This window comes from Alosa pseudoharengus, unplaced genomic scaffold (genome assembly GCF_046254945.1).
Source record: "Alosa pseudoharengus isolate Yale_2024_CS ecotype anadromous, Long Island Sound unplaced genomic scaffold, YU_APseudo_1.1 YU_APseudo_1.1_scf_2, whole genome shotgun sequence".
NCBI lineage: Eukaryota > Metazoa > Chordata > Actinopteri > Clupeiformes > Clupeidae > Alosa > Alosa pseudoharengus.
The window spans coordinates 48,670,732-48,914,497 of NW_027468663.1; the positions used below are offsets into that span (position 1 = coordinate 48,670,732).

Sequence of the window (243,766 nt, forward strand, 5' to 3'; positions counted from 1 at the left end):
AGTGCCTTTAGCATTGCCCATGGCGGGTTAAATGGTAGCAAAAAACATGTTGAAGTGAGTTTAACTAGTGTCAAATCATGTGCATATTATTCAGGACTATGCTAGATGGCTAGTTGCCAAGGCTACATGGAAACTACCAAAATCTGCATTGATGTACTGACTAGACATTACATTATTTATTTATTTATTATTATTATTATTATTATTATTATTATTATTATTATTATTATTATTTATTTATTTATTTGTTTTTTGGGGGGGGGGAGGCAGAATACACGAATATTTTCATTGTGTCTTTCAAGGCAAGTCTGGTAGGCTCTGCTTCTACTGCGGCTGCCTGCAGACTTAACTCCGTCAAAGGATGATGCCCAGTGCGCCTATGCGAAAGCTGCAAAGAAGCCCAAAACAAGGAATGTTCACGCGCAATGGTCACATTCGTAGGAACTGTTGCTTGACAACAGGGCATAAACATAATATCAAGATCAGACAAATGTTATGGTAGGCTTACCTTGGCATTACACAGGCCATCAAGATACTTGTGTGAAGTATAACGTTAAGCCCTCTCAATGTTACCTGCGCCGCCGCAAGGTACTCGTCTGGTGGATGGAAAGGAGAACAGCGAGGTCAAACCGATAAAATGCAGAACACCCGTAAGTAGCCTAGCCTTATGAAGCTGACAAAGAGAGCTTGGCATGTTACAGAGGCCCGTAGCGTAGGCCTAACGTTAGTTCTGGGCATAGGCTACAGCAACCTAGCTAAATTAAATATTTCAAGTTGTAGGCTACCGCCTTAAACCGTCTTTCATACTCATTGCAGGAATGTGCCTCTTTAAAAAATCACCTGGGGATAGAAGCAACTCCCGTCAGAAGCGACCTACTTGAATGGGTGGCAAAAATCAAAGGACTAGAAGACACCTTGTGGGAAGGCAATGTAACAGAATGTTAACCGAAATGTGTTAATTTGCGAAATTGAATGTTTCCAGAAATTAGTCGTAGCTAGGCCTATCCCATTATAGCCTAATGTGTCTAACCTAGGCCTACTAATTTTCTGGGCTAACAAGGAATAGGGCTACTGACTCATAGTCTGTGTCTATTTTACACCAGGGGGCGCGTTGAGTGTGTCGTTATATTTCTATGATCAGCCCAGGAGGTTTCCACCACGTGCGGTGTTCAACACTGTTCCTTTTCATCCCAATGGTAAGAACATGAAGGAGTGGGCTCAAATGAAACTGTCAGGCTATACACTCAGGGTATGATCTAAAATGTTCGGTTTTCTCTCATTCCACTATCATTGTAGTGGATAAAGACACAGGGGAGGTATGCATCTCTTTTCTTCACACTGGAAATACATGGGACCCCAACTCTGCTTTCAGCATCCTTAGGTTCATTCAGGTATCCTAAAAATCAAACATATTTGACCTACGTGATAAATACTAGGAGATGAGGATTAAACCTGCAATTGCACTATGGGATGGAGATAGTATGACAACACCTCAGGTTCCTTTTTGAATTAACATCGGAATGTTGGACCACACTGCTCAGTGCTCACGTCATGTGCAATAGGCCTACATCTGTCCAAAAAATGATTGCAGTTTATACATGAGTCCTGATGATGTGTTTCCTTTGGTGTCCAACATAGCACATACTTTCTTACCCTGTTCTGGAGGACCCCATAAATTTGGAAGCTGCGGAAATGTTTTTGAAAAGGCCGCATATCTACAGGGAGGTGGTTGAGCAATGTGTGAAAGCCAGTCAAGCATTAGAAAGAGAAGGTGGTAAGATAAAATGATGAAATCTGATGATGATTTTAGAACTTAGATAACATTTAAAGTAACATTGTGCCTTTCCTCAAATATCCAGCAACTGATGCTAGCCCCAACCATCCTTTGAGGAGTGACAGGTGAGAGGCATTTGTGGGTAAGGCAAGGCAAGGGTAGGGGTATTCAGAATTCTCTCTGATTTTGTCATGTAATTATCTTCACAACTGTGGTGATCAGGTTTGTCTTGAAGATCTCTTTTGAGGAGTATCTGCAGGCATGGACAAAAACAGCCACCAGTAAAGAAGGACCTCGTAATGACCCAAATGAATGTATGGGAGCCATTTTTATGTGAGACGGACAATGAAAGCAAAACAGCCAAAAATAGTCTCAACAACTGAGATATTATCTAGTCATATACATAGTTTCTTTTGCTCTCCTGTCCAGTATTGGAATACTCCAAAAATGTTTGTTATGTCTCAGTTCTGAAGTTATTGTATAACGTTGTTAGAGGTGATTTATTGTGCAGTTATTGTCAGTTAAGAATGTATGTTAAGAGTGAATATTTAGGATATCTGTGCGACCAATGGATGTCCTGGGACAATGTTGGGTTGTCTAAGCACGTAAAATTCCATATGGTTATGTCAAACGATGACAAACTGAAATCATGTATGTTGTAAATCTTAAAAGTAAACCCCTTTAGTCAGGTTTATGATGAATACATTTTCTTTATTATCAACTAATTCTGATTTCAATATTATAGCACTGGATAAACTGGTCAGCTTTGCACAGGTGTTTCCGTCCCACTGTGGATCACCAACCCAAAAACTGATTCCCTATACCGAAGCCTGTCTTGAAACGTAAGTTTATCTTCCATGTACCACTACAATTGAAAATGTAAAATGCTTTGAGATGTATAGTGATGATGAAATTCTATGTATTGTTGTGTTTTCAATGCATTTCCTTTGCGTTAAATATTTATGGTTGCACAAATGAGAAAAATGTGAAATACGCATAAATACTAAACACACATCAAAAACTACTTAACAGATGTTTGTCTGTAACATTTGTAAATGTTTTGAAATATGCACATTCATTGATTTACATATTTGCCAGAGGCTGTTTCTCAAAATCCTTGAGGATTCGTGCTTGATAGAACTGAGCCCTGCAGAGTCAAATCCTTCAAAGACGAGGCAAGCTTCTTATTAGCATTCAGAAAATACACAATGGAACAGACTGGCAAGTGTGCAGGAAGCTGAAGGTGTGCGTTATTGAAAACCATGCCTCCTGCCCATTCTTCTTTTTGAAAAACAATGAATGGACCACTGTCATTCTCCCACGTAAATTAATTAAGTTGTACATGTTTAATTAATTTGCCAAAATAAACCACAGAGCAGCAACCATTAAGCAAAATTTTAAAGAGAAAACTGTACTATTTAGCTCGCAATCACCCTCTTTGGAAAGGTATAAATACCCTTCCTAAATGCCTTCTTTACACTTTTACGGTGTAAGAGTTCACAGTTGTCAAAATGACCTGAGCCCATACTTCATTTAGGCTACTTTATATAGTGACAATAAGACAATGTTTATATTTAAATACATAGTGAACTGCCTTGTTTAGTACAGATTTTATCCTCCATAAATTTGCGCACATGATTGTGGGTGTTCCTAGCACGTAGAGGATACACACAAGCATCCTCAGAATTTACGCCAAGTAGACTTTGGTCTTTTGGATGCTTGACATTGGAACAGTACTTCGGCAGGACTTGATGTAACATCCTTCAAATTGCAGCCTTGAAGAATCCCACCTTGACTTTGAGAAACAGCCAAAATCATGCCCACCACAGTCTGAGATCAATGTTTTGTCTTTTTGTGCAGAATCAAAAACGTAATGTATGGGCCACCACAAAAGCATCAGAGGAAAATGAGACAGAAAGAGGATAAACTCAAACAGATTCAGCAAATGAGGAAGTTGTACCAGCTTCACAGCTCGATAGGTACTGTTCTTGTGTTAGAAACCAGACAATTTACAAGAAGTGACAGCTCATGAAAGCACACAATGACTAGATTCTGACTGTACTTTTCCATATGTTCCGCATTTTTCTATTTTATTGCTGTGTTCAGTCTGTTCTGTTGTGAACACGTTCAATCAATCAAAATGTTACATATAATTTTCTGTTGGGCTATATGCAACAGTGAACTTGAATTTCCCCTGGGGATCAATAAAGTATCTATCTATCTATCTATCTAGTGAGATCAACCCAGAAATATACAGCCATGTTGTACATTTGTCTGACTCCTACTCTACTCCCTCCTCCATGGTCCATCCCATGCACCTGTCCATCCACACCCGAAGAGCCCCAGCAGGATTGCCCAGCAGCACCCCCAGCCACAGTGCAGGGTCCAGGCCAGCACGAGTACTGGCCATGGGAGACTGAAGTGGACAGGCTGGTGGCGTGGACACACACCCTGTCTCTGGAGCAGCTGAATGAAGATCCCTGACCTACAGTGATGTCGACACCTCCAAGGGCATAGGCAGAGTAGTGTAATGTCCACAGGCCAGGCTTTGCCTCTATGCATTTCATATGGGAGGTGTGTGGTAACAGGTCACCTGGATTAGGCAAGTCTCTCCATACCTTTGCTAAAGGCTACTAAAAACATTTGTTGAGTAATTCAAGTATTTCATCAAGTATTTCATTTTGATCGTATGACACAGTTACAGTATAATTTATTTTTCTCCATTATGAACTTAACTTCAAAGCATAAAAGTGCAACGTGACTTCCCAAAAAGTTGGGGCGCTTTGTAAAAGAATGTTAGGAATTACAAATCATGTCAACCCTATATTTGACTGAGAATAGTTCAAAGACAACATATCAACCATTGAAAGAGAGAAATTTGATTGTTTTTTGGTTTTATATGTATTTCAAATCAAATCAATCAAATGTTTATTTGTCACATACATTATACAGGTAGCCTATAAATGCAGTGAAATGCTTGTTCCACTGACTCCAAGACTGTGCAAAGGATATATGTATAGAAAAGGAAGAAGAATAAAGAAAGAAAGTCCAAAGTGCAAAGTGTTTAGGCTATGCTGGTGCTCCTGCTACAATCCTCATTTAAAATCCTGATAGCCTGGGGGTAAAAACTTTTCCGCATTCTCTCCGTGTTGGACTTCAGGCAGCGGTAACGTTTCCCAGACCGTAGGATAGAGAAGAGGCAGTTGTTGGGGTGACTGGGATCCCTGATAATTTTCCTTGTTCTCGACTGACATCTCCTTAGGTAAATTTCCTGTAGGTTGGGTAGGGCACTTCTGCTGGTACGTTCAGCTGATCTTACTACTCTCTTCAGAGCTTTACGGTCTAGCTCAGTGCATTTAATGCCAGCAACACGTCTAAAAAAAGTTGGGACAGGGGCATGTTTACCACTGTGTTGCTTCATCTCTTCATTCAACAACATTCTCTAAATGTTAAGGAACTGGGGAGACCAGTTGCTAGAGTTTTGAGAATGAAACATGTATGTAATGTAAGATTTCAGCTGCGCAGCAGTCTGGGGTCTTCTTAATCATGTGTGTCCTTCCATGATGCACAACATTTGATAGGTCTGGACTGCAGACAGGCTATTTTAGCTCCTGGACTCTTCCTTTATGAAGAAATACTTATGTTTAAATATGTGCAGAATTAATTTCGCCATTGTTTTCCGGAAATATTCAAGGTTTTTCCTGAAAAGACATGGTCTTGATGACAGTATGTGATGCTCAAAACCTGTGCACATCCTTCAGAATACTCATGCCATAGGCACAAATGCACCTCCACACAGTCATGGATGCTGGGTTTTGAACTGAGCACTATAAGAAGCTGGATAAGTTGGATAGTTGAATAGTCCCTCTCCTCATTAGCCCAGAGGAGTCTATGATTTCTGGAAAGAATTGCAAATTTTAGTTGGTCTAACCACAGGACCCTTTTCCACTTTACCTCAGTCCATTTTAAAAGCTTATGCTCGTTTATCATTTTCTGAATCAGGTCTCAAATAAAATGTCTTCTTTGTATGGTAGAGTTTACACTAGCATTTGTGAATGGAAGATTAAACTGTGCTCATAGACAATGGTTATCAGAAGTTTTCCTGAGCCCATACAATGATTTTCTTTACAAAAAGGTGTGGTTATCCAGTGTCATCTGAGGTCCAAAAGACCATAGTCATCCAATATTTATTTCAGCCCTGTCCCTTTGTTTTATATATTTCTCTGAATTCTAATGATATTATGCACTGTAGATGATGAAATCCTCAAATCCTTTGCAATTTCATGATAAGAAACATCATTCCTAGATATTTTTATTATTTCACAAAATGTCCCAACTTTTTCGGAATTCGGGTTGTATTATGTTAATATATCTCACACTTGCTAGTCCTCATTTTTGTAAGATTCACAAATCAGATTTTAATTCATAAGAAATTCTACTTTTTATTTCATGGATTCATGGATTATAGTGAAACAGACACTGTTTCACCATTATAGATATAGAAAATGACAGCATAAAAGAATATTAGTCTGGAAATAAAGTGCATGATGAAATAAACACACATACACACACATGCACACACACATGCACACACGCAACACAAACACATGTTTATGTCTATATCTATATCTATATATATATATGGGGGGGGGGGGGGGGGGGTTGGCCAATCAAATCATTTGGGTGGGGCTACATACAAGGATGGCCAGATGAGCAACAGTGCCAGGTCATTCACATCACCCGAGCGTGCTTGAGTTCATTTTGGGGATGTTCGTAAATTCAATCTGACACACTCTGGACGCTCCGAGAGTGTGAAGCTCTGATTAAATACACGATAATTCCGAATTTACGAACGGTTAAGAGTGCTCGGAGCGATCAGAGTGGCAGTTTACGAACGCACCCTTTGTTTACTACAAAAAGGCTGTTTTGCAAGCAATATGTTTGAATTTTGCTATTGTGTCTGTTGTACAAGAAGATGACAGCACAATACATTTAAAAAATGAACAAATAAACAGCAATTGAGGTTGAACAAAATTCAAGTCTGGCTACGCCAGGCTAGGGGGAACATGTAATGTAAAATATACGCGTAACATCACATACAAACGTACAAACATATAAGGTAAAAATTAGATATTGTTAGTTTTCCATTGTGAATAATGTTTATCTAACAAAATGTGAACAGTATATGCTGGTTTTGTCCTAATGACTAGTGACTACTGTGAGTATTACTCCAGGCTGGTGAGTTGTGATCATTGTCAGATGCTGTTGTCTCCTGGGTCTGATGGGGGGGGGGGGGGGTTGGCCAATCAAATAATTTGGGTGGGGCTACATACAGGGATGGCCAGATGAGCAACAGTGCCAGGTCATTCACATTACCCGAGCGTGCTTGAGTTCATTTTGGGGATGTTCGTAAATTCAATCTGATACACTCTGGACGCTCCGAGAGTGTGAAGCTCTGATTAAATACACGATAATTCCGAATTTACGAACGGTTAAGAGTGCTCGGAGCGATCGGAGTGGCAGTTTACGAACGCACCCTTTGTTTACTACAAAAAGGCTGTTTTGCAAGCAAGATGTTTGAATTTTGCTATTGTGTCTGTTGTACAAGAAAATGACAGCACAATACATTTAAAAAATGAACAAATAAACAGCAATTGAGGTTGAACAAAATTCAAGTCTGGCTACGCCAGGCTAGGGGGAACATGTAATGTAAAATATACACGTAACATCACATACAAACGTACAAACATATAATGTAAAAATTAGATATTGTTAGTTTTCCATTGTGAATAATGTTTATCTAAAAAAATGTGAACAGTATATGCTGGTTTTGTCCTAATGACTAGTGACTACTGTGAGAATTACTCCAGGCTGGTGAGTTGTGATCATTGTCAGACGCTGTTGTCTCCTGGGTCTGATGGGTTGAGAGCACTAGTCTCAAGTTTCTGAAACTCGCTGATGAGGCCTTGGAAGTCAATGCGGTGGTCTGGTAAGCGCTCCCAGCAGCTCTTCATCAGGATATAGATCTAGGGATGGCATCAGAAGTGCACATGTGTCACAATCCACTCAGCCCAGTCACAGAAATACTGTTTCAACTGAGACATGTGGCCTGGGCATATTTAACACATATAAAAACTCTTCTAACAGAAATAAGAAAGGTAGAAAACATGTTCAATGAACTTAAAGGCCATCTTAGACCACTTCCAAAATGAAGCAGACTAACGGGGGTAGTATTACATAGCATTGCTTATATTTTAGCAAACAACACATACAAGTGCATTGGAAACAATCTGCAGTTAAGCCTGAACTTAGCATTCCCCCTACCTTTTCTGGGCAGTTAGGCCTGAACTTAGCATTCCCCCTACCTTTTCTGGGCAGCCAGTCGGGCATGGTAACCTCCTCCCCGTCTCCAGGGCAGAGACCAGTCTAGTGACAGTCATCTGACCTTGGCTTCGACCAATCATATCTGAGAACATCTGTTTTGGGGAAACGGCTTGTTAGTGCAAACCACACTGTATTCTTGCATCACAAAAAAGAACACATGACTAATTTGTAATTCTTGGTTAGTGTAATCCAACCTGTGTGAGTAATACACTTCAAGTATAACAGACATGCAGCATGCCTTTCACTAAATATAACACCAGACGGCAATACTGGAAATAAAATACAACTAGAACAACCACTGGAGGTCCGGCAACAAAGACCTCTACAGCACAGCCCGAGCCAACCTGAAGAGGGGCATCAGAGATGACAAGGCAGACTACAGGAGGAGGACAGAGGACCACCTGAGCAGTAACAAGTGACAATAAGCAGTAACAGCCTGAGCAGTGGCGGTAAGTCCAGCATCTGACCAACTACAGGACCAACCTCGGCGCTGCTGAAGGTGGCCCCGTGCAGGCAGAGGAGCTGAACATCTTCTTTGCCCGCTTCGAGGTCACAGCACCAGAGACGGCACCACTACACCACGCAGCCCACAGCAGCATAAACCTCAAAATTGAAGAGCATGAGGTGAGGCGCCTGCTGCGGGCCGTCCACCCAAGGAAGGCGGCTGGTCCTGATGGCGTCCCGGGACGTGTGCTGAAGGACTGTGCAGATCAGCTGGCTGGAATCTTCACAAAGATCTTCAACAGCCCTGCCCCGCAGCCTTTACCCCCACCAGTTTGCCTACAGAGCGAACCGATCCACAGAGGACGCCATAGCCATAGCACTCCATAATGCACTATCAGACCTGGAGCAGTAGGGGAGCTATGCGCAGATGCTCTTTGTGGATTATATAGCTCTGCATTCAACACCATCCTTCCTCACAAGCTAGTGGTCAAACTGGGGGACCTGCATGTGAATAAATAGCTTCCTCACTAACCGCAGGCAGAGGGTCAGAGTGGGCCACCACACATCCACTGCCCTAAGCCTCAGTACCAGCTCTGCTGTGTGCTGAGTTCCTTGCTCTACTCCCTCTACACACACAACTGCTTCCCTTTCCATCACAGCAACACCTCTGTGAACACCTCTAAGCTGCTGGAAAAGGCCCAGCAGAGACTAACATCACACAAAGACTGCTGGTGTCCTTTTACCGTGCCTTCATTGAGAGCATACTAACATACAGTACTGCATGTGCGTATGGTACACCAGCTGCACAGCGGCTCAGAGGAAAGTGCTCCAGAGGGTCATCAACACCGTCTAAAAGATCATCGGCTGCCCTCTCCCCACACTGGAAGAACTACACAGTTCCCATTGTCTAAAAAAAGCCCAGAACATTATAAATGACATCCACCATCCCGGTCACTCCCTGTTTAAAGGGACACCAGGCAAGCCTGATGCTTTTTCTCTACGAAACTCCCCCTCGCTCGGTCTGAAGCTCTTTTCCTTTTCTTTGCGTCTTCCGTCAAGGGTTTTCGCTGCTTCTTCGCCGGCTCTGCCAATATACACACGTTTGCAACAATCTCTAGCGTTTCGTTAGCCTGCCTCTGTGCTGTAAACTGATCCTGCTTCGGTCGGCGGGTAGGATACACCGAACTTGCAAGTGGGATATTCTTCCTACAGGCAGTAGGGGCGGGCGAGAGAGCCTTCATTCGCCCCATAATGAGTCATTTAACCATATACCGACTTACGAAGATGATTAATTAACACGAAAACGTTGCCTGGTGTCCCTTTAAACTGTACAGATTAGACGTACACATTAGACGGTACAGATTAATTAACGAAAGGACAAATAGACTCAAACTGTTTTTATCCAACTGCAATAACCACCCTCAATGCTGCAAAAAATATGGAATCTGATATGAAATGGATTAATGCAATGACAGAAAGTATGCATGTCTGTAGATTTTATGTTCATACTGTTTTTATGCAATAACTGTGTTCATACTGTTTTTCATGCAGTGACTGGGTGTGTGTATGACTGTGTGTTTATGTACTGTGTGCTGCTAATGCTGTTATATGTTTCTATTTATTCTTTTTAAGTAACACCAGCACTTAAATTATATTTTTATAAACTCAATGAATGATGCACTGACTGGAGATTTTGTTGTACATGTGACAATGACAATAAAGACCTATTCTATTCTGTTGACACACACACACACAAATACACACACACCAAAAAATCACTCTTCAGACCATAATCACTTAGCACTGTCAAAGTATGTGAGTAGATCTCTCAAAGTATAAAGACAAGGGTCAATAGTCTGTATGGCGTACTTCCTATCTTATACTGTATCAGTTTGGTTGGGACGGGACAGGGTGTCTGTAAAGAAAAAGGACTTACTGCAGGAGGGCTCTTCTTGGTGTCACAGTAGGTCATGATCTCATAGAGAGTCACACCAAAGGACCACACGTCAGATGCACGGTAAAACTTTAAATGCACAAGGCACTCTGGGGCATACCTACAGGACAGAAATACAACAAACTCCTTGTCAACAGCTGAATATCAACAGATCAATCCACATGTTAACTATAAAACTAAATTGTTTTTCATGAATTTGAATTCTTGATATTTAGATTATGTGACAACACAAAACATTCAGGAACCAGCTGATAATACAAAGTGTTGTATAACCATTGTTTGAATGTTGATTGGAGGTCATCAATCAATATCAGACCAAATTGATATTTATAACGGCTTTCGTGCAATGTTAGTGGGATATAAGGTGCATAACAATGGAAAATTACAAAAAAAAAAATGTTTGTACCAATGCCCCATTCTACATCCTTACCAAAAGACTGGGCTCTCCTGTTCCTCTTTGACTCTATAGTAGCCCTCATTGTCTTTGATGCTCTTGGTCAGGCCAAAGTCTCCAATCTTCACCAGATTTTCACTTTCCACCAACACATTTCGGGCTGCCAGATCCCTGTGAATGTAGTTTTGGGATCCCAAGTATTCCATTCCCTGATGACAATAAAAACGACATGCTGAAGACCTCAGATATTTCAGCTAAATTCTCAAATTCTGTTCATACTATACTGTGTACTATACCTCACATATCTGTTTGGCATAGAGAAGCAGTTTATTGTGGTCAATCTTAGGTTTGTTGTGTGGCAAATACTCTTTCAGGCTGCCCATTGGCAGGTATTCCATGATGAGCTTGAAGGTCGTTCCTCCTAAAACATTGAACAGGTTAACATGCACATTATAACCAATTTATTGGTAACTCAGTTTCTGGCTACTGTAAAAGGAAAAAATGTCAAATGATACACCTCTCTCTTCAAAGCAAAGATAGACATACTGTACACACTAAATCAGAAACACAATGAATCAGTCTATTCATACACTTTGGGCCCTATTTTGGCGATCTAAAATGCATGGTCATTGGCGAATAGCTTACCGCAAAACTTCAAATAATAGCCGAGTCCCAAATAGACGCATGTCTCTTTTAAACGCTTGGCGTGGCTACAGGTTTGGGTTAAAAGACTGCGGTGGGGAAAATATTTCAAAATTGTATAACTTTTTTCAATATGAACTATGCCTATATGACTTTGTCATCATTCAATTCATCCCTTGTGTTTGGCCGATGGTAAGCTTGTTTTTATGCTGGCAACAAAACAAAAGGGTTCGCGAACGTTATTCTTTATTCTAAATGCATACCGCCATGGCGATAAAGAGAAAGAAGTAGGCTATGATCTGAAATGTACTGTAAGCTGACTGTTGTCAAATTTGCCAAATAAAATATGGGAGAAACTATATGGTTCATGCGCTCTCATGCTGTTTCATTCGTGCTGAAAAGGAGGGAGAATGAAACATTACGCACGTTCCACTTTTGCATAAATAATTCTTGAACGGTTTTGGTCAGGGCTGATAATGCAATTGTATTTGACAAAGGACCGATATAGGCTAGGTTGCTAGTGACAAACTATGAGCTTTCAGTGTGAACGCTCAATGAACAACATCTCAACACTAAATGAATGATGATCCGTAATTGTCATCAGATAGCCTAGTCATATACTGTAGGTAGACATTCAGTATGTTTGAAATAATTAATTCGATAATATTTTCCATCTTTGCAGAGGAAAAGTTTTGTGTGAAGGGAATTAAAGGCCCGTCTCATATAGACGCCTGTCTATAGCCGGTGCAGTTTGGCGATTTGGGGAAATAAAAGCCCAGGCTATTATTTGGAGTTTTACGGTAAATACATTTAGGGGTTTGTCCAGTCCACATTCGGGGTGGTTTTGTTATCAAACGTCGGGCGCTTGGCGCAAAAAGGCGGTTTCTTAATCAGTCATGGGTGTGTTATGAGGTAACATCCTTTAAACCAATGAAAATGACATATGTCATTCCTTTAACAGCAAGCAGCGCAACTTCAAACAGCACATCGGTATTTTGATAGTCAGCGGTGCATTTGAAGGAATCTGCTTGACTGTATGGAACAGGTATTCCACTAAACCATGCTTTACTAAAACCTAGCAGAGTATAGCCTACATGGATTAGAACTCATAGCAAAGTGAAGCTAACTTCACCGTGGTGTCATAGCCAATAACAAAACAGTTATACACAGTTAATTACTTTCACTATTGACTGACAATGGATTAAGTATAAGTATATAAGTATATATACTCTTTTGATCCCGTGAGGGAAATTTGGTCTCTGCATTTATCCCAGTCCGTGAATTAGTGAAACACACTCAGCACACAGTGAACACACACAGTGAGGTGAAGCACACACTAATCCCGGCGCAGTGAGCTGCCTGCAACAACAGCGGCGCTCGGGGAGCAGTGAGGGGTTAGGTGCCTTGCTCAAGGGCACTTCAGCTGTGCCTACTGGTCGGGGTTCGAACCGGCGCCCTACGGTTACAAGTCCGACGCGATAACCAGTAGACCACGGCTGCCCCAGTTGTCTAGTTTAGAGGTTGCGCTCGTAAAATGTGGAAGTGAAGAGTGAAAGAGGTAGGATTACCATTGAAAACATAGCCTGAAAAAAGCAACACTTACCCCAATAATGTTTGAATGACTGAATAAAAAACCTGAGGACATTTATTCTGCAGAGGAGATGCTGCTTACATCTCGTGACGTGCGTCTTTAGCTGTGCTTCATATATAAAATAGCGATTTTTAGATAATGCGCCAGACCACACCTTAGGCTGTCAATTGGCACATTCCTGGGCGCATTGTTTAATAAAAGAGAAGCGCTTAGTGAACATTTTGAGTGTAAGATAGGAATAAGCTTTGCACTGTGTTAAGAATGCGCTTTGCGCTGCGTTTCTGATCGTCAAAATACGGCCCTTTAACTTTCACTGTCTATCAGGTGCTGCTGTGCTTGCCCATGATCCTATGACATTCACTGGAAAGAGGAATTTAAGATTAAGATAGAAAAGATAGTCATATTCTAAAGTCAGCGAGTAAGTGGTCTCACCTTCCTCGGCGCTCACTCCTTTATACTTGACGATGTTTTCGTGGAGGAGCTCACGCATGGTGTTGATCTCCCGCAGAAGGTTGCTGGTCTCCACCCCCGAGCTCTCGGACTTTAGGGACTTCACCGCGACCAGCTCCCCTGTACGGTCACCACGTGAGTCATACAGGCACAGCTCCACCTTGCCAAAGTGACCCTACAGAAACAAACAGGAACTGTGACAGTCTACCAGTGTTGTGCATGAACGAGTTCAAAAGAAGGCGTTCATTGAACATTTTTCTGTGAACTTTGAACTGAATGCAACATATTTGCAAATTAAGAACTAGAACGTGGACTCTCAGTTCAGATTACGTGAAGTGAGCGCCACTGTTCAGGTCTAATTAAACGTCACAGAATTTTTCTTCTCTTGACAAGTGACATGGTCTGCTGCTCGTGCTTTTCCAACAGCATATCGTTGTCTCACTTCCACATTTCACGAGCGCAACCCCTAAACTAGACAACTTCACACTACCTTTCCCCACGATGCATTGCACACACAAACTAGCAAGGCATATCGGCATGCGTATTCCATAGCAATGACGCTGCAGAGCAGTGCAGTGAGTTCAGCCAGTAGGCGAACCTCGAAATTTGTTAATTTACAATTTTGGAGTGTTTACCTTCCCACTACAGAGGAACTCCTAGTTTACAGGAGTGATATTGATAAAGAGTAAAATGAGTTTCTGTGCAAATGTAGTATTTTGTCAAGCTGTCTAGTATTTCAGCACTTTAATCTGAAACGTTAGTACCTCAATCTGTTTGACAAAAAATGTCCTGTTCTGTCACACTAAAATGATTTATTCATTCATTCATTCATTTATTCATTGATCTAAAATATTTTTTTAGAGGAACAGTATTGGGCAATAGACCAATAAATCAACAACATGTAATACTTTTACATGTAATACTTTTACATAAAACTTTTTTTCCATTTTGTGTGCATTTAAGATCTAGTAGTAATTTATTTCATTGCAACACACAACACATTAATTTGTTGTGGCTTTTGATTGCAGGATCTTTCATTCTCATATTTCTCTACTAAAAAATTAACTGAACTTTGAACTAGTTCAAAATTGAAATGGTGAACTATGGACGTGAGCTGTTCACTTTGAACCTATGAGAACTGAACTTTAAACTAGTTCATGTTCATATTCAGGCCTTCCACACACACACATACACACACACACACACACACACACACACACACACATATATATATATATATATATATGTAAGGGATAATGTATAGAACGGCGGTCATTATTGGGAAAATAAGTCCCGACAGGGCAGGGTCTTGTTCCACCCTGAAGGGACTTATTTTCCCAATAATGACCGGTGTTCTATACATTATCCCGTTTATAACACGGCTACTTGCCAAAACGAAATAATAAACTTCCCACGATATGATAGCCTACATAGCCTAGCCTATTTGTTACCGTTCATCGTGGCATTTGCTGAGAAACATAGTTCGCAAAAACACACGTTGAACTTGAATCAAACATTCTTAATAACACAGCTGATCAACCGTCTACACAAGTTACAGTTCTTGTGTAGTGATATGAAATACCTGAAGTAGAAGCACAAACTCTGTTGCTATTGACAGCGATAATTATGTTTGCAGCGGTAATTACATGAAAATATTTTACCGTAGAACTTTGGGAAAGCCCATTCAAGTCAATGGAGCGTTCTACTTGCCTTGTGAAGAGCTGTGTAATACATATATATATATAATATATATATATATATATATATATATATATATATGTGTGTGTGTGTGTCAAAGTGCATACCTCTCCCAGTGGTCTGATTCTCTTTAGGAACCTCTTCTCAAACACATTCGGATCAAGGTCCACATTTGGCATTCCACTTGAGTCAATTGCAGGATCTGTAAATGTTGATTGAGGGAGAGAACCGTGTTAAAAATGACGTGTTATACATAATCATGACAAAGTACATTTTAGAGACTAGAAATGTTGACGTCTACCTCTAAGAACCTCTCTGAACCATTTATGAACAGATGACCCACCAGTCTGTATAGCTTTGTGGCCTAAGGCATTTAAAACACTTTCCATAGGTGTCTGACAGGAAGTTAAAAAAAGCTCACCTTCCTCCTCAATCCTCACCAGCCTCTGGAGAACGGCCCTGAGGAATGGTCTCTGCCTGGGGTCATAGTTCATGCACTCGGTCATGAGGCTGGCCAACTGACTGACCTGCTTGCTCACCAGTTTTCCCTTAGCTGTGTAGAAGCGCTCTTTCTGTTCAGGGGAGAAAGCATTTAGACTGAGCTTGAATACACAAAGGCATAAATACTCAAGGTTTCATAGCCTAGGCCACAAGGAAAGCTTGACATTTGAACTGAATATAAAAAGGCAAAAACGAATGATTTACATTTTCAATAATATCACATGACCATGCAACAATGAGGGTAGTACACATTACAACTGTAATTTGTATTAAACAGGTCATCTAACAGACACATTTAATACAATAGCCATTCTTCTACAAGATGTGTACTGTCGCTTTGTGGAGCTGGTGTGATGACCATACCTCAATGCGCTTCTTATCCTTAAGGGGGCGCTCTCCATTGTGGCAAATCTCCCACAGAGTTACGCCGAACCCCCACTTGTCAGCTGCAATGCTCACTACCTTGTGGTTCTCCATGTACTCGGGCGCTATCCATGGAATACGGTCCAGGCGCTCTGCAGAGAGGGAGAAAAAGACAGAGACAGAGAGAGAAAGAGCGAGAGAGAGAGAGAGAGAGAGAGAGAGAGAGAGAGAGAGAGAGAGAGAGAGAGAGAGAGGAAACTGTTAGTGCAGGGAATCAGGCTCATCAGTTCCTCTCCAGCCCACATCACAGACAAGTCTGAGCTCTCTACAGAGCTTTGATATGGCCCGAGATTGGTGATCTTTTTGCAAACCCAATGAATCAAATGTGCACTCTGCATGCTGCCCTGTGTGTCCTGTGGTTTTCTTTCATGTTTCTAAACATTTCTTAAATCCATTTATCATCAGCATGTATCTGCTCATTCTGCTACACACCCTGTATGTTGCAGAGGGGCAGGAAGTTAGGTTGGCCACTGACATAAATGGTCAGTGGTTTTCAGCTGAAATTTCAGAAAGGTTTATGTGACATTCAGATTCATGGGTACTGTAAACCTCTCTGCTGGGTGGGTGTTGATCTAAATTACTATTGACACTAATATCAACTAGTGTAGTTCTGTTGGTGTAGTATTTTATAAGCTCACATTGACCTTTGTTAAGTGAGGACTGACATGACGGATTCAGTATGTGTTTTCAGCGTTTTCAGATTGGTGATGCCAAACTTCCTGTCTGTTGTGTGCGAGTCACCGTGCTTTTTGTTACCTTCTCTGGAGAGAGCTGTGCTGGGGATTCCCGGGTGGCTGAGCTTCATGAAAGGGGCATTTCCGTCCAGGCCATCCCTGGCCAACAGGATGTTCTTGGCACACACAAACCCATGAACGAGCCTTTTGTCCTCCTACAAAGGGGGACACCAAACATAATACTGCATAACGAATGGACAGTGTAAGGGCATAGTAATACAGGTATAGTAGTATAAGGCTGCCATTCTAATCTAAAGATGACACATTGACATATCATTATCACTGTAGATTGAGACATAGTGGAATTCCCCACTTCCTTCACCTTTTACAAGAGTAAGATTATATAGTGACATTTGTATCTGTTATTGCTACAGATAGACTGCTGATAGCAAGGACCAAGGTCACCACTGAACTTGATATAATTAGAGTCAGGTGAAAAAAACACTGCTTGAAGTTATATTTAAATACTGTAGCTACCAAGGGCAGTGGTACCGTAGTGGCTAAGGAGCTGGGCTACCATGTAGTAGCCTGAGAGGTTGTGGGTTCATTACCCTTGAGCAAGGCACTTAACCCTAAGTTGCTCCAGGGACATTGGCCCTTGTAATATAATTGACATAAGTAATTTGCTTTGGATAACAGCGTCTGCTAAATGAAATTGTATGTAAATGTAAACGTAAAACAGACCAATAGCTAAAATTCTCACCAGGTAGCTCAGGACACTAGCCAGTTGCTTGGCCACTTGAAACTTCCAGGTTGGGCTGAGGCTGGAGGCATGGGCCTGCATGAACAGGTCCAGGGGTCCATGCTGGAGATGCTCCTCTACCATTATGACTGCACCACAGAACAAGGGCAACAATGATTGACAGGGTCAAATTCAGGATTGCTATTACGTCAGTGACCATTACGACAATAATGATGAGTAAAGGTTATAGCAGCATCTATAGATGTCTAATTGCCAACTAGCTAAAATATGTAAGGGATAATGTATAGAACGCCTGTCATTATCGGGAAATAGGTCCCGACAGGGCGAACCGGACCCCGACGCGCAGCAGAGGGGTCTTGTTCCGCCCTGAAGGGACCTATTTCCCGATAATGACTGGCGTTCTATACATTATCCCACATATTACACGGCTACTTGCCAAAACGAAACAATAAACTCCCCACGATATAACTCTTTAGCCTACATAGCCTAGGCTATAGCCTATTTGTTACCGTTTCATCATGGCTTTTGCTGAGAAACAAATAGTTTGCAACAGCACATGCTGAACTTGAATCAAACATTCTTTAGAACACAGCTGATCAACCGTCTGCTTTCACTTTTGAATTAAGTTCCAGTCCTTGCGTAGTGAAATGAAAGACATGAATTAGAAGCCCAAAACCCATTTTCCTTGACAGCGGTCTGTAATACTTAGCAACGGTCTGTTATTGAGAATTAGCAGACCACCGAACGTTGGTAAGGCCCATTCAAGTGAATGGAGCATTCTGCAGCATTATGAAGAGCCGTTTAATAACATTAAATATTGGTGCTTGCCTCAAAGGCTATACTGAGCTTCAAATGACAGCTAAAAAAGGCCAGTGTTTGAGTGTGACAATGGACAATTCCAAGGAGCATCCACTGAGAGACATTCAGCATTAAGGAGATGCTACTCACTGTCTTGGTTGCGCACGCAGATCCCGTACAGCAGAGACATGTGCTTGTGTGAAACCAGACGCATCACGCTAACAGTTTCCAAGAAGTCCTGTCAGGTTCACAGAAGCAGAAAAACCTCAGTTAGCCATCTGACTACTGTTCCAACACACACACTAATACACACACACACACATGCTGGTATCAATGAACTCTCTGTGAGACACATAAAAATTTGCCCCATATCAGAGAGAAGGGGAATGAGAGGAGAGACACAGGCCTACTCACAGACATGTCCCTCTGTCCAGCACTTAGAACCTTCAGCACCACCTTCACTTCCTGGTGGTCATTGGCAAAGTCCAAGTAATCGGCTTCGTCATGCAGCCTCAGCTTGCCGGCGTAGATGTTGGTCCGGGTGCCACGCCCCAGGTGCTCCCCCTGCCCCACAAGGAAATTATGGTGTTGTAACTAAAAAGTACCAAAGCAGAACAATCCAAACACACACACACAGAGACACACACACTACAAACATGCAGAATGGTAGCAATACCTCAACTACGTCCTCTTTCAGAATTCTGTGGAAGACTAGGTGAGTCGGTGAAAGATTCTGGATTTTTTCCCTTGTTGCAACTAGCAAGTTGGAAATCTCTGAAATAAAGTCAATCACAGACAGTCATGGCTTTCTATCCCAATGATTGCTTGTTTGTTGCACTTTATATTCCAAAATCTGAATCAACTTAAACAAATAAAGCATTACAACATCTATTTTGTAACATCTTAAAATCTGATGGTAAAGAAACAGTACATAAATATTGTCAACACAAGGTTCTCTATACTAACGTTTTCAATAAGGTGCGTGTGTATGCTAACTCTAGCCCTGCGAGTCAGACAGGTATATGCTAGGTGGTGGTGCTTACCTTTGGGCTGGGGTGGGAAACCCCTGGTCAGCTGTAGCATAGTGTTGTCCGAGCGCAGTTGCTGCCCCTCCAGCAGCTCCATCAGCTCCCTGAGGCCTGGCTGACTCACCTCCGTGCCGCACAGCAGGTAGCCGTCGCCCTCTTTCACTATCTGGAAGTGCTTGTAGCTTTTGGTCTCCACTGAGTTCATCTGTCCCCACGACGCACACAAGCGTGTTAGGAGCAAAAAAGAAAAATCAGGTGCAACAGCATGTCAGGTGCAAAATAAAAAAAAATCTCTGTCTTGTAATGACATTTTTATCATTGGCATTGGTGATTCGTGCTCACAACCTGTGGTGCAATTAGTGTGTGTTTCTCTATAAAATCTCACCAACTCTAATGCTACATGTAATTCAAATACAAGACTGTGAATGTGCATCATCTCTATTTATAACTGTGAAAACAGATTTTCAAATATGGATCCACCGCAAAAACACCTTGTGGTGGCTATGTAAACTTGTTACACGTATATGCAAAAAGCATAATTTGGTCATGGAGGATAGTGAAATGACCACCATAGCCACCACATCCGCCATGACCAAATTATGCTTTTTGCATAATAAGTGTAACAAGTTTAATGTTTTAAGGAAAAAGTAAACCTTTCACCTGAAACTATTATTAACAATACTACAAACTACACTATGTCTGAGCTCTCATAAGTAGCACCTCCATGGAGACATACCTCATTGCACACAACAGTCAGGAGGATGTGCTCATAATCGGTGCTACTCCGGCGAAGCAAGTAGAGGCCCTCGTCATTGCCTTCCTCGCAAAGTTTGTGAATAGCGTAGTCCGTGCTGTGAGAATTACCCAGGGAGGTTTAGTCATACAATCTCAACTGTACAGTTGCATATTAACAGTACATGCAAGTACAGTGTGCAAAAGTAAAGTCACAGAGTCTGTAGTCAGGTTTTCTGAGAAAATCCCAAATGTTGGTGGGGCCAGGGCAAGTACATGGGTGGAGTGTGTTCACTCACCTGATTGGCCCGTGACATCCCTCGAGTATGTTCAGCTTCACGGAGGGTGGGGCGACCTCTCTGCATAGGAAGTGATGTGCGTCTGCTGTCAGCCGGAAGTAGCCGTCCACCAAGGTAATGAAAGAGAAAGCCTTCTCCTGCTTCTCCAGGTCCAGCTCCTGTGAATATTATTACAAACAAAACACGAAGTAATAAGGAAATGAGAACGATCAGATTAAAGACTAAATGTTGATTTCATATGTAGCTGAAGTATACATATATATATATATAGATAGAGAGAGAGAGAGAGAGAAAGTGAGCATACCATCTGTGTGTTGTCCCGTTTGTGAATTGTGACCAATGACTCTTTGACGATAATATGTGTGATCTCATAAAAGTCGGAGAAAGTTATCCAGTCCTGACAGTCTTTTGTCTTGTCTTTTTTCAGGCAACTGTCCCTCTTGGTCTTCTTGGAACTGGCTTTCTCCTTCGGAGGCAATTCTCTCTAGGGATCAGTTCAATTCCCAGCATCAGTGCACTATGCTTCACAATATTCCACATAGACATGAATACTAATCAAGAGCAAGAGCTTTTAGCAAATCTTAATCCAGCACTTACAACCTACTTGTTTTTTTTTTACATTATACTATGTTCATATTGTGAGTATTGAGTATTCTACAGTATGTGTCTACTTAGACCATGTTAACATTTCTGAATAGATCTCATGGGGACACAGAAGACGTGTGAGAATGCAGTAAGCAGCAGGCTGCAGTGATGCAGTGGTCACACTACCATGTCTTACCTCTGCCGGCTTCAGGCGCCACTGGATGCCGGCTGTCCCCGACACCAGCACCTGGTGGCAGGCTGGCTGCTTGGGAACCGGACTCTGGTCGAGGCCATCGGCGTCCAAGGTCCGGAGAGAGGCCGGCTCGAAGATCTCACAGCCAAAGCCTTCCGTCAGCGTTTCTAGAGTGGCGATGTACTTCAGCTTTAGGTCCAGTGGGCTCACAGATCTCTCCATTACCGTTTTCTGGTTGAACTCGTTGAGGAACCTCTTGAAGACATTCGCTATGCGAAGCCGGACAAGGAAGTTACGCTGATAGATGGACTGTTTCAGGGACTCAGGAATGTGTCTCTTGTAGCTGGAGCCATAAAGGGTAAAAACAATAACTGTAGTTAAAGATGACATACATACATACTCATACTAACATAGAAAAAAAATGCAACATTGGTCTGTCAAACCCATTCACAAGCCTATAATTAGGGGATAAAATGGCCCATTTTGGCAGACATTTAGCGCCCCCTCATGCTTATCCGGCACCCAGATGAATAATTAAGTGAGTTTTACACTGATTGGCTGCCAAAGACCACTCAAAATAGGCTAAAGCAACTTCTACCTGAATCTCCAACTAAAAGTGGTAGTGTAAAATATGAAAAAGGTATGGCTTGCATCACAGTCTACGTTCACACTCTGTCTGTTCAGATTCACCCATTTATAGTCATTGTTTCAAAGTCTGAGGTTTGCATATGAAGAAGGAAACAACCATTTCCGGTTTACAGTAGCTTTGTAGCTTTGAACCAAACTCCTTATTCAACACAAAGTAAAAACAGTTTTCCATTCTTTGTCTGCTCTAAGTTACCCTTCATGTCTATCTTATCTTGGATTTCTAATCCATCCAATCCATCAACAACATGTTAAAATATTATTGACATCTGAAATTACACACTTCTCAAATGCACATCATTCAGCTGAATATGAGTCTGTACAACATCCTGCATTGATCAACAATGAGCTCTTACCACATTTGAAACTTGGGTGAATGTGTGTTTGAGTGGTATCACAGAAAGCTGAAGTTGTCTTACCTTATCTTCCTTACTGTGGAGCCTGAATCAAGGTGCTCTTTGTCTGCAGAATCATGTGAGATGGACAACACAGCCATCCCCAGACACTCATTCTCAATATCATGGGACTCCCCCTCGTCCTGAGCAAGACGTACTGGGGCCAAGCCATGGACAAAATCATACTGGCCCTGTGGATGGACAAACACAAGAATGCACATTCACATACTGTACACACATACTGCAAAAGCAAACACACACACACACACACACACACACACTGTCCACCAAGGAGTGTGGACCAGGAAATGTAGAGGATTGATCGGCAAGGCAACACATGCATACAGTTAGGTCTAACATCTCTGGGATCGTCTCTATGCTTGGCATCTATCTTGTCATGAATGTTACCATGTGTGAGACATGAATGAGACATCTGTGAAGTCATGTCAATATGTGGTTGCAGACCTGTGCAAAGAGGTACGCCAATGAGGTCTCATCCAGAATGGAGGTGCCTTCAGGTCCCACCCGCTTCAAAGTGTGCCTAACCATGGGTTTCTTAATCTTCTGGGTGCCGTGCCAGTTGGTAAAGTAGAACCTAAGATGCCACAGACTCTGGTGAATGTCTTATCTGGTTTCAGTTCTACTGACAGCCAAATACATCAGGTTATTTTAAACTTCAAAGTTGTTCCTATCTTACCTCATGCGATAGTAGAGCTTTATACAGGCTCCGTCTGCTTTGAAGGAGTGATTTGGAGGGTACCATATTGCTCTTTCCTCGTCATACAGGGCATACAAACTGTGACAGAGTGGAGAGATTCCTACAAAAAATACCATAGGCTGTTATCTATGCGCTGACCACTGACCAATGCTTGAGGTGCTGTAGAGATGAAGTGGTAGCTCAGATGAAGAACTAACATTGAACAGATAGTCACTCCATCAATCGGAACAGGAAGCTCAACTCATTTATCACTTTTTTTACAGGTAACGTACAGGAACTTCAGAACTAACTGTCTGTAAACCTCCCAGTGCATTTGACTGGATAACTCACCAAACAGTTTGGAACACTCAGTGCACAAATCCTCCACAGTATAGCACCCTTTGGATTTTACCAGTGGCTGAGTGGCTTGAGTGTAAAAGTGGACTTCTAAGCCTTTTGGACTAGACGGCCCTGTGTGGTCACTCTTTCTCTTTTTCCGCATCTTTGCCAGGATCTGTCTCCCTATATCCATGTCAGCCTCTTCTAATCCACCAACTCCACCTGAGGATGGGACGGATTACAAGAGCACAAATTCAGTATGCCACATATGTCCCTCTTAAAATGTAATGAAAGATTCCTGAACACATGGTTAAAAAAAACATTACACCCACTTCAAAAAAGCTTTTAAAAAATATTTGGATGAAACAGCCCACTACTCTTATCGTCATGTCCTGAAATGTTAATGTTTTTGAGTGGCCCTTCAAATCAACACAGATTTAACTTTAACATGAAGATTTTAGGCTTCAGTACATTAGGCTACTCTTTCCCTGAGAGAGAGAAAAAACAAAGTCATGCACATATACTGAAATGGGTGTTCTGTGTTGTAATAACTAGGTAGGTCTACTGTATGTTAGTAAAATATTTTTTGACAATGTGGGGCCCGGAAATTGACTACTAGACATTGAAATGCCCTTTTAAAAAGCTACTAATAAAAGATCACCAATCAAAAATAATTGATGGAGAAGGATTTCCTCTGGGGTCAGGAGGTGTTTTAGTACTCAAGACCGGTTTTGGTCTTAAGACTTCATGGTCTTGGTTTTGTCTCGGAATTGACTGTATTCGAATTACTGATCTCGTGCATTTGAGACTCAGGGTTTTATTTCAAGATCAGACCACTATATCACAATACCTCAAAATTAATTTGTTTGTTAACACATGACTATTGGATGTAAAACATCCTGCTTCAAATGCAACTCTGCTTGTAAAAATGTGAACATGTCGTTACTTTTCTTAACTGCCGTCCCCCTTAAGCCTCAACTGATTACAGGATATATGTGAAGGTATGAATGAAACTCTTGTTGTCTGGGATCAAGCAAATATATGCGAATGTATGCTAAATCCTACGATATATAAAATGTGGTTCTGGTCTTGACCGGGACCTGGCCTTAACTTGGTCTCTCAAAGTCTTACAGTCTCGAATTATTCACCTGGTCTTGGTAAGGTCTTGGTTTAGGTGGTCTTGACTACAATACAGGTGTCAGAGTGTCCAAACTTTATTCAGTGGGGGCCAGATTAGGTCTGCTGAAAATATCAGGTGGCCAGCTCTATTTAATGCCCTATACCTATCTTTAATCTTAGCAGTACACTACACCATTGATGTACTGTACTAAGACTTATTTTGTTTTAGTGAATTAGGGCAGTGATGGCCAATAATATCAGGCACGTGATAAGTGGATATAAAACCACACAACAATTTATTTTGTCTCTGCCTGGACTCCACACTTGTCTGACAGTTTCTTGTCAAGATAAGTTTAACAGTGTTCTTGAATATGAACGAGTCTCCGTGCAGATGCGCTCTGACAACAGCAACTCAGATAAACCCCATAATAGCTGTCATAAATAAGGTGAATTATAGCCTACCAATCAGTTAAGTTATATTTTGGGAAGAGTTTCGAACCTGTTTGGGGGGGCGCCAGGATAGACTTTGGACATGTACAGGCAAATGTGGAGTCAATTCGCACGTAGCAGCATATGTTAAACATCTTCCCTATACTCCCCATAAACTCTGTTATGTAGGCTAGCCAACACGACATTCAACACGGTCACAATTCATATCTATCTCATAACCAGAGTAGTAGCATAAGGCATGAGCTGGCTAAGACACACTTTTGTAAAAACGAAAGTAAACTCACCTATTGCTTCAAGACAGTGCGCATATGTCTGTCCTGGAAAGCAGCACACATGAAACGATGTTCTTGTTTTGTTTTCAAGATGTAGGCAAATAAACAAAATTACTTAAATATTTTTCTTACAGTACATAAGTAAATGTTTGTGTCAGTAGGCCAATTTCCTCGGACAGTAACGCCAGTAACCGGATCATTACGTTTCCTGAAAATTGGTTGCATATTATGCCGATTCCCGTAAACTTCGTCACTGTTGATCCGCCCCAAGTTTCGGTGACACCGATGATTGGCCAGGAGGTCCTGTCAATCACTTTTGTTTCGTTTGTTTTTGTTTGTGGGAGTTATCGCTGATAGCGAAGACCCTATACCGAAAGCAACATATTGTAATAATAATACACTATGATATGTAGGCCTATTAGAGTTATTTTATCTATTATATTCCTTAGCCTCATAAAAGTGAATGTTAGACCTCCTAACGACCAAATAGGCTACACAAGGTAAACAATGTAATTTATTCTGGAAGGGAAATAATTTGGTCAAATAGACAGGAAGAAGGTAACAAAACAAAATGGAATAAAATAAAATATAAAGGAACAAAATGTAAAATATCTAGCTCCGCCCGGCATTAGGTGCATGTCTGAGGCATGATGATGAGGTCCGTTCCGGCAGCTGTTTCTTTAAGACTATCAGCTGGTGAAACCCCACGAAAAGGAGGAAATAGGAAGTGGCTTCTGAGCTCTTAGCACAAAGACAAGAAACTGATTTTGCGAAACATGGCTGGGATTAAAGGTAAATGTAGAACTGTAGGCCTATCATTTATGCTAAGCATAGCCTACGATATCTTTTTATATTAATATTTATGACGAAGGGGTCATTTTCCTTGACTCGTTTGTTCGCTATGTTTGAAGGTCTTTTGTGTTGATTTACGTCGTCACAACTCATATAGGCTACCAAATCAGGAATACAAGCACACTGCATGTTCGCTGTTTTCAGTGTTTGCTCGCAGCTTGAGCTCTCGAAATCATTCCCCAGAGGTTGTGTGAGCACCTGTGACACCTCAACTCCCCAATTGGGTTAAACAAAGTTTAGTAGTAGCAGTCATAGGTCTAGTCACTATATACACCTGAAGGAGACCTTTAATCTAATTCAGTTGTTATTAACATTACTTTTTTTTTTTTTAACTAAAAAAGTTTGCAAGGTAACATTGTTTGGTGTCCTGCATTTACACTCTTTGTCCCCTAGGAGGCAGCATCGTGTGCTTTGTTAGTTATACAATATTATTGTATGTACGTTATTATTGCCTGTAGAACAACATTACAGCTGATGTCTCTCTCTTTTTTAATATTTCATAGCATTGGTGGGACTGTCCTTCAGTGGGGCTATTGGATTAACATTCCTTTTGTTGAGCTGTGCATTGGATCAGTATGGGTAAGAAGCCTACAGATGAATCATTTTGGTGGATAGGGAAGTAGTGAAATAAATTATTGCTAACTTCAGTCCTCCGCTCTCTGAGAGTTATTATGCATCAATCTCCTCAATCTCTGAGTTACAGCACTCTTGTGTATTGTAAATCTACACACGTCGTATAAGTTATGTACCCAAAGTCTTTTTTCCCTTTGCTCTGATTTACATCCAGCACTGCACTTATCCTGTCCACTTTTCTTCACAGAGTGTATTGGCCATTTTTCGTCCTCATCTTCTACGTGCTGTCCCCCATCCCTCACTTTATTGCGCGGAGAGTCAGTGATGATGGGGACTCAGGCAGTAATGCCTGTCGCGAGCTGGCATACTTTCTCACCAGTGGTATTGTGGTGTCTGCGTTCGGTCTGCCCATAGTCCTTGCTCACGTATATGTGGTATGTGTCATGTCACTTTACATTGTACACATTTTATTGTAAAAACAAAAGTCTCTCTCGGCGCTCATTTGAACCAATTGGTCCTTTTCCCATGACAGATCCAGTGGGGAGCCTGTGGACTGGTGTTGGCTGGCAACACGGTCATCTTCCTCACCATCCTGGGTTTCTTCCTGGTGTTCGGTGGCGGGGATGATTTTAGCTGGGAGCAGTGGTAGGGAGCCCCCTCCCTATGAAGACGGAGCTGAAGAGAAGAGAGTGGACCCCCCCCCTCCCCTCCCCCAGCCCCTCATATACACTGCACTTAGGTGGGGGGAAGGAGTGCAATGGGAAAAACAAGGCCAAACTGTACTGCTAATGCAAATGTTATGCTTTTGCAGCAGAAAATCCCCCTAGAATGGGAAGAGCATGAGAGGACATGAGTTCAGGAGGCCAAAATACAAATAAGGGATGGACAAAGCTGGATTGAGGCGCACTATCACGGGGTTCTGCTTGCGTTACGACTGCTCGTAGACAGTGGTCTTTAACTAAGCCCTGCCTTTGTCTGTGGCCGTCTCTTCCACACTCCTCTCTGTACACACACACCCACACATATATATATATATAAAAAATGGATGTGGTGGTTACCCTCCACCTGTCAGTCGTCCCCTTTGAGGTCCTCCTGTTTCAGCAGAGGCACCTGCTTTTGTCTCTTGCAATGGACCATCTTCAAATGTATCATGCCGCTTTTGATTTTGAATGTGGCAGGGATGGTCATCGTACTGCTCTGGTGTCTCTTTCTAGCTTTGTATTGTCTGCTTTTTCTATGGTTAAGACTTTCCAGATCCACTCTCTTGCAATATGATTGTTTTCCATTTTAATGCGGCTGTGGATGACCGAAGTCACTGTCATGCTGAGTTGACATCAGTCTTGTAATCAACATAACCCATTCTAATCTCAGCTATATTTACTAATGTCTAAGTGATTTTCAGGATTTCTGTATTACGGATGATATTCCATCTCACCCCCTTCTAATATGGGAGGTTTTAAAATGTAAAAGTTTACACTACCATAACCAAAGCTGATTGAAGCTATATTCATCTGTTCAGATTTACACTCTTTTCTCAAATGTACTTTCTCAACACAATCATGCTATAGGATTTGCGAATCAAAGGGATTTTCTTTGATGTACAGCAGGCACCTTTTGTAAAACTGACAAAGTGAATATGTTGAGTGCATGACTGTCTTTGTTGAGGGCAGTCAAATTATAAGAACACTTGTGTTTTTTTTATTTTATTTCTGCTTGTTTGTATTATTAGTACCGGTAAATATATTGCACTTTTATTGTGATCAACAAAATGGTAATATTCCTTCAGTACTAAGGAAAGAAAATGACAACAATATCCCAATTACACACCTTAGTTTTTTACCACTGTTTACACACGTTTTCAATACTCTGTGTCTATTTTTAAAAAAACTCCACACACAAAACCCACAATTGCTCACACAAAATGCAAAATGCCTCAAATCTCCAGCAAAATAATGACACACAACATTCAAATGCCATAAACACATCTTTAAAGCAAACATTTGCCTCACATTATAAACACTTTTGTCATAGTATGACATTTTGCATACATCATGTAGCCTACACACTGTTGCTCAAAACCTAAAGCTCTTCTGTCTTTCATAGGCTTTATGTATGTATTTCCATAGAAGAGTGAAAGTTATGGTATCTACACAGAGAAGTTGAAATATACAGTAAAAAATGCAAGTAATATTAAAACTAAAAATAGTGATTTTTCACAAATAATTTGCTGTTGCGAATACCGCATTTTACAGCCAGCAAGAAGAAAACAAAGCAAAATACAATGATCACCAGATGTACATGGAGTTTTGAAAAAGCTGATTTTGCCTAAGATGGAAATGACTGACTACTATCAAATTACTTTGCTTTTTCCAAAGAAAAGTGTGTGTGTGTGTGTGTGTGTGTGTCTGTGTGGGGGGGGGAGGGGTGTATGTATTCATAGATAATAGACAAATGTATTGAGCTAATGGTAACCTGGGGAGAAACAAAAATAAAAATAGAGAAAAAATACCAGTTTTACATAAAGTCGACTTTTGTAGAACATTACTGTAAGCTAAAGTCTGATTACTGTAATTTTCCTTTCAAAGTATCTGCATTGGTTCTGATCATTTCAACCGGAAATCCTCTAGGAGCAGATTGAAAGGGTCCATACCTACATAGAGTATGTCTATAGGCCTATACTAAGGCAATGGTTGGATGGTGTTCAGTAAAGTAATGAGTGTTTACACACACTGGTGATTTAGTGTGGCATTTTGATGGGTTGTGTTTAAAAAGCAAAATCAAGTTACTTCCTGTAAGATTTTTGTGTGTTAAGTAGAAATTTGTGTGTGGTGTTTTGAAAAATGTGTTTTAGTAAATTGAAAACTGAGTCAAACATTGAGAATTAGTGTATGGTTTTGCAGATTTGGTGTGGGGTTATGTTGTTTGGAAAACATGTTTAGAAAATTGTGTGGCAAAGCAAAGACTTAGTGTGTAAGCAGTTGAAAAAAACTGTAAGACTTTAATGACATTGTAACAATTCCAGGTAGCTATCATTCATCTTCATTGATTTGCTGGTATTTGTGTGATAGCGGTGGTGGCCAAAGACAGACACAAAAATACCTTCAGTAAAAAGGTACATAAATTATTGCAAAATGAAAAAGCAACTGGCGCAGCCTCCTGTGTACATCGAGTGAACTGGCAGTGGATTCAGACACATCATTAGAGCCACTCTCAGGAAAACTCTGGGTCCTGCTGCAATGAGACTAATGAAGGAAGGTAGAGAAGCTAAGACAAGGGCTCAGTAATGATTTTTTGTAGTTTGTTTGCAGATGTAAGAATTGTATGGAGACCTCTGTGAGGATGGATCACAATCTCTCACAAAAGTGAACCATCAGTTAGCACTCGACTGCAGACGCATATGATCAATATGGTCGTCCCCTTTCCTGTGTGCTGATGGCATGGGTGGAAACGAATATTATTATGGGTTCATTGATACATTCATGGCCCCTGTTTATGAAGTGCTCTGTAGGAGGTAGGGGTACCATGTCACCAGCCTGTCCACTAACAGGTGGTGCGCTGCCTTGATGTCAAATGAGGCCAGATGTGATGCTGTCATGTCTGAACTCTTGGATGCTTGCTGACCTGTGAGGGATGTTGCATTGGTCTGTGAACTGGGTGAAGAGTGGAGACAGGGCCCTGTTATCCCCTGCTGCTTAGGCACAGTCCATGGGCGTCTTTTCCTCAAGGATCACTGGAACAAGAACCGGCTGAGTCCAGGAGCTGATATTTGAAGCATTGCCTGAGAACACTGACAATGAGACACATGAGAAACTCTGGAAAAAGTGTTTCAATCTATACAAATTAAAAAGCCGCAAAGACTTTGGCTATTTGGTACTTCACTAAGGCTGTACAATCTTTTTCTTATTTGTCTGGCTATTTAATAGTGACACTCTTCTCATATGTTTATTCAACAACACTTAATAATTGAAAACACTTTAATGGTTTACAATTGTTACTCAAACTTGTATGATGTGAATTGCATACGGTGAAAAAACTGTAGTTACAGTATGCTATAGTTTAATAGTTAACAGTTTTTAGTAGTTATCTTATTGAATTGTGTAAGTTAATTGGCTGGTTCCTACCCAGTCCAGTATTTTAGAATTTACTATTCTGTTTTTGTTTTAAAATGTTGGTACATGGTTTCTCTGGAAAGAGATAAGTATTATATATACTATTTTGATCCCGTGAGGGAAATTAAAAGTTGATTAATAGTTGCCCTGACAGTTTGTCCAAAACATTTCTGCCCCTGACAACACCTGGTGATTTTGCCACTATAAAGAGATCAGATCAGGCAAAGACAGGCACCAATGGGGAACAAACTTCAGAAAATGTGTGTGAGATGGTAGCTAATAATCCTTTTATAAGACAACTTTGTATTGATAATTGATAGGCTATACTAATAATTTAATACAGTCCTGGCCCCTAAAGAATTCGGCCAGAATCCACAATACCTTGGTGCTGGTGCATGATTTTTGACCACTCACCCCAGTTTTAACAAGCCATCATTATCATGTGATATGATAATGATCAACTGTCCCCTAAATCCACAACATAGGCCTACTCTGTATGTCGTTAATGTATGGCTATAGTATGTCTTTTGCATCAGGATACAAACTGCGCCCTCCATATGATTATTCCGGTGACTTGTGTGTGTATGTGTGTGTGTGTGTGTGCCATTAGTTTTAGACTATATCCCCCCCCCCCCCCCCCCCAGTCTGTATATAGGCTATATTACAGCGGGGGAAATAATATTGAACATAATATTGAAGTATCCAATGAGGCCATTTGCATGACATTTTCACCAGACATAGTATTAACTTAGGTAATCCACACATATAAAACAAATCCAAACATTAATGTCCATAAGTAGTTATGAGTAAAAAAGTGGAACGGCACAGGGAAAAAGTAGTTAGAGAGTAATTATCCTTCCTATCTGTGCACATTAATATAAACTGGGTTAGTAGCCTATATTGATGGGCTATATACCAAGGTGTCACACAAGAAACATTTCATGATGGGTATAAAGCAAAGAGCTCTCCCAAGACCTTATTGTTGCAAAACATAATGTCTGGTGAAAATCTCATGCCTCGTTGGAAGTAGCCTAGGCTATATCCTACTTACTGAAAATAAATGTTGACGTGTTCAATATATTTTCCCCGCTGTATATCGGACGACATTCTGAAATATTGTTCAAAATCATTTTCCTGCTCGTTTGTCATATTCATGATAAGCCGAGAACAGACGAGCAATCGATCAACTAGCCTGTGCTTTGCGGAGCAGGCTTGCGCTGCATAGGCTATAGGCTACTCTCGCAGCGAATGAGATGGAGCCGTTGCAGGTTCGTCTGCTCAGATGGGATACAAAGCCTGAACGCTGATTTCACCTCAGACTAGCCTACACCGACCGTTTTCTGAAGACTACCCAGTGACTAGCAGGTAAGAGTCGGATTTTAAAAACCTAGATCTCTCACAAGGATTTGCCCTAGTAAGATGTGAATGTAGCCTATGCACTTCGGTCATTTCGAGTCGACTGGCCCTTATTGTTGTGGTTAAGTTGTAGCCTATCGTATTTAAAGTGTAGCCTAGAACTTTTCTGTAACATTACGTGAAAGGTGTGGCTGTAGCCCACTGTTTTCTCTAACACTCTGGCCAACGCCATTCATTCTGGTGTAGCACTCTGATTTGTAACCTTAACACCTAGTGATTTCACTCACTTCTCGGGACAGTCAACTTGCATGCGCGCTTTAGTTAGAGGTGGTGAAATGATAAATGCGGTTGGGCGTTTAAAAAAAAAAAAAAAAACGTAAGTCCACTGTGAATGCCTAAATGACTCGACAAAATGTGTTTTTTTTTTTATCCCAGAAAAAACAGCCACCATCTGAAATGAAAAAATACCATCATTATTACAGCTGGCAGCAACTGTCTCTCTATCTTGCCGTGCGTACTGCGTTACTGCGTAGAACGCTAACCTTGGTCATTCATTTATTCCATAGTCTACCCTGCCATTCCTCAGAGTTGCTTTAGGTCTTCTGCAGTTTAAGCAACCTAAACGGGATCGAAACACGCACCAGAAAAGGTTTGGGGTAGTCTCAATGCCACTCTTGGGATGCCTACATCAGCGTGTATACCCCAAACAACCACAGATCGTCAACTTCTTTTTTATTTATGTTCCCTGAACTATTGTAATGACCTTTATGTTGGTAAGTCAGTGTAAACGATGACCTAATATATTTCAGAATAAAAGATGGCTCTGTTGGTGTGCTGTGTCTCTGCTTAGTGTCGCTTGAGGGAAATGGAGACTATCCATTTAGCTTTGCAATATTGTCCTGATCTTCTGAAATTGCCAGCCACAGGTAATTAATTAAGAGACTGAGGTCATCAAAGATAAGTTGAATTGGTCTCTAATATGCCTAGTTTGTGATGTCAGACACAGCTCAAAAGCTTCTTTGTGATGTGTAGGATTCGGTTTATCATGAAATGTGGACAATTTTACCCCCAATTGGACACCTTGTTTAGGATTAATTTGGTCACAAGCTTATTTAATTCATTTGGAAGACAGTGTTGTGTATGATTACTCTAGTGCGCTGGGCAACAGAAGCATTCTTTGTTCAGGCTTCTGAAGACCTTGGAGTGTGATGGCCGTTACTTTGCTCCCCACAGACTGGCATTTGTTGATAGTATGTGACTTGTGAGTCATTTTCTGTGGCTGACGTCACTGTCTTGACTGTTCGTCACATGGTGTTGTCACTATGGATGGTCCAACTCCTCTTTATCTCGGAGGATGGGGAAGTCCATGAATTCCCAAAAGAATGACACATTTTTATTGATTTTACCACAGGACAGTTTCCACTTCGCCACGGTTCATCTTACATGAACTTGGTTCTAGATAAGATGGCAGCATGTCTGGATCAAAGTATGGTTTCTTCTTTGCATGATACAGTTTAACCAGCATTTGTGTATGAAACTGTGTTTATAGACAGTGTTTTCATACATTTTCCTGACCCCATACAATGATTTTTATTACAGAAAAAAGTCTGTTTTTAAAGCAGTGCCATCTGAGGCCTAGAATGGCCATCCAATATTGATTTTCAGCTCTGTGTCTTGCATACAAATATTTCTCTGGATTCTCAGTATATTTTATTATATTATATACTATCCATGAGGAAATTCACAAACTCGTCACAATTTTGCATTGAGGAGCATTATTCTTTGTTGCATGATTTCCTCACATAGATTTTCACACAGTGATAAATACCTCTACATGTTTGCTTTTGAGAGACTAAGCTTCTCTGGGATGCTCTTTATACCGGTATCCTGTCATGGTGCCAGTTAACCTACATGTAATTAGTTGTGAAATGTTCCTCTAGTAGGGGGGCCTATGTGTCTAATTTGGGGGCTTGTGGGATTCGCATGTTAAATTCAGAAAAGGTCCAATTTGGTGTTTTGTCCATAAACCTCACATTGCCGGTATTATAGCATAGGGTTTGGTGCCAAAAAGCAAAGATATTCTACAAGGTAGTGTGCAAAAGTGGACCACATAAACAATACAACATTATAAAAAAAATTTAGGCTGATGATTGATCTCTTTAACAAGAAATTGTGCCTAAAATTCTCGAAATTGTCCGCTTAAAAAAATTAATACTTCAATATCAATACTATCAATTCATGCCTTTTAGTGTACTTGAGTGTAGGCCTAGCCTGCTCTACCAGTTCTTGTCTACACCCATTCAGAGTACAAAGTGCAGAGATCTCTGTTAAATCAAGTTTAATAGACTTTTACATAGCTAGTACCAGCTGAAGTCTGTAAGGCCTTCCATAGCCTATGTAAGTGTGAAGAAAAGAAAGGGTAAGATAGACAAACAGACAGGTGAGTGTGTGTGTGTGTGTGTGTGTGTGTGTGTGTGTGTGTAAGAGAGAGAAAGAGATACACTACCAGTGACAGTTGGCTGTTGATAGCTGGCAATTATAGAATTTAGAAAATCAAATAACCTGAAGCACATAGTGCTCTGTTCTTCATGGTTGGTGATATTAGTGACCTTCTAGCCTTATATGTTTGAGCAAGCACATTTTCATAGTTCATGGTGGCACAGTCTAGTTAGGTTATATTCTGTGGTGTGTCTTTCTGTTAGTCAGGTGATGGCACACATATTCTAAAAGAAACAGATTTTGGGCTATGTATCCAGTGGCAGATATGTGTGGACTGGTGAATGACCCATCACTAGAGACATATGCCAAATTTCTTGTTTTTGTCCATGAGAGAGTATGGAGATGGTGATCACAGATCAGCCAAAGATTACATTGTTACAGTGCAGTTATTTTACAACAGAACAAAGCAGTTTGGCACAGGAACTGCTACAAATCCACCTGTAACAGTAAGCATCTGCAGCATGCTAAGATTCGCTACTAGAAGTCATGTGAAGCAGGCAAGACTCAGTGTCCTCAGAAAAGACGTGGTAGACCATCTTCTGAACCTGCAGCAACACCTGCAACTGCATCAAGTCCATCTAGAGGGACTATGTACACTTGTTCAGCAGCAGCTGCTGCCAGCATAGATAAGTCTGTCAGAAGCAGACAAAAGAGTGTCTTCATGAGGTGTCCTCTTTCAATGCAGGCAACCAACCAAAAGATATAAGTAATATTTTGAAGTCAATGACTTTTAACAGGTAGCCAGTGTAAGGATGCTAGGATGGGGGAAATATGTTCATATTTTTTGTGTGTGTGAGCAGCTCCATTTTGTATAAGCTGTAAGGTCTTTAGACAGGTATTATTACAGCCAGCGTAATAGCATTGCAATAGTCTATCCTTGAGGTGACAAAAGCATGGATTAATTTCTCGGCATCTGGTAAGGATAAGGTCTTCCTTATCTTTGAAATGTTCCTTAAATCAGTGTTTCTCAAAGTGTGGTCCGCAAGCTATCCCAAGTGGTCCGCGAGCAGATGTGGTAAAAAAGAATATAAATAAGTTGTTTGCAATATTGAACCAACTTGTATGTAAATCCAAACAGTTCTGCAACACTACCTATGTAAGCTATGCCAATTTAAATCATATGAATCCTCTGACACAGTAAGCAAGGTGCAAAGACAATTAGCAAGGTGGTTCAGTGAGTAGGCCTATTGTGTCTATTAGCTAGGTGGTCCGTGAAGTTTTTTCTACTGGTTAAGTGGTCCTTGGTCTGTAAAAGTTTGAGAAACACTGCCTTAAATGGTGAAATTAAGTTTTGGTGATCTGTTTTATGTGATTATTTAGTGCTAGGTCCTGGTCAATTATAACTCCTAGGTTTTTAACAATTGTGGATGAGGTCAGTGGAAGATCACTATATGTAGCCTGTGATGTGGATAGGATATCCCTCATCTTTTTAGAACCTAAAACCGTGACTTCTGTTTTATCTGAGTTCAAAAGCAGGAAATGATTCGTCATCCATGTCTTTATATCTCTTATACATGTGTCAAGTTTGGCTAACAGGATTAATTCATCAGGTTTTATGGAGAGGTATAGTTATGTATCATCTGCTAAACCATTGGTTCCCAATAACTGGGTCGCGACCCACGGGTGGGTCGCAGGAGATTTTATTTGGGTCGCCAGCACAATTTATGTTGTGTAATAGGCCTAACTTATACCATTTAGACAGGAAAGCTAACAGTTTTCTATTAGGATCTAGTTTGTTAACTACAGTCACGGCCCATTTAGAATAGCTCTGAAACTGGGGGGTGAACACAGAGGGGACAGCGTGGACATCTCACTCACAAAATTAAACATTTCTGTGGGGAGCCTGCCATGGACCTCGCAGTTGCAAAATGCAAGGGACATGAATCAGCCTTTTTGCACAAACATTAACGGGCACCATCTCTTCAGCTTGACCGATTAAAATCTAGTCAACTAAAACAGACATCCGTATACCGGACATGGCTATTCAATTTGCGTCATAGGCTGTATATTTTCAATTGTAGATGCACTCTTTAAAGTTAATAGCAACCTCGCTCACATTCCTTAATATTTCGGATTTAAAACACACTACAGCACATTATATTCGGCTACAATTTAAATGGACATTTTAAATGCTATTATTTCCTCTCGTTTTCCACCTTGTGAACTCTACTAGGCTAGCCTACAATAAAGGCACATTATCTTTTGTTTATTGCGCAAAGGCCTCTTGTTCCATTCTTACAACATAGCCTGTCACAACATACCGTGACAGGCGTATCTTTTCGGTAGTCATTTCCAACTTTCCACGCTAATGATGAAAAGTTTGAGAACCTGTGGCCTAAAACAATAGAACAATATTGGTGGATGATTGTTTGCTCTGAAGTGAATGGGTCGCGATGGTCTGTCATTTTTAAAAAGTGGGTCCCCAGAAAAAAAGTTTGGGAAACACAACAGGGGCCCCAGTACTGAGCCTTGAGGCACTCCATATTTTACCATAATCTGGGTAGATGGTTTATTATGGACCTGTACAAATTGTTGACGGTTAGGAAGGTATGATCTAAACCAGTGGTTCTCAACCTTTTTTCAGTGATGTACCCCCTGTAGTAAAGCGGCTACAGGAAAAATCGTGCAAATTATGATACAAGCGTGGAATTCGGCAGGTATGTGCTCAAGACCAATACAATGAAATCTACCTGATTGGCCACTTGAAATGGCGGCCATTTTCCAAGATGGCCGCCAAAAAATACCATAGAAATGGATTTGTTGCACAGAATTGATCAAGCAAGTTATTATACAAGCATGAATTTTGGCATGAATGTGCTAAAAAAAACAATACAATCAAATCTACCTGACTCGCCACTTGAAATGGAAGCCATTTTACAATATGGCCAAAAGACTGAATTTAGCCCAGAAGTGAGCAAGAAAATGATGATACAAGTATGTAATTTTGTGTGTTTGTGCTAAAGAGCAATATAATCAAATCCACCTCATTTGCAACTTGAAAATGTAATATGGCAGCCATTTTTAAAGATGGCCACCAAATAAGACACTAGAACTTCATTAATTGCAATTAATTTAGCAGATGTGGCCCAAATCAATGTTAACATTCACTACATTTCTGTTTCCTTCTATGATGAAGTCATTGGAAATTCAGTCAAGCAAAAATCAAGCAAAAAGGCACATAACTGAGATTCAGTGTTTCACAAATGAACTATGTAAAAAGACTACAAACCCTGGTGTGCTGTGCACAAAAGCCCCAAACGGAAGCACTTGCATCTATGGGTGCAACCTTTTTTGCATGAACACTTAGTGAGTTCCTGACAGCTGGCTGCAATTGGAGGCAAAGTTGTCTAACAAACCTGCCATGTATCATCTCCTTTCATCCAACCCCATTCAGCAGGATTCCCAATATCTGGCCTGGCGATTGTAGTCAGGCCTTCAGAGTGGTTACACAGAACACTTATATGCTAGTATGCCTCTATAATATAATATTCCTGTCTGTTCTTACTGCCCTACTTTGTAGCCTACTCTCCTACTACAAATTACACTGTATATGCCGTTTTACATTTGAGTATATGTACTGTATATCACTCTCGATATCCTTACAATATTTAGACCAAAACTATCTGAATTAAACCAGCCACTGAGGTTATTCGGAATTAATTTTAGCCACTTACAGCGACATTGGACCACTGCTGATTGATTCACTCTGATCGCCTTGTTCTCTAACTCCAGTCGCAGAGAGCACAAATTATAGTGAGCGGCACATTATTACCATATTATTACCGTTAGTACCATTAGCACGTTATAAGTGTTTTTAAACGCCCATATCGAGAAAATCATAAATTACCGTTATTAGCATATTATTACCACAATGGTATCGTATCACGCACCACCCTCCATTGACATCAAGAATTGTCATTATTAGCATGTTATCACCATGTTATCAGTGTGTTATAAGGGGCTTATTTATCGTTAATAACTGTTACCGCTGTTATTTGCATGTAAAACCAAAAGCGACCTATGCGACCGGAAAGACGGAAGTCATTATTTGTCTATGGAGGGTCGGCGAATAAAGCGACCAAAGTGAATTCGCCGGGAGCGAACCAATCTGGGCGACAGCAACATCGAGAAAACCATGAATTGCCGTTATTAGCATATTAGTGTCATTGTATTATTAGCATGTCATAACCATTTTATTTGTTTGGGGGGGTGGGGGGGTGGCATCACGCAACACCCTCCATTGACATTAAGAACTGGCATTATTAGCATGTTATCACCATGCTATTTGTGTGTCATAAGTGGCTTATTTGTCATTGTGGAACATTTTTAATATCTGTATCACTTCATCATCTATGGAAACATATTTAAGGAAAGTGAACAATTATTTACACCACATTTGCAATTTGCACATTTGAAATTTGAAAATTTCTCGGGTCTTTTTGGACACCATCTTGGAAAATGGCCAGCATTTCAAGTAGCAAATCAAGTGGATTTGATTGTATTGGTCTTGATCAAATCCATGCCAAATTTCATGCGTCCATCATAATTTGCTTTGACAATTCTGTGCAATAAATCAATTTCTAGGGTCTTTTTTGGCAGCCATCTTGGAAAATGGCCACCATTTCAAGTGGCCAATTAGGTAGATTTCATTGTATTGCTCTTGAGCACATACATGTTGAGTTTCGTGCTTGTATCATAATTTGCTAGGTCAATTCTATGCAATAAATCAATTTCTGGGGTCTTTTTTGGCGGCCATCTTGGAAAATGGCCGCCATTTCAAGTGGCCAATCAGGTAGATTTGATTGTATTGGTCTTAAGCACATACATGTCGAATTTCATGCTTGTATCATAATTTGCTAGGTCAATTCTATGCAATAAATCAATTTTTGGAGTCTTTTTTGGCGGCCATCTTGGAAAATGGCCATCATTTCAAGTGGCCAATCAGGTAGATTTGATTGTATTGGTCATAAGCACATACCTACCAAGTTTCATGCTTGTATCATAATTTGCACGATTCTTGCCAAATTGGCCTTGTAGCCGCTCTACTACTGTGAAATATTTTTTCAGCCAAGTACCCCCTAACCAGCACAAAGCATTTCTAGTTGAGAAAAAAAGACTTAAAACAGAGCACTGTGCCATCAGTGTCTAATGTATTACACTTTGGAACTAATAAACACATACACATACAACTTATATTTTCCTGAAATATTTATTAAATAATTGTTTTTAAGTATTTTTGCATGGATTCTACTTTTTAAATATATGTATATTTTAACCCTTAGTACATGTTTTTAGGGCATTTTCACTACCTTTATTCATAAGGATTTATTCTGGTCATTGTGACCAAGTGCCACACACACATATTATATTGTTTTTTTTTCCGGCAGAGTCTAGGCTATCCATATCTGCCATCATTTCATGTACTTCATTAGTACTAGCATTGATTTTATTTAGATTTTTAAAGAATTAAAATATAAAGAGTGTATTATAAAAAATCTTATATTTTGTATCTCACCACAGCAAGCTCATAGCTCTACATGAATTTCATGTGTGTGTAGGGCAGACTGTCCCGAATCTGGCAATATGTGGTGTGCGCCTTACAGAAATAAATGCCATTTGTTTTATTTAGTGATTAAAAATGACCTTTCTGCGCTCCATATCTGTAACACGAACTGATCTGACCTGACTTGACCCGAGTTTACATGTTAGCATGTGTGTGCCTGTCTGCACTCATGATTGATTCTCTACAACTTTTTACTGCATTGCCATGAACAAAGTAAAGGCAAAAAAGGTGTTTCTTTGTCGAACAAATTGGGATGCAATGTGAGCCTTGAATTGAATGCCATGCAGGAATTTGCTAGGATCTCAAAACCGGATTATGAACATTCTTGCCATAGAGAAACACACAATAGCGTTGGATTATAAACATGCTTTGCCACAAAAACAGACAAAAACATGAGGTTGAAGTTATAATTTTGCTGTCACTTCCTCTGTTTTATAACCCAGAAGGATGTACTTGGTATCAAATGATAGCTCTGTGTCTCCTCTTTCATCTCCGATCACAGGTCCGCGAGTAATTCAAACGAGAGTAATGGGTGTGCAGTTGGTTTTTGTACATGACGTTATTATTTTGCAGTCACTTCGTCTGTTTTCATAAGCCAGAAGGATCGACATACTTGGTACCAATGGATAGCCCTGTGTCTCCTCTTTCATCTGATATGCTTGCCATATCTATGCGTTCACGGGTTCGCGAGTAATTCAAACGAGAGTAATGGGTGCGCAGGTGAACGCAGAGACTGTAAATATGATGCAATTTGATTTAATTTCATGATTTTTTTTAATCTTCATACTTTAACGTACAGACAAGTGCGTGGTCTCGTTGGAAAGCCCCACTTCTGCTCTGTCACAGAACAAAGGCTTCTCGCTGCTATGACAGTTGCGGAGCAATGTAACAGAGAATAAAGGGTGTGTTTTTTGACGCACTTTGCGTCAATCGGCTTCTAAGGGTTAAAATCTCACGTACCCCCTGGAGTGCCTTCACGTACCCCCATTTGAGAACCACTGATCTAAACCAAGCGAGTGCTGAGTCTTTGATGCCTATCACATTTTCAAGCCTAAGTAGTATGTCATGGTCTATATGGTGTCAAAGGCAGCGCTGAGGTCCAGGAGGACCAGTATTGATACAAGGCTAGGTTTTTTGAGGGAGGGCTTAATAACAAATGTCTTAAACGACTGCGGTACATGCCCTGATAGCATTGAATTATTTATAATCTACTGTAGAGCAAAACATTATCCAGGAAGGGGAGAGCAGTCTTAAGAAGGTGAGTAGGAATAAGGTTTAGTAGACTAGTTGCAGATTTTGATGAGGAAATTGTGGAGGTGAGATCTAATATGTTGTGTATGTAAATTAATTAAATGTTGTTTGAGGTCTCATCTGTGATTCTGTTATGTTTTTGCTATCTTTCAGCAATGGAGTATGTGTATTTGGTGAAACTGATTGGTTATTGATCTTATCTCTAATTGTTTGACATACAAGCATAATACTGACATACTGAATACATCATACTGTTGAAAATAACTGTTTTGTGAACTTTATTCATCATAGCCAGTGATTTAGGCGAAATTTATGGTGTTAATTATAGTGAAATATACAATTTCAAAAAAATAGGGTTGAAACAGGTAAAAAAAAACGGAGACATCATTTTTCTCCATGTTCAATGACCTCTAAAGACAGTCCAACCACTCTCCAAAAATTGACATTCCAAACCCACAGAAACCACATAGGCCCCCTGACTACTTGTGTTCTTTTTTAACCATTTAAAACTTTTGCAACCTTTTGTTGAGACCCCGTCACAGCTTTTTTGAGACGTGTTGCTGGCTTCAAATTCCAAATAATAAAATTATTCAAAGTCAACATTTGATATGTTTTCTATGTTCTTTTTTCAGCAGAATATGGGTTTACATGATCGCATTCTGTTTTTATTTACATTTTACACAGCGTCCCAACTGTTGAAAAATTGGTTGTATGTTATGCAAATGAAAAGGGCGGAAAAGCTAAGCCAGGACATACTACAGGCTGGTGGTAGATCTTCCCCACCACTTTAGCACTTGACTGTAATTCAAAGGACCAGACCATCAAATTGAAATAACTTGCAATTGTCCCCATAGGAACCATACTATTAAAGTCATTTCTAAATTGTATCAAAAGGTATTACACAAGGGATGCACAATATATTGTCGCTCACCAGTAAATGAAAATGACTGTGTTTACGTCTTCGACATACTGAGAAGTTCAGTGATCACTAATCATCTTTACTTGGCATGGAATGGGCTGTTTTTTTTAGCAATTGAAGCAACATTATGCAGGTTCTCAGCATTTAAATTATTTTCGGGTAGCTTGTTTTGTCCCCTTTGCTTCTTCAAATTAATTTTGGTAATTTAGTCACAAGAAGGAGAGCCATCATCAGTCATGCTGATGATTTAGGCTACTGTTTGTTCTCTGGTTTAGAAAGCATAAAACAGCAAATGTGGCAGGTAAAGATAAATGTGAAACAGATTTTACAAAAAGACATTGCCAAATGAGTTCTCTCGTAAAAGTAGTCAGCAATCATACGTGATTTCAAGCCCATAATTTTTTTTTGTTGTCAAATTCAGCAATAATCTTCTGACAATCCACTAGCAGTCCATTTTGTAAGTACACTGTAAACAAAACAAAACAAATTGAAAGTGGGGGCAGTCTGTCCCCCAAACAAACCCTGTGTGGAATACTAGGGGAGGAGTTAGCTACCTCTCTGGTATGTTTCATTTGGTCCTTGGTTAAAATATAATGTATATTGTTTTGGACAAAAGCGTCTGCTAATAAATTTAAACATAAACATACACTACCGGTCAAAAGTTTTAGAACACCCCAATTCTTCGTTGGGCTTTAAATCTGGAGACTGTGCTGGTCACTGCATTTTTTCAAGCTTACCATTTAGTTTTTTCCCCAAAGGTAGTTCTGGCATATCTTGGACTTATGTTTTGGGTCATTATCCATTATCTTATCAGGGGTTTGGATATACCCCTGACCAACTACAGTAGGTGCAGAGGGTACTGCATGGCGCTGCAGAATGCTGTAGTAGTCGTTTAGTTCAGGGTGCCTTTCACTCTGGATCCAGAAAGTGATCTGGATCCACTCTCACCGACCCAGAAAAACAGCCCCAGACCATCACGCTTCCTCCTCCATGTTTGACAGTTGATGTCACACACTGAGGAACCATCCTTTTGCCTACTCTACGCCAAACAAAAATCCTTGGGCCAGGCAAGCCTCTTTTTCTTATTCTTGCTGCAACTCGACCTGTCAAACCTGCAACTCGAAGTCTTGTCTTCACATCTTTGAAACTGAGCCTTACTACGACCACTATTAGGCTGTGTTTGAAGCTGTTGTCCTGTGAGCCACATATCACACAAGCTGTTGAGTCTCAGAAACTTGTCTTGTGATTTTGTTGTGGCTTTGGGTCTGCCAGACCTCTTCCTGTCAGAGTTTTCCCTGGTTTCTGAGTGCCTTTTGATGGTGAAAGAAACTGTACTCATACTTCTGACATGTACATTATTTTTCAGTTTTGGGTAACCTTACCTTTTTTAACCTCTGGCAATTCAGCACTTACGTATCTGTGTACCATTCCAAGCTATTCATTGGACTTTAACTGCTTGAATTTCAATAAAAGACTGGAAAAATTGGGGTGTTCTAAAACCTTTGACCGGTAGTGTAAACAAACATGACTTCCTGCTGTCTGCCATTGCTGACTGCGCCTTTAATTCACTTTGGATAGAAATGTCAGCTTGAATAAATACAAAGGTAAATGAACGTGACCCCTGAAGTGTGACCTGTTTGAGCCTTTTCTATGCATCTATGTCATGCCACAGTCAGTGAAACCCTCAGACTATAATTATGGATGTCTGGGTGGTAGAATTTTCTATTTTCTTTTATGAGGGTTTTTTCACTATCTGAAGGTCAATTTGACCTTTCTGATCAGAGAGACAGTCATCATCTGACTTTGATCTGTCGTTTTTACTGTTTGATGATTCAGCACAACCTTTTGACATCTCTTTGAGCATCTTGTTTGGATATTGTTTATGAAAATAATATTATGTAACAATAGTAATTATAAGTAGATTTACATAGAGGTACATGATATGACCGCGGCAACTCCTTGTAAACATCGAGGCTTATGCGTGCATGTGTGTTCATGTGTGTGTGTATGAATGCATGTATTTGTGTCTGTCTGTACAAACTTGTGTGCACAGCTTCGGTCGCAGTGTGTATGTGTTATATGACCTAGCCTGCTGTTTTCCAAGAAAAGTAAAAAACAGAGTAAAGATGTTAATATAAGTGAGATGTTTCAGTGTTGGTAGCGAAATAAGTCTTATACTGTAGGAAATGAACACTGACAAAGTGGTCCATTCCCTAACCTACACTTTGTGTGAGTGAAGTATCAAATTGAATGTTTATGTTGTGTGACGTGTGTAATATAGGATAGGATGTTACTGTGCTAAGTCCTTTTCCAGGCACTCCATCCCTTTCCAAATTGATTCCAGGAGGACGAGGCGCTGTGTCTATCTGGACTTCGTCACCATGCGGAAGAGTCTCAGTGCTCTCACGGTGACCCCCACTGAGGTGAGAGGAGAACTCCTTGTCCATTAGTATATTCTCCACAATTGTTTTATGCTTGGCCGCCTCAGTCTTCCTGTATATACAGTAAAGTGCAGCTACACCTTAGTCAGGCTATTGGCAGGGGAACTAGGGCAGGAGTGGGACTGATGAGTCACAGCCCCACGACCACAGGAACAGACTGGCCACCCACGGGGCGGACAGCAGAGAGCGAAGAGAGGGACACAGAGAAGGCAAGCTACCCATCTGTTAACCCACTCGCAGGAAAGAAATGATTATCATGTTTTGTATATTCATTTGATGCTAAAATAACTTTTTGTGTAATTCCAGCACTAGGTTTTATTTTCTTATCATCATTAATGTCTCTGTCATGCGATGGTACGTTTCAGTAGGTACAGTTGCTCACTGGCATTGAATATTGAAAAGGAGCAGTGAGGGTTGCCATGGTAATCTCACTTGTCCTTGAGAGAGCTTCTGTGCAGTATCTGACAGCTTCCTCTGGTCCAAATGTTTTTTAGGATGATTCAAGGCTGACCTGGCTCAGTTGGACAGTTGTGTTTTTTTTTCATGGTTTGAATTGTAGAGAGGTTTTAATAATGCAGGTCTCATCCAGTAGCAAAAGAAGCATCTTCTGCTTTCCTTCTCTCACTTCCCTTCTTCTCTGTCTCTTGCTGTCATGATTTTCTGTAGATTCTGACCACTGGTTTACCATCTTTGTGTAGTCTAGCTTCACCAGACGTGATTGTCTTTTTACTGCGTATCAGGTTAAACTAAAGACATGATACATGATGACTTGCAATTATAGTGACACCTTGGCAAATGCTGAACATCAAACTATAAATATGCAGACATGTGTCACTATTAAAAAGAATAATAAATGAATAGTGCTGGCTGGCACAGATCTAAGTCAATGTCATTGCCCATGAATAATTTAAACTCCTCTGGCAAGCCATCATTTTCAAACATAAAAACCAAAGGGGTACGCTGAAGCTCTGAGAAACAAAGGGCACCATGGATACCAACACTGACAGTGATGTCACACTACAAACATTTCAAAGGCCAGTACTTTACACTAATGTACTCTGAGTAGTAAAGCATTGTTGTGCATTAAATGTGCTTTTTGTAGGTTCATTTCTTAATATTAAGTAGTGTAGACTTGCAGTGAAGAGGTATACTGTTGTGCAACTCTGAGAAAAGGGCAAGGTGATCGAAACTCCTCTGTTACATCTCACTAGTCTATCCCGTGACTGTAGCCTACTCATTTTATATTCTCTGTGTATCCTAGTTCCTCTAGGAATCCCAGTGTATATCAAGTGGCTGCACAGAAACTGACCGTTTCCTCTCCAGTATAGCAGGGAGTGCCCCCTGGTGTTCAAACAAACAAACAAAAAAACAAACAAACAAAAACAATCCACTCTGCCAGGAGGGTATTCCAAGTGTGGAAGTTTAACCAAGCCATTCTAAAACACTAAAATCTGTAGTTGAGCAAAGTTCAGCACTCAGCTCCTATGTCACTGAACCACATACTAGGAACACTTTTTTGGCAAGCATTTTGTTTGGTTAATATGTGGCTAATGTCAATGCCCAAGGTCACTTAATTAATGATTTTGTTCGGTCAAGACCAGCTAGAATATTTGGCCAGATCAATGTCTGAGACAGAGACATGGCCAGTCCAAGACAAGTCCCAGTCCAACACGAGGCCGCGACCATATAAAAGACCGGACTCAAGTACTACCATTTCTCGACTATTAATCAAGGTTTATACATTGATTTAGCAACATTTCTTTAGATACAAGTTTAATACAAAGTGGCAGGCTATACATGCATTTATTTTCTTTGTGCGTCTTTATGATTAGAGCACAATCTGATTTTGATTCACTGGGCAGTTGGGCACTGCCGTTGATACACTGGTGTGTATAATACATGGTTTAGTTTTTTTAATTTGCGTAATACTCTGTCCTGTAGTTTATACACAATGCGGTTAATACACAGCAAATTACTGTAAATCCCTGAATGGAAGCCATCAGCCTTTGCCCTAACACGCTGCCCTTCACAGGAGAGCAAAGACCTCTTGGGGGTGCACCCGGCTGGCAGCACTCTGGGAGTGGACCTGCGCAGGGGCCGTAGACGCCACTCGGGGACCCTGCAGCTGCCCCCGTTGTCATGGAGACTTGCAGAGAGGGCGCGCACCCCAGATGAGGACCCCGTGTCCAGGCCCTCCTCGTTGGTCTTCCCCATTCCCCCGCTCATCAACATCACGCCAGTGCCCAACGAGGGGTGAGTCAATCGCAAAGCACCTTCCTAATGCTCTCTGAAACTCGTCACATGTGTTGATGGCACGTGTTGGGGGTGCCACTCAGATACTGTATATAGAGTAGTGTAGACACAGAGTACATCAAGTGCATTCTATTTAACTTGTTAACATTGTTAACACATGCACATATACATGCACATATACATGCACACACACTGGCCACACACAAATCAGCTGATGGTGGGAGAACAGGACATATGGCTGGTTGTGTGTGTCCCAGTTTATCAGCACATTTCTTTTTACTTCCATAACACGGCTCATATGTTGTGATATTGTTGATTGAATCACTTTGGGAGTTGTTGTTTTTCCCTACATGTCTACATTACATTTCATATCTGAAGTTGTGTGGAAGAATGGATTCCTCTTTTATTATAGTTTTGATGTGTGTTTGTGTGTGTGCTCGTGTGTGCACGTGTCCGTATTCTTAAGACAAAGTTACATTGAGGATACTTTATGGTGTCATATTTCATGAGCAAGTGTCTTGACTGTCCCAGAGGGACAAAGAGACAGAGCGAGAGAGATGGAATGAATTTTGTTCTTTCTACACCCTCCCCAGATGCAATGCAGGCCAGAGGCCACGAAACAGACTCAGAGTTATTGAGTTCTTGCAGTAGAGTGAGAGAGGCATATACAGAATAAGGCACAGTATGTTAGTGAAATAAGGTCTATTATGGTATGGTATATAAGGTATGTTAGTGATTAGTGAAATTTGCTATTTGGGATATACATCAAGAAAGAGTGGGGAAGGGTGTGAAGCAGTGCAGTGATGCTTCTGTTATCCTTCTGTTACTGCTAAAGTGAATATGTCAGCTGAAGACATTAGACGAAAGCTCCTGGATATAGACGCTGCCTCTTTGTCTGAGCATGAACAAATACCAATACAACAGAGCCTTGGGATACATAAGGAACAGGCTGCACTGGATACTGTGGAATATACCAACCCAGAGAATCAGTCATCCCTTGTGAAAGTCTCACCCCAAAGTTCGCCGAGCCTGTTCCGCAAGCTGGTAGTGAAGAAGGCTCTCCGGCAACGCAGGCGTTTCACTGTTGCCCATACCTGGTAAGGCTGACGATAACTGTGTGTGTGAGGGGACTATGTAGTTTTAATAGTGCGTCACAATAGTGGTGCAGTTGCTGTCAAAGCTTGGCTACAACACATCACACCAATACTTTCACTTCACTGTTAAAAACGGTAATGTTAACGTCTATTTATGCTGCAACTGTAATTGTGGAGACAGACAATATTTTGCTAAATGTGTCAGTATTTGCATTAAGACAGAAAAAAAAGTTTTGGTGAAAGTGTGTTGATCTGCGACTGCTATCAGTGAATTATGATGTTAATATACTGGATGTTTTTCACACTGCAACGTGTGTAGGACCTACAAGAGATTAGTCGATAGTTCATGCTTTGCCATTCAGATCAGGAATGGTTAATTGTTCATTCAAGAGACTAATATTTCTCATGTTTTCACTCTGATGCATTCAGAGTGACCTAAAGAGAGAGAGGAGGGGTGATGAAGCCAGTTGGGCAGGGATTGAAGGTGGTATGGGATGAGAAAATGACAAAAAAGGTCAAATGGACAAAAGTGTCATGGCTTAGTATTGGGTGCGGTAGTTTTGGTTTGAATATTGTTTATATATTCACCTGGAGCCATGGTAATATAGCCACACAAAGGCATACTCAGAACATGCAAATGTTGCTCACCAAAGTTTTTTAATATTTGTTAAACTTTGACAATAATATCTGGACTTATTTTCTATATCAATGCACACATTTATGTTCATATGATTACAGTTATGGTTGTAATTTATACAACCCTCAATGGCATGTGTATGACAAAAGTGCTACTAGATTTCATTCTTAAGAAAACATAAATAAACATATCAACCCATGTGTTCATGAATTTGTACATATAATAGAATGGCAGGGACTGATTTCACCCGCCATGCACAAAGTTAACTCCACAGCTACGGCACTGGCCTCAGATCTGCTGTAGCCCAGCTGTTATTCTCAAAAGGACGCTTGAACCTTATTCATTCTCAGTTGATGGGACGGTAGATCAGTCTTTGACATTGAGTTTGCTTATAGATAATTATGGCGTTGGTCTCTATTCGGCTGGTCATCTGTTTGCCTGTGATTGGACCACCATTCGGTCTAGTTGCCTTTGGTCTTTCTACCCTTTGGCTTACATCCGTCTGATGCAACATGTGGAACTTCCCAACTCTCGGCTGCTCTTCCTTTTTCTTCATAAATTACTGCCATTCTGAAAGGCTTCAACTCTCAGAATAAGCCACTAGTGTAGAGTTCAGTTATGTCTTGCAACAGAAGCAACTATGATGACTTTAATGCAGAAACTTTCTCTTTCGATATGCGTACCAGCTCCTGTTAATTCCCCGCTGAGTGTGCTTGTGTGTTAACTACAAAGGCTTAATCACCTCTTGAAAGAGTGCTGTGACGTGAAAAGCGCGTTAGATCCAGTGCACAAGAGATGTAATGTGATAAGAGACTGTCAGAGAGAGAACGATAGCAAGGAAATGAGAGGGAGAGAGAGAGAAAGAGAGAGAGAGAGAGCGGTGGAGTGGAGTCCATTTTCCTTTAATCCACCCCAGATCTACTGGCTCTCTCTCTCTCTCTCTCTCTCTCTCTCTCTCTCTCTCTCTCTGTGACACTCGTCCCCTGAGCCCCTGTGCTGTGCGCTCTGTGTTGGCGTCGTTGGCATCAGTGCTGAGGGAGGAGGCTGGTGGCGGATACGCGTGCGGCCCAGCAGGCTCTCGGACTGACCGCCAGGGCGAACATGTTTAGGCTCTCCCCGCGCCGCCGCTCGCGGGGCCGGCCCCACTTTGACTTCAGTGAGGAGGTGGTCAGTGGAGCTGATCTACCTGCTCTCAGGTGAGCTGCTCTCCACTATCCGCCTCCCTCCTGCTCTTTCTTTTATTTAATTCTCTCTCTCTCTCTCTCTCTCTCTCTCTCTCTCTGTTTGTATTCCATACGGATTTCCAACTAGGGAAGGAGGGAAAACTTTTCATACGTGCAGTTGATTTTTGTCTCACGATCATAGAGAATTTCAGAATCCTACAATGACTGGAGCATTGTGGTCCAGGTTTTGTCTAGCTGGTCAGACTGTGTTGTAGTGTCATTAGTATTCCTGTAGCCTGACTTGTTGTGCTGTGAGGTGAGCATCACAGGTTCAGACCCGAGGCAAGTACAGTAAGAGTGTGTACATTTGCATCGCGCCATATTTTGTCTGCTCCATGTAAATGCAATGTGTTTGGGCATGCCTGTCTTTTAGCAGAATGCCAGCATTTTGTTTGCTGCATATTCAGAGAGGAATTACTTAGGTGTTGGGATATTGCTGTTAGTTCCATATAATTCTGCATGGATAATCCCTCCTGGCCAGATTAGTGGGGGGAAGTACCATAGAAAATGTAATTTGACTGAGAAGCCATAACCATGTTGGAATGTCTTAATCCACCTACCAAATTACATGGGATTAAAATCATGTTAGTGCAATGGCTGTTCTCATAGTGTGAATATGGTTGCATGTGTGCTGTAGGAACCAAAATGATTACTTGAGCATTGTGGTGGTTGGGTATAACATGTCAACCAAGATCAAATTGAGCTATCCAACAACTGACTCTGAGTGACTATTTAGACACCTGAGCTGTTTCAGTTAAATATATTTTTCAAAAATATTTTTTTCTGGCAAAGAACAGGTCATTGTTTGATCAGTTTTGATCAACATGTCAATCATGTTGATACTTTTTTCTGTAATTAATATCTCACACATACTGTAACTGTCTGGAAATATTTTAACTATTTTTTTGAATGTACTAAAAGCACTGCCAACTGTACACTGTTAATAGTATTATCATTATATCAGTGACTAGATGTGGTCCATGTAAGACCATTGTTGTGTCTCATTTAAAATCCAAGCAAAATGCACTGCAATCCCATGTTGTTAGTAACACATCACATTGATGGCCGTTTAGTGTCAGTAATGCTGCCAGCACGTGTTCCATCCCATGTTCGTTTGTCGACGCACTGTACCAACACTACACCTGTTTATTTAAATACATGGAATAGTATTTACAGAAGCATAGGCATTAATAATTATTAAATAAATGTTTAAATCCTGGACATTTGCGTTGCAGTTTTGACATAGAGAATGGGGCATCAGCCAGTGGCAGCCCTCTGGACCCCCAGGTGTCCCCTGGCTCTGGCCTCGTGCTGCACCCCAACATGGCCAGCCACGGCCAGCGCCGCGAGTCCTTCCTGTACCGCTCCGACAGCGACTATGACCTCTCGCCCAAGTCCATGTCCCGCAACTCCTCCATCGTGGGCGAGCTGTAAGTGACACACCTAAGTGCACACACACACACACACACACACACACACACACACACACACACACACACACACACACACACACACACACACACACACACACACACACACACACTCACACACACACACACACACACACACATCAAACCTCTCCACATTAAAACCTTGTGAAGTACAGATCGGTTAAAGAATGACCTATTGTAGTTACTCACACAACATGTCAGAGTTGTGTGTTGTCAGTGTACCATTTTGCGACTGCATTTGGTTATCAAATTACAGTATTTGCAAAGCTTTTTGCATTGTATCGTTTACCTTTCCCCCCGTGTTATATGCCCTGATTATCTTAACCAGTTTAGTGTGTCAGTTCTGGTCACTGTCAAGCCAATTTCCTTTTGTTTATTTTTCTCTTTTCTAGCCATGGGGAGGACCTGATAGTCACACCATTTGCTCAGGTGAGTGAGTTGTTTTTAAAATCATGCTAATGAGAAAGTTTAATGGTGAATTAGAAATGTGCAACCGGACATGTCACGCTCTGTTGTAGGTACTCGCCAGTCTTCGCACTGTAAGGAATAATGTCACCATCTTGACGAACGTCCCATCGAATAAGTAAGCACACAAAATGTTTTGTTACTGGGCTTTGTGTTTTCCCATGGAACGTTCACTATAACTGCCTGCAGACTGACAGAAAGAAGTGGTGTGTCTGGGAAAAATGATGAATTATTTTGTGTTTCATGTGTTCGCAATCAGGGGGCGCCAGCACCTCAGTGTTCACACACACTGGGTAATGCTTCTGCTGGGTAGGCGCTAGAGGGATCCGTCGAGACACCATACAATGTTAGCAGTACACGTTGAAGTATAATTTACGCTGCCCTCTCAAAAACACAAACAAACATAGATGTTCCCACATTTGAAACCCACGCTAGCTGATAGAAGCTAGCCTCCATTACAGGTGAATAGTTTTTAGAATTACAAATGATCTTTGCAACACACTCTTTATGATGGCTTTCTAGAGGACTCAGTAATGGTTTGCTTCATTAGTTTTCAGGCACGAGTTGCATGTTTTCATTGTGGATACTGGGGCCATGGAAGCGTCATCTAGCTCTGTACAAAGCATACTGTGGAAAAAGAATTACTGGAAATAATAATTTATGAATGTAATTGAGTGTTGTTTATGCAATATAAACATTTTAGTTCTGCCCTTGTGAGGTCATGAACTGTGAACGTAGGTTTGTATGTTAATCTAGGAGACATAGTGACTGTCAGTCAACCGAGTAATCGCGTCACGGAAGAGATAAAGTGATTTATGAATCAATGTTTTGATTATTTAACTGGCTGAATTCAAGCCAACTTAGGTGTTGTTGAATTCAGGTCAACTTCGTGGCCTGTCGGCTTTGCTTTTCAATGACTCATGGTTTTCATGGCCAGTCTTGCCCTGTTTGGAATCAGATATCTCTGTCTCCCGTACGGTTAAAAGGGAAAGTATGGGCATATTAGAAATCACTCAATCACAGTTATTTTATTATCACCCTGTGTTGATACAGTGAGACTGTTGCTATGCTGTGTTTGTGTGTGTGTGTGTGTGTGTGTGTGTGTGTGTGTGTGTGCATTGTGCATGTTTGTGGCAGGAGGGTGGTTGGACAGAGCGATGCAGTTATAAGTGGGGCATTTACTGGCATTTACTCTGAACAAATATGCATAATCAAACACCAGTGCCGGTCACTGCTAGAATGACCATGCATGCGAGTGCAAAAAGCTCTTCAGCGCTGACTGCACTGCTGGAAAATACGCAATCTGCGGCGAACACACCGAACATGTTTTTATCTGAGGTGTCACTTTTTCGGTTTTATTCTCATGTAGCTTATCACCATAACGCCTCTGTGGCTTAGGTGTTTATCAAGAACCACAAGACAGTTGACACATTGTGCTATGATGTACAGCAGCACCACGCATATGACTTGCACATTGGCTAATAAAGTTGTTTTTTTCTCCATTTGCCTTTTTAAGGAGGTCTCCAGTTAGTAGTCAGCCTGCTGCAACAAAATGCTGTCCTTCAGGTGAGTGTTCTCCTGAGCCATCACACACCCAGTCACTCACTCCTGCAAAGATGACAATATGAAATGGACGCCTTTTCTCTTCTACATTCTCTCCTTTGTTCATTCTCTATCTGATGTGTTTGTGATAGTGATGTGAAGGGCATCCATCTTTACACTTGAAAAAAACTTTTTACAAAAAGTGCTTTATTTTGGGGCATGATATTTTATGCTAAACCATCTTATAAGTTCTTAGCAATGTCTAGAATTGTTAGAATAGCCTTTTATAATAGCAGTGGTATTTATGGGTCCTCAAGTAGTTATAGTAGCTATATTCTGGTATGAGGAGGTTTAAATAAGGAGGAGATATGGTCATAACACAAGTTCTAGCTTCCGTCTGCCTGTGTCTGTCTATGTGTGTTTGCGTGTGTGTACAGTATGTGTGTGTGTGTGTGTAGATAAACTTTATGACAAAGTCTTACAAAAGCTTTCCACAAGAATGTCTGTGAGTAAATGTTTTTTTTGCGTGAGCGAGAATATGTGTGTTTATCAAATTCCACGTGCACATGCTGTGTGTGTGTGTGTGTGTGTGTGTGTGTGTGTGTGTGTGAGAGAGAGAGAGTGTCTGTTCAGTCACCACACAAGCGCAGGTGGAGGTAGGGGAGGAGGGGATGTTGTTTCGGTTCCTATTTCACGGCTGCACCCAGCCTCATTGACGTCAGTCACGGCCTACTCTCAGCTCCCTCAGCTTCCTGTCTGCGCAAATCAGCACACACTCACGTCCTGTGTAAGGAAAGAAAGCGAGAGCACACACACACACGCGCGCGCACACACATGCACACACACACACACACACACACACACGCACGCGCACACACATGCACACACACACACACACACACACACATGCACACACACACACACACACACACACACACACACACACACACACACACACACATACACACACACACACACACACACGCACACACACACACATACACAAGCACATATACACAAACGGTTTGACAGACTGAAAAAGCATATCAACACATGAGTTACTTAACATGAGTTAAGTATGAGGTACTTTAAGCGCTGTGCACATAATAGCATGCAGACATGTGCTATGTTTCACCCTCCTGCAGGGCACATTTGCAGCAGATTAGCTGCGTATGGACTGCACTGTAAAGGAGCAGCTTTACGGACGTCATAGCGCTGCCCTCTTTGGGCCACACATGCCCTTAGATGAGAGCTTGTGCACATACCATGCGTATGAAAAGTCCCCATGCTACCCTACACCAGCCCCCGTGCCTATGGCTTAAAAGAGGTGGAAACAGAGTCTATGGAGGACTACAGTCTCTCTCATGATGACAAGTTATGTTTGATATTGATGTTGTTTGCTGTGCTGTCGGTAGTAATGTCTTTGTTTTGACTCGTGCGTCAGAAGGCTCTCATACAGTACCGTTCTTATCTGCTTAGGTGGGGTTTGTGTGTTGCTGAGAGAAAATGTCATCCCTTTGTGAGTGTGTTATGCGGATACTGACTCAGTATGCAAGTATCCGTTCAAAGAAGCCTGATAAAAATGTTTGTGTGTGTGTGTGTTTAAGTGAGAGAGAGAGGGAGAGAGAGTTGATTGCAGTGAAAGAAATAAAATGCACATTCATACTACATTTGGAGCTGCAGTGGTGGGGTCTCCTAAAAGTGCAGCTGGCTTCTGGGAATCTGATTGGAAGGCGTGGGGAGGAAGTGGTGCGGGGCGCGACCCCATCTAGGCTGGACAGTGAGCGAGCAACGAGTGGGTCAATGCCTTGTTTTGGAGCACTTTGTGACCCATTCCTGAGGTTACCATTGAACTAAACGAGAGACAGAATATGGATATGAATATGGAAGTTGGTTTGAAACTCCTTACAAACATTGGCGCTTATTTGAAAGGCACCACACCTACATGCATGTGTGCAAAAGAACCCCTCCCTCCGTGCGTGCATACTTGTGATGCTGGCTGGCCATGCATACAGTGCTGTTTGTCGTGCGCTACAGACTTTGTACTATCGCTAGAGACGAGTGTGCATGTGCACAGTTGTGGTGCTGTCAGTGTAAAGCAAGCATGTGGGTGGGTTTGCATGCCTGCTGGCATGTGGCAACACTTACTGCGCTTTTCAGTCCGCAGAGCATGTGAATGGGTTTACACAGGGTCACGGGGGTGTGGGTGTGTGTGTGTTTGTGTGTTTGCTCACGTCTGCGGGTGGACTGTATCTATATACTGTGCGTGACTGTCGGCATGCTTACTCTGAAATATAGCACCTTCATGGCAAATGTGTTGGGTCAGCATTAGCCTTGGCCAGTGGAAAGGTGATGGGAACGCTGTTTATGCTCTCGACATGAAGGCACGGAGGTGCAGGAGGCCAAAACCTGACACATGCACGCACATACACACACACAAATACACACACACACACACACAAACATCCACGCACACATTCACGCACACACACACACACACACCGTCATGCACACACACACACACACAAGCGGTCCCTTCACACAGCTACAAGCAGGCCACACTAGCATGTCATCCAGGCTGCAGATATGCACCGGATTTGGATAACATCAGCTCCTGTAGTTTTTGAATAGCGCTGTATGTAAGTATACACCTATCTATTGTTTTCAAATAGTATTAGGCTGGATTTTCCTGTCAGTCAGTACATATCGAGATCCAGCTGTCTGCGTTTCTGACCCTGATGTGAGCTACTGGCTCTCCGCTGACAAAGTGGATTAATGTAATGGATTACCCCTCTCTCTCTCTCTCCTTCCCTCTCTCTTTGTCAGTGAAGATAGACCTCTGACATCTCGCCTAGCTCCCCTCCGCCTCCACACCAGCCACGATCCAGTCCACGTCTTTGCCCGGGCTCGGCCGCAAAACTGGCTCCTCCGGGCTGAAAGCATGCGCCCTGGTTTGTGTTTGAATTATGCCATTGACGTCAGCAGAGCTGTAAAGCTGACTGCGGCCCTTCCCCAAAGTAATCCCCAGCCAAAAGAGCTCCACGGTGCATTGTGGAGGCTGTCAAGCAGACACGGGAATAGCGGCAGGGACAGGAGAGAGAGAGAGAGAGAGAGAGAGAGAGAGAGAGAGAGAGAGAGAGAGAGAGAGAGAGAGAGGTGTCGTCAGTTTGGGCCATTTGTTGTTTTGATGCCGACTGAGATAAAGCGGCGGTGTGTGTGTGTGCGTGTGTGGCAGGGGGGTTGGGGGGGGTGCAGGGTGGAATGTTGTCATTCAATTCCTGTAACAGGAAGCATTACATCAAATGTCAAGCCCAGAGGCACTAGCACCCTGTTTGTGTTGTGAAAGATGGTTTTGAGCATGATTTACACACACAATGTGTGTGTGTGTGTGTGTGTGTGTGTGTGTGTGTTTGCTCACAATGTGTGTGTAAACCCGTTGTTGCTTCATGTTTGCACGTAACACAACATACAACATAGAGCCTCCCTACCAGCCAGTGTTCACCCCACACAAAGCTACCTTTAATCTGCCGCAGATAAACACGTCAGTGGTCCACTGGTCACTCATCTACAGAGTTATTATAAAACTGGACCTTTCTGATGTGTCACGCATGGCTCACGTCCTACCGCTGAGTCGGAGTGGACGATGCTGCCCTCTCAGAGTAAGGATTCAGTGATGTTGGCTTCAGTGATGTTGCCATCAATGCTGTTGACTGTTGTCACATGTTCCTGTTGGCGTCATCAAAGACCCAGGCAGGCAGCTGTGCGCTCACAGGCTATTGTTTGGCCAGTTAGCGGTTCCTTGCCGTGAGACGGAGAGCCACTCGGCTGGAATGACAGGCCCTTGACTCATTCGTTCCTCTCTGCTGAAAATTGCCCTCTAAGCGCACGTGCCCATATGGCTCAGGTCCATGTAAAAATAACAATGTGTGTGTGTTTGTGTGTGGGGTGGAGTGTGGAGGGGGAGTGTTTGTCAGCTGGGGGCTAATCAGGCGCTCTGGGGGTCAAGAGCGCCGCGTGCGAGCCTTTTCTCCTCTGGCCGACAAACGTGTTTACTCACACAACTGCGCACGCACGAGGAGCAGTGGCAAGAGGTGTCTGCCAAATCACTCTCCTTCAGGGTCAGCCACGGTGTTTTTTTCTCACGGCACACAGCACAGGCTAGCCATAGGAAATGAGCGCTTTTACGACAGCACCAGACTCAGCCTCAGATACTTGCCATAAGGTCAAACAGGTCCTTTTTGCGAAATATTTTGGAAGGTGAAACGAACAAAACAACATTGTCTATCTAATCTTGCTCCAGTGTTCCATTGTTCTAGTGTCCTGAGTGTTGCCTATGGTGTGCTTCACTCTGATGTCTCCAGTCTATAGGGCATGCACTAGAGCCAATGTTGAAATGCTTTCACATCACCTGTTCTGCATTTTAGAGTGGTTTTCACTCAGTATTGTTTAATGGTTATTCCACATTATTTAGATATTACAACAGTCCTTGGATGGCAAGTGGACTGAACTTCCCCCAAATCTAAACCCAAAGGCATCTGCTCTCTAACAGAAAGTTATTAGAGGACAGATGCCTTTGGGTTTAGAAGACTATCCCATTCAGCGCACTGCAGATGCCTGCCCGAGTGGGCTGATTAAAACTGGGAAGCCTGGCAATGCCAGATACCCTTCAGCGAGAAGTGAAACAAGGTAGGGCTAAGTTCTACCATAGTTCTCACTTAAATGTGTAGGCTACATTCTTTTCTCACAGATTTTCTTTAATATAATTATTAGGGCTCTCAATCGATTAAAAAAATTAATCGAATTAATTACATACTCTCTACATACTGTCAGTAATTAATCTAAATTAATCGCATATATATTTTTTGCTGTGAAAGTATTTTAAATATTTAAATTCAAATGAATCATTGAATAATCAGCATTAGTGACATTAAAGTTCAAAAACTCTTTTATTATTATTTTCACTGTTCAAATAATGGCCATAATAATCTATGATATGACCTAATATGCTGAGGAAATCAATTCAAAAGTGGAAGAAGTTTTTTTTCACATACAAGGCATTTCAGGCCACAGATATAACCTAGGGGACACAATGAAAATAAATTAACACTCCCCTGAATGTCAACATTATTTCTTTGCATTGATGTGCGACTTTAGAGTTGACGAACTCCGGTGATATGCAAATTCCTTGCTGCAGACATTGCAGAGGGCTTTATTTTAATCAACACTTTATTTTTTATCAACATCAGGCTGTTTTTTAAAAGTAAATGTTCCAATCATTGATCTAGGCAGCACATTTTCTTCTCTCTCCTTCATTTTACAGTCTAATGGTTACTGACTAGAATGGCTCGGGGTCAAAGGTCACACGGAATCGATTAATCTGCGTTATTTTTTTTAATCAGTTATTTTTTCTCAAATTAATTAATCGAAATTAATCAGTTATTTTGACAGCCCTAATAATTATGTGTTCTTGAGTGAGTACAAATCAACTGAGGTTTGGGGAGACACTGAAGTGTGTATATCCGTGGCATAGATGCAGGAGGGAAGTCAAGCTAGGCAGCAGGCAGTACTTGGGCGCACAAGGTAAAAGCCCTTTTTTAAAATAAAGATGCCAGTGAACCTTCAGCCAAACGCTAGCCTTCATTGCAGCATAAGATGGGAGAAAAAGCTTATGTTTATGATGACAGTTTAATATGCTGCAAAACAGATTGCCTTTACAAAAGAGCATTTTGTGGTGGGCTAGAGGCATTTGGGCTACACTGTGGCCTGTTGTACCCAGAACACCCAGTGTAAGCAGCGGAGTCCGAATGAGGCTTGACTGTGAGTGTGTGTGTGTGTGTGTGTGGAGGACGCGCTGAATGACCAGGTTGTCATGAACGAGAGAGTTTCGAGTCACACACCCCCCTCTGAAGGAAGTGCGTCAGAGAGCCAGGACCAAGACTGTCATTGTGAAATTCCCACAAGACACCATCACCATTTCATTAATAATCAACATTGTCACTGCACACTACATTTAAACAATTCCTGAATGGACCAACGTCATGTGTCTGGACAAACATGCAAAAGGTCACTGGTTTTCTATTTCTGTCTGTTTTCAGCTATACATTGACTTTGTTTGAGATGAATTGTCATTGGTCCCTCATTCACAAAGGTCACTGCTGACTACTCAAGTGGGTCAGCTTAAACTTTATTTTCCTTTTTTAAAAAGCACCTTTTTCCTCGGCAACTGGAGCGTGCGAGAGCCTGTCGTCAGGCGACTCCCATGTGGCATATATAGAGTTATACACATGAATTGATGGTTTCCATTAACACTTTTGCCAATATGACTTTGGATAGTATTGCCCAGGACGTTTCATTACATTTCATGGACTGTGCTGCAGACTAATGAGACACACACACACACACACACACACACAGGCACACCTACATATGCACACGCACTAGCCGGGCACACATGGTGCTCTCCTCCTCTGATGTGGCTGTTCGAGTGTAGCCGTGCCAGCCGACTTGCACATGTGGGCTGAATGACTTCCATATGTGAAGCGCAGGAAACCAATGCCCCCTCCTGCTCCTCAGTGTCATGGCCCCGCGCGCCATGGAGAAACAGCCTCTGGGCCTCTGATGACGTAAGCATGGTCAGCTGATAATACTTTGCGGAATCGCCTTAGTATATTTGTTGATTGGTAGTTAGTGTCATGCTATTAACATCACGTTATGAACTGATTACAGCCTGACCATTGGCAGTTTCTTTGTGTCGTGCATGACTATGATGCTCAATATTTTATTAAACTATCTGCAAATTCAAAAACTATCTGGAATTTATGAAAAAGACCTGGAAAAGCCATGTCAATCATAAATTCAATGAAACTTTTGGAAAATTAATTTAAATCTAAATGTAAAATGAGCTAAACCTAGTTTGTATATGGGTGTAATTAAATTAATTACGTTATTACTCATCCATAGATAATGCTTTGTTGTGTGCATTTCAGGAACTTGATACAGTTTCCACTTGAATTGATATAGCCTTTACTTTACTGATTAGCCTAACTAGCCTAATTAAAAAGGAGTGGAATTGATATAGCCTTTACTTTACTGATTAGCCTAACTAACCTAATTAAAAAGGAGTGGAATTAAAGAGGTTGTTTAGATTCATTGATTACGCCCAACCTAAGTGAAGTAAAGTACACAATTTTGTACTTATAGGCTGTGGGAGGTCGCTAATGGTCCTTCGAAAGTAGTGGAAACATTCTGAAATGTAAAAAAAAAGAGAATGTCCGCATACCGCAGTAGCTCCCAGAGTTGAATTAAAAGAAAAAAGCAACACTGTCTCTCTGTCTGAGGTGTTCAGTCCCATAATAATGGCAGACTTGGAGTGATGGTTGGTGGCTGTCAACAGACTAAGGCTCCTGGAGGACTCCAGGCCAGCCTTTCGATATGTCTTGCGCACGAAGGGGAAGTGGATCTCGTTTCTTTGGCACAGACTCAGCTGGCGTTGGCCTTCTTCCAGCTGAAGGAGTAAAGTTTGCCTCTTGCATTGCTCGTGCAAACAGAACCCCAGCTTCCCCCCACCACCCCACCACTCCCTCCCCCCTGCGTTTTGGGTGGATCAAAGGAAACAGTGCAGGCTCATTAAGTTGTGTCTTTCTAGTTGCCGACACATTTCTGACGGGTGGCAGTGTCGAGAGGGAGACCATGAACATCTGCCTCATATTACTCAGTCAATCCTCCTCTCTCTCTCTTTCTTTCTCTCTATCTCTCTTTCTCTCTTTATCTCACTCACACATTGTATTTCACCTTTTGTTCTTGGGTATTACACTTATTCCTTTGTGTTGGCTCACTGGTCCCACCCAGTTTCTGTGATTGTGATATCTCTCTCTGTTACACATCAGACCTACCACGGCATGGCCGACTATCATCCATCTTCCCTCGTGTAAACTGAAACTGACAAGGGCTTACTCTCTTATTTGAAATAAAGAGTCTCCTTCAGACCTGCCTGTGGCTGCAAGCGCTTTGACACTGCAGCACTCCAGAGAGATGGAGAGGGAAAGAGAGAAAGAGAGTAATGCACTGTAGTGCAACTGAAGAGTAAGATTCAGAGAGGGAATGAACTGGCAGCAGCAACAGGAGCATGAGAACATGAGCCTCTGAGACACATAGAGAGAGAGGGGGGGGGGGGCAGTGCGCCACAGTTCAAGCAGGGAGCAAGGCTCCAGAGGTGCCGGCTGCGCTAGAGGAGATCTTGGCAGTTGAAAGAGAGAGCGAGAGAGAGAGAGAGAAAAGGAGAGGAAAAAAGAAAAAGCAGAATAGAGTGAGACAAAGAACGCTCTGAGAATGAGTCGCCTTCAGCTCCCAGCTAAGAGATAAGACGCGCTCTGGACTGTGGCTGCGCCATCCCGATCAACCCAGACCTCTGTCTTGCGCGCGCGCCAGGGAACGTTCCACTCCGCTCGGGTCTGCCGTGACCAGAGTCCTTCGTGTGCCATGCAGCACCTAGAGCCACTGAGCTCTCTGGGCCCGCACGACTCTGACTTTGTGTCCATGTGTCTCCTGCATCCAGACGAGTCCTACCAGAGGCTGGCCGTGGAGACCATGGAGGAGCTGGACTGGTGTCTGGACCAACTGGAGACCATCCAGACGTACCGCTCCGTCAGCGACATGGCCTCCAACAAGGTGAGTCTGTGGCGGGAAGGGAGGGAAAGTGAGCGATGCGGGGAAATCTTCACGGCATGGTCAGCCATGGGACCAGTGCATCGGGTCAGTGTAATGATTGTCAGTATGTTTGAAAACTGATGCTGAGTCAGTTATAGCAGGTACGTATTTTGCTTTTCCTCAACAGAAAAATGTGGAAAAACAAACATGTTAATGTAATTAAAGTATTCGTACTTGGTTGAGGACAACAGTGCCACTGTATTGACCTGATTCAACACAAGCTAACAGTTCAGATCATTTTTAGGGCTGTGTGTTTGTTTAAATGAAGATATGATATATGTTTTGTGAAGTTGTCTGCTCACATAGTACTGTACTGTGCTGTCTTATTGTCGCATGCAAATCTGCTGCACTCCCACTACCTTTGTGTGTCATTCCCTGGGGGCAGCTGTGAAAGTGGCCGCTGTGTGTGTGTGTGTGTGTGTGTGTGTGTGTGTCTGTGCGTCTGTGTGTGTGTGGAGGGTGGGTGATTGTGTGTGTGCGTCTGTGCGTCTGTGTGTGTGTGGAGGGTGGGTGATTGCCGTGAGGTGTCTTGCTTGCGTACAGGGCGATCGTGCACTTGTCATGTATGGGTTTATGGGGGCGCCGTAAACTTTCCCTGCATTGTTAAATTTGCATTGAGGATTAATCTTTTCACGTAGAGGGTGGTATATGGTTAGGCCTAACTCAAGCCCACTATCTGCTTAACCGGAATGCTGCTCTGAAAAAGGTCAGTCAGCTTAGAGCCAAAAGACTGCCTGGCAATTTCAGATTGCCCTAATTGACTGTTTTCTGAACTGGGCAAACAAATGTGATATAACTAACCCTTATGCCACAATTTTGTTTTACGTTTTTTGTAGTGACACAATTAGAGTTCTGTATTACGAGAGCTTGATTTGACTTTGAAAAGGATTTCTGTTAATGTATATTGTATATCAGGTATTCAGGGAAGGTTATGATAGGTCATATGCAGACATAGTGCTATAAAAGCCACTGTTGCAATTGTGTTGAAAGTAGAAAATACAGTACATAATGTTCATATCCATACAGAACTTATTATTTAAGAGGGGAAGTTTGTGTTGTAATAATCATAGCCATAGATTTCCTCTGGTTGTGATCTGTTGTGTTGCGCGGGTCATTTTCTGGGTAAGAGATCAAGCGTTCAGAGGACAGTATTTAGGGAAGCTTATGTTCCTTTGCTTTACTCTGCAAGTGGCAGGTTTGCTGAGGCTTTGAGGTTCTAACTGATGTCAGGAAACTCTTAGTCTGTTTCTTTTCGGGTTCATGCCTAACAGAGTAAAAAAGGAAATTCTGTGGTGTTTCCCTAATTTTGTGTGCCATGAACCTTTGTACTTTCTCTCTAAGCCACATCTCCAGCCCTCAAATTGCTCCACATTTACCGCTACCTATTAGGTTGACCTTACTGGTAGTTTTCGCAATACTGAGTTACTGCAACAGTTTCATGTTAGGAAACATGCAACACATTACAATAGATTTTTATTTAAAATTTAAATGAGAATTATTTCTTGTTTAAAGCTATACCCCCCCCCCCCTTTCAATAGCCCAGAGCATAGGAAATGACCAGTACTGTAAGGTGCAAACAGACACCACCTGACCCCATTCTGCATGAGACTGTTTGCATTACCAACAGGTCAGGCGGGAGCAGCCTGTACGGATACCTTGTCAGTCTGAATCAGCGACTCAGGGGCACCTGGGACAATGTCATGATAGCCCTCTTTCTTAGTTTCATGGTTTCCCCACGGCAATAACTCAGCCTGTTTTTTTTTTCTTTAAAAAACTCTTTCCACTCTGATAATTTTCGACAACAGTGTGAGTGGTACAAGGATTTCTTCTCTCTCACAAATCTGTCAAGTCAATCTGAAATATATTAGCCGTATAATTCAGACGAGTATAAGACACTGTCCGTTCCCTTCGCTGAGCTCATCTTGGTCATGAGTAAAGAGCTGAGACAGGTGTGTCTGTGTGGGGCTACAGAGACTCCAAGGGGAGGGGGGGTGAGTTCGAGGTGCTGTGTGCTGCAAGAGCAGGAGATGGGGCCAGAGGAGGAGTTGGAGTTGGAGTGGGGGGGTAGAGGAGGAGGAGGAGGGAACCGTCTCCGTCTGTGGCGTGGCTGAATCAGCCGGGACTTTGTCTCATGCACTTCCTGGCAAGCGTCAGAGTGAGCAGTCTCATGTGAGTGAGTGAACTCAACGCAGCGCAGCAGCAGAACAGGCACTTAACACTCACACTCACACAGACAGACAGAGACTGCAGTACCAAGCAAACAGACATGGGATTGTGTTGTTCAGAAAAGACCCAGAAACCTACAGGAGTAATAAAGGGCTGGAGAGAGGTGAGTGGAGACATACGTTCAAAATTACTTTAAAAGATTTTTTTTTTCATCTTTCAGTCTTTGTGCCGAAGTAGTGAAAAGGCAAGTTGTTGAAAGGCAAGTTTAAGCCAAACCTCCCACGCTGCTGTTTGAATGTGACTGTACATATCTAGTGGTCATGTGAAGCTGTACTTGGTCAAGATTTGTTCGTTTCCATGTTGTAAAAGTTAATGGGTTCTAAAAGTTTTAGTCTGTCACTGTTAGCATTTTTTAATCTCTATCTACATGGTGTTAGAAGCTAGAGCATGAAGGCGATAGGCTTAATGAATACTGACTCTGAAGACCCTGGGAAATTTAACTTTTGGTTCTTTGTCTTTAATGAATAATGGCTTAATAGCTTTTAAAAGGAACTTTTTAATTTGATTTGTTGAATTATAATTGTTACAAATTGTTACTGAATAATTACCTGAAATGTAGTCTAAATTATGTCAGCTGTGTAGGATGTTGAGTTGATTTTGGAGAGGTTTTTAGAAGATTTTTATTTGAAGAATGGTTTCCTGATCATTTGTTTTAAATGCATAACCTAATTTAATGGAATTATACAAAGTAGAACTGAACTAACCCGAGGAGTGCAAACTGTGCTGTGTCTAAACTTATTCAGAAAATGATACTCGACCCCAGGATATGATTTTGATAGCCTTTGTTGATGTTCTCAAGTGATTTTGTAAAACTGGAATGCTTTGGCACCATGGTAGTTGTGTCACTGCAGAGGTGGTGAAATCGATTAAATAAAAGCAGAAGATGGTGTGAAACAACATTGGAGTTCACAGAGATTGTGTGTGTGTGTGTGTGTGTGTGTGTGTGTGTGTGTGTGTGTGTGTGTTTGTGTGTGTGTGTGTGTGTGTGTGTGTGTATTTAACCTTTTTTGATTTATCAAGTAGGGTGACTCAGATGACTAATAACATGAGCTCTAGGTTAGGTGTGAGTGTGTGTGTGTATACTTGATGTCCTTGATACACTTGATGTAAAGGTCAATGGTAGAGAGAAGTTCTCTGCTAGTTATGAACATCAAAGAGCATGATGATTCAAAGAAAAATGAAAGATTATGAAACATTGAGAAGATTTTAACCACGGAAGGAGAGTGAGAGAGGAGAGAGGAGGATGAGAGAAGCATGTGTGTGAGTTGTTTACGAGGGAGAGAGAGAGAGAGAGAGAGAGGAGAGAGGAGGATGAGAGAAGCATGTGTGTGAGTTGTTTACAAAGGAGAGAGAGGGAGAGAGAGAGAGAGAAGAAGAGAAAGGAGAGAGGAGGATGTACTGTAAGGTGCAAAGAAACGCCACCTTACCCCATTCTGCATTACCAACAGGTCAGGCGGAAGCAGCACGTACGGTTACCGTAGAAACAAAAAAAGTAGAAAGAACAAGCGGGGAGACACGGGGCTTCTCTAGTTCAGCCAGAGCCGAGATGATGTTTTACATCAGCCACAGTGGTGGGTCCAGCGCAGTGCCGCGCCGCGCCGCGCCGCGCCGTGCAGTCCAGTGGTCTGCTGTAGCCGGGGGACACGGATGGGAAGTGTGGGAAGCACAGGCCGACAGCGAGAGGGGGAGTGGGAGGCTGGACGGATGGTGCTGAGGGGTCAACAAACAGGTTTCAGAGAGAGAGAGGGGTCTAGATCAGCCAGAGCTAACTGAGCTTTTTGGACATCAAACCGACTATTTACTTTCCTTGCCCTGGGGTTATATCAAGGTGTGTCAGTGTGCTAGTGCATGCTTTTTTACTCTGGGTTTGTGTCATTTGGAAGGACACTTATGTTCTAGGAATTGTCTGCTTTCCAAAGATGTCCATTTCAACATGCACCTTTGCCCTTTATGTTTTGCCCTGTAGACAGTAGTATACTTCAAACAGCCTGTGTAAACTGTGCACACTTGCCAACCTGATGATTGACCCTCTCCTCTCTCTCTCTCTCTCTCCAGTTCAAGAGGATGTTGAACCGGGAACTCACTCATCTGTCCGAGATGAGCCGCTCTGGCAACCAGGTGTCTGAATACATCTCCAACACCTTTTTAGGTAAGCACTGCACGTCAACAAGTCACGTGTGCACATGGAACTTAAAGATGATTCACTGTGGAGAATCCCTTTTTTAGTGTTTGCACACACAATAAATCATGCTTTGCGTTTAACTATAAAGGTGTTTGTCAGAGGCTGTTTATAGAAGGAAGGATTTTGACTGTGAGGGAAGAGGGACACTGCTGAAGAATTTAGTGTTTGTTGATTCACTGGAAGAGCCTCTTAACACATGTAGACTGAAAGCTCCAAATTGGCAGGACTGGAGAAGATTCTCCCGACGAGTAAGAGAGAGGGGGGGGGGTGTGGAGGGAGAGAGAGGGGGGGGGAATGTGGAGGGAGAGAGCAAGTGCCGGAGAGAGAGAGGGGGGGGGAGTGTGGAGGGAGAGAGGGGGGGGGGTGTGGAGGGAGAGAGCAAGTGGGCTAAGGAAAAGAGGGGGCGGTAAGGGGGGGGGGGTTCTGTTTGTTGTTCTGTGGTTTTGCCTGCACCTCTGTTTTCTGCTGCAGTGTGTGTGTGTGTGTGTGTGTGTGTGTGTGTGTGTGTGTATGTGTGTGTGTGTGTGTGTGTGTGTGTGTGTGTGTGTGTGTGTGTGCATGCACATATGTGTTTACCTGTTTGTTGCTGTGCACTTGTAGTGTAGCTATCAGTAGCTTGAGTAAGTGCAGGCTGTATGCTTAAGATGAAACTAGGGAGGGCTGCTAAATTACTGCTTTATAAGGGTGTACAGCACAACAGTGATCACATGGCCAGGGCTAAGAAAGTCACCTTCTTTCAGTACGCCACACAGCAAAAGCAAACAATGGAAATCCCTCTGGAAGACAATTTCCAAGTCATTTAGGGGAATTTAAGACCTTCACAGGGGAAGAGATTTATCGTAGCAGTCATCTCACACCTACACCATGCGTCTGGTTCTGCTGCTCAAAGTTCTTGCATCAATCTCTTCTGGCATAATCCATTCTTTATATGTGCTTAAATTCAAACATGATCTAAAACTGGCTTGTGAAGGGCATGAGTTAGTGAGTGTTTGAGTGAACACGGGTGTGTTGTCCTGGACTGTCCTGGCTTCATGGCATATTTACCAGAAGCCATCAATGACACCAGCATTAAACAATTCCTCGAACTTGTTTCTGTTGTACACATTTCAGCATCCGACTTTCCGTGTAATATTTTGAGTCTGCACTTATGTTGACTGTATGACAAGTGGTGACAATAGTGGTTTATTTTGTGAACAAAGGACTCTCCCCTCTCCACCTCCCACATCCTTACAGACATGCGCAGGCACCTATCACCTGAATTGTCATTGAAAGTCATTTTCTGTTTGGTCTCGTCCTCACAGACAAGCAGAATGAGCTGGACCTTCCCTTGCCCCCGTCCAAGGGCCGCGAGAGGAAGCGGAGACACAAGCAGCAGCAGCATCAGCAGCAGCAGCAGCTCATGATGAGTCACATCAGCGGAGTGAGGAAGGTCACCCACGGGCCCAGCATCACGGGGGGATGCAGTGTGGCCCGATTCGGGGTCAAGACCGACATGGAAGACCTGCTCTCTAAGGTACAAAGACCTGTTGTTCTGGAGCTAGCTACAGCCTTACATAGCAAGGCAAATAGAGTATTGATTATAGCATTTAGCATTATTATACCATTATAGCATTTAGGCAGTTATGTTTTCTGTTTAGTAAGGCACAGGCATCTCATGTGCCCCTTAGCATTTTTTGGACATGCGATGACTACAAGACCACAAGAGTTTGGAGAGCACATTTGGAAATGTCCTCTTTATTTTTTTCCTGCATAGGACCTTGAGGACATCAACAAGTGGGGTCTCAACATTTTCAGGATAGCTGAGCATTCCCATCAGCGGCCTCTCACCTGTGTCATGTATACCATCTTTCAGGTGAGTCACAAATCTTTTTTCATGAATGAATTTGGTGTAAGAATAATACAGTAATGGATTAAACTGCATGCACTTCTTTTGGCTTTGTTTCTCAAAGGAGAGAGACCTGATGAAGACATTTAAGATCCCCATGGATACCTTTGTGACCTACATGATGACCCTGGAGGACCACTACCACGCGGACGTGGCGTACCATAACAGCCTCCACGCAGCTGACGTGGCCCAGTCCACACACATCCTCCTCTCCACTCCGGCTCTGGACGTAAGGACATACGCTTTCCCACACCTGGCAAACAGTCAAAACAATCATTAGATCGCAGACAGCACAGCTATCATATTGAGTGGTGTTTACAATTCTTTGTGGCTACGTCCTAGAGTAAAGACCTTGTAAAACATGAGGGAGAGTTTCTTATTGTTGTTTAAATCTAATGAAACCCTACATTAGTGAATGTAATCGTATTTCATGTAGTGTCTGTGGGAGGGTGATATTCCACATGACCCAGACTAATCTCTAAACAGAATGTGATGTGTGTAAAAAGCGGTGGTGTTATTTTAATTCCTGTTTACTTTCGTCACTGCTGTCTTCTTTAGATAATCCCTCCCTAATACAGCCTAACAGTGCGTGATAAATCACTTGGTTTTATTGGAAATATTCCATTTACTGGGAATTGCTGTGTGTCTGTAGTAGTACAAATGAAGACCACTGCCTGAAGAGCGGGGTGGAACTCCATGTGACCCTTAACACAATCCCTAAACATTGTGTAATGTTTTGTCCGGTGTCAGGATTCACATAACAATGTGTCATACTTGGGGAGAGGAGATTGGAGACACTATCAGACATTGTTGTTGTTATTGCCCTCTCATGTCTTGTGACATGAATGAAGTCAGGCTAAATTAAAGGTGTAGACTACATTGACCCATGACCTCTGTCTACCCAACAACAGGCAGTTTTCACCGATCTGGAGATTCTTGCTGCCATCTTTGCGGCTGCAATCCATGATGTGGACCACCCTGGCGTCTCAAACCAGTTCTTGATTAATACTAGTAAGTTGGATTCTCTTCCCTTCCATTGTACTGCTATTTAGAGCTATTTTAGCTTACAAGATTACAAACTGGCTTTCAAAATGGCAATAAAATTTTTCTTCCAGTTGTTTTTTTTATAATGAATCAGAAATAAAACCATACTCTGCAATGTAGTATTGAAGGTATACTTAACTGATTTTTTTGCATTGATGTATCTTTCTGTAGACTCTGAATTGGCTCTCATGTACAACGATGAGTCCGTGCTGGAGAACCATCACTTAGCCGTGGGTTTCAAGCTGCTACAGGGGGAGAACTGTGACATCTTCCAGAACCTCTCCAAGAAACAGCGACAGAATCTCAGGAGGATGGTCATTGACATGGTCAGTAACCAGCAACCAATTTCCCCAGGCTTAGACTGTCTCTATGTGAAGAGAATTGGTTGCATTATCAAACTTGTGTATATTTGCAGGTGCTGGCCACAGATATGTCAAAGCATATGAGCTTACTGGCGGACCTGAAGACCATGGTGGAGACGAAGAAAGTGACAAGCTCAGGAGTACTGCTGCTCGACAACTACACAGATAGGATACAGGTACACAATTTAAATCCATCTCCCTTATTATTTTTTTACAACTTTATGTCAGCAGTGACATCTAGACACCTTAAACCGTGTCAACTGTTTCATATCTCTCTCGTCTGACCATGTTCGTCTGCACCCCTCCAGGTCCTGCGCAACATGGTGCACTGTGCTGACCTCAGCAATCCCACCAAACCCCTGGATGTGTACCGCCAGTGGACCGACCGCATCATGGAGGAGTTCTTCCATCAGGGAGACCGCGAGAGGGACCGAGGCATGGAGATCAGCCCCATGTGCGACAAGCACACAGCCTCAGTGGAGAAGTCCCAGGTAGCTGCCTCCCCCACCCACACACACACACACACACACACACACACACACACACACACACACACACACACACACACACACCTCTCCCACCCTGCCTTGCCAGTGATGGACCCGTGTGTGGCTTTATCAATGGGTTTGGCCCATTGGGAGGGTACAGAAATTTGCACTGTAGTGTGAAAGCCTCCAGTAGACCCGGGCACAGCTGTGTGTGTCTTTCACTGTTTTTCAGTTTCATGGCTTTTCAGTTTTGTTTCAAGTCATAACAAGAAAAGGTTTCGCTCTGAGACAAAAACAGACACATTAAGAAAGTGGAAAAAGTCAATTAAGTGGCACAGTAATGAGTAATTAGTGAGAAAGTGTACCAGAGGGGTAGCTATTACATTATGACTTCCAAATGTTCCCAGGCTCACAGCTCTGTCTCTCCCTCTCTGTGTAGGTGGGTTTCATCGACTACATTGTGCACCCGCTGTGGGAGACCTGGGCAGACCTGGTTCACCCGGACGCCCAAGACATCCTGGACACCCTGGAGGAGAACAGGAACTGGTACCACAGCATGATCCCCCAGAGCCCCTCTCCGCCGTTCTGTGACGACGAGACATGCGGGGGGGCGAACAAGTTTACATTTGAGCTGACCTTACACGGGGACAGGGAAGACGACGGGGAACAGCACGGCCCACACCAACACCAACACAGCGGCCACACACCTCCGCCTTGCGTGGAGATTGTTACACAAGCACCTTCGCCTGTGGACACGTAGTACCGCTGCCGTCGACCGCCCACTTGTGCGTGCGGTCGCCGAATCAAGCGAATTTTCATTTCTTCAAAAGGGGAAGCAAGGGAAACTAAATCTCTTGGTCTCTTGGCCTTCAGAGGAAGCCTTTGAGTACCTGAAGACTGCGCGGCCATCAGGCCAGCTGGCCGTGGAGGCGGCACCACACTTGTCTTCTGCCTCTCACTGAGACGGGGATTTCCCACGCTGCCAAAAGCAGGTTTGGCAGTTTGGCGATACAATGGTTAAGGAAGTGATGCCTGGTGAAGCGAACACTGCTGGGACGATACGACTGACTGGTTGATGAAGGAACCAGCTGGTATTCTGTGTTGGGACTACGCAACTACTGAGTCCTAGGATTTTGCATTGGACAAGTTTACCTTTTGTAACTAAAGACTGAAGAACACTTTCTCTACAAATGCCACATTTTTAAATGTTTTTCTTTTTTCATGTAATTTATTTTGAACTGTGACTCCTGTTTAATGAGTCTTTTTTTAAGGAAGTTATCTTGGTACTGAGAGCAGTTGTCTTCCAGGGTTTTGTACAAATGTTCATAAATAGTTATTTCTCTTTTAATAGTTTAAAAGACAAAACATATTTGGCACTTCACTTGTGTGCACAGCACACAATAGGAAATCAAGCTTTTCTTAAAAAGGAACTGTTGAGTAGGTTAATTTACTGCAACAAAGTTGTATCCAAAGCGTACATAATTTTGCGTTTCAGATGGGAAGCTTTCCTGTTACAGCAACACCAGTTGTTACCCCAAAAAGGCCAGTGTTCGTTTGGTTGCCAAGTGGAATGCTGATATACTTGGGGTTACAAGAGAGACAACTTGGCACCCGGCTCACAAATAAAGCACTTTAGAAGTGGCACTCAAACCACTTTGAGAGAAACTTAATAGCATCTAAATTAGATGTAATTACTCAGTGTAATACATACAATGATTTTGAAATGGTTCTCGATTAGATAAGAAGTCTCTGAACATTGGAGACCTTGTACACTGTCAATAGTGAAACATTGTCGTAAGTGGTTCGACCTAAGGGTCACATATGAGAACAAAGGAGTTACCCTGTGGTGCCACCATCTTTTGGGAGTTGTAAGATGTAAAAGATTTTCAACACAATCAAGAACAGCCTCATTGTAATGCCTAACATCAGGGTGGTTAACATGCAGCCCTATGCTAGGATTATGATTCTCACACACCACTCATTATTGTGTTCTAAACAACATTTATGAACAATGTAGACCTTCAATCATGTACTTAACTTCTGGTCTTTCAGCATTAAAGTGTATGCTGTATTTGTAATAATACTTTGACATTGTGTATGCTGCTATCCTAAGCTTTTGTGTCCCACCTCATCTTTGAGTATGTACAGTATGTCCACAATAGGGTCCATAATATTTATGATAATTGGAGACCTTTCATATCCATTTATGAACGACCCACTGTAATCGTCTTACAACTACAGAATGCACTACTGTGGACATTATGAATGGAGAATTATGGGAATTTTCTTTTTTAAGGTTGTTTGTCAGTTTTATATTTTGTTCATTTGGAAACTTGGAGCATTTTCTACATGATTCATTGACTATGGTAGACAAAAAAGACTTCAAGCACAAGGAAAGAGCATTTAAACCTGAGGAAATGATTTTAGGTAGTTTCCTTAAATGTATCTAAACCTGTATATCTTGCACCAAGATTGTGGTCAAGATTTGAGTAAGCTGTCATCATCCTCTGAATCATACACATGTTTTTTCATGACCAGCCATCATATGCAAAACCATTCATGAAGCTCTGCACTATCCAGTCAATTTGTTAAAAAACAATGTGTCCAACTTTCCAATAAATGTATGGATATACAAGACATGATTTTGTGTTTATTCTCAACTTTACAATTGGGCAGATAAGACTGCTAACAAAGGGGATATCCAGGTAGATGGTTGAATCTCAAGGACGGTTTACATTTTGTCAAGAATGTTGACCATGGCTTCACAAATGGCCAATTCAACCTGTGTCACACTTGCAGGGAAGAAGACTAAGAAAGGTTTACGTGGGTCTATGAAGATAACAGCAATATGCACAAGCCCATCTCTGGCTGCCAGTCTCCCATGACCAACTGGAGATAAGGATCAAGCAGACGTGACCGGCTGCTACAGTAGAATCTCCGAGGCCCAAATGATTTCTTCTGAACTAGTGTGTGTTTTCATGGACAGAAACAGACTTGAGTTGAGCCAGTGTAATTGTTTGAAAAGAAGATAAAATGACATGACACATTCACATGGAAGGTTTAGACGCAGCGCTGAGCGGGAGGCCATTATGTAGTGAGTGAGCAGGCGGACAAACAAGACCAGCAGAGTTTCAGTGATGGTGAGATAATTCTACGGAGTCTCTAGAGATTTGTGAACTTTAGAGGACTTGTTTAGCAAATACGCAGTGACCCATAGGCCAGCGTTTTCCACCCTGATCATGGAAGCAACCAAGTGTGTGAGGGAAGGAGTTTACTCACAAACAGAATGCTGTAGAGATGGGGCTGCTTTCACTTGAATGGCCCAGCAGTGGACACAGGCCAATCTTGAGACTGTCAGATAAAGACCCAAACTTGGGCTGCTGCAAAGGGAAAAAGTAGGCCATCTCATTAACACATGCTGCGCATCAGCTAGCATTTTATGGTGTAGTAGTATACTAGAACAAAGAGCTGTGCTTTTGATCTCTGCCTTACCACAGTTCCATTCAGAGAATTGGAATGCAGTTGTCTGTTTGTTTAGTTACAGATACCCTACTGGCAATCAGTTTGCCATTCTTGGAATATATGGAAAGTTTAGTTTACAATGAAAACACATCTGAACAAGTACGACCACATTATTAGCCTCACTTTTTGCAAAACACTACCTTCCAAAATACAAACCCATTGTTTAAACACAAATATCGGCAGTGTTGGGAAGTAACTGAATACATGTATTCCGGATTACATATTCAAAATACAAAAATCTGAGTAACTGTATTTAAATACAGTTAGACCTTTAAATATAAGGGATTACATTTTAAATCCTTGTAACAAGTAACAACATGTAAGCCTTGCCTTTTCAAACTAAAATTGAGTGGTAAAACTAAGTGGTTAGTGGTGTCGTGTTTAGGACATGTTTAAGTATGCCTGTTGGCAGCCACTCTGAGTAGTCAAAGGCGATTCAAAACGAGTCAGAAAAGTCAAGACAGGACCAATCGTCAAAATTTCGGTGTCCACCACTCTAGTTCATCCAAAACAAACCAGAAAAGGGACTCAAAGTGCTAAATACCGGAATTTTCCTTTAATTTATTGTATGCCCCCCATGGATGAAATTCCACGAAACTTTGGATACACATGAAATTTGACAAAGTTTACATCTCAACAGATTGCATCTCAACAGATTAAAGCAGTATAATATTGCATTTTCATTTTTTACCGAGTGGGTGCAACTCACAAATAAGTGGTTATGGGCTAGGTTGATGCGGGCCCTTGAGACCAACATACTATAAAAAAATGTGTCATCCTTGGTGCCACGGTTCAGGTAGTTATTTAAGACTGTAAAAGTCTTGTGGGGCAACATGCCCACCAAGTTTCATGTGCCCCAGTGTTTTCGGTGTCCCCGGAATCGCTGACCAAAAATGTAGGAAGTTAATGACAGGAAAACATTTTTTTGACAATGCCTATATGACTTTACACTAGCAGCGGTCATAATTGTATAATTTTGACTGAAGTTTCATTTTGCAAATGAGCTAAGGGATTCTCTATTCTCTGGGTGTGGTGTTATTGTGTGTAGTGTTTTGCCCTATTTTCGGGGGCCCTATTTTCAAAATTGTGCTTTAGTATTTGCAAAAAAATAAACTGTAACTGTAAGTATTCCATGGTAGGGTTACAAGGAAGTAGCCTTCTCACCTTTCTTCATTGGAATTCATAACAACCATTTATCAGCAAATGCCTTCCTGTGAAAACAGTTCAACTGTTTCCTTCCTTGTTTGTGTGTGTGTGTGTGTGTGTGTGTGTGTGTGTGTGTGTGTGTGTGTGTGTGTGTTTACGGAGGACTAAATTGTTGTTTATAGTTGTGAGCAAACATAGAGAAGCAAGGGTCATTTATGGACACATTGAAATGTTCCTCCAGTGACATTTATCTCACTTTTAAATGCATAATAACTGTAAAATAACAAATACAAATACCTCAAAATGGTATAGAAATGATATCTTTACACATCTGTACAAAAAATTTATAAAACTAGATAGTCTGTTCCCTTTCTGGAGAGCCCTTGTTTGAGCAGTCAGTGGAGCAGCTGTTTGAGTCATAAGCTTTTTATTGCTTTCTGAAGACCGTGGAGGCTGCTTGTCATTTCTGTGCCACCCGTAAGCCTGGCTCTGTTTAGACAGTTCTCTGTCTTCAGGGACAAGGTACGGCAAGGACAGTCAAAACACGTGGGACACACACACAGACACACACACACACACACACACAGAAAAAGACCTGCATGCACGTACTAACCCCCATTTCTGAATGCATCTTTGCAGAAACACACGTGGGCTTCACGTGTACGCACATGAGCCTAATGACAGATTAAATTGTGAACAAACTGTGTGTTGAAAAGTGTGCTCTGTATACATACACCATGAACAATGACGTACACCATATCGGTCTGAGATGAGGAAGGGTCAGGCTTAGGGCATTCTCATCAGCTCATTTGCTGCATGGAGATGCTCTGGTGATGGAAACACTCTGACATTTGGGGTGGCAGCAGCAAGCACCCTATTTTCACACAGACTGATCGTGTTAAGGAAGCCTCAAAAGTAAATACTGAAGACTGACCAAATGGGATCTTATGCTGTCCTTCATTTTTCAAACACTGCTGAATTTGGGCCACTTCTGAACTTCTTGTGAGATGGGGGGCACCTGTGGCACAACTGGCTGCAGCGTGTCATCAGGGATGGATTACTGCACGGGCCTACCGGGCCTAGGCCCAGGGGCCCAAGGGATCAGCCCAAGCCTTTGCATGGAATAACTGCCTCAATATCAACAAATCAGGATGTAGGCTATGAATCTGATTGAATTAGTATTGGCCATCCCCAAAATGCACCAGAATACAGGAAATCACATCAAACAAATTTAAAAAATCTGGGGGAGGACCCTCCCACATATGCGACAATTAGTGGGGGGCCCCTTAATACATCTGGGCCCAAGGGCCCGAAAGTTCATAATCTGTCCATGCGTGTCATGAGTGTGTCCTCTCTGTGCCGTTTTAACGCCCGAAATCCAAAGGTGACTGTGACCTTTTCTGTTGCTGCTCCAAAGCTCTGGAATAGTTTCCCCCTTGCATATTAGATCCTGTCCCACCAAATTTAAAGACTCACATTTTTTCTCTTGCTTTTAGTTCAGTCTGAGGTTTTATTTGAGGTTAATTTATTTATTTTACTTTATTTTTACTTTTAACTTATTTTCTTTTATGTTTTTTACCTTTGGCTTTTATCCAACTGTTTTAATTCTTTCTTAACCTGATTTTGACTTTTACTTGAATTGATTTATTTTTTAACTTTTTTACATTTTATTGTTTGTTTTTATTTTTGTATCTTACTTATTACTATTTTACCTTATTTTGTATGGATCACACTTTTATTTGGTTAAGGTTACTTTCAATTTTGTTACATTGTTTCCTTTCCCTCGCTCTGCAAATATGAACTACTTGTTGCTCAAATGTTTGGTCAATGTTTTTATTGTCATGTCTAACCTCACAAATTGTGTAGCACTTTGGGTCAAATATGCTGTTTTTAAATGTGCTACACAAATAAAATTACTTGACTTGACATGAGGCAGGTTTTGGGGAAGAGCATATTTCATTGTATGCACATCTGTGTTCAGATACTGCATATTTATGTGTGTGTATGTGTGTGTGTGTGTGTGTGTTTGTGTGTGTGTGTGTGTGCCCGTGCTCAAATATCCATAAGACTAATGAATTGAATTAAATGACATGAAGTAAGTGGTACTGTGGTACTTCACACAAGAGTGCTTCTACTAGATTATGTCCATGTAAACTCCTCGCTATAGTTCAGACTTTAGAGAGAATACAGTAAACAAAATCTGGTTTGTTTTGTAGCTTGTATCTTTGGCTCACAAATTACACTTTCAGTCTTCACCCGCAGAGACATAATCCGTAAACTAAAAGATAAACATCTGTGATAATGGGTCTCGAGAAGTCTGCTTGCACTGCTCTAATGGTAAAAACAGCATTTCCTCCACTATCTACATTCCATTTTCGTCCGGCCCATGGGATGGGTGCATGTAGTAAACACAAATCTGCACGTACACATTCCTGGGACTCTCAGGCTGATCTGAAACCAGTTGGCTCTCAACTCCACTACCTGATTTAATCTCAGCCAAGGAGGCATCACTGACCCTGTGTCAGATTAAGTGAGGTGGACTGGGGAGATGGAGTGTGCCACTCGGTGCACGTTGCATCTAGAGGAGAGATGATGTTGGTTGATTAGGCACTCTTTTGATGACTAATCCCTCTCACCACGGGAATCCAACTCTGCCAACGTCATGGTTATTATCAACCCATATACATAAATGTAGCCATATGAATTTTTATGCAAGAATACACTAGACCAAATTAATGAAACTGAAATTCTCTTACTCATGTTCTTGCTAAATGCTAAATTTCTTGCTAAGAGGCTAAAAGCCTCTTTTAAATAAATAGAACTGGCCACATATTGAAAAGAACATGTCTTTAACAAGGAACAAATCCAATCCTTGGTATCTGATAAAAAATAGTAAGTTCCAAAGGATGTGGGGAATGGGACTGTGGGGAACAGCTTTGCCTCCCTCTAGTGGCAAAAATAATGTAGTAGAGGAGCTCAGATCTCTGTTCAGTTATTACAGTTTTCAGTTCAGTTTACAGTTAAAGTCAGAACACAGACATACACCTTGGCTTAATGCATTCATTTTACAATACATTTTTCATATATCATATATTCAATATACGCTATTCAATATACTTTCCCTGTGTTAGTTAAGTTAGTTTGTAGTTAGTATGTTTTGTATAGGGATGTCGTTCCTGAATCCTGTACATTCCTCTGACCTTTTGAATGCTGTTAAAATCTAATCAACCCTGACACATTTCACTAAATGCAAAAAAAAAATACCTAATATACATATAATATTAACATAAATATTTCGAAACGCAAGTGTTCCCTTTAGTTACAAAATTGCCAAACAATGATTAGTTTTCAAATATGTTTGGCCTTTGATGGCCTGATATGGCAAAATAATTTCTGGAATTTCCATTATACATAGGCCTATGAACATTATGATGTTCATATTATGTAATCTTATGCTACGATAATATGCTATCTAATAAGTTATCTTAATGCAAATGTTTCTAATACCCACAGGTTTGAACCTCTCTGGATAACATCGCATCCAAAGGCCTCACATATAGCCTACCTTCCAACCAGGCTATCTCTGTCATACCACTGTCCCCTTAGTTTTCACTATGAGCTTTACTATTGTGACATAGAATTGATTCACCATAACACTCACTTTACCATAGCATACTAGGCCTACACATACTAATTGCTTGAGCATCTTCAGAGCCTTAGGAGTAAACAGTGTAGAGGTTAGAATCACTGTTGTCTCAGCTTAAGGTGATTACTGTCCCACACTTGGCAGTAGTTCAGCACAGACAGAGTAGCACTCTTTTCTTAACCCTGTGTTATATAAGGCCAGCATGTCCCCATGGGCTATGGGGTGAAGGGATAAGATGCTACAGAGAGAGAGAGACTCCACACACGCTCCACAAACAAGAAATCTCACTAAACCAGACAGCCCATGCGCACTCTCTCTTTCTTTCTCGCGGGATTAAAAAGGTGTACATTCCACCTTGCCCTATTGAACTCCCCTCTTACTATTTGCTTGATATATCTGCGTTTAAGTCTATTTTCGAAAATACGTTTCAGATCAGATCATACTCAAAACTATTTCCGATTTCTCATCTGGAACAATCATGCTTTTGCTCAATTTTACTGTGCGCGCGCGTGTAGGGGTTTGTGGGACAGAAATTGTCAGAGAGGGGAACATGCTTGTGCTGGTGGGATAGAGTGTGGCTGCCTTCTGTTGTGCACCTGTAAAACGATTTGCTCTACGCAAGACATCAAGAACCAAATGCCATGTGACAGAAGTACCTCACCACTCCATTGGCTCTGTGGGAATGTGACATCAGCACATCTCCCTCCTTCTCTCCCTCCCTCTCCTTTCCATCTCTCCTTCTGGCTGTCTCCCATACTCGCTCTTTTGCTCGTGTCTTTCCTCTCCTGTCCTCAGAGTCCCCCCCTGTGTGATGGCGTGCGTCTCTACTGCTGCAGCGGCGACCGAGGCCTAGCCGACGGCCTTGCCCCTGCCTATCACAGCCGGCGCCTAGTAGCGATATTAATACGAACCCTGAGGGTTGGCGCGAGGTCTGCACGAGAGAGCCTGCCTACTCCCTGGCTGCTGTTTAGAATTATGAGCTGTTCAGCATCCTCTCTTGCTCGCATTTCCACGTCCAGCTCATTTCAGCTCTCGTGAGACTGAGGAATGAAAATCTGCAACCATGATGGAAGGTATGCAAAACTGATGTACCATCCTCGTATTATGTTCTTATTCCGCCAACAGTTTGGAGACGTATTAATCTCGCATCGTAGCGAAAAGTGCTCGTCCCTGATTAGCGGTATACCTGCAATACAACGTCAACACAGCAATAGCTCTCCCAATTACTCGCTTGTTTTGACTCTGGGCAAAATTAAGGAAGGAGATGTTGTATAGTGTAAAGGACGTCGGTGTTAGAGATGTGCGATTGTATCCCTCAAGGTTGCCCCTTGATGGCAATTAAGGGCGTTGTGAGGAGGTTGTTTCATTCCTGACAAACATGATGAGGCGTCCTCTGCACGCCCTTTCGTAGTTAAATCCAGCATTTAACTTAAAGGTTTCATGACTGATAAAACGTTGCACTAAATATTAAATGCGTGGGCGACATAGGAATGTCATATGGAAATTGTACCTTCCACCACTAATTATACTAAGTGCTCTGTCTCCAAAATTCAGTGAAGGCAAGATAGTGTTAAGGTTGTTGTCTTTTGAAAATCTAGACTTAGAATGACATTGTACAATGTTTCAGCCTATTCAGAATAGGGTGTTCGCACAGCCATAAAAACAAACTGACTCACGTCACATCCTTTTGTATTTGAGGTTGAGTTCCTTTGTAGTAAGCCTCGCAAGTGTTTCTGAACATGATCAATCAAAATCTATTTAGCACAAGTGACTTTGATAACAAGTTCTACCTGCATTGTGTAAACAAGTATTGCCTGGTTGGTTGGTTACTTTGTTTTATATTGGAACATCTAGCTTAGTATGATAGATGACAGGTGTGTCTGTGTGGATGCTCCATGTGTGGGATAATGATAAGCAGAATTATAGGTGGATGATGCTTTTGACATAGTCCAATTTTGTACATTTTTTTTGGGCTGACTAGTGCACCTTTAAGGTGACTTGGTAGCATTGATAACACAAGTGATTTTGCCCCACATGACACTATAAGAGGGTATCACTGTCTGACTTGTTCCACTGAAATGCAACGTATACAGAAAGAAACAACATAGGCAACCCTGCCTTCTCTTGTGTTTTCATGGGTTAGTAGTACTATATACTTGCTCATTGACTGATTGTGTATGAGGTCATATGAGTTTGGGTTTCTGCTTTTACATTTAACATTTATATTTTAACATTTTTAACATTTATATTTATGCATAAAGCACTGAATCTGTTACTGTCTGCTGCTATAACTGTTGGTCCACAATGACTGCTGGGATAGTGAAATCTTGACTTAAGGGCCTGTTTTCCCATCTGGTGCGCTTTATGTGTTTTGGGGCATTATTTCATGATTAAGAATATGGCCAGCACTTGGGGGCATTCATATGGGTATGTAAACAACATGAGATGGGGTGTTAATTAGGAAAATATTGCCCTAGGTATTAAGGGTTTGTATTGATTGAAATTCGTTTAAACTTTGTAACTTGCGTTATTACACGGAATTGTCTTTTCTTGGAATGTGTTAGTTCAGAGGAGTCAGTACACTTTAGTTTCTCACCCTGTGAATTACCATTTTGAATTGTATATTTAACATTATGAAATCTCTTTCTCTCACCCTTTCTCTCTCTCTCTCTCTCTTTCTCTCATTCCTTCATTCATTATTTCTCTCTCTCTGTCTGTTTCTGTATTACAATCAGGTTGGAAAAAACGTACCAGGAAGGCATTTGGTACTTTCAGGAAGAAAGAGAAAGACAATGACTCAACGTAAGTGTAGCTACTGGCAGGTTCACTCTTTTCTTATGTACCGTAATTGCATAGCAGCACAACAACCATCTGATGCAAACACAACAACCATGCAAACAATCCAGCAAGTATGGCCTTCATAGTGCATCTCTTGAGTACCGTTTGAATGCAAGGAACATGCTGAGAACATGTCAACCCAGTCGGAGAACAACTCACTTCACCTCTGCCTTTCTCTTACAGGGGCTCACCTGACAAAGACAGATCTGTACGTATACCAGCAGGGGCCAACCCTATTCTCAAATGATTGTATGCTCCCATACGCTTTTGATGCATAGCAGTCCCAGTAAAGGCCATTGTGTGTCATATTCACAATGTGTGTACTGGCACTTTCACATTCATGACCTGCAGTCTTTTTTTTGTATTCTTAGAAAAAGACTAATGGCGCTCCAAACGGATTCTATGGGGAGATTGATTGGGATCGCTATGTGAGTAAATTTTCTATTTGGAATTTTCTATTATGGTCTGGAAACATCCCAATGGTCTCCAGTTTGAGAGTCGCCTGGTTACCAAGCTGTTTATGTTGAGCATCGTAAGTGCAAACTGCTCAGATATAATGCAATATGGCAGACGGAAGCTATTTATTCTATTGCTGCTGCAATCTAATCATTAAAAGGCCTGTATTAGAATCAAGCTCTGAATGAAGTGTTCAGGTCTTGCTCTGCATTCATGTCTCCTGTTCCATTTGGACTCGGCATGATTTGAATGATTCCTGTGGTTGTTTTAATACAAGAGATTAGCCCGTCATATACTGGTTACCCTATCATCAATCGCTGGCCAAAACTGACTTTCAGCTGTGCTTGTGTGTTAAGTGCACAAACACATCTCGACCTGGCATGTTTTAAAAACAAAGCCTGGCCAAGAATTCCTGTATCCCCTTTTTGCTAAAAGATTAAGAATATCTATCATATTTGTCCGAAGGAGAATGCAGTGGTGGAGTCTTACATGTCTCAGTGTAGAGTTTTTTTTAGATGGGCACACAACTACAGACACAACTGGTGAAACTAAATCTTCCGACTGCAACATCATTATATCAATATTTCTGTTAGTGTATTCAATATCCAGTTTTTCACTATTAAACCCTCAGCACTCAATACAAACTTCTTTATTAGCAGGTGTCTGCAATTCTCTTAGAAATTGCAACAGTTGTTCATACACTCTCAGACACAAACACACACACACATACACGGACACGCGCACACACACACACACACACACACACACACACACACATGCACTCTACCTAAGTATTGACCATTGACGTTTTATGTTTTCTCAGAACTCCCCTGATGTGGATGATGAAGGATTCAGCATCAGACCAGGGGACCAATCCGAAGATATCCTTTCAATTGTGTTTTTGCTATGCTGGATTCTATGTCAACAAACTGTTTTTGTGTTGTTTTTGCTTGGCTAATGGCTTTTCCAGCTGAAATCAATGGACATATATCTCCCCACGAGGCCTGGGAGAGGACAGCAGGAGGTTAAAGTGGACAGTGCATGGGTCAATCAAGAGACCGGGCCCCACGAGAGGGAAAGGGGATGGTTCTGGTGAGGAGGCTGTGACATGAATATGAACTATTTTGATCTTTATTTAAACCTATACAGTGGATGTGGGATTTGTTTGGAAATCATTCACAGCACATGTCCTACGATTTGTTATATAGATATTATAATTCCGTGACCGTGTGCTTTACTATGATTAGGGAACTGGGATAAATGTTTAAAATCTAGGTTGAAAGGATTGTGTGTTGGTTTCCAGAAAGTCTCTCTCTCTCTCTCTCTCTCTCTCTCTCTCTCTCTCTCTCTCTCTCTCTCTCTCTCTCTCTCTCTCTACCCCCAAACTCAGTTTCTCTGATCAGTTTTAATTATCATGTCATGCATAACTTCTGTACATACCACACCAGCTGTGTTTGACAAACATACAGATCCCAGTAAGCTCCTTGACCAATCCATACGTGCCCTCAGAGCCAAGGCCTTCTCATCCAGTGAGTCAGAGGGCGAGGAGGACCACCTGAAGAAGTTTAAGATCAGGATCAAGCCCCTGGCCTCTGATAGCTCCAATTGCTCTGTCCCCACTATGGATGAACTGAAGGCTTCAGTGGGCACCTTGGCCCTTTCTCCCTCACCCCTGGTAAGTGTCAGGAGTCAGGACACACACATACACAACAAATATACAGCATACACATCACAATGCTGGCCATATTTTTTCATATGGTTTCATGTGTTTTGAAGTTATTTTTTTGTAAGCATGATGTTGTAAAGATCTAGCTTTTAACGTGTGTCGCTCTGTCTTCGTCTCTCTACCGCCCCTCCCCCGTACTGGCGTTGGTTTCTGACAGAGAAAAAGTCCGGTAAGCTTAGCTAATATCTTCACACATCTTCTGGCTTTGTCATTCGTCCTCTTACTCCCATTACTCTGGCCAAGATGGAGCTAGTCCATAAGAATATGGCAGCACTCCATCTCTCTACATCTTGTGCTGGGATTTCATGAGGCACCCGCTACATTTAATTATTTGGCATGCCCCTATTAATTGTGCTGTCTTGCGATGGATTTAATCAACCAAATGCTTCAGTACAGGAAGTATTTATTCACAGCAGTATTGTCACGGATGGGTGTCATCTACTGCTTGTCTTTGTACTGACTTTGATTTTCAGTTTCTGTAAATGTTGATTACAGCGTCTAAAATGCTAATCGTATTTTCAACTTGCGCCTAGTCTAATGCATGGCTTAACTAGCTTCATTTTTTTTTCAACTGATTTAATCTTTTTTTTTTTTCATTTGATTCACTACTCACTCTCTGACCAGGCCTATTCTTTCTTCCTTTTTGCTGACCTCAGAGACGAAGTCCAGTAAGTCCAACCCCCTTTTACCTGAATAGCAGAACTGTGTCCTATAACACATGTGCATATACTGTGAACAATGGTTCCTGCAGTTCATCCTTGCATAATGTTAGCATATGGCTAGTGGCTAGTCGTACTGTTGCATTAAATATCACATGTTTCACCTCAATCCTGATGCCCACATTAAAAGTCTGTGTTAGTAAAAGTCTTAGTGTAGATGGTTGGGTATGAGTTCTTGGCCTGTGGTGTTTGAAGTCTTTTGTTGGTGACATTTCTGTCTTGAGATTTGCACTCATCCATTGGAAACATGTGTAAGAAATTATCTATTCTTTCTCACTACAGTGTCAAATGAGAAGAAATCTTTCAAGTGAGTGCATATTTCATTATTTCACTTGTTCAGTGGACAGTGTAATAGAAATGGCATACACCCTGTGCCTATAGTTTCCTTATAGTGTGTAAAAGTAGTGGAAACAGATCATTAACACTATTAACAGCATTTTTATGACCGCATTCAGATCTACCACAACATTCGCAATTGCAGAGATGGACAGATGCCAAAATAGATTGTGGTAGTAATAACAGTGGTAATGACTTGAAGTGCTGAGGTAAAGATCTTCTCCCGCAGGCGAAGAGATCGCCAGGCCCAGACGTTCCACCCCTACACCAGGCCCTGAGCCTGACACTCCCAGGTCAGCCAATCACAGCTCACAGCTCTTGGTCATAGTGCTCACCCAAATGGGAAAGCTAAAGCCCCATCTCTTACTCTAACGAATGGGAAGATTGGCTAGTGCTGTGTGTTTGCACTGTATCATACTTGATACATACTTGTATGGTGTGCTAGTCGTGCTCTTAATCACATTTGCAAGATGGTATCTGTATACTGTGTGGTCTTACATTGCAGCAAAAGATCATCAGAGAATGCCAATACTTTCTTTGGTCCACCATTTGAAGCCAGCTTTGAAACGTTTGAAGCACAGCATTCAGAAGGTGTGTTGTTGAATTAGACTATTTAACTTTACATTTACTGTTATTTGTGGTTCCCACAATGAACTTTGAGGTACCGGTACACATTTGGACAAAAGTTTTCATGTTGCAGACAGTGAACTGAATTTAAATGTTCATATTTCAGTGTTCATTGTGGAGCCAGACTTCTGGTGTGAAACGAAAATTCAACCACCTTCACCTTTGGCCAGACCCTTTCCCTCTGGAGGTAACTCCTGATTATTATGTTCATCTGTACTGAGGTTGACCCAGGCTGGAGAGAGACTCAAACTGAACGTCCTCTGACAGATTCACAGAAATAAATACTGTGCATTGATTAAAGGTGCTCTAAGCGATGCCGCGCGTTTTTAACTTTTTTGTCACTTTGTTACTTTGTTACTTTTTGTCACTTACTGCAAACATCACCTAACCAACCGCTAGCTGTCTGTGTCCTGAATACACTGTAAAAAACGCAATCTCAGTGGACAGCCCAGGCTCCAAAAACAGCAACAAAAACAACCTGGGCAAACTTAGCCCATAAAAACATAACAAACTGTTCCAGCAAATCACAGAAGAGATGAGCGTTTAGGAGAGTTTCAATTGCACAGGAGCAGCATGGGAGGGAGGGGGAGGAAGTAGCGAGCTAGCTCTCTTTTTTGTTTGAAAGTCAACAGAAGTGACGTAACCCAGCATCGCTTAGAGCCCCTTTAATGTGTTTGTACATGTTTGGTCGCTTGTTTTGCAGCTCCTCCTCCTCTCCCTCCAAAGAACGTTCCAGCTACACCTCCCTGTCGTACTTCCAGCTCAGTGGGGTCATCAGGTACCAGTGAACATTTGCAGCCCATAATAATTATGCCGCTGCTTGGCCACCAATGGCCAATCAGAATTCAGCAGCCAAAACAATTTTGTGTAAATATTTAAATATATCCCAATAGCTTCCGTCACGTTTTAGGATTTTATTAGGAAATTAGGAAAAGTATTCTAAATTGTTGTGTAATGTCTTTTCATAAGGCTTTGATGTTCCTCCGCAGGTTACTACAGTGTGGTGCCCAGTGTAAGAGCAGACAGCTGTGCGTATGCAGATGGCCTACTGTCAGAGTCGTCTCCCATGCCCGACCTGGACAACGTCTTTGGCCCCCCTGACCCCCCCATATCTGCCGACGACACATTCCAGTTGGGCTGGGCCAGCTTCAGCGAGAGGCGGGGCTCCCCCACGAGACCCCCACCTCCCGATGAGCCGGCGCCTCCGCCTCCTCTCTGCTCCTCTCCTCCAGATTCTCCTCCGCTCCCGCTCCACATTTCCATACCTCCTCCGGACTCCCCTCCGCTGCCGCTCCACGTGCCCATTCCTCCACCGGACTCACCGCCGCCTTCGCCTCCGCCGGACTCGACCCCCACCAGCCCCCTGGGCCCCCCTCCCATGGCGCCCGTGCCTCCCCTGCCCACCGCCTTCATCCTGCCGGAGTCCTTTCCCGACTCACCAACACCACCACCACCGCCACCGTCACCGCCGCCACTTCCACCACCTCAACAGCAGGAGGAGGAGTTAGAGGATGAGGACGAGGAAGTGGAGGAGGAGGTGAAAGAGCTCTCACTGGCCTGCTCCTCTTCGTACCTCCCTCCCCCTCTACCAGCGGAGCGCTCCCCACTCACCTGTGCGCCCCCTCCACTGGGCGTCAGGTGGACCCCGGAGCCAGTGGTGGGCTCCCTGAGGGAAGCTTTCACGGCTTCGCCCAAAGAGTTTAGTCCGGGCTTGCGTGGAACACCACCCCCTCTGCCACCACTCACCTACAGGAGTGTGGTGTCCTCCCCAGGACCAGGGAGTGGTAAGTGTGCTGACTCACACACACACACACACACACAATCAGACACACACTTTACCCTGACACGCTGACAAAGACACAACACCTTAACATTGATAAGCTGGAGGGTGACTGTGGTGCAAGCGGCTGCAACATTTGTTCTACATTTGGGTCCAAGTGTCCATGGGGACCCGGGTTCAAATCCAACTCGTGGTCATTTCCCAATCCTACACCATCTCTCTCTCCCATTCGCTTCCTGTTACTCCTCACTGTCCTGTCTGAATACAGGCAAAAAGTCCAGAAACAAACTTTTAATAAACGCACCCAGGAAGTGGCCCTATTGCAGATGAGTAAAAGTGAAGGGTAACACGCTGTTCTCCTCAGGGCCATCCTCCCCTGCCCGGCCTGCCACACCCCTGTCCGCGGGAAGCCCCGTGCCCCCACTCCCGCCTCGGCCTTCGTCACGACCCAAACTACAGCCTGGGAAGTCCAGCGTCAGCGACCTGGTATGTAACATGGTCATCACGTATTAAGACTGCTTGTGGTATCTGAAACAATATCCGAGGTGTTATAAGCCTTATACCATAAGGTACTATATACTTATAAGATATTATAGGTACTATATGGTATAAATATTTGTGAAACTTGTGAAAAAAGTATTTTGAAATATTTCTAGTTTACATTATTGTAAATACAGAGCTTACCACATGAATATAAGGTATACAGTACGTATTTTACTAGACAAACTGATTGCCACTCACATGGCTCTCACCCTGACTCCTCAGTTCTTCCAAACTGTTATCAAGTTCAAGACACAGTGAGCTCCACATCCACCTCACTGACACAGAGAGACACCCGTCAGCCTGTCTCTCCTAAGGCCGATGGTAGTGTAGTGGTTAAGGAGCTGGGCTAGCGTGCAGTAGCCTGAAAGTTGTGGGTTCAATTCCCAGCTTTCACTGTTGTTCCCTTGAACAAGGCACTGAACCCCAAGTTGCTCCGGGGACAATGTAATCCTTTGTAATAGTTGACATACAAATGTAGAACTTTAATTACTCTTTCTGCTGTTAAAGAATGTGTTTGTGTTGTCTGTATGCTGCTGAGACCTTGAATTTCCCCTGGGGATCAATAAAGTATCTATCTATCTATCTATCTATCTATAAGTCACTTTGGACAACAGTGTCTGCTAAATGAATAAATGTAGATGTAAGCCCCCCCCCTCTCTCTCTCCCCCTCTCTCTCTCTCTCTCTCTCTCTCTCTCTCTCTCTCTCTCGTGTTGTAGTCCAGGTCGTTCAGCCCTCCGGTGCACTCCTGGAGCCCTCCTCCCTTTGCGCCGCTGGCCCGAGCGGAGAGCACCTCGTCCATCTCGTCGGTCACCTCTCTGAGCGCCGCCTCCACCCCCACCCTCTGCCTGCCCGTCTCCAGTAGGGATCCTCTGCAGTCTGTCGTCATTACTAATAAACCAGTGAACTGTGCTCGTCCAGTAGCTTTGTGTTCACTGTGAAAAGGCCTTTTTAGAGGTTTTTTTTTTAAACCATAGAAATATATTTGGCATATATAGAAAGAAATGTATTAATTGAATGTATACAGACAATGTGGCATCTATATGTAGGGAATGACATAATCTGTATATTATTATTAATGTTATTTTGTGTGCTCTCTCCCTCTCTCTCTCTCTCTCTCTCCCAGCATGCTCTAGAGGGCCCAGTCCCCTCACCATGGGGTCGCAGGACACCCTGCCTGTGGCCGCTGCCTTCACAGAGACCATCAGCGCTTACTTCAAAGGCGCTGACCCCAGCAAGTATGTTTGCCCCTCACAAACACCAACTTAAATCACATACGCACACACACACACACACACACACACACACACACACACACACACACACACACACACACACAAACACAAACACAAAGCAGGCTGTGATTCTGCTGCTTTAGTTCGTTGCCGACTTGGCTTGCAGGCCTTCCAATGCTGATTAGTGCTTGAAGGGAAAACACAAAGCACTGTTTGCCAGACTTTGACTAGAGGAATATCATTTTAAATATGTTAGTTGTTAGTTAATGATACCAATCATAGTTATCATCATGATTTAATGTGCATTGTCATTTTGCATTCGTGCAATATATTGTGCATGTATACTGTAAACAGTAATTGAGCCCATCACCTCTGTTTTGTTAGCGCTTTGCTCTATTTGTCTAGGCAGTTTTTGAAGTGTTTAACAATGTTTCATTCTCCATGTAATGTTTCACGACATTTTGCTGTAAAATAAATAATGGCGAGGTTTGTGGAGGTTGGGCAGGTGTTGCTGTGTGTGCTGCTGTGCTGTAGCTCAGGCTGATGTTCAGGGGGAACGGTGTTGTTTTGCTCAGGTGTGTGGTGAAGATCACTGGGGAGATGGTGCTCTCCTTCCCTGCTGGAATCACCCGGCACTTCGCTTCGCATCCCTCTCCCCCCGTGCTCACCTTCAGCATCACACACTACTCCCGTCTGGAGCAGGTCCTGCCTAACCCTCAGCTGCTCTGCTGGTAACCTACCTCACACACACAAACACACACACACACACGTGCACACACAAACACACACACTTAACAGTAGTGGCCTTGAGCTAACCATATCAAAGCTTTCTTCCCTGCATAAACGGTGGCAGTTTCAAGGGGTGTGTTTGTTCACTGCTGCCATGTTGGATACTGCTGTGCACAGAAACACACACACACACACACACACACACACACACACACACACATAGATTATACAAATACATTACCCACTGCACCTGCACAGCAAATGAAAGTACTATATCTATACTTATTCAACTATTGGATAAGGGTAAGACATCTGTTCAGCATTGTGGTATGAAGGAAAAGGCAACACTGGCACAGTGCTGTATTTTTGTCCTGAGATCCTCATTAAAAACTTAAACATACCGTAGGTGGCAAGCATTTTTCACTCCAATAATCCCTGAAACATACTGGCATTATAATTTTCTTTTTTAAAAGGTTAAAAGTCATAATCATGACGGCTCTTTACAGCAACACAGACCACTGTTCACTGACCCTAAAATGCACATACCAGTGTCTTCTTACACAACAGATGCTGACCTGTGCCTCTGTAGCCTAATAAATGTGGTGAAAGCCTAATTATTGCAAACTCTTCAGCAATTATAGACAGCAATTTGTCTCATCAGCCCCAGTGTGTGTAACAGGATCCATGGCAGTATGCATTACTTTCGCTGAGCCACGGGCCTTCCTTTCATGGCATTTGCTGACACCCCCTCAGGAAGTCCATATCAGGTGTCACTGTAACCCATTTAATTAGAGCCGTGTGTAAATACTGGTGTTGTGATGTTGCATTCTGATTCACAGTGAAACAACAGAGCCCAGCTCTGACACAAAGGAGTTCTGGGTGAACATGCCAAACCTGATGAGCCACCTAAAGAAAGTGGCTGATCAGAGGCCTCAAGCAACATACTACAATGTGGATATGCTCAAATACCAGGTGAGAGTTTGGCCATACTCCCATAACATTGGCCCTCATTCGTTACTAATGCCCTATATGTAACACTACTGTCTGTATATTGGTTGTTTGTGTAATACTGTAAAAAAAAAGCTGTTTACTAAAGTACTGTTTTAGTTTTTGTTGTTGTGTGGTTATTATCATAGTGCAATAAGTCCTATATTGTACTGTAATTTGTTGGTATAGTCAAGTTATAAGGCTTTACTGACATTTGTTTCACATTTGCATTGTGTTAAAAGGACATATTGCACTCACATACATGTTTTTTAAAACACTGATTTCAAGATGTGCCCTTCACCTGTTCACCAACAGAAGCTGTCAAATCCCTGAAAGCCTCTAATGTCTAAGTGTGCATCTTCCACCTCCAGGTGGCAGCAGAGGGCATCCAGTCCACCCCACTTAACCTGGCAGTTAGCTGGCGTGGTGATGCCACCAGCACCGACCTCAGGATAGACTACAAGTACAACTTGGAGGCTATGCCTGATCCCGTGCCCCTTACCAATATCAGCTTCATGGTGCCTGTGGATGGTGGCGTCGCCAAACTCCAAGCCATGCTCCCACCTGCTACTTGGTAATGCCTCAGTACCTCAGAATCTAGAGTACATTGTTTCCTAAACTAAGGGAAACACAAAAGCTGTACATGGTCCCTTTTTCTCACAAATCACCAGTTGCGGCTACATAGTAGTTCTCTGAAATGACTGTAAAGATGCTTGCTGTGGGGTCCATGTGTAGAGGCAAGCTAAACAATGATTCTAAAGTCTAGCCTGGTTCCATTTTATGCCTCTTGAAATTTTGATCGAGATCTTCTGCAAAGAAATGCTCATGTATTGGCTGTCTAAGGCTCTGCAAGATTCATAAAGACCTATCCATAAGTTGACCAAAGTCCAAGCTGTTTTCTTAGTCAAGCAATTATTGTATGATTTTGTATAGAACAACATCTGAATTATTTGCAGGGTTGTAATAATAAGCTATTTTACCTTTGAAGGAATCCAGAACAGCAGGAAATGCTTTGGAAGATTCCGGAACTTTCTCAGAAATCTGAAAATGGAGGTCAGTAATGTAGCCGTGTATTTGTGGTGTTTAGCTTGTACACATTCGTGTCTGAATGTTGCTGCTTATTCCTCATGTACTCTGACTCAGGAACAGAACTTAAAAGCAGTCTTCTTCCTTCCCATTAATTGCATAGCCACAGACAGTCACAAAGACAGAGTTCGACCATAAACCAAATAAATGTTCTCAATTAGCATCTGAGTATCAGTATGTAGGAGACCGAGTGCAGCCAATGGACTAATTTCACCTCTCTCTCTCTCTCTCCCTCTCTCTCTCTCTCTCGCTTTCTCTTTCTCTCTCTCTTCCCCCAGGAGTGGGTGCTCTGCTGGGGCGCTTTGCCCTGACGAATGGCCCCAGTAAGCCGTCCAGGCTAGCTGTGCAGTTCTCCAGCGAGGGAGCCACTCTTTCAGGCGCCAACTTCCAGTTAGCAGGGACTGGATATCGACTCTCCCTGGTCAAAAAGAGATTCTGTGCAGGTATCTTTACACTGTACCCCACTACCCCCCCCCCCCCCCCCCCCCCCATGTGTTGTTTGGGTGGAATAGTAAGTGGCTCGATCCAAGCCACTTTCTTTGTTTATAGAGCCAGGACTGTTTACAAATACCACAGTGTTTTGACTACACACACACACACACACACACACACACACACACACACACACACACACACACACACACACACACACACACACACACACACACACAGTGGGCAGCTAGAGTCCCATAAGGAGCAGTTTGCTGAACTTGACAAAAATGGTTTTGGATTAGTCATAGATTCTACCTTTAGTTCTATAACTAAAAGAAAACCCATCTATATGATGTTTAATGTTAAGATGCATCAGCAGTACTTTTTTTAATTATTTTTTATTTAACCTAGACGTGATTCACATAATGTCAGTCTAGGGAAACAATGTTCTATTTTTCTTCACAGGGAAATATATGGCTGATAACTGATGCTGCTGAAAATATGACCATATCTACAATGGCTTTAGACTGCTCTGCAGAAGGAAGGATATCTGTCTTTCATTCATGCGACAAACTGAGACAGAAATGAGAAGAACATTTTTAATTAAAAAAAAAAAATCTGAGATCCTTTATCTCAACAAAATTATATGTATTTAGAGAATAGTGTGTGTGTGTGTGTGTGTGTGTGTGTGTGTGTGAGAGAGAGAAAGACAGAGAAAGGGAGTTATGTGAACCTTGTATGCATACATTTATTACAAAGAAAATGTGCAATATCACAACTCCACAACTGAGTTTATGCAAGTTGACACTACCTTATCCTAATTTTTTCATATTCTATCGAATTTATATACATTCCTCTCTGTCACTTTTCCACCCACATCTGTTAGTGTAACAAAAATGCTAATTCAAATGGGGCACTCCTTGTCTCCAGTGCTGCTCAAGCCCTGTTTGAAACGCTGAGGAAAAAATAACTAGGATTAATTGCCTGTGATTATGATAACCCAACTATTTGTATGGGCCCATTATGTAATAGGAATATCACAGTACATGTCTTGACTAGTGTTCAATATTAACAATGGTGAGCAATATGTCATATGACAGTATGAGACTATAGTCTGACAACACAACTGTAGGAGAGGGACAATTCTAAACTAGCATGCAGCTGAAGTGAAATGACAAAAACACCCCCAAAGTCACTATACAACACGTCCCATAACCTTTTAGAAATATATTTGTAATGTGTGATAGCACTTTTTTCCTAGGTATGTAATCCTGAATGTGGAGTGATGTAATGAGAGTTTAGATAAGAGAGGCCTTGAGTTAACTTGGAATGATTTAAGGGTCTAGTTAGGCTTCAAAGACAGTTACACTGACCATTTAAATTATTGGAATTATATATGACAAGGGCAGGGTGCCTTGCTGACCGGCTATATTGACTTTGTGTAGAGTTTTTTATTTTTCCTGCAGTATTTTTGTGGAAAAAAAAATCCTCATGGACTGTTGACAGCTTCGTAGTCTAAATCAGTAGACACAAACTAGGTGAATTTTCAGTCTTTCAACATTCTGTGTTAAGGTTTGAAATGCATGACCTTGGGTTGGGGGGGGGGGGGGCATCATTTGTTTTCGTATTTCTTTCCATGGCACTCTAAAATCCAGATAATGTGTAGTGGCTGTTTTTCAGTCAACTTGCTCTTGAAATTTTGCACACAAGAAGACCTTAACCGTGTATATGAGAAAGATTTGGTGACTGAAATACAATTTGATCTCATACTGTATGTTAATTTGTTTTCCACAATGTGGAGTATTTTGTTTACCATTTTCCTGTAGCAATATTTCAAGAAATGATATGTAAAAATGTAAAATAAGAATAACTATTGCTATATCCACATGGATATAAGGTTTCTATGTGTGATCATAGAAATGTTCTATGTTGCTAAACAAGATGTCTTAGCCTTTACAACACATGACAGCACTTTATGATTTATATTTTGTTTTCTTTGTCAATTTCTTAATATATATCATTGACTTCATGTAATATATGTAATGGATTTAAATGGAGTTTCTGTCATTATCATTAGACAGTGTTTGTGTCCCCATGTATCACCTGAAGCCACAGTAGCTCTGTATGAATTCATTGTTGATCAAGTTGATTTGCACACGTTTGTTTGAGTCTCAAGAAAATGGTTTTGTTCCTCTTCGTATTGGCACTTTGCAATTTAGAGCAGTAATAGTCTAACTGTGTGTACATATTTTATCACAGTTTCTCCATGTCCCAACTTGTTTAAACTCTGCTCAGAGAACTTAATGTCATCATACCTGGCATGACTCAGATTCAGAGAAACTCTCCTGGATATATATTTAAGTGGAAAAAAATAAATGTCATCAAACAACCATACACCTCATAAACACATTAACCTGGGTCCCTTTTCCTTACAAATAAAACAAATCCAACAAATAACTGATATGATTCTTGATTATGACCCATGTTGCAAAAGACTGATATATCATGGTGTGACATTTATAGGGCTACCTAATAATCATTTTAAGGCAGCATGAAAAGCCAGTGACTCATTCACGCACGCATATAGCTACTTGTAGCAGGAAAGTGCATGGCCACTTATCTCTAAAGAAGAACAGAGATCAGAATGCATGGCCCTGAAGGTCTGTTCTCACAAGAACTAGGCCTAAGAACTATTATTTCTGTCTGTCATCATCAGTCTCCAATGTTAAGCAAGATCCTTCTCTCCTAGAGGATTAACGTGACTTTGACCCATGCATTCGTTGAACGAAGTTCTTAGCCATTAGATCTTCACTGAAGGTGGGCCTGAGAGTAGATGATGACTAAGCCTACTCCAGTTTCACCAGGAGGAAGTCGATGAATACAATTGAAATCCCTCCCATCGTTGTCAAGACAACACAATGCTCAAGCTGCCTCGTGAGTTTCCGGTTCTCTGTGAGTTCTCATCATTACACTTTTCAATGTCCTATTGCAATTTTACAATAAAATTATGTTTCATGTTTTACCTTCACTTCCGCCGGTCATGTTACGTCAAACAATGGAAGTTGAGCTCACGTTTTTGTAAACTTTAAATGCATGCTTGCTTAACTTTGGCTGATAGAAATGCGCTCTGTTTATGGTTGGCTATTCTTCTGTAAATGCATGCTTGCTTAACTTTGGCTGATAGAAATGCGCTCTGTTTATGGTTGGGTAGGCTATTCTGCCTTGTCAGTGCATTCAGAGAATAATCAGTTTGCAAGTTCTACCACTATGGTTAGGCTACATAATGGCCTCTAGGCTAGACAGACCTAGCAGAGCAATTCCTAAGTCTGCCTAAAGTTCGTATTAGTATTCCCAGGCTAGAAACTCATATTTAGGTTAAATAGATCCTGAAGCACTGGTAGGCTACACTATAACTTTAGAGCTATTATAGCCCTACTAAGTAGCCTATAGGACATGAAATATACATGAAGTAGCCTGTTCTGAGAAAAAGAATGAGTTGTGTTTGCGTCAGATCTAGGCTACCTAGGACTTTGGGAAGATGTCCGATCTTGCCAAAGAGAAAGCTGCTCGGCTGCTGAAGAAGAGAGGCAGTTTGTCTTCTCTTGGAAGTCACGAAATTAAAGCCAAGGAGACTACTGGGAAAACAAAAGAGTACGTCTGAGTTATTCAGTTCTTTCTGGAATATTTACTAATTCAGACAGATGCGCACCAGAAACCTTTTTTTGCGCATGTCGTAGTGGCTTTGAGTTGCTGGTGTGTAGGAAAATGTTCGGGCGCGCATGCAACAGCAATTTCCTTCTTATTTCGTGAGTGACACACGTCACTATGGTGTACAATGTAATGTGTGGTTGAATCACAAAGTAGGCTTATGGATGGCCTCTTACTATGCACTTCTGATATACAGCTCCATGCTTCATGTCTGCAACCATTGCAAAATCAGCAAATCACAAACTACAAGTTGGGACTGCTATATAATAACTGGCCTTGTCAGCTATAAAAGTCCAAATAAATGTAAATGGTCCATGCATTTTCTTTGCTTATGACAGCTCCATTAGTACAGTGTCCTACATAGATGACCCTGGTCACCATGACGATAACCCACGACCAGCAGTGCAGATGGAGAACACCTATCAGCTCAGTAAGACCCCTCAGTATACTAACACATTAAAAATATAATCCACAGCTCTGGTGAGACATTGTTGATATGTCAGCCCAATAGACAATTGAAATTTCACCTCTCCCTTTTGTGCTCCTGAAGTAAAGTGGTAATTTGCTGGAATAGATTGAATGCATGATGAAAGATCCTCTCTGCCCACGTCCCTCCAACTCACCTGAATAGGCCCCACCAGACGCTTCCCTGTGATGACAGTCAATGACATTTTAAAGGATGTTCTGGCCAGTTACCTCCAGGAGGAGAAGTATGAGGCAGAGCTGTGTCGGCAAATGACCAAAACAATATCCGAGGTAAACTTGTCAGAGTGGACAGATTTCTATCTATAAATCGGTGTGAATATGTCCATGCTTTCAGTCATAATCTGGTGATGAACCCCCGCAGTGAACAGCTGTGTTCTGAATCGCAGGTGGTGAAGGCGAGGGTAAAGGACCTGATGATCCCGCGCTACAAGATCATCGTCCTGATCAGCATCGGGCAGCTGAGTGACCAGAACATGCGCATGGGGAGCCGCTGCCTGTGGGACGTGGCCAACGACACATTCTCCTCACACACCTTCAAGAACAGCTCACTGTTTGCCATTGCCAACGTCTATGGGGTCTACTCGGAGTGAGTCCTTGTCACTTTTCTAGATAGATCATATAGATCATGAGTCCTTGTCACCTTGTTTCTAGATAGATCATAATAGCACCAATGCATCATGTGTGTAAGGTGTAAAAAATAAGTCTTGAGGACATTGCCCACTAGTTGTTTTCAGATCTTTACTAATGTCCAGGACTGGCCATACATTTTGTTTGAATGAACTGTATTATGGCTTTTTAACAGTATGTCACAGTAATATGAAACAAATGTAGTGTTATTCATGCTTTTTCCTATTATTTATTTCATTATGGAAAATGTCCCATACATAACACTGCTGGATTAGTCATAATAGATATTTTAAATATTTAAATATTTAAAATATTTTTATGGAATCCATTTTACCAATACTAAAGCTGTTACACAAAGACATATATTGGAATATATTACCGATGTTATACTCTATATGTTACCTCTGGATACAACATGTACTCTATGTGCAGGTGGATGAGTGTGTGTTCAGATGAGTTGGATCTATGTATGTTGTAGTGCAATTTTTAAACAATGGTTGTATAAGACTGACTTTTATGACTTGATTGCACATGAATAGTTGTGACAGATGGACAGTCAATGGATTTCTAGCTGTTCACCAAAGCACTAGTTTTCAGTTTTTTCTGTTTTGCTGCTATTACTGACAAAATTCAACATAACAAGAAAGACTGCACTACCTACTTCACTGACACTGACACAACTTCACTGTTTGTGAAGATGAATAATAAAAAATTTATTGCAGTTATTGCAGTTTCCTGTGTTTTCCCCAAGTTTTTTCATTGCAACACACTCATCCTGTGCTCCAATAATATAGTAAGTATTGTTCTGTATTTTAGATCATATGAGAAAAAATATCAACACCATCTACTGTATGAATGGGTTTTATTGCAGCAGACGCACTATGCTGGTACAGAAGGTAGGGTGTGACTTTGGCCATCAAAGAGATGTGTCACCTTTCCATGTCTGGCCTGTGCTGGCAAGATCCCCATTTTGAGAGTTAGTCCGTATGCGGTATGTTAGCATAGTTTGATAATGTCGCTCTTGCGGCAGCCCACCTGACAGCAGATGACGCTGAGGAGCTGGGTCATATCTCTCCTCTGTCGTTGTGTCTCCAGAGGGCTCTCGGTGGATTCCAGGCCAGTCGGGTCACTGTAGTAACCTGTGGCCAGGAGAAAACCAATCAGGATCGGGATATGGGGCCTCTTGGTGCACTATTGTGCACTTTCTCATCATTAACTAAAACTATGTAGTGGAAATACTGGTAGTTGCTCGATATTTACACAATACTGTATAATGCAAGAGATTATTCAAATGCAAAGAAAGATTGTCTTCTCTGTAAAGTATTTTTACACAGACCCTTATTCCCAACATTCTATGCTTATAATAATAGCTGTGAGCACAGCATACAGAGACCAAGTATTCTGAAAGTTGTAACACATTTCATATATATTCCCATAGATATGCATGCTGTATAATTTAATCAACATTTATCCTCCTGATTCTGCCCTGTGAAGTGGATACAGTGGCACTGACCTTCAGATGATGGCCCAGTAAGTTCCCGCCTCCACCTGGACCCCCCACACATGTAGACCACGGAGCGCAAGAACTCCCGTCCACACAGCTTCAGACCCGTACTTCCGTTGCTTTGAGCTTGGACAGTAGTGGTCAACAGCAGCATACTCAGGACCATGACTGGAAGCAGGAACGATCCCATCTCTTCTTTATTTTGTGCAGTTGAGACAAAGGCTTACTTTTTGATAGTTCTCTCTGAGTATTTGACGCTAACAGTTACTGACTCACTTGGACAAGAACACTCTTGACTGGCTCTGTGGTCAGCTCTCTTCTCAAATCTGTTGATTCCTGTTAGAGATCCTAAATGCCCAATTTATACCTGCCCTGTTCTGTGTGCTCTTTGGTGATGCTGGCTTCCTTATAGCATCCAAAAGCCGACGTGTGTGTGTCATTTTTCCATCTTCTTCCCTAATGAGCCTATTCTGATTGTATCGAGTGAGCTTTCCTCTTACTCACATTTGATGAGGCTTGGGATGGCGTCACAATTTTGTTTGTGGAATCACAAGAAAAGGCAATTAGTGCCATCCTCTGAAATGTCACGGCCTTCCATGGGAGTCGAGTCAATGCTTTAATGACAGGCATATCCCTAATGCAGAGGTTTAATGGTGCTGCTCAGGTAAAGTGTGCCTTAATGGTCAGGCCCTCCTTGACACATAGTGACCTGTCCACCCATAAACAAGGAGATTCCCGGCTCTGATGAGGCCAACTGTCTCTGTGGTTGTGGCACTAACTCACAACCTCCAGACCTTTGTCTTACCTCAGAGGACACAAATATGTTGTAGTCCCTTTGACTGGGAATGGCAAAAGTCTGTCGGCTGTGAACATACTCTATAAGAAGAACATTAAATGTAAATGCTAAAACATCATACATGGCTATATCTTATTTAGTTTTGTTTTTAGATTGATTTGAATTTAATTTAAAACAGAAATATACTTTAGTTAGCAAGTAAGCTGTTATAAGTACTGTAATGGTCTGCTCTGCTTCACAAAACTGGTATGGGCATGTGTAGTTATTTCTGTGCCCATTAGATGTCAGCATATGAATTGTACTACTGTACTGGAATCATGGACGTGCTTGACACAGGGTTTTGTAAAAGGGAATAAGGATTCAAAATAGGCACATCGACATAGTAACTGTATAGTTACTATATCATGTCTATGTTCCTTCACCCTATTTGTTTTCAATAACTTTGCTATACCAATGCTACACTGCCTTCAAACTATTGCTTATTAGATTCGATCGATCCATTTTGCCAGTGAGTTAAAACTCACCTTCATACAAAACATTAGCTTTATAAACAGTATAAACAAAACCCATCTTTCCTTACTTAATTGCTTGACCGCTATGAATCTGACCCTAGATGACCAGAAGTGGACAAAGTCACAGAATTCATGCTATTAGTTCCACAGGGAAGGTCTTGCATAAATTCTTCTATTAAGACTCTCACAGTCATAACAATGTGTTCCACTTCCTTTTGTTTCTACCCCCATAAAGGTCAGCAGGTCAGCACAATGACTTGCCATACAGGATCTCTGTAGAGCTGTGGAGGGATAGGTGTCCTCTACGTGAACCAAGATGATCAACAGAAATGAAAAAAAGGGCTGTCTAGATTTGAACTACTGTTGCCTGTCTCCAGGCTAGCGAGAATCCACATTAAAGAGAACGGACACATGACACAGGATCATGAGATCAGATCATGTGTATCATCACTCTCAGTCTATGATACAAAACATCCACCAAGCAAGCTACCCCCAGTTTGAAGGTGTTGTGTATTTTTTTTTACTGACATATAATACGCTGTGCTAGGAAAAACAGGTGTCCTTTAATGTAGGTCAAAAGAGACAGCTTTTGAAGAAGGATACTGACCTCTATGGTGAAACCTCTTTAATATCCTCTTTTCATACACACTGGCTGTCCTCAATATGATTATGCTCTACCTGTGGATTACATGTCTCAGGTTTAGTGCAGTTTAATCAAACTTTGCTGCAAACTTTCTGGTGGTTTTGACTTCAAAAGCAAAAAAGTACCTGAAAAAGTATTCCTGCCCCCATCCTTGCTGATGACTGGTGTCTGTCAAGTGCTAAAAGGACAAGACTGACCCCACTAACAACTGGAGGCTCTACAGCGGTATTGATGAAACTAAGTCTTGGTGTTTGTATGAAAAGCACACCCAACACTGATTGATGAAGTAATGGTCTCAGGCTGAATATTTTGGTATTATGACTTGTCCATTTCTGGTTTGAATACATTTGGTTTGGTTTCGTTCACATAATGACTGGTTTTGTTTCATTCACGTTTGCTTCTAACTGTTTCAGTTTGTTTGGTCTACAACTGATATAGGTTTTTGACACAGCCTTGACACAGTTTGACCTTTCCCTACCATGAGCCATTCCCTCTTAAATCTAGTGTGTAGGCTAGTAAAGCTTTGCTCTATTTCACCACTAACTGTGTGGAGACTAACTAACAAGTATCGACTGGCTTTTCCTTATACTTCTGCAACCCTCTGTGTCACAGAGTTGTGCTATGAAATAGTAGACATTCAGATTTATACTTATGGCATATTTAAGTTTTATTTGGACATATTCAGTGCTTTACTACAGGGTCAATAGCGCTGCAAAACCGCTAGATGTCTCGTACCAAAAGATCACCTTACTAGCTGAAGTGGGTAAACATGACTAGAGCAGATTTAAAGAAAGAAAGAAAGAAAACTACAAAAGAACAAAAAACAGCTCTAAAAAAACGTTCAGTCTTGCCTATGCCAATCATGTCATGTGCAACTAAAACTCAGCCTTACGACTGTACCCCTCTAGCCATGAGCCAGATGGGGCACATACCAAACATAACTACAACATGCTCGTTTCATTTTCTTTTTGGCATTGTCCCCGTTAAAGGTAGGTGGACATGTGCCCACCAAGATTTTTAATATCTGGATCTTTTAGGTTTTAGAATAATCCTTTCCAAGTCTTTGAGTATGCCCAATTAAAGATAACGGTTACTTTTTATCTTGGTAAAGGACCAGGGACTTCATGCCCTCAGCTCTAATTGTGCCACCCAAAATGTTGCTTTCCACATCACTCTTATCTGAGTCCAGTTGCACTGGGACATTCAACACTTATATTGTGCTGGGTGAAATTTTGCCCCTGCACATGATGTATTTATTGCAGCTTGTTACAACAGAAAGAACTTGCTGTTACTTGCTGTGAAAATTGCTGAATAGTTCATGCTGATGGTGTGTAATCCAATACCACACTGTGATTGGGTTGCCATAATGGCAATACTTGTATTGGTGTTTTTCACTTATAGCTAAATATACGTATTGTAGAATGTTGTATGTGTGTGTGTGTGTGTGTGAGAGAGAGAGAGAGAGAGAGTGTGTGTGTGTGTGTAAAGCCACATCCAGGGATCAGAGAACACCCGTCGCAATGGTAGACAGGCTCCTCCTGGCAATATTCCAAATGCCCTTTTTATTGTGTATTGTGTTTTCTTCACACTTTCAAAACCATGCTCATAGGTGTTGTTTGTTTTTACATTGCAAATCTCACCATACCAAAATAGGTGATACAAGGTTGTGCTGCTAGAAGTTTGCTTAATTTAAAATAACTGGCATATGTGTTATACATTGGTGCTAAATGCTTACTTTAAGGCTTTAAAGCACTACTGATTGTTTATAAATCAGTAAATGGAGCAGGACCTAAATCAGACATCCTTCAGCAGTACACACCTTCTCGTCTTGACTTAGTTTTTCCATGGCCAATCTCATCACCAAATACTGAAGGTGCTATAAAGTTGTGCTAAGCTTGCTCAATTTAAAATAACTGCATGTGTTATAAATTGGTGCTAAAGGCTTGCTCAGTTTATTAGAGGTGTAAGTGCGATAAATTGGTGCTAGAAGCTCGCTCAGTTAAAAAAAATATTGCCATACCTCACAACACTTGTGCCTTCCATTATGCGAAAATTAACCACTTTTTCTATGAGACAATATAAACCAGCACAATGGTATAGTGTGTTTAAAGGCACCATGTGTAATGTCCGCCAAAAAACAATTCCACATTCCATAAAAGATGGGGGCAGTATACCTCCAGAAAGTGAGTTGGTCCACCCTAGAGTAACAACCAAACGTGTATTGCAGTTTGGCTGACGGTTATGTTGCCCGCATAACGCCTCCCATGGCCGAAACTGGTATTATGACACCTGTCGGGCTGTGGCGAGTAATTTAGCATGCTAATTCAGGTTGATATCTCTGCAGCACTATACCTTGTCATTTTTTTAATGACATCATCACCCTTATTTCTTATCATTCTTTTGATGTGTTTAGCTCATTTTTTGGATATTCTTGCCTCAATTCTTACACATGGCTAACCTGGCCCTAGCCAGATGAATTTCGCTCCGCCTAGCTCCACTCATCCATCTGGAACCGATCCATTGAAGTGTTGCTTCAGAAGGCTGGACCTAATCAAAAAATGCTTGCATATGATTGAATAAGCCACTTGTCCGTCATCTATTGACGTGCTACTTCAACCACTCACATCGAAGCCAACCCGTGACGCTGATAACAGTCTCACAGTCGCTTCTACGCTATGTCACATCTATGAAACTCCCGCCCTGCGTCCTGATTGGCTAAACCATAAAGTTGGTTGGAGAAATCACTCTCAATGGAAGAGGTTCCAGATGGATGTGAGTGAAGCTAGGCAGAGCTAAGCGGAACGACATTCATCTGGCTAGGGCCAGGTTAACACATGGCACCTTTAAATAACTCTGTCCTGCAACCATACAGCCTTCCAGATAAGTAGCCTAAGGCTACACAACAAGTTCCTCCACTGTTGTTTGTAAATGAGTTGAGTGAAACCAATGAAACCAGCTTGTTTCCAGCCGCCACATTTATCACACGTTTATTCTTACGCTCAGAGTTAGGTAGTAACGGATTACATGTAATCTGGATTACGTAATCAGATTACAAAAATCAAGTAACTATAATCAGCCCAGATTACAATAAAAAATCAGATTACAGTTACATTGTTGGGGATTACCTGATTACATTTTATCATGCAAATAATGCAACTTTTTTAGGATAGCCTAGCTATCTTTTAATTTGACAAGCAGTTAATTCGGATATTCACTTTTTAGACTTTTTAAAGATATAGTTAAGAACAAAATTATTCATACCCCTGGCAAATATTGATTTTCTCTTGACCAATATGTTTGTTCTTAATTAAAATGACACTTGCTCATACCAAAAGGTTGCAAGACAATGTGGAAAAAACATGGAATCAAAATTTTTGTAAATATATTTTTTAACATTTTTATTAAAAATTGCGTGTTCAAAATTATTCATACCCTTTTTAAACAATCACTGGAAACATCTTTATTTACCACCACAGCTCTCAAAATGGTTCATATAATACCCACTAAGCCTCTTCATGTCTCCACAATGATTGTAGACTGCACCTTTTTAGCAGCAATCTGGGTTTTGAGGCAGGAACGATTATTTGCCATCACTTTGGCCTTGTGCTCACTTTTTTGACAGATTGAGGTCCGCTCTAAAATGTTGATATTGTTCTCTGTTAACCATTTCTTGCCTTGTTTGGCTGTATGTTTTGGATCATTGTGTGGTTTATTGTTCAAATGCTACCTTTTGGGGCAGCCATGGCCTACTGGTTAGGGCTTCGGCCTTTGGGCTTGCCGGTTCGACTTCAATAATTCACGGATTGGGATAAATGCAGAGACCAAATGTCCCTCACGCGATCAAAAGATATACTTACTTACTAACTTACATACTATTGGGGCAGGTCTATCGGCACACTGCCTGATCTTTTCCTCCTAGCCTCTTGTTTTAGTGTTAACATTTACTTTGAGAAAGTCACCAGGTCCCCTTGGTTGAAAAACATCCCAAAATAATAATTTTCTCACCCCCACAATTGAAATGGACATGGTGTCATTTGGGTTTAATGCTTCCCTTTTTTATGCCAATCTCAGGCCATGTCCCTAGGTCAAAAAAATCCCACGAAAGCTAAATTCTTTGTCCAGGTGTGCCCTTATAAAGGTTAAGCTGAGTTGTGCATGTTTGGAGAAGAGCGGAGAAAAATAGAATGAGAATTCTTTCATCAATTCTGTGGTGGTGTCTTTTACTTAATGGGCATATTTATTGAAGTAATCTAAAAGTAATCCTAAAGTAATCAGATTACGTTACATGTTTTTGGTAATCCAACTGATTACGTTACTGATTGCAAAAATTGCCATGTAATTTGTAGTCAGTAATGGATTACATTTCAAAGTAATCTGACCCAACCCTGCTTACGCTGGAATTGGAGTGATACGAAAGTTTCATGAATCGCATGAGAGCGTAAGATTATTTCTGCGCTTGGACTATGTTCCAAATACAGAAATAAAATCTACAGCTTTCCTTGTTAACGCAGATTTTCATGCACACATATATGGTGTACTTTGTCCTCTATCTGTTCATGTCATCATGCTGTGTTCTGATCAAGGACATACTATAGCTACACAGCATAGAGGACAAGATGGCTCTCTGTTTTGAATGCTAGACAGAGACCTTAAATAGCACAAAGAACGAATATTCAATTGAAAGAAGACGTGTGTTCTAAATACTGGCAAAAGGAATCCACACCAGACATTTTGTTAACACTGAACTGAAAATGAACCAATAAAAAAAATCTCGAAACACTGTATTGTGCCTATGATCTTCTTAAGAAATCAGACAGCTCTATATTCTATTTACACAGAGGAAAATAATGTTAAGTTCCTTGTGGTAGTAACCAGTGTGACTAAACTGAACTAAACTTTCGACTGTGTGACTAAACCCTGCACTTGTCTGGGCTCAATCCTTCTAATTATAATTTGACATTATATTTTGGTCTATCCAACACCGCCAGGTTGCACCACAGACTGTCAAGGAGCTCAGTGATGGCCATGTCCACATCTGGGAGCAGATCCCACAGGATTGCCTCTCAGACATATCTACATGGATGAAGGCACACCACCTCCAGCTAAACCTCTCAAAAACCAAACTGCTGGTCCTCCCAGCTAAACCTACTGCTCCCACCTACTCGAATGCCCTCATACAGGCATATATGCTACCCCCCGACCGTTGCGCTCTTCAGACAAACATCGTCTAGCTCTGCCACCGGTCTGCTCAGGTTAATCCAAACTTTTTTCATCTGTTGTTCCTCGTTGGTAGAACACGCTACCAGTTCCTACTAGAGCAGGGACATCCCTCTCCATCTTCAAAAAACTCCTGAAGACCCAGCTCTTCAGAGAATATCTCCTCTCGTAGCACTACTTACAACTAGCTAATTCTAGCACTTACCACCTGACTTGACTGTATAAAAACAGCACTCACTGATGCACTTTTTCCTATTGTACTCTACCTTTTTGAATTGTTTTAAATTGTTCTAGAATTGTTGAGAGAAATTGTTGTTTACCAGGTTGTATGTTCCTTTGGTTAAAAATGCGCCAAATGTAATGTAATGTAGATATCCAGCATGATGTTTTTTCCCCATTGAGATCTGATGTGTTTTATTTTTTAAAGTGTATAATTTTTTTGAGCAGTGTATAGTCAGAGTTAAGGTTTGCTCAGAAAGAGAAGAAGGTAGAATAAGAATTTATTGATGATGTGTAGGTAGTTACTTCAATTAACCAAGATATAGAATAATTGGCTTATTTTCTTACACATGGTGGCCATATTGGAATCTTACCAGATTATACTTGATGCCTCGTATATTATTGAGGTTGTCATGTGATAAAATGACTGTTCAAACTTGTTGTTTGAATGATATTTCTATCATCAACAATAGAGATGGTCTATATTTTCACATTTGGTATCCGCCATATTGGATTTCAAAATGACCAACATCAAGTTTGTTTGGAAATCATGTCAATAGCTTCCTTGACCCTAAAAATTGAGTGTTAGAACTTAAAATACTTTTTTATCTTGTTTAATTTGGAAGTTGTATGAACAATTCTATTAAGAATGGTAGGCATATTTGAATTCAAGATGGCGGCCACTAGGGGGTGCTATATGTTGGGGTCCATTTCAATTTTTGATCACTAGGGGTAGTAGTATAACTGTGCCATGTTTCATACTTTCTGCAAAAACTGAACGATTCCGGTGCTTAGCCGCTGTACTATAACCAGAACCGAACCCAGTCTTTTCTGTATGTAGGTCTACTGTACCTGCCCCATCACCAAGCTTTAGGACAGCCTGTGCATAGCCTACTGACCTGCTTCCTGTAAATTACATGTCTTCCTACCAACTGAACCTGATTTTTTCTGTTCTATTTGACCACTGGACCCAGAGAGTTTAACCATCCAAACTTGCTTTAGCACATGTAATATCAGTTTAGCAGTGTTAATGTTGGTATTGGTTAGCGTACCTCTGTCTTACTGCAGGGTATTGGGCTGCATTTCACATCAGTCAGATGAGCCTTGTCTCAGAAAATACTTTTTATTATACACGTATAACATCCTCTGGTCTGGTTGCATGTCCAACACCAGTGATTCATTAAACAGAGAGAGAGAGAGAGAGAGAGAGAGAGAGAGAGAGACTGTGTGTGTGTGTGTTTTAGGTTTTTCTCACGAAACAGTTTTCAGAATCTAACAAATGGAAGGACTGAAGGAAGGCTACAATGAATGCCCTGATCAGTAATAACCTAACTATGACTGTGTCATTCTATGAAACGTTTCTGACCCACTGTCTGAAACTCGAGTTCATACGTCACATCAGATCATACCACAAAGGGGGGTGTTAAAATAGACTCACAGAATGAAACATTTGATAAAATGATGATATACTACATTTAAATTACGGTTGTTGGAAAATAGATGGTTAACAAAGTCATTGAAATTAGTAGATTTACCCATGACAACAATAGACCCAAAGTTAAAATTAAATACTTCCCCTATCCGGTAGACATGGTACTGTCTCTCGGGCTAATTCCGAGAATTATGCTGTCGAGATTCTATGAACGGACTTTCCGAGAAATTGCTGGAGGACACTTCGAGGAAACACAACAGGTGGATTTTTTAGAATTTTACTGTATGGATAGACTATACATATGTACATACACATTAACATTTAAGGAGTTGCCGATATGTTTGTTGATTTGTAAAGTATATCACGTAGGCCTATTAATTTTCCACCAATCCATTTTATGTTTTTAATACTAGTCTTTGCCTTTAATGTCTTTAATAGTGTTTGCTTGGCACTTTGGATAGGCTGAATTATCGAAGATTGTTAAATTAAGTAAAGTTTATGTGAACATGTGAATGGGGTTTTAAGCGTAGGATACATAAGCCTGGTGTTTTATCAGATTAGGCTTAATCCAGTTGTCTACGAAGTTGACAGCCTTCTGTGCTGATTTGACATTTGATTTCATGTTTGGTATGGCATGTCTGCTGCTATGATCGTCGTCATAGAACAAGGTCATAATAACTTCGCTGGGTCATGATCACGGATGGTCATTTAACAGTCATTTATAAGCCTTTCCTTGTAATGAAGAAGCCAGGTGATAGGGATGAATAGTTCTAAGCATGCCTATAGGTTTATTGCTGAGCCGGTCCTGGGGAAAAGGCACATTCTGAAGGACTGCATGCCACCTAGTGTCAATGTGATAGAATAGGCTATAGATTTAAATGTAGACTAGTTACAATGTTGGCAAGGTCATGTAAGACATATGGTATGTAGCCTATGCATTGAGTTAAGAATTCTTTCACATATATATATATATATATATATATATATATATAAAAAATGTCATTCCTGTAGTGGTAAAGAGGAACTTTATTCGGAAAGTCTGGGTGATGAACTCTGGGACCTCTGGCCCTGTGCCTATGGCCAAATCACAGCTATTGGTATATCCTTTACCAACCCCACTCTCACTCATGCCATATTGCCTATTGATTGATGGGTAATGAGCTTGATTTTTTTACCATATTTGAAGTCAAGTGCCAAAATTTACCGGAATCATCTTTCTTCATCATCACCTTCCATTGTCTTCAGTACTGTGTGGTCATGACAGGTAGAGCGATAGTGTTTGTTTTGTTTGTTTCTCTTTTCGATAAATAAAAATAAAACTACCAGTATGTTGAGGTCTGATGAGTCAGCTAAAATGTAATGCGGTTTAACAACGTCCAACATCAGTGGAAAGTTATGTACCGTCTGTCATGTACTGTTGTCCTATACAGAAGGATTTAATTAATGAGATTGCCCAGATTGTTACTAAATCGTAACTATCTGGAAGCCCTCATAACAGTTCCGTTCGACTGTAGTGCCTTTCAGTTTCCTCTGATTCAGACTTCCTAAATGGACAAAGATGAAATGAAAGTGCAGACTGTTAATATTCTCAACATGCTATGGTGTGCCAAAGTCAGTTTTATGTACATTTGTAGCTCTACCTTCCTGGTTGTTATTCTGGTGTACACATATTGCTACTTGGTCTTTTATGTGTACATATTACCAAGCCTGAACTTGACATACAAAGAAATGTCATAATGTGCTGTATGCAGTCCCGGCGTCATGGGGGTGGGGGCTTTGGGGGGCCAGGCCCGTCCTGGAAGTCATCTGTGCCCGCCCTGGACGAGCTTGGCTACACCAACCAACCCCAATCCCATAGATTGAACACGTATTAAATGTAGGCCTATATTATACGTTTGTCAATCTAGCAAGTAGGCTAGCAAATAAAACTTGTAAAATCTGTATTAGTCAGTAGCTAATCAATAAGGAACATTAGGCAAGTCCATCACCTAAATGGAGAGGAGGTTACGTGGCGCATATATACTTCACTTCTGCACTAACCCCTGTCATCCGATGACAAATATGGCTTATCGGCTCGCAGGTAGACTATATCTCATATCGTAGTTAGTAGAAGTAGGCCTAGTAGTTTCTGGGTTTGTTTGATAGCGTTAACCTTTACTGTTTTTTCTTCTGACCTAGTCGAAGAACAGGGAGCTTGTTACCACTCCAGGGCCGAAGTTATCCGTAACTTCGGGGCTAACTCCCTAACACTCTATCTGAAAGTGGTTAGCAAATGAACGAGGATTTTGGTTTTATCTGCGGATTTATTTTTGCATTATTTTGAATATGACTAGCTCCAGTCTTAACAGCACGTCTACTTTTTCCCACACGCATCTCAGTAACACATATCCCCTCTCACTTTCTCTCTCCATCCCTGCGCACGGGGTTCTCTTAAAGGAGCTGCACCATTTTACAGCAATTGCATCTAGCCTACATTATTTTCATATTAGAATGTTTTGTCAAGTGTAAGCTTAAACTACCGTGATCAATTTAAGTTCTCGTGCCCCCCTGGAAAGGTGTAATGCCCGTCCGTGAATTTGTGTCTGCCGCCGGGTCTGGCTGTATGTTTGTCTGTTAGGGCTGTAGCGATATACGATTCGAACCCGAAATCGCGACAAAATATATCCACGATACTTTGTCGCGGTGTGAAAAGGCAGAATCGCGACACACCCTTTCTAGTGTTTCACGCACTGCTTTGCAGCTTACGCGGCCGTAAAAGCAACCCACATCTCCCGCTTTACTTATCGGTAGCCTACGTTGTCCAAAAACAAATAAATAATAATTTCATACCTCTCCTTGCTTTCATTGTAGACTATGTGTGCAACTTTACCAAACAGTATAGAAGTAAACCCCCTCTCCTTGCCCCGCTCTCTCTCGCTCCCTCCCTCTCCCTCTCCTGCTCAATGAACACGCGCGATTTAAATAAAACATTCACAATCGTGAAAGCAAGGACGCTTAGAAGACGACTAGCTAAATTACTATTAAATCCGCTTAGCATCATTTGCTATCATTGCTGCACATATTTGTTTAAAACTCTTGCATTGAAGTTGACTGATCATCTCAATACCAACGTTTCCCAAAAGGGCCTGTCCCAAGGAGAACAAGTATTATCTTGAAACTTAAACACACATGGGGAAACTGAACAGTCCAATCAGTAGACTATGATAGGCTAAGCTAGCCAACTATGCTACTTTGTTTACAACATTTCCAGGCTTCAACCAGACAGCTGAATTAAAGAGGTAGAGTTGTAATAAAAAATAGTAGGCCTAGGCTATAGGCTAATCTGCATAAAGTGTGCTGTCATAAATATCAGTCATTCAGAAAAATATAAAGGATATAAAATAAAATATATATTATATTGTAATCTTCTGGTGTTCTAAGGGAGACTATTAAAATGTTATTTAATAAAATGTCTAGCCCCCCCCCCAAAAAAAAAAAAACAGTACAGTACAGTACCAGTACATAGCACACAGCATTTCATTATTTATTAAATTATTTTGATCAGTGTTGTACAGTATATGAATAAGCTAGAATCCTCTGGCATAAAAAAACAGGACAATGTAGCTCACTTTAGTTAATTGATTTGGATGTTGTGTTGTGGTTGCAGATCCCATACTATGGCAAACACACCTGATGGCTGTATTCAGTTTACGCGACATGCTGGATATGTCCTTCTCAACTTCAACCGTTTACGCAGTCGAAATATCATGACGGATGTCACTGTAATGGTCAACGGACAGCAGTTTCAGGCACACAAGACCGTTCTCATGGCCTGCAGGTTAGTGGTGTGTTTGAATAAGTGGTAGTGTGAAGAACTGAAAAGCATCACATGTCATGTGAATTTTGCCAGGTCATAACCAGACTGAGGACTTAGTCAGACAGATATATCAGAATCAGAATCTGGCTCTATTCACCGAGCATGTTCACATATACAGGGGGAACGCATTGAGCTTTTATGATGTGAGTTCAGGGCATTATGCCTTTGATGCCATGGAAGTTCTCCTACATTTTTGAATAATTCCTTCCACACAAATTCTACTGCCATTATATTGAAACGCGAGGCTAGGTACCGGTAATTGTCTCTCTGCCCTTTATTCAGTTGCATTAAATCCAAATCACAGCATGAGTACTTGTTCTCTTCTCCACATACTTACTGTATCTATCTCATCCACTCTGCATTCTCCCTTTACTTCTCTTAGTGGGCTCTTCTACTCCATTTTTACCAGCGCTGACAAAGGCAACGTGAGCACCATCAGTCTGGACCCCTCTGTGGACGCTGTTGGTTTCTCAGCGCTGCTGGACTTCATGTACACCTCCTGTTTGGCCCTGAAGGACAGCGATATCTTCTCCATCCTGACCACAGCCATACACCTCCAGATGGACCATGTGGTGGACACATGTCAAAGAGTTGTTAAGGCCAGGTGAGCAGCCAGTTAGAACAAAGAGGGAGTTGAATTAAAACACGCTTTTAACCTGGTGTAATATGTGTTGCGCGCACACGTGTGTGTGGAGGTGGTGAAGAAGTGATGTAACTTTGTTCTACAGAGTAATCTATTTCACACTCTAACATGAGGTACACTTGCTCTTTAAAATAATCCCCCCTCCTCTCATCCTTCCAATCAAAGAGGCCTGCATAAACGACAGGAGGACTTGGCACGAGTCATTTGGCGGACGCAGGACCTACCTCCTTCTACACTCCGTGCCAGCAGTGATGCCCCCTTCTCTAGTCACAGCAATCCCCTCAGTCACATCTATGGCCAAGCCCCCATTCCCCTTGTGCCAGCGGCTCCATACTGGCACATCCCCAACCGCAGCAGTGCACCTAAACAGCGCCCAGCCTCTCCATCCAACGTGGTGAATTTATCTGCAATGAGGCACCTCCACTCCACATTTCAAAGCAACCTTGGTAGGCACCCCGCCCCCTCTCTGTCCCCCATGGACTACCAGAAGCAACTACCTCGGCCCGTGGCCAGGCTGGAGCAGAAGCAATCGCGGGCACCAGACACTGGCTGCCATGAGCTCCAGGAGGTGAAGAGGGGTGATGAGGAAGAGGAGGGGGAGCAGGGGGATAGATCAGACTGCCGGCCCAGCTCCCCCATGGAGTCCAGCAGCTGCAACAAGGAGACCTCCTCCTCCTTATCTTCCTCCTCACCTCCTCTTGGTCCTCACAACAGTCACAGTCAGAATGAGAAGGTGCACAACTGGAAGAAGTACAAGTTCATTGTCTTGAATGCCTGTCAAGAAGATGAACAGCGTAGCGAAGAATCTACCTCACAGATTAGCCAAAGAGAACGGGAGGAACAGGAACATCAAGTCCAACAAGTCAACCAGCTTAGTAACATCAGCAGGTGAGGACAGGACATGCCATGCACTCTTAAGCTGTGTGTGTGTGTGTGTGTGTGTGTGTGTGTGTGTGTGTGTGTGACATCAGCGAGAGCAAGGGGTTAATGTTTTTATTTCTGCTGCTAGGATATCTGAAGAGGGTCATCAGAGATTTGACTCAGCAAAACCTCAGGCAGAATCTTCAGAATCAGATTGCACTGCTTCAGGTTGGTCCTCAGACATACCCGGCCAGAAGGTTTCTTTGATGTAATTACAAATGAGAACAACAGAGTTCTTCATTTATCAGAAAATATGTCTTATGCAAAATATATTCTCATCTAAGGAGTTTCTCACCTAAGCTGCTTTGTTCTTTGTTTGTTTCTCTGAAAACGTAGCCGACTTCTGCAAGAAATGTGAGTCCCAAATCACAGATGGAGAACACTCCCTTCAAGCCCACTGCATCAAACCATACAAATGTGACTATTGCCCTGCAACTTTTCGGTGCAAAGGAAATCTTGCCGGTCATAAGTCTGTTCACACAGGTAAAGAGCCACTTTTAAAACCAATAGGCAGAACTATAGTAAAATTGAAGGAAAGATTATATGTGATTTCAACATTGGCTCTTACTACTTTTGAGCTAGAAATTATACTTGTTCACTATTAATTCTGCCTAGACATAAAATCACAAATTGTTGATAAATATCCTTGCTCAATCTGATGTTTTACAGGAGAAAAACCTTACCGCTGTTCCGTGTGCGGAGCTCAGTTTAACAGACCAGCCAACCTCAAGACCCATAGCCGTATCCATTCTGGAGAAAAGCCATACAAATGTGAAACATGTGGTGCTCGCTTTGTACAGGTTAGCCTTGCAACTATTATGGCTAATGCAATAAGTCGTTTTACCATACAGTCACGGTGGAGTGGAGTTGGACTCAGTGAAGTTGGATGTAGGGGGGGCAGCCGTGGCCTACTAGTGGCCTACTTCGGACTTGTAACCGGAGGGTTGCCGGTTCGAACCCCAACCAGTAGGAACGGCTGAAGTGCCCTTGAGCAAGGCACCTAACCCCTCACTGCTCCCCGAGCGCCGCTATTGAAGCAGGCAGCTCACTGCGCCGGGATTAGTGTGTGCTTCACCTCACTGTGTGTTCACTGTGTGCTGAGTGTTTTTCACTAATTCACGGATTGGGATAAATGCAGAGACCAAATTTCCCTCACAGGATCAAAAGAGTATATATATTTATATATTTATACTGTAACTCATATTTCTGCATATTGTTGTTTTAAAAAAAAACACACAAAAAAACAATAGCATGTTAATTCCTAGAAGACTTTTGGGAACAAATAAACCACCTTAATGTTGTACTCTTATGAAGGTCACAGGAGATCACTGCCCTGTGGAGTCCCAACCCTATATCTCAGTCCCTTCTCTCTCTCTGCAGGTGGCTCACCTCAGGGCCCACGTGCTCATCCACACAGGAGAGAAGCCTTACCCCTGTGACGTGTGCGGCTCGCGCTTCCGTCACCTGCAGACTCTGAAGAGTCACACACGCATACACACTGGGGAGAAACCTTATCAGGTGAGCTGTCGTCGGTTGCCTTAACTGCAACACAAATCAAAAAACAAAATGAATATCACATGAACTGCCAGTCTCAGTAGTTTAGCACATCCTCATTGATAACACTTGTAAACAATTGAGTACACAATGTAACCCAGCTCAGCATTCCTCAGCTAAGGCTTTATGAACCCTACTTGAAAAGACACAATAGGTTCACCAACATTTCTGGGGCATAAATTCTGTACAGTATGCTGTGTTATTACAAATGAATGGGGCATCTAGGCCTAGGGAAACTGCATTGTTTTAATGCCAGGTGTCAGTCTGACATGTAAAGCTATCCTTTCCCTTCATTTTCCTTTTCTCAGTGTGACCACTGCAAGTTGCACTTCCGCCACAAGAGCCAGCTGAGGCTTCACCTGCGGCAGAAGCATGGCACTGAGTCCAGTTCCAGGACTCCGCACCTCAGGCCAGCCATTGCCCCTCACAATCCTGCCGTCCACACCCACTGAGCAGAGAGGGGTCTGCCTTAGGGGAGAGGGAACTGGGCGACTACTTCTACTCAGGGTTACAAGTTCCAATTTAGTGTTCATCAGTTCATCAGTGATGCTGAAGAGATGTTCAAAGATGTCTAGCTTTGTTCCATGGCTTGTTTTTAATTTGTGTGGAAAAAAGTGTAAATATTTGTAAATATTTAAGTGTAAAAGTTTGTATTAAAAAAAATCCAAAATTAAGGTGTGTGATTTTTTTTTTGTACTAGGATTATGCCTGTTATAACATCAGGCAAGGGTGCCGTATTGGTATACATCAGATTGTATGAGTAAGTCGACCATAGTGAATTCAGCTTCACTGAGATATTGGTCCAGCATCCAAAGATCCCTAGCATTTCTGCGCAGACTAATCCATGAGGGAGGTATCAGTGGTTGCAAAATTTGCCTTAGGTAGTGGAGCTGCCTCATTGACAGGCACCTCTGGGAGTCAGTATGATGTAACAAAATGCAACACCCATGCAAGTGTGGTTACTGCCGTATTGCATTACTTCTGTGTGCAGTATCACTTAACTTTTGAAGTCTTCTGGCTTTGTTTATAGTGTAATTTCCTCTTCAGTGTGCTATCCATGAGTTTCAGTTACTGAATCAGCAGCACCACTATCTTCCAGCTCTGTGTGTTTTTTATGACAAATATTTGGAATGCATCTCTATTCATTTAGTGTTAAACAAATGAACAGTTACACAGAAAATAGTTGTCAGGTGCTTTGACAACTGAGCTACCTCTTCTTCAACTTCAGCATTACTAATACAATTTCCTGTAGTGCAAGTCATTAAAATGCATGGTATTCAGTTTGGTCTGCATTGATTTATGCAATAATGCGGACACAAGAATTTCTTCTGAGGAACTAACTATACATACAGTGTGCAATTAAAAAATCTTGTTTTTTCAGTGTTCAATCATATAAATATACATAAGAGAAATGTTGTGTATGTATGTGTGAGAGGTACCCTGGAAATCCAGAGTTCTTGCGAGAGCACAATGGAATTGTCTCTGCGAGACACTCTGGCAAGGAGCAATGATGCACGTTACTTTTACCCCAACATTCCGGGGAACCAGCTAAACTGATGAAGACGCTGCAACGTTGGAGGACAGTACACATTGGTCGTAGTGTTCTCCGATTGCGTCGAAGTCCGAAATCATTCAGAGTAAACATGGTCTAGTGTTATCCAATTGCGTCCAGTGAGATTTTTAAATGCATGCTTGTTGCCGCCCCTCGATTTGGGCCATTACATTGTTCTTGGCCAGACCCTTAATCTTTCTAGATAATCAGGGTCTGGATTTTCCAGGCTATGTGAGAGGGAGAATGAGAAAATCTTTACACTGAAAACTCACTTGAGTAGAGATCATATTTTCTGTAGTAATGACTGGACCAAGGACACTGAAAGAATCAGACAATGCAATGGTCCTTTTTCTTTACTAATTGTCAACAACAGGTGTTGTTACAGCACAAACAAATACATTTGGAAAAAGCCATTTGTGCACCTGTCACTGACTTACAAGACTTGGCATACAGCAAACCGATGTTGGAAGGGTAGGGAAAAAAGCATGATTACTGGCCCTTGCTAAACAAAGAACTATTATTGAAACTTCATGTAACAACGCCGCCAGTGATGCTAGCTTTAATCCGGTGTTTATAGTTGCTCTTTGACTCTGTGGTCTTCTCACAATCAGATATCTCCTCTGAGAGATGTACTCTTGTCAGAATAAGCATACGAATAAGCAGGTGTTTTATTTTCTTACATTGACAGATATTAAACATTTTGTTCTCAGAAACATACTCAGTCTAACACAGGACTCCTGATCTTTATAACATGAAAGTAACAGTGATTAAGTATAAAGAAATGTATTTGAACTGAATACCAGTTTACTGTTAGAGGAAAAATGCTACTTTTAGTCCAAATCATCATGATAAGGTTTTAAGTATTGAACTGGGTACAGCCTTTCACAAGCAGCCTAAGGCCCTTTTCTCCAGGTTTCCACAAGACTTTCAGATTAACCAAACTTACTTGGCAATTGGAATCACTGGGTGAATAATAAAAAATAAAAAAAGTCTGGTCTGACTAACTATAGGCCACCATAGTCGAAGGAACAGCAATGTGAAATGTCTTTCAGTCAATTATGTCAAAGTGGCAATAAATAAATGAGGGTTAATGAGAGCTACATTATCCATGAATCAGTCATTTACTTCAAGGGTAGTGTTCGCTGTAAAGAAGTAGAGCTGGACCCTTCACAAAAACAGCTGGTTTAGTGTAAACCTGGAGTCAAAGTCAGTAAATTAAGGAAGCTCCATGGTTGGAATCAAACTGTGGCCATTTATACTTGTAAGACAGGGCACAAGGCCTGGCGAGGAGACATCCCTGAAATGCACATTCATCACTATATATCTTCCAATTTGACATGGAGGGGTTGTATCCTGCCCTCCACAGACACTATGTAATTGTAAATGTATCATGAACAAGCATAGGAACAACTTATTGTATCACTCAAAACACTGCTCTGCAGCCTTTCTCAGAATGGATCTTATGCCTAGATTTAGAGTGCCTTCCATTCACATACATGCACCCTCTCACACATTCACATTCACACACACACACACACACACACACAAACCAGTTTTCTACTTCTCTAGACTAACCTACCAAAAATATATTTATAATTACATGAGTAAAAAGTCAACAAAAATGTGGACATGTGAACAAAACAGAGCATTTGCTGACACTGATAAAAAGAACATGTTGAGTCATTGTGATGGGACACAGTCCTTGGCAGCCTACATGCGAGACACTTGTCAGCCCTCCTTTTCGAAGACGCTCTTCACATCCCCAAACACCTGTACCGAAAGGAAACAGGACAGATGATCAGAGGGAACCAGCACAGAAAAGGATGATGCAGAAAACACACACACACACACACACACTCACACACTCACACACTCACACACTCACACACTCACACACTCACACACACACACACACACACACACACACACACACACACACACACACACACACACACACACACACACGAGGAGGTAAGACTCATTCAGAAATACCAAGATGGCATTTTATACTGAGCCAAGCCAGCACACCCAGAGAGGTCAAGCTAGCTCACCTCATCCACACCGCGAGAGGCATCAATGGTGTGCACTTTCCCCTGCTTCTCAAACAGGTCAATGATGGGGCGTGTGGACTGCAAGTACGTCTGGATCCTAATAGAAAAGGGTTACATTTCTCTGATCATTCAACCACACCTCCCGAAGACAAGTTCATAATTTGGCAGTGTCTGTAGCTATTGCTAGTGCTTTTCTATTGCTAGTGGCAGATTAGAAGGTTTTGTCTCCGAAATGAACAATAACCAATCTGTGTTCTCAGACTGTAAGAACCAAAGGACCTAACACCTGTATGTGAGGGGAGCTGTCAGTTTCGGCAGCAGTCCTTACCTCTTCTCCATGCTCTCTCTGTTGTCATCGGTACGGCCACTGCTCTTTCCCCTCTCTAGACAGCGGTCAATACACACCTATTGCAAGGATACACCACATCAGCCGAGAGCAGAGCATAACCACACAGTTCATTACACAATTTGAATCTTTGTTGGCACTGTTCATCTGTGACAGACCCTTTCAGTTGAAGCCACTATCTTCAACAGAAGAAAGAAGAAACAAATATTTGAGACAAGACACAGAGGAATCTTAGTCCACACATTATATTTATTTATGTACAAGCAAACTGTATCTGTACAGTATAAAAAAGATTGTGCAGAGAATATATAAAAATGTGAATTAATATAATGTTTTTGCAGTGTGTCATTGCTCTGCATTGGTGTATCCCCTACAATTATCAGCTCTGCTATCAGCTTATACAAAAACACACACATTTGGCCTTATTTTCTTATGATGGCTCACCTCATTGCTACAGTCAAAGAAGAGGACGAATTTGACATCAGCTTTGCCATCCATGACCGTGTTCCAGCCCTGCAGGTTGTCTTGGTTACGAGGAAATCCATCGATTAAGAACCTGAACTTCTGTTCATCTGCCTGCATGGTGGATTCCATGGCCTAGATAAAATACACAAGATAAAAAGTAAGGCATATTTTCCTGAAAAACAAATATGTTAGTAAAGTTTGTAAATTGTAAAATGGCATCAATTTAGCCGTAAAAGAAGTCTACAAGTTTATTTAAAAAAGTAAATGTTAACTTTAAAATATTTACAGTAATAGAGCCAACACATGATTCTAATCTGATATTCAAATTCAGCTGCAAATAGTAGCTCAGACTGAGTAATAAATAATGTCAGCCAATCAATCATTATTAGTTCCCATTTTATAGTTGTCAGCATTTGCAGCAATGAGTCCAAACCTTTTTAAGCAAGTTGATGGTGATCTCAACAGGCACAATTTTTCCCTCTTTGATGTAGTTGTCGATAAGCTGACCAAACTCTGAACTAGTTCGGCTGCGTTCCTCCCTGAGCAGGTCTCCTGCAGATAGATGGGTGTAGCTGTAATTCTACAGAGAGGACAAAAGGTTAGCCAAAAAGGCAAACGCACGTTTCAAGAGACTCTAATAATAATCCCTTAACATTTCTATTGTCCTATTGTATATATGGAGCTGTTATTTGTTGCTACTTACACCTGTGAAGAAGGAGCAAAGGGCAGTGAGAAGACACATGAGGCAAGTCCCTGTCCTAACAGGGTGGAGATTTAACCTTTGCTTCAAATTTTATATAATACCATCATATAATGTTGAAATGTAGCCTATTTTCTGTGCTGCTACTCAGAAGGGACTCAATATAAATTAAGTACATTTAAGTAACAGTGAAGGATTATGGCATGCTCAGAAGTCATAATATATAACCTATACATTTATGACCCAATAGTTCTAACATAACCTCCAAGATTTGACACTTGCACTGTGGCTTCAAACATCCTTGAAATCCTGTCATCATGCTAGGCTATAGGCTATTATTGAAATGAAATGACACGTCACCTGGGCCCCGTTAACCCTTTTAATAACAGGACACATTGAAATTAAACCTGACAGGAAACAATGTGCCACAATGTAACAGTTTTGAAAATATGTATCGCTAATAGTCATTTTGTAACTCTTCTCTTTATTTTTTTGAGAGGACACCCGGAAGTTGGGTTAGCTAATAAATGATGTGCTAGCGACTGGAAGCCGAACGCCAATGACACGGCAAGAGACGGATTAAACCAGACACATCCACTCTATGGGTATGCAAGTTTAAACGGTAAAAATAATTTGGTTAACTTACAGTCCCAATCACTTTAACCATGACCCTTTAATTATTGCTCTCCATTCGAGGTTTCTTACCTCCACGATTTTAGCGCATTGTGTCCCTTTCCCCGCGCCAGGCCCGCCCAACACAAATACAACTTGAGGCTTCATGGATGAAACGACTCGATGCACTGTACTTGGAACTTTCTCAGCGAGCCTACCTAGTAGTCTGAAAATCATAAACTGATGCCAGTGGTGATGTGTTCAAACATATGAATGACAACCAACCCCAAAAGAGTCGGATAGCAAGCTGAAAAACCGGCTGTGTCGTGTCACCGGGGAAGTTAGCAGCAATGGTACTATATCCGCTGTACACGTGTTCATCCAATGAGAAGAGAGAGGGAGTGTTCATGTGGTACAGACCGCGCCCCCTCATTGACAGCGACTCTCAATGCAGAGGGCAATGCAACTGTAGCACCCCACCCCCGTTTCCCCCTCCCTGCGCTTGTGTTCTCTAGCATCAGCACCTTACCCCCGCTGAACAGCGACCGTCCTCGAAGATGTGATATTATCAAGCGTGCTGAACTGACAGCGACAACAGTAGCCTAATATGACGACCAGGCCTGCCAATTGCTAAGCCAATCATGGAACATTTCAAACCACGGGAAATTTGAAATGAGCGTATAAAGACCACGTTTGTGTTTGTGAAGCCTTCATCGGTGCTTTTGTTTCTTTCCTCAGTTGTGCAGGGTATCTGATGTGGATGATGGCAACGCACAAAGAGCAATGAAATGAGACCGACCCTTGGGCAGTGTATAGGCCTAAGCTGCCTGAATGATTCCTTGCCGATGTTTCCAGATTTTGGATTCGCTTCGTTGAGCTTATGTTCAATTTAGGCTAGTCAACGGCGTCCCTGCTGATCCTAGATTTTTAAGGGCGCCGCATCATGATGATGTTGGGAATGTCAGCCGCCGCGGGTAGAGAAACCCGGACTCCCTCCCTGCCTCACCAGCTGCATGCACGCCACTGACATGACAACGCGTGGCAGGAAAACAAAGATCAAAGGGCTCAGACCTATAGCTGGACGTGTGAATGGGGAAAGAAGGGGTCTCACGCCAGGTTATCAAACTGGAGGAGGCCGAAACGCATCTGTTGGGGACAAGCACCAAGGGCAGTGCGGAACTCTAACGCGCCGGGAAGAGACTGGAAGAGGTATCGGTGTGTCGTACCCTCCTTACCCTGATAAGGTTGCATCTTTTTCTATAACTGCTTAGTATGTCCCATATTCTGAGGATAGCATGATTTTTATGTAACAAAATGTGGATATTTCTATCACCTGTGTTTTTTTCCACATTTGCCCGATTTGATAGTTCGGTCCAGTGCCCACTGAAGATGATCATACTCTGCAATTCGAGGCTGATTATGGAAAAGCAAAGGCACCGATGAATAAACTGGTTAAATCAGAACTCATTCTACCGTCGGTGGTCGTTCTGGCACTGCTTCTAACTAGCACCATGGGTTGCATTCAGAGCATCGCCTGCAAGCCGCGAATCAGACGGGAGAATATTGTTGTGTATGAGGTCTCGGCCTCCATTGACCAGTGCCCTACCGTGATTGAGGAGAACTCACCGATTGTGCTGCGCTACAAGACGCCCTATTTCAGGGCTTCTGCGGGTATTGTGATGCCTCCTGTGCCACGAAATGAGACCTGGACTGTAGGCTGGATTCAAGCTTGCACTCAGATGGAATTCTACAATACATATGGGGACATTGGAATGTAAGTATAGCCTATATAAACTTCTTTTTCTAAACTAAATGCCACTAATTGCAGAATATGCAGTGATAGCACACTTTTGTTCAATTGCATGGTGGGTTGACAGGCATCAACAAATGCAGTTCTGTCAATTTCTGAAAATTGTTTGGCTGTTTTAAAATGATTTTGTTTAATTAATATATCAAGGATAGACTTCCTTTCCTTCCCCATCCCCTTTCTCCCATCTCCTGAATCACACATAAGTCTTAAGCTCCTCTTTCTCACCTCCAGAGTATCACCTTTGCCTCAGCAAAGAGCATGAACTGATCCCTTACACCATCTTAACCCATGCTCTTCTCTCATTTTCCCCCTCACTATTTCTCTTTCTCTCTTTCTCTCTCTCTCCCTCCCACCACTGTGGCCTTCTCAGGTCCAGCTGGGAGCTTCCAGAGTTGCGCGAGGGCCGTGTCAAGGCCATCAGCGACTCCGACGGCGTCAGTTACCCCTGGTATGGCAACACCACTGAGACAGTCACGCTGGTGGGCCCCACGTACAAACCCTCGCGCTTGACCGTCAGCATGAATGACAACTTCTACCCCAGTGTGACCTGGGCAGTGCCCATCAGCAACAGTAACACTCCCATGCTGACGCATATCACCCGCGACCAGAGCTTCATCACCTGGCTGGTGGCACTCAACGCCGTCACAAAAGAGCGCATCGTGCTGCAGACCATCCGCTGGCGCATGCGCGTGGACATCGGCGTGGAGCCCGGCATGCCGCTTGGCTCGCGCGCCTCCCTGGTGGGACGGCCGCACCAAGAGCAGCCCCACATCCTCAACAACCCGGAGCCCATCCCGCCCAACGCGCTGGGCCGGCCGAACGCCAACGACGCACAGGTGCTCATGTGGCGTCCCAGGAGAGGCGCGCCACTCGTGGTCATTCCCCCCAAGTAGCCGCCAGTGGACCTAAGAACTCACGCGTGGGAGTGGCTGGGTTGGAAAAAGAATCCCTCCCCACCCCCAACCCGAACAGAGGCCAGGAGCTACTGGAGATCCAGTTGTGCGGACAGCAGAGTGGAGAGCACGGTGCCGCCAAACTGGATTTGTGGTGAAACGTGGCTTTGGAGAGGCTTGGTTGAACTGAAAAGTGGATGGTTCTGCACAGCACTCATTTGCAACCAATACACTGTACACTGCATGAGAGGAAAAGAGAGAGAGAGAGAGAGAGAGAGAGAGAGGGAGGGAGAGAGAGAGAGAGTTAGAAAACTGATGCTCTGGAAGGAAAGTCGGCGATTTGGTGTCAGGTGGCATGAGATTCTGCGGGTCTCTGGGACAGAGGGGACTGTAAGCCCCTGCACTCGGACAGTACAAACCAAATGAAACAGTGCTTGTAGCCAACAAGTTTGTGGTGAAACAAAAAAAAACATTACACAAAAAAAATAATTAAGAGCAACACTTTCATAGACTTAAAAAAACACATATATTCAATCATTTGTAGTTTAATTTAATTGGTTTACAGAGAACTAAACCATTTGTTTTTAATTGACTAATTTAGATACTGAAACAGCTCCGATTATTTGAGGAGGAGAGAGCATGCGTCACCACCATCACCACCACCACTGATGAGCATTTAAACCACTACCTTCAATGAACACACCTTCCTTTGCCTTGCATGAGAATAGTAGTCTGAACATAATAGGTTCAAAGCAGAGGTGCAGCACTGTGAGTGAGTCGTGTGATACACACACACACACACACACACTCACACAGACATACTGTATACACACACACACACACACACACACACACACACACACACACACACACACACACACACACACACACACACACTCCATCTGTGCCGCTCCCTTGCTTCCATTATCCCCTCCCATCTGTCTTTTTTCCAAACCTCCTCCTGATTTTTCCATGTCTCACCGCGCCCCCCATCTCCTCTCTGTAGGTGTGTATTACGTTGTGGAGACCTGGACGCCACAGCCAGGTCTGGCCTGGTGTGATTATTCTGTGTTCTAGGATTGAGGCTGATTGAGGCTGATAGCTGTTGACTTCAGCAGTGTCTGCAGGCTCACCACCCCAGGCACAAAGGCAGAGACATAGCTCTTGGCAGCTCCCCCAAGAAACGTAAGGGAAAGCAGTCATCTACAGCTAGGTCCATGCTCTTTTCTTGTCTTTGTATCGGTTGATTGTGTCACAGTGTTGTTGTAAAACAAAAGACTGAGTGAGGACTTTGGTTACTGTATATGTGTATCAGTGCATCATGTTTTTGTCATGATTCGTAGAAATCAACTAATTGAATTCCACCAGTGCTGCAAAAAATAACAATAATGAGAAAGTACAATGCAGAATCAATTTGGACAGTTACAGGTACATACAGTAGATTTTCACCATTTGATCTCTGACTCTGATATGGATGTCAGAGGTCAGTCAGTGTTGTGACTTGTCCAAGTCCAGGAGCTTTTGAAATGCTCATTGCAGTCTCAGGGTGACCACTCCATCAAGTGGTCACCACCACAGCCCCTAGGCGTATTCTGCAGTAATTAATTAAATTCCATACATGTTTCTTTTCTGCACTTCACGCTGGTCTCCTCCGTTTCATAGTGGTCTGCCCATCACTGTCTGGCCTGAAGTAGGGTCTCCTTAAGTCGCCAGCACCTTTCCTTTAAAAACATCACTAAATGATGACACTCGTAGTGAATGGGTAAGCCACTGGAGTGCCCAGTACACCATCTAAAATCAAATTTGGACCACCAGCACCATCAACACAGGGAAGAGACTGAGATATTTGATACCAGTGTTTTTATACCATGACTGTATTCAAGAAAATGAGAATGATTTTCTCTAATTTGAGAAGACATTTATCTGTCAATATACTATCATACCATAAACCATTAAGTGAACTTCAGGTAAAAACAAGTACAAGTAAAGGCATATAACATGATTGCATGATGAAAATTATTACAATTTTTATTTCAACATAATTTACAAATAAAGAACCACTACGGGAATGTAAGTTTACTGCAAGTGCTAACACTGAAGACAAAAACAATCTTCATTTCTTTAAGAGAGTTGTCCAAGATGACATAAGGTGTATTTTTTCCAAGATGGCAGAACCTTCTTTTCTCCCAAGGGATTTTTTATATTTTCAACATTACTTCAAAAGGGGTTCACTATTGGCAGAGCATCAGTGCTATAGCTTACACAATTTCAATACAAACACTTCTGCTCTGTCCATAAAGTCTCTTTTGTGTGCATAAAATCTTTGCCCCTCTTCCATGTATGGAGAAAGATGGTTCCAAACTTGAATTGCAATGTTTGTTAATATAACAGATTGATAGTTTTCAACAGTATGTATGTCTATTTATTTTATAGATTTTTTCCCCGTGTCCCAGTAAAAATAGACTGGTCCTATTTTTCAAACAGGAAGTGCATCACAAATACTGCAACAACCATTCAGTTCATGTTGTGCTGTCTTACCTCATCTTGTTTCTTCTGTGGGTACTATGATTACAGTTTACGTTTAGAGATGTTTTTGCTTCTAAATCAATGTTACCTCAATCCAGAATCCAAATGCATAATGTAACATTATCTGAAATGCCACATCACAAAGACAAGATTGTATTTTCTGTATGATTTGAGCAGCAAAACTGAGTATGGATGGATGTAATATGACAAGGTGATAATTCTCCTTAAAATAATATCTTAACACCAGAGTTAAATGCATGGCCTTCTTTCTGTTCTCTTTACATCAGTATGAATAGACAGACAGACAACATTGGTAATAACTTTCACCCAATGAACACAAGACTATGCAAGGTAAGAATGATTATGGTGCTGAATCTTTAGGCATGACTGAAAAGCTGACTTGAATCCAAGGTAAATAAACTATTGTTTAAATTGTTACAATTCTTTCTTTGCATGCATGTTTTTTTGCATAAGATACCTGTGACTGACTCAGTATGCGTTGTGCTGAATGCACAAGCTTAGAGCAATGAGGTTAAAATGCTTCACCTGAAAACTTCTAATAAATAAATAAAACCTGTTAACTTTCCATTGTCTCCAACAGCTGTATGTTGTCAGTTTCAATTGATGAGAAATTCAATTAATTTGATGGGCATTTAATTCATTTTAAAGTTAACAAAAACTTCACTTGTTGACCAACTCACTTGCCAAAAACAATTTAAATGAATATTAAATAATCATTTTATTGTATAAAAAACCTAATAAAAAATAGTATTACTGACTTTCATTCTTCAGGTTATAGGCTATAATTTCATAACACATGAAAAACTACCCAGTTCATCCTACATACATCTAAATCCACTGGCCAAAGACATGAAATGGCAATATAAAATGCAACAAAAAATTAACCTAAATCCTTATGCAGTTTGCTAAGTACCGCATCTCAAGGCTGATTTCATTCATTCAACTCATCATCAATTGTACTGCCCTATTCTTGCGTGTGTTGAGAATTGTAGGCAGAACTTTATTGATGATCATTTCTCTCTCCAAATGCTGTAGACTCTATTGTACATAAAAATCCATCCATCCTCATATTGAGCCCACAGGCTACTCTTGTAACAAAAATTCTACTGGGAACACTCCCATGCTGCCCCAGTGTCCCCTCGTCCCAGTAAACATGTTTGAGCTCTTTAGAGCTCAGCTCTCTGACTTGGCCGTTTGTTGTGTGCGCCATCAGATGCATAATACGAATGATCAGCTGTAGACCATTTCAGGTCTACCGGAGCATCCTCCTGAAAAGGCAATTGGACCTCAATGCAGAGGCGAACTGTCTCCTCTTGTTAGTGCATTTTTCCATCATCTCTTTGTTCACCCAAACGGCCTGTCCCACTGATGTGCAACCCGATGCCGTTTCATTTCATTTCATCTCCTCTTCTCCACCCTTTGTTGGAACCTGGTCTTTCCTCCCTACTGCAGACCCTCGCTGTGCTCCACTTCCTCCTGTGTGGTGCCTGGCCTCTTTACACACTCTGTGGACTCCCAGCTGCCTTCGTTCTTTCCCCGTATCCGTACAGAATCGTGGCGGCGATGACCAGCACCGTGCCAAGGAAGAACAAACTGTAACAGAAGAAATAATATATTTAGCTTGGACACGCATGTGAGCTGGGTAAAGTACAATTAGAGCTCTGTTCAGACGGTCTGTGAAATAGTCCTAGAGGGCTTTTGGTAGTGAGGTGACAGGATGTGCTAAGCTTCTCTTGAAATTTCCTAGTGTGCTTGTACCTGGTAGGATCAAAGTCCGCTAGCCAGAGGTAAGAAATGATACAGGACAAAATGATTGAGAACGGTGCGGCAAAGCTCTTCAAAATGTTGTCTGCATATTTGATTACAGTTGCAATGACCAAACCGCCAAAAGCCTGTCAATAGAGAAAAAAGAATCGAACATTGCAGTAACACATGATGATGAAATTCTCTTTAAATATAATGAAACAGCCAAATGACACACCTGTAACAGAACAACTGTCCAAGTGAGTCTGTTGTATCCCCGGAACATACTGGACTCTCTGACAGCCTCTCCATCGTGAACAAACATGACCACCAGACCAAAGATGAGACCGGATAAACCTGAATAGACATAATAGAATAGACACAGATATGAATGGATGTTGAGAACATGTTCCTAGTGTGTGTGTGTGTGTGTGTGACAGAGAGAGAGAGAGAGAGAGAGAGAGAGAGAGAGAGAAACACAACATGAATGTACTTAAAAGGAGCAGAAATTTGGCATAACTGTAGTAAGTTATTAAGAATACAACCTGAAAAGAATATATTCAAAGAAACATTTATTCCCAATGTGTGTGTGTGTGTGTGTGTGTGTGTGGGGGGGGGTTGACTGTGTTTTGTTCAAAGTATAACTAAGTTGCTTTAGACAGGACACTTAATTAAAAGCAAATGTCAATGACTAACCTAACTGGATGTTCCGGACCCATACACTTTGTGTGGTCTCCTTGAGAATCTTCTCAAAGTAAACACCAGCAAAGCCACTGGAGCAACACGCTGCCAGAACAGCCAGCACACCAACCAGCTGGGAGCTGGACGAGGCCTCTGTTTGCTCGGGAGTTCCTGGTGCCTCTGCTGGCCACTGGATAAGTAACAGGATGTATATGTACACACACACACACACACACAGACACACACACACACACACACACACACACCCACACACCCTTAATTACACAGCACAATCACAATTCATATAGAAATCTCTGGGAAAATGTATCATAACTAATGCATCATAATTCAGGTTAAACAGTTGCACATTAGTGACATTTACCTGGACAAGAGCAATCCCAGCCATTAGAACGAGCAGAGAAAGCCATTGGTAGATCCCCAGTCTCTTCCCTAGCATGGACATGGAGAACAGCGCTGTGGTCAAGATCTTCAGCTGATAGGTTACCTGGTACACAAACAATATATGTGTGTGAATGTGTGTGTGTGTGTGTGTGCCACTCTCCAAGATGTGTACCACTCTCACAATGTACTGTTTGGTATAAATGTAATTTGTATCCCACAGAAAAGCATCCTACAAGTATAATGACTTATGAAGACAAATAACATACATACAGTATACCCGTAGTTTGTTTACCTGGTAAGTGGCAGCATCCAGGTTGGAGAGGGCGACGTAGAGCAAGTTATTCTGAAATGTGTAGATGCCAGATGGAATTGCGAGCTTGAGGGTTTCCTTGGGCTTGTTCACAATCTCCTCCCTCAATACATGATTCAAAGCCCTCCAGCTAAATGCTAGAGAACAAACAAAACCAAATAAACAAACAAACAAACAAAAACAAGTTGAGATCTGGAGTAATCAGCAAAAACTGTTTGACAAAACCTGAAAACTAACATCACGGTCATATCATGTCATATCTCTATCTATCTCTGTTGTAGTCTGATGTTAATGGAGACAACATTTACACTAAGTTATTTCAAATACCACAAACAAACAGAACTCTCCCTGGAGACAAACAGAACAGCGCAACAACCTTGTAATCGGCTGCTATGGTCATTGAATGCATTATCCCGGAAATGAAAAGAGCAATCTGAGGCTTACAGGGAAAGCTCTGAGACATGATGGGCCACAAGGCAGAATGACATCCACTGGGGCTGGAGAGCGAAGGACGGTAGCACTTACTATGGTCCATGAAGATGAGAAAAATGCAGGCCACAATCTTCAACATCTCGGCCGACACCACTGCGGATGAGGCCAGGTAGCGCGGGCCGTCTTCCTTGAGAGTGCGAGAATAGCGCATGGTCAGCACCAGCGATGTGTTCTGCAGCACCAGAACTCCCAGGGAGATGTACTTCAGCTTTGTTGGCGGGGTAACCGCGGGTGAGGGAGACATCTCTTCGCTTTCATAGGCTGGCAAAGAACTGGATTCCGGTGGGCTGAGCTGCACGAGAGACAAAAATGCCAGAAGATCAGCATGAGGGGCAGGAGATCAGAGCGGTGTCAGATCCATACATCACTTGATATGGAGAAGACAGCGAAACCCAGAGAAGACAAGTAATGCAGTAGAAATATCTGCATAGGGCAGGGAGCATCTAGAGGTGTGCAAAGAGAGAAGGAACAAATGTTTAGCCAGTGTGTGCCACATACTCATGTCATGGCCGTTATTTAATGAGTCACCTTCTACAAACACAATCTAAGTGCCTCCAGCACAATAGGCTGTGCGCACTAGGCTGTGCGTATCTGTATTTCTTTGAGATACTGAGATATTTGGATAGCCTAGAAATCTAGACGCACCCTAGCGGCAGCAAATTACATTTGCTACATTTTAATGTGGGTCTGACTCGTCAGGCTAATTTGGACATATTTGGGTTAGCATTCAGATTAACTGATCACAGATTAACCCTGTATGCCGAAAACCTTGTCAGAACATTGTCATATTTACTTGAAACATGTTTCAGGCTCTTCATTGTTCCCTCATCAGTTTAAAATAGTTTAAATGTATACTGATTGTCAACAATAAACTATTTTAGTATGGTTTAAACTATTTTACTATGGATTATTGATTACATGGAAATTATAAGCCATTAGAATTCAAACTAGAAAATGTAATTTCGAGGAAATTACCAGTGCATGAAAATATAAACATACTGTATATTAACATAAAATGCCAAACAAACTTTTATTTGGAAACAGTTGGCAGGGGTCATAGTTGATAACAACTGACAGTTGAAATGGCTGAACAGTTAAATAGTTGAGTAGTTTAAATAGTTAAATTATTTAATAGTGAATTATTGTAGTGAGGACATTTATTTTGAAACAGTTGTGGGCAGAGGAAATAGTAGTCTTAAGAGAGCCAGATTGTATGCTTAAAGCCTGAGACAGAGTATATAGTTTAAAAGTTGAATGTAGATAGTGTAATGGATGTTGATAGACAGAAAGTTGAATGGATGTTGATAGGCAGATTGTTTAATGGATGTTGATGGATAGTTTAATGGGTGGATGAGTGAATGTTTTGAAGAGGATGAATGGATAGAAAGTTGGATGGAATGTGCCTTATATCCTTGTAGAATGGAGAGACACAGAGAGTTGGCCTAGTTAAGCAGAAAGCAGTTGATACAGGTGCAATCAGTTTAACTGGCCCTTTGATGGGTCCTAATAGTGAGCAGCTGGAAGTTGATACAGGTGCAAATCAAGTTAATTAATCCATTGTGATGTCATAGTGCTAATGCAAAGTCTATGGGGAAAAATAAGCTTGTTTTTTATTATCTCAAAAAGTATAAAGTTTACAAAAGTGAAAAATACATTCCCCACGTGTCCTTTTCAAGGCCTACATTACAAAGTTTGAACGAAGTTTCTACGTTAAACGGGTAAAGCTGAATTAGACGCATAAATTTGGTGGGAAGAAGAAGAAGAAGAAGAAGAAGACTTCGGATAACAGAACAGTGCATTTTCATTTCGTAATTACACTGAATAGAAATAGAGAAGAAAGAACAACTCTCTCTACACATACTGAGTCTTTACCTCATCATTGGAGCTGGACGACCAGAGCTTGCATCTGAGCATGCCTTGCTTTTCCATCTAGAACTGGCAACAAATCCCCTCAGTCCTCTTCCATCTTAGAGCTCACTGAAGTGACTATGTGGGTGTGTGTATGCTTATGTATATACGCGTGTGTGTGTGTAGTGTACAAGGCTAGGCTGTGTTTATGGCTGCTACTACTGTAAGAACCACTCCCTTGTGCATGAAGCCGGATAGTTAGAAGGATATTGTATGATTTCGAAATGGTCCTTAAAGGTGTAACTGCTTTGTGAGAGGCTTGTTGAACTCTGAACTCACCTCTAAGCCCCCAACTACACTCTGAAAGTTCTCAAAACACAATAATTTCATCATATGTTAGAGGACTTCAGGATGGTGTGATAGCAGTGACTAATAAGCCAGGTGTCTTTCATCAAAAAGACTTGGCTGTGGTCGTTATGGCTCAAAGAGGTGTAATATCTGACACACTTACTCAAGGATCACTCCTTTGTGTCTACAAACCTAAATTTGTCATGTACATATCTCCAGAAGGCTGGATATCTGTCTCGGAACAAGGTTGACTAATTAAGACTCTCAAGTCTTTAGGGAAGTTGAGTATTAGAGGAGTTTTGGGGATGACTTCTGGATAGCATTTATAATGAATACGGAGCAGTTAAGTCAAGCCAGGTGAAGGGAGCATAGAGTGCTCCTTATGTGGCCCAGCCCCAGCCACGTCTGCTGGGAGAGCCACCCGCACAATCCCCCCTCTGTGCTCTAGAAGCCACTCTCAGCCAGGAAGCTCTCCCCACCTTAGAGTCTGTCCCAGCACTGATGCTTGTTGTTTTCTCTTGAGTGTTAGTATTCACCGACTTATTGTCAAAAGTATTGGAACTACAAGAACTGGGGACACAAGAAAAATACATGGGCATACACGCACACAGACATACAGAAACAACCTTACAGCTATGTTTCAACATCCAAAATCATCTGTCATTTTACAGTTTGCATACATTTGAATACGAGCAAGCATATGTAGTAGCAACTAAAGATGACATTGGTTGAGAGACACTGAAACCAACATGTCTATTAAAATGTGTCTGTAATCACCACAATATGACTATAGGCATTCAAAGGAAGAGCTGTCACATTATATTCTAAATTTCCAAGTGTCCATTTTATAAGCTTTTAAGCTAATCAAATCTATGAGTCTCATCCGAACATACTGTAGGCTACCTATTTCATATCAATGGGATAACAAAACAAACCAAGCCTGACCACAGACCATTCTGTGACATATAATGATATTTAAATAGCCTACCGCCCTTTTTACATATAGGCCTAGATCTAAAGAGGCTTCTTGAATTTATACACACGTGTATGGACGGCGACAGAGTGGCAACAGACTAGTTCAGAGAAACACAAATCAGAGTTCGGCTGAGGTCTTCTCAATAGCTGGCAAGCAGATTTCCATTGAAACTACACTATAAGTTTTTAAGGTCGTATTGTGTGTAGCCTACCTGAACAACTGGAAGAATGTAGCCTACGAGTGACGCACCTTTCCCCTCAAGTCACACCGACGGCGCTACAGGAATAACCTACAGGAGCCTGTTAATTCTGTCCATACCGAATGTCCTCTGCCCGTGATGTGGATATCTTGGTTTTCACACCACAATAAAAATGTATGTGTCATATTTCAACTCGTCGGTGCTTCTGCTCACCTTCGATGTTGAAAAACCTGTCTAGCGACATCTGGTGGCGCGAGGCCAAACACAGTGCAAAAGGTAATATCCTGTTTTACAACCATGATGGGCTTAGTCTACCAGTGCCGCGTTTGTGATGAGCATAGCTCAAATAATTACCATACTTGGCAGTGACACACTGTAGCCTACATTCTGCTATCACAAAAGGCAAAAAGAAAAAGAAATGTCAGAACTAATGACATGTAGCCTATCCCAGAATGTGCCTCGCAGATCTGGTTATGTTTTCTGGTATAGGCTACTTACCGTGCCTTTTTTGTGGCTGTCAAAATGGCTGTTTAAATGGCTTCGCAAGAAATAGAACATAACTTGCACTACTGTCATCTTCTTTAAGAACCTTTCCAAATATTTCCCATAATATTATTAATATATTAAAATAAATTAATATTTCCCATCGCTTTTCATGGAGGGGTTTCTTTATTATTTTAACTTCTCGTGTCTTCAGCTTCTTAACAGTCTCTACACTATGCAGGATTTTGGAACATGTGCTTATTTAAAGTCCCGAAGGCAAATCAGTTAATTTTTGGCATACAACATTTTTGGGTTGCTGAATTCAAATATTCTGTAAGCCAGGCTCAAAAATGTCCCATAATGCCTCAAAATGGAGAAATCCAATATGGCCACCGCCAGGTCAAAATCTAATTAATCACTTATCTTTTGGACTGTACAAAGTAAAAACCTGAATGTAATGTGCTTTTATAGGTTTTCACATATAGATAATTCAATGCCATGCTCAGATTTAAGATCAAGACTAGAGAACATTTTTGAAATTAATGTACATTAATTACTGTAGTTTACTGTATTTTTTAACTATCTATTTATATTATTTATCTGTATTTTAACTATTTATTTAGTATTTGAATAAAATGCTTGAAACTCTTAAGCTAAATGCTGAACTGTTACTACTAGATTTTCCTACTAATGAAATATTGTACCTAGGATAATTGTACCTAGGATTCAAGCCCCCCTGTCTGTTGATGTAGGCCGCAGTCACCATGCTGTCGGTCCTCACCATCACATGTTGGCCTCTTAGCCATGGTAGAAAGTGCCGGAGGGTGAGGAGAGCGGCCCTCAGCTCCAGGATATTGATGTGCTGGGATAGCCAAGGTTCTGTCCAGAGACCATTGATGCCCTGGCCATCGAGAACGGCGCCCCAGCCTACTGGGGATGCGTCTGTAAAAACGACCCGGCGACGAATCAACGGTCCCATGGCACTCCCCCTCTCTGTGTTGGCGGGATCTCTCCACCAGTGTAGGGCCCTGTGAAGCCTGCGGGACACAGTCACCTTGGTCTGGGAGGGCCTTGAGGCACAGGCCTAGGCTCAACAGGCCCCTCTGGACTGGGCACATGTGAAGGAGGGCAAGGGGGACTACCTGCACCATTGCCACCATAAGGCCCAAGAGGCGAAGGCAGAGTTTCCACTCCACCTGGGCATGCAATGTGAAGCGACTGAGACATGCGGCGAAAGACTGCTGTCTCGCCGGTGAGAGAGTCACGGATGCCCTCCTGGAGTCCAGGACCATGACCTGGAAAGGCTGGAGCCTGCTTTTCTTGGGATTGAGGCGAAAGCTCAAGTCCTGAATGTGCTTTAACAGCAAGGCCACGTGTAGTCGGCATTGCACTTCTGAGGTTGCACAGATGAGCCAGTCTTAATATCCTGAGCCCCCGCTGCCTCATGGGTGCAAGAAGTGCATCCATGCACCTGGTGAAGGTTCGGGGGGCCAGAGAGATTCCAAATGGGAGGACTTTGACCCGACCCTCAAACGCAAACCTCAGGAACCGCCAATGCCCCGGCCAGATGGGTATCTGAAAATAACCATCCTGCAGGTTGATGGTAGCAAACCAGTCCCCTGCATTGTTGGCCTGCCGCACCCTCGGAACTGTGATGAATCTGCACCTCAGGGACCGGAGGTACCCCTGAGGTTTAAAATAGGATGAAGGTCCCCTGTTTGCTTGGGTACAAGAAAATAATGGGAGAAGAACCCCGCTTGGGGGTCTGAACACCTGACTTCCCTTATCGCCCTCTTATCCAGGAGGGTGGATAGCTCTGCACGTAAGGTCTGAGCGTGCATGGCACTGCTCACCAAGGTAACCGTAGGTGCCCTCGTCACACAGGGTCTGGTCCTGAACTGCAGGTGGTACCCATGGGTCATGGTGGAGAGCACCCATGGATCCGCTCCTAAGGCCAGCCAAGCCTTCCTGCATCGAGCTCAGAGGCGAGGCTGGCTGGCCCGCAGATTGTCAGGAACGATGAGGGCGCCTGGAGAGGCCACGGGCACTAGCACGCTGGCCCCCCGGGAATGCCTGAAGCCGCTGCCTGAAATCAGTCGGCCCCCAAGACGGATGCCCCAAGGTAGGTGTGGTCGCCCTAGGGCGCCTAGCACCCCTGGCATGCCTGCCAAGAGACCCTGATACCTCTTCTGCACAGCGGCAGCTGTCACGCGCCTGCTACAACAGTGTGGTTGCCTGTGGGCCGAACATGGACCCAGGCTCCACCGGAACTCTCAAAAGACGCTCTCTGTCTGCCTGCTGGAGCTGAGATTGAGACAGCCAGAGATGGCGTCTAGTTACCCAGAACTGAGCCAAGGAGCGGCCCGACGCCACTGCCTGCTTAGACAATGCAGCGAGGCACACAGAGGCTGACTGGAGCTCTCTCAAAATAGTGGGATCACCGGCACTGCTTTGCAAGAGACCAGAGAGGTGTCGAACAGCTTGAATCGCTGTGGGCCTATGCAGCTTACCTAGCAGAGCCTCCATAGTCCTGCCATTGGCACTGAGGCAGGAGGGACCACCAAAGAGGGAGTTGGGAGAGGACAAGAGGGGCTCCAAAGCTTCATCCACTGGGGGGAGCGAGCCACAACCAATCAATCAGCCTTTCGCATGTTGGAAAGGCTACTATCTTTCACCAATTCCAAAAGCTTGTAAGGAGATCACCTCCTGTGGTTGCTTCAAGGGATGTCTAAGCCTGCGCTGCAGTTGCAGGAAAAGTGGCATGTTATGCATGGAGTCATGCAGCTGCAGCAGCACCTGTCAGAACACTGCTGGAGAGGAGGAGGATGAGGATGATTAGGATAGCCCAGGAGTGGGCAAACTGCGGCCCACGGGCCGTATCCGGCCCGCCAAGCACTTTCATCCGGCCCGCTGAGCATTTCATTTAGTTATCAGGCTGCTCGCTATTTTTTTCCTGCGATAGAGATGACGTTGGTTAGCTTTACTGCAAACTGCTTTTCACTCTCCTTAGATAACGTTTACAATGTCAATGTCAAAACATCATGTTAAATAGAGATAACATCATGTTAAACTAAGTTAACTCTTAGTTATCTCCTTTGCAGCATATCTAACGTGAACATGCAATCCATTTAATTGGGAACGCGTCTGCACTCACGAGAGAGAGAGCCGCAGGTTCCAGCTGGCTTGTGATTGTTGATAATTGATATCTCCTTCTTATAAGAAAGTTTTAAAAGGAAATCATGAAGGCAACAGTAGTTCCCACTACTGACCATTTAAAAACTGTGAGAGGGCCCAGCCGTAGGTACAGCACTAGCCATAGCGGAGCAGGCATAAAGAAGATCATTGAGAAATAAACGTGAATTAAAGCGACAGTGCACAATTCACAATTTATACATTTGTTAAACAGCATAAAATTAGCAGTATTTTTAAGCAATTAATATTTTAAAACAAATACTTTTCATACTAAATTATAGGCTATAAAAAATTTATTTTTTATGCGTGTGTCATGTGGGGGATGGGGGGGGGTTGTTGTGCGGCCCACCGGCCAATTTTCAAAACCCAATGTGGCCCTTGAGCCAAAAAGTTTGCCCACCCCTGGGATAGCCTAAGGCGGGGATCACATTAGCCAGCGGCAAGCGGCAGGTTTCCTATTGTTCTCTATGGTTCGGCAGCGGAACGTAACTCTAGCGTTGAACAAGCTGAGCATTGAACTTGGTTTAACTTTCAAAGCGCAACGCGGGCGTATTCAACTGACAAACCGTTTGTGTTGCTTAGGAACGAGACAAAACGTATTATGGTCTGAGTGTTGCGTTACGTTTGCCGCTGCCGCTTGCCGCTGGCTAATGTGATCCTCGCCTAGTGTAGCCTACCTCTTCATACATAGAAGTTTAAATAATTAAATAAAATAGAATGGATTAATTACTAAATAAATAGGTAAATATGCATTATTAAATACATTGTTAAAATACAGATAAATACAGATAAATAATAGAAATAGATAGTTAAAATAGGCATTTAGCTTAAGAGTTTCAAGCTTTTTCTTCAAATACTAAATAAATAGTTAAAATACAGATAAATAATATAAATAGATAGCTAAAATACAGTAATCAACCTTGCTTCTAAACATGTTTCAAGTAAATTCTTCAGAAAGCCATCAACCTGTTTCATGGTCCTTGTGCTCACAAGTGAACACACACACACACACATGCAGGCAAACAGGCACACACACACACACACACACACACACACACCATTACCCCCCACACACACTCACAAGCGAAAACACACACACAAGCACGCATACACAAAAGCAAACGCACACATGCACACACTCAATTTGGAGACAAATTGACAAGCGTGATTTATTTTTGCGGTGATAATGTGCAGGACTGAGCAGCGGTCATATTTTGTACTGCTTTGGTACCTCTAGTTCTACATTATTCTAGGACTGTGAGAAACGCTGAGGGTGATAAAGTGTAACCTGCGTTGTGTTGAACCTGCGCGATTCAGCCCTGCACACGCCCGGACTCGAATCCGCGAACAGCAGGACCTCGGATCGGGAGGCGAGCGCGCTAACAATTGAGCCAATAGCCCAGGCTACTAGCTCGCATGCCAGCAGCACTCTTGAGGCGTCGGGGAGTGAGGTTCACCAACGTTCCACAAGCACAGCTAAGCTAGCTGGCATCCATACACTCACCCCCCTAAACCTCACTCCCGATCCGGGTCACAGCACCAATGTAACCTGCGCTGTGTTGAACCTGCGCGATTCAGCCCTGCACACGCCCGGACTCGAACCCGCGAACAGCAGCACCTCGGATTGGGAGGCGAGCGCGCTAACACTCATGAGGCGTCGGGGAGTGAGGTTCACCAACGTTCCACAAGCACAGCTAAGCTAGCTGGCATCCATTACACTCACCCCCCTAAACCTCACTCCCGATCCGGGTCACAGCACCAATGTAACCTGCGTTGTGTTGAACCTGCGCGATTCAGCCCTGCACACGCCCGGACTCGAACCCGCGAACAGCAGCACCTCGGATTGGGAGGCGAGCACGCTAACACTCATGAGGCGTCGGGGAGTGAGGTTCACCAACGTTCCACAAGCACAGCTAAGCTAGCTGGCATCCATTACACTCACCCCCCTAAACCTCACTCCCGATCCGGGTCACAGCACCAATGTAACCTGCGTTGTGTTGAACCTGCGCGATTCAGCCCTGCACACGCCCGGACTCGAACCCGCGAACAGCAGCACCTCGGATTGGGAGGCGAGCACGCTAACACTCATGAGGCGTCGGGGAGTGAGGTTCACCAACGTTCCACAAGCACAGCTAAGCTAGCTGGCATCCATTACACTCACCCCCCTAAACCCCACTCCCGATCCGGGTCACAGCACCAATGTAACCTGCGTTGTGTTGAACCTGCGCGATTCAGCCCTGCACACGCCCGGACTCGAACCCGCGAACAGCAGCACCTCGGATTGGGAGGCGAGCGCGCTAACACTCATGAGGCGTCGGGGAGTGAGGTTCACCAACGTTCCACAAGCACAGCTAAGCTAGCTGGCATCCGTTACAGAAGCATAGTTCAATGAATGTAGGCTACCACTGACATCATGGGCGTAGATTTAGGGTGGGACGCTAAGGACTAGTCCTAATCAAAATTGACAAAATTGTCCCCACCAATATTTTAGCGAATTTATTTGTACTGCTGATCATTCCGACAGCCAGCACGACAATACAAGAAACGTCAGGGTTATCTGACACGCAGGCTACACGCATGGAGAATGCCAATGCACAGGCTACTTTGCAGTGGCAGTCAAGCGAGCAGGTGTGTCAACGACAACGGTAAGTTACCAGGGCTGTCTGCCTATACATACCCCATAAAAGGCAAAAGTAAAACATTTTGATATTGAATTTGACTGACAGAGCTTTCAATTCGGCAGCCGTGGCCTACTGGTTAGCGATTCGGACTTGTAACCGGAGGGTTGCCGATTCGAACCCCGACCCATTGCTACCCGAGCGCTGCTGTTGTTGCAGGCAGCTCACTGTGCCGGGATTAGTGTGTGCTTCACCTCACTGTGTGCTGAGTGTTTCACTAATTCACGGATTGGGATAAATGCAGAGATTATATTTTCTTAAATGCAGAGATTAAAATATACTTATACTTACAATTAACCACATTATAATCAATAGGCCAAAATCATAATTGTGTATCTGTGCCGAATTTCGTAATTCAAGAATTACATTCATTACAAAATCATAAGGCTGCATCTTGAACTTCCAGTATGTGAGAAACTTGACTTGCCTTAATATATCCAACCTCAAGTATGCAGCTAATAAGGAAATATAATTGTTATTTAAAGGAGAAGTTCGGTGTGAAATTGACCTTAGCTGTACTGAAAGATGTTGCCGAGTACTCACATGTGTCCAATAGGCACCTTCGCTCACCCCCTAGCATTCCAAATTACGCCGTTTTTAGCCGAGTAGCTGTGGGGGCATAGCGTAGCCTATGCAACTAAATCCCTATTTTTACACAATTAAAAAGGTTCATTCCCGTTGGCATTATTCCAGTGTGCGAAAGATGAGTTTCTCTGGTCTTACCAGTGACCACTCTCTCCCTATAATGGCCAATCCAAAATATGTCAGAGCCAGCTAGGTGGGCTTCCGTCCATGTCTATGACTGATTCAGAAACAAACAATGGAGGCCAGAGGAGATGATCCAGAGTACTATAGGCCTACAACAGCAACAACAGAGAGAAAAATACAAATTCTGACAAATACAGTGAACAGAAGAAAGGTGCCTACAAAGCACCAAGGAGGACACATAATAATTCAAAAAGGGGAAAAGTATATTGGCCTGAAAATGCCCAAGTTTCAATTAAAACAATAATTTAAAGGAACCGTATGTAAGATTGTGGCCAAAACGGGTACTACAATCACTTTCAAATTACTGTAGAGCGGTGTATCCCCTTCCCCTCCCCTCTGACTGGCAGAGTTGGCAACCGGATGACGAAACACTACTGACTTTGTGATTAGTAGATAGGTGGAGGGTGGCGCATTAGGCCAAAACACAACATGACAACATCAACATCAGTTGAGGGCTGCAACTTCACTTTTTAAATGACAATATCCTGGCCAGACTACTGTTGTCTGTGATATAAGTATTTGAAATGAACATGATTTCTTAATGTCTAGTGACATATCAGGGCAATTTTATGATTAATTGAAATACATTTTTTACATACGGTTCCTTTAAAAGTTACAATCAAAAGGAATTTGCCTGGAAAGGGATCCATATCTATTTGCCCCTATCAAAATGAGGAGATGGTATGGCTGGAGTTGCTATCTGCTACAGGGACTTTGCCTGGAATTGTGTTCTATGGTCAGATGAAAAGAGCTTTTTGCCAACAAACATGCACAGTTTTGGCGTACATAGGAATGACCATAGGCCTACTGGAAAGAGCCCCATGCCAAATCGTATGCAATGTTACGGCTGATGTGTGTTAGTAGCCTATGTTATACTTGTAATTTTACCCTCTTGCGTTATGGACAAGGAAAAATACAATGACATTTTTGGGAAAAACTATGCTACAATGACAGAATTCTTCCAGGACGCGGATCCTCCAGTACGTTAGATGGCAGTGTATCGTCACGTGTGCCTGATATTGGACGTAGAAGTAATTCACGTGTGATTCCGAAACATGACTGTAGCAGAGCCCTTATTAGACATTCTCTGACTGTAGCTTGAAGTGAAATTGTAGAAGTGTTTCTCAGTCCCTAATTTAATTGAAAATGGTGCGTAAATTGAAATTTCACGAGCAAAAGCTCTTAAAAAAGGTCGATTTCTTAAACTGGGAAGTCGACAATAACTTGCACGAGGTTAAGATACTACGAAAATATCATATCGAGAAGAGAGAGGACTACACAAAGTAAGTAATGCTGCTAGCCATCTCACTAGCATGTGAACCTCCGTGTCGTGTTTACATGTTTTGTAGACATATTGAAAATGGGTGTGTTGTGCTTTTGTTTCTTTTATTATTATAGGTACAACAAATTAAGTCGTAATATAAGAGAATTGTGTAGAAAAATCAGGGACCTTGACGAAAAGGACGGATTCAGGTCTCACAGTACTGCGCTTCTCCTGGAAAAGCTGTGAGTGTGACTTAAAATTTATGTTTTTGGAATGGACTGACCTGGGGCGTGTTTCCCAAAACCATAGTTGCTAACTATGTAAGCAACTTTGTTGGTTGCAATGCAATTTCCCCATTGCCAACCAACTAAGTTGCTAACAGGTAAGCAACTATGGTTTTGGGAAACGCACCCGGGCACTAGAGCTCTGGGTCCAAATTGGGTAGGTCCAAATACGTTTAGTGACAAATCTAAGTTAACTCCGAGTAAGTGGTAAACCTCTTAATAGAAGAGCTGTATGGCTTCATTCTCCTAAAAAAAACCCAATGCCATAGGGCTCTTCTTGTAGGAGGTCTACCACTTACTTTGAGTTAACTGAGATTTGTCACCACGTACTTGGAATAGCCCCCTGGTTAAATCTATAACATTACTAAGTTGCCATTGACTTGCTTACAATAATTTACAATAACTTCACAGGTACACTGTGGGATTGATCCCCACCAAACAGAACCTCTCTTTAGTTGAGAATGTCAGTGCCTCCTCCTTCTGCAGGTAAGATGAATTGCCACTTTGCCAAATGCTTTTGTGCCCCTTTGTCTGATGCTGGGAAACGTCACTTCAGTTGACGTTCAAACAAAACAGAAAGCTAGCTCGCTACTTCCTCCCGTGCACCATCTCGTCGGTGATTTGCTGGTAGTTTATGTTTTTATGGGCAAGGTTTGCCCAAGTTGTTTTGTGGCTGTTTTTGGAGCCTGGGTTGTCCAGAGATCGCGTTTTTTTTAGTGTATTCAGGACACAGGCAGCTAGCGGATGGTGAGGTGATGTTTGCTGTAAGTGACAAAAAATGTTTTAGCCTAAAAAACGTATGACATCGCTAAGAGCACCTTTAACTAAATTAAGTGTTCTTTGTAAACCATATCTGACCTAATACAGCAGGTCTGCCGATTAGAAATGTTCAGTGTTTTTACAGATCTAGATATAAGCCTGCGTTAACAAACCGCTGTCCTTTCTTTATCAGTTGTTGAAATTAATTAATTGTTGAAGGTGTTGGTTCTTTAATATTCTTTTTTGTGTGCCTTTAATTTTGTAGGAGACGACTTCCAACAGTAATGGTGCGATTACGCATGGCACAGAATCTGAAGACAGCAATTACCTTTATCGAGCAAGGACGTATCCTTACTAAACCTGTTGAATAACAAGGCAGTAGGGCTGCAGAATTGGAAACTCTGTCCCCATGGTTCATCTTGTCACATCTCTTTTTACATTCATGTCATCTTCCTTGTGTGACAGACAGTGAAGTTCACCTACTAGTGTTGTGCTTCTCATGCACTAGGAATGCTTACCCATCAGAAGTGGCCCAACCTAGTGAAATGTGCTATACTGAACTGAAAGTTGACTTTTCCCAAAATAATTAGACATCAAATCACAATATCTGTTAGACAAATCTGACATTTCCCCCAAATCGTCCAGCCCTACAAGGCAGGCATGATTAGTCTTTTTGTTGAGTTTCATCCATCAAGCCTTTCCTGTTAAGATTCTGTTTTGTCACATTAACTCGTATCTTGAGTCATCCATGGAGGAACCAAACCGAACTCAGTGTGTTGTATGCATGATTCAGATTTCCCTTGACTCCTTTCTAAGACATCAGAGTTGGACCAGAAATTGTTACAGATCCTGCATTCCTCGTCACCAGGTCAGCTTGTGTAGAACTTTGCTATGAGTGATTCCCTGCTGTGTGATGTGGTGGAGTGTCATGTTATAAATGGAGTTATTTAATTTAGTTCTGTGTTTAATTCTATTATTATAGAAATATGGAGGACTTTGTAACGTGGGTTGATTCTTCCAAGATTAAACAGCATGTCATGAATTACAATGAAGAGGTATGGAATACACTGGATTTTGAATCCAATTCTGTTGAAAACCATATACTTATGGCACATTACTGTCATATTCTGAATTTTACCCTGGCAAGATATTTTAACATTATGTATGACTTTGGTTGTTTTCAGAGGGATGACTTTGACCTTGTGGTGTAGACTTCTACAGAGAATGGAGCCATTCAAGCAGGCCTCTGGATGTTGTCTTCAAAACGGCATATACCCCTTTTGTGATTGTTCCGTATCTTATACATAACTAAAACATCAGAAAACAACTTTTGTGGAAAATTTTCTTGTGTTTTATATAAAAATATTCCTGTGCAGTAAAGAATACTCATTATGTGTCCTGAATACCCTTTCTGAAACACATTAATTTTGCCATTTACTCATCTACAATAGTTAACCACATTTTGTCAAATATCTTTTAACCTCACATTAAGTAACAGTCAATAATAAGCTTACTAACAATTGGAAGTGAAATGCATGTCAAAATTCTGTGTAGATTTCAGACACTGCTGAAAATGTATAATGTATTGAATGTCTAGATGAGTATTACAATTGCCTCGCACCTATTTGCGCATGTTCAGAGAGACAGGAAAAGTTGCTTTAAATCCAAACACCGGTGTAACCACATTCTAGAAGACATCCCAGCCCAAACATTAGTAATGACAGCTTTTCTGGAGCTGCCAATGAACCAGCACCCTACTCCTCTTTCAGTACAAATAGGATTTCCTGAATTTGGTGGTCTCAGAGCCACCAGAAACGCACATACACAATAAGTGTGATCAAAAACACACCAACAGCTGCCACCTTGGCATATGTGGATCGAGTGTTCAAGTACTTGGCATCACTGCGGTACTTTTTGGAGAGGCTGGACAAATTACTGGCTTTGGAATCCAATGCTACAGGAGGAAAAGAAATATTGATCAACCAGTGCATACATATAGCATGGACTTAACTGCGGCAACAACATAACTGAAGAAATGCAATTTTGCTAGAACCAGAGTTGAACAGCAGCCTAGTATGAGTTTCACACAGCTCAAACGCTGCTAACAGATCTTTGGCAATGTGCAGAGAAGCGTGTTTTAACAAAAGGAGTCTACAATACATCTAGTCTCAGTCTTCATATGACAAACTTACCTGACAAAGTCTCTCCTCTCTGAAGTACTTCCTCAATATTTGCTACCATTATCCTTTGGACATCCTGCAGTTCCGTGTTGATGCTGTTCAAGTTCCTTCGTGCTCGGCTGTCAATGTATGATTTTTTTGCCTTCTGGATGTATGTGTCTGTACATAGAGATCATTTGTCATAAACAATTCAGTTGTAGGTTCAAATGATTTTTGAATAGAGTAAAGCCACTCACCAAACTCAATGAAGGAATAAGGCCGTGAAACTGTAGGTACCTTTCTCCCGTACTGCTCACTGAACTCAGTTTGTAGGTCCTCCAAGAATGCAAACGCAAGTTTCCTGGGGAAACCAACCTCGCACAAGGCCAGGTAGCAAACACCTTTCTCTATGGCAAAGCTGGTAAAATGGATGACATTGTGAAGAACTTGCACAGCTACAAACACTGAATACTTAGCCTGGTTGACACCAGGCTTGTGCAAAATTCCAAAATTTAGAATTGGCCTCCATTCAATTCATGAATTGGAATTTGAATTGAATTGGCTCCTTTATGCAGAGCAGAAGCAGCGACTGTTCCATTATAGTCTATGGCCATAGCTCAGAATTTCACCACATATGCTAAGATCTTGGTTCTATAGAGTTAGGAATGTGAATTTTGGGCACGTTTTCATGATCCTCAAACCCGACCATTACAGGTACATTTTTGAGCATTCCCGTCTTGAACATTTTCAATTATACTTCCTTTAATTCAAATTCTAATTCTGTAATTCTAGATTCTGTTTTTGACCTCAATTCAAATTCAAGAATTGAATTGGAATTAAGGAGTCATTCTTGATTCAATTCTGAATTTTTGCACAACCCTAGTTGACACCAAACCGCATATCTCAATTGAGGTTCGTCTGTTTTCTCCCAGGCTACTGAATACTTGTCTAGAACTAGTACTTACTGAAAATTCATGGCCCCCGCCTCTAAAGTGCATCTGCTGGGACTTTCACCATTGAGTTTGCGGCATAGCAGCTTAGCTTGACTCTGATAATGTTGAAGGTCCCGACCCGACTGCAAAAAAGAAAATAGTTACAATTGATCTATGCATGGAGGCTGGTAGAGATGGGAAGTAACGAAGTACAAATACTTAAAGGAAGTAAGCTGATATTGGAAAACTTCTTAGTCGAATTCCGAGTTTTATCAGATTGTGTACAGTCGACAAAATATCCTATTCTTTGTTTGTTTGCTTTTCCTCCTTAAAAATAGGAAAATATTCAGACATTTTCCTACTAGACCTATTCTGCCAGCCAGCTTACCTCAAACAGAATCAAGGCTGTAATCATAATGAGGGGGACATGCCCCGCCCCATATAAAGGCATCACTCACCCGTCCACCCACAATAACATTTAATACAACCTGAACCACTTCACTCAGTTCTTGAAGAACCATTACAACTGCTGCTAAGCTTGGTGTATTTGTCAGCTAGCTAGCTGATGAACGTAGAAAGAATGAGTCAGTCCACGTCATCAAGTAGTCTACTGTAAAATCTAAAGTTACAAACCTGCCAGAAAACATGGAATACTGAACCAGGCAACAATGAAACACAAATGTTAAGCTTCAAGTAAAATGCCACCTAATCCCCACTTGTTGTCTGACAAGTGAACTACAATGCATTCTCGTCCAAGCACTTTGGGATGCCTGGAGCACAATGTCATAGTGCACAAGCAATGTCCCCAAATATGTTGCTGTATCACATTCTGAGCCATTTTACACCTCTGTGTTTGAAACCTCACGTAGCATGATTTTTGTCATTCAATTTGTTATGTATGGTATATCTTCACAACTGAACAAAATGCCCTACACACAATATATTGTGACATTTATTGTTTTTTAATTTGTGGAATTTTTCACTGCAAAAAGGTGTTGTTGCATTTGTGTTACATGGAGTGTAGCATTCTTTTGTGCATGCAACCCCAAAAATATAGGTAAGGTAGCTGCTAAAATGACCAGGTTGATCCATTTGATTTGTGAAAGGCCAAGTAATAGGCATAAAACATTAAAATGACCTTTGATACTCAGACTGTTTTGAAAAATGTCACATTTCCTGAGCTTTGACCATATACTGTCAGTATATGAGTTTTGACTATTACTGCGATTAGTGTTTGGCAGCCCATCAACTAAATAGGTATTTTTCGAGCGAAACTGATCTGTGGTAGTAACCAGGGATGTAGTGGTAAAATAAGAGGTGGGTAAACTATGATTTCTGTGATCTCAGCGACGTGGACTGCGCCGTGCGGTAGGTAGGCTATCGATTTTTTTAAAAAGGCATTCAGAACATCAAGGTTCAAAATCCCTTCTTTCTCCAGGTGCTAATGGTGTGTAGTACAACTATTGAAAATTCAAAAACTAGTACATCGTACAACGGAGGGTATTTTGCTGAGTTTATTTTGGCATTCAGGACATGTTTGATGATGATGGTGGCAATACTAGTGGGATGAGTGTACATATTGCGAATGTAATAGCCTACAGTGTGATTTTAGAATGTTAAAAGTTGCAATTGGTGAATAAACTGTTCTGAGAGGCGGATAAACTCGAATAAGAGGTGAATAAACTCTATTTCTGAAATTTCAGAGGTGGATAATTAACTGCGTTTACTTGCGTTTAGGCTCCACTACATCCCTGATAGTAACACAAGTGAACGTAGCCTGCATATATTTGCATACAAGAACATAACGTGGTTTATCACATCAATTCAAAGTAAAAATCGCTGAACTTAGTAAGTGACATAGATAACGTGTGCTATAAAAGTTTATTCAAACCTGTTCATCTTCTTGAATTGATGCTGCAAGGGGCAATCCGTCGGCCACTCGAACAATCATTGTAAGCAGAACCATCCTGCTACTGTATGTTCTTTAGAGTCTGTAATTGCAATTTAAAGCTTTGACGGTACCGCCAGAGAATGTCTAATAAGACGGGCTCTGGTACCGCAGAGATTTACAAGTGGGTTATGGCTGGTTACGGCTACGGGGAATGTGGGAATGTGCTGAGCTAGGGAGCCGCTGACCAGGGTGAGATGTGTCTGTGCAAATACAGTCCGACGAAATCTCCAATGTCTACAAAGAAAGGTTCCGCACCCATCGTTGTACAGGTGTTGTATTTATACAGTCTATGGATAAAATCATCAATGATGCATCAAGATTGTCCACAGTGCTGAGAATTTTTTTTAATTTATTTGTACTTTAATTGTAAATCTTTCGTACATTATGACATTCCATGAGTGGTTTCTCATGCCTAGAAAGCACCAAAATATAGCATAAACATTGGGATTAATTTGGTTTACACATTCATTTGAATTGCACCAAAAATAGTTGCATTGGGTAAATTCTTATTGCGTATAGCCGTTGAATGTTTCGGCAATCGTTTAACCTTTCATCATCATAGCAGAGACCGTGGCAGATGAATAGGTGGCCCATCGATTATTAATGTCTGTATGCTGGAATTCACATGCAAGACACGGGCGACAGTTTGAGCGAGTTGTAGATCGCGCATGTAAGAGCTGCTCTTTTACGGTTTTCTAATAAGAAAACTGCAACGTTGTTAATAAGACACTATAAAGTAAGTACGAATAATGCTGTTGTGAGCGTATGAATCGTGATTTTCTGGTTCAGCAACGTCAGTCTGTGCGGAGGCGCCCACAGTGTTCGAAATACCTCGGTTTCTGTTTCTTTGTTGTGCCCCCGTTGTTGTTGTCATCCTTTCGTTTCTTTTGGGCCTCTTGTTTAATTTCTACCTAGATTTCAGGTATTATGGTATTTGCTTTAACATTTGAGGCAGTAACACCTTGTGGATACATTTTAAGCATTACAGCTGCGGGTTAGCTAGCTAGCTGACGTTGGTTGTGTGGCAGCTTGCAGTAATAATGGGTTAACTTGAATGCGCCGATCTCTATCAAATTGCTGCTGTGCCATACTTTCTTTCTGGGTATTCTTGGCTTTGTTGATTGCTGCCATACAATGAAATATGCTACTGCGTATGTGTTTTTAATCGCCAGAGCATATTGCATAGGCCAAAGTTGTACGTTATGGGTGCACAGCTGCTCCCAGCTGTGCGGTTCATGTCACCTCGCTGCTGTGGTGAACAGACTGGCAGTAGCTTCTAGTCAATATTTTTGAATTAAGGCATTGCTGGTATATGAGTTATGAGAAAACAAAAAAGACTAATATGCAGCTCGTTTTAAACCAAAACTGTCCTGGCACATTTCCCTTTATTTACCAGCTATATTGTCCGTTCGTGCGGTTGGCTGGCTGGCAGCCTTCTAGCGATTCACACAAGGCCCATTGCACTCCAGCTTGACACGAAAGATGCTCAGAATAATTGTAAATAAGTCCCTGAAACGTTAGTGAATAGTGAATTAGTGAATTGCCTAATTGGCTGTTTAGCCGTTATATTGTCCAATTTGTAAATAGTTTTTGGTTTTGAAAAGGAAGAGACTCTCAGTGTGCTTTGGGGGCAAAGACATTTCTGGGTTGTCTGTGAAATACCCTCTGCCAGAGAGCAGTCTGCAATGCTTCATTGGAAAATGTTAATCACTTTTTCTGATTAGTACTTGCCCATGATGAAGCTAGGTGTCTGTGCCAATCCCTGAGCCTGCACTGTATGACAGTCAGTGGTTACAAACACACATCCAAAGTTTAAATTTAAGGTGAAAAGCTTGAATGTGATGGGTGTGTGGATATTTGATTGGTTGTATGATTAGCCTCCAGGGCAGTTTGTTTGGCATTAGAATTATATATGACAGCTAAAGTTCTATCTTAACAGCCTTGTTCAGATGTTCTGCTCAAAGTTTAAGGCTAGGAGAGATTCAAGATGCACAGCCCATTTTTAAATATGGCAATGCACACATGCATTTACATGTTGAGTTATTATGACCGCCGCGCAGCGAAGCGAAGGTTTAGTCAGATTTTTTTTTCTTTTTTTTTTTTTCGCATGTCCAAATTTCCGTCAATGATTCCCGGGACACTGAAAGACCGGGGTACACGAAACTTGGTGGGCATGTAACCCCACATGGATAGCATGGAACCATCGTTTTTCGTTTTGATCTGTAGCCCCCCCGCTGGACTGGACCCCCGAAAGGAGGGTAGGGCAGACACAGTTTTCTGTGAATATCTCGCAAAACCGTAGGGTTTAGGAGGACCATTTTTTTTTGTATGTTGATCTCAAGAGGCCATGTCAACCCATTCCATAACCACTCATTTCATGTATAGCGCCACCTAGTTAAACACAAAAAAGTAAAAATGAGGTGTTGTAATCGCAGGTATCTGTGACCTAACATAGTCAAAACTGCACGAAATTGGAAGTGTAGGATCATTATGACACCCTCTGAATGCACGCCAAGTTTCGTGGAATTCCGTTCATGGGGGGCCACACAATTAATTACTTTATGTTACTATACACCAACTGGCCTGTAGGTGGCCGGAGACAGTTTTCTGTGAATATCTCGAGAACCGTAGGGCCTAGGAGGTCCACCTTTTTTTATGTATGTTGGTCTTAAGGGGGCATGTCAACCCATCCCATTACCACTTATTTCATGTATAGCGCCACCTAGTTAAAAATTAAAAAGCAAAAAATTAGGTGTTTTCATCACAATATCTCTGGCTGACAAGGTCAAAACTGCACGAAATTAAAAGTGTAGGATCATTATGACACCCTCCGAATGCATGGCAAGTTTTGTGTACTTTCGTTCATGGGGGGCCTTACAATAAAATAATTTATGTGTACATTTAGTGACGTACACCAACAAGGATTCCCGGGACACTGAAAGACCCGGGTACACAAAACTTGGTGGGCATGTACCCCCACATGGATAGCATGGAACCGTCATTTTTCGTTTTGATCTGTAGCCCCCCTGCTGGACTGGACCCCCCAAAAGGAGGGTAGGGCAGACACAGTTCTCTGTGAATATCTTGAGAACTATAGGGCCTAGGATGACCATTTTTTTCTGTATGTTTGCCTCCAGGGGTCATGTTAACCCATTTCATGTGCACACATGTGCACAAACAGATACACACACACACACACACATTCACAGTAATCATACGTATTACACATACTCACACAGTAGACATATGTACGCTTGCATGCACAGGCACATACGCAGGCACACACACAAGCACGCACACACACACACACACACATAACATAAACATAACACAAACAATCAAGAATTTCTCAGAATTATGAACAGGCAAGATGGAGGTGGGGTTGTATCAAATTAATTTTGCATGTGAAATCTATGAACTAATAATGTTTTGGTACTTGTTGTCTAGCAGATACCAGTGAGAATTAAGTGTGGATAATGCAATTTAGTGAGACAGTTAAAATCATATAGGCTTTTCAGCGTGATTTCTTTTTGTGGAAAAAATGTGCTGGACTGGGCGGCGGTCATATTTTGTACCGCTCTGCGGTACATCTAGTTCTTCCTTCGCTTTGTTTTGCCTCGTATAGGTTTAACACTGCGATGTAGTGGGCTAACGGCAGGGAGTGAGGCGATGGGCTGCACCTCAGCCAAGCAGTTGTCAGCTGTACCCAATGAGGACGAGGGCCAGGGCAAGGCTTACAGCAATGGAGATGCCTTTTCAGGTCAGTTAAACAATTTCATCAATTGTTTGTTCACCATGGGCAGTTTTTTTGCAAACTAATACATGCCATTATACATGCCAGTGTTTTGCAGTGGTCAGCCGTGGCCTACTGGTTAGCGCTTCGGACCTGTAACGGTTGACAGGTTGACGGTTCGAACCCCGACCAGTTGGAACGGCTGAAGTGCCCTTGAGCAAGGCACCTAACCCCTCACTGTTCCCCGAGCGCCGCTGTTGTAGCAGGCAGCTCACTGTGCCGGGATTAGTGTGTGCTTCACCTCACTGTGTTCGCTGAGTGTGTTTCACTAATTCACGGATTGAGATAAATGCAGAGCACCAAATTTCCCTCGCGGGAATTTCCCTCGCGGGATCAAAATAGTATATATATACTTATAGCCTTTATAATACACACAAGTAAAAAGGACGTAAACTTGTTTTGCTATTTTAAAATTATGCTGTTATTCATTCTATGACTTTTGTTCTTTGTTATGCATCTATCTTTTGCTTCATTTAGAAGAATACAGAGCAAAGGGAGTGGACAAAGTCAAGCATGCGCATGGTGAAGAGGACCAAGTGAACGCATGCAACCAGGAAAACCTGGTAAGATGACAAACAAGCAGTTTTAGTCAAAGTCCTGCATCCTCAGCCCCTCTCCTCTAACTATATGTAGACATTGTGTTTTTTATTCCAACTGTTGTGTCCTTTGTACAGTGTACAGTTTGTGGATTGTATTGCAAATGTGTGTTTTGCATTTACTCATTTAGCTGATGCTTTTATCCAAAGCGACTTACAATGTTTTGTGGGTTTATTGTAGGAGAAAAGCACACTTTTGCAAAAGGGCAAACTGAAGGACAGCCAGGGTGTTAATGGCAACAAGATAAGGTAAATGGCGTACCTCATCTTCAACAGTGTTGATAGGGAAGTGGTGCATTTCTTTTTTTTTTTATCTTAAAATCAAAACAATGCAATAAACATGACAGCAGAAGATGTGCCATGCAAACTGTTTGAACTGAGCTAAAGTAGCAGGTGGCTTGAGTGTTTGAGTAAAACTACATAGGTTGGGATGTTATGTTTTTTTGCTAATCAATGTGGATGAGGATGAATGGTGTTGTAGTATGGATGTAAAACTTTGTGAAAACTCAAAGGGAAAATGTTGTTTACAAAACATTCCATAGTCCTGTGGACAGACCTGAAGTATTAAGTCACGTGTTGGAGTTGAATATAATTTATTTGGTTGTGTGGTCCGATCCACTGTAATGACAGGGTGCTCGTTGTTGTGACTTGTGTATCATTTCTATGTTATTTTGTTCCCATTCCATGCAGTATCCACTCGTCTGAGAGCCAGCAGGAGTTTTTTAGGATGCTGGATGAGAAAATCGAGAGGGTAAGGAAAGACCTGATTTAACCCCATTGCAACAGTATGTAGACATGGAGAGATTTTGTCTCTAGAAACCAATGTATTAAAGCTTATAGACGTCGTCTAGTCATTTACCATTTCCAGAGCAGACCCACATGATTTATTTTCCATTTCCAGGGGCGGGACTACTGCTCAGAGGAAGAGGATGTCACATAGCACAGTTCTGATTTTTTATTCACTTCCTCTCAAGGCCTGATTCCCGGTCTCTCGTCATGGCCAACTTTCGTCTCCTCTCCTCTGCGAGCGCTCACAGGATGAGCAAAAGCAATATGGTGCAAACACAACACTAATCCACCAACGCATTGAGGCAAGGGCAATTCTAAACAATGTTTCTTCCTTCTTTACACCTGTGCTGATACATGTTTTATACAAAGCCCTTATAGGTTTTGTGTACCATCAACAGCACTTTGACATACATTTCAATAGTTATATATGTTCCCCTATTATGTGGTAACACAAAACTATTGTGAGGTTGTGCAAAAGTGTTGGGATAGAACACAAAAGCAAAGAGAGCAACTGGTTCTCAGCAGTGTCCTCTCAGGGGCTTCGTCAGTCTGTCAGGAGAGGAGATGGGTCAAAGTTGGCTATGGAAGAGTAGAGGGATGGAGCTTTGGCAAAAGCCATGTTCAGACTGTCTAGCTATGCCCCTGCCTTATCCTGTTGCTGCCTATCTAGAAGATTTAAGAGGGAAAGAGGAGTTGTTGAACACTAAGGCAGTGCTGGACACCGTTCTTTTTGGCCATGTTTAATTTTGAACTTTTTGCAAGTGATCAGGATTTTTGTTTCTTAGTAGTTTTGAGATACTAAGTGATGCCTTTTTGGGGAAGGGAGTACACCCCAAATATTTGTTACTGTTCCCAAGCACTAGAGTTATTTTATTTCAGATAAATGCCATTCCATTTAGCACTGTTGCATTCTTACAAGATATTTATATTTAGTACAGCACCCTAAATGAAAATAATCATTCTCAAATCATTGGCTTGTATTTCTGTTTCACTCAAAGACAGCAAATGTACTGTCACTCCAAAGAAATTCCCATTCTGCACTCATACATAGACAAATATTAGGTGATAGTTGGAATTTCTAACCGGATATTTTTCTTTCCTCTGGCCTTCAAGGAAACTTGGTCATTATCTTGCAAGTTGTGTGGTCTTCATATGTACATTTTTTCTAGTCTTTTTTTGTAACTTATGCTCCACCTCTGGATCATGTGTGCAAATCTCAGGACACTTGTGCTGTTCAGTATTGACTGCGATTTACTGTAGAAATACACTTTACTATCGGGACATTTCAGTTCTAGAATCCATTCTTCAGTAGTATCTATATGTGTTGCCATGCAAAGAATGTAGGACCAAATAACTATTTAAAATGACTTTGTTGTATCTACAGAACCTCTGCTGTCTAACAATAAAGGTCAGATAACACAAGATTGAGTTTAGAAGTTGAAGGGTCATTTGAGTGGATGATGTGTAAATGGCAATGGTAAGTGTTGGATCATCTGAATGGCTCAATATATGTAGAATCAGCTGTGAGGGGTCTTTTGGTTTACTTGATGCAAGATACAAGCCAGTCCTGCATACAGTCCTGTGTATGTTTTATTCCTGTAAGTCACAGTAGTGTGTCCAAATGTACCTGAAATGTTTACTTCAAGTATTGAAATCACAAAGTACGGCATTAACATGTATAAGTATACATGGACAGTATTGTAATATGTCTTAGTATCCAGCCATGTGAAATCCTTAAACTGCTCTAGATATAATATTCTATCTAGGTTATACTTGCCAATCCTACAGATCTGTTAAAGAGACTTGCTTGACATCCAATTCATTTTGTTTTTCTACTAAAAATAATAATAAAAAACATGCATTAAATCTTTTCTGTCCTGTGTTTAATGGATATTATCTGTTCAATTGTACATGAAGAACACAAAAAAACAACTTATGCCTTTTCTTTTGTCATATGAGTCACCTTTCTGGGAAACTAGCTCATGAGTTAGATAAGAGTATACATACCCTTCTCTTTCTGTGTGTGCAATAACCCGATAGGCTAGCTCAGCATAACTCACTGGAAGTGGGTTACACCAATTAGCCTTTAGCTTCCAAAAGTGACAAAATAGACTTCCTAACAACTGAAATGTAGAGGAAAAACAAAACTTTCCCAGGAGTTTAGGAAGGAATTGAATGGCAAATTTTAATTTTGAAATGTAGGAAGAGAACAATGACGCACCCGTGATACTCCTGCCACTAGTTAATATTCCAACTCACTGGATGCAGTTCTCCAAACCGCATTATGTTTATATGTCCATACCAGGCCCTCCGGGAAACAACCCTGTTTAATTCCAATGTCTCTGGAGCAACTGAAGAAAGCTCATATTAATTAGTTCATGACTTCTGTTGAGACTCAGGGAGGTATCCTACGCTTGCGGTGCTGTCGACGTCCCTGATCTTGGATGTCAACTGGCGGGTCAGGGGTCACGAGGCCATTGCTAAGCCTCTGGTACACTAGTGTGGAGTCTGATGCTACTGCACATAGCAGCATGGTAGCACCTCTGCTCAAAACCCACCGCACCCTGTGTGACAAAAGGAGACAGCAGCAAAACACAGTCCAATAATTACAATGTTCACAAAGCATCACGGAGGGACAATGAGAAGGTAATCAGTACACCAGGGAGTACCCTCACATTCTGTTTACCCCCACACACCAGAAGTAGCTAAAAGTAAAGGGAAGGGAATCATCTAATTGTTAGTAGTGGTACTCCACAGCTAAATACTGCCTTTGCGTACTGGCTGTTCTGTTTTAGCTGTTTACACATTGGCAAAGAGCTCTAGTCTTGTGTGTTGTCTCTCGCATTCATGGACAATGTGTCACGCTAGGCAAGACACATTCACTAAGGTTAACAATCATTCTGACGCATTGGAAAAGGTGCTCCTTTAACTTGTATATATTTGACTCTGAAAATGATCTGCTGGGGTATTCTGAGGAAAACAAAAAGTGTGTTTTCTTACTCTCTGTGACTAAGTTTTCTGTGAGCAGGCAGCGGAAGCACAGCGTGTGCTACATCCCCTTCTTTCTCATAGCCTTGTAGAAGGACTGCTTCCAGTTTAGGACAGGTGAAGCTGGACACACACTTCCAGTGACGTACTGCAAGACAATAAGAAGTTGTTTCTGGAGCAGGTAGATATATTAGTTTTAGTAGCATTTCAAAAAAACTCAGCCTCACCTTCTGTGAGATCCATGTAGACAAGGAATGCAGCGTGTACCTGAGCACTATCCCCCACGTCTAGTCGTATGAAGTCGAGATACTGCGAGATAAGACAGACACAAAGTATTTTGTTTTTTGTTTACCAAAACCAACCTTGATTGAACTTAATGTTACCTTAGGGTGCTGCAAAATCCAATTAGGAGGGTCTCGATAGACCGGTCTTTCATCCAACTCTTTAACTGTCTCATCAGCCATACTATTGTGTCGATGCTGCTGCTGAGAGAGTAGCCACATTTCAGCCGATCTCGCATGCAGCACTCTGCGCAGGCGCAGCATTTACTGTGTTTACGTCCGACTGTGAAATAGTTTCGGAGGAAACTTGGCCCGTCAATACATTGTGGCCTACCGCACGTAGGTATGGCCTAATGACAACTATTGAAATGTGACTGTTCAAAGTAGGTCTACAAAAGTAGACGTATGCTTTAGTGATAAACCCTGAATTCAGAGTAGGCTATGTGTCAAGCCTCATAAATTCTTAATTATCTTGGCAAAACAGTGCTAAAGGGCTATAATTCTTTCATGAAAAATGTACTAGGCTACTTTGAGGCAATGTATCTGGGTTAGTCACTAAAACATGTAAAGTACTTGGAATACGAAGTGCATCAACCTAGGAATTCCAAAGAATTCAACCAAGGGCTTTGATAACCTGGTAGAAAGAGAAATCCCACTGAACACACCCATTGAATCAACAAAGAAAATGCAAAAATAGACTCTTGTGTAATTATTCCATATTTTGTGTAGTCATTCTATATCAGAACATCTGACATACAATCCAAATAGTCTACAGGAAAAGTGTTACGTTTCATTTGAGACCAGGATTATGCTTCTACACCAAGAGGTTGCCACACAGTAAGGCTTTTATTGTCAGTACGCATTCTGGGTAACCAAAAGTACTATATGGGGAGTTTCCATATAAGACATTTTACAAAACGCATGAGCATACTGTACCTTGGCAAATAATGGTCTAAAGTACTCATTTTTCAATCTATATTGATCTACTTTTGCACACAGTCAAAAAGTCATATCAAGTGACCTAGAGGGCTGAAATGCGGTCAGTTCAGAGATGCTTGTTGTCTGGCAGAAAGAAAAAACGATATTCTAGTTTATGTAACTCTCTGCCAGTACTTCACACAGCTATTCTGATTGTTTCCTAAAAAACTACAGGGTCTCAGCTTTATAAAGAGGTCAATCATTTGATGGTAAGCCAAAAGAGGTGGGAACAGTACCCTGAAGCTGGCACAGTGAAAAAAAGACACATTTTTGAAAGTGTTGAAGTACACTGACTTCGTGAATTTGTGTTGGATGACATATGTGTCGTCTCCTAGTTTGTGAAACACACGCACACACGGGAAGTATGACATACAACTGTTAAGCCAAAATTCACTTTATGTCAAAAAAACTCTTAAAAGTAAGCGATCAGTAAGACAAAATCCATTTTTACCAATAAAGCACACATTTTCTCTACCAGTTAAGTAACATTTTTACACACACATATTAAAATATATATTTTAAATATTAAATATATTAAATATCAAAACCACTACTTCTTCAGACTTCTATGTGCTCAAGATAGGAGTGTCCAACAATGCCAAAATGAATTGTGCACATATTTAAAAAGTATTTCTCCATAGAGGAAGAGTCCAGGTGCTAAAATGGCCTGTCTGCAGTCCAGGCCTGTCACATTGGTTGCATCATGGAATGAAAAACATGATTAAGAATACCCTATACTGTTGAGCAACTGAAATCCTATATCGAGCAGAAATGGGACAACATTTCACTTTCAAAACTTTAGCAACTGGTCTCATCAGTTCCTAAACATTTACAGAATTTTGAAGAAGTGAAGCAGCACAGTGGTAAACATACCCCTGTCCCAACTTTTTTTGAGACATGTTGCTGGCATCAAATTCAAAATGAACATATATTTCCCATGAAATAGTCAAAATTGTAATTTTCAATTAGTCACATTAAAGAGAAACTATGCAGTTTTGTCAATTTCTTCGCTGTTTTCTCGCTTTTTGCTAGCAGGTTTCTCTGCAGAGCTCCCCCTACAGCTTCAGAGTATATGATTTACGACACTCCTCAATCAGTCAGTTTGCCGTTTTCCTCTTTCCATGTTCCCCCGACAACGGTTTACTCGCTTTCTGCTTCTTTTCGCTGGCTCTGCCGTGACGAATGTCTGAGAAACTCCATCGCTACCTTGTTCTAGCTGGTGCCTGGCGTGTATGTGTGTAGTGCAGTAAAGCAATTCATTACATCGCGAGGCTGCAAGCTATGGCTGCGAGACTTTCTGTCTTTCTGTCTTTGAGGCCGTCGGCCCACCGGCCCAACGTTGCAAGGGTGGTTTTTCCCCTCACAGTTGCTATGGGGAAACGAGACGCCCACCATTCAACCCGAAAAAAATCATATAACCATTTCAATGACTTTGAAGCTGTTCAGGTAAGGTAAATTAAGCTAAAAAATCTGCATAGTTCCCCTTTAACATATCTTCAAAACCAAGAAGATTCTTTTTTTTATCTTGTGGCATGACTCCTTTAAACCCTTTTTGGCATTGTTGTACAACAATAAAGACCAGGCAGCAGTGGATGCAAGTTGTAACTACATCCTTTAAAATCACCTTGGATAAAACAAAAAAAACACAAAGACACAAACAAATCCATTTTTAAACTGTTTATGTTTCTAAGTTAAGCATTACATTACCATTGACCCTAAATACACAATAAATTATAATGAACATACGGGATAAACATATTTAAAAATCACATTACTGTCTATAAAGAAGTTATCATGCCCTGGGGCAGCCGTGGCCTACTGGTTAGCGCTTCGGACGCTTCGGGTAATTCAACACACCTCTGCCATTAAGCTCAACTTTGCAACTTTACAATTTTACAGTTTTGTTCTTTTACTGTAAATCTTGTAAATGAGCAGTGTTCATTCAGTGTTCATTGTGTTGTACACTGTTGATGATCATACATCACCATACCATACTGACTTGCAATCGGACCCATGAACTTGCAGTGTCTCGGATTGGGAGGCAGGTATGTCAGCAAGAGGCTAAAAGTCATGGGTGCTAGCATCTGTTGTTAGCACATCTCTCAAGGTATCAGGAGGGAGGTTTACTCACTGCACAGCTCTCATACTGGCTGGCTACCGTTACACTACCATAGAGTGCGATGTCACCTATATGACCTGTTTTATTTTCACACACAGTACTGATGACCGTCCGGCACCATCTTTTGCTGGCTTGCAACAACCAAAGATGACTTCTTTTAGTAGTCAGGAACGGACAGGATTATCATCTGATGATATGACATGTAATCATCAGTGCAGCTGCCTATTGAAAAAAATTTAAAGACAGGGTTGTTATTTGCATACATGGACACACACACACACACACACACGGTAAGTAAGGACACTTACTTTCTCCTCCGCTGGTAGTAAAAGTCAACAATCCAATGCACCAAGAGGGGCCAAGCTATAGCAAGAGACATAGTGGCTGGAGACAAGCTGAAGGGCCACCATGACGTCCTCTAAAACAGACATAAATCTCCCGCTTTAGTTCTGTCTGACATGCTCATTTACAAGATTTACAGTAAAAGAACAAAACTGTAAAATTGTAAAGTTGCAAAGTTGCAAGCCTAACAGTTACTTATTCTGGTAGGCCTAGATGTTTACAATGGTCAAACAATGTAATCTTTAAAAAACAAATGAGGGTTCACCCCTAATCAGTTCATTAAACACTCACAACACATACTGTAGTATTACTCTTATATAATGTTACCTTTTTTGTTTCATTCATAAGCTGCTCCTCTCTGAGTACTAAGGACTTTGTCTGAAAAATAATAAAACAATCCAAATGTGTAATAGGCATCTGATGTTGGTTAGGATAGGAAAAACTAGGGCTGTCAATCGATTAAAAAAAAGAATCTAATTAATTACATACTCTGTGATTAATTAATCTAAATTAATCGCATATATATTTTTTGCTGAGAAAGTATTTTAAATATTTAAATTCAAATGAATCATTGAACAATCAGCATTAGTGACATTAAAGTTCAAAAACTCTTTTATTATTATTTTCACTGTTCAAATAATGGCCATAATAATCTATGATATAAGCTAATATGCTGAGGAAATAAATTCAAAAGTGCTTCGGGAAGAAGTTTTTTTTCACATACAAGGCATTTCAGGCCACATATATAACCTAGGCTAGGGGACACAATGAAAATAAATGAATACTCCCCTCAATGTCTACTAAGGAACAGCAACTAAGGAACAACTAAGGAACGTCTTTTCAAGCACAGAAAAAGTGTTGTACACTGTTGATGATCATACATCATCATGACACTTTTCTCCTGTAAGATTGTCAGTATTTCGTATGGTTTCCTTTGTGACCATGGATGGCTATTTAAACTTGACTTAAATATTTAAACATGACTTAAACTTGACTCACACTTGTGGACAGTCATTTTAGACCATGATGGATGTTTAAAACAAGTTATTATTTTAAGACTTTGATGTGTGCTATGATGTGTTGCAAGTTTAGACAATTACCCAGCGCCAGAAACCAGACAGAACTATAGTCATGAAGTGCTTATTGTTTTATTGTCATGAAGTTTTACTGCTGAAATGGATCCTTACAAATGTTCGTACCTGTGTGTTCCTCAGGGCCTCTAGTGTGTTCAGCCTCTGCAGCACATCCTGCATGTCTGCCTGTAGACGTGTGAGCGCTATGACAACATCCTTGTTTATATCTCCCACGGCAATGTGCTTGCTCCTCTGAGCTACCTGGCAATCTGTCTCGCTGTGAGAACATGGTTCTAATCCAAGTGAGCTACCGCCTACAGGACCAGGTTTTAAAATGGACAAAAATACAATATTAGGTATCAAAGATGACATGTTTTCCATAGCACGCTATGTTCACCATGGGGAATTAAGTAATTCTGACTTAAAGTAATGATGCATCATTAAATAAATAATCTCCAACACATGGCTAAAGAGTCTCACCTAATTATCACTAATAATCAGTAGAGTAACTGAGACCCCACCTTCCATCTGGACCGAGCCCTGGTCTGGCTGGACTGTTCCATGAGCCTGAAAGTAGGGGGGACTGTGTTGTGGGTTTGGTTCCTGATTCCCACACTGACCGGCCTTGTTCCCTCCCTGTGGATTCTGCCTTCTGGCCCGACCTCCTTCAGGCGTTGCCAGCGAGATCCTGGGAACTGTAGCACCCTTGAGCAGGAAATAGGGAGCATTTGCCAGAGTATGACAACCATGATAAATGAAGTCAGATCATACAGTCACTGCAACACAGTTGAGAGGATGATGCAGCCAAAAGCCATTTATTGAACAGCAAAGAAAAGGCCAGAAGTTCGATTTACAGCTGCACCAAAAATACAGCCCATTTTCTTCTGTTCTGTTTGTTTGGTTCAGTTAATATGTAAGCGTTTTCCCTTGTAGCCTACATGCCATTCTAGTACATTTATCTCTGGGGAGATTTTCCACAGCAGATGCTGATGCCAGGAACGATTAAACATGTGATTAAAATAGAACTCACAAACAAAGTGTTTTATGAACTAGAATTTTTGGTTGAACAAGAGTAAACCCAACATATAATTATGTAATTCATGTGCAGTCCCTCCTGTAATCATTCTGAGCCAAGCACAGGAAAGCCTTACTTCCTCTGGAGCGGGATGTTCTGAGGAGTCACAGTTCACCTCATTATCTGCAGCCTGAGTGTGGTGACTTTGTCCAGAGGCCACCCCATTGTCATCTGTTAGGGGAATATCAGATCACAAACAGACACATCACTATGGACACTATGAGCACAACAGTGACTAACATAAGCATCATGGTAAATGATGAACTACCATTAAGTTCTTGGAATGCTATATTACTGGAGTGAATCCATCAGGAAGAAGACTAGCAAATCTACAGTACTTAATAGAATCAGCGTATTTTAATTGACCACTACTGCTACAACCACCATTTGCCACTAGCAACATCCGCATGCCAAAAGACAAACACACACACACACACACACACACACACACACACTAGAGTCCAGAGAGGAAACTAGCACATCTCCAATGAGAAGGATCAGGTGCACTTCAATTTAACCACCACCACTTATAAAAACCTTATAATCCATTACTGGCTTCAGCCAAAGGGCAATGCAAACACAAACAGAGACCAAAACAAAGAAACACACACACAAATATATTAAAGACTCTCTTTCACTTAATTTTTCCTACAACCCAGGCATGGTGGTTGTCCTTACTGGATATGTGTGCATCAATGCAGCAGACGAGTTTCTCAGCTGGGGACTCCTGGGAACAGGCCAGCTCTTCATCCTCCTGGGTGCTGAGGGAGCTGGTAGTGCCATCGCTCAGCGAGGAGCTGCTTTTCTCCACACTGGCATTATCAACGGGAGACCCACCTCTCCACCAAGTTACATCCACCACTGGTCCAGTAAGGTCCACACACTGGTAGTCTGAAAGCAAGACTTGAGAATGTAACATCAGGGAACAGAGCTAGACAGAGTGCAATCGATCAATCATGGCATAAGAGGAACTTATGTGGTGTCAGACAGTCAATGCTGAAAGCTAGGCACAAACAACCACAGGCCTGAAATAACTTTCAAAGAAATGACATTTACAATTCATGGATACCTTCTTTCTCCACCAGCACCACTTCCATCTCATTCTCAGAGTCATGTCCATCTCCACTGTGTTCCTCCTCTTCCTCTTCCTCTTCATCATCACCTTCATCACCTGCTTTCACTCCACATTCAGTGTCGTTGAACTCAATATGTCCACTGACCAAATTCTTATCAGTTTCTGAAGGAGGTTCAGATACCCAAAATGAGAAGATGAAATTGCACTCCACTAAACAAACACATACACAAATCCTTATTTTGCATCATCCCACACTCCTAACAGCACGGACTTTGTTTTTAAGCATTTATACCCTTTTGTCATAAACTTTTTGGCTAAATAACACAATGCCTATCAAACTACGTTATACAAATTGAAATCCCTGCTGCCATGGAAAGAATCAGCACTCTGTATGTCATGGGTCATTCCACGTCAATTCAACCAGGGCCCACGCACTTAGGTCTCAAAAAATTCTGAAACTACCAGGTGTACCTATGTTATCCAGGAGACACACTGTAAAATTACTTTTATGTTAGATCAATACTTTCCAAGATACAGCCAGTTTTACAGAAGGAGGGGGGGTGTCGATTTTGTTCAGCCTCTTTTTTTTGTCAAAGTTCACAAGCCCATAGCACAAGAACTAAACCATGTAGGAGGCTCACATTTTGCATGCTGGTACATAAATAGGAATAGTAGGTAGCAAAATCGTCACATTTGGTCTGGATGATCCTGCATGGTCATAGCTGTCCCTCAAAGTTGATCAAAATTTTATTGGAGTTTTTGGCTGGGCTCTGTTTAGGCCTTCAGAAGACATATTTGTCAACATAGGCTCTTCATTTATTTAGACAAAAATCGACACCCCCCTCCCCCTGTAAAACTGGCTGTATCTTGGAAAGTATTGATCTTACATAAAAGTAATTTTACAATGTGTCTCCTGGGTAGAATAGGTACACCTGGTAATTTCTGAATTTTTTGAGACCTAAGTGCGTAGGCCCTGGTTGAATTGACGTGGAATTACTCTCATGCCTTCTATTTCAAATGAGAGGATTAGAAGGTAATTAAATTAAGAACACCACTGCTGATGCCAGTGGCGTGGTTGGTACATGGTGATGCAGTTTCAGATAACTGGCTGCATTTTGTCATTTCTTCTTTCTCTCTTATTTCTTATTTTGACCACTGAAACAATTCAACATCAAAACCCTAAATTTAGAGTTGTTTGACATATGAGCAAATATCACAGCACATTGTGGTTTTGAATACAGAATATAACTAGCATTAGTTTGATATGGAAAACACTATATCACACTATTGTATTTAACATACCTCTGATGAACTCCACTGATCCCACTAATACACCATCGTTGTCAACAAACTCATAGAAGTTGTCAAGAACATCAAGTAGTTCTGACACCTCTTCAGTAACGGGAAATATCTCCAAAATCTGTCATGGATGACACATTATATTTAGAATAGAAAACTGAACATGCTCATGTTTCTGAGAAAACTAAAGAAGGGCTTACCAGTTTAATTTCTTGAACATACTCCATCATGGCTTCCTCTTTTGTCATGCTACCTAAAGCTTTCCATGCTTCCCTGTAGATAGGTGAGTATAAACTGGTTATTTTATAGTGAGGTATTAGGATTTAGGCATTTATACTCATTATATTCATATTTATCTCACTATATATATTTGACAAATTAATTACATTTTCTTTCTGCCTTATGTTGGAAGCCCTCTTTCTCTATACATTCAATCAAAAATCAATCATTTTTTTCATTAAATATAATAGCACATAATTGGGAACCCTGTAAAACACCTCTTTAAATGCCTTAACATGCTATCTTGGTTTACAGGACATCTCTGTTTCACTCCTTCTCTTACAACAAATTGATGAAGTGGTAACATGTCTTTCACGCTATTTTGACAGCTTATTTGTTTATAGAGAAAGTCTATTTGAACTATGGTTTAGCCTACATTAAATTTTGTACTAAGGATCAAGTGGCTAAATGTAAATATGCTATTAAGAAATAATTATCAATGTATGCAGCTTACCATTTGGCTTTCTCCTCTGAATCCCAGGAAGTAGGTTTTGAGACATCACAAGGACCATGTGTAGCCTGCTTATAGTAACTATAAAACACTCGCATCATATCTTGTGAGGGTTGATATGAGCCTGTTGAGAGGAACGAGTAGGAGATGGTCTAATGTGTGGGTTGTGTATATTAACAGATTGATGTGAGACTGATGTGCTGCACAATTTGAGAATCGTAGTGTAAGTAAAATGTATAGAACTTCAGTATAGGCTATGAAAATTAAATTATAAAACGCATTAGCCTATAAATACAATAAAATACAGGTCTAGTGCAATAAACATACAGCATATAGGCCTACGTGTGTAATGAAGTTCACTACAATTCCTCAAAGTTCATATTGGCAATAGCGCTACAAGGATTTATTTTTTTACTGGACTAATTACAACATTTAAATGGGTGTTTCTCTTCAAGTGGCAGGCTTAAGTGACACCCATGACCATAACTCATAAAAACAACGGGTCTGTCAAAATGTGGACCATGGTGCACTCACCGTCAGGCGGTAGATTTTCTATCACTTTTACAGCAGCATCAAACCGGAGATGGTGGATAGATTTGTCAGTCGCCATGTCACTACCTTGGACAGTTTACAAATCACTCTACAGAGGCGACAGTAAGTTCAGAGTAAACAGAGAGTAGGCTTGACTACATGTGGAAGCTTGTTACATGAATATGATTTGTGGAACTGCAGAAACAAAATAATGTAGCCTATTGCAAGAAGTTAAAAGACGGTGGTTGTTGCCCAAGTCTAAATTACCTGTTGATTAGGCTACCTGTATTGCAATTTAATTGATCGGATAGGCTACTGGTGAAACGCAACATGACTGCATCGTTATTTCAATTTAACACCAAGTGCAATAACTGCAAAATAGGCCAACTCGAATCAAGTGTAGGCTACTTACCATCGACTGAGGCATATTATGTGGATAAACTACTGCCACTACTTCTGTCAAGAACATATGTTGCAAAGGACACTCTGGGAAATGTAGTAAAAAAATGGACGTTTTGCCATATCTCTTTGCTGACCTTTTCCTACGATATCCACAATGCTTTGCGAGGGGTATTTAAAATGGATGCATACATCCCAAAGGGGGGGCTCTCGTGCGGCTAAAAGCGCATAGTTGATCGCCAACGTAATCTGGCTGGAGTATGAGGTTGTAGGCGTAGACTACTACAATATGTAAAACCATTCCAAAATAACCTGTCCTTGTTGATAGGGTATATAGGCTACCTTATGCCTATTTCATATTTTTGCGCGTTTGCTTGCCATTCTTGGCATTCTTCTAAAGTGAAGCACTGTCCAGTTCATTAACAATAGCTTTAAGCTATAATATTAGGCAATAGGCTATAATATATCACACGTTTGACCACTAATTCAAATATGTATTATAGCCTAGCAGGTTGGACACATTGTTTTTTACCGCGCGTAAAATCCGCTCTCATCTTCAATAGGCTACAGATTAATCATTATCCCTTACAAACGAATTACATTTCACCGCGCTGATTTCACCGCGATGAATAATGTGGTGACTGTCAGAGCGAGGCTAGGAATCCCACAATACCAGGCGGGGGAGCTCCCTCTTCGACTGGAGCTGAACGGGGTTCAATGAAAGCAGAGAGAACAAGTAGAATAGTAATGCGGAGGGATGTAAGATGGCAGAGCTACAAATGCTGCTAGAGGAAGAAATTCCGGCTGGTAAAAGTGCTCTTGTTGAGAGCTATCAGAATCTATCAAGGGTCGCAGAATATTGTGAGAACAACTATGTACAGGTAGGTAGAGGAACGCTTTGAAATATCATATATTGTAGCGAGCTGCCTTGTCGAGATAGTGGAAATTACTGAATTGTGGGAAAGCCGGAGACAGGAAATGTATCCCACCGATCAGGGGGAATATTTAGAGGATAAAAAGATTTTTCACGGTGACAGATAACCTATAATGGTGTATTTTTCTTATTGTGGTAGGGATTTTGTCCATATTTCTGTTCTCGTTCGTTATTCTCGCTTATTCTTGCCGAGCTACATCACTGATGCACACGGGTTTGAGTCCTCATACAGTCAGCCACAAAGCTGCGCGGAGGGTGTGTCTATGATCACTCCGGGATCGGATACGTTCTCTTCCTTGCATGTTACAATGTAGCGGATTTAGCCCACCAATTTGACAGTCTGAACTGATAGTTCAGGCTGCTTAAAAAATGTAGGCTAAATTTACATTATATGTCTATGTCGGTGTAGGCGTGCCTTCCAAAGTAGTCTGCTTCACCGCCTGATTGAACGCATGCAGCACATGCTATATTGTTCTTCACACATTGCAGAATGTGCTGGTGATGTTTTACAGCATCCACACACAAAGGCAGTTATCAACACGCTTGTCATTTGTGTCGATCGAATAACATCGAGGAAAACTACAAAGCAGACTGATTCCGTTTCAACATCAGACCGGTTTCTGAGCTTGCTTATGAGCTTGCTGCCACAGCGTAGGCTATGCGATCGATGCGACAGCCTTAGACTATAGCCTATTTTCTATTGACCTTAACGTTATTCCTCCGTGTGTGTTAAAATAAACTGATATATGGCTCTGTGCAGTTGTACCTAATGTATTCTAGGGGATAGCCTAATTTCAAAAATTTGCCTTGGAGCCTACATTCAGATGTCTTACTGTACAGATATTGAGAACAATATAAGTCCCACATATTAAGGCCTGACCTGAATATATTTGATGGGCCTAGTCCCACATCAGTTGCATGCTTCAGAAGTGTGAGGTAGATAATGGTTAGGCTGTATTTCTCTGTGACCTATGACAGAAATATTCTATTGAGATATTTTTGAGACATGTTGTGTAACAGCTTGTAACTGTAAGACACATAGGCCCAACTCTTACCGGCATATGAATTCTTGAATTTCCCCTAGGGATCAATAAATTATATCTATCTATCTATCTATCTATCTATCTATCTATCTATCTATCTGACCAGCTTGATCGCACATTATCTTGCATGAGACATTGAATGTGCATGTTTGTGTTACTGGCTTCAGTCATTCATTGTTCTCTAGTTATTATTCCTATGATCCCGAAAAGTAAGAGACATATGACAGAAATGTTACTGGTCTCAAGAAAGACAAATGTACTGTGATGTGTTGTCAGAAAACACAGAGTAAGCTTACATGTTGCAGGACAGACACTAAGACTGGATTGCATTTGAAAGAGGAAATGTATGTCCCAGTTTAGTCGCTCGAAAAACAAATTGAACTAAAAGAATGATGAAAGACTGGCCCTAAGTGAGCATGAAGAAATGATGTAGCAGGTCAAAATGCCAGATCAGGTCATCACTAGTAGTGACCAAATGTAGACAGAACTACATGTAGTTACTGCTATGAATAAACATGCTTCAAAACACAATTTTGCATCGTTAAGTAATATTAAAATGAGTTTAGTGAAACTTGCCATTCTGGTTTTCTGTTTAGCTCAGTTAAGTGCACTCTCCTTGATGAAACCTCCCTACAATTAAAACCTGAGAATATTCTCTGCCACATTTAATGTTTTTTTTTTTTTTGTAGTAGGACAAACTTAGTATCTGTGATCATCTATTGACCGTCTATAACATGACCATTACTATTACCATTGACTAACCTCCTCCCATTTACATACTGATCAATGATGTATAGATAATTTCATGTACAAGATATCCAGAGGGTGTCTCTTGTGCAAATATGTCAAAATATTCTGAAGTGATGCTAATAACATTGCCAGTAAGAAGAGAAAGACAACGGTGTTGAATGGCTATAACACAATTAGAGTCTCTATTATAAAAATGGAATATTTTGGATAATGGTTGGGCTCATTTATACTCAGTGCAAAAATGTTGCAGTTTTATTTTGAGTTGATTAAAAGTAGTTAATTGTGTAAGAGATTGTAAAGCCATGGCATTGTTTATAAGTATATGGCAGAGCAGAATGCACCGATTTGAGGGAAATTCAATCTATAACTCAGAAGGGTTGACTTATGTCTGGGAAAATACAGCAAAATATGACCAGTTGAAGTATACTGACTTTGTGCTGGATGACATATGTGTCATCTCCTAGTTTGTGAATTGTGATACACACACACACACACACACACACACACACACACACATGAACTCAGTCGCTGGATATCAGTCTCAGATTGTCTCATAGATATTTCAATCATGACTTAAGAGGGTGTGCTCCTCGAGTTCTCAACTGAATTCAGATCACCCCGTTCCCAAGCAGGCTTGTTTTCTCTTCATTTTTGATTTGCTCATTCTTGGTATGAAGTCATTGATGGATTCATGATGTTCTGTCATAGATGGAAATTGTTAACCCAATTGTTCTGGACTATTTTGTTTTAAATGTCGGGAGAATTTCCATAACTAATTTTATTGTAGAGCACATCTACAGGCAAAAATGATGTTGTGCTTTTTATTTACAGTGCGTTGGTGATGTTTGGAGTAATGGAACTGAGTTTTGTGCCATAGCACTGTAAACAGTTCCAAGAGCTTGGCCTCTGTGCCTTGCAGGCCCCTGGCCTCAGAGACAAGTGAGCTGGGTAGAAGGGAGGGACTCGTAAAGTCACAGGCAGGTCAGGGCACAGGCCAGCAGCCAGTGCTGCAGTCCAAAGCCTCAGTGCCATCAGCGTCCACCCAGTTGGGTCATGCTAGGTGGTGTGTGTGTTTTCAATTATACGCTTACATTTAATGGAATGCTATGATCCGTCATGTCATCTGGATTTGCATTAAAAAAATTAAATGAGCATCCTATGTAAAAATGTGATTTGAAGTGAGCATTTGTCATACAAGTATTTTGGTTTTGACTTGGATGGTTCTACAGAGACCATATGTAGCTTGGTTGGCAAACCAACTTTTCTAGATTCAACATCATCCTTTTTTTTCAGTGAAAGTGTTTCCTTTGCTAAGCTTGCTCAGAGGGCTATTGGCATAGTCTGCTGCCTATAGCTGTTAGCTAATTACACTGCTATTCAGGCCATATTTTTCCTTAGCTCTGATTAGTGTGTCGTGAAAGGGTTTAATTAGAATCAGTGCAGGCAGTCTGTAAATGGAGTAAAACAGTGTCTGTATACGTCAGCATTAGATCAAAGTGTTGTATGTAGTGCAGCCTACTTCCCTGTATGTCCATTTGTGTCCAATCCAATTATGTTTACATGGTCACAACAATATATTTCAGCCATAGGATATGCTTGTAGAAACAGACTTGATGCTGTAGGCCAGTCCCCACACAGTGCTCCAAACCATGCATAACTGTGGAGAATATAAGGATGGTGTCTGTCAACTCTCATGCTGGTATATTTTTATGGCCATGGTGGCTTGTAATAAAGTTGTTATAACAGTTTTACATTGGTGTGGCCAAGCTATTAGTGGCATGTGTATGGTCAATATACTTATGATATGCGTGCATACCCAGCCCTTTCTGCGTATTATTTAAATGCCGTGCAAATGAGAGATGATATGTCTGGTGTCCTCATTATCCATTATAGACCAGATGAGAAGGCCTAACTGGTCCCAAGTTTGTTCTGTTGGTAAGTATCTGTTCATCTTCCTCTCTACTTCCTTGATGATGATCTCTCGTCCTCTTGACCCTCTGTTATTCAAGGCACAGGACAAGAGGAAAGCCCTGGAGGAGACCAAAGCCTACACCACCCAGTCTTTGGCCAGTGTAGCCTACCAGATCAATGCCTTAGCCAACAATGTACTGCAGCTGCTGGACATCCAGGCGTCCCAGCTGCGCCGCATGGAGTCCTCCATCAACCACATCTCCCAGGTTAGTCGCACGCACGCACGCACGCACGCACGCACCCACGCACCCACGCACGCACGCACGCACGCACTTAATTTAAAGGTTTCAATTATGTTGACTTGAGTCATGAAATGAAATCTTTCCATTTGCATCTCTTCCTGAGAGCCTTTCCCTATTGGGGCTCATTGGGTAGATGTTTTGCCAGTCTTTGCCACAGAGAACAAATCTTGCTGATTTCTGCTGTGAGTCAGAGTGTCCCAGTGGTTGGTTTGGCAGGGCACATCCATTCATGTTAACCTGACTCACTTCTGCCCTAAACCATGCAATCTGCCCTTTGCCTTTTGAATGGCTTTGGTTATTTGAGAGTGTGTTGTGCTATGTCATCTTCCTGGAAGCTCCATATTACTGAAAATGCTTTCTTAGTCACATGGCTGCGAAATGTTGCCTCATTGCCTTATTGTGAGACATTTTACTCGATAGTCTTTTGCTTTTTAGCATTACATAGATGTAAGTGCATTCCAAGCCCATTTTTTGTTAACTTTTTGATTGCAATGATGCTTTTTTGCATGGTGTAATATTGAAATTTGCTCGGTTACATCCTCAGAGATAAGAGTTATATTGATGTCGAAAGACTTTGCCTCTAAACATTCTCCTCACAGCTCCAGCATATCGTCAGTGCTCAGGGGATGATGGAACTGCCAGCTGCATACTAATAATGTTAGTGTTTGTGACCGATGATAGCTTACTGCTTGTGTCACGTCACTAAAGGGCACTGGTGGACAGAAAAGCTGTTTTATGCATATTATGCACAAAGTGTTTTATTTGTGCTTTAGGTCTTGGATGGGGATGGTTAGTCTATATCCTTATAAATATCATTGAAGCTGCATCTCAAAACTGCTAATAGGACATCACACTAATTGTGCTGCTAAAATAGTGTTCATCCTTTGTCAGAGAGGCCATTATGTTATAGCACCTATGTGGTTGTCTTTGTCTTATGAACTTGTTTTCTGTGTTGTTTTCAGCACTCAGTCAAGTGTCCCTGAACTCAGTCTCTCTACATGCAGGAAATGGTTTGTGATTTGTCAGACTTAGGTACTGAATTTGGGTGTGACCACCATGTTTCCTCTCTTTAAATATAGTGTATATAGTCACCATTTTAACTCTGAGAACACTTGTGTACAGCTTACTTTACTTGTCAATAGATGCTGTTGAGATGTAACAACTGTGACAGCAACTTCTGGGGTTTACCCTAACCCAGCCTTAATCTTTACCACTGCAACTCTGAGAAATTTAAAACTCCTATTTTAGACAAAGCCAAAATCTACCCCAACAGCTTTATAATTCTGCATTTGTGTTGTAGGAGTGTGTGCATCTGTTAGACAGGGCTGAGGCAGTAGGAGAAGCTACTTCTATTTATGAGTTTCTCAATAAAGCTGGCAGATGGAGCAGATATAGGATGTTGGTGGTTATCAGCGGAGACGGTTAATCAGCCCCTTTATCTGTGTCCTCTGTCTCTGTCTTTTCCTCTCACCTTCTTTTTTCTTGTCGGGGGGGATTTCATTCTGATGGTTTGGCTCCACCCACTAACCTTAAGATGCTAAAAGGGTTTGCGGCCGTCTGAAAAGAGACTCTGCTGTTTTCTGCCCCGATGCTCTGTTCCTGGTGACAAACCCGGTCACTCAGAGAATAGCACAAACAGCCAAGCCAAGCCAACCCAACAGGCTATATTTCATTTCTTGACGTTCACAGCTGCACTTGCTCAACCGTAGACCACCCCTAAGCACTGATATGGATTCATAATGAAAGTTAGCCGTATTACAGATATCATCTCTGGTGCTTTCATGTGGCTCAGCCCCCTTCTTTTCAGTTGCCACTGTTGTTAAAAGCCCTCTGTCAGAGTTTGCGCCAGTTGTGCAGTCAGCTGCATGATAGCTGGGTTTAAGTTGGCATCAGGGGTAAAGAGGTCAGCTGCATGATAGCTGGGTTTAACTTGGCATCAGGAGTAAAGGGGTCAGCTGCATGATAGCTGGGTTCAATTTGGCATCAGGGGTAAAGGGGTCAGCTGCATGATAGCTGGGTTCAAGTTGGCATCAGGGGTGCCGAAAGGGTTCAGCTACCTTATGGATTGCCGGTCAGAAAAATAACCCTGTCACTCTGAGGATATAATTAAGACTATTGCCTGATCAAACTTACATGATTGGTCTAGTTTAATCAGCTTGAGCTGTTATGAGTGTGTGCCAAGTCTCTATTACAGAATAATTGGGTGATAACACCATCCGATCCCTTGATTCGATTGATCTCTTGAACCCTATGATTTTTTTGTACCTTCCCATGCATGTAGAATGTATGGTGTTTTGAGCAGACTCATTGCTGTAGTTTGTATCAGCAGGATTTCAATGCTTCTTAATATCTACCACAGCCACTAGTGGATGATGCAGGTGTTGTGAACCAAGTCTAACACACCTGGTTTCATCATTTACTGTAGGTCCCAAAAACCATGATACAGTTGTTAAGTGTTTGTGCTTGGTGTGTGAAGTGCTTGTCATCAATGCCTGACTTTCTCCTCCTTTTACACCCTGGTAAACAGACTGTGGACATCCACAAGGAGAAAGTAGCCCGACGAGAGATTGGAATACTGACCACAAACAAGAACACGTCACGGACCCACAAGATCATCGCTCCCGGGAACATGGAGAGGCCAGTGAGGTACATTAGGAAGCCCATAGACTACACCCTCCTGGATGATGTGGGCCATGGTGTCAAAGTAAGATACCCCCCTTCCTTCCTGTGCAGTTTACACTGTTTGCTATTGTATTGTTGCTACAATTGTTTTGTGAAATGTTTGAGAGTCATTGGAACAACGACATGCAACATACACAAAGCCATGCTCTGATGGACATACAAGATAAATTATGAAATCTGTCTTGGTGAGTGAGCAGATGTGCGGCATGTGTAGCCCTTTTGGTCCGTTTTGGAGAGGTATTCAGACGCCCACATTCTTGACCTGGAAAAAGCAGGGAATGGTTAATTCACTTGGGGCTAATGCTGTGAGAGCTATCTGGCGAGAGAGAGACAGAGGGGAAGAGAGAGAAGGGAGAGAAAGACAGAGTGAGAGTAAACTGGGCCAAGACCCCCCCCCTCTCCTTGTGATCTGTGGGAAATGGACCCTCCATCCCATCTCTCTCCTCTCTCTCCTTTTCTCCTACCTATCTAGCTGCTATTCTCTTTAGCTCAGTGCATGATTATATATTTCCTACTGTTTTCCTTTAGTTGCTAGTGGCTTGTCTGTTAACATAGACCTGATTATGTTTCAGAGGAAATACTGACTGTATGACAAAGCACTGGTTACTGACTGTGTCTCTGCCACAAATAAAGGCATTTGGGAAATGAAGCCCCCTAATATGAATATGAGGAGCTGTTGCTTGATGGTTGCTATTTGAGATCCCTCTGACACCTCTCTCAGCAAGAGGTGTTGAATAATTAATGACCATTGACATGAACCCAGTGCCACCACAGCAAGACCAAAACTGCAATGCATCGTCCACTGCAATGAGCCATATTGTTTGTTTCCACGTGCAATGCCTGTGATGATTATTGATTATGTAGTCTGGGGTTGGGGGGGGGGCATCAAGTCTTTGGAATACAGAGCAAAAGCGCTTTCTCTCTTTCACTCTCTCTCATCCCCCTTTACTTTCACTCTCACTTATACTCTCAATCTCTCCATTTATCACTGTATCTCTCACTCCCATTCACTTTCTCTCTCTCTTCTTCTCCCCCCCTCTCTCTCCCTCTCCTACTAACCTTCACTTTCTCTCTCTCTCCCTCCTCTCTCTCTATTCCTCCCTCTCTCTCTCCCTCCCTCCCTCCCTCTTTCTTCCTCTCTCTCTCTCTAGTTGCTGCCTGTGAAGGCAGGGCCTCATGTGGAAGCTCAGCTCTGTGCTCCACTGTTTGCTGTGTGAATAGCTCTCCAGGCGTCCAGCACTCTCCCTGGGGCCTCCCCTCACGCCATGAATACGTTACCGGGGTCCCGGACTTGATGCTCATCAAATGAGTCATCTCTACGCCCCAGTCAGACGTCCGCGACCTCTTTAACACAGGGACCTCTCCCACAGAGTTTACGCCTCAGGGAGCAGCCCGCTATCCTCACTAGATCCGCATCGGCGGGTGGAATGCTCCACATAGCTAAAGGCCAGATCACCGCACTGGGCTGAACCCGACAGTTTATAGATCATGTCTTTTTTAAAGAGCTCCCATCGGTGCCTGTTATCACTATACCTCTGCTCATGATCACACTGAGGGGCTGAAATCTCTCTCATGTAGAGGGGGACAGTAAGCACATGCACCCCACAGAATCAGGAGATGATGCCTTTCAAAATGGCTTCGTGTACCCCCCCCCCCAAAAAAAACGAAACAAAACAGCAGGTGTTGACTACTGCGCTAAAGTAATTTCCTGTGTATTATCCGCATTGTGTATAGGCCGCAGGACAGTGTTTTATGCAAGTTAAAAGAACCATAATTGATAACATGTTATCTGCCCCCGTGTATTAACCTCATAGCTGAAGAAATTTTGCAAAATCAATGTATAAGCCACGGCTAATGGTATTCCTATCAGTCCTTCAATGGTGTTGAAAAGCGCCAACTTTCTTGGAAATGCATAACAGCTTGCTACCACATTTGACAAAGCAGTCTGTCAGGGCAATGCCAGTTCCGGTTGATGTACTGCCAACTCTTATCATGTGGTGGGATCAATAGACTGTGGACCTCAATATAAACAAGATATCTAATTAATTACCATAGATTTTGTTCAGCAGCTTTAGCAATAGCACATTCACAATCAGAACATAGTGGACTGCTGTCTTCAGTGTTATTTTATATAGAATAAACAGTTTCTATTGTGCCTCATAGTCTCTATGGCTCCAAAGGCTCTGACCACTTGTTGTATAACTTGCTGTCTTTCTCCTCTCTTTCTGCTGTCATTAAGTGGCTAAAAGCCAAGGTAAGTGCAGCTCATCCCTGTTCATGCATTGGTGTTCAATGAATTCATGGAATTCAGATTCCATTTATTAGACTGACAGTTCAGATATTGCCATCACATTCACTTGAATAGTGTCAGTTGAACTTTTTCTTAGTTGGTGTAGTAGACAAACAGATCTCTTTCAGAATAAACATTGAACTGCCTTCTGATGGTATTATGTCTAAGGATGTGTATATCTCTTTTTACTGTTCTATGCTCCACTACATATTATCTGTAACAACATCTGTAACTACAGCAACCAACATCAATGCATAGCACACGGCATTAATCCTCTCTAACTTACATGTTTGTGAATGTTACTGCAGCAACATGGCAACAACCAACCAGCCAGAGGAGGAACCTTATCAAGGACAAATCCGCCCACGCAGAAGCCTCCGAGTCCACCAATGGCAGGCCGCGGAACTCTTGGGTAGGCACAGGCCATTTCAGCTGCTACAGTCTGTCTGATTTGATTGTACACCAACACATGCAGAGGTGGAGAAAACTCAGACAGACAGGAAAAGTGCTGTCTGCTATTCTGTAGTAGGACAGCCATTATAACCATTATAACCCCCATTGGGGTATGTGTTTGTCAGTAAACAACAGTGTTTCTTCCCCACGTTGTCTACCACACTAGTTGTTGGTTATCAGTATGCACCATGGTCAGCGTGGAGTGTTTACTGTTGACATATGGGCAACTATAGTCGTACTAATTAACTAATGGTGATAAATACTATTGTGCTATACTATAATACTATAACTGATAAATACTATTGTGCTATACTATAATACTATAACTGATATGTGTTTGTTTTGGCACATGTACACACATGATGGTGGAGGATCATGTCTTTAGGCCACACTCTCGCCCTTGAAACACATTCCACACGGGCTGATCACTGTGGTCTGCCAGCGGAGGTGGCTACAGTCGATGTGACTCACATGACGGTGTGTTTGTGTGCTGGGCAGGAGGAACACCCCGTATAAGACCCTGGAGCCGGTGAAGCCTCCTGTGGTGCCTAATGACTACATGACCAGCCCCGCCAGGCTGGGCAGCCAGAACAGCCCAGGCCGCACCGCCTCGGTCAACCAGAGGCCCAGGACACACAGGTAACCCTCCAACACACACACGCGCACACACACGCGCACACACACTCACTCATGCTCTCTCTATCTCACACACTCACACACTTTATCATACTCACTGTCTCTCTCTCTCTCTTTCTCTCTCTCTCTCTCTCTCACACACACACACAAACACGCGTGCGGGCACACATGTACACACACGCACGCACATGCGCGCACACACACACACACACACACACACACACACATAAACACACACACACACACACACACACACACACACACACACACACACACACACACACACAAATACAGTATAATTTGCTTATGTAGGTGCAAACACAAATAGCCACAGGGACAAAATATCTTGTCCTCCCCAACCCATGCTACAGTATATCCCAAGCACAAACACATGCACAACCATGCAGCTGGAGAGATAGAAACACTGAACACACAAACCCCCCTTCTGCAACGTATCCAACTAATCCTGCATTAATCACACACACACAAGCCAACGTAAGCAAGTCAATTAGAGGAAGAGATTACGGTTGTGTAACCTCCCAAAAACCAGCCTCTTCTGTTTGCTGATGTGTCCCGTCATAATGAAAGGATTGCAGCTTGCACTGGTGGGGTCAGACGGAGGTGGGGGTGGTGGCACAGGGGAAATGTAATTATAGACTGTCTGTTGGAGTGCTGCTGGATCCTCCCTCATAGCCCTGTGGTGATGGAGAATATCTCTGATTCATCTTGAATTTTTATCTTGTTTCATCTTGGATTTTGCTCAAAGGAACGAAGCACTTTAGCTTCAATGAAGTTTGTCAGGGCTCCCGAATATTTGCAAGGAGAATATTTGGAAGGAGCTCCAGATTGTGTGAAGGGGTGGATGGGTTCACCCACTGGTAGAAGTGGTGGTTCTATTCTTCTCTTTCTGCCTGTCTCCTCCTCTCATGTTTTCATCTCTCCAAAAAGCACCACACACAAATGAAGAAAATATTTGATGCCACTATTCATTAAATTACTCTCTGACTGTGCGGTGGTGGTTTCACCCGTCTTGTGTGTGTCTGCAGTGGCAGCAGTGGAGGCAGCGGTGGTCGGGAGAACAGTGGCAGCAGCAGTGTGGGCATCCCTCTGGCTGTGCCCACACCCTCACCACCCACCAGCATGGCATCAGGTACGCCACCACTCGCGCTCCACAGGGGGGTCGGCTCAATACGCTCACACCACTCATCCGACTGACTGAGTACTGCTCATTCACCTTGGACTCATCTTATTATCTCTCTTTTCTTTCTTTCCTTTCTTTCTTTCTTCCTTTCTTTCTTTCTTTTCTCCTAAATCCCTCCCTCCTGTCCCCTCAGCGTCGGCGGTTCCGCAGGGTCCAGGCCTCGGCCCTGTGCCCATGTCCCAGTTTGGCACCATCTCCCGGCAGATCTCGCGTCACGCCTCTTCCTCGGCCTCCATGGTGTCGGCCACGGGCACGTACCGCCGCGCGCCCTCCGTCTCCTCCTCCCAGTTCACTTCCGCCCCGCCGGCCCACGTCAACGGGGGGCCCACCTACACCCAGAACTCAGGTGTGCTCCCTGACCCTGCTGCTGCTGCGGCCCATGGGCATCTGCACTGTCCAGTGTAGCATGTCACAAAGATCCATGATGAAGGCAGTCTAAATGCAACAAGAAGTATAGAGGAGAACTCTGCATTGCTGTGGATTGTTTATATGTACTTTTCAATTCATTAATTCACTATTCACATGATTTAATAATTAACCCTTAACAGTCTATGTATCAGATGCACGTTTCCATCTGTATGTGTAAGTAATATGTAAAGATAAATAGTTTTGAGGTGATTAACATCCTACTGTTGTACTATTTCTTCCATTCCCACTGGTGTGGAGTTCACATTAATTGGTCCACATTTTAGTGTAAAGTAGGGAAACCACTTCAGCACAGCTCCCATTTACTCATTTGCGACCCATGATTGGTGATGAGTGCTCCTGTATCAGCAGTCTTCTGCCCAGTCGCACCTCATCCCCCTCTGATGTTACATGGTTGGCAAATGAGGTTTCCTTCCTTCTCACACTGCCGTCGCTCTGGTTCTCGTCTTGACCACCGCTACTGATTTGACCTCTGTTGATGTTCCCATCTCTTTTTTTTTATGTTCAGCTCAGTCTCCTAGTGCTGTCTGCCTGTCTGCTCACCTCTCTGCCTGTATGTCTGTCTGTGTGCCTACCTGTCTTGTCTGCCTGTCCGTCTGCTCACCTGTCTGTGGGGCTGGGCTGCTGCCGCCGCCACCTCCAGTGACCGCAGCTCCGCCGCCTCCTCCTCCTCCCATGGTGCAGCTCACCCCTCAGATCCCACTCACGGGCTTCGTGGCCCGGGTGCAGGAGAACAGTAAGTAGGCGCTCGGGGCTTCACATGCCCACACCACCCCTCCCCCCTCACCCTCCCCCCTCCTCCACCAGCGCAGAGGCTTGCATCTCCACCCGCTCCTCCTGTCCCAATGCCTCACCACAGCAGATGACCAGATGACTTTAAGTTGCAGTGATCTGATTAAGACAGGAACATGTTGACGACCCGTAGTCGATGAAGGAAACCACTCAGCTGTGTACACTGGCTTGGTGTATAGTAACTCCTTCATGATAAATTCAGTTGCATTCCTTTTAAATATTGAATACTGAATTGAATACTTCAAATATTGATACTTGCGGTTTTTAGTTAATGCATTTTTTACTGTGCTGCATCCTTTGTTGGACGTTGTTTCTTTCTTCTGTAGCCTCTGCAATGTCAACACTTTGTAGTGTGTGAACCATCTCCTCTGTCCATCCTCATTGTTTCTGTAGTAACTGACAGTCCCTCACCACCCCCACCCCCCCTGCCTGAGGACACGATGCTGTTTGAGGAGGCCAACCCCCCTCCCCCGCCGCCGCCAGTGGACTACGAAGACGAGGATGCGGCAGTGGTCCACTACAGTGACCCCTACGCTGACGGCGACCCTCACTGGGCCCCCAAGACTTACCTGGAGAAAGGTGAGTCGTTCTCCGAGTCTCTTTAATGACCTTGCCTGTCAAGCCAAGAGCTGTGGTGGCCATTATTGCCATCTCTTGTACAAGGAATCTAAGCATGCGCCAATAATATAAGCATGAAAGATCAACATATATTGCAAACTGTTTACTAAACAGAGCAGGACTTTGCCACTGGAATAGGTACAGATGCAAACGCTCAGTTTAAAAGTTAAATCTGGCCAAACACCACATGCCCTATTCTTAACATGGCATATTAGCATAGTTATTATATCTAAACAGGAATGGAATATGCAGCTTTCATTACCTGCCTGAGCCTAAGACCATTGCTCAGCTTTTTGTTATTCTACTGCAGTATACTTCTGTGCAGTACACCAGATGCATCTGCAGACACAATAACAAGGGCAATATCACACTTCCAGCGTCAGCACATAGGCAGTGGTCCTGACGACAACCCCGTCTCTCTTCTTCTGCTTGCCTGTAGTGGTGGCCATTTATGATTACTCCAAGGACAAGGACGATGAGCTTTCTTTCATGGAGGGTGCCATCATCTATATCATCAAGAAAAACGATGACGGATGGTTCGAGGGTGTGTGCAACGGCGTCACAGGCCTGTTTCCAGGCAACTATGTGGAGTCCATCATGCACTACGCAGACTGAGGGAAGTGTGTGTGTGTGTGTGTGTGTGTGTGTGTGTGTGTGTGTGTGTGTGTGTAGGTGTCTGTGTCTGTGAATACACAGGGACTCCTGTCAATCATAAACAAACATTACAAAGTGCATTTGGCTATTAAAGAATGTTTGTTTCTTTTTTGTTATTTTAATGAAAACCTGCAAACCATAACATAACAATGTGTATTTGGGGGTGGGGAGGGGAGGTATTGCTAAGTTGTTATTGAAGGTAAACATGTAAAGATATGAATAATAGTCAGTATATTTCTGGTTAGGTCTTTTTGTTGTATGTTTTGTATATACAGTAATGTGAAATGCAGCTTGTAGGTGGTCAGTAGTGTTTGTGTGTGTGTATGTGTGTCAGTGTCCTGACCAGTCTACGTCATTTGTCCACATGTCTTTTTTCATTATGATCCAGTCTTTTTTTTTAACAACAAAATATTCATTTTATTCAGGTTTTTGTACAAACATTTTCTTATCATTAACATTTGTGCAGAATGTCTTTTGAATGTCATTGCTTGATATTTTTTAGCCTTGCAAAACAAAAATGAAGATTACTGATTTGATTTTGTAGCCTCTTCTGTTTGCCCATGTAATATTCTATTTTGTTGACATGTGTTTGAATGCCATAGAGTATACTTCTGCCACTAGTGTGAGACCGCAGTAGTTCACTGCTGGTGTTGCAGACCAAACCAGGTACATGAGTAACCTGGGAAGCCCGCTAACGTGGTAAGAGCTGCCTTTAAAGTCCCTGTTCTCATAGACAGGTAGTGCTCAGCAGGTCTCTCATCATGTAACCGGCAGCGAGGATCAACACTGACCTGGGATGTCTGACAGATAACCCTTTCATCTTGTTTACAAAATGAGTTGTCTTACACATTTGAATGAGCTCCATGAGACAGCCCCTCCTGCTGGCGACGCCACCTCTCTTAAAACCTCCATCTTGAGAAGGTCGCGTGGAACTGGTGCACCATGCGTGCACTTCTCTGTACAAATTGACACATGCCATACAGATACCTCAGCTGTGAGTGCCATCGCTTGTACTGTCTCAAGTAGGTGCATTGTAAACCCTAGATCCACAGACAGCTTCTACTGATAAGAGTCCACTCCAGTGTGTGTGTGTCTGTGTCAGTGTGGGGTTGAACATGACCATCAGGCCACTTTGCTTCCTCTGAAAATGGCTGCCATGTGCCACGAGGGCTTCATATTTCCTGAATGGATGTCATGACTCAGAGATGAACCACTTTGTGCCATTTGTATAGAGTGAAGACCCATGCCATCACATTTCATACCTGTTCCTTTCCTCAGCGCCCTCACGACAGGTGAAAGGCTGAGGATGTGTAAGGACTTGAGCACATGCAGATGGATGTACAAATGTGATGCCATGACCAAGGAAAGTAATTGTTTTCTGACTTATGCATGTGTTAAATTAGGCCTTAAAAGTATCATGGATATTATTTCTCTTTGATGTGCACTGATTCTTCTGTAACATTCTTAGCCGTTCCTAATCATTGTTCACGGCAAGGTCATATTGCACATACCTCTGTTTTTAATTTTATTTTTGTAACAGAGTGATGTTTCTTTTAAATCAGTCCTTTACATTTTGTAGACTTATTATGTAATTGTATACTTTTGTGAGAGAAAAAAAATCCTGACCTTGGATTGAGTTTTTTGTAATATGTGTGTGTCACAAACTGCTGTTCATGGACAGGCAGTCACTTGCATTTCCAAATGGTATTTATTTATTTTTGCTAGGGATCTGTGAGATTGCAACTCATGTGGAATTGTATGGGTGTTAATCACTGTGGTAAACATTTTAAGGCCTTGTTTTGAGTTGTTTGCAACATTACAAAAAAATGTGGAAAGTGACATGTAATTCTTGAAGAGAATATCTCTTCATTACTTATTCATTTGTATATATTATATGTTTTCCCAATTAATGTACAGTCTTTTTTATATAATAAATAGCTTCCCTGTACATGCTGTTGCCACTGTCTGCCTTTTCTTTTTCATTATAATAAATTAGGACATGATGAAAGTACATTTTCCTAGGAATGCATAGTGGTTAGGTACTAAACTTTATGGATACTCCAAAACCATAGTTGTAAAAGTCCAGCTTCAGAAAAACCTCATATTTGTTCCAACCATTCACTAAAGCAGCAGATCCCAATTAGCACCACTCCTCAGCCAGGTAGCTCAGCTAATTACAGGAATCATCTGTTTTAGGCACACATGTAGAACTAATTGATAGTAGGTCTTCTTTTTTCTTAAGCTGGACTTTTACAACTCTGTCCAAAACGCATCTCATGTCAATGTGACATCTTTTTAAATAGGCCTATCTGTTATAACTGATAAAAGGGCAATTGGAATTTTAAGACTCACCATTTCTTTTATGTTTCAGAGACATTGCATGCTGCAGTTACATTTAACCTCAATGTATTTGCTATATGATGGAGCAGTGATATGATCCTGTCTTCCAGTTGTGCCTCTCTGGAGCTGAAGCCATGCTGATTTTCAGCAGCAGGGGGCAGCAGCGCTAAGGTTGGTATAGATCCATGAAGTGCAAAAAACTGCCATCTTTGGCCATATATGGAGATCTGGGTGTTACAGAATTTGAAGCTAACTACCTATGGCAAGTTTCATTGCAGTTAGTTAGCTCTGGGGTAGCAAAAATCAAAGTGCCTTCTTAACGTACTGAAGATCACAGTATCCACTAGAAGGCAGACGACAAAAGTGTGTAGAGCAAGACATCTGCATTTCTGTCTTCGTCACTGTGAGAGTTTCACAGGTGTGATAATTCAAAATCCCCATGTTATTTTCCCATAGGACAAATCTCAAGATACCGGATCTCCGTATATGGGCAAAGATGGTAGCTTTTTTGTAGGCGAACTTCAGAGGTCTATTGACTCAGACGTGCTTCGTCATCATGGTGTATTCCCCCCCATGGCATCAGGTGGATGGAGGTGCATTTAGAGGTTGGGTTTGGAGCGCCGCCCTGGTGGTGAGGGAGGAATAAAGTCAGGGGGTGGTTCATCCAAGTCATCATCCAGCAGGGGCGGAATGGGACTGGAACTCTGTTCAGGAAGATTGAACAACAACACTATGTTTGTGTTTTTGTTGTGAAAATTCCACATGCATAATTAGACTGCTCTCTTTTAAGATCGTGTTGTATTTCATATAACTTTAATCAACTATTGCATGTCCACTATAGAAAATATGTTTATATCTGTTTTGCATTATAAAAGATTCCTCCATATGAAGTGCATAATAAGTTGTTGCATGTTTGCATACCTTTACCTGGGTGGTCACTGGGGAAATGGAGTTTTTCTGGGAAGTAGGAGGTGTCACTGTGTTTTTTCCATTGCACTGAATTCCTACTGGCAAGCATCACTTAACATTACAATACTGCATTTGAAGCACACAGCTCTCAGAAGAGTAGCTATGGTATGAGAGAGAGACTGCGTGTGAGTGTGTGTGTGTGTCTTTGACACTCACCTCTAGGGACAGTGGTGCCAGCTGTGTTGATTGGAGGGATCTGTCCTTCTCCCGGGAGGGACCCAGAAGCCCTCTGCTCTGCAGCCTGGTAGTTCCTATACAGCTGCAGACCATACTGCACAACAGACAGCACAGACAGAAACACCATCACACAAGTTTTTTTTTTAAAGGCTGCATCACTTTATATAGACTTCATACCGTCGCTCTGTGGCAAGTGGGGGAGGGCTCTGTATATGAGCTGTGGCTTGCAGGCTGACCTTGGCGATTCGGATGGAGGTCACCCAGAGACTCAGAGAGTGCTCATCGTCACAGCACAGCGTGCGGACGTACTCGGACTCCCTCTGGATCTGAGGGTGCTAGGGGACGAACACAGGTCAGAGGTCAATCGAGGATGACAGAGTTGGTGGGCAGGAGCAACCACTGGACTTTTTCAGGATTTTTTTTTTATTTGCAACACAAACAGGGTGCACTGCAATGGAAATCTTTCATTTAAAAGTATAGCAATAGATACAGGGCACACTACAGTGGAAATTTAATCTGTAAAATTGTAGCTTATGTCGGTATATCTGTCAAACCGTGCATCTCTGAAATGTTTCTTGAATTCGCACAAAATTAAATGTTTGAGTGCGGGGAAGTATGACACATTGCTCTCAGGGGGCATTAGATCACGGTTTTCTGGTTGCCCATGCCAGAAATGAAGCTGGGCCACAGTTGCTCAAGTGTGATGTGCTGAATTCCGCTCCTGACTGAGAGAGTGTAGCTCTGCTCATTGCCAGCAGATGGCGCACTTGAGGTGTGGACAAAAAAAATAGAAGAACCAGGCCATCTGCATCACACTGGTCTGCAGCACATACACTGACTCTGAAAGACTAGACTACCATACCTGAACATCTGAAAACTGTTTTGTAGTCTGTAGCTGAATATAGGGTACTTCAACAACATGATCTATGGGCACTATGAGCACTGTTTACAAGTCAAAGAGAAACGTTTGACATGAACAGAACCATAACCCTTGAACATATGCATATACTATACTATATGTTGGTATGACTGAAAGCATTTGGTATGTTGGCCTTGGAGTGGTTTAAGTCTGAGATGGATCTCGATCGCATATCTGATATGCATCCGCCCAAATGTGTGTAGCTTACAGGCAGCCATCGGTGTGGATTCACTTCCCCATGAAGGAGGTGAAAGTGAAAAGGTCTGAGCAGGGAGTGAGAGAGATTAGAGAGGTGAGAGAGCGAGAGAGTGAGAGTGAGAGAGAGAGAGATTAGAGAGGTGAGAGAGAGAGAGTGAGTGAGTGAGAGGTGAGTCTAGGTGGTGTTTTACTGGAGCTGTCACAGAGAAGCCCTTTACTGCAAGTAGAACCAGCTGCTGTTTCTCATCCACCCCCTATGCCCTAATAAATGAAAACCACAGTGTCAGATGTGTTGAAGTTGCCCCTGGGCCAGACTAGAATTTTTTTTATTCCCTCTCTCTCTTTACTGTCTTTTTACGATGATCTTTCTCTACCCCCTATTTTTCTGTCAGGGTGGCAACTTGCAGTAAAAACTCAAATAGGCCGAATTGGACTCCAGATGGGCCTTGAGAGGCAGATGAGAGGCACCAGGCCAAGCCCAGAATGGGTGAAGTGGTGGAGGGAGTCAGTGAACATCTGAGGAAAGTCAGTGCTTTAATGGGATCAAGAGCACTTACTCCACTTCTGAGGAAGTCTATCTGAGGAAGTTTTTTTTTTTTTCCTTTATTTGAGAAGTACTTTTGCACTAGGAAATAGGAACATCAATGTGACTATTTGATTGTATGAACAAACGCTGGATTGTTGGAACTGATGTAGAGTTTCATAACCTTTGTTTCTCCAACCTCCGCCCCCTCTCCTCACAGCATCCTATTATGGCCAGAACCCAGGTCAGACCCCTGTGCTCTGTGAACTCCACTGCGGCCCTTGTGTAAAAAGTGTTCTGCTCAGAGCTGAGGTCGGGTGTGCTTTAGCGCTGGGATGTGTGTTATGCTGGTCACCTTGAGGACGAAGCAGAAGTCAGTGGGGGCTCTGTACTTGTGCTTGTACTCGCGGCTGTAGTACACGTTCACATGCTCGAACTGGACGAAGCACGCCAGGTCACTGGACAACTGCCAAAGGAATGGACATACACACAGAGAAAAGTGTACACACAGGGGACCGAGTCAGAAGACCACCACCCCCATCTTCCCCAGAACACAGTGTTAGAGCATATTTTCTCTTCAAGATTTACAGCATTTGAGACATTTTGTCTACCCCACGCTATTGGATTTCATGGTTCAGTTGTATTCTCATGCTATAGCATACACTCCCAGCAATACCGGACCAGGGGTAATAAATAATCTGAATCAATGGATTATCATCATCATGTGTACACAACACACACACACACACACAAAAACACACTCCTATCATTTCTGTCCAAGATCCCCTGTTTTGATAGGCCATATTTAAATGCATGCATCTGGTGAGTGCAGTGTACTGTCAGCTATACACACAGCAGAGTGATTTGTTCTGTCTATGCTAGGTTGTTCTGACCTTAGTCTTTCCCTTTTGCACGTAATAGATGCCAGAGGCTCGTAGTATGAAGTAACGGCGCTTCCAAGCCTTCTTCCCTCTCTCTTTGAGGAATAATGGCCCCTCGAGATCTGGAACGCTGGCCGAGGGGCCCTGAAAGCTCTCCTGCAGTTTGGGGATCAGTCCAGGAGAGGCAGTGTTATGGTGTTGTAAGACTTGGGCAGTACACATGCAGGCCACTGATGCTTTGTATTGCTTTTCCATCTTTCAAACTTCATAGGATCAAGCATAAACTACAAATTCTTCTCCTTCCAAAAATGTAATGAATTCTTACTGATGCCTTTTCACATTAAGTGTAAAAAAACATTTGAAGTCAAATTGAGGGTGATAGATCTTGTTTTTTTTATTTAGCTGTGTTGAGTTTTACGTACCTTTATTAGAATTTGCTTTTCCTTCTCATTCACTTGAGTCTCAGTCTTTTTCCAGAGGTAAAACATCTGTTAACGAGAGACCCTGACTGTGAGTAAAGCAGGTTTACACTGTCATACTGCGCATGTGGGGCCTCATTATTCATTCTCTCGGTGTCATTCCCTCCCCCAATGCCATCACCTGGGGCGCCCTGAAAACGGCATATTTCTCCGGTCTCCTCAGGAAGTGCAGCTGGTTTTCCGTGTCCCTACTCCATGTAGACAAATGTTCCACAAGGCATTCATGATCCTCAAATGTTCTTTCTGTTAAAAAAAAGGAAGATTTATCTCTGTACTAATATTATTTTTTCACGAGAAGTGTTTATTATTTCATGGTTGAGTTAAGTGTGACCCCTAATCAGAAACACTTCCTGTCTCACCGATCTGCAGGAGTGGGTTGGTTTCCCACAGGCTCCAGTCCACGCTGCAGTCACAGTGCGTCTTCTCAAACAGGCAGTCCAGCACGTCGCGCGTCGTCTGACTCTCATCCACCATCAGCGTTTTGGAGCCGCCATCACTCAACAGCACCTTAATAATCAGCTTCACACAGAATCACCCCCCCCCCATTTTTTTTTAAATAAAATAAATAAATAAGGAAGGAAGAAAGGAGAAAGGAAAAAAAACAGACGACAAAAGAAAATCATGACATGTTTATGTTTCTGTCTGGGTACAAATGAGTGTTTAATTATAATCAAGCACACATGGGTATGTTGAAGATGTTACTACAGGCCTGCACTGGCTCCAAAAAAGCAGACCCCTTGAATGTTTGTTGGGAAAGAGAGAGAGAGAGAGAGAGAAAGAGGTAATTTGAGATACCTTTTTAATCTTGGCTTCTTTCAGCTTCTCAAAAGCCATCTTGATCTTTTCTGCCTTTGTTTGTGCTATAGCTTCAATCTGGACGGATTGAACAGATGTATTTGATTAAATCAATCCATAGCATGTATATGCAATTATGATGTATTATTCAGTGGGACTTGTTGAAAAGGGATATGCAAAGGTCTTCCATGGTAAAACTTATGTACACAATCTGAGAAGTAACTGCTAAAGTTCTGAATTCCCTTTGAGCAAACAGATGTGGGTATGTGATATTCCTTGATTCATTGATAACATAATTCCAAAGAGGGAAAATTAGTATAGTATATAAGTATAAATAGTATAAAACCATTTGCAGCCAGAGCCATGTCAGTTCCTTTAGACTGCATATTTTATATGGCTATGGCCATTGCATCTCAAAACAATGCAAAAGGCTTTACAGAACATTCACTGACTACTGATTTAACAATAGTACTATTAATCTTCTCCATCTCCTCATTGTCATAATGCTCATAGTTAATGTGCAGTAAGTACCACCTCTATGGAGTTCTCACCTCTGACAGTGGAGGTCTGTGTCCTTGAGTAGAGAGTTGCGATGAGGGAACCTCCAGATAGAACCGGGAGGTAGGGGTTGAGGTGAGCCCGCCCGAGCTGGCGGGGTTCTTCTGGGCAGGCTGTGGGGAGGCGCATCTCAGGCTCAATCTCTCCTCAGCCATGGTGAGCTCGGTGGTCAAGCCGGCCACCAAGGCGTCCAGGTCACACTCCTCCAGCTCGTGCAGAGACTCTGCGAAGGAGTGAGGTGGAGGAAGGAAGGAAAGAAGGAATGCATGCAGTCCAGCTCACATCGGATGTCCTTTAAGAGGACAACCACAGCTGACAGTGTTCATTTGTAGACCTCCTAACTCTCTAGAGCCATGCTGGGGCGTCCAGTACCCAGAACTCTATCAAGTGTCAGCTGCAGCCCTGTACATCACTGTAGGTTTGCAACTCACCCTTCAGGTTGTTGAAGCCAATAGAGGTGATGGCTTCTGTCTCAGAGCTGCTCTGATGTAGAACTGCCTCTGCTTCGATACTCTGTTGAGAAAACATGCTTTGTAAAGCGCTGGGGAACCAAGTGACTGTGAATGATGTCTGCTGCTGATTCAGCTTAGTGTAAATTTAATGGAGCACTTTATATAAAATAAGATTGGCTATGACAATAAATCCTTTGCCTTGTGCAGAGCTATGAGAAGCCCAGCAAGTTGAGCACACAAGCAATACTGTAAGCTTCTGAGCATCATCTTGAGCTAGTCAGAATTTCTAAAGTCAAAGCAAACAACTGCACTGTTTTCTGGCTTTATTTAGGTTCAGAAGAAGCCCCAGCATCTCTACCAGAGGAAGTGGATTGGGCTTCCTATAATAGAAAGCAGATAGCCGCCGAGAGCTCAGAACATATGTCTGTATTTATTTATTGCATGCTAATGCGGCCAAAGGGGGGGATTTAGCATTGGCCAGTCAGACGGTAGTGTGTTTGGCCTGGAGGATGCACTGGGCTCTTCGTTTGCTAGTCCCAAACCGAGCCAGCTCTGAATTTCAACACATGGCGAGCCAGGTTTGAAGGATCAGGCAGCAGTGTGCAGGACAGTGTGCTGTCTTGTGTGCGGTGTGAGTGCATATCTCACCTGTGACAAGAGATCCATCTCATCCAACAGGTCACCGAACAGCGCGTCCGTTTCAACCATCTACAAACCAGAGCAATAATAATAATAATAATAATAATAATAATAATAATAATAATAATAATTAGCTTTATTTGTATGTGTCACCTTTCTTACACAGAATGCAGCTCAAAGTGATTTACATTTGGAACATGTAACACAATAATAATAATAATAATAACAATAATAACAATACTGAGTCAGTCATTCCTCTTTGTTGCTGTGGCCATTTATAGTATAAGTATATAAGTATATACTCTTTTGATCCCGTGAGGGAAATTTAGTCTCTGCATTTATCCCAATCCGTGAATTAGTGAAACACACTTAGCACACAGTGAGGTGAAGCACACACTAATCCCGGCGCAGTGAGCTGCCTGCAACAACAGTGGCGCTCGGGGAACAGTGAGGGGTTAGGTGCCTTGCTCAAGGGCACTTCAGCTGTGCCTACTGGTCGGGGTTCAAACCGGCAACCCTCCGGTTACTAGTCTGAAATGCTAATCAGTAGGCCACGGCTGCCCCGTTTATGATCCCCCATTTATGATCCAATCAACAACATATCAGAAATATAAATAAGAACATGTAACACAATAAAAGAGAAGAATCAGTTATTCCTCTTTGTTGCTATGACCGTTTATGATCCAATCAGCAACATATCAGAAATACTTAGCAGTGTATATATATATATATATATATATATATATATATATTTATATATATAAAATGAACTCTACATGTTACATTACATTTAGCCTTCTTGACCAAAGTGACTTACATATGTCAGCTATATTACAAGGGATCACGTTGTCCCCAGAGCAACTTGGGGTTAAGTGCATTGCTCAAGGGCACAACGGTGGTAGCTGGGAATTGAACCGACAACATTCAGGCTACTGCACGCTAGCCCAGCTCCACTACACTACCACCGCCCCCCGTGGTGTATAAACCCACATGTATAAATATCCAGTGCACAGATGTGAAAGAACACAATAACACCTTTGGAGAAACTAGTGACAGCAACAGGTGATCATGATCAGATATCATTTATAGCGTTTGGGCTTGGTATGGAATCTGATTCATTTTCACCTGTAACAAGTGAAGGCATGAACCTCACCTCCATTAAAGTTTGTCTCAGATGTGTAAACCTACAAAGTTCATTGGCCTAATGACTCCGTGATCTTGGTTCGTTCTTTGATTAGCCTACTAACAAAAAGGCCACAGTGCAAAAACAACCCCTTCTGCTGTAATGAGGTTGAGGGGAGGGCGATCAGGGAGCATTGCTTCCATATGAAAGCGAAAATGGGGGATGTAAACACTGGCTCAGTTTCTCCTTTCAATGAAGCAGCCAGAGTAGTGTGCTATGCCTTTTGTTTTCTCAAGGGGACTGATCAGCCCAAACACACACACACAGACACTTATATGATGAAAGAGACAGATCACCTCATGCAGAATGCACAAACAACTCAGCACCATATAGAAAATACATTTTGACTCATTTACTACGGGCTCCATCCTCCACAATACCACAGGACCATAATAGCAGCTAAACAAGTGCCTATAAATATACAGGAGACCTTCAAGTTGCTCTTGCTTTAGCTGTGTCTCCTGCAGCACCGTGATTCATAGTTTTCTATCAGACAGCACAATGTACAAGTGCTTGCTGATTGTCAAAACCAGGGGATCACGTTCATCATAGTGCAAACTGCCAGCGGCGGGGGCAACAACAGCAGGAGTAGCGGTGGTGCTGAGGAGCCATCATGCTATATGGGGTAGGTACATGTGGCAGCCTGCTCTTGGCAGCTCCATTACAGGCTGCAAGTCTTTACTTGATTACGGTGCTGCAGTGAGCTGCCTGCCTGGCTGCCTGGCTGCTACAACAGGCATGTGCATCTAAATGAGGGCCGTCCTAACCCGACCCAAGTCCATTAACCCTTCAATCAGAGCGAGACAGTTATACCACTATTGCATTTCACTTCAGACAAATAACAGAAACAAAAGCCATTCATATCCATGCCATGCTTCTGACACATGAAAGAGACATAATTCTTTAGTGAGGTCCCCCCTGAAGTGGTGCTTGAGACCTTTTCTTGTAACTTTAATAATGGAGCAGAGTAAAACGTTGACCTCATAAAATAATTCCAGAGAGTTACTCACCTTCTCTGTGGCAAGGGTCTACTCTCCGTTCACTAGAAGACCACCTGTGAGCACCTCCTCTCATTTGCACACCCAGCGCTCACTGGTGGACTAGTGTAGTTGACAGACCGTCTGCTGAAGTTGTCACTGCTTCCTGTGTTTTACAGAAGTGAAGTCTGTGCGTTAGTATGATTTACGCATACGCTTCTCACCATAGAGGCTCACATCCTTTTCAACAGGCCTTGTCTGTGAATAAAACACAACTTGTGGCTTTCCACTGATGACTGTACAAACTAAGTTAAAGGGTACACATCTGGAGAAGACAAAAGTAGTAATGGATTGTTTATAAATACGCAAAGAGGCAGGAGAATTTCACTCAAATATGTATGTAGGCCTACTGCAGACAAGATGAGTACAGTATCAGATTGGTCAAGAATCAGGGGAAAACTCAGTCATTTGGACTTGTCATGAATGCCATAGAGTAGAATAATAAATGGTATGAGGCTCGATTGCGGCTCCCAGTCATGTTGAAATTGAAGCCCATATGTAACCAAAAAGTTTTATGACTGGTGATAAGAAAGCATGTCAAAGTTGGTTGGGCTGAAATTTGCACTGTTTATTTAATGATTGTGCTTAATCCAAATGCAGTAAGATTTGCTGTTAGTTTTTCTCGATTGCTTTGACCTGCTTGAAGAAACCGGGGTCCACTTGGTCTTCATTAACAAGTTTTCATTGGGTTCAGACATTTCTCACACCCTTTTGCAAAACAGTTAACACAGATCTCATTCAAAGACCCCAAACTCTATTGGTTTCCCTGTGCTAAACAAAAGGAAAACATCTATTCACAGGTGGTAGAGATTTCCTTGCATGAGAATCTCTGATACACCCATGTGAATCTCCTTTGCACGATTTTTCAATCAGCAACTTTTTAAGACTTGTTTTGCACAAAGCACCCAGACATATTGGATCATGGTACTTCAATGGGTTTGGTAGACATTGGGATGCTGAAATGTACAAAGCGAATAGCCTTAGTCTATTGTACTTGTCATCAGATTCCCCAAGAAACTATTGCAACTAATTTTAGTTTCCCCAAGAAAGTAAAGCTCCTAATGGGTACAGTAATGGCTGTTTGAGCGGTAGCATTGGTCTAGGGGAGTCTATGGGTTAACTGAAAGCTGAAGCAAACCTGGTGCCAATTATGTGTCTGGAGTACTACATATAGACAAGGCGGGTAAGTACACTCAGTCTAACCCTTACTGGAAGGAATACTGGAAATGTCTAATAGTTTTGATGTGTTCCGGCAAGCTAGCTCAATAGCCTACAAACTGATACGAAATACTGTAGGTCATATGAGTAGGCTGCGTGCTCTGCCCTGTAGCGTGTGCGTGGCATGTGGATACCAGGTAGACTGTTCAGCTGATTGTTGACTGCACACTGTTGGAAGCAGCAGGCGGGATTTGGAATGTCCCCATAATGAAGAGTTATCCAGAGCGACAAAGATAACGGAGTGTTTTCTTTCTTTTTTCTTTTTAAAAATTGATTTAAGATGGCTAGTTTTGGTCTTTTATTTATGCTTTGTTTTACTGGATGTCTCTGTCTTTCCCGTGGCACTGCAGAAATTTGCAGAGGAGCGCACTGTTTTGGCGCGCACAACACACAATGCACGGGCGCGCAATGCTTAGGGCGCACAGGGACAAGTTCAAGTCAACTTGCCGCCGCATCGCGAGGTGGACCGCTGCAGAATAGGCATCAGCATGGTTATAACGATGCTGCATCTAGAGGACAGTCGGTTCCGTATACTATATACCCCCCACAGAATGGAGGAGAGAGATCACCTCGGCAAAACCCGAGGAGTATAACTGCCAAGGTGTATAATCCAGAATGTACTGAGGGGGACTGTGCAACTCCTAAAAGGCTTTCTCGAAATGACACTCAAGAATGTAAAGGTATTGAATGTAAATTGCCGCCCCGAATTCGTTCAAAGCCGAAACCACAGTCATGTGTTGGGGAACAGTGCTCAGCTACCGCCGGCTCCACAGGGGGAAGAGCCAGGTCCTCCGTGGTGCATTTACCGGACAGAGCTGCTCAATTCTTGGGGGAATTTTCAGATTTCACCTCAGATCTCGGATCTTCGTTTGGAATTCAGTTGACATGTGACGCCAAAGCAGGTAATTAAAATGAAACTACTTTATACATTGTTTCACACCAAATAATATATACACTACCGGTCAAAAGTTTGGGGTCATTTAAACATTTCTGTTCCACTCCATTATAGACAGAATACCAGTTTTTTTAAAATCAGGGCAGCAGTTTTCAGATTACATTATGTGCTTACATATGCAAAAGATTTCTCGACTGTTGTAGAAAGAAATGGCTGATCTTTAATGCAATAACATTGCCCATTATCAGCAACCATTCATCAAATGTGCATATATATATATATTCTTCAGACACACACACACACACACATACATACACACACACACATATATATATATATATATATATATATATATATATATATATATATATATTTATATATATAAGAATGAATTGTATGTCCAGAATGACACATTTCAGTGTAATGGATGAAATTAAGTGTGTCTGTTGAGAGCCCGACTAGAAAAAACAAAGGATACTGCAAATTGTTGTTCTCCACTATGCAGTCCCTCCTTTACTGATTGAGGTCTTTTTCAACACTGGCTGATACCACTCCTTCATAACTATAAATCTGTCCACAGTCGACATACTTTCTCGACACTGCTCCTCCCCCGCACAGCTGCCTTATGGGATATTAACTGTCTAGCCCCAACCCAACCCCCTGCTCTTCTTCCACTGAACAGGCTCCAATGAGGTCCCGTCGGAGGACGCGCTTGTGCTGCAGCTGCACATGGCCAAGGGCCAGGAGCGCCTGGTGGAGGAGCTGCGGGCGCAGCAGGCGCAGGTGTCCGACCTGCAGAGCCGCCTCTCCGAGCAGCAGAGCACGCTGCTGGCCCAGCAGCAGGACGTCCTGGAGCAGCAGCGCCGCACGCAGCAGCTGCTGGAACAGGTCAAGGCCCAGTTCGGCCTGCTGCAGGACTCACTCAACCAGCTGTCCCTGCGCGCCGCCCACGCCGAGATGGGGGCCCACACCCTGGGCAGCAAGGGCCAGGAGCGACCGCCTGCCCAGGAGTCGTACGCGGTCCACAAGGTGGACATGGAAGCCAGCGTGATGGATGTGGGTCGGCCGCTGCTGGGGTGCCCGGCATGCACCGCGGACGAGTACTGCGACTTCAGTGGCGAGCGGCCGCACTGCGAGAGATGCACCGTGTGTCCACCCGGCTTCTTCCTGGTGGCCCAGTGCTCTACTCACGATGACCGCATATGCCAGGTACATCTCTTCTTCCTAGTTTGTCCTCACAATTACACTAGTTTGTCCTCACAAATAAAACTGGCTAAACGTTGGTTGGTTCTATTATTGGATATCTTGATAATATCTGTAGTAGTATGTATGGTAAGCTATTGTATGTATGTTGACTATGTTACCTGTTTATACAGGATAGAGATGAATGCCTGGAAATAACAAACCTCTGTGGAGAGCAAAACCAGTGTCTCAACACTCCAGGTAAACAGCATTCTAATACTTTAAGTCATATGACCCCACTGACAATGTAATGACATGGTCATACCTTTCTTTCAATGATATACACTTGAGTGTCGTATTTAAAGTATAGTGTAGCTTTGTAAAACCATTCTGCCCAGTATTTAAGCCTATATCAAACAACAGCAGTTCATTTATTTTGGATTAGTTTCAATTTATTTGCCTCTGCTGACTGGTAAAAGCTGGATATGGCAGGACTTCTGTATGATCTACAACTTCTAAAACTAATGTAGAATAATGACTGGGGGCTTATGAAAACTGTCAGCTGATCTCTCTCTCTCTCTCTCTCTCTGTCTGTGTTGGCTAGGTGGGTTCAGGTGCCAGGGCATGTCGGAGCGTGAGGGTGCCGCGGGTCACTGTGGCCATGGCTACTACTACAGCTCGCACCTGCAGGAGTGCCAGGCCTGCTCTGACTGTGACCACAGCCCAGTGTCCGTGGCCTGCTCGGCAGTGCGGGACACCGTCTGCTCCACATCCCCCGCCACCGAGGGTGCTAGCGGCGGCAGCGGTCATCTCTCGCTGTCCTGGGCCGGCAACGTTGTCCTGCCCCCGTCTGAGTCGGCGCCTGGACACGCCTTTCCCAGCATGCAGCTGATGATCCAGGCGCGTGGCGAGGGCTGCGGCGGTGAGCTGGTGGCGTGCGACGGCGGGCAGCTGCGTGTGCGGCAGCATGGCCTGGTGTGGGCCGACTACAACCTGGCCCTCAGGCACGGCTGCCGCAGCTTCGTGCAGGCCTGCCTGCGCCTCAACAGCAGCGGCGCCGACGGCGGCGGCGTGACGGCGGAGAGGGCTCAGCAGGACGAGGGTCGCGACCTGAGCGGGGTGCGCGTGGAGCAGCGCGAGGGCCGGGCCCTACAGAGCGCCAGCGTGAGTGCGGGCAGCGCGCTGGAGGCCGGTCAGACGCTGGGCCTGCTGCTGCGCTCCGCTAGCCACCACTGCAGCGCGGCGCCGGCCGGTGAACAGCTGCACCTCCACGCCGGCTCGGCGCCGCCGCTCAGCCTGCTGTGGCTGTCGCACGACACCGGCGCCGTGGCCATGACGGCGCAGGCTGTAGCCTCGGCGCACTACCACACCAACTACCGGCCCACGTTCCGTGTGACGTCCGTGTCGGACCCGTACGTGTTGGCGCTGACGCACGACGAGCGGGGCGTGCGCTTCGCCGAGAGCGGCTCGCTGCGCTTCGTACTCCAGCAGGCGGTCTACTCCATGGGCCAGACGTGCGTGAGCGAGGGCTTCACGCTGCTGGCTTACGTGTCACGGAACGGCTCCAGCGCAGAGGTGGCGCGCGCCTCCCGCCACGGCGTGCACTACCGCGACACCTCCGTCTCGCTGTCGGCGGCGGCGACTGTCCACGTCGGCGATGCGCTCTCCTTCGAGATCCTGGCGCCGGCACAGTGCAACGTGCGCTACTTCGGCGACGGCTCGGGCATCAGCATGCTCAGCCTGCTGTGGGTGCCGCGCGCCACCTCTGCCTCCCTGGCCGCCGCCGTCTCCCCCAAGGGCCTGCCGTCCGGCGCCGTGCGCAACCGGGCGCTCCACTTCCACCAGACGTCGGCCCGCGCCGAACCCCTGGAGGTCAGCGGGGCCCAGGACGCTCACCCGCAGCGCGACCTGCTCTTCCACCGGGCCGGCTCGGCCAGCGTGGCCGTGGAGCTGCGGCTCATCCACTCCTGCAGCCTGCTGCGGCTCACGCTGCACCGCCGGGCGCAGGGGGAGAGCGCGGCGGGGGCCAAGAACGAGCCGCTGGCCCAGCAGGTGGCCGGCCAGATGCCCGAGGGCAGTCAGTGGGGCAACGTGGCACTGCGTGCCTCCTTCCAGGTGCACAACGGCACGGCGGTGTTTGTGACGGTGGACTGTGTGCGTGGGCGGATCAACCAGATCGCCCACGAGTCAGGCAGCAGTAGCATGTCTGTGCTGTGGGTGGCTGCCTAGGCTGGGCTGCTCTGACTCTCCATGCCTCTCACAGGCACTTTTATAGGCTGGTTTTCCATTCATAGTCAAAAACATTAAAGGCAGCGTATTATGAAAAATAAAAACTATTATGTCATTTTCAGAGATGAGTTTTATTTTTGTTTTCCTGTTGTTTTGTACTATTTTAATCAGGTTTCTCAATTAAGACAGTATTCAATTAGACTGATAGAAACATTTACTATGTGTATGAAATATTTTACACTCAAATATTTAACAATACAAGATTTTTTTATTTAAATTCTAGTGGCTTTGTGTTGTTTATTTATTTGCATTACAGGCTTTATATTTCCAACCATTTTTTCAAACAAGATTATGACTATCGTAAAAAAATAAAATGCTGCTTTATAAAGCACGTCTGATTGCATGGCATGCTCTCTGAATGTATGCCATACGTGTATACATTTTACATCAGTGCACTAATATAAAAAACAGTGGATACCTGTGTTGTGTTGTTTGCATTTGGAGATGGTGATGTGGAATGGGATTTTGGCTGGGCATGTGAGGATTGCAGAGAGCAGATGTTTTGTATTAGACGCCATTTTCTAATTCTATCAGCCTCTGCATACCAAATGTAATTACTACTTCCAGAGGGCTTAATCCTGCCAGAGACAGTAAAATGTGTTTAAAAAAACAACCTGTTGTGTCAGCGTCTCCTGTTTTCAAATAAAGATGACTAATCACATTTAATGGAATCACGGCAGCTGTCAGAATGTTTTGTTTTGATTCTAATTGACAAGACGTGAAGCTTATTCATCTCCCTGTACTTCCCCATAAAGCTCTGATTCAGTAGGCTACCTGACTTGTTAAGGTGTATGAGTGTAAAAGTGAGACAACTTTGTGTGAAATGTCTGGAGGCCCATCTTTAACACAGTAGGGTTTAGCAGTAAGGTGTCTGGTCTGTGTTTCTCAGTGAGATATTTGAATATGCTGGCACAACATAGAAGGACTGCCAGTGTGAAGACACAGAAGTGGCCACAACTGCTCTCTGTCTGTGGGTGCCTGAATTGAACACATGTGTCAAACACACACATACACAAATCGAAAAACACTAGAAGAGACACTCATATTTAGTCACACAAAAGTATTTGAGCCCAGATGTTTTGTATTGTAAAGCTGAAGATCCAGTTTTTAAAACATGGATTTCAAACAGTGTGGTCGTATCATCATGTTTCTGTTTTTCCTCGGTGGGTGTTACATGCCTGTCGTCTTTGCGAGGACAAGATCTCAGAAAAAGGTAGGTAGGCCTATCCTTTCTATCTTAGCCTACGATACACTGTAGCTCTGCACCCACTGAAAACAAGGCTTACATAACTTGTGGCTGAAACTGAATAGATTAATACCCATTTGGTTTTGGTAATCTTCTAGGAAATAGGAAAAAGACCACTGGGCCTTCATGTAGGCTTTTAGGCACAGGCGTGAAGCAGCCCAACGCCTGCATGCAAGTCTCTCTGAAGTGAAGCCACGTGTGATACATATGCAGTATTATGGGCCGCTTGGCTTACACGCATGATAGCAGGGCACTCAGAAACCACTCACCAATGCTTATACTGGGAAGGTACAGATTTTCATGGTCACAAAGTATTCCGTACAACCGCACAAGCTTCTCAGAAGGCAAATGTAAACGATCGTAAATTATGGCAACGTCTAAAAGAGGTCACGGCTCACCCATTGGTGACCTTGCATTGAGGCCCACATTAATACATCCCATAATACAACGCAGATGGACATAGAGGGAAATTATGCCGATCCCACCGCAGTAAATATTTAGCCCTGACAAAGATCGACACTAGAGGACTTGATGCAGTATGAAGACAATGAACCATTCAAATGCACTTGTTTGTCTTTAGCCATAAAGTCAGGGGTGTTCTGTTGAAGGACTACATCACTCATGTCAGATGGACTCCTCACTAAGCTGTAATTTCACACTACGTTTCCCCTCCATCCTTTTAGCGTCAATAAGCTCAGGTTAATACATTGTTAAGCTGGCTGTGAGCATGTGGTTGTTTGGTTGCCCACTGTGAAGGCAGGGAGGAAACGATGAGTGAACAACAGGCAGGACCTGAGTTGCATTATGACCACCATGTGCAATCCAGTCCGTTGTGCAATTCCTCTCCGTGCCCCATGTGTCGGGCTCTTAGCGGAATTTGCCCAGAGAGGAATATTGTGGTGCTATTTCTGTGCTAGATAACTAATCCCAGAGGAGAGAGGGGTGAAAAAAGTAATGGAGGGGAAAAACAGATTTGAACAGTTCCAGAAAAGAGCAGGCGTTTCATGTGAATCTATCAAGGCCCTGACGTCCTGCGGGTTTAGAGGCGGACAGTCGAGTGAAGTGGAGTGTAGGTAACGTATGGTCTCCACATGTGCATGGTCCATAACACAGTAGTTACAACTACTCACGCTCATAGACACCACAGTATAATGTGCCTCTGATGAGGGTAGCTGATGGGACTCATGCTTGCTTGTGTTACCCATGTTTCCACTTCGAGGTCAGCATGATAGGGAGCCCTCAGGAAGAGTTGTTTCAGTGACATGGCTGCAGCTGGGGTGACGCTACTGTTCTGTTTTTAGGACCAACACCTGGAAGTCCTTCATATGAAGATGCACTGCTATGCATTCCTATACTGTAGAGTACGACCAGATGGATCTATTTCACGGTTTGGACTTCTTACATCCAGCCTGACCATCACTGAGAGGAATCTCATCAATGACAGTGACTGCAGCTGTAAATGGGTCTGATGTTAATGGGGTTTACATTTGTTTGGTCCAACTTGCAGTATGCAGTATTTTAAATAGCTTTTTTTGTTTGTAATATAAGCATTACTTTACATTAAACAATCCCTTTAACAACATTATTGTAGGCCGATTACATCTACCCTTCCACACACATCAAACATACCATAATAGACTGGTTATAATATTGAACACTAAATATAATCATCCTGGCTATTCTGGCAGTGTAATAAAAAGGCGACAGGTATCTATACGTTGTGTATTATACACATCTTGTGTTCCTGAGTCTTTTTAGAAAATGTGTAGGCCTACAATTTTTAGAGGCTGGTATCAGCTAGTTCAATTAGTGAAATCACCTGTGTTACGTGCATACTTAGAACCAATACATTTTTAGTGCATGGAGTGGGTGAAAAAAATAAATGTATAAATAAAATGGATGACAGCGCCATCTAGAGACTGAAAAGTTGCCCTTATATGTCTTGTTGCCTCTACTACAACAAAGTTTTAGTGAAATGCCATGCTTTTAAGTGAAATGCCATTCTAGCACATTGGTTACATTTCCTCTGTAGATTATTCTTTGAAGATTGCTGTACAAGAACAGTTAACTGAAAAGAGCATAGATGAGTGGATTTGATTAATCTTATAGTTGAGTTTATTTCGTTTAGTTTTAATTCATATTTTCACATCCCATTTCACACAGCAATAACATAATAGTACCTAGTAGCCTAAATTCCCAGTCAAGCCTGCCTGTTTGCATGTTAATCAGATAGCCTACTGTGTAATTTCTCATACAGTTACATAACTTGAAACTTACATGCTGGTGTTATGGTGTGAAAGGCTAGTGTTTATATATTATAATTGCGTCGGTATATGGATTTACAGCAACAAAGCAGTGTTTAAGAGCTTTTAATGACATGCATACACAGTATAACTGATGATTAATTAAGCAGAGGCATACTGCAGATTCCTCCTTGTGCAATTTCTTCACAAGTTAAAACAAGCATCTGAATACCTTTATATTTAACAAAAGTTGAAGCCTAAGACTCGAAGCCTAAGTTCTTAAAGTGAGTTTATTTCCAGTAGTGTGTTAAAATAGACTACACATGGTTTTACTAATAAATTATGATTAATATCTGGTTAAGTGTTGATTTTCTAACTAGTCCCATATAAAACAACAGTACACAATCACGTGGTCCTGTCGAAGAGAAGGCAGTAGGCTTGCCTTCTGTTGGTTGGCGGGAGCTGAGAGTAGGCCAGCTGGTGTGGCAGCTTGGCCGTCTACGTGGTCGTCTCTCAGTGGAGGAGCTCCATCAGCAGACGCTTGAAGTCGCCGCCGCAGTCAGAGCTCAGCGCGTCCTTCAGAGTCACATCATACTTCTCCAGGTACATGTCTTTGATGGTCTCCAGATCAATCTGCCAGGCAATCAGGTAAACAAGCAAACCAGCAAAAAACAATTATTACACATAAGGAAAGTAAAAAAAAACAATTAAAGGAAAGCTTTAAAAACAATTATTAGGCCCTACAGATAAGGAAAGTTTGTTTCAGACTGTAAATACAGTACAATATCAGTGACATACAGCTGTACTTACTATACAGTGAGTGTATGTATAGTATTATGTATGCAATATTCTGTATACAGCTAATTTCTGAGAGAAACATTTCACAGAATTCCCCTGCGTCCATTGATCCATTCTTTTTTTTAAACCGCTGCTCCAAGCAGTGTCGAACATGAACTCAAACACATGAGACGAGTTAAGTTGCGAAAGACTCAAGCATGAAAGCCCCCTCACACATGGAAGCACTCCACAACCCTTGGTTGTGAGGACCAGTGTGGCTGGTGGAGATACATCAGCCCTGTCACCTGCACCACAGACGCTCTAAGCCTGCCGTACCTCGGAGCGGGCCACGATGATGCGGATGAGTATGTCCTCGTCAGTACCAGCTCCCTTCACGGCAGCGTTCAGCCGGCGAGCGAAGTACAGCTGGGGGTTTTTGGCACAGCGCACTGACAACAGCATATAAAGATTTATTATTGATGAGTGGTGTGTTGTCTGGGTCCAAGTTGTTTTGTCATGGAATAAAAAAAACGCAACAAACTGTACTTTCAGAGTGCACTGCAAAAAATCTAGCCAGGTGTTATTAATTTTAAAATATATAAGATCAAAAAATCTATTTGGTATTGTTTTTTAGTATGAAGAGACTTACCTAGCACTCTCTTGAAAGATCATTTGGTAACACTTTACTTGACAGTATCGACATAAGAGTGACATGACACTGTCATGAACACATGACAATGTCATGACACATGAACCCTAACCCTAACCCTAACCCTAATCCTAACCCTAACCTCTAAGCCTAAACCTAACCCTAACTTGTTATGATAAAAACCGAATGACACTTAATGACAGAAGCGTTGTCATAAACGTTTATGACTTGTTTATGACACATTCATGACAGTGTCATGTCACTCTTATGTGATACTGTCAAGTAAAGTGTAACCGATCATTTTTACTTAAGAAGACTGACTTATTTTAAGGAGTCTTATCAAGATACATTTATTCAATGCACTGGCAGACAAATTTGCTTGTTTTAGGACAAATTTGCTTAACGCACTGGCAGACCAATTTCCTTGTTTTCAGGATGAGATGCCTTAAAAGCAGGGCCAGAATTATCTTTTTGTCTTTAAGGGGGTCTCATATCTCATAAAAAGTTGGCACACCCCGTGCATAGCCTAAAAAGGCGATACAATTAAATAGCCTAGGCGCGAGTGGCGCTTTTGCGCAGTAGCCTATATGCGCACGATAGGCCTAGACACACGCACACAATAGAGATTATTCTTAGAAATGTATTACTTTTAATTCATTTCAACATATTATTGATTGTAATATTCCATATTTAATTTCAATTTCACAATACAAAGATAGACTAAAGGATTTACTCTCAGTGCCATTCTCAATTTCACAACGTAGGCTAACTCATTTGAACCAGACCACTGTCTCAGATAGGCTATCCTCAGTGTCAAACACAATAATGCATGTAGTATAACTTATACACAGGGAAAATGCACTAACTGGCAGAAAATAATAAAGCCATTGCAGCCAAACTATGTTCTAGTATTATAGGCTAATGTGCACATAGTAACAACACCTGAGCGTTCAGTCGTCTCGTGTGTTGAACCGTGGGAATAAATAGACGAACAATTTTGGAATTTGCACTGAGATGTTGTCGGGTACTGAATAGGCTATTCCGCCATCAGAGATTGCTAACAGGTGTTTCAAAATATCTGGAAACTTTACGGAGCTCTGAATGACATAGGATAGCTACAGATCAGTTCACAGAATCATTGAAGTAAGCTGCATTATAGGCCATAATGTATGCCTTTGTTAATCAACATAGAAGAGGTAAGGCGCAAGTTCAACAGCAAACAGGACTTTTCCGCACATATCAACCCATGTAGGCTTGCCCAATGAACTCCTATGTAAATAGACAAAACATTCTCATTAAAGCAGGGTAACTTCTTCAGACTTGCGAGTGCTGTCAAATCGATCGTATGCGGTTTGCTCATATACCGGTAGTCTAGTGGTGTGGTGGTGAAGTGTCATCATGCTGCGTTCAAGAGCGTAGGGTAGGTCTACGTCCCGTAGTAGCCTATATTTTAATTTCACGTCTGTAATGGTAAGAGATCGCACAGGGATAGATAATGAGCGGTTGTTTAAGATTAAATTACAATGCCAGACACCTTCAGATATCAGAGACCTCCTCAGATTTTTGACATTGTTGCTTTCATGGGAGCCAATCCTCACTCTATGGGAGCTCGGCTCCCTCTGGCTCCCACGTAATTCGAGCACTGCTTAAAAGTCAAACTCATCTTAAATTAAGTCAATGATTTTTGCAAGAAAGTGCTAGGTAAGTCTCTTTACACTGAAAACAATAGTACCAACTAGATTTTTTGATCTTGATAACTTGTTTAGATTTTATTAGACGAGTCATTTTTACAGTGGTTAGTTTTACATATATTATATTTTTTGCTCACTGGGGTCTTTCTGGCTGAACATTAATGATGTACAGTAAGTAAGACACATACCAAGAGACATTACAGAGCCTTCAGAGGGACTCACCCAGAGTGATATAGCAGTCCTTTAACGTCCCAGTGGCCTCACTCTCTATGGAGTCCAGGATGTCAGTGCCACAGAGCTAGACCGACACATAGAAACACCAGGGCTAAACATCTGATCACATCAAGCCAATAAAGAATGCCAAAATAGTGCATTCGAATATGGAACATTATTGTCTTTATTTGAAAGAGGCTTTCCTAGTCTATTGTGTAATACCTGTTTGCAATATTTAGTTTCCTGTTCAGTTTTAGGTGGCACAAGAGAGACTGATGGTGTGATTTTGTTTAGGCTATGAAAAGTCCTTTGGGACACCATGAACTGTGTGTGAACCTACTGATGCATAGGACTTGAATGTGGCTTGGAGTTGCAGGTGGTTCCTGTGTGTGAGGATGTGGGTGAAGGTGGACTCATCTGTCCCAAACCGGCCCTCTCCAGCCTTGAGGGGGGGGGGGGAGAGAGAGAGAGAGAGAGAGAGAGAGAGAGAGAGAGAGAGAGAGAGCATGTCTTACAATTTGCATTTTAAACAGGTATTCCGAACTCCCTCATTCTGGTCTGGCACTTATTCAGATAATGATGTTCTAGGAAAACAAATCTCCAAGAGGTTGTTTAGGTGAATCTGGCAAATAGGACTTGGATTGAATTTGTAAAACAAGCCTGCAGGAAATCAAAAGACAAGACTTTGGAGATGTTAGGCCCATTCTGTGCCAGTGTCTCGTTTTAAAAATATTAAGTTGCACATGCAGAGTAGTAAACATTACTCTTACAAAGACAGTAATCATACCTCGATTAATGCTGCTGCATCTTTCTGAGCTAAGCCCTCATCCACCTCATAGTTTTCGTCCCGGTTGGCCTGGTGGTGAAGAGAATAGATTAACAACCTTAATAGAGACAGAAAAGAGCTGTTGGTGTTCGCTAACATCAGCTGTCACCACACAGTACAGAAAAGAAGGTAGCTGAAATGGACATTGATACATCACTACTACCGGTAATCATTTTCCAGTCAGGATGGATTTCTCCAGGACAGAAATAATGCTTCATAATAATCATAATGGGAAACATAGGGCAGGACATGACTCACGCATCTTTCAAAGACGGAGGAAACAGGATGGGCGTGAAAGCTGGGCAAAAATGACCCAGACTCTGCCAGAACACTTATCACCTACAACTACCCACTCTGGAGAGCAGTGGACCACAATACACTTTACTAATAACTCCACACATGTGCTGAATAGAAATAAAGGAATATAAAACTCTTTATACGTTACCTGAAGGAGAGAGGTCAGCAGGTTCCTCACATCTCCACTAGTGTCACCCTCAATGTCAGACTCCAAGTCACGCCCGTTTACTGGTTTAGGGGATTTAGACAAGCACAGACATATGAATGGGATAAATTATTTAGAATAAATTCAGAGACCATAACTATTACTGTACTATCAACTCCTTACACATACCTTTAGCGTAGGCCTTTTTCAGGTTTATGATATCCTATTTTAAAATAGATAAGAGTAATATCATTAATATGACAATAACATATTGGACGGCTACAAATGTTGTAGAACTGATCAATATTATGCATTTTGTCAACACTTCCAGTGTCATACTGTACATCTATGTTCTTCAATGTCATGATTGCACATCGATTCTCAGGTTTCATATGATGCTATTTAAGCCTATAACCAAGAAATTTAATAGACGTCAATCTCACACAACTTCACAGCGCTAAGAAAGGCAGTTTTCACATTAAAAAGACAGTTTTCACATTAAAAGGCATGTGCTTTCTCACAGTCTAATAACATCTGAGTCCAATTCAGCCTTCCATGTAATGACCATTTACATAATTAACGCTGCTAAACTCTCTGCACTAAGAAAGCCCTCACTAAATGCTATAATGAATTGTTTGAAGGAGAATTGAGAGGAGTTGTTTCTACTGAATCTGCATGCTGTTGTTGCAAGGTGGCTGTGATGCTGTTGACCTGGTTGCTGCTGGTGCACAGGATCTCCACCAGCACGTCCTCGTCAGTGCCCGCCCCCTTCATGGCCTTGCGGAGCTCCTTGGCGGCATAGACGGGCGGAGGGTCCAGCATGGCCATGATGGCTTTTTCAAAGCTGCCTGTTAGCTCGCTCTTCAGAACCTCCTCCAGCTCCTGAGGGGAAATTACACAGAGGGCACACAAGCAACATCCCCTTTCAACACCAGTGGTATGAAGCCCTTCATCCTACAGCTTTATATTGATATAATATGACACTGAATGATTGTTTGACACTGGCCTGGAGTGAAACTTCATGAAATGAATCCATTCATTTATAACTGACTCATCGAACACTATGCTGTGTATAATTCCGATAACAAAAGTCAGTGCTGAGCAGATACTTGGAAGTTCTCTGTAAGGTGTCTTCCATCCATATCTGTCATATCTAATATCTTTTAGAAACGTCTGTTCTGTTGGGTTTAGGTGCTCCTGGTAAGCTTATTTAATTGCCTGTCTCAGACTTAGGCATATCAACACAGCTTGTACCACTAAGCCCTCAATCTATTCTCAGACACACCATGAATTTCGAAATCAGTATCGCGTGTAATAAAGCACTGCGCTGACTGCATGAACACCCACACAAATCCAAGCAGAAATAACACCATACTTACATTGTGACATTTTTCAGAATAGGCTTGCTTAATTTCCAACCTCTGGGCAGCAGACCGGTTGGCTAAAATTGAAATTATGGCCTCTTCATCTGTCCCTGTGAAGTGACCAGGAAATTGTTACAGTGTCAAGGAGATGGATTCCGTGACCGGAATGTCAGTCACTTGCAAGTAGAGTTTATTTAAGCTACTTCAAATTATCGAACATGGAACACAGTGGGTTTGGTTTCAGGACATATTAGTCTATCTTTGCAACATTAAATGTGTGAAGTGTGTTGACATGTCCTGCTAAAATAGGCTACAAACTTACCCAAACCTGTGCAGGCTTTGCGTATGCCGTTGATATCAGACGTCACATCAAAGTCTGCATAAGGAACAATGGTGGGCTGAAATAAAAGATCATCCAATAATAAATATATTTACACAATATTTCAAAACGGCATTTCATTCAAACATTTCCCTGTACAGATTACGTCCTCCTAATCCCTCCCTACACTGTCCCTTCGGCCTCTGCTGCTGAAACACATCAGTCAAGAAGGGGTGGACTGGTGCAGTCGGGGCATACAGTATATACATTCCCCCAGCAGTCGGTGAATCTGAGAGCATCATGCTGAACAGTTAAACATTTCAAGGATGGCCATCGCCTAGAAATAATGAAGTGAGAAGGCCAACAAAGGTCTTTGATACAAAAAACTATAGCTTAAGCCTGGTAATAAATTTAACATCACAGAATTGCACATAAAAAATCTTCTGAACGGTCATCTCTCTCTCTCTCTCTCTCTCTCTCTCTCTCTCTCTCTCTCTCTCTCTCTCTCTCTCTCTCTCTCTCTCCCACTTGCCTCCTGTGTTTCTCCACTGTCCCGTCGACATGAAAGCAAAAAAAAGATCAACCGAACAAAAACAACCTGTCAGCACTAGATAACACAGGCATTTTAAAATTCTCTTCCTCACTCACTTGAACGTTTCCCATTTTCAATTTCAGCAGTGTTTGTGAAGTCTGTGTGATGTCTGTAAAGTCCTGTTGGCTCCCAGATCTTAATAGGCTCGTTGCACCCTGGCCCCACTCCTGTCATCCACCGCATCAGTGACGTCATGCAAGCTAATTATAGGTGGAGACCAGGTTGCACAAGTTGTATAGCACAGAATGTGTAGGCTATGTGCTCCAACATTTCTTCACAATGTGTATTGTTAACACTCAACTATTTACATACACTATATTTTCTATTCTGCTGGGATTGCTTTTCAGTGATTTCACTTTATAACCGCATCCGAAATCAAGTAGTCTAATTTTAGCTATCAACAATTACTGATTCTTGAGATAAGGGATAAAACCACTGTTTAAATATCTTTAATATTTAAAAAAAATTAGGGAACAGGTTTCATATTAAAACACTTTTTAATGAAAACTGACATTTATTCACTTCATGATTTGATTTGGTCAACTCTATCAGACACAGCAAAAAGTGTTTTATTTTAATTTGATCAATTCAACAAGAGTGTAAAGTTCTTAAGTGTTAAATAATGTTGTTCCCTACCAGAGTAAATCAAAACTATTTTGTTTTGATTTTTTTTAATGATTATTTTATTGGGCCTATCATGACAGTCTAAAACGCATGGCCACTGGTGAATAGTTTAAACAAATTAGTTAACAAATAGTCATGAAATGTTATGAAACATCCGGTGCATGGCGCAAGAAGTTGGGCCTTATGTTTCTTAATCAGTCATGGGTGTGTTTTGAGCGTAACATCATGTCATCTGTCATGACATTTGTCATTCTCTTTAACAGTGCGCAGCGCAACTTCAAACAGTGCATTGGTATTTTGAAAGTCAGCAGCGCAATTGAAGGATTCTGCTTGCACACGAGACCGTATGGAACAGGTATTCCACTAAACTATGCTTTACTAAAAGTTAGCAGAGTATAGCCTACACGTAATTGCACTCGTCTATTATTTGAACTCATTGGCAAAGTGAAACTAACTTCACCGTAGTCTCATAGTCAACGACAAAACAGTTATACACAGTTACTTTCACTACTGACTGAAAATAGGTTACCATCAAAAATATAGCCTGAAAAAATCAACACTTACGCCAATAATGTTCAAATGACTGAATAAAAAAACGAAGGACATTTATCCTGCAGAGGAGTTGCTGCTTACATCTCGTGACAGTGCATCTTCAGCTGTGCTTCATATTTGCCTCTGGCCTCGCCTATCACTTTTATCCCATCATTACCAATTTGCAAATGATGGTGAATAGCTACTCATTGTGAGATGTTTTTCGTAATATCTTTATTCTAACTATGTTTCCCATTGTAATACTGTAATTTGTAATGTTTTGCATGGATGTGCACTGGTGCGCCTTCGTGGATGAAAGAAGCATGGTGAGCCCTTAAAATAACATCACAACTCGTTATGGACTTCTGACCAGGTTCCTCTTGGTCAGAGGTCTAGTGCGTTTTAGGTAGTGTACGATATCGATTTTTAGACAACGCGCCAGACCCCTCCTCAGGTCGGTAACTGCCACACTCCTTGGCGCATTGCTCAAAAAAAGAGATGTGCAAGCAAGATAAGAATAAACGCTGTGCTGGGATAATAATCCGCTTATACAGTAGGGCCCTATGTATTATGTAACATTTTTAAACACTTTCTTTTACAGTTTCACATTGTGACCTCTATCTGAGGACAGGTTAAATTGCATGTATTTTCAGCGCCCATATTTTAAGAAATTCCAATGGAAATATTTTTAAAAATTTATTAATGTATTAAAAAATCTCTTATTTCAAGAATCAGTGTACAGCCATTATCAGAATCAAAATCAGAATCAGAATTAGCTTTATTGGTTTGTGTGAACAATCAAGAGATCAGAAAGAAAGTTAGATACCTTATATGTTGGTGTGGAGAGGGTACAGCCTAATTTGCATAGTGAAGTATTTGCATGCTCAGGTTTTTGTAAATTTGTTTGGCAGTCAGTATTTTTAGTCCTGCTGAACATCATTTTACTGCACAGAAATTCTGTCTATATGCAGCTAAATGTTGCTGGTGTTTACTTAATATAAAAAGGGAAATTGACGTCATTAAATGCACACATGGTGCAAAGCACATAAAAATAGGCTTGTAACAAGCTTTTCAAATGCTCATTTGATTGCACTACCAACAGTTTTCAGAGTAACAATGATATGTCATGCAAGCTATGAAATAAGCACTTGTAAAACAGCAACAGCCATCTACAATGTAGTACAAATAATTATTTTGGAAATTATGGTCAGTATGTGCAAACAGTCTAAATCAAAATCATGAACTGCACAACTGTGAAGTGGCCTTGGTACTGGAGCTGAAACAAATGTGCATTGTCATTTGAGCTCAAACAAAACAGCAGCAACCCACATGTTCTCTGTGTATTGACAGCTGACCAGGCACTGACCAGCATACGCATGCAGAATGGAATGCTTTTGATTCTTCTCAATACTTTCATCCATTTAAATACACAGGATGAGAATTAGTTTCTGAGAGACAAAATATTCTGAAATAGCTTGCTGTTCATGTTCTGTGAGAGATTTATACCTTTTCAACATTGTCTGCACTGGACTTAATTGGTATCCACCAGGCTATGCAGCTGGCTAGGCTTCATTCTCACAGGAGGCCCTGTAAGGATGTTGTAGGCCAATGAACCCATCATACCTTTAAAATGTTGTAGGCTAATGCACCCATCTTACTCTGAAAATCCAGATGTGCCCCCTCCATACATTGTAATCAGAGAAATGTCTTTGAAATGGTAAGTTTAAACATCTATAATAAACGTTACTGGATCTTATACATCTTGTACCATACACTATGGATAAGCATGTCATGATAACCATGTCCTCAGGGAGGCAATGTTGTCTAGATGTACTTGAGATATGGGGAGGTTGTGTGGGCTGGGCATAACAGAATCATTAATGCATATGTATGGCACATCTCTTATCCCATTGTTGTATACTTGGCATATCAGTAGGTGAACTGACCCTAAAGATTGATGATTACGGCTAAATATGTGGTGAGCATCTGGTTTATTAAGCTTTCTGAAGAGGTCAGAATGATGTTGTTGAGGGATTTGCAAATATGCTATATGAAGTGGACTGCTGAGTGTGATAGAGATCCTGCTGTTACCTTTAAAAAAAGAAACTCCAGGTGGCCAATATGTTACTTAACAATGGACTCTTATTGTGGATCAGGTTTACATAGAGATGGGTTCAATTTCAGCGTCAACTACTAAGCCTGTAGGTACAATGTCTTGAAATGTATAGACACTCAAAGCACAAGGGGGAACCTCACTAACCACCACCAATGTGTATGGTACCCCTGATGATAAGCCTCACCGTCACGAGAGGGTGTTACATTTTATTAACCTTAAATTAACAGCCCCATGTATCACCTTATCATGTCACAGTCATGTCTATCATTGTTTATAGACATGCTATCACAGTTGAACACAATATAAATCTACAATGTAAACACCCCCATCCATGTGGATGCAACAACTTGTCACTGGACATCAGTACAAGCACAAAATACAGTGGATTAGGCAGCTATAGTTTCCATTGGATGATACTTTGAAAATCTTTTGCGGGAGTCTAAGTGGTCAGTGAAGAAACATGTGCTGTCATGCAGAAGCCACTGGAGCACTGTACCTTTGAAATACTTCCCCATCAGTCAACATCACTGGTTATGTTTGATAAGAGGAATAATCTCTGGAATAATCTACCCTCCTCAATTCGATTAGCAGACACCCTCCCTATTTTTAAGTCTAGACTTAAAACATACCTCTTTACTGCCTCCCATAGTTAGGTATGGTGCGGTGTGGAACTTTACCCATCTCGGGGATTTTGGAATGGACCACCCTGCTGAGTCCTCGTGTGACTGGCACCCCAGTCGCGCGTGAGATGGTGGTCACTGACCATACCTGCGCTGGTGTCGACTACCCCTCACCATGCCTTAGTTATGCTGCTATAGCATAGTGCTGTCATGGACTTCTCATGTGCCACGCCGTACAACCCCCTCCCCTCTCCTCTCTCGCCTACCCTCTTTCTCTCAACTCTCCCTCTCTTGCCCATTCTCACTTTGATTTACTGTAACAATATATAGCACCACTGATCACTTCTTGACATTAACCACACTGATTTCAAGTAATACTAACCCATTCTACATTTCTCTTTCTTCTCCCTTACTGTACCTCACTTGTGAGGTATATCATCACCAATCATCAACCATCCGTGTGCCTGGCCCTCCTCTTACCCATCCCACCTGAAGTCCCATCCTTGACTGCTGTATTACTGTCCCCCTACCTGGATTTCTGGCCCGTACAGCCCCATCACCTGCCTATGACAACTCTGCCCGGATTCTAGCCTGTCTGCTGACCCACCACTGGCCCCCTCACAACTTTCATTCCTGGACAATTCCGACGCCGGACTGTTTCACTTTCTCTCACTAAATCATGATTATGCTTTATCATACCGGATATGTAATCATCCCACCTTTTGTAACTTTCACCTCAGGTGCTTTAAACACCATGTTCTATTCTCCACACCTGACTGTCATATGCATTTGTCATTGTTTATAGACCTTACTGTCCGTATTGACCCAGATGGGTCAGGCCCTTGAGTCGTGGATCTGCTCGAGGTTTCTTCCTATATGTATCTCCAATTCTAGGGAGTTTTTCCTCGCCCCTGTTACCCATGGGCCTTCCTTCTTTCTTTCTTCCTTTTATTTTCTCCCTCTTTTCTTTTTCTCTGATTGCCTACATTCTGTAAAGCGCCATGATACATGTGTAATGTTTTGGTGCTATATAAGCACAATAAATTGAATTGAATGGAAAATAAATTGAAGAGTAGCTCTACATTATACCACGGCACCAGTCGAGTGAAGACAGCAATGCAAAAAAACAAGAGATTAATAAATAAATATAGCCGCAAGCGGCAATGGCGGGCCCGAGCACCTGCGGGCCGCAACCCGTGACATGTCGGAATCCAACAAAGCACCGACGTGGTGCATTTGTGAAATGTACATTTTTAATGCGTGTGCTAGTTGTTTTTGTATTTTATTTTCTGCCACATTTACTCGCTTGGCCAGGTGGGGGCGTAATGCAAGGCAGGCCCATTGGGTGTCATCATAATCATAATATATATTAACCTGAGAAATTTCAGACCATTCATTTTAAGCAAAGAACATTTCTGATACACTTTTTGGTTGGCCGATGGTGGCGCTATGTTAGGCATGAAAATTACACATGTGAATATCATCACAATAATGATATCCAAAATGTTTGTAAACTTTCAGATCAATCACTTAAGGCATTGTCCATTTCTGGCACATTTACTGCTTGAGCAGGTGGTGGCGCTATGCCAGGCAGGCCCATTGGGTGTCTGGATATCATCATAATCACAATATCTATTAACCTGAAAAGTTTAAGACCATTTATTCAAAGCATAGAGCATTTCTGGCACATTTCCTGCTTGGCCAGAAGGTGGCGCTATGCTAGGCCTGTGAATTACGCATGTGAATATCATCACAATAATGATATCCAATATTTTATACAGTTTCAGATCAATCACTTAAGGCATTGTCCATTTCTGGCACATTTCCTGCTTGGCCAGGTGGTGGCGCTATGCCAGGCAGGCCCATTGGGTGTCTGGATATCATCATAATCATGATATCTATTAACCTGAGAAGTTTCAGACCATTCATTCAATGCACTGTGATTCATGACACATTTCCTGTTTATGTGGTGAGATATTAAAATCATATCAAATATATTACAACATTCAAAAATCCATTCACAATTTAACATCAGCGACATCTTGGCATAATGTTTGCCAAATTTCAAATGAATCTGACAAACCGTCTAGGAGGAGTATGTTCAAATTGATCATGTGACATCAGTATAATTGTCATTCTTTCTGTTGCCAGTTGGTGGCGCTATGCCAAACATGCATTATGGGCATGTGAATATTATCATTAACATGGTCTTCAATGACCTGTGAAATTTAAAACATTTCAAGCCATGCATGGTGAATAATGACACATTTATTGTTTATGTGGAAGGGTAGTAAAATTAATAATTTCGCCATTTCGTCAAATTACAACATATCAAAAAAAAACTCCACAATTTATAATCAGGAACATCTCGGCATCATGTATACCAACTTTGACATGAATCGGATCAACCGTCTAGGAGGAGTATGTTAAAATTGATCATGTCCACAACGCACAAAATCTCAATTACCTCACTTCCTGTGGGCGTGGCTAATGGCATGTTAATACAAAAGTTGTTTGTTTTTGGGAGTTACATACACCCACCAAATTTGGTGTGTTTATCTAAAACTATATGCCAACGACAAGTCACTGTGACGTAAGGGGGCGCTATGGAGGTTCTGGGCAACGCCCGGTGCCAAGCTTTTATCCCTGTATATTCAATGTACCACTTGATGTGTGTGCTAAATTTCATGCGTTTTCGACCATGTTAACCACCTCAAAATATATGCCAACCACGGGATCAGTCACCTAAGGGGGCGCTAGCGAGTCTCTGGGCCACACCCGAGGTCAAGCTCTTGTACCTAACTGCGTTGCGTGACACCTGACGCGTGTGCCAAATTTCAAGAATTTTCGACCATGTTAACCACCTCAAAAACAGGAAAGCAAAAAAGTGGAATAACAATAATAATAATAAATATAACCGCAAGCGGTGATTTACGGGGTCCGAGCAAAACGAACATGATGGCATAGCTTTTTAGTTTTACATATGCTTTGATTGTTTGGGTACAATTGTTCAAAAGAAACGTGATCGGATTTCGGTTATCGGATTTCAGTTACCGGATTTCAGCTATCGGATTGGATCAAATCTTGAAAATGGGTTGTTCAAAGGGAAACAAGGATCCTGAAATTGGATTAGATCACATAATCTATTCTTGGTTTTGATCTGGATAAAACCTTCACTTTGTGTCGTTCAAAACTTTTGAGTTGGATTGGAATAAATTTGATGCATAAAATTAGGATTACCCTGTGCTGTAACATTATAGTGTGCTAACCTCCACAACCCAACAGTATTCTAACAATACTTGATTCTACAGGACTATTTATTTGTTGTGGATAAGATGAAGGGTTTGATAATGGAAGGCAGTGTTTCCCACAGAATTGAATTGTATTTGTGGTGGTGGGTTCTGTGTCGGAGTCAATAAGATAAACAGCGTATAATTATACAGTTATACTTGCCTTGCACTACAAGTCCATATTGACAAGTAGCTGTAATGCTGTAATGTTATAGTGTGCTAACCTCCACAACCCAACAGCATTCTATTCTAGTATGCTAACCTCCACAACCCAACAGTATTTTAACACTAATGCTTCAGGTGGGATTTGAACACTCAACATAAGGATGACCAGTACAAGGCATTATCCCACTAAGCCACTGTCAATCCTACATCTTTGCCAGTCACATTCACATGGTGAAAATGTGTATTGGTAAACACACAAGAAAAACTCCAAGTATACATTTGACAATAAAATGAAGGGCTTTCCTGAAAGAGAACACCTGAAAACGTTTGGAAATTCTGGGACAATTAGACATTTGTAGAGAAGAACAGTAATGGATGAAATATAAATATGATAGACTTAATGATGAAGGAAAAATAGTAAACAAAGAAGTTCCCCTATATGTCTTCGAGTGTGTCGGCATTCTGATTCTTGGCAACTAATGAGTGTGAATGTTGATTGCCTGATGTCATTCGGGTGCTGTTCAATGGTGTGACTCTTCAATAACCAATAGCATGTGCATCTAGAGCCTAAAGCTCTAGCAGGATTCGAACTCTCAACCTAACAAACACCAGCACTAGGCATTATCCCTCTGAGCCACTAACAATCCGACATATTAGGCAGTCACATTCACATGGTGAAAATGTGTGTTGGTAAACACACAAGAAAAACTCCAAGTATACATTTGACAATAAAATGAAGGGCTTTCCTGAAAGAGTACACCTGAAAACTTTTGGATATTCTGGGGCAATTAGACATTTATAGAGAAGAACAGTAATGGATGAAATATAAATATGATAGACTTAATGATGAAGGAAAAATAGTAAACAAAGAAGTTCCCCTATATGTCATAGAGTGTGTCGGCATTCTGATTCTTGGCAACTAATGAGTGTGAATGTTAATTGCCTGATGTCATTCAGGTGCTGTTCAATGGTGTCAATCTTCAATAACCAATAGCATGTGCATCTTGAGCTTCAAGCTCTAGCAGGATTCGAACTCTCAACCTAACAAACACCAGCAGTGTGTAATGAGTGTGAATGTTAATTGCCTGATGTCATTCAGGTGCTGTTCAATGGTGTGACTCAGAAGGCTCAATGGTATGGAGTGATGACACGGAGATGGCAGGTTTCGGTGCAACACAAGTTAACTTTATTTGAGTTTCAATTCATCGGTTCTTTTGTTCTTTACTTGTATGTGTGCTGCATCAAAGAGGAAACAAACAGAAAATGGAGTAATCAGTGAAATGGGGTAAATCAGTACAGATCCCAACTCACAAACAAACCAATTGACATTTGAACAATAAACTGAAATCATATGGCTATATAAGGTACAACTAAACAATACTTGACATCCCAAGTCAACCAACATCACCTAATCATCTCTCACATGGGACTCAAACACACCAAACCAACAAACAAAGACCTTAACTTTACACATGATTGCAGAGCTACTCTACAAACTGATAAACATCACAAAAGTCATAGTGAGGGTGATTAAAGTGATGACTTACGTTAACTCAAAGACGCACACAGAGCAGGACACACTGGAGTGCTGGGTTGAGATGAACAAAAGAGCGAACTGAGGGCGAGCAAACAATTTATCCTGGTCTGAGCCCCTGCTCCGGAGCTACAGGGTTTCCCAGCGGGTAAACTTTGGAAAGATTTGCAAAGATTTGGAAAAGATTTTTGAAAGACTACAGTCTCAGACCCTCTCACATCTAAAGACAAGTAGTAGAGTTTTAAGTCACAGACTATGATTTTGCAATGACTAGGGATCTTGCAGGGTCACTATTTACAAGACTGCAACACGATTCCTTTAAATTATTACCCATTGTGCAATAGATAAACAGGAACTGAAAATTATAGCCTACTAAACTCAAAGTCGTATTTTCGTGTTTCTGCAGCATTGTTTCATGCGTGACATCCTTAACCGATATAGAGTTGTTCTGTCAAGTGGAAGAGCCGACTAAATATGTATAAGAAATAACAAATATTATAAGAATAACAAATAATTATAGGCTACAGCTTATAATTATACAGTAATACTTGCCTTGCACTACAAGTCCATATTGACAAGTAGCTGTAATGTTACAGTGTGTTAACCTCCACAACCCAACAGCATTCTATTGTAGTATGCTAACATCCACAACTCACTAATGCTTCAAGTGGGATTTGAACTCTCAACCTAAGGATCACCAGTACAAGGCATTATCCCACTGAGTCACTGTCAATCCTACATGTTGCCCAGTCACATTCACATGGTGAAAATGTGTATTGGTAAACACACAAGAAAAACTCCAAGCATGGAGGGGCGATTAGACATTTGTAGAGATGAACACTAATAGATTAAATATAAATATGATAGACTTAATGATGAAGGAAAAATAGTAAACAAAGAAGTTCCCCTGAATGTCATAGAGTGTCTCGGCATTCTGATTCTTGGCAACTGATGAGTGTGAATGTTGATTGCCTGATGTCATTCAGGTGCTGTTCAATGGTGTGAATCTTCAATAACCAATAGTATTCGAGCTAGAGCCTAAAGCACTACCGGGGATTCGAACCCTCAACCTAACAAACACCAGCACTAGGCATTATCCCACTGAGCCACTGACAATCCAACATATTGGGTAGTCACATTCAAATGGTGAAAATGTGTGTTGGTAAACACACAAGAAAAACTCCAAGTATACATTTGACAATAAAATGAAGGGCTTTCCTGAAAAAATACACCTGAAAACTTTTGGATATTCTGGGGCAATTAGACATTTATAGAGAAGAACAGTAATGGATGAAATATAAATATGATAGACTTAATGATGAAGGAAAAATAGTAAACAAAGAAGTTCCCCTATATGTCATAGAGTGTGTCGGCATTCTGATTCTTGGCAACTAATGAGTGTGAATGTTAATTGTCTGATGTCATTCAGGTGCTGTTCAATAGTGTGAATCTTCAATAACCAATAGCATGTGCATCTTGAGCCTAAAGCTCTAGCAGGATTCGAACTCTCAACCTAACAAACACCAGCACTAGGCATTATCCCACTCAGCCACTGACAATCATACACATTGAGCAGTCACATTCAAATGGTGAAAATGTGTGTTGGCAAACACACAACATCAAGAAAATTCCTAGCATACATTTGACAATAGAATTAAGGGCTTTATAAAAAAGAGTACATATCTGAAAATGTGCACTGTTAATGGTATCCACCCAATGATGGTTGTATGGTTGTTATCCAAGAAAAAAAAATTACTCATATAGGAATATAGGTGATATAGGAGAAATGGGCTGAGTGGTCGAACTTTATTGGCCTATATCTCTGAAATGGAACAACGTATCCAAATTCTTTTGATAACTTTTGTGAGGCTTTGTCTAAACATTGTCTGTGAGAATTTTGGTGAAGATTTGATAATTTTTGAAGCCTGTGAAACTTTTTATGATGTTTGGCTTTTCTCTGAAATTGTGGCAAAAGTAAACATTTTTAGAGCATAAGACCAGGGTGAAAAAGATGCATCTGAATGTAGAGATTAATATGATGAAAGAATTTTGAGTCTAGGTGAATCTGGTAAGGAGAAATAAGCGTTTTTGACAAGAGCGCCACCTTTGGGTGCAGTACCCCAAATTTGGGTTATGGGTAGTGGGGGGTACTGGTAACAATACTTGAAAATGTCAAGTTTCTAGGACTTACGGTTTATAGGAATATAGGTGATCTAGGAAAAAAGGCCTAAGTGGTCTAACTTTATTGGCCTATATCTCTGAAATGGAACAAAATATCAAAATTCTGAGCGATAACTTTTGTGAGGCTTGGTCTAAACATTGTCTGTGAGAATTTTGGTGAAGATTCGATTCTTTTTGAAGAGTGTGAAACTTTTTATAATGTTTGTCTTTTCCATGAAATTGTGGAAAAAGTAAACATTTGTAGACCATAAGACCAGGGCCAAAAAGATGCATCTGAGTTTAGAGATTAATATTCTGAAATAATTTTGAGTCTAGGTAAATCTGGTAAGGAGAAATAAGCATAATTAACTTTTTTTTTCAATAGCGCCACCTTTGGGTGCAGTACCCCAAATTTTGGGTTATGGGTAGAGGGGGGTACTGGTAACCATACCTGAAAATTTCAAGAGTTTTGGAGTTACGGTTTAGGCTGCAGTATGACTTTTACAGAATTTTGGCCAAAAAATGAACGGTACAGAAACAATAGGGTTCCTGCAGCTACGCTGCTCGGACCCCTAATAATAATAATAATAATCCTTACAAAAACAATAGGGCCTTGCGCCCTTCGGTGCTCGGGCCCTAAATATAATTTAGATAATCGGAACAGCATCTGTGTGTCTGATTATCCATGCAATGCCCATTTGCCACCTTCTGGATTCATTACATCCAAAGTTCAGGTATAGGGAGAGCTGGGAGGAGGAAACAGCTCCTAGGCTACAATCAAATAGGCTGGCTATCATGTGCTTTTTGCCTGCCGCTGCTGCCCTTAAAGTCCCATGGTCAGACGTCTTCCATGTTAACACTCTTGAGTGGCCCAGCTTAGTTCATTTGGGAATTCCTAAAATAACAATAATAACAATAAATAACAATATGGACCGCAAAATTGCAACACTGAACCAAGAACAAGTAAATTATGATATTTTCTTTTTTGAAAATGTGTATTATAAGAGTCTAGCCTGTGTGTGTAAAAATGTTTTGATGATCTGAAATTCCCAACCTAGTGTTCTAGAGGTATTTTAATGGAAATTAAAAAAAAAAACGCTAACCCATGTGACTAGATGGTTGTTTAAGAAAAGCTGCTGCTGTAGCCACATAGGGTACTTTGACAGATAAAAAAAAAAATCGGTTACACTTTACTTGACAGTGTCGACATAAGAGTGACATGACACTGTCATGAACGTGTCATAAACGTTTATGACGCTTCTTTTATTAAGTGACATTCGTTTTTTGTCATAACAAGTTAAGGTTCGGATTAGGGTTAGGGGTTGTTAGGGTTAGGGGTTAAGGGTTAGGATTAGAGGTTAGGTAAGGGGAAGAATGAAGTTTAAAAGTGGTGTAATGTTCTTTCTGTGCACTGGCCTATTGGTACCATACCCTTTAGCTTCTCCTATGTAAAAGCATGTTAAAATGTATTGTAGAGTTCCATGGTCTTAACCTGAATGAACTATATTTCAAGAAATGATCTAAGATGTAGATGGTAATAAATAAGTAATAAATAGATAATAACTAGTTAATAAATATTAATAATTTAGAAATAAACTCATTCAAGGTAAAAATCATAAAAGTACTTAATATCAAGGTTCTAAAATAGTCCAAAAGTGCCTACTAGGTAATATCCACAGTAAGATAAGTGCTAAAATTGTGTGGTCATAATAAGTGCTGAAGTGCAAATGTGCAATATAAATAGAATAAATATATAATTGTGATAAAATACACTCAATATAGATAAAACACACATAGAGAAAGAAAAAAGGAATACCAGTGCTGTAAAGAAAACACAAGGACACCAAAGACTAAAAGTGCTATTTCCTGACATTAAGTAAAAGACAAGAGACAATTAAAATAAGACCATGGGCTCATACATTTAAATAGCTTTATTAAATAATCCAAAAGCAAACATTAATTTAGTTTTTCATTTAAACCGTTGGGACTAATTGTTTTTTTTTTTATTTTAAACTGCTGTTTCTTTCTGCCCTTTTTCTTTGTTTTAAGGTCCAGCCTGAATTCCCCTCCAAGGAGCCAATGGTGAGGTATGTTGTGTTATGTGTTTGAAAGTGTGTGACCAGGTGAGTACTGGAAGTGTTTTTCTGGATGTTGTTGAGATGTTGTTTGAGTCTTGGCCATGGAGTGTCTGTCCTGTTTCACCGATGTAAATGAGATGGCAATGTATGTGTGTGCATGTAATAGCATAGACCAGGTTGGAGCTGTCCGGGTGCAAGGATGTTGTAGGAGCTGAAAGGTGAGAATGTTAGTGATGAATTGAAATGTAGTGAAATGTACTGCTTCTCTGGGGGTGGGAGGTGTGTGTGAAGGTGGAACGAACAAGGAGGTCTTTAAGATTCTTGTTCTTCCTGTAGGCAGAAATGGGTGTGTACTGTGAGAAGTGAGGGTATTGTGTTTGAAGTTTATTGAAGTGTTTTTTGAGTTGTGAATGAAGGTGTAGTGTATGGGTAGAGTAGGTGGACACTATAGGGATAATCTTAGCTGGGACAGCTAGAAAGGGTACAGGCAAAGGGGGCATGGGTAGGTTAGGGTAAGGGTTAAGGTTAGGGTTGGGGTTGGGGTTAGGGTAAGGGTTAGGATTAGGGTTCAGGTTTGGGTTAAGGGGTCCAGGATTGGGGTTAGGGTTAGAAAAAGGGTTTGGATTAGGATTGGGGTTAAGGTTAGGATTAGGGTGTGGGTTAGGGTTAGGGGGCCCAAGTAAAGAAGTGTCACTAGAGTTAGGTTTAGGGGGCTTAATAGTAGGATTAGAAGAAGGGGATTAGGTGTGGGATATGGGGTGGGAATTGGAAGTGGGGGCAGGACAGGTGGTATGGGTAAAAGAAAGAGGGAGAGGATTAGGAAGGGGGAACAGGTTGGGAGTAGGTGACAGGTAAGTAGTAGAGATTGGGTGGGTCAAGAGAGACAAACTGGGTGGAGAAGGTGTCAAAATGGATGTTTGTGATGTGTGTGAGGTAGTGTATGTGCGAGTGGGAGCAAGACCAGCCAATGTTTCATTTTTTATTTTTCGCAGGAAGCGTTTGGAATAATTGCGAGACCGGAGAGCTGGGAAGAGGACAGGGGTGGCTTCATGGAAATCTGCAAAGTAAGTACATATTCTATGAAATCTGATGATCTGTGATTTGATTATTCCTTTGAAGGTATGCTTGGGATGATAACTACGTTTATGGAGTAAGGCATGTGAATCTGTGGGTTTAAAGTAGACCTTTGTGTTGATTCCCTTCTGTGAAGGGGAAATGGGAGTGAGGAAAACTGTGGTGTCCAGGAAGTTCACTGAGTGAGGGTGAATAGTGGCTTTAAGTTTTATTGAAGGGTGATGTGTATTGAGAATGTCTAAGAAGTCATAGAATAATGGCAGAGGATGTGACCAAGCACCTAAATATCATCTAAAAACCGGAAATAAAAAAGTGGTTGAAATGGACATTTGGCTAAGGCTGCTTGCTCCCACTCGCTCATGTATATGTTTGCGTAATCTCTGGCCCATGGCAGTTCCGTGAATCTGGAGGTAAGTTTTATTGTCAAAGTCGAAGTCATTGTGAGTAAGACAGAGTTCTATGAGCTGTAGTAGGATGTTGTCTGGTATGAGGGATCCAGGGAACCTAGGGTTAGGGTTAGGTCTTATGTGTCATGTCACTCTTATGTCAATACGGTCAAGTAAAGTATATTTTATGACTTTTGCACCTTGATTTTGATTTTTACACTTATTTTATTGCTCTTATCATTCTTTTTGTTTTATCTTATTTCTAAGTGCTGTTGTTAAGCACCTTGTATTGCTGTTTGCACGAAAGGCGCTTTATAAATAAAACTGAATTGAATTGAATTACCAAAAATTCAAATGATTTTCGCTTTGTTTAGCTAGTAGCCTACGTTATGTGCTGTGAAGGAAATTATACATTTTATTTCCACTATGGACATTAATGGGTTAAATGCATTTGTGTTCCTGAGTCTTTTTAGAAAATATGCACAATTTTGGAGGCTGGTATCAGCTAGTTACATCAGTGAAGTTACTTGTATTAAGTGCATACCTAGAACCAAAATATTCAATGTGCTTGATAATCAGGGCCGGTTCTAGCCTACTACATTTAGGCTAGTGACAATGGCCCCAAATTTTTGAGATACCCTTACCGGAGGTAGAACTAAACACAACAATGTTTTTCTTCATCTCCAGAGGCGGACAGAGTACACAGCTCCATTACAGTACTTGAGTAAAAGTACAGATACCCCTTGCTAAATTTTACTCAAGTACAAGTAAAAGTACAACAGTCAGATGTCTACCTAAGTAAAAGTACTGAAGTACTTGTTTTTAAAAGTACTTGAGTATCAAGAGTACAAGAGTATATTTTCTAAATATTGCATTACTACTGCCACAGTGCTTACATTTATGTACAGAAACGTCCTACATGGAGTTATGAAAAATGTTAATGTGGAGAATGTAAAAGGAATTGAAATACATATTTCAAATACAAAATACTATTTTGTAATTGAAACACTTGAAGCAAAAACTATCATTAACTTGCAAATTGAAAAAGTCTGGCGAGGTGGGACCACGGGTTGGCACATTCCCGGCATCCAGTAACCTGCTGCGTCTTCATCCATTGTTTCGTCCATGGTTCGTCTCTTATTTAAATCTGACCATGGAGTTGACTGGCGGAAAGCTGAAGGTGATTGCTGATAGGCTGTCCCAATCAGTGGAACCTGCACAATCCAATCACGTTTGAGAGGGAAACAACAAATTGAGGGTTTCCGAGATTTTTCTTTTTTCCTTTTTTTTTTTTTAGAAGAAGTAACGGGTACTCACGGTTATGGATAGAAATGTAGTGGAGTAAAGAGTACAATATTTACCTCTCAAATGTACTTGAGTAAAGTCATGAGTACTCCCCAAAAATGATACTCGAGTAAACCTACAGATTCCTCAAAATTGTACTCAAGTAAATGTACGTTACTGTCCGGCTCTGCTCATATCTAAGGTCTCCCATATATGAAATGGATTCTTGGCTAAAAATATTTTAGGCCTACTGCTAAGATTGTTAAATTAACAGATATTGTTACTGTATACACCCCAAAACCAACTTGGCATGTTTATAGTCAGGAAGTTGCTTTACCTACTAAAGATTGGATGTGAATATCTTGATGTATGGAATATAGTATTAAGTATATATACTCTTTTGATCCCGTGAGGGAAATTTGGTCTCTGCATTAATCCCAATCCGTAAATTAGTGAAACACACTCAGCACAGTGAACACACAGTGAGGTGAAGCACACACTAATCCCAGCGCAGTGAGCTGCCTGCATCAACAGCGGCACTCGGGGAGCAGTGAGGGGTTAGATGCCTTGCTCAAGGGCACTTCAGCCGTGGTCGGGATTCGAATCCAATACCTCCGGTTACAAGTCTGAAGCGTTAACCAGTAGGCCACGGCTGCCCCTAATGAATGAATAGAGACATGTAAACACATACCTAAAATAAGCGGACATGCAAAAAATGAATATCTATGCAGAATGTTTTCATTTACTTTGTGGCTGCTTTACCAGGGATTATCATAGAACACATATGATGGCTTGTGGGAAAGGTGGGGTTGTTCTGAATCCAATAAATACCAAATATGTAAATATAGTATGACGAATCAGGGTGTTTTGTCACTCAATGTATAAGGTGTCCAAAATGAAAGAAAACGGAACACTGCCAAAACACAGTCTCCAAGTCCAAATCACATTATCAGTGGTGAGGAGAATGTTGACAAATTCATTGTTATTGCAAGGTAAGTTACATAAGGTAAGTGCTGATCTATATTTACATTTAATAATGATTTCATATGTCACAGTAAACAATTCATATGAAGCACAGATCCAATTGAATCAGGTTAACATTGGGATGGAACACCTTTATTAAAATATTTATATTCACTTGAATTTTGTTTTGATGGTGATGAAGGTCCATAAATCTCTGGCTCCATATACAGATGATATTTCCTCCAAAATCAAAGTTTCATATCATGTATCATGTAGAGCGAAGTACTGCAGTAAGACAAAAATCAGTGAGCAGCAGCAAGTTGCAAATGTTGAGAGTAAGAGCACATCTGCACCAAGAAGGCTGAGTAGGGCTGATACAACATCATTTCAAATACGGAGAGATTGTTTCATTTGTGGGAAGGCCAGCGTAGTGCACGTATAGAGAGGTCTGCCTCTGGGTCTACTACCTAGCTCGAGTTGCTGCAGCCAACAGCCAAGGATGGGCAGTTTTTCTGATTTAAAATATATTTGGGGATCTGATGACATGATAAAAGTGCAAAACAATGAATGTAGCCTCTGACTGGTGCTGACTTTGTCCAGACTTGTTGTGATCATAATCTTGAGATTCAGGAAAATAGAGAACTTTAATGATCAGTTTCTTGAGACCTTTAATCATCCAATCGGCACACATGGAACCGGTAATGTGGTTGCCCTGCAACATTGCTCAATCGGTGCATGCATTGACGATGTCAGAGACATGTCTCCACCTTGTAGGCCTACTGCTTGACAAGTTCAGTTGTGACTTTTTGAGTGTATCTCTGACAGTATTTAGGCGATGTAACAGGAAAGTCAACATAATTGATCTGTTGACTGTTTGCAGGTTATGACATGTCTCCTAGGCAGAAAAGCTGTGGCTCTCAAACACTGTCCACTTAAGCAAGAGTCAGTGTACGGATGAAGGAATGTATTATTTAATATACAGATATGGACGGTTTGGAAAGTGATATCATGCTCCATTTAAAGACCATTTAGTACTTAAAAAAAAAAAAAATGCAGCATTTAATTTTGATACATGGTGTGGCTAATGTATTTTGTAGTTTATTTTGACACTTAAAATTAGGGTATTTGATATTTTATTTTAAAATACATTTTGATGTATTTTCCACCATCCCTGCCAGCAGCAGGCAGGTAGCTACAGTGCTACACTTTGGTGGCATTTTTAAAATCAAGCCCCCTAGATTGTAGTATTGTAGCTGCCTGGCTACTCTAGCTGATTGTAGTATTGTAGCTGCCTGGCTACTCTAGCTGATTGTAGTATTGTAGCTGCCTGGCTACTCTAGCTGATTGTAGTATTGTAGCTGCCTGGCTACTCTAGCTGATGGCTGCAGCAAAACAAGCTACGTAACACAGACTGTTTTCAGGGTTTTTTCTTGTACAGACAGAACTCAGTGACTTCGAGAAACATAGATCTATGTGAAAAATTTGAGTTTTCTTTTAAGGCATCAGGAAGGAGTTTTACCTAACAAACATGCATAGGCCTACTACACAGCTAGTACCAGCTAGCTACCATTACACTCAACACCAACACATCTACATCCAAGCTGGGCTTGAGGGTGCACACTGCACAGATGCACAACTGAAAAAAAAAAATCTTGACTTTGTTTGGGTGGGCAAGACACAATGCTTGGGTGGGCTTAGCCCACCCTGGCCCCTACCTAGAGCTGACCCTGTTGATAATGCATGGAGTGGGTGAACAAAAATAAATGTATAAGAAATAAAATGGATAACAGCACCATCTAGAGACTGACAATTTACCCTTAAATGTCTTGCTGCCCTTAAATGCCTCAACTACAACAAAGTTATAGTGAAATGCCATTCTAGCACATTGGGTAAATTTCCTTTCTAGATCATTCTTTGAAGATCACTGTACAATAACAGTTAACTAAAAAGACCATAGTTAGGCAGATTTCATTGATCTTACAGTTAATAGTTTATTTTGTTTAGTTTCAATTCATATTTTCACATCCTATTTTACACAGCAATAACATAATAGTCCCTAGTAAACTCCCATTGAAGCCTGCCTATTTGCATGTTAATCAGATAGCCTACTGTGTACCGGTAATTTCTCACAAGGTTACATAACTGACATTCTGGTGTTATGGTGTGAAAGGCTAGTGTTTATATGCTAAGTGATATTCTAATTGCATCTGTATATGGATTTACAGCAATACAGCAGCGTTTAAGAGCTTTTTAAGGACATGCATACACCATATAACTGATGATAAATTAAGCAGAGGCATACTGCAGATTCCTCCTATTGCAATTTCTTCACAAGTTAAAACAAGCACCTGAACACCTTTCTATTTAATACAAAACTTAGGCCTAAGATCAGGGCCAATGTTCTTAAAGTGAGTTTACTTGCAGTAGTGTGTTAAAATAGACTACACATGGTTTTACTAAGATAAATTATGATTAATACCTTGTTAAGTATTGAGTTTCTAAGTAGTCCCATATAAAACAGGTAGCAGGCAGGTAGCTACAGTGCTACACTCTGGTGGCATTTTTGGTGGCAGTACATAGTCACGTTGGCCTGTGGAAGAGAAGGCAGTAGGTTTGCTGTGTTATTACCTGGAGACAACTATCATCTGTTGCACCACCTATCTGTAGCATTGGTCCCTTAAACAGAGGCTGAGGAAGAGCGATCTAAACCTCAGCAGTGTCTGACTATGTGATTACCGTGATGTGTGTGTCACCTGACGGCACTTAGGTTAAAAAGTTAGTGGAAAAATTATGGGAGAGACAGACAGACAGAGAAAGGTAGGAATATTTGGTGTCAACACCCCCAACAGAAAGCAAAACAGAGAGAGAGACAGAAAGAAAGAGAGAGACAGAGCGCGGGGGTGCTGGCTGAGTTCTGTTGGTTGGCGGGAGCTGAGAGTAGGCCAGCTGGTGTGGCAGCTTGGCCGTCTGCGTGGCCGTCTCTCAGTGGAGGAGCTCCATCAGCAGACGCTTGAAGTCGCCGCCGCAGTCAGAGCTCAGCGCGTCCTTCAGAGTCACATCATACTTCTCCAGGTACATGTCTTTGATGGTCTCCAGATCAATCTGCCAGGCAATCAGGTAAAACAAGCCAACCAACAAATTAACAATTTGGGAAAGAGAAAGTTTATCACCAGTGACATAAAGCTGTACTTACTTACTTACTTGCGTATTTTATGTTATAGCTATGGACGCATATTATGGCTCGTTTGAAAGGTGAGACTTTAAGCTCTCAGTGGGTACAAACCGTTTATTTCTACATGCCTCTGTTCCTGAGAAATCCCAAGTTAACAGTGGCTAGTTTTCATCAAAATCCCTGTTTTTTTTTCTATGGAGATAGCGTTGTGTTGCCTGCAAAGTTTCCGGGAAGTGACCTAGCACGACCTGGCGAGACTGCCGCCTAGTGATAAACCCAAGAAAATAAATGGCCTGGTTTTGACCTGACATGCATGCGTCACTGATTCGACCCAAAGCGGCAACCATCAAAAGCCGAGTTATGATAAAATGTCCAGAAAAAAGTCCAAATTGTGCGTTTTCATGAGTTTTAGATCGTTATCTATTTCAGTTCTATTCATCATAGAGTTCTGTCATAGGATCATCATAGAGATAAAATCGCACATAAGGTGTGTTAGAGTGTCTATTTTTGTAATTTAAAAAAGCTAAAAACTCAATATTGCGTTTTTGGCACTCCATGCATGAGAACAAAAAACGCAATATTGTGTTTTTGGCACACAAAGTGTTAAAGGATAATTCTGGGAATTTAGCACTTTGAGTGCTTTTTTCTGGTTTGTTTTGGATGGAGTGGTGGACACCAAAGTTTTGACGATGGTTCCTTTCTCGACTTTCTGACTCGTTTTGAATTGCCTCTGACTGTTTCAGAATGGCTGGCCAAGCTCTTCAGACTAGAACTGACACTTGACTGTTTAAAAACAGCACTTACTGATGCACTTATTCTTATTGTACTCCACCTTTTTAAACTGTAGAATTGTTGAGAGAATTGCTTTAAAAACTGTTTAACATGTTGTTAGTCGCTTTGGCTAAAAATGCGTTACCCACATGTAATGTAATGTAATGTAATGTAATGAGTGATTGATTGATTGATGATTGAAAGTCTGCTGCTCCAAGCAGTGTCGAACATGAACTCATACACATGAGACGAGTTAAGTTGCGAAAGACTCAAGCGTGAAAGCCCCCTCACACATGGAAGCACTCCATAGCCCTGTGACTGCCAGGACTAGGGTTGCTGGTGGATATGCATCAGCCAGGTCGCCTGCAGCACAGACGCTCTGCAGGACAGCTCTGACATACCTCGGAGCGGCCCACGATGATGCGGATGAGTGTGTCCTCATCAGTACCAGCTCCCTTCATGCCGCTGTTCAGCTGGCGAGCGAAGTACAACTGGGGGTTTTTGGCACAGCGCACTGACAACAGCATAGAAAGATTTATTATTGATGAGTGGTGTGTTGTGTGGGTCCAAGTTGTTTTGTCATGAAAAAAACTCAATAAACTGTACTTTCAGAGTGGTCAGTTTTACAGATATCTAATAAACCATTTTTGCCATTAGACTCTATTATTTTATGCCATACTCATCCTATAGGTAGTTTATATGGTGTATTCTAACATACACATTAGTATGAGAATTCACTAATAAAAAACTTTTACCTTTTTGTATCAAAACATGGCTGTGTACGACAGATATTTAATAAGGCTCACTTGGGTCTTTCTGGTTCAACATTAGTGATCTCCCTGCTGAAAAAAACAGCCTGACCAGTTCAAGATGGATTGCTGGCTGACCAGCTTGTTAATCAGCTTGTTTGACCATCAATGATTGTATACTGTAAGTATAAGTATATATACTCTTTGATCCCGTGAGGGAAATTTGGTCTCTGCATTTATCCCAATCCGTGAATTAGTGAAGCACACAGTGAACACACAGTGAGGTGAAGCACACACTAATCCCGGCGCAGTGAGCTGCCTGCTACAACAGCGGCGCTCAGGGAGCAGTGAGGGGTTAGGTGCCTTGCTCAAGGGCACTTCAGCCGCTTCGGGGTTTGAACCGGCAACCCTCCGGTTACAAGTACGAAGCGCTAACCAGTAGGCCATGGCTGCCCCTGTGGTTGACTAGCTAGACAATGTTTTCGCAAAACTCTTGCGAAAACATACCTTCAGCTGGTTTACCCATCTTACGATGGTAATCCAGCTGTTTTTGCTTGTCGTACCACCTCAAGCTGGTCATTTTAGCTGGTGTTACTGGTCTTACATTGCTGGTTTCTAGCGTTTTTTTCAGCAGGGCTGTAAGTAGGGCATCTACCAAGAGACATTACAGAGCCTTCAGAGGGACTCACCCAGAGTGATATAGCAGTCCTTTAACGTCCCAGTGGCCTCACTCTCTATGGAGTCCAGGATGTCAGTGCCACAGAGCTAGACCGACACATAGAAACACCAGGGCTAAACATCTGATCACATCAAGCCAATAAAGAATGCCAAAATAGTGCATTCGAATATGGAACATTATTGTCTTTATTTGAAAGAGGCTTTCCTAGTCTACTGTGTAATACCTGTTTGCAATATTTAGTTTCCTGTTCAGTTTTAAGTGGCACAAGAGAGACTGATGGTGTGATTTTGTTTAGGCTATGAAAAGTCCTTTGGGACACCATGAACTGTGTGTGAACCTACTGATGCATAGGACTTGAATGTGGCTTGGAGTTGCAGGTGGTTCCTGTGTGTGAGGATGTGGGTGAAGGTGGACTCATCTGTCCCAAACCGGCCCTCTCCAGCCTTGAGGGGGGGGGGGGGGGGGAGAGAGAGAGAGAGAGAGAGAGAGAGAGAGAGAGAGCGCGTCTTACAATTTGCATTTTAAACAGGTATTCCGAACTCCCTCATTCTGGTCTGGCACTTATTCAGATAATGATGTTCTAGAGGAAAACAAATCTCCAAGAGGTTGTTTAGGTGAATAGGACTTGGATTGAATTTGTAACACAAGCCTGCAGGAAATCAAAAGACAAGACTTTGGAGATGTTAGGCCCATTTTGTGCCTGTATGTTGTTTTAAAAATGTTAACTTGCACAAACTGTAATTAGTAAACATTACTATTACTAAGACAGTAATCATACCTCGATTAATTCTGCTGCATCTTGTTCAGCTAAGCCCTCATCCACCTCATAGTTTTCATCCCGGTTGGCCTGGCGGTGAAGAGAAAAGATTAACAACCTTAATAAACACAAATCGGTGTTCATCAGCTGCCACCACAACAAAAAAGAAGGTAGCTGAAATGGATACCCATTGTACATCACTACTGATAATTTTCTAGTCAGGAATTTATCCAATAGAGATGGCATCATAGGTTGACAGATTTCTCCAGGACACCTGTACCTACTGAAGGAGCTTATGTTCAGGCAGCAGAAATAATGCTTCATAAAAATCATAATGGGAAACATAGGGCAGGACATGACTCACACATCTTTCAAAGACGGAGGAAACAGGATGGGTGTGAAAGCTGGGCAAAAATGACCCAGACTCTGCCAGAACACTTATCACCTACAAATACCCACTCTGGAGAGCAGGGAGTGCAGCAGCAGGGAGCAGTGAGTTCTCCACATAATGTGGACCACAATACACTTTACTAATAACTCCACACATGTGGTGAATAGAAATAAAGGAATATAAAACTCTTTATACGTTTACCTGAAGGAGAGAGGTCAGCAGGTTCCTCACATCCCCACTCGTGTCCTCCTCAATGTCAGAACCCAAGTCACGCTCGTTTACTGGTTTAGGGGATTTAGAGAAGCAGAGACATATGAATGGGATAAATTATTTAGAATAAATTCAGAGACCATAACTATTACTGTACTATCAACTCCTTACACATACCTTGGGTGTAGGCCTCTTTCAGGTTTATGATATCCTATTTTAAAAGGGATAAGAGTAATATCATTATTAAGACACTGCAATATTGCAAGGCTACAATGTTGTAGAACTGATCAAAATTGTTCAATTTGTCAACGCTTTCAGTGTCATACATCTATGTTCTTCCATGTCAGTGTCATGAGTGCACATGGATTCTCGTTATTCTCTTATGATGCTATTTATATACTGTAAGCCTATCACCAAGAAGTTTAATAGCCTCACATAACTTCACAGTGTAAAAAAAATTTTTTTTTACATGACACAGCTGCTGCTTTCTCACTGTCTTGTTACATCGTTGAGTCCAATTCAGTACAGCCTTCTAAATAATTGTAATTTCCATGGAAACAGGAATTCCGTCAAACTCTCTGCCCATGCACTAAGAAAGCCTTTACTTATGTGATAATGAATTGTTTGAAGGAGAATTGAGAGGAGTTGTTTCTACTGAATCTGCATGCTGTTGTTGAAGGTGGCTGTGATGCTGTTGACCTGGTTGCTGCTGGTGCACAGGATCTCCACCAGCACGTCCTCGTCAGTGCCCGCCCCCTTCATGGCCTTGTGGAGCTCCTTGGCAGCATAGACGGGTGGAGGGTCCAGCATGGCAATGATGGCTTTTTCAAAGCTGCCCGTTAGCTCGCTCTTCAGAACCTCCTCCAGCTCCTGAGGGGAAGGCACACAGTGGGCACAAAGGTTCTTTTGGAAGCTGATGAGCAACATCCCCTCTCAACAACAGTGGATGGAGCCCTTCATCCTACAGCTTTATGTTGATACAATATGACACTGAATCCTTCTTCAAGACTATCTGTTTGAATCTTGTATACTCCTGTGCACGATCACATAGGTTATCAGTCATCAAACACTATAGGCCTAATGTGCATATTTCAAAAATGATGACAAAAAATTAGTTTAGTTATAGTGCTGAGCAGTTACTTGAAAGTTTTCTGTCAGTTTTTTTCAGACATAGGCAGGGATGTAGTGGAGGCTAAACACAAGTAAATGCAGTTTACCCACCTCTGAAATTTCAGAAGTAGAGTTTATCCACCTCTCAAAAGAGTTTATTCACCAATTGCAACTTTTAACAGTAAAAAATCACACTGTATTATCCACATTCACAATATGCACATTCAACAACACTCTAGGAACCATTTAATACCACTGGTATTGTTATTGGACAATAACCTCCACCATCATCAAACATGTTCTGAATGCCTTTTTTTAAAAATTCGATACCGCATGGCGCAGTCCACCTCACCGAGATCACAGAATTCATAGTTTACCCACCTCTTATTTTACCAATACATTCCTGGACATAGGCATGATCAACACAACTTCTACCACTAAGCCCTCAATCTATTCTCAGACACTCCATGAATTTCGAAATCAGTATCCCGTATAATAAAGCACTGCGCTGACTGCATGAACACCCACACAAATCCAAGCAGAAATAACACCATACTTACGTCGTCATATTTTTCAAAATAGGCTTGCTTGATTTCCAACCTCTGGGCAGCAGAGCGGTTGGCTAAAATTGAAATGATGGCCTCTTCATCTGTCCCTGTGAAGTGACCAGGAAATTGTTACAGTATCAAGGAGACGGATTCCATGACGGGAATGTCAGTCACTTATATGCATAAATGCACAGAAAGCATAGTGTTTTTTTCTCTCAGGACATATAGCTTACAATAGCCTACCTTGGCAATTGGCATCATTAAATGTGTGACGTGTTTTGATACATAAATGAATACATTCATATGTTTGAGTATAAGAACATGAAACTCCATACTACCTTTTACAAATTGTTGACATATCCTGCTGGAATACAAACTTACCCAGGCCTTTGCATGCTTTGCGTATGGCTTTGATATCAGACATCACATCAAAGTCTGCATAAGGAACAATGGTGGGCTGAAATAAAAGATCACCCAATAGGCCTACTAAATATTTACATAATATTTCAGAATGGCATTTCATTCAAACATTTCCCTGGACAGATTACGTCCTCCTAATTCCTCCCTACACTACACTGTCCCTTCGGCCTCTGCTGCTGAAACACATCAGTCAGTCAAGAAGGGGTGCACTGGTGCAGTCATGTTAGCTGAGTCATGGGATGCTGGTGTGCTGGCTAGAAAAGCGTCCGCGCTCTTCCGCCTCGCCCACCGCCATTCCTGACTGTATGACTTTATTGATCACAGTCGGGTTATATATAAATTCCCCAAGCAGTGGGTGGATCCGAGAGCCTCATGCGGCACAATCCAAATTGTTAAGAAATATCATCGTATAGACATAACAAAGTGTGAAGGTCAAACATCTTTTAGAGCAAAAACTAAAGCATAAGCAGTTAAAACTTTGACAGCACAGTATTTCACATTAAAAATGCGAGGGTTTTTCTAAACGAACAGCCGTTATGCCCATTTAAGCCCTTTAACTATGGCAGACTATTCATTGTCATCAGCAGCACAACATATCGTATGAAGTTAAGAGTCTATTTCTCTCAGTCTCTCCCACTTAAGTCGGACATAGTTTTCTACGATAAAATGTTATAGTGAATAAAAAACAATCTGTCAGCACTAGATAACAGAGACACTTTAAAATTCACTCCACCACTCACTTGAACGTTTCCCATTTTCAACTGCGTTGTCAGGAAGTCCGTGTCCGTGTGATGTCCGTGATGTCTTGTTGACTCCCAGTTCCTTACAGGCCTGTTGTTGTTGCACCCCGGCTACTCCTGTCCTCCACCACCGCATCCCTGACGTCATGCAAGCTAATTAGAGGTGGAGACCAAGTTGCAGGAAACACCCCACTGTATACCACAGAATGGGTATGTGCTCCAACATTTCTTCACAATGTCTTCACGCTCGACTATTTATAAACAACATATATATTTTTTAATACTTGGATTGCCTTTCAGTGATTTCACTTTATAACCACATATATAGGCTATCAAGTAGCCTAATTTTAGTTATTATCAACAATATGGGCATTATATGGGCTTGATATAAAATATAAAATAGCATAGACCATGCATATTCAGTGTTTTCATGTATACCTTATATGTTGGTGTGAAGAGGGCACAGCCTAATTTGCATAGTCAGGTATTTGCATGCTCAGGTGTAAATTAGTTTGGCAGTGTTTTTAGATCTGCTGAACATTTTACTGCACAGAAATTCTGTCAATATGCAGCTAAAAGTCGCTGGTGTTTACTTAATATAAAGAGGGCAAGATCTCATGAGATGCTATGCATGCCATTTTTAAGACATCTTATTTTAAAAATGTTTTATTTTAACCATTTGCATTTTCTACTGTAATCTGTGTCATGTCTTGCATGGGCTGTGTATGTTGTACTGTCTGTGCTGTCTTACTGTATGTCCCGTCTGTCTGTGCTGTATGAGCCTAAGCACTAATCCAAATTCCAGGTGACGTTCCATCGTACTGGCAATAAAGCATTGACTTGACTTGACATTGTGTAGCATGTGGATTCTCCATGGTGCACAGCACTTACTGTAGTAAGTTAAAAATAAGCTTGTAACAAGCTTTTCAAATTCACATTTGATTGCACTAACATCAAACAGTTTTCAGTCTAACAATGATATGCCATGCAAGTTATGGAATAAGTAACTTGTAAAACAGCAACAACCACCTATAATGAAATACAACCCCCTTTTGGAAAGAAATTGATCAGTATGTGCAAACAGTCTAAATCAAAATCATGAACTGCACAACTGTGAAGTAGCCTTGGTGGAGCTAAAACAAATGTGCATTGTCATTTGAGCTCAAACAAAACAGCAGCAACCCACATGTTCTCTGTGTATTGACAGCTGACCAGGCACTGACCAGCATACGCATGCAGAATGGAATGCTTTTGATTCTTCTCAATACTTTCATCCATTTTAATATGCAGGATGAGAATTAGGGTCTGAGAGACAGGACATGAAATGGCGTGTAGTCCATGTCCTGAGATATTTACAACTTTTAAAACATTTCTGCACTGGACGTAATTGGTATCCACCAGGCCCATCTTACTTTTTGAAATTACAATTGGATGTGCCCCACTCAGTCCATACACTGTCATCAGAAAAAAGTCTTTGAAAGGTTTGAAAGTTTAAACATTTATAATAATACATTTAGCTGGATCTTGTATGTACCGTACCATACACTATGGATAAGCATGTCATGATAACAATGTCCTCAGGGAGGCAATGTTGTCTAGATGTACTTGAGATATAAGAAGGTTGTGTGGGCTGGGCATAACAGAATCATTAATGCATGTGCAATGTGCATGGCACATCTCTTATCCCACTGTTGTTTACTTGGCATATCAGTAGGTGAACCGGCCCTAAAGATTGATGATTACGGCTAAATATGTGGTGAGCATCTGGTTTATTAAGCTTTCTGAAGAGGTCAGAATGATGTTGTTTAGGGATTTGCAAGGTATGCCATATGGAGTGTACCGCTGGGTGTGATAGAGATCCTACTGTTACCTTTAAAAAAAGAAACTCCAGGTGGCCAGTGTGTTACTTAGCGATAGATTCTTATTGTGGATCAAATTTAGGAAGAGATGGGTTAAATTCTGAGATCAACTACTAAAAGCCTGTAGGAACAATGTCTTGAAATAAAAAGAAATATAATTTCAACAAATAAGCTAATCAATATTTGGATTCTGACAGTGCTACTAATATCATACAAGCTGATTTATCTAAACAAAACATTAAGGAGGACTATTAAGGATACAATTAACAGACTAAGTGAAATGAAAAGTGAAATCTGGGTTCTAAATTTCATAGAAATGTTTATTCCATGGGACACAGGGGTATTTATAGACATGCTATCACAGTTGAACACAATATAAATCTACAATGTAAACACCCCCATCCATGTGGATGCAACAACTTGTCACTGGACATCAGTACAAGCACAAAATACAGTGGATTAGGCAGGTATAGTTTCCATTGGATGATACTTTGAAAATCTTTTGCGGGAGTCTAGGTGGTCAGTGAAGAAACATGTGCTGTCATGCAGAAGCCACTGGAGCACTGTACCTTTGAAATACTTCCCCATCAGTCAACATCACTGGTTATGTTTGATAAGAGTAGCTCTACATTATACCACGGCACCAGTCGAGTGAAGACAGCAATGCAAGAAAACAAGAGATTAATAAATAAATATAATCGATATAAACGGAACAGCATCTGTGTGTCTGATTATCCATGCAATGCCCATTTGCCATACTTTGAGTATATCTATGATGAGACCCAAACCTACTGCACAAAACTGGTTTCTTCACAGACATGCAAACAAACTTTCTTGTTTTGAAAAAAAAAAACCCTCCATTTTTGGTTTTTAACAAAAATGAGTCTATATCTTTGGTACAAAATAGAGAAAGTGGTGAATTTAAGTAGCCAATGAACGACCTATCAGAATGGATAACCTTTGACTGTTTGCAGTATGTGACAAATGCAGACAAAGATTTGTTACAGCTTTTGAGTTTGATATTGGAGGTAAGTTAAAATCGGAAAATGGAATTTTAAATTGACTCTGCATGTGATAAATTGGTGCCTCCAGTGTACATTGTGTGTGTGAATATGGGTTTTTGATATTCACACTTTAAATCCCAAAATGTATAATGAAGAAGCTGTATGATATGCCAAGAGTTTCATTTTAATTGGCCTGGTAAAGAGGCCTCTCGACGCAGCAATTTGTAATGCTTAGTCCAAAAGGGGACTGGCTGAATAGTAAACAACTCACACTGTCACTATAATACCTTTTAAAAACCCGCTTCCTTAACGTCTTCCCTAATTATCGCGATGAGCCCAACATCCCAGCCACTGTTTACCCATGGCAGATCTGAGCATTGTGTTCCTACACCCATGCATTTGTGCTGTCAGTTAGAAAATCATTAAGAACAAAAGCCAGATGACCAACCAAGCACAGTACAAGTGATGAATTAAACATTCACTCTGTACACAGCAGATAAAGTGACTCGGAGTTCCATAATTGCACTAAGAACAACGTTGTCTGTTATAGTTTAACAAATACTTGAAAACAATCTGGAATGCTTGCAAGGGACACAACAGAATTGACAAAGCAATTTTGAGAGACTGTTTGTCCATTTTTCAAGGTCACCTTCTGGATTCATTACATCCAAAGTTCAGGTTAGGAGAGCTGGGAGGAGGAAACAGCTCCGAAGTGTACAATCAAGTATCATGCGCTTGTTTGCCTGCCGCTGTCGTCCTAAAAGTCCCATGGACAGACGTCTTCCATGTTGACACTCTTGAGTGGCCCTGCTGGTTTAGGATGTGAAGGTTTGTCCCTTGCTGTGGAGGTGCTGGGACTGGCAATGGTACCATCCCTGGTAATACCGTCAGGCACAGTCCCTGCCCCCCACGGGCACGCCTCGGCTCTCTTACTCTCCGTCAGCCCTGCTTCCCGCGTGGAGCTCCGTCGTCTACCGCTCGACGTCATGGCAGCCTGGCCGCTGTCGGACGACTGGCTGACCCGCCGCCTCTCGGAGCCTTTGCTGGACGAGCTCCTCCTCTCCCTGCCTTTGGACTGCCGTCTCTCATCGTCCTTGTCCTTGCTCTTGGACGAGCAGGAGGCTTTTCTTTTGGAGTGCGAGTCCTTGGGCTTAGAGTGGTAGGTGGGGCTCACCGCTCTGTCCTGCTTGGGGGACGGTGGAGCGTCGTAATCCCACGGGCAGATCTCCACCATCAGGGTGGGCGGCTGCAGCAGGCTGCCCGTGGACTTGGAGTGGTCCGAGTGCAGGACCTTGGGCTTGCCGTCGGTGGGCGTCACGCTCTTCTTCCGGCCGGTCCTGTCCGGAGACAGTCCGGCGCTCTCCCTCGGCTCGTCCGCGTCCCACAGACAGGCCTCGTGATTCGGGGCGAGGTTGAGAGGCGATCGAGGTTTCCGGGGCATCTCGTCTCGATCCCCACCTTTGTCTCTGGAGCGGCGCCGACTGGAGGGCGACTGCCCTGTGCCTTTCTGCCTCTGCTGGGACCGGCCGCTCTTGGAGCCCCCCCCGTGGACGGCAGTGGCCTCGCACGGGGCGATGGACACGTGCTTCTGGGCTTTCCCCTCAGACGGGGTGGGCAGGTCCTCCACCTCCCAGGGGCAGACCTCGGACAGGTCGTACAGCTCCTTGCTCCTGCCGTGCTCGGAGCAGATGGACGGCTGACTGCCGCTCACCTGCTGTTTCATGATGCCCATCTTGCTGGGCGTCTTGCTGTACTCCACCGACTGGCTGATGATCATCTTTGGGTAGCACTCGGGGGACTCGTCCACCTCCGACAGCCTGCCGTCCCGGGCTTTCTGACCCTTCTTACTGGCGTCCTCCACGCTGTGGGTCTTCCCCGTGAGACCCAGGGTCCGCTCCCTGGCGCTGGCAATGACACTCAAGGATTTCTGCATGATGCTCGTTCTGAGGTGAATGGGCTTCTTGTCGGCCGTTAGGTTGTGGGCGCTGACTGACTTGCACACCAGCGGCACGGACTCGGCCGATTCGGCCGGCTCAACTTTCGGTGGCTCGGATGGCTTCTTTGCCTTCCTGCCCATCAGCGTGTCCAGCAGGGACCCTTCGGTGGTCGATCCCTCCAGCTTCTCAGGTGTGGTGCTCGCACTGGGGTCTCCATTCTGGTCACAGACGTGGTCGTAACTGTGCGACCTCTTCACGGAGAACATCTTGTTCTTCAGGGAGTCCTCCCTGGAACGGGCGTCCAGGTGGTTCCTCCGCAGCGTGCTTCGGTTACTCCCATGCTCGCTGCCATCCCGGTCCTCGCGGCTGCACTGCCGGCTCATCGTCTCCGGGATCTCGGTAATGCGGCGCATGAGGGAGCGGCCGAGGCCCTTCTTGGAGCTGCGCTTCTTCTGCAGGTGAGGGTTGTTGGCCAGCATCTTCTTACTTTTGTAGATCTCCAGTTGGGTGTAGAGTTTCTTCAACTCCTCCTGGGGCAGAAGAAAAATTGTAAGAAAAAGGACTTGGAGTTAATTAGGCCACATTAAATAAGAAGGATCAGGAGACAGCTATATCTAAACAGGCAAAGCTAGTCTGTGTGTGTGTGTGTGTGTGTGTGTGTGTGTGTGTGCTTCTCCCCTTTTTCAATTTTCTATTTCAGAGCCTGAATAGTGTTATAGCATGTTACGGTAAGTTTAATTAATCAGCAGTATCCAGCAAAATGTAGGGAAATGTTCATGCTATTGTTTTTATTGCTCTTTGAGTCATACCAAGTTTCCTGAATAGTAAGTGGAGCTCACCCGTATGTCCTCTGGGTCCAAACTGTGCTCACTCCACGCCGAGGTGATGCTGCTGTTTAAGTAGGAGCCAGAGCGCCCCATGTCCAGCTCATCCTCATAGGCCTCAGTGGCAATGTCATCTCTGGTGTGTGTCCCTGAGGAGAAGAACTGCAGGAGAAACAACAGCACCAACGTGACTCGCACTCCTCTGTCCTCTGTTAACGTTGGAAAGTCTCACACACACTGTCGAATGTGGCTGAGTCATTTTCATGCATATAGTACTAGGGCTTACAATGAATATACTGGATGAATATACTGAGCGGCCACTAAGATAAAAGTGTTGCTGGATTGAAGTCGGTCATGAGCCAGTATTAATGGAGGTTACCTTTGGGATAAATATCAGGCCCAGTGTCACGGTGACGGTCAGGTGTGTGTGGACAAAGAACAACGTCAGCATCCAGTCAGGGTGGAGACCGGAGGCCAGCGAGAACCTACGGATGGATACAAATATATTTGAGGGAAATTGTGTGTGTATGTGTGTGTATACATATATGTGTGTCCTCCTGTGTGTGTGTGTGTGTGTGTGTTTGTGTGTGTGTGTGTTTCTTCATGTGGACATAAATAAATGGTTAAATGTGTGTGTGTGTGTGTGTGTGTACGCACGTACATATATGTGTGCCCTCCCATGTGTGTGTGTGTGTGTGCATACTCAAAGTGTACATAAGTCTGGGACACCCCTCAAATAAAATCTTGTTGACACTGCGTTTTCATATCTGTAAGGGCAAGCTCTGCATACAACAGCTTCTCTGAGAACCTCAGTGAGGAAGGGAGTTAATCGAGGGGAACCCCCCATAACCCCCCCCCCCCCAACCCTGCCGATTAAACAAAAAGAACAGCGTGGATCAGCACATCGTGCCTTCCGCTCACACTGACATCTCTCTCTACACGGCCCAGCCAGAGACCTCCAGCTGCATGCAAATCACTCACCCTCACAATCACACAATGCCCACTGCCACGTCCCCTGAAAAGCTAACTATGGCCTGGCGCAAACAAAAGGAGCCGGACGAAACGTGAGAGAGGGAGGCCCGGCCACCAGTCCAACAAACTAGCGAGGGCCATTCCGGGGTCCAAGGTGGTCCGTAGGTCGCCGCCGAAGCGCCTCCGTGGTGGCTTGGCATAATTAGATTCCACTTCATTAATCACATTAGTCATTCAAGACGGGACTTTTGGCACATCACTGGGAAGCGGCATCACGACTCGCTCCCAGACACGCGGGGCTGCTTATCTCCCTGCTCCAGCAGCCTGCTGTGCGGCAGCCTCCCGGGCACACAACACAGCCTGAATAGGTGAAAGGATTCTGCAGGAAGCCTCTCAGTGGCTGGCGCGGCAGAGCTGGGGAATGGATTGTACTGTAATTATTCTGAGCGAAGCCGTGAGTTATTTGTGTGGGGCGCCAGCGCTTTGGAGAACAAAGTGACAATAATAAGAGGAAAATTGCCCGAGGACTGAGGAGAAATCAATACTTGCGTCAATAAGGTCTTCATTTTAAGTGCAAAGGGGGTCTTTGTTATGGGAGGAAATGTCTATTTTTAGTGTTGTGAGGAAAAACTAACAACCATTTGTGGATAGTTTTGGCAATTTTTTGTTTTTGTTTCATAACAGTGTTCTCAAAGGCATGTATTATACATACCCACTACCTACAACACAAGCACAAGCACACACACACACACACACACACACACACACACACACACACACACACACACATCTAAGCCTGCAAACATATGGGCCTTAGAGACTTGAACTGGAACGATATGTTTCCTCCGAGCCGTGAGGAGAGTAAAGAACCTCCGGACTAGGGCCAAGCAGAGCAGCCCAGTCCAGCAGAGTTTATTTGAAGCCGTGGCAGATTTATGCACAGGCTGGATACTTCAGACACTTCTTTTGAAGTGCTGTCACAGTGCTGTCTTGCCGACACTTTTTCATGAGAACCATTCCCTGAGTGCCCAGAGATGTTTGGTTTGGTTTCCCACAACATGGACAGAAATGGGAACCAAGTCAAAACAAATAGACATGCAGTTGCAAAGCAAAAAATTGCACCTGCTGCCCAGCATCTGTGAGTCTGGGGCTGGCAGTCTTAATAAGCATCGTTTGCGAATGTAATTATTCATTTGAGAGCTGATGTCAGTTGGGGGTGCAGTAGGGAAATCATGTCATATTTTGCAACACCAGCCCGTTTCATGTTTTTAACTACATCTACAGGCATGGCAGCTTGTAGAGCTGTATACAGACATGAACAATAACTGGGATTTTCTTGTATAAACTGTCTGTCAATGCAGATATCTTAAGAATTTGAGGGGCAGCTGTGGCCTACTGGTTAGGGCTTCGGACTTGTAACCGGAGGGTTGCCCGTTCGATTGCGGTCGGATGAGATGGATCTTTGTTTGGTTTTAACAATAAAGTCATGGCTGCTGTATTCATGTGTGTGGGTATGGTGGAAGAGGATTTCATTTCTATAGTTACTCTGTTGAATAGTGGGGCTAATATGTCCCAAAAGTGTCTGTAGAATTCGGCTGGGAGTCCATCTGGCCCAGGTGATTTGTTGCTAGGAATTTTATTGAGTGCTTCGGTGAGTTCATTGAGGCTAAGAGGTGCGTCTAGAGTGTCGGTTTGTTCTTTAGTTAATTTGGGTAAAGTCACATTGTCTAGAAAGGTGTCTATTTCCAGTTGTGTTGGTTGGTGGGTGGGGGAATAGAGGTTGGTGTAAAGGTTCCGAAAAATGTTGTTTATATCCTGTGGGTCTTGATTAATGTTTCCTGCCAAGTCCAAAATGGATGGGATGACTGATTTCTCTTTTTTGTGTGAGTAGATTTGCCAAATATTTACTCTTTACTTTATTGCTGTATTGAAAACCATTATATTTCAGTTGTTGCATTTGGAATTGTATTTTTTTCTGTATGATATCGTCAAGTTGTGTTCTGAGTTTTTTTTTCATTCTTTTTGTTTTGGTTCACTGGGGTGGTGGGATATTTCATTTGTTAAATGTTTGACAAACATTTAACATCACTAATTGTGAGCTAATCACTAATTGCTGTGATAATGTACAATATATATGACCATATTGCAAATGGCTGGAGCACATTTTTGATATTGTCCATGATACTGTGCTATCTCAAACTTTCAAAAACACACAAAAATACCCAAACCCTCACCCCCACAAATACCAGACATTAAAACACTGACACATCCAGTCCTCTGGCTTGTGGCTGTGTGGGTGTTTTCTGGATCCCGAGATGAAATGCGGAGATGAAAGTGCAGCCCATGCTTTAGAGAGACACATCAGACGCTCACCTCGGCTGTCTGGGAGAATTTAGATAAACATGTATGGGCAGAGGCTCCATGCGCGTGTGAAAGTGACATTTTCAAAATGTTCAGCCCACCAGTCCACCGTCATATACAATTCACACACACACATGTGCACACGCACACACACACGCATACACGCATGCACACACGCACACACACACACACACACACACACACACACACACACACACATGCACACACACACACATGCACAAACGCACATGCGCACACACACACACGCACACACACACACACACACACACACACTCACACACACACACATACACACACACTAACGCACACACACACACATAAACGCATGCACGCACACACACACACACACACACACACACACACACACACGCATACACGCATGCACACACGCACACACACACACACACACACACACACAAGCGGTCACCACATCCTCAACTAGATGTACCGCAGAGCGGTACAAAATATGACCGCCGCCCAGTCCAGCACATTTTTTCCACAAAAATAAATCACGCTGAAAGGCCTATATGATTCTAACTGTCTCACTAAATTGCATTATCCACACGTACTCAATTCTCACTGATATCTGCTAGACAACAAGTACCAAAACATGATTAGTTCATAGATTTCACATGTAAAATTCATTTTATACAACCCCACCTCCATCTTGCCTGTTCATAATTCTGAGAAATTCTTGAATTGTGTGCATGTGTGCATGTTCATGTTTATGTTGTGTGTGTGTGTGTGTGTGTGTGTGTGTGTGTGTGTGCGTGTGCGTGCGCGCGTGCGTGTGAGTGTGCGTGTGCGTGCGCTTGTGTGTGTGCCTGCGTATGTGCCTGTGCAAGCGTACATATGTCTACTGTGTGAGTATGTGTCATACGTATGATTACTGTGAATGTATGTGTGTGTGTGTGTATCTGTTTGTGCACATGTGTGTACATGAAATGGGTTAACATGACCCCTGGAGGCAAACATACGGAAAAAAATGGTCATCCTAGTCCCTACAGTTCTCAAGATATTCACAGAGAACTGTGTCTGCCCTACCCTCCTTTCGGGGGTCCAGTCCAGCGGGGGGGCTACAGATCAAAACGAAAAACGACGGTTCCATGCTATCCATGTGGGGTTACATGCCCACCAAGTTTTGTGTACCCCGGTCTTTCAGTGTCCCGGGAATCATTGTTGGTGTACGTCACTAAATGTACACATAAATTATTTTATTGTAAGGCCCCCCATGAACGAAAGTACACAAAACTTGGCATGCATTCGGAGGGTGTCATAATGATCCTACACTTTTAATTTCGTGCAGTTTTGACCTTGTCAGCCAGAGATATTGTGATGAAAACACCTAATTTTTTGCTTTTTAATTTTTAACTAGGTGGCGCTATACATGAAATAAGTGGTAATGGGATGGGTTGACATGCCCCGTTAAGACCAACATACATAAAAAAGGTGGACCTCCTAGGCCCTACGGTTCTCGAGATATTCACAGAAAACTGTCTCCGGCCACCTACAGGCCAGTTGGTGTATAGTAACATAAATTAATTTATTGTGTGGCCCCCCATGAACGGAATTCCACAAAATTTGGCACAGTCATGCATACAGAGGGTGTCATAATGATCATACACTTCCAATTTCGTGCAGTTTTGACTATGTTAGGTCACAGATACCTTCAATTACAACACCTCATTTTTACTTTTTTGTGTTTAACTAGGTGGCGCTAGTGAAATGAGTGGTTATGGAATGGGTTGACATGGCCCCTTGAGATCAACATACAAAAAAAAAATGGTCCTCCTAAACCCTACGGTTCTCGAGATATTCACAGAAAA

At 42.2% G+C, this 243,766-nt stretch overlaps 20 protein-coding genes across 29 annotated transcripts in view; 10 read left to right on the forward strand and 10 right to left on the reverse strand.

Moving 5' to 3' along the window:
• Positions 1-7,584: 7,584 nt before the first annotated feature.
• On the reverse strand, positions 7,585-25,476 carry LOC143134715 (tyrosine-protein kinase JAK1-like). The gene is made up of 24 exons (XM_076295309.1): positions 25,257-25,476; positions 23,416-23,625; positions 23,065-23,185; positions 22,833-22,962; positions 22,392-22,558; positions 21,331-21,670; positions 20,854-21,033; positions 20,550-20,707; positions 20,255-20,369; positions 19,534-19,723; positions 19,167-19,264; positions 18,905-19,054; positions 18,641-18,728; positions 17,693-17,820; positions 17,012-17,144; positions 16,196-16,347; positions 15,753-15,903; positions 15,439-15,533; positions 13,616-13,808; positions 11,247-11,371; positions 10,987-11,159; positions 10,539-10,656; positions 8,140-8,250; positions 7,585-7,800 (listed from the first exon to the last, which is right to left on the reverse strand). The coding sequence occupies exons 2-24, from the start codon at positions 23,594-23,596 to the stop codon at positions 7,666-7,668; spliced, it is 3,432 nt and encodes a 1,143-aa protein (XP_076151424.1). The 5' UTR covers positions 23,597-23,625; positions 25,257-25,476; the 3' UTR covers positions 7,585-7,665.
• A 422-nt stretch (positions 25,477-25,898) lies between these two features.
• On the forward strand, positions 25,899-28,375 carry leprot (leptin receptor overlapping transcript). Its single transcript, XM_076295311.1, has 4 exons — positions 25,899-26,036; positions 26,600-26,675; positions 26,917-27,103; positions 27,202-28,375. Exons 1-4 carry the CDS (start codon positions 26,021-26,023, stop codon positions 27,316-27,318), a joined length of 396 nt encoding a protein of 131 aa, XP_076151426.1. The 5' UTR covers positions 25,899-26,020; the 3' UTR covers positions 27,319-28,375.
• Positions 28,376-44,732: 16,357 nt separating this feature from the next.
• pde4bb (phosphodiesterase 4B, cAMP-specific b) lies at positions 44,733-73,002 on the forward strand. 2 transcript variants are annotated; one of them, XM_076295312.1, is made up of 16 exons: positions 44,733-44,789; positions 46,840-47,060; positions 51,250-51,444; positions 51,858-51,894; positions 51,984-52,048; positions 53,447-53,496; positions 62,027-62,139; positions 66,460-66,553; positions 67,888-68,099; positions 68,340-68,438; positions 68,536-68,700; positions 69,383-69,482; positions 69,687-69,841; positions 69,931-70,053; positions 70,186-70,368; positions 70,805-73,002. In XM_076295312.1, the coding sequence occupies exons 1-16, from the start codon at positions 44,748-44,750 to the stop codon at positions 71,123-71,125; spliced, it is 2,175 nt and encodes a 724-aa protein (XP_076151427.1). In that variant the 5' UTR covers positions 44,733-44,747; the 3' UTR covers positions 71,126-73,002. The 2 variants fall into 2 exon arrangements, with proteins under 2 accessions (XP_076151427.1, XP_076151428.1); XM_076295313.1 differs by lacking the exons at positions 44,733-44,789; positions 46,840-47,060 and adding an exon at positions 49,878-49,987.
• Positions 73,003-79,449: 6,447 nt separating this feature from the next.
• LOC143134719 (SH3-containing GRB2-like protein 3-interacting protein 1) lies at positions 79,450-83,648 on the forward strand. Its single transcript, XM_076295315.1, has 6 exons — positions 79,450-79,752; positions 81,415-81,481; positions 81,701-81,725; positions 81,889-81,945; positions 82,797-83,065; positions 83,483-83,648. The coding sequence occupies exons 1-5, from the start codon at positions 79,743-79,745 to the stop codon at positions 82,929-82,931; spliced, it is 294 nt and encodes a 97-aa protein (XP_076151430.1). The 5' UTR covers positions 79,450-79,742; the 3' UTR covers positions 82,932-83,065; positions 83,483-83,648.
• Positions 83,649-84,239: 591 nt separating this feature from the next.
• Positions 84,240-94,331, forward strand: sgip1b (SH3GL interacting endocytic adaptor 1b). Its single transcript, XM_076295314.1, has 16 exons — positions 84,240-84,367; positions 84,701-84,725; positions 84,984-85,047; positions 85,260-85,345; positions 85,488-85,568; positions 86,085-86,159; positions 86,371-87,165; positions 87,526-87,647; positions 88,422-88,563; positions 88,829-88,940; positions 89,513-89,668; positions 90,506-90,638; positions 91,025-91,227; positions 91,642-91,706; positions 92,018-92,182; positions 92,637-94,331. Exons 2-16 carry the CDS (start codon positions 84,707-84,709, stop codon positions 92,657-92,659), a joined length of 2,241 nt encoding a protein of 746 aa, XP_076151429.1. The 5' UTR covers positions 84,240-84,367; positions 84,701-84,706; the 3' UTR covers positions 92,660-94,331.
• A 768-nt stretch (positions 94,332-95,099) lies between these two features.
• dynlt5 (dynein light chain Tctex-type family member 5) lies at positions 95,100-97,717 on the forward strand. The gene is made up of 5 exons (XM_076296047.1): positions 95,100-95,123; positions 95,683-95,822; positions 96,218-96,309; positions 96,511-96,635; positions 96,752-97,717. The coding sequence occupies exons 2-5, from the start codon at positions 95,710-95,712 to the stop codon at positions 96,953-96,955; spliced, it is 534 nt and encodes a 177-aa protein (XP_076152162.1). The 5' UTR covers positions 95,100-95,123; positions 95,683-95,709; the 3' UTR covers positions 96,956-97,717.
• A 271-nt stretch (positions 97,718-97,988) lies between these two features.
• Positions 97,989-98,686, reverse strand: insl5b (insulin-like 5b). Its single transcript, XM_076293316.1, has 2 exons — positions 98,506-98,686; positions 97,989-98,131 (listed from the first exon to the last, which is right to left on the reverse strand). The coding sequence occupies exons 1-2, from the start codon at positions 98,684-98,686 to the stop codon at positions 97,989-97,991; spliced, it is 324 nt and encodes a 107-aa protein (XP_076149431.1).
• Positions 98,687-107,518: 8,832 nt separating this feature from the next.
• bcl6ab (BCL6A transcription repressor b) lies at positions 107,519-114,899 on the forward strand. The gene is made up of 9 exons (XM_076296048.1): positions 107,519-107,575; positions 110,962-111,132; positions 111,554-111,775; positions 111,980-112,702; positions 112,824-112,903; positions 113,072-113,218; positions 113,405-113,535; positions 114,116-114,253; positions 114,598-114,899. Exons 1-9 carry the CDS (start codon positions 107,523-107,525, stop codon positions 114,739-114,741), a joined length of 1,809 nt encoding a protein of 602 aa, XP_076152163.1. The 5' UTR covers positions 107,519-107,522; the 3' UTR covers positions 114,742-114,899.
• A 1,280-nt stretch (positions 114,900-116,179) lies between these two features.
• On the reverse strand, positions 116,180-120,354 carry cmpk (cytidylate kinase). The gene is made up of 6 exons (XM_076295316.1): positions 120,109-120,354; positions 119,137-119,283; positions 118,683-118,835; positions 118,221-118,297; positions 117,893-117,989; positions 116,180-117,611 (listed from the first exon to the last, which is right to left on the reverse strand). The coding sequence occupies exons 1-6, from the start codon at positions 120,250-120,252 to the stop codon at positions 117,570-117,572; spliced, it is 660 nt and encodes a 219-aa protein (XP_076151431.1). The 5' UTR covers positions 120,253-120,354; the 3' UTR covers positions 116,180-117,569.
• Positions 120,355-120,871: 517 nt separating this feature from the next.
• On the forward strand, positions 120,872-123,228 carry fam78ba (family with sequence similarity 78 member Ba). The gene is made up of 2 exons (XM_076295321.1): positions 120,872-121,789; positions 122,196-123,228. Exons 1-2 carry the CDS (start codon positions 121,455-121,457, stop codon positions 122,716-122,718), a joined length of 858 nt encoding a protein of 285 aa, XP_076151436.1. The 5' UTR covers positions 120,872-121,454; the 3' UTR covers positions 122,719-123,228.
• Positions 123,229-125,881: 2,653 nt separating this feature from the next.
• LOC143134721 (UDP-N-acetylglucosamine transporter-like) lies at positions 125,882-132,458 on the reverse strand. 4 transcript variants are annotated; one of them, XM_076295319.1, is made up of 9 exons: positions 132,277-132,458; positions 130,766-131,659; positions 128,927-129,185; positions 128,384-128,538; positions 128,072-128,194; positions 127,705-127,879; positions 127,247-127,365; positions 127,024-127,157; positions 125,882-126,858 (listed from the first exon to the last, which is right to left on the reverse strand). In XM_076295319.1, the coding sequence occupies exons 2-9, from the start codon at positions 130,820-130,822 to the stop codon at positions 126,762-126,764; spliced, it is 1,119 nt and encodes a 372-aa protein (XP_076151434.1). In that variant the 5' UTR covers positions 130,823-131,659; positions 132,277-132,458; the 3' UTR covers positions 125,882-126,761. The 4 variants fall into 4 exon arrangements, with proteins under 4 accessions (XP_076151434.1, XP_076151435.1, XP_076151432.1 ...); XM_076295320.1 differs by lacking the exon at positions 130,766-131,659; XM_076295317.1 differs by lacking the exon at positions 132,277-132,458 and having other exon boundaries at positions 131,569-132,270.
• Positions 132,459-140,423: 7,965 nt separating this feature from the next.
• imp3 (IMP U3 small nucleolar ribonucleoprotein 3) lies at positions 140,424-143,019 on the forward strand. The gene is made up of 7 exons (XM_076295324.1): positions 140,424-140,668; positions 140,784-140,891; positions 141,345-141,419; positions 141,958-142,037; positions 142,509-142,560; positions 142,675-142,747; positions 142,877-143,019. Exons 1-7 carry the CDS (start codon positions 140,532-140,534, stop codon positions 142,901-142,903), a joined length of 552 nt encoding a protein of 183 aa, XP_076151439.1. The 5' UTR covers positions 140,424-140,531; the 3' UTR covers positions 142,904-143,019.
• Positions 143,020-143,074: 55 nt separating this feature from the next.
• sec22ba (SEC22 homolog B, vesicle trafficking protein a) lies at positions 143,075-146,937 on the reverse strand. The gene is made up of 5 exons (XM_076295323.1): positions 146,675-146,937; positions 144,817-144,926; positions 144,109-144,269; positions 143,885-144,031; positions 143,075-143,646 (listed from the first exon to the last, which is right to left on the reverse strand). Exons 1-5 carry the CDS (start codon positions 146,747-146,749, stop codon positions 143,492-143,494), a joined length of 648 nt encoding a protein of 215 aa, XP_076151438.1. The 5' UTR covers positions 146,750-146,937; the 3' UTR covers positions 143,075-143,491.
• A 408-nt stretch (positions 146,938-147,345) lies between these two features.
• Positions 147,346-153,778, forward strand: LOC143134727 (uncharacterized protein C1orf21 homolog). Of its 2 annotated transcripts, none has more exons than XM_076295325.1 (6): positions 147,346-147,470; positions 150,360-150,494; positions 151,005-151,090; positions 151,305-151,372; positions 151,814-151,874; positions 152,025-153,778. In XM_076295325.1, the coding sequence occupies exons 2-6, from the start codon at positions 150,404-150,406 to the stop codon at positions 152,061-152,063; spliced, it is 345 nt and encodes a 114-aa protein (XP_076151440.1). In that variant the 5' UTR covers positions 147,346-147,470; positions 150,360-150,403; the 3' UTR covers positions 152,064-153,778. The 2 variants fall into 2 exon arrangements, with proteins under 2 accessions (XP_076151440.1, XP_076151441.1); XM_076295326.1 differs by having other exon boundaries at positions 151,008-151,090.
• A 4,049-nt stretch (positions 153,779-157,827) lies between these two features.
• acbd5b (acyl-CoA binding domain containing 5b) lies at positions 157,828-164,483 on the reverse strand. Its single transcript, XM_076296049.1, has 12 exons — positions 164,407-164,483; positions 163,876-163,996; positions 163,343-163,415; positions 163,146-163,263; positions 161,838-162,005; positions 161,447-161,659; positions 160,845-160,939; positions 160,215-160,398; positions 159,820-160,007; positions 158,948-158,998; positions 158,587-158,696; positions 157,828-158,500 (listed from the first exon to the last, which is right to left on the reverse strand). Exons 1-12 carry the CDS (start codon positions 164,480-164,482, stop codon positions 158,488-158,490), a joined length of 1,410 nt encoding a protein of 469 aa, XP_076152164.1. The 5' UTR covers position 164,483; the 3' UTR covers positions 157,828-158,487.
• Positions 164,484-165,496: 1,013 nt separating this feature from the next.
• On the forward strand, positions 165,497-180,500 carry abi1b (abl-interactor 1b). 2 transcript variants are annotated; one of them, XM_076295327.1, is made up of 10 exons: positions 165,497-165,683; positions 169,539-169,706; positions 172,270-172,446; positions 175,023-175,126; positions 175,666-175,806; positions 176,850-176,953; positions 177,138-177,350; positions 178,074-178,166; positions 178,616-178,801; positions 179,280-180,500. In XM_076295327.1, the coding sequence occupies exons 1-10, from the start codon at positions 165,567-165,569 to the stop codon at positions 179,453-179,455; spliced, it is 1,479 nt and encodes a 492-aa protein (XP_076151442.1). In that variant the 5' UTR covers positions 165,497-165,566; the 3' UTR covers positions 179,456-180,500. The 2 variants fall into 2 exon arrangements, with proteins under 2 accessions (XP_076151442.1, XP_076151443.1); XM_076295328.1 differs by lacking the exon at positions 178,074-178,166 and having other exon boundaries at positions 165,498-165,683.
• Positions 180,501-181,339: 839 nt separating this feature from the next.
• Positions 181,340-190,705, reverse strand: LOC143134729 (amyloid beta A4 precursor protein-binding family B member 1-interacting protein-like). 3 transcript variants are annotated; one of them, XM_076295330.1, is made up of 14 exons: positions 190,618-190,705; positions 188,434-188,493; positions 187,765-187,846; positions 187,327-187,556; positions 186,776-186,853; positions 186,340-186,499; positions 186,102-186,223; positions 185,924-185,989; positions 185,514-185,657; positions 184,976-185,086; positions 183,217-183,315; positions 182,960-183,074; positions 182,756-182,838; positions 181,340-182,538 (listed from the first exon to the last, which is right to left on the reverse strand). In XM_076295330.1, the coding sequence occupies exons 2-14, from the start codon at positions 188,491-188,493 to the stop codon at positions 182,434-182,436; spliced, it is 1,455 nt and encodes a 484-aa protein (XP_076151445.1). In that variant the 5' UTR covers positions 190,618-190,705; the 3' UTR covers positions 181,340-182,433. The 3 variants fall into 3 exon arrangements, with proteins under 3 accessions (XP_076151445.1, XP_076151446.1, XP_076151444.1); XM_076295331.1 differs by having other exon boundaries at positions 182,762-182,841; XM_076295329.1 differs by having other exon boundaries at positions 182,756-182,841.
• An 8,985-nt stretch (positions 190,706-199,690) lies between these two features.
• Positions 199,691-206,728, reverse strand: LOC143134732 (annexin A13-like). The gene is made up of 11 exons (XM_076295334.1): positions 206,647-206,728; positions 206,002-206,077; positions 205,695-205,789; positions 205,027-205,197; positions 204,505-204,538; positions 204,319-204,398; positions 203,835-203,903; positions 203,388-203,489; positions 203,057-203,132; positions 200,831-200,943; positions 199,691-200,350 (listed from the first exon to the last, which is right to left on the reverse strand). Exons 1-11 carry the CDS (start codon positions 206,659-206,661, stop codon positions 200,231-200,233), a joined length of 951 nt encoding a protein of 316 aa, XP_076151449.1. The 5' UTR covers positions 206,662-206,728; the 3' UTR covers positions 199,691-200,230.
• A 16,818-nt stretch (positions 206,729-223,546) lies between these two features.
• Positions 223,547-233,065, reverse strand: LOC143134731 (annexin A13-like). 2 transcript variants are annotated; one of them, XM_076295333.1, is made up of 11 exons: positions 232,963-233,065; positions 232,184-232,259; positions 231,815-231,909; positions 230,844-231,011; positions 230,322-230,355; positions 230,136-230,215; positions 229,565-229,633; positions 229,128-229,229; positions 228,797-228,872; positions 227,760-227,872; positions 223,547-226,517 (listed from the first exon to the last, which is right to left on the reverse strand). In XM_076295333.1, the coding sequence occupies exons 1-11, from the start codon at positions 232,975-232,977 to the stop codon at positions 226,398-226,400; spliced, it is 948 nt and encodes a 315-aa protein (XP_076151448.1). In that variant the 5' UTR covers positions 232,978-233,065; the 3' UTR covers positions 223,547-226,397. The 2 variants fall into 2 exon arrangements, with proteins under 2 accessions (XP_076151448.1, XP_076151447.1); XM_076295332.1 differs by having other exon boundaries at positions 230,844-231,014; positions 232,963-233,064.
• Positions 233,066-236,582: 3,517 nt separating this feature from the next.
• Positions 236,583-243,766, reverse strand: part of gpr158b (G protein-coupled receptor 158b) — a 42,963-nt gene continuing 35,779 nt past the window's right edge. Inside the window, exons 9-11 of the mRNA XM_076293317.1 lie at positions 238,966-239,071; positions 238,602-238,748; positions 236,583-238,292 (exon numbers count right to left, since the gene is read on the reverse strand). Coding sequence (XP_076149432.1) covers positions 236,583-238,292; positions 238,602-238,748; positions 238,966-239,071 — 1,963 coding nt within the window. The remainder of the gene's footprint in view (positions 238,293-238,601; positions 238,749-238,965; positions 239,072-243,766) is intronic.

What these genes read in the sequence shown, in the direction of transcription:
- LOC143134715 (XM_076295309.1), bottom strand. Translation starts at nt 23,596, where the DNA reads ATGGATATAGGGAGACAGATCCTGGCAAAGATGCGGAAAAAGAGAAAG. An exon ending in TGACTGTTGTGTGCAATGAG is followed by an intron (nt 19,724 to 20,254) that starts GTATGTCTCCAT and finishes TCGTGGGGACAG; the next exon opens with ATGAACTCAGTGGAGACCAA. An exon ending in CTGGACAGAGGGACATGTCT is followed by an intron (nt 18,729 to 18,904) that starts GTGAGTAGGCCT and finishes TGAACCTGACAG; the next exon opens with GACTTCTTGGAAACTGTTAG.
- leprot (XM_076295311.1), top strand. An exon ending in TGTGCATTGGATCAGTATGG is followed by an intron (nt 26,676 to 26,916) that starts GTAAGAAGCCTA and finishes TTTTCTTCACAG; the next exon opens with AGTGTATTGGCCATTTTTCG. An exon ending in TCCTTGCTCACGTATATGTG is followed by an intron (nt 27,104 to 27,201) that starts GTATGTGTCATG and finishes TTCCCATGACAG; the next exon opens with ATCCAGTGGGGAGCCTGTGG.
- pde4bb (XM_076295312.1), top strand. Translation starts at nt 44,748, where the DNA reads ATGCGGAAGAGTCTCAGTGCTCTCACGGTGACCCCCACTGAG. An exon ending in GCGACATGGCCTCCAACAAG is followed by an intron (nt 62,140 to 66,459) that starts GTGAGTCTGTGG and finishes CTCTCTCTCCAG; the next exon opens with TTCAAGAGGATGTTGAACCG. An exon ending in TCTCCACTCCGGCTCTGGAC is followed by an intron (nt 68,701 to 69,382) that starts GTAAGGACATAC and finishes ACCCAACAACAG; the next exon opens with GCAGTTTTCACCGATCTGGA.
- LOC143134719 (XM_076295315.1), top strand. An exon ending in GAGAAAGACAATGACTCAAC is followed by an intron (nt 81,482 to 81,700) that starts GTAAGTGTAGCT and finishes TTTCTCTTACAG; the next exon opens with GGGCTCACCTGACAAAGACA. An exon ending in CACCTGACAAAGACAGATCT is followed by an intron (nt 81,726 to 81,888) that starts GTACGTATACCA and finishes TTGTATTCTTAG; the next exon opens with AAAAAGACTAATGGCGCTCC.
- sgip1b (XM_076295314.1), top strand. An exon ending in AAAGGCGCTGACCCCAGCAA is followed by an intron (nt 88,941 to 89,512) that starts GTATGTTTGCCC and finishes TGTTTTGCTCAG; the next exon opens with GTGTGTGGTGAAGATCACTG. An exon ending in ATGCTCCCACCTGCTACTTG is followed by an intron (nt 91,228 to 91,641) that starts GTAATGCCTCAG and finishes TTACCTTTGAAG; the next exon opens with GAATCCAGAACAGCAGGAAA.
- dynlt5 (XM_076296047.1), top strand. Translation starts at nt 95,710, where the DNA reads ATGTCCGATCTTGCCAAAGAGAAAGCTGCTCGGCTGCTGAAGAAGAGA. An exon ending in ACTACTGGGAAAACAAAAGA is followed by an intron (nt 95,823 to 96,217) that starts GTACGTCTGAGT and finishes TGCTTATGACAG; the next exon opens with CTCCATTAGTACAGTGTCCT. An exon ending in GGAGAACACCTATCAGCTCA is followed by an intron (nt 96,310 to 96,510) that starts GTAAGACCCCTC and finishes TCACCTGAATAG; the next exon opens with GCCCCACCAGACGCTTCCCT.
- insl5b (XM_076293316.1), bottom strand. Translation starts at nt 98,686, where the DNA reads ATGGGATCGTTCCTGCTTCCAGTCATGGTCCTGAGTATGCTGCTGTTG. An exon ending in TACTGGGCCATCATCTGAAG is followed by an intron (nt 98,132 to 98,505) that starts GTCAGTGCCACT and finishes TCCTGGCCACAG; the next exon opens with GTTACTACAGTGACCCGACT.
- bcl6ab (XM_076296048.1), top strand. Translation starts at nt 107,523, where the DNA reads ATGAACGGACTTTCCGAGAAATTGCTGGAGGACACTTCGAGGAAACAC. An exon ending in CAGCTTAGTAACATCAGCAG is followed by an intron (nt 112,703 to 112,823) that starts GTGAGGACAGGA and finishes TTCTGCTGCTAG; the next exon opens with GATATCTGAAGAGGGTCATC. An exon ending in CTGGGGAGAAACCTTATCAG is followed by an intron (nt 114,254 to 114,597) that starts GTGAGCTGTCGT and finishes TCCTTTTCTCAG; the next exon opens with TGTGACCACTGCAAGTTGCA.
- cmpk (XM_076295316.1), bottom strand. Translation starts at nt 120,252, where the DNA reads ATGATTTTCAGACTACTAGGTAGGCTCGCTGAGAAAGTTCCAAGTACA. An exon ending in AATGCGCTAAAATCGTGGAG is followed by an intron (nt 119,284 to 120,108) that starts GTAAGAAACCTC and finishes TCCTCTCTGTAG; the next exon opens with AATTACAGCTACACCCATCT. An exon ending in TCTTTGACTGTAGCAATGAG is followed by an intron (nt 118,298 to 118,682) that starts GTGAGCCATCAT and finishes TCCTTGCAATAG; the next exon opens with GTGTGTATTGACCGCTGTCT.
- fam78ba (XM_076295321.1), top strand. Translation starts at nt 121,455, where the DNA reads ATGAATAAACTGGTTAAATCAGAACTCATTCTACCGTCGGTGGTCGTT. An exon ending in ACATATGGGGACATTGGAAT is followed by an intron (nt 121,790 to 122,195) that starts GTAAGTATAGCC and finishes TGGCCTTCTCAG; the next exon opens with GTCCAGCTGGGAGCTTCCAG.
- LOC143134721 (XM_076295317.1), bottom strand. Translation starts at nt 131,736, where the DNA reads ATGTTGAAACATAGCTGTAAGGTTGTTTCTGTATGTCTGTGTGCGTGT. An exon ending in GGTCCGGAACATCCAGTTAG is followed by an intron (nt 127,366 to 127,704) that starts GTTAGTCATTGA and finishes ATGTCTATTCAG; the next exon opens with GTTTATCCGGTCTCATCTTT. An exon ending in GCGGACTTTGATCCTACCAG is followed by an intron (nt 126,859 to 127,023) that starts GTACAAGCACAC and finishes CTTCTGTTACAG; the next exon opens with TTTGTTCTTCCTTGGCACGG.
- imp3 (XM_076295324.1), top strand. Translation starts at nt 140,532, where the DNA reads ATGGTGCGTAAATTGAAATTTCACGAGCAAAAGCTCTTAAAAAAGGTC. An exon ending in AGTGCCTCCTCCTTCTGCAG is followed by an intron (nt 141,420 to 141,957) that starts GTAAGATGAATT and finishes TTAATTTTGTAG; the next exon opens with GAGACGACTTCCAACAGTAA. An exon ending in CCTGCATTCCTCGTCACCAG is followed by an intron (nt 142,561 to 142,674) that starts GTCAGCTTGTGT and finishes CTATTATTATAG; the next exon opens with AAATATGGAGGACTTTGTAA.
- sec22ba (XM_076295323.1), bottom strand. Translation starts at nt 146,749, where the DNA reads ATGGTTCTGCTTACAATGATTGTTCGAGTGGCCGACGGATTGCCCCTT. An exon ending in CAATTCAAGAAGATGAACAG is followed by an intron (nt 144,927 to 146,674) that starts GTTTGAATAAAC and finishes TCTTTTTTGCAG; the next exon opens with TCGGGTCGGGACCTTCAACA. An exon ending in GAGAGGAGAGACTTTGTCAG is followed by an intron (nt 143,647 to 143,884) that starts GTAAGTTTGTCA and finishes TTCCTCCTGTAG; the next exon opens with CATTGGATTCCAAAGCCAGT.
- LOC143134727 (XM_076295325.1), top strand. Translation starts at nt 150,404, where the DNA reads ATGGGCTGCACCTCAGCCAAGCAGTTGTCAGCTGTACCCAATGAGGAC. An exon ending in CAATGGAGATGCCTTTTCAG is followed by an intron (nt 150,495 to 151,004) that starts GTCAGTTAAACA and finishes TGCTTCATTTAG; the next exon opens with AAGAATACAGAGCAAAGGGA. An exon ending in CATGCAACCAGGAAAACCTG is followed by an intron (nt 151,091 to 151,304) that starts GTAAGATGACAA and finishes GGTTTATTGTAG; the next exon opens with GAGAAAAGCACACTTTTGCA.
- acbd5b (XM_076296049.1), bottom strand. Translation starts at nt 164,482, where the DNA reads ATGGCGACTGACAAATCTATCCACCATCTCCGGTTTGATGCTGCTGTA. An exon ending in AACATCCCGCTCCAGAGGAA is followed by an intron (nt 160,399 to 160,844) that starts GTAAGGCTTTCC and finishes TTCCTGCTCAAG; the next exon opens with GGTGCTACAGTTCCCAGGAT. An exon ending in TTATGAATGAAACAAAAAAG is followed by an intron (nt 158,697 to 158,947) that starts GTAACATTATAT and finishes TGTCTGTTTTAG; the next exon opens with AGGACGTCATGGTGGCCCTT.
- abi1b (XM_076295327.1), top strand. Translation starts at nt 165,567, where the DNA reads ATGGCAGAGCTACAAATGCTGCTAGAGGAAGAAATTCCGGCTGGTAAA. An exon ending in ATGTGGGCCATGGTGTCAAA is followed by an intron (nt 172,447 to 175,022) that starts GTAAGATACCCC and finishes ATGTTACTGCAG; the next exon opens with CAACATGGCAACAACCAACC. An exon ending in CAGAGGCCCAGGACACACAG is followed by an intron (nt 175,807 to 176,849) that starts GTAACCCTCCAA and finishes GTGTGTCTGCAG; the next exon opens with TGGCAGCAGTGGAGGCAGCG.
- LOC143134729 (XM_076295329.1), bottom strand. Translation starts at nt 188,493, where the DNA reads ATGGTTGAAACGGACGCGCTGTTCGGTGACCTGTTGGATGAGATGGAT. An exon ending in TGGCTTCAACAACCTGAAGG is followed by an intron (nt 187,557 to 187,764) that starts GTGAGTTGCAAA and finishes ACTCCTTCGCAG; the next exon opens with AGTCTCTGCACGAGCTGGAG. An exon ending in TGCAAAAGGGAAAGACTAAG is followed by an intron (nt 185,087 to 185,513) that starts GTCAGAACAACC and finishes TTCCTTTGGCAG; the next exon opens with TTGTCCAGTGACCTGGCGTG.
- LOC143134732 (XM_076295334.1), bottom strand. An exon ending in ATTCTGAAAAATGTCACAAT is followed by an intron (nt 205,198 to 205,694) that starts GTAAGTATGGTG and finishes ATTTCCCCTCAG; the next exon opens with GAGCTGGAGGAGGTTCTGAA. An exon ending in TGTGCACCAGCAGCAACCAG is followed by an intron (nt 204,539 to 205,026) that starts GTCAACAGCATC and finishes ATTTTAAAATAG; the next exon opens with GATATCATAAACCTGAAAAA.
- LOC143134731 (XM_076295332.1), bottom strand. An exon ending in ATTTTGAAAAATATGACGAC is followed by an intron (nt 231,015 to 231,814) that starts GTAAGTATGGTG and finishes CCTTCCCCTCAG; the next exon opens with GAGCTGGAGGAGGTTCTGAA. An exon ending in GGACTGCTATATCACTCTGG is followed by an intron (nt 227,873 to 228,796) that starts GTGAGTCCCTCT and finishes TGCTGTTGTCAG; the next exon opens with TGCGCTGTGCCAAAAACCCC.